At 44.4% G+C, this 260,672-nt stretch overlaps 4 protein-coding genes across 8 annotated transcripts; 2 read left to right on the top strand and 2 right to left on the bottom strand.

Moving 5' to 3' along the window:
- The first annotated feature begins 19,236 nt into the window (after window positions 1-19,236).
- ZBTB47 (zinc finger and BTB domain containing 47) lies at window positions 19,237-61,003 on the top strand. Its single transcript, XM_036737541.1, is given in 8 exon segments — window positions 19,237-19,303; window positions 44,762-46,294; window positions 50,510-50,657; window positions 53,228-53,343; window positions 58,344-58,488; window positions 60,261-60,635; window positions 60,638-60,703; window positions 60,706-61,003. Coding segments are annotated over 8 exon segments (2,574 nt in total). The 5' UTR covers window positions 19,237-19,300; the 3' UTR covers window positions 60,894-61,003.
- Window positions 61,004-75,726: 14,723 nt separating this feature from the next.
- On the top strand, window positions 75,727-87,159 carry KLHL40 (kelch like family member 40). Its single transcript, XM_036738919.1, has 7 exons — window positions 75,727-76,575; window positions 76,618-76,914; window positions 78,490-78,650; window positions 80,813-80,920; window positions 82,078-82,263; window positions 82,901-83,047; window positions 86,126-87,159. Exons 1-7 carry the CDS (start codon window positions 75,727-75,729, stop codon window positions 86,235-86,237), a joined length of 1,860 nt encoding a protein of 619 aa, XP_036594814.1. The 3' UTR covers window positions 86,238-87,159.
- Window positions 87,160-99,055: 11,896 nt separating this feature from the next.
- Window positions 99,056-121,028, bottom strand: HHATL (hedgehog acyltransferase like). Of its 5 annotated transcripts, XM_036739310.1 has the most exons (15): window positions 120,767-120,988; window positions 119,695-119,812; window positions 117,122-117,280; window positions 116,801-116,865; window positions 116,293-116,424; window positions 113,771-113,838; window positions 112,087-112,200; window positions 111,365-111,559; window positions 110,272-110,481; window positions 109,903-110,074; window positions 105,784-105,928; window positions 101,835-101,870; window positions 101,088-101,289; window positions 100,061-100,202; window positions 99,056-99,415 (listed from the first exon to the last, which is right to left on the bottom strand). In XM_036739310.1, exons 5-15 carry the CDS (start codon window positions 116,396-116,398, stop codon window positions 99,291-99,293), a joined length of 1,515 nt encoding a protein of 504 aa, XP_036595205.1. In that variant the 5' UTR covers window positions 116,399-116,424; window positions 116,801-116,865; window positions 117,122-117,280; window positions 119,695-119,812; window positions 120,767-120,988; the 3' UTR covers window positions 99,056-99,290. The 5 variants fall into 5 exon arrangements, with proteins under 5 accessions (XP_036595205.1, XP_036595204.1, XP_036595207.1 ...); XM_036739309.1 differs by lacking the exon at window positions 119,695-119,812 and having other exon boundaries at window positions 120,767-121,028; XM_036739312.1 differs by lacking the exon at window positions 119,695-119,812 and having other exon boundaries at window positions 116,293-116,444.
- Window positions 121,029-134,975: 13,947 nt separating this feature from the next.
- On the bottom strand, window positions 134,976-238,821 carry CCDC13 (coiled-coil domain containing 13). Its single transcript, XM_036739621.1, is given in 15 exon segments — window positions 134,976-135,135; window positions 137,452-137,566; window positions 150,477-150,631; window positions 181,478-181,596; window positions 184,264-184,351; window positions 185,256-185,401; window positions 192,599-192,805; window positions 195,030-195,206; window positions 205,771-205,929; window positions 208,518-208,622; window positions 210,232-210,348; window positions 219,830-219,919; window positions 227,727-227,869; window positions 237,502-237,650; window positions 238,601-238,821. Coding segments are annotated over 15 exon segments (2,151 nt in total).
- Between the last annotated feature and the right edge of the window lie 21,851 nt (window positions 238,822-260,672).

Raw genomic sequence — 260,672 nt, 5'->3', positions numbered from 1 at the left:
GACAGATGAAGGAACAGAGGTTGAACAACTTTCCAGGGCTCCCCTGGAAATCAAGATTTGAACCCAAGTCTACCTGGCTCCATTTTCAGAATTTTCTGTCCTTCATACCTAAGTAATATAATTTGTTCAGTGCTTTCTATGTGCCCTCAAGGAGATATCCCTGGAAGGGACAAGAGACCAGAACAGCTCTAGGAAGGAACATGTGAGGAAGGAGACTACTTTTTTAGCTGGGGATGGGGACAGAAAGTTATTGTAAAAGATGGGACCCAGGAGCTGGCCTTCAACATACAGAGATGAGTGGGTATTTTGGGCTGCTGTAAATGCATGAAAGCTCAAGTACATAAACCACTTGGGTTGCTCCAAAGGATGTGAAAGGAAGTAGAATGAAATAGTTACAAAAGTGGGTTGGAGCTGAATCATAGAAAACTGGAAAAGCTGGGCTGAGCCATTCGTTTTGCCCTGAACATCGGTGGTCTTCATACTGGTGGGTAGTTGCATGATCCCCAAGAGGTTCATAACCAATAGGAGGATGGGAAGGTAGGTCACATCCCATCCTTTCCAGTAGTGGGGCCTGTCTCCAAAATCACTTTCCCCTACTTTGCTCTTTCTGTGCCTGTGTAAGCTTTCAGTTGCCCCCTTTCTGCCCTAGTATGGGTCCCTTCCAGGCAGTTATAACCTATTGTCCACTGGCTAGGCAACTGCAGAGGCCACATAGGTACCATTTGGAAAATTACCTCTCCTCCCTGTTCTTCAGATCCTCACAGGCACAGCAGGTGCCCCTCAGCCTCTGCATCTCTTGGCTAGCTTTGTGTTCAGTGAGGGTAGAAGCTAAGAGCCCCACATCCAACCTTTTTTGGTTTTGGTGGGACAGAGACCCATAGGATGAGCAAACACAGATGGGTAGCGATCTGCATTAGAGATTTCATTGTTATTTTCCCCCAGCATCCTCTTCTGAACATCCCTATTGTCTGTTAAGGGTACGATCCTCTTTTGGGTCCCTAGGCTCACGACCTTGGTGTCATCCTTGATTCTTTACTTTGATTCACTCCTCATATCTAAGCAGTTAACCAAATTTTGTCATTTCTATGTCCACATCAACTCATCTGTCTACTTCCCTGGTTTAGGTGGTTGTCACTTCTCATCTGGACTATTGCAGCAATCCTAATTGGTCTCCTTGCTTCAAGCGACTCCCCACTCCAGTCCATCCTGTAGCCAGTATAGCTGAAGTGATTTACCTAAAGCAGGGCTGTCCAACCTTAGGTTTTTATTGAAACAATAGACAATATATTTTGATTTGCCATTTTGGTGAGAGCTCTGCAGTAGCTCGACTTTGTTTACTAAAGCATTTATGTAAATTCCTGTGCTTGTAGGCGGGCTGCATAAATCATGTGCTGTGTGGACAGCCCTGACCTAAAGCATAGGTTCCCAAAGTGGATGATAACCATCCCCTGAGGAGCGCTGGAACTATTGGTGGGGGAGGGCAGTAGTAGCCTCAAATGCATTTGGAGAGCGTTGAATAAAAATAAGGGGGTGGTGGAAGCATAAGGAAAAAAGAAAATTTTGAAAAACTGTACGTTACATCTGCTGTATAACAGTTAAAGTTGTAATGATTATATTATTTTCCAAATAAACACCAAATGCAAATTATAGCCCATCAGTGGTCAAGTCCACCGACAGTTCTTAACAAACAAGTTGTTAGCAGGCAGGCATGTCTTGCATTGTCGGGAAGTCCAGCATTTATCAGCAGGAATATATGCATGTAATGATGTTTACAATATGATACTATGCACATGACAATATTGCATCATCAAAATTTCAATGCAGGAAAACCCTCACAAATTTACAATAAATTATTAAATTTAAGGTGTCATTTAAAAAATGTATATTTTTAAATAATGCAAGTTTCAGAAAAATTGTTAAAGGGTTAGAGAAAGTAGATTTCCAGGGAGGCACTGAGTAAGTTTTTTCTGAAAAGGGCAGTAGGCCAAATAAGTTTGGGAAACTCTGACCTAAAGTATAGTTCTGCCTGTGTCACCATCTCTTACTCAGCCTCTGGGAGTACTGCTAATAAATCTCAAGATAAAATATTTTCATATTTTTTTGGTTTATACCTAAGAATCATGATGTATATAATTGTTGCCAAAGTAGTATATGGGTCTAATTTTGAAATATGTAGAAACTAGAGATTGCAGATTCAAAATTTTTTAATGGTAGGAATGCACAAATAGAAAATTTTGGAGAGCACTGCTATAGGCAATAGACATTTACCTAGGCCCATTTTCTCTATAAAACAGAAGGGTTGGACTAGATTATCTCCAAGGTTTCTTCCAACTTTAAATGCTATGAAACCCTATTAAATTCCTCTAACAGGAAATGGTTAAGTAGAAATAGATAATATAAAAAGTGACAATACTACCTAAATTAATGTATTTGTTCAATGCCGTACCAATCATGTCCTGAAAAGAATGGAGAGCTGGAAAAAAAAAATAGCAATTTTTGTGATGGAATAAAGGCCAAGGATCTCAAGGGTAATTTTAAAAGAGGGTGGAGGAAGGGTTGAGAGGAGGGAAGGAAGGTGTTTTATGAGTAGAAGGTTTCAAACTATATTACAATACAATCATTAAAACTGATAGTGGTTTAAAAAAGATTAGGTATATAACATACAGAAACAACAGTAATATGGTGTTTGATAAACCCAAAGACCCCAGTTACTTAGGTCTATTTGCCAAAAACTGCTGAGGAAACTGGACTGCAGGCTGGAAATTGGGTTTAAGTCATGCATTTATTATATGCCAGGCACTTTGCCAAGCACAAGGGAAAAAATTAGTCCCTGATCTCAGAGAGCTCACAGTCTGATGGAGGAGACAACATGCAAGCTGTGTACAAACAAGATACAGACAAGATAAATTGGAGACTCCAAAGGAAAGCAGTAAGATTAAGGACTGAGAAAGGCGGGAAGGTGAGACTTACTTCAAGCCAGAAAGTGGAAATTAGGAGAGAGAAAGTTCCAAGCATGGTGGACAACCAGTGAAAAGGTAAAGAAGATGGAGTGTTACTGGATCAGAGTTTATGGGTGGGTGGGGGACAAATGGGGGACAAAGAGTGAGGTCTAGAGGACTGGAAAGGTAGGGGGAGGAAGGTTTTGAAGGGCCTTAAAAGCCCAACACAGGATTTTAATTGATCCTGTAGCTGTAAGAAGCCACTTCAGTTAATTGAATAGGGATAATAATTAACATAGTACTTGCACTTCAAGAAGATGGGAGTAGGGAGAGACTTGAGGCAGGGGAGACTAGCAGACTATTACAATAGTACAGGTGTAAGGTGATGAGGGCCTGCACGAAGGTGGTGATGGTGTCAGAGGAAATAAGGGTAGAGATGTCACAAAAGTACAATCAACAGGACTTGACAACTACTTGGATTGAGAGGGAGATAAGTTAAGGATGACATTGGTTGGGTGACAAGGAGAACACCATTAGGGAATTTAGGAAGAGGGAAGGGTTCAGAGGAATGATGAGTTCCGTTTTGGACATGTTGGGTTAAGATGTCTATAGGATATCCAGTTCAAGACATCCAGGAGGAAATTGGAGATGTGAAAGGAGACGTCAGGAGAGCAGTTAGAGCTGCATGAGCAGATCTGAGAATCATGAGCGTAGAAATAACTGAATCCATAGGAGCTGATGAAGTCACCAAGCAAACGAGTATAAAGGAAGAAGAGGGCCCAGGACAGTCCTAGGAGACATCCATATCTAGTAGGCATTATTTGGATGAAGATCCAGCAAAGGACAGACCAAGGAATGGTCAAGATAGATAGAAGGGGAAACAGGAGGGCAGTGTCACAAAAATCTAGAGAGAACAAAGTCTCAGGATGATGGTGATCAACAGTGTCAGAAGCTACAGAGAGATCAAGAAGGATGAGGATTGAGAAAAGGCCATTAGGTTTGGCCACTAAGATCATGAGTAACTCTGGAGAGGGCAGTTTCAATGGAAGAATGAAGTGGAAGCCGGACTACAGAGAATTAAGAGAGAAAGTGGAGACACCGATTCCCATGGAGGTTAGCCTTGAAAGGGAGGAGACCAACACCTCATGTCATATACCAAGATAAGCTTCAAATGGTTACATGACTGAGATATAAAATGTCATCCTAAACAAGGAATAAATTACTTGTCAGATGCATGGATAGAAGCATTTGTGACTAAGCAAGTGATAGGATTGCATGAGAGAAAATGGACAATTTCAATTTTACAAAGTGTTAAGGTTTTTGCACAATATATACGTATATATGTATTTATATATATATATATATATATATATATATATATATATATATATAATAAGAGACATAACCAGGAAGAAATTTTTTAACAAGTTTGTCTGATAAAGGTTTTCTTTCCAAGATATATAAGGAACTGATTCAAATGTACAAGACTCCATTCTCTATAGCAAATAGTCAAAGGACATGAAAAGACAGTTTTCAAAGAAAGAAATCCAAGCTATCAAAACCATATAAAAAAATGCACCAAATCACTAAGAATCAGAGAAATTCAAATTAAATCAACTTTAAGGTTCCACTTCATGCCTATCAGATAGGAAAAGATAACAAAAGAAGAAAGGGATGGATGTTGAAGGTACTGTGAGAAAACTGACATTTGTACCCAGTTGATGGAGCCAAGAACCATCCCAGGAGCATTTGGTTTCATGATTCACTGATGCACTTAGCACGTGATATTCCTGCCCTTGGATAGCTCGTACTCTACTAGGGGGATAAGCTACCAACACTGATGACAATACAAAACCTAATGTGAACATATATCAAAAAATGATCCATGAGGAGATGGGGAAGGGAATGAGTAGTTATTACCAACTACAAGAGGCCATTGGTGGCACACTGGATGTCGTGCTGGACCAGGAAACAGGAAAACCTGAGGTCTGATCCAGCCTAAAACTTACTAGCTGTGTGACCCTGGGCTAGTCACTTAACCTCTGTTTCCTCTAAAATGGGGATCATAACAATACCTACCTCCCTGGGTGGTTCTGTGAGGCTCAAATGAGATAATTTTTTTTAAAAAGCCTGGCACATAGTGATATAGAAATGCTTATTCCCTTTCCTATCGGTGTGACCTTGGACCTCTGTGTCTATAAAATGACAAAGGATCGGACCCTGTGACCTCTGCGGTCCCTTCTAGCTAAGACATTGCAGGATTCGAAGTTAGATTTTGGCAAGTATTTGGAGCACATTAGCTGAGGTGGCCCGTGAAGGGACAATGTGCCACGACCAGATAGATGGGTAAGCAGATGGTTTTCATTTGATTCTTCTTAGTTTCCAAGGGCTGACTGCATTTTTTAAATGGCTTTTCAGAGAAAAGCTGGAGGGAAATGGTCTCTGGCCTCCTCCCAGTCCTCCCTGTTAGTCAGGAGGCCCTGGATTAGGCTCTAAGAAATGTTGTACATAACAGATTAACTGTGCCCTCTTGTCCTGATCTTTTTTCTCCCCTCCGTTGGCCTCAAGCCCCCCAAATAGTGGGATACTGCAGATCAATGTGTTTGGGAACCTACCCTCAACCTGGCACTCAAGGTCCTCCAAGGAGCCAACTTGCTTCAAATGCATCCTTTACTCTAGTAAGAAAGTCTCCTCACTGTTTCACACTTTGTGCTTATTTCTGCCTCTCCCTGCCTTGCTTGGCTCAAGCTGTTCCCCCACCCAGAGTGCCTTTGCTGAAAGGCAAAACATTATTTGACAGCTAGCTGAACTCACCTCTTTCATGAAACACCCCCTCCCCTTGCCATTCATCTGTACTCCCCAAAGGTCAGAGATCCCTAGTGTTGTCTGAAATCAACCCCTTTCCTGATTCTGCCCATTTCCCCCCTCTTCCTGGGGTCAAGAATTTCTCTCCCTCTTCCCAGTAGAAATGGAATCACAATGAAACTCTCCAGCCCTGACAGAGGAAGGCAACAGAAGGGATTTCCTATCTCTTAGAGAGCTAACTGACTAATTTGAGAGTTGCTTATTGTAGGCAATCTTTTTTGTGGTGTGAGGAAAGGGGAGTTTTCATGGAAGAGGATTATTCTTCTCTTGCTTGACTCCAGAATTCTGGATTAAGAAGATCCAATGAGTGGAAGTTGCAAAACGGTAGATTTTAGGCTTGCTTGATGTAGGGGAAACTTCCTAATGATTAAAGCTGTCCCCAAACAGAATGGGCACTGTGTCGCTGTTGGGAATATCATAGAAGAGATTCCCACTCAAGCACAAGTCAGACTCGGTAAGATCCCTTCCATCCCTTAAGAGCCCAAGTTTTTCTTTTCATCTGACTTTTCTCTTTTGCAGAATCACTAAATGTCAGAGCTGGAAAGGACTTCAGAGATGGTCTAGTGCAGCCAGACAGGATCAGGATCACAAAGTTAGTAAGCCCTAGAGACAAGGGTTTCTATCTCCCAAGTTCTGTGCTCATTCCGCAATAACACACTGCCAGGACCTCCCTCCCAGATTGCTAGCTAAATGTTTTCCAGTGATTATAGGATCCTAGATTTGTGTTAGTCCTTCATTCTCGAAGAGGACCATGACGTTAGAGAAATTATGACTTGACTTGCAGTTGACTTTGATTTGAGTGAGGGAGGGCTGTGCAAGGTCACCAGCCTCACTTTGTCCTCCAGAGCCATCTGGGTGCAGTGGCCTGATATTCACCAGGACAACTGGAGATGGCCCAGGACCTTAGAGGTCATCTACTCCAAAGGTCTTGTTTAACCCATAAGGAAGTCAAATGGCTTTCCCAAGACCACACAGGTCTTGTTGCAGAAACAGGATTAAAATCTGGATCCCATGATTCCTAAAAGTTCTCTTTCCATGTGGTGTACATTAAACTTGCCATCCACCCCACTCCGCCCCCAATCCCCTTTCACAGAATTGATTGCTTGTATCTCCAAGTTGGAAGGGAGCTCAGAGGGCCATTGGGTCCAACCCATATACCAAAAGGAATCCCTCCTGTAGCACCCTAACAAGAGATCATCCAGGCTTTGCTTTGAGGAGGAACCAGCCCATTACATCCTGAGGCAGGCTGTTCCACTGTGGGTCAGCTCTCACTGTTAGGAAGTGTTTTCTTAAATCAAACTAACATTTGATTTTTTGTGGCTTTCACTCATTGCTCCTATTTCAACCCTCTGGTGCCAAACTGAAGAAGACTAATCCTTCTGCATGTCAGCCCTTCAAATATTTGAAGAAACCTATTATGTTCCCCTAGCTTCTCTTCTCCAGGCTAAACATGCCCAGTTCCTTTGGTCCTCACATGGCATGATACCAAGATCATCAACCATCCAGGTCACTCTCTTTTGAATGTTCTGTGTCTTAGCAATTTCCTACCTAAGATGAGTTACCCTGGACACAATGCTTTTGACATGGTCTGACCATATTTGGGTACTGTCTCTTCCCTGACCCTGGATACTACCCCTCTCAGCTTAGGATTGCATTCATTTTCTTGTTCTGTACCACACTATTGACTCATATTGAGTTTGCAATCCACTAAAACCCTGAGTTGGTTTTTTTTTTAGATGAATAGCTATGTATTTATGCCTCTCCCATAGTGTACTTGTGAAACTGAGTTTTTGAATCCAATCTTCTAGATAAATTCCTATCATATTTCATCTTACTTGATGGGGCTTGTTCTGACTTATTAGATCTTTTGTTCATGTGTATCTCGAGAGACTTCCATGGACTTACTGATCCACCAAACACCATGGATTTAAAATCAATTTGAAAATATTTTTGGTTTTTATATCTTCCCCTCCCCAAGCATACCCAATGAGTGATCCTTTCTAACAAAAAAAAAAAAAATAAAGGAAGAGAGAAAAAAAAAACCGGCAAAATTAAGCAACTGAGTTTGAGTGTACATGCAGCATTCCACACTTATAAACATACTCCTATCCACAAAGAAAGCAGGGAAATTCATTTTTTCCTCTTTTATGCACTCATTATAATTCAGTTTCAGGGTTTGGTTTTTTTCCCCATTTATAGTGTTGTAGACATTGTTTATGTTGTTTTCCTGATTCTGCCTCCTTCAACTCCTCCATCAATTCCTTAAGTCTTCCCTGAATTCTTACCATTCATCAAATCTTTTAGCTCAGTGATATTCCATTACCTTTGTGTTCTATATTTTGTTTAAGCATTCTCCAGTTGGTGGGCATCTCTTCTTTGTTATCACAAAAAGTACTGCTTTGAATATTTTGGTGTATATGGGTCCTTGCTTTCTGTCTTTGTTGTCCTTAGGGAATATGCCTACCAGTAGAATCTCTAGGTCAAAGGATGAGGACATTATAATCACTTTCTTAGTATAATTCTAAATAGCTTTCCACAAGAGTTGGACCAATCTGCAGCTCCATTAGTAGCGTAATAGTGTGCCCGTCTTTCCATAGCCCCTCCAACATTGACTAGTTTCCCTTTTTTGTTATCTCCCTAAGAGAGTTCTTTTTGAATCCTGTCAATGTGTTAGCTAGCCTTCCTGGTTATGGGTCATCTGCAGATTTGATAAGCATGTCAGATTGTCCTTACCTTTGGCCATTTTGATAAAAATGTCAAACAGATCCCTGGGCTACTACTCCACTACACTCCCTCAATCTCAGGCAGCTGAATCTGGTTAGCATGGAGTCTTGGCAGGAATAGGGCAGTGTCTGGCTGAGAGGAGGACATAGGTATTCTCTCTGGGTTCCCATTTTCCCCTGGTCAACTATAGGAATGTGAGTGTCTAATGCTGAGTTGACATACCTCAAGAATCCAGGATGGCAGACAGCTAAGTGCCTCAGTGGATAGAGCACCAGGCCTGGAGTCAGGAAGACCTAGATTCAAATCTGGCTTAGACATTTACTAGCTGTGTGATCCTGGCCAAGTCACTTTACTCTGCCTCAGTTTCCTCATCTGTAAATTGAGCTGGAGAAGGAAATGGCAAGCCATTTCAGTGTCTTTTCCAAGAAAACCCAAAATGGGGTCATGAAGACTCAGACACAACTGAAAACAACTGATTTTTTTAAAATTCCAATATTTCAATACTGAAAAATTTTCCAGGATGTCATTGGTTTCCAAGTGTGTGGTTACTTGCTCCATCAGTACAGATCTTCATGAGATGGCATAGCAAAAAAAAAAAAATTTAAATCCAGGATGGCATTAACCTCCTCTCTGGCTACCTGAAGCTTAGTCAAGAGCTAGGAGGCTTTACAGAGTTGGATAAAATAATAACAAAATTCATCTGGAAGAACAAGAGGTCTAGAATATCTAGGGAATTAATGAAAAGAAATGCTAGGGAAGGTGGCCTAGCCATACCAGACATTAAACTATACTATAAAGCAGCAGTCATCAAAACTACCTGGTACTGGCTAAGAAACAGAGTCATGGATCAGTGGAATAGGTTAGGTACACAAGACGCAGTAGTCAACAACTATAGCAACCTACTCTTTGATGAACCCAAAGAATCCAGCTTCTGGGCTAAGAATTCACTATTTCACAAAAACTGCTGGGCAAACTGGAAAATGGTAGGGCAGAAACTGGGCATAGACCAATATCTTACACCATATACCAAAATAAAGTCAAAATGGGTTCATGATTTAGGAATAAAGGCTGATACTATAAGCAATTTGGAGAGCAAGGAATAGTTTACCTATCAGATTTATGGTTAAGGAAAGAATTCATGACACAACAAGAGATAGAGAGCATTACAAAATGCAAAATGGATAATTTTGATTATGTTAAATTGAAAAGTTTTTGTATAAACAAAGCCAATGCAACAAAGGAGAGAAGCATAAAATTGGGAGAAAAGCTTTACAACCAGTGTCTCTGATAAAGGCCCTATATCTAAAATATGCAGGGAACTGAGCCAGCTTTATAGGAATACAAGTCATTCCCCAATTGGGAAATGGTCAAAGGATATGAACAGGCTGTTTTCAGAGGAAGAAATTAAAGATATCTATAGGCATATGAAAAAATGCTCGAAATCACTACTGATTAGAGAAATGCAAAGCAAAACAACTCTTAGGTACCACAGCTCTCCTGTCAGATTGGCTAACATGACAAAACAGGAAAATGATAAATGCTGGAGAGGATGTGGGAAAATTGGAACACTGTTACATTGTTGGTGGAGTTGTGAACTGATACAGCCATTCTGGAGAGCAATTTGGAACTATGCCCAAAAGGCTATAAAAATGTTCATACCCTTTGACCCAGCAATACCACTTCTAGGGCTGTATCCTAAAGAGATCACACAAGTGGGAAAAGGAACCTTATGTACAGAAATATTTACAGTGGCTCTTTTTGTAGTAGCAAAGAACTGCAAATCAAGGGGATGCCCATCAACTGGGGAATGGCTGAACAAGTTGTGGTATATGAATATAACGGAATACTATTGTGCAATGAAAAATGAAGATGATACAGACTTCGTAATAATCTGGAAAAAACTACACGATATAATGCTGAGTGAGTGGAGCAGAACCAAGAGAACATTATACACAACCACAGATATATGGATTCTGTGTTGACTAGCCCTGATAGACTTCACTCTTCTCAGCAATACAAGGTACAAAGACAACTCCAAAGGACTCATGATGGAGAGGGCTATATACATCCAGAAAAAGAACTATGGAGTCTGAATGCAGATTGAGGCACACTGTTTGCTCTCCTATTTTTTTCTTTTGTTTTTTTTTCCCTTTCTTTTTTTGTTTTTGTTTTGTTTTTTGGTTTTGTTTGTTCTTTCTCATGATTCATTCCATTGGTCATAATTCTTCTTAACAACTTGGCTATTGTGTAAATAAGTTCAATGTGAAATTATATGTAGAAGATACATCAGATTCCATACCATCTTGAGGAGGAGGGAAGAAAATCTGCAATTCAAAATCATGTGGAACTGAGTGTTGTAAACTAAAAATAAAAAAAACTTAATCAAAAAAATTGAACAGATAAGAAAAAAAAAGCTAGGAGGCCTGGATTAGTCCACATCCTATCTTGTCTTCCTTCCTTGCCCAAGTGAATTCTCCATCCCTATTTGTGAAATGAGAACCACATGGAGATTCTAGGTGGGGCGGGGCTAGGGGACATTTCTATCAATGGAAACCTGAGTATTCCAGTCCTTTGCTCGAACCCCTTCAGGGGCTCCCTTGCCTCCTGGGTCAAGTTCAAATTCCTAAGCCTAGTTTTCAAGGCCCTTCACAATCTGGCACCACCCTGCATTTCCAGCTGTATCTCATATTCCTCTCTTCCACTCACCCTCCCACTCCAGCCAAACTGATCTAGCTATTCCCACCCCCACCCCCAAATGCCCTCAATCTCCTCCTTTCTTGCCTTTGCGCACCCAGTTCCCCATGCCCAATACATAGATCTTCTTTCCTCCTGTATACCTGCCAAAGTCCTGGCCACTCTTTAAAGTTCAACTCCTATGTTATCCTCCCACCCCATCCCACAAACCCAGTTGGTAATGACTTTCTCCTCTGACTTCATATATCCCTTTGTACCTTCCTAATATACTTTTCAAAATTCACCTTCTGATCTCATTGGTGTGGGGTCAGGTGGTGGAGGGGATAGTGCAGTCATTTAACCCCTCTTGGCTTCACTTTCCTTATCTGTATAACAGGGATGATGATAAGAACGTTGTTGTGAAGATCAAATTAGAACCTATTTAGAACACTATGTAAATGCTTATTATCATTATTAATTATTATCCACGAAGATCTCTTCTTCAATTTACAGTCTTAGAAAGTTGTGGGGTGGGGGGGCGGTTTACGAAAAGCTGCCCCAGCTCACATACGAAGTTGACATTGAAGCAGCTCTTTCAGACTCAAAGGTTGGCTCTTTCCATCCCCCTTGTTCCCTTGCCTCCTCTAATGCATTCATTATATAATATGGTGCAATATCCTCCACAAAGCCCCCTTCCGATGTCTCCTTGTGTGGATGTGAATGTGGGTTCTCAAAGGTGTAAGCTCTGGCAGGTTCTGCTTATCTGGAGACATTCGGGTTCAGAATCTGCTGCCTGAGAATCAAAAATACCACAGAGAGGTTCATCCCTGGAAGGCCTAGCACAAAGACACGGCTGATTCTTTGCCCACCCTCTGTGGTCCTTTAGGGCCCTCCCACAGTTATGGTGATAGAGTGGCAGAAATGCGGGCAGAGAGGTCTGCCTCCCACTTTTCATAAAACTTCCACATTAACTCTCAATGTGAGGCCATCGTCCACTAATCTACAAATAATTGGGAGAACATGGACCCTATCGATACTGATATTCTTGTGATGAAGGAGCCAAGACTCTGTAGCCAAGGGAAGGGACAATTTCTAGGCTTTTCTTGAAGGGGCTAACAAAGGCATTGATGGAATCTATGTCATGAGATACCCAAAGGCAATAAGAAACACCATTTCACAGGATGCTTGGCCATCTCCCCTCACAGTCCTCAAGATGAGTATAAACAGAAAGCCCAGCACTTTATCCACTTCACCACCTAGCTGTCCACACACGCATCCAGAGATATCATTTTCAGCACATAGTAGTCATTTGAAAAAAATTCATCCTTCTTGCTAAGTACCAAGCAGGCTCCTTCGCAGCCTCATTTAAATGCCATTCTTATTCCAGATCCCTAAACTAGGCCTCTATTGAAACAGATCTTCTTGGATACCTTGTAGTTCCTGTCTCTTAATCCCAGCTGAAGCCCCACCTGTCTGAGGAAGCTGGCTCTGACTCCTCTAACCCAGAAATTGCTCTTTTCTCTGACTTGCTATAGCATATAGTATATAGAACCTGGACGTGCCTCCCCATTGCTTTTTCTCCTAACTTCCATAGTACAGCAGAGCACAGGGCTAGGTATATGACCTGCGGACTTCCTGGAGGCAGGAGCATGGCCATAATCACTTCAACCTGGAACTTCCCTCTGTAAGACTCCTTTCTCCCAACGATGAGCTACTCCTGGAAGCCCTGTTTGTGAAGGAGCCCTGGCTGGCCTTCATTCCCTTCCCAGTCATCTTCCTGGCTTCTGGATTCCAAACCCAACCCCCAGCCCTCTCTGCTCCCTTCTATATGTAGTTTCCTCCATTAGCGTGTAAGCTCCTTGAGGACAGGAATTTCTTTTTGTTTGTATTCCCAGCCCTTAGCACTGTGCTTGGCACATAGTAAATGTTTAATAAATTATTGTTGCCATCTTTATTTCTTTCTTTGGGGGACTGTCTCTTGGGCTAAGAGCCTCCACCAACATTCAACAAATATGCCAGCACCCCTTTATGTGTTTGATGCTAAGGATACAGTTTTCCATCTAATGAGGTCAGGTTGGGGGTGAGACAATCAATAAACATTTATTAAGTACCAACTACGTGCCAGGCACTGTACTAAGGAAAGGGAATGCAAAAAGAGGCAAAAGACAGTCCCTGCCCCAGAGGAGCCCATGATCTAATGGAAATAATGACCATTCAAGAAAGGGTCACGTATGTGCAAAGGCTAGGGGTTGTGGAGGTTTGAGGGAGATCTAAACCTCTTTGATCTGGGGTAGGGAGGGGACAAGTCAGGGAAGCCTTCAGGTAGGAGGCTGAATGTGATTTGGACCCTGAAGGGAGAGGGGGACTTTAACCCATCCAGAAGTGGGAGAGGAGTCCTTTCCAATTCAAATGATTTTGACCAACATTTGCTAAGTGCCTGTCCCATGCAGTACTGCATTCTGGATGCTGGGATTCCAACCTATGCAGATAACTGAGTGTTGGCAATATTTTCCTGGCATAGGCCTGGAAGGAAGGCGTTGGAAGGGAGTTGGAGGCTGGGGGGCAAGGAACAGGATAAGAAGGAGGAAGGAAAAAGATAGACTTGGGCCCCTGGCCTGGCTTGGATTTCTCTTTCCCCCAGGCAGCCTCCTCTTTTCTTCTTCCCTGAACCAAGCTCTGTTCACTTTAACCTCTAGGGAGCAGCAGCAGGCCAGAAAATCCTCCTGATTCCCAGCTGGAAGAGGCTGAGCCCAAGGAGGCTAGAGTCGGAACTGCTGACGGTCTAGGCTCCCTTTAGCTAGAGCCACCCACTCAAGGTCCCCACTTGCAGAGATGCCCAGTCATGCTGCCTACGTACCTCCTCTTTAGGTCCCTGGCTTGGTCTCTCTGGCCTTTGCCAGGGAAAATGTTGGGGGTTCTTAGTTCTAGTGTAGCCTGGGTTTGCATCTCCCCTACCAGGGAGCTCCCTGAGGGCAATGGAGAAAGGAGAAGTGAAGGAAAAAAAAATTCTATAGCACCTACTATGTGCCAAGCACTGTGCCAAGTACTTTACAAATATCATCTCAGTTGATCTTCACAACAACCCTGGGAGGTAGGTACTGTTATTGTGCTCATTTTTATAGTTGGGGAAACTGAGGCAAACAGGTTAAATGACTTGCCAGGGTCGCATAACTAATAAGTGTCTGAGGCTGGATCTGAATTCAGGTCTTTTTGTCTCCTGGCCTAATGCTCCATCCACTGCACCCACCTTGCTGTCTCTATAGCTGATTTATTGGAACAGGAAAGTTTGGAGGTGGGGGTGCAGGGCAGTGGATTTGATGGGTCCAGTGTGGGTCTCTTCCTTTCTCCCCCAAGTCCCCTTAGGCCTCCCAGTCAGTCCCTCTACCGCCAGCTTAACTTTCCCTGTTCCTCCCGCTCCCTTTGGCTCTGGCCAGGTCTAGCAGTGCCAAAAAATCAGCATTATTCTCCCTACCCCCTTCCTTCCAGCTGGGAGAAATGGGTCCTTTTATTTCACTGTCCTCTCTCCCATCCTCCCCCCTTTTTGGTTTGGGGGCAGTGGGAGGCTGGGGACAGGCCAGGGTGTGTCAGGCCGCTGGGGGGCATGGAGGAGAAGTCTTTGGCTTTCCCTAGAGTCAGGCGGTTCCCCCCCCCCCCCCCGCTGCCCCCCAGCCAGAAATAATCTGCATGGCCTCTTTGGAAACCTCTGTCTTCATCTCCCCACCCCCCTGCATGCAGCTGGCTGGCAGCAAGGAAGGACTGAGGGGGAATGGAAGAGGACTAGAGAGGAGGAGATTAGAGAGGCTGCCTGGAAAAGAGCCCAGGCCAGGGAGTCAGGAGACCAGACTTTCAGCTCCAGCTCTGCCACTAAGTCTCTGTGGAGACCAAGGGCAAGTCACCTCCCCCTCCAAGACTCAGTTTACTCTTCTGTGAAATGGGGTGCCATGAGGACCAAATAGAATGTGAAAGTTTTTGAAAAGCATTAGGTGGTGTATGAACAGGAAGAGCTATGTTTGACCCCAGTGAAGCATCATTCTCGTCCTGGGAGCCACCAGTGGTCTTTGAGACAGAGCTTCCCTTCAGGCGCTCCCCTTCCACCAAGGCTCTGGATGGGAAAATCAGTCTAAATGCTTTCCCTCACATAAGAGCCAGAGGACTCTCTTCTCCCTGTGTTGCCCAGGGCCTTTCCTCTCTGCCTACTCCTCAGGTCTCTCTAGCTCGTTTATAATTATTTTATTTTAAATTATCCCTTTTTCTCTGACTCTGGCCTCATCAGGAAGATACAGGATCAGAGATTTAGAAGTGGGAAGGACCTTTGAGATCTTCAGCTCCAGGGTCCTTAATTGGGATGGGGGGGAGGGGCGGCACCAAATTAATCTCATTTTTACTAACCTCTAACTGAATTAATTCTTTCTTGAATTCATTGGTGAGATAGGAGCCCAGTCTGTGACCTGGGTTCAGGCTCCTGTCCCAGGGTCAGGACTCACTCTGGGGCCCAGATGAGAAGCCAACCTGTGACTAGGACTAGGAAACAACTCATCACTAGGAAACCATTTTCTCTGAAGCTGGAATGCCATCCTCTTGGGCACTGTGCTAAGTACTGAGGTAACCAGACCCAAATGTGTTAATTCATACTCAGCACTCAGGGCACCATCTGTCTTTCTGGCTCTGTCTGTAGATTTCAGCATCCCTCCTGTTCTCCGGGGTCTTGCTGACTTTCTTCCTTGAGACTGAGCAGGCACAGGGCCCTAATGAACAGCCCTGTTATGTGGCACAGACTCTGTGATGAGGCATGGATTACATACACGGGTTCCTTCATGGGCTCCATATGTGACATGCCCAGAGAACAGATATGTTCCTGGTTGTAAGGACACCGCAGATATGTGGGCATTTCTGTTAAATGGGGGTGGGACCTATCAGTGACCTAGTCTGTCAATCAAAAAACATTTACTAAGTACCTACCATGTTCCAGATACTATGTTAGTGGCTGGGGATACACAAATGAAAATGAAACAGTCCCTTTTTTCAGGTAGCTTCCACTGAATTGGGGGAAACAACTATATACAAACATACACACATACACACACATATGTACACACATACACACATGCATATGCATACATGTATATCTATATATCTGGATATGGATACGTATATATGTCTATGAATACATGGATATGTGTATGTATGGATATATGTATATAGATAGATATAGATAATAGATGCAGATACATAGGTGGGGTGAGTACCAGCAGCTGGGCATATCTGTAACAGCTACATGTAGAACGTGGCATTTAAGGTGACTCTTGAAAGACAGTAGGGATTCCAAGAGGCAGAAGCGAAGGGGGAATGTGTTCTAGGTATAGGGGATGGCCAGTGGAAAGGCACAGAGATGAGAAATGAAGTATTCTCCATGAGACACAGTGAGGAGACAGATTTACTGGACCAAAAAGGGGAGTAATGTATAATAAATCTAGAAAGGTAGGTTGGTGGGGGGGTGGGGCGGGGGAGCTTGTGAAGGGTTTTTAAAGTGCCAGAGTTTATATTGGATCCTAGAGGTAATAGGGAGGCACTGAAGTTTATTGAGTAGGGGAGTGACCTACATTTTAGGAAAATCATTTTAGCAGCTGTGTGAAGGATGAATTAGAGTACAGAGAGGCTTGAGGTGGGGAGACTATTGCAATAGAAAGTTATGGCAATAATTCAGTTGAGAGGTGATGATGGCCCAAATTAGGGTGACGGCTGTGTGGGTGGAGAGAAGGGGGCCTGTCCTGTAGAAATATTGGGAAGGTAGAAATGACAAGATTTGGCAACTGATTGGATATGTGGGCTGAGAGTGAGGAGTCATTGATGACACAGCTTTTGAGCTTGGGTGACTGGAAGGATGGTGACACCTTTGAGAAGTTCCAAAAAGGGGCGGGTTTGGGGCAATTTGGAATATTGAGTCTTGTTTGTGGCATGGTGAGTTTGAAGGACCTGTGGAACAACCCATTCAAAACTGTCCACTAGGCATTTGGTAATATGGGACAGGAGTTCAGATGCCAGATCTAGGCAGGTTATGTACAAGGACTAGCCACCCAATGGCAGAAGAGGGTAATTGAGAAGGGGAGAAGAATGAAAATCACCTCCAGAAATGCCCTCATGCATAGGAAAATTCGGTACCTGCCTACAGAGGGAGGCTATGACCCTACTTCTAAAATATCTTTCCCACCTGCTTACTGAGTCTTAGAATCCAACTAGTAAAACTTCAGTCTTTTGTCTTAAGGATTTTCCTGTTGAAGGGCAAATGTCCTAGTTTATGAATGGGTTATAGAGTCGTGAGATATGGAAGGACCCTTAGAAAGAGCCTCTTATTAGCTTTGGGACGTTGGCCTTTCACCTCCCTGGATCTCAGTTTCCTCTGTAAAATGAATGTCAGAGCTGTTACGGATTTGGGAGAATCCCCACCCCCTCATTTTACAAATAAATGGAGAGAGGGCAAGAGACTTGTCCAAGGTCCCACAGGTTCTTACCCCCGCATTGCCTCAATCTGTGTCTGATGATGGACGTGTCCCGCCGGCTTGTTAAAGCAGATCAGGGTCTACGGTAAATCTACTAGGTATGGAGCATCAGGACCAGCCAGCAAATATCGGCATAGTACACCCTTCTAGTGGGCACGTTTCTTCTCTTTGCCCCGCCCCAACCCCACCCCACCCCCCAACAGGTTAGACAAGAGAGAAATTCCCTGTTCGAAGGGAGCACCTCATCTGGTTGGGATACAGCGCGCGCGCGCACATACACACACACACACACACACACACACACACACACACACACGCACCCACGAGAACAAAAGTCTGGACTGTGATCCAGGGTTGGAGTGGGGAGTTCTTGTCTCTAAGGACCTGGAGGTGGACAAGGGAAGGAGAGAATCTTTCCTGAGAGCAGGCTTTGGCAATAAATGAGCTGGGAAGCTTTGATAGAAATGGGGGATGGGGGTGGGGTGGGACGTAGGGACTGGCAATGCCGCCTGGAGCTGACCTTTGAAGGAATGCAGCTTCAGAGCCGCAAGAGAAGGTTAGACCTAGAAGGAACTTCCCTGCAGATGGTCAGGCATGGGAGTGGGTGGTTAAACCACTTCATGGCTTTCACACAATGTCAGAGCTGGAAGGAGACAGGAGAACATTTAGTCCCACCTCTTCATTTTGCAAAGGAGGAAACTGAGGCCCAGAGGGGTAAAGGGACTTGCCCAAGGTCACACAGCTCCTCAGCTGCTCCGCAGAAAGGGAGGTGGAGGATGGGTTATATGACCTCCGTTGCCTTCCAACCCCACCCCCTCCCCGCAGATTCCCGGTCCTCCTCCTGGACACCACCCTTCACTCGTCCCCCGGGCGTGTGTGTCCAGCCAGGTGACCAGATCTTTGAGATTCCCAAGGCGCCATCTCCCCATTCTCGGGAGCATGGGGCGGGAGAGGGTGGGCGTGGGCTGAGTGCGCCACGCGTGTCCTCCCCTCCCCACTCCCCCGTTCCCGACTCACTGCGCGCCCCGCGGAGCGGGCGGAAAAGGTGGCCTGTCCCTTTAAACGTCCAGACGGCCGCCCCATCTGATGCGGAGCCTCCAATCCGGGGCTCGGGGCCGGGGAGGCTTCAGCCGCTGCCGCCGCCGCCACCACCGCAGAGGCTCGGACTCCGCGCGCGGCCCCGGCTGCCTGCATCTCTCGGCCGGCCGCGCATCCATCTCCTGCCTCCGCTCGCGGCTCCCGCAGCTGCTGCTGCTGCCGCTACGCCGCCCAGCCGGGATGGGTGCGGGGCCCGGCGCGGGGCTCTGAGCCTCCCTGCATCCCCCCACCCACCCCCGAGCTCCGCTCCAGCCTCGTCCCCTCCCCCTCCCCTCCTTTCCCTCCCCCAGCCGGGGGGCCATGCCCCAGGCTCTGAGCTGGGGGGCGGCCCCGGGGGCCCGGACAGCGCGGAGGCCGGAGGTCCAGGTCCAGGTCCAGGTCTGTGTCCCTGTCCCCAAGGGCCCCCCCAGCGCGGCGCTTCATGGAGCGGCCCGGCCCTGGGTGCCGGGGGCGGGAGGAGGAGGATCCAGCTGGGCCCTGTGAGCCCCCAGCGCTGGCGGCAAAATGGTAGGAGGGTAGTGGGGACCCGGCTCCCATCCCCCAACTCCTATTCCCCAGTCCCCCTCCCCAGCCCCCAGCCTATATACAGCTCCTTGTCAGAGGCCAAGCTAGCATCCCATCCCAACCCTCTCTGCCACCCCAAACCCTCACCACCCTAGCATAGCACCCCAACCCCTCCCCCCCCCAGAGACTGAGCCAGCCTCCCCACTCTCAAATCTCGGCTCCATCACAGACATCCCCCCTGCCTCACCAGGGACCCATCCTTACCTCCAGACTAATAGAGAGGTGAGCAGTCTACCTCCCCTATACCTTATCCCTATCCCATTCCCAAAGGTCCCAAGATGATTGGGACTAGCCCTTCTCGCTTCCAATTAAAGCCAGCTCCCTAGCCCTTCATCCTCACCCTCCTCCGGATTCCCCAAATGGAAAGACAACTGGAACACCCCGGTAACTGGTCCTCCCTCCTTGTCCCAACCTTCACCCTAAATACTAAGATGGTACTTATCTCTGAACTAGCCCCCCACACACACGATGGCTCGAGCACACACACATACACACACACACACACACACACAATCTCATTACAGTCCTGTCCACTCTTGTCATACCACCAAATTCTCTCCATCCCCCCCTTCCTCCTTCTCCCCAAACTTAAGCAGTAGAGAGGACTGCCAATACCTCCTCGTCCCATACAGGGAACCTCCCGCTGGTCTCTGTTCCATCCTCAAATCCTAAATCCCAGGTTTCTGCTTCTCCGAACCCCTACCCCAAACTCCCCTCCCCCCAATTGCCAAACAGGAACTCGCCTCCAGCCCTCCTCCCATTTACTCCTCTGGGCTCTCAGTCCCATTAAACCTGACCCCCAAGTGTCCCCAGTTCCCCTCCAGTAGGCTGTCCCACTGTAATTTACCCCAGCCCTGACTCTCAACCCCAAACCTCCATCATCTCCCTTAGTAACCACTCTGTTTTCACTGAGGCTCCAGATGGTGAGGGGGCTTGGAGAATTCCCCTATACACACTTTCCCACTCCAACTAGCCCAGGCTGTTTACCCCTATTCCTAGGCTTCCCTTGGAGAGAGGGGTACATAGAAGAAAAAGTGGGGAGTGATTTGGTACAGGGTTAGGAGGGTCCAGGAGCTAGGAGTGTTGGTGGGTGATTGGCCTCAGAGGAAGTGCTGATTTATCCCTGGGGTGACGGAAGTTGAACCTTGGGGCTACGATGGAGAAAGTGTTCTCCTCAAAGGGTTAAATTCCTCCCTCCTGGCTCCCCCCTGCCCTAGGGGCTGCCCCTACTATCCTGTGACCTGGGAGCAGGGCTCTGTGAGCTCTGGGATGGGCTAGGCTGAGTTTAGGAGTGAGCTCACAGTCCCACATTTCCTCTTAGGCAGGGGTCTGGAGTAGACCCAGGGGGCTTTGGCAGCACCAGGAAACCAGTGACCTTAGGATTTAAGGGGAGGGGTCTTGAGGGAGTTGATTTCCCTATCCGAGACCCCCTGTGGGTCCTGTGTGTGTATCTATCTGTATGGGAGGCGTGTGTGCGCGCGCGCGCTTGAGTCAGCTTTGGCACTGAATTCAGCAGGGGCTGGATGATGGAAGGGCAGGACATCTCTTAGACCAGAGGACTCCCAGGAGACTGTTCATGAAGATGGAACAGCACGCTCAGCAAATGCACCCCAGGCCCTAGCTTGGGGTAGTATCAGGACAATCAAACACCCGTGGAGATTGCGGTCAGACACAGACCAGGTGGTCTTAGTAATCAAGGAAGCAGCTTGCGAGAATCCCCTTAGCAGAAGCTGGAGACCCTCCAGCCAACTAGAGATGGGATGGAGGGAAGGGATCATGGAAGCCCATTGTCTCTGCTCCCCAGTCTGGACAGGCAGAAAGACTGCACACCCCAGCCCTCTGTCCTCTGTCCAGTCTAAGCCTTGTGCTGTCTTCCTCTTGCCTCTCCCATGTCACTGGGCACAAAGCCTCATGGGAGGTTTGAGGAGAAAAGTCCTTACTAGCTGGGCTAATCAAGGAAAGCTCCCTGGAGGAGATGACATTGAGTTGGCTTTAGATGACTGGTAGGAAATCAACTGGATTAGATTTGTGTGTATTTAGTAACTTGCCCGAGGTCATACAGGTTGTAAGTGTGACCTGTATTTTAATACAGATCTTTTGACCTGAGGTCAGTGTTTTCCACCATATCATACTTGCCTTCTTGGGCCTCAGTTTTCTGTAAATTGGGGAGATTGGACTCAGTTGTCTTTTAAAGTCTTTTTTTAGCCCTAAAAATCCCATTATCTATTCCAATGGAAGTGTGCATTTTATCAGGACACACAATTTTAATTTAAAGGAATAGTTGTCATCATCCTCATTTTGTGTATTTCTGTATAAAGTTTACAGTGTGTTTTCCTCACAACAAATCTGTGAGATGGGTAGCATGACTATTCTCCTACTTTGCGGATAAGGAAGCAGGCTCTGTAACATCAGAGGTCAGATCACTTGTAAGCGCCTGGCCCTAGAATGTGAGTCCTTGCTGCCACTGTGTGTGTATATTTCAGCACCCCAAAGTCAGTGGGCTCAGCTGTCCAGGACTGAAACCCCGGGTCTCTCTTGTACCTCTTGCAAGGGAGAATCCCACGCCTATGAGTCATTTCTTTGTCCTCAAACTGTCAGGGTGGCATTAAAGACCTCCTGGCTGGTGATTAGGGTTCTCTTTGGGAGAGGTCTTTCCTGAACCTTTGACATCACTCCTTCCCACCCCTAAAGGCCAAGGGCCTTTGTTATGCACAACACCTGCCCATTCCCAATGGTCATAACTCTTCTTCAATAATCTTCTAAAATGAAGTGTTCAAAGTAGGAAGGTCTTCCTTTATTAACTGGTACTGGGGATCTAAAGATCGATATGAAAGAGTCTTCCCTTAAGGAGTTTCCAGGCTGTTCAGTAGTGTCTGACTCTTCATGACTCCATTTAGGGTTTTCTTGGCAAAGATATTGGAGTGGTTTGCTATTTCCTTCTCTAGCTCATTTTCCAGGTGAGGAAACTGAGGCAAACAGGGTGAAGTGACTTGCCCAGTTTCCCATGTCTAGTAAGTACCTGAGGTCGGACTTGAACTCATGAACTCAGAAAAATGAGTCTTCCTGACTCTGGGCCTGGCGCCCTAACCACTGCACCACCTACCTGCCCTTTTCCAGTCTACTAGTAGTCCATTGTGTCAGGCTTTTGGAGGGAAGTTACACAGTTTAGAGAAGACAGTCCTTGCTTTTTGGGAGCTTGCGATTTGATCAGTCAGTTGTGAAATATTTATTAAGCACCTACTATATGCTAGCACCTACTATATGTACTAAATGCTTGGGATATAAAAAGAGGCAAAAGTTCCTCCTTGATGAGCTTGCAATCTAATGGAAGAGACAACACATAAACAACCAGGTACAAACAAACTGTGTCCAGGATAAATAGGAAATGCTGGGGGGAAGGCACTAGGATGAAGAAGGATTGAGAAGGGCTTGCTGTAAATGGTGGAATTTTAGCTGGAACTTGAAGCCTCAGAAACCAGGAGGCAGAGATGAGGAAGGCAGGTAATCCCAGGCACAGGGGTCAGCCGATGAAAGGGGAAGTTTAGTAAGGGGAGAAGATGCCCACAAAAGACCTGTCATTGGAAATAGAACACAAGTGTGTTTAGAGAGACTGGGAGGGTTAAGGTTCATACTATCGGGGAAATTGTGCAAAGCTTCCTGGAGGAGGCAGCTTTTGGATCAGGTTTTCAAAGGATGGGCTTGGAATAGAACAGGAAGGTAGAATGGGATGCAGGTAACAAGCCCCTGAGGAGTACGGAGGGGAGATGGGGTTTGGAGTCAGAAGACAGGTTCAAATCCTGCTGCTGACATTTGCTATCTGTGTGACCTTGGCTATGAACCTTTAACCCGTTTTTGCCACTTCTCCATCTAATGTAAAATGAGGAGATTAGACTCTGTCTCCCAGAAGTTAAGCATGTCAGAGTTGGGCGGGATCTCGGGCTGGGGGCCCTGCTCCCACTTTGTCTGTATCTCTGACCAGAGGCTGCCTGGCTTTTGCCTGAAGATGGTTGCCTGGGCAGCCCATTTTGAATTTGCAACACTCTGGTTTTTAGCAGGTTCTCTCTTATAGCAGATCAGAATCTCCTTTCTTTAACGTGCTTTCAATGCTTTTCCTTTGGACCTCTGAAGCCAAATAGAACAGGCTGATTTCCTTTTCCCCAGGACCACCTTCTGATGCTTGAAGATAGGATTCTGCCCTCTCTAAGCCTTTCCAGGCTCATTGCTAGATTGTATCAAAGGGCACTTTCAGCTCTGGATCCTTTCAACCAGCAAGATGTAGCAGACGGGACTCTGGAGTTGAAGTCAGAGGACTTGGATTTGAAACTCGGCTCTTCTACTCTTTTACACTCTGGGACTCTGTTTTCCCTTCTGTAAAATGGCTTAGGTGCTCCTGAATGGCTCTTATGGCTTGTGATTGTGTGCTCCACCTGGTATTTTCCAGTGGGGGAGCTGCATGGGTGAAGTGGGGAACTCATTCCTCCTTGGGACTGGGCCTTGCTTGGCCACATAGGGTTTGGAGGACACATTTGTGGGGAGCTTGGAGTCTCAGGGGTGTCTCTGACAGAGATAGAGGGCATAGTCTTTCTAAGCCTGCCCTTTAGTGCTTCTGTTACTGTTGAGATCCTGGGTCTGGAGAGCCGACTGGGGTGTGGGGCATACAGGGTGATCCTGGGCAGAGGGGCCAAGGGTGGGGTGGGGTGGGGAAGGGCTCTCCTTTAGGGTCCAAGATTTCTGCTGCCTTTAGCTGGTGGGGTGGAAGGCAGAGTCGGCCCTAGACTCACCTTCTCCATGGAGTTTTCCTGATTCCCCTCCCTTCCAAATGAACTTGTATTTAAGTTTTTTTTTGCATTTCCTTGTATTTATTTTCTTTGTATTTATCCTGTATATACTGTTTCTCCCAGAGATAACACAACAGAATAGGTTTTATCCCATTCTTTGTCTTTGGAGCCCCAGTGCCTAGCACATAGTAGGGGGCTTAACAAATGCTTGTTAATTGATTGAAGGAGAGTCACTGGTGTAGGGGACTGTCGTCCTTCCAGGCCCCTCCAGGGCAATTGGAACTCGGTGCAGCCAGCACAGCTGGATTAGGAAAGGCAGGGCCCACAGCTAGAGGGCCTGGTGGGAGCCAGCACATCTGGTTGAGGGAGGTGGGCAGGGCTCAGAACTGGGTTATTGGCATAGCCAGCTGGCACTACCTCCTCTGTGGGGAGGGGGAGGGGGCAGAGAGAGGAATTAGGAGGCCTGGGGTGCAGACAGGGACTGGTTTAGGCTCCCAAGGTCCTGGAAGACATGAGTCTTTTCCCTCATATTGTGAAATCACAGAGCCATGGAATGTTAGAGTTGGAAGGGCCTCAGAGATCGTCTGTCCCAACTGCTTCATTTTACAGATGAAGAAATGAAACCTCCCCCAATGGGAAGTTACTTGCCCAAGGTCACCCAGTCTTTTAGTAACAGAGTTGAGCTTCAATTTCAGGTCTCCCTACTCCTTGGCCTAGGTTCGTTCAATGGTGACTTTGAGGGCTAGGTATGAGATAAGCTTTCCCCATGCTCTTCAGATCCTGGCCCAGCTTCCCGGCTACCAAGGGACCGTTATTTCTTTGTTGTTCAGTTGTTTCCGTCCTGTCCAACTCTTCGTGACCCCATTTGGGTTTTTCTTGGCAAAGATACTGGAAAGGCTTGCCATTTCCTTCTCCAGCTCATTTTACACATTAGGAAACTGAGGCAAACCAAAGTAACTTGCTCAGGGTCACACAGCTAGTAATGTCTGAGGCTGGATCCCTTATCCATCCCCCTGTCTGTTGTCTGATGGCTTCTAGTGGCTAACTCTGTCCCTTGTAGTTAAAAAAAAGTATACCTTTTAATTTCATTTTAATATTTTTGGTGCCTTTTGTAATTACATCACAGTCATTTCTGTGCCTCGCCTTTCTTGGACCCTCCCTTGTCACAAAGCAAAACAAGCCAAACTCCAAGCTTGATAGAATGACTTGCATCTGATCATGTAGACGCCGCTCTGCCTGAGGAGCCCCCTGCCTCCCAGCAAAGAGGAGGGAGGTGGGTTTCATTATTTGATCTCCTGCTCCATCCGTGGCTTTTTAGAGTTCATCTTTCTGTGAGTGACCTTTTCATTTCCATTCTTGTTAGCCACTGGGTACGGCGCTGACTCGGTCCTCCTTATTTCGTTCTTCATCTGTTTTTACAGATCTTCCTGCATGTCTCTGACATGCGTGTCTCAGCTTTGTCTTTCCTTACACGAGGCAACATTCCAGCCATCCTGTCGTTTGTCCCAAAGGGACATCTGATATGTCCCTTGTGATTTGTGGGATTCAGAGCTCATCTGTGCCTTAGCTACTTCTTTATGTGCCCCCAGCACCAATCATGGTGCTTTGACCATAGTAAGCACTTAGCAAATGTTTCCCTGATTGGATTTGTTGATTTGATTTGCTAGTTGCAGTACTTCTTACCTGTGTGACCCTGGCCAAAACAACTTACCTCCTGCAGCCTTACTTTCTTCATCAGTAAAATGATGCTTGTTAGAAAAGTATTCAGAAAGGTTTAAAGCGTTTTGGAAGTGGAGGCTGGTGATTATCAGCCAAAGGCTTAGATTGTTTATTCATTGAGATTTTACATGGGAACGTGGCTGTGAAGGCAGTGCATTTGAAAGACTGCTTGGGTGGAGTAGGAAGGCTCCTGTATTGGGGAAAGAACACTTAGGCTTGGTGCAGAGAATCTGAGTTTGAATCTTGGCTCAGACATTTTCTAGCTATATGACTCGGGTCCTCAGTTTTCTCCTCTGTAGAATGAGAAAATACTACTTGGATTATCACCTTCATAGGGTTGTTATTGAGAATCAGATGAAGAAATGGATGTTTATGAGCAGAGAAGAATCATGATGTGTTTGCATGTGTGTGTGTGTGTGTGTGTGTGTGTGTGTGTGTGAAGAGTGACATTTTGGTCTCATGGATAGAGCTTTGACTTGGAGCCAGAAGGAGCTGAATTCAAATTCTACCTCAGAGACACTAGCTAGCATTGTGACCCCGGGCAAGGTACCTAACCTCTCTCTACCTTGGTTTCCTTATCTGTAAAACAGAGATATTAACAGCACCTGCTTCCCAGGGTTGTCCCTGATGTTCAAATGAGGTAACACGTAGAAGCATTTTGCTAACTTTCACGGCCAATAGAAATGCCAGCTACTCTAATAATGAACAATTACTTTTACAGTGGTGTTTGTTCTGATGCCATTGCTGGGCTAAAGGGGCAGATGTAATGGGGGGCACAGGATAGGCACCAGTTAGGAATCTCCTGCAGTAGGGCAGGTAAGAGGCAATGAGGGAGGAGAGAGGAGATGATGGAGGAAGAGTTGAGAGGAATTGGCTGCTGCATGGGGGGAGTGTGAAAAGGGGCGCTTGGGTGTCTGGGACACAGCAGAGCCATTGGCAGTCCCAGGGAAACTAGAAACCTAGCCCTGCTCTTTGCAGACTAGGGATGGGGAGACTATTAGAAGGAACCACAGAGGCCAGAGAAGACCCAGCAGCAGCTTGACCAGAGGTAATAGTAAAACTTCTGTCCTTTGAACAGGGAGAGGGGCTTGAACCCTCACTTGTTTGGTCTTTTTTGGCTTTCTGGGGGTGAGGGATGGGTAAGGGAAGTGGAAGGAGAGAGAGGCAAAGAGAGACAGAAAGACAGGGACAGACAGACAGACAGACAGACAGACACACACACACACACACACACACACAGGCGCGCGCGAGAGGAAGATCCCTAGCGGCCCCAACAGCTATTAGGTGGTAGTGGTGGTAGGGTGTATAGCAAACCTCACCTGATAATAATGTTGTTCAGTCATGTCTGACTTTGTGACCCCGTGCTCACACAACAGTACTCTTCATGGGGTTTTCTTGGCAAAGATACTGGAGTGGTTTGCCATTTCCTTCTCGAGTGGATTAAGGCAAACAGAGGTTAAGTGACTTGCCCAGGGTCACACAGCTAGTAAATGTCTGAGGCTGGATTTGAGCTCAGGTCTTCCTGCCTCCAAGCTCAGCATTGTATCCACTGAGCCACCATGGTGCCCAGATAATGATCCTATCTAGCATTTAGATAGCACTTTTAAGGTTTGCAAAGTTCTTATACATGTATTATCTTATCTGATCCTTACAGCCCTAGGAAGTAGGTGCTATTATTATCCAGTGAAAAAACTGAGTCTGAGAGAGTTTCAGTGATTTTCCCAGTGTCACTGTGCTAGGGTCTGTGAGGCAGAATTTGAACAGGCCTTTCTGACTCCAAGTCCAGCACTTTCTCCACTGCTCCCCCTAGCATCTAGTCTGCATATGTCTAATGCATGTATCAGTTAATACTGGGTGTTCTAGTTATCTGTGCTTATGTTTTATCCCCATGCTAGCCAGTGAGTCCCCTGAGGGCAGGGGTTGCATCTTATGCAGACTATCTAAGAGGCTTTCTCTCCTGTGAGTCCCTCAGACAGGATTCTGTGCATAGCAGGCACAAAGATGTTTGTTGTGGAATTGAAATGATTAAGTCCTTACTGTTTGTAGGGACTGTGCTAATTGCCAAGAGAGCAGCAGGGATGAAAAAAAATGTAGTGTCTTCCTCCCCCTGCCCCGCAAGGAGCTCAGTGTCCGTTCAATTCAACAAACATTTAATAGATGCCTGCTGCATACAGGGGAACGCACAGAGGGAAGACAGCACTGTCTCTGCCCTAGGGAAGCTTACGGTAGATGTGTCCAGTGTCCAGGAATGACACAGATGTGGATGAGTACTGGGATGCAAGGGAGAATATGGTGGGTACAAAGGAGAGAGCCAGTCCAAATGAGTTCACAAAATGTGAGGAGGAGAAATCACTTTCAGCTGTGTGTGTGTGTGTGTGTGTGTGTGTGTGTGTGTGTGTGTGTGTGTGAGAGAGAGAGAGAGAGAGAGAGAGAGAGAAGGATCGAGGGAGGCTTCACAGAGGGGAAGGTCATCTGAGCTGAGCCTTGAAGGAATTCAAATTAACTCAACAAACATTTCTTTATTAAGTGTTTACTACGTGCAAGGCACTGGGAAGGATTTCAGCAGATGGAAATGAAGAGGGAGGGGAGAGAGCACTTTCCACTGGGCATTTTTTATTTTATGATGTGTCCCTGGGGAAGGATGTGGAATAGAATGAGAGATGAGGCTGTTGGGAAGAGAGGTCCTGCCCTTTCATGGGGTGCCAGGTGGAGGAGGGAACCCCTGTTATCCCTTGGATGTGACACCTTCTGGAATCTGCAGGTCCTGGGCATCTCTGCCTTAGGTCTTCTTCCTCTGCCCCTAGACTGCTGATATGAAGAAAATCCTCAGCTGGGATTGTCTCTTAAGTGCGTTGTCTCTCTCTCTCCCTCTCTCTCTCTCTCTCTCTCTCTCTCTCTCTCTCTCTCTCTCTCTCTCTCTCTCTCTCTCTCTCTCTCCCCCCCGCCCTCTCTCTGTGTCTCTCTCTCTCTCCCTCTCTCTGTCTCTCTCTCTCTCCCTCTCTCTCTCTCTCCCTCTCTGTCTCTTTTTCCCTCTCTCTCTCTTTCCTTCTCTCTCTCTTTCCCTCTCTCTCTCTCTCTCTCTCTCTCTCTCTCTCTCTCTGTGTCTCTCCCTTTCTCTCTCTCTCTCTTCAGAGCCAGGAAATGGGCTGGATTGGAGGCTGAGCTTTTTCCCAGAGTTCTGGGAGTACGTAATCCTGATTCTGGCTCCAGATTGCTCTTGCATCTCTGCCCTAAAATAGACCTGGTTCTTAAGATTTAGCAATGGAAGGGACATCAGAGCTTGTCTAGGTAAACCTCATGTTATAGTTGAGGAAACTGAAGCTAGGTCCCAACGAATGCAAATGATGAATCCCACAAAGTGGCCACACACTTTCAAATTTCCCACAATTGGAAGTATGAGTAATTTGCCCAAGGTCACGCATAGTAAGTTATAGAGCCAGGCTTCAAACCCAGGTACTGTGTCTCTAACTCTGATGTTCTTCGTAGCACACCATACTTGGGCCTCTGGTTGGGGACAGTGATTAGAGAGCCCAGGGATCATGCTTAGAGGGTCTAGAGGGATCCCCATCTGTCCAGGCAGCTAGGTGTAATGATTAGAGCCCATAAACATGTGACCTTGAGTGTCTGACATGGTAGCATCCCAAAGGCATGCATCATGATGTAGCTGATTGAGCTCTGGACTTGGAGTCAGGGGACTAGGGGAAGCTTGACTGGGCTTTTCTACTTCCTAGATGTGAGGCCCTGGGCAAGTCCCTTCTCCTTGAGTCTTCATTCCCACATCTGTAAATTTGGAAGAGTAATACTTGCATTCTCTCCCTCGAAGCACCTTAAAGTACCATAGAAATGTGGATTGTGGTGGTGGTAATGGTGATGGCAACCCTGAACTGCTTTGAGAAGGTTCTACTTTGTTTCTTCAGTCTCAGAGGGTGGGAAAGTGTGTGATCAATTTAGACATTTCCATCCATTCCTGATCATGGAAATAAAAAGATTGCTCATTAAATATCTGGGGCATCTCTTATCCAAAGGGAGGTTCATTTTTATGTAATTAGCTCTGTGCCCCTGGTTAGAGGAGACCTGCCATATTCCCGTATTTCCCTTGACTTCAAATATAGGAAGGGCTATCATGGACACAACTGAAAATGGGTCAGAGGGTAAACAGGTCAGAGGGAAGATGAATAAGCAGGTCATAGAATATCTGAGGAACTGGGGTATTTGAAAGGCTTTCATGTGGATGGATGAGGTGGTAAATTTAATGTCTTCCTTGTACTCTATTCTGTTGAGGTCATCAGGGTCAGAGGCCCTGGCCAGGCTTTATACAGTCTGGGGCACCTGCTTACTCAGGTTCCATCTTAAAAGGGACCTTTGTTGAGACTAAAGTGTACAGAAGAATAATGAGGTTTAGAGCTGGAAGGGACCTAGTGAAAATCATCATTTTCAGATGGTGAAACAGGGTCCCACGGAGGGAAATGACTTGCCCAAAATCATAAGGGTACTACATAGGAAGACTAGGATTTTATCCAAACTAGGATGGAGGAGGTAATAATATACACAATCAGTTGAATATAGAAATCTCTCTTACCCAACAGGAAAGTAGGAGGGAAGGAGCAACTTAACAGATGGAGAGATGAAAAGGGGTAATTGTGGTAAGGACCCCACAAGATCATAGATAGGAAAACCCTTTAGAAAATTAAAGTTCTTTTCCCCCTGCCTCTCTTTATGCTCCCATCCACCTCTTGGAAGCTGGAGGAGCCTAGGACCTTGGAGGGGAAGAAGGTATGAGAACTTATGGGAGTGGGTTCATCTTGACCTTCTCTTTGCATCCTTCTGAGAAGATCTACCATCCTCTGCCACCCAGACACAAGAAAATCTATCCTAAGAGGAGCAAAGCCAATGACATTCTGAGACAGGGGCAGGCTTAGAGCTGGGTGATTCAGAAGGTGGTGTCTGGGGGAAACCAGCCACCTTCAGTGATTGAGGGTCTTCTACCCAGGCTGTCAGCTGCCCTAGGCTTTGCCCCTTCCCCAGCCTGGACCCCAAGGCCTTCACAGCCCAAGTTTCTCTGTGCCTTCAAAAGTGACTGATTTATTATTACTTTACAAAATGATCAGAGACCTAGAACATAAAAGGCCAGAGCTGGAAAGCACCTGAGGGGTCCTCTACTTATTAAATCATAAAAGCTGAAGAGGTGGAACAGACCCCAGAGCCATTTAGACCAATCTCTACCTGAGTAGAATCTCCTCAGCAGCACAGCAAACACTTGAAGATCTCCACACAACTGTGTGTGTGTGTGTGTGTGTGTGTGTGTGTGTGTGTGTGTGACAGAGAGAGAGAGAGAGAGAAGGGCAGACAGAGGATGAGAATTCTCTCTGAATTCCACCTTCGAGAAATTGTTAGGGAACTTTGTTTTTAGATTTTAGAGACTCAGAAAGACCTGGTGAAGGATATCTGAGCTGAGTCTTGAAGGAAACCAAGGAAGTTAAAAGGCAGAGGTGAGGCAGGAGAGCACATCAGGCAGGGGTGACAGCCAGTGCAAAGGTGTGGAGGTGGGAGATGGAGTATCATGTGTGAGAAGTGGCATATAGGACAACACAGCTGGATCATTAGAGTACATGGAGGAGAATGAAGTAAATGAAGTTTGGAAAGGTGGGAAGAGACAAGAATTTGAAGGGCTTTAAATGCTGAGTGAAGGATTTGCCGTTTGATTCTGGAGGTAATATCACACTCTTCCCTCTTATTCATCCAATAAAATGCCCAGACATTTTTCACGTGCACTATTGCCTGGCCAGGCCATATCATCTTGTACTTGTGAAGCATGAGACTTCGTATGTAACCCTATGCGATCCATTTCCTTAGAATGTTTTAGACCACCTAGATCTCTTTGGTTCCTGACTCAGTTATTTAGCACATTTGATAAGCATGTTATCTATCCCTTTATCCAAGTAATTGACAAAAATGTTAAATAGTACAAGGCCAAGAACAGACCCTGGGCCATTGCACATAGTAAGCACATCATAAATGCATCATTCATTCATTTATTCCACTAGAGACGTCACCCCAAGTTTTCCACAGTGAATCACTGAATGATGGTGACTTTTTAGGTCCCATCTTTCAACCAGTTCTGAATACAAAACTATCATCCCATTTGTCCACGAGGATAATGTGAGAAGTTGTACTGAGATTTCAGCACCTTATTTGACAAGGTATATTTGAATCTTTCTCCCTACCTTTCATTCTAGTAACTCTTAAGAAAGGAAATGACTCATTTGATTTTCATAAAAGCCCTGTGAAGTAGGTGCTATGGTTAGCCCCATTTTAAAGATGAGGAAAATGAGAGTCATTGAGGTTGGGTGGTTTGCCTAGGGCAGGGGCAAGGAGTCTGCAGCCTGGAGGCCACATGTAGCCCTCTAGGTCCTCAAGTGCATACCTAGAGGGCCACATGTGACCTCGAGGCCACAGGTTCCCCACCTCTGCCTAGGGTCATAGAGTTGGGTGGGATTTGGGTCTAGGTCTGGTGACTTCTAGTCCTTCACTCTTCATGAACCATGCTGTGTTTAGAAGTCATTAACTATCCATTTGATGACACATCCTAGAATTTTACTAGGAATTGAAGTTTTCTGGCCTATGGTTTGTAGACTCTGTACTATTCCCTTTTTTGGAAGATCGGGACAATAATTTCTGTTCTTCAATCATGTGGCAACTCTTTCCTTCTCCACAGTATTTCTCTATTTTACAATAACACTCCAGTGTTATGTTTTGTTTTTATATCGCCTACATTTCCCAATATATCCCTCCTCCTCTCCTTCCTTCCCAAAGAGCCATCACCTATAACAAAGAATAAAAAAAAAAAGAGGAAAAGAAAATGATTCAGCAAAAGACATTCAAAAAGTCTGATGTTATATGTGGCATTCCACACCCTAGTCTCTCAGCTCAGCAAAGATGTGAGGGAAATACATTCTCCTATCTCTTCTTTTGGACCAGGCTTGGTCATTGTAATCTTCAGTTTTGATTGTTTTGTTGTCATTATTCTTTCCTTTTATATCATGATAGTCTTTGTCTATATTGTTTTCCTGGTTCTGCTCACTTCACCCTGTATCAGTGATACAAGTCTTCCCATGCTTCTCTGTCTCCATCTTATTTGTTGCTTCTTATAGGACAATAGTATTCCATGGCATGCATGTGTCACAATTTGCTTAGCTATTTCCCAATCAATGGGCATCTACTGTATTTTCAGTTCTTTACTGAAAATAAAAAGGGCAACTTAATTGTTTTGAATCTCCTTTAAAAAAATTAATTAGTTTATTAATTTTTAGTTTTCAACATTCACTTTTATAAGCTTTAGAGTTCTTTTATTTTTATCATTGGCCTGGCTTTGGCATTTCTGGGACATTTTATCTCTGCACAATTTCAAAGAAGAGACTGGCATTGGCTCAGGATCACATCAACCAATTCAGAGCCATCGGATGTCATTAGTCATGTCTTAGTGACTTGAACACATCAAACACAGCTAAGGATTCTTTTATCATCCCCCTGCTTATCTTGAATGTTGATTCCCCAGTAGCCATTTTTGTTCTGTCCTTCTGGGTCTTCTTGGCTGAGAAAACAGACAAAATAAAGAGTTGATAACTTCTGCCTTCTCTTGGTAGTCAGTTGTGGTCCTCTCTACTTCCCAAAAGTGATCCTATACTTTCTTCGATTCGCTTCTTTCCCCCCGATACTAAGACATTTTTGTGCATCTGTGATTTTATTGTGGGTATTCCTTCCATTAGGGCAGTTAGAGCTCTAGCCCTAGAGTCAGAAGTCCCAGAGTTCAAATCCATCTTCAAACACTTACTAGCCATGTGACCTGAGCAAGTCATTTACCTCAGTTTCCTCATCTGTAAAATGAGCTGGAGAAGGAAATGGCAAACCGCTCCAGTATCTCTGCCAAGAAAACCCCAAATGGGGTCAGGAAGAGTCAGACACGATTGGAAAAAGACGGAACCACAGTAGTTCCTTCCATCGATTTCAGATAACAACTGTCCATATCTTCCGATCCTGGGTGACTCTTGTCATTGTCCTCCAAGAATCCCAAGCCCAGGAATCCACCCAGCGTGCTTGCTTTCTCTTTGACATTTGTGGTTGCCGAGGGGTCATCCACAGCCTTCGCTCTGACCGTGTGACCCGATTGTCGCCGTTTCTTAGATGGCGCCCTTTCTGCTGCTTCTCTTTTTTAATATGTTGCAGCCTCTTCACACCCACCATGTACTCCTGAGTTGCTTTTGGATAACCTACAACTTTAATTGTTTGGAGGCTGCTGTTCTTTGCCTCACAGCAGTACAAAGTCATCAGAAGACACTCACTTTCTTACGTAATCTTGCTTTTTCTTTGTATATCAAAATGTATCTTATTGATAAGTCTGCAATAGAAAAAAAATTTCAACAGCAACAAAAAAATAGAACACAAATTGAAACTGACTGTTGTGTAATTGTAATGACCAAGCTTGGCCCCAAGGAGATAAATGAGAATGAACCTCCCTCCCTTTTTTGCAGAGGTGGGGAACCATAGGTGTGGAACAGTGCATATATGGTTGAATTGGTTTTGAGGTATCAATTTTATTGGACTGCTTTTTGTGCCTTTTTTATTCTTTGTTGTAAGAGATGACCCTATGCAGAGGAGAGAGAAGGGACAGACTGCGAAATGAAATGATGTCATGTCAAAAGATATCAATTTTTAAAACCGCTGCATTTTCCGAAGGCAATCCAACCCATTGTTCTTTTTAGTTTTGAGCCCAGTTCGTTGTTCATTTGCAGTGATTATCCAGGCTCTAGGGATGAACTCAACTTCATTTCACGGTCTGGATGTTAAGATTGTAGATTTAGAGGAGGGGACCTTAGAGGCGTCGAATCGAGTCCCTCCACTTAATGTCACAGTGAGGTTAACGCAGGGTCACACGGCTAGAAGGTACCTGGGTCAGGCTATGAACCCTGGTCTTCCCCACTCTAAATCCAATGCCTATTCATGATCCCCATTTTCTTCCCTGATCTTTAGTCCTGCATCACCAATTGCCTATTGAGCACTTCAAGCTGGATGTCCCAGAGCCATTCTGATGCCAACATTTTCAAAACTAAGCTCAGGATCTTTTCCCTGAGACCTTTACCTGTTTTCTCAATTTCTATAAAAGGCACCATCATCCTTCATGTTCTTTGTTTGTAACCTTGGTGTTCTCTTCTACTCCTCCCCCACGTATCCAAAACAGTTGCCAGATCTTGCCATTTCTGCCATAACGTCACTCACATTTGATCCCTTCTCTGCACTCCCACAGCTCCCACCTTAGTTCAGGCCCTCATGGCTTGGATAATTGCAGCAGCCTCCTAATTGATCTCCCTCCCTCAAGTCTCATCACTCCACTCCATCCTACACGGTAATGCTAGAGTAAATTTTGCTTAAGTACCAATATAACTGTGGGACTCCTCTATTCAGGCAGCTCCAGTGGCTTCCTGTTGCCTCTAGGATCAAGCGTGAACTCCTCTGGTTAGCTTTTGAAGACCTTCCCAGCCTGGCCCCAACCTGTCTTTCTAACCTTGGTGGATGTCGCTCTCTCTCCCATACTCTGTGATCCAGCCAGACATGCCCTGTCTTTGTTCCTTACTCGTGGTCCTCTGTCTCCCATCCTTAAGCCTTTGCAGTGGTCATCTGACTTACCTGGAAGGTTCTCCTTAACCTAGCCTCGCAGATTGCTTCTCTATAAGATTCAGCTCAAGCATCATCTTCAACTCAAGAACCCTTCCCCAATTACTCTACATGCTGGTGCCTTCCCTTCCAAAGCACCTTGCTATTTAACTAGTGTGTATTTATTAATTTCTGTTCATGCTGCACACATGTCCTTGCCATCTCCTATTAGAATGTAGGCTTCTGCTAGTAGGCAGGGATTATTTCATTCTTTGTGCTTGTATCACCAGCCCCTAGCACACACAGCACATTAGAGATACTTGTTGATTGATCTGAATAGACATTCTTCACCCATTTGTTTTTTCCTACATGCATAGATAAGCTGATGTTTTGGGGGATTATGGACCTCAAGTAGAAGGCTCTGTATTGTCCTGGAGCCTGATACAATCCTGACAATGTCATCTGGAGGACCAATAAGAGATTCCTTTTCCATTGAGACATTGCTCCGGACATCCTCCGTGATGGTGGCAGATACCTTTGGCAAGCATACGTCTCCTTGTTTTATGCCTAGTTTGATGTTAATAATTACACCAAATATTTGGTATTTAAAACTCCCTTTGGTTGTCCTTAGTTTTCCTGGGCAGCCTCAGCTCATTTTGAGTTTTTAGCTCTCCTCAAATTGTTCTCATTGGATCATGCAGTACCCTTGGGTATGCATCTTCTATTATCTGCCCTTGCTTCTGTCTTCTGTCCTTGTCTTTTAACAATCTAAGTTAACTTGGTTGATAAGTTCCCTGTGTATCCATTTCATTCTCTTTAGACAGTTTTCTCCCTTTTCTTCCTCTTAGGAATTATTTCTTTTGTAGCCTCAGAATTTCATTCTCGAGAGTTTCTGATCCCTCCTGGTCTAGCTTCCTCTGTAGAATTTTAATCTATGAGAACCTCCATATTTATCCTTTTATGAAATTCCTTGAAATATTTTCTTTAGTATAATAATAATAATAATGTCCAGCATTTGTATAGTACCTACTGTGTGCCAGTCACCTTACTAAGTGCTTTACAGATATTATCTCACTTGACCTTCACAACAATCTGAACTCAGGTTATCCTGATTCCAGATCCAGTATTCTATCCACTGAACCATCTAGCTGCCTGTATATATAAAATGGTATCTGACTGTCCTTTCCTTCTCAGTTGTGAATTCTAAGATGGAGTAGTCACTTTTTCCTAAGGTTCCCATCATTTCTACAATTTGTTCCTCTTTGTTCATTAGTCAGATCCAGAATAGCCATTACCCTTATGGCTTCTTCCACCTTTTGCAGGATGAAATTATCAAGACAAGTTAAGAATTTAATTGTGCCTGTGCTTTTGGCATTGAGAACACTCTAGGACATATCAAGATAATTGAAGTCCTCTTCCTTATCTGTTTCCTGAACTCATCTATTTCCTCCTTCTGTCCAGAGGGTCTGTGGTATAGTCCCACAAAAAAAATCATCTCTGTCTATGGTGAAACAGAGAACACATAGGCAATATTTTCCCTTCTCTTCTATAATCTAACCTCATTGTTTTACAGATTCATCAAAACAATAAACATTTATTAAGCACCTACTTTGTGCAGAGGGCTGTGCTTGGTGCTAGAGATACAAAGATAGAGCTGACTCACCCCATTCTCTAGTCACTTGTAATCTAATAAGGAAGCAGGGGGAATGGGACCCAGGTACACAAATAACCTCTGACATAAGGGAGAAGGGAGGGGGGAGTGAAAAGGAGAAAAGCAGAGTCCTAAGCCCAGTGCTGAGAAACTTGAGGAGGGAGGGCTTACTTTTGGCTAGACGGGGTAAGGTCAGGGGAGCCTTCATTTCGTGGAGGTCACAATAGAACTAGGCCTTGAAATTCCAACATATTTTATCAGGCAGAGATGAAGACTGGGAATCTATTACAGACGTGAATGACAGCATGGACGTGGAAACAGGAGGAGCAGGGTGAGACTGGGAATAGAAGGTGATCCAATTTGTTTAGAACATAGTGTTTGTGAAATCTCGTATGAAACGAGATTGACACCAGATTGTGCAAGGCCTTGAATGCCAGGCTATGGAGATTGTATTTGAACCTATAGGCAGTGAGGGTCTCTAAAAAGGAAATTCCATGGTCGAATTTGTACCTTAGGGAAATTATTTTAGAAGCTAACCTGGGGAGGAAAGAAACTGGAAACTAGGAAGTTATCCAGAGTACCCCCAAATTCTTATTGTAGTGAGCTCAAAACTGTAGTAGGACTTTTAGGATGCCCAAGTAAGAGGCTGAAGTATGGAGATGGCTGTGGGAGGGGTGGAGGATGGAGACCTTGTGGTGGTCAAATTGATAGAATCTGATAATGGAATTAAATATGAAGAGGAAGGAGACAAAGAAGACCCAAGAGTCTTGAGTAGATAGATGGTGACTTGGGAGTCTTGAGTAGATAGATGGTGACCCGGGAGTCTTGAGTAGATAGATGGTGACCCGGGAGTCTTGAGTAGATAGATGGTGACCCGGGAGTCTTGAGTAGATAGATGGTGACCCGGGAGTCTTGAGTAGATAGATGGTGACTTGGGAGTCTTGAGTAGATAGATGGTAACCCGGGAGTCTTGAGTAGATAGATGGTGACCCGGGAGTCTTGAGTAGATAGATGGTGACTTGGGTGATGATGGTGCCCTCTAAGGAAGTAGTCAAGTTGGGAGAGGAGGCAGAAGATGCGGATTTCAATGGATGGTGGCTGAGTTTGACAACAGGCTCAGAAGGGGATTCTTCGTGGAGATATCCAGCAAGCAGTTGAAGATGCTGGTTGGAGAATCTGGTGATGCTGCAAAAAAGACCTTGGAGGCCTTCTAGTGCCATAATCTAATTTTACAGATGAGGTCACCAAGGCCTAGGAAGTGAGTTGTCCAAGGTCACACAGATAGTGAATATCTGAGGAGGGACTGGATAGATTTGTTTTAAGATGTGATCATTGAAGATGAGGAAGCAGATGAGATCACTAGAGAAGAGGACCCAGGAGCCAGTTTTAGAGATGGGCTGTAATCTTCAGGGGATGAGAGGAATGGGATGAGTCAGAGAAGTAGCGGTCAAAGAGGTAAGAGGAGACCCAGGAGGCTATGACTTATCTGAAGATGGTATTAAGAAGAATGGGGTGGTCAGCAGCGAAGGCCATTGTTTTCCCCTCTCTATCCTTACTGAGTCTTCCTTGATCCAATCTACTGGTAAAGGATTTCTTCCTCTGAAGCACTTGGATATTCCAGGGTCTTACCCCCTACTAGACTTTGAGTTCTGTGAAGGCAGGAACTGTGTTATCAAAACTTTCTAAACCAAGGGATCCCTCACCCTCCCCACTACCTCAAGGCTGTGCATGAATACAGGTGCGCATAGTAGGTGCTTGTTTAGTATTTGAGAGATGATAGGGACATTAATAATGACCTTTGACAGTGTAGAACCTGGGTTGTCTGAGTCCCAGGAAAGCATTTATGTAAGAATTAAAAGAAGAAAAGCATTTAAATCCCCTGGTTCATAGATAAGGAAACTGAGGCTCTGAGATTTGAAGTCTTCATTAAAGATGACACAGACAGATAATAGCAGGGCTGAGAGCAGCCCTCAGGTCTCTTGATAACCCAGTTCAGGATTCTTTCCACTATGATGTGGCACATCTGGACTGATGTGCTCATGGGAGAGGGTAAGAACCTGTCTCTTTCTCCTGGGATCATAGCAACCGAGGAAGTATGGCACTGCGAAAAGCATGCTAGATCTGGAGCCAGAGTCCCTGGGTTCAGATGCCAGCTTTGCTGCCTATGACTTGTGTAACCTGAGGGGAATGGCTGAACTTCTTATGAGGGGGCTGGAGGTCCTGGGATCTGAGAACTGGAAGGAACTTTCATGATCATTTAGTTGGTTCCAATTCTGGTCAAATTCATCCCTTTCCTCCCCCTCCTCCACTCCCCATGGGGAGACTGAAGCCCAAGATCCAGGAAGGAATTTGCCCAGGCTTAAATAGCTAATAAGTAGAGGAGCCAGGGCTAGAATCCCAGAGACTGTAGGAGAGAGAGGCCTTATGGAGCCAACAGGAAACAGCAGAGACAAATATATTACAGAGTTGAGCAACAACTTTGTGTGCCTTTAGATGGAGAGGATGAGGTTTTGTCCAGATAATGTTACTGGGTCGGCTTAATCTGGGAAGATTTCCTGGAGGAGGTGGACTTCGAGGTATGATTTCAAGGTGAACTGTGACATTGAGTGACAGGAGAAAAAGGGAGTGAATGGAGGCTGAAGGCTCCATGGACAGGTATGTGCGGCTATGTTGGATGTCTACTCCCTTCCAGTTTCAGTAGCACATGTTATCCCACCCTCTGCCTCCTGGCAGGTGATACTGGGGATCCTGTGGTCTGATGGCATTTACTATCTCAGGCAGCCTCTTGGTTGTAACCAAGAGCGGGCAGACTGCTTTACTGGAACGGGTGTCATTGTGTAGCCATTCATTGGCCTTTCCACCCTGAACTAGGCAACGCTTCCCTGGCCGATGGGGCCTGGAGTTGACCACCTTGCAGGGCTCTGGGGAAGATGATGGTTCGACTTCCTGGCCTGATCTCTGCTTCAGCCCCACTCCAGGAGGGAATGGAAAGCCTCAGGTGATAGCCCCAGGGAGAGTTTTCATATATTATGTGTACCACCAGCCTTGTAGTTGGAAAGACCTGTGTTCAAATCTTGGCTCTAACACATACCAGCTGTGTGACTATGAACCCCTCACTTAACTTTCCAGTGTCCCTGGAAGGAACTCTGTAAGATGTTAAATTACCAGGGAATTGTTGATCTGCCTGGGTGGAGGGAGTTTCCATGCTGGGAGTCCTTCAGACCTACGAAGTCACAGGTCTGCACCAAAAACAAACAATATCCACCCCCCAACTTTAGACTCATAATTTCACAAATTGTTGGATCCGTAAGGACCTTAGGAACCATTTAATTGGACTTCATTTTGCAAAGGAGAAAATTAGAATCTTAGGTCATAAAGATAATAAATTTAATTAACAGAGCTGGAATTTGAACCCAGATCTCCTGACTCCTAGTTGAATGATTTTCTATTCATACTTGAAACCTGCTCAAAGGCCCACATGTGTGCATTCATATCTTCCCCCGGGAATGCTCGTGTGGGTGCAAGCCTGTGTGTGTGTGTGTCCACATGTGCACATGTGGGCTCTGATCCTTCCCTGTCCTGGGCCCCCAGGCCTGCCTGTGGGAGGTGGAGACTGATCCTGCTTTGGGCCCCACAGGGCTGGCTCCTTGCCTGGGCATCCAGCTTTTGGCCATTTGACGCAGGAGGGAAGGATTTTTCCTTTCATTAAATGTTAACAGAACCATGGACTTCTCTGCCTGGTCTCTGCTTCAACCCAGCTCTGTGGGGGCCTTGCCCCCCAGGAGGGGATGGGAGGTCTCAGGGCTGGTATCCTGGGCAGCCTCCAGCCTAGCCTGGCAGGAGATGATTAAAATCTCCCCTGCTGCCTGGGAGGAAAGAAGGTCAAGTATTATCATTCCATTTTACATAGGAGGAAAGTAGAGCCCGCAGAATTCTGAAGTGACTTGCCTGCAGTCGCACACAGACTAATAAGGGGTTTCTGTCCTTTCCATGATGCTGAACTGCTTGGCTCCTTTGGCTCTATTTCCTCTTCTGGTCTGTGGCCACTGTTACCTTCTCCTATGAGGAAGAAGAGACTTTGGACTTGTCTCTTCCTGGGTCCCGGTTTACTCATCTATAAAATGAGGGGTTTGAATATAATGATCTCTAAGGTCCCTGCCAACACTAGACCTTAGTTTGAGTAAAGCACTCCTTTTGCTTTTTAAAACTTACCCAAGCTAACTGTTAACTCATCCTAATTCAGGTGTGGCGCTAGGCGTGCCCTGGACTTGGAAGGACCTGAGTTCAAATAAGAGCCTCACAACCCTTCGAAAGTCACTTAATCTCTCTGCCTCAGTTTCCCTATCTGTAAAAGGGGGATAATAATAGCACCTACTTTCCTTTGTTGTTGTGGGATCAAATGAGATTTACCTCAGCAAAGCACTTTGGGAACCTTAAAGCGTATGTAAATGCTAGCCATTAGTATTGGCTGGGGCAGCTAGGTGGAGCAGTGGGGCCTGGAGTCCGGAAGATTCATCTTCGTGAGTTCGAATTTGGCCTCAAACACTTGCTAGCTGCGTGACCCTGGGCAAGTCACCTAACCCTGTTTGCCTCAGTTCCTCATCTGTAAAATGAACTGGAAAGGAAATGGCAAACCACTCTAGTATCTTTGCCAAGAAAACCCCAAATGGGGTCACAAAGGGTCAGACACGACTGAAATGACTGAACAACTGGAGTCAGGAAGGCTCATCTTCCTGAGTTCAAATCTGCCCTCAGAGACTTACTTGCTGCATGACCCTGGGCAAGTCACCTAACCCTGTTTGCCTCAATTTCCTCATCTGTAAAGTGAGCTGGAGAAGGACATGGCAAACCAACCCCTCCAATATCTTTGCTAAGAAAACCCCAAATGGGGTCACAAGGAATCAGGCACAACAGAAGTGACTGAACAACTGGAGTCAGGAAGACTCATCTTCCTGAGTTCAAATCTGGCCTAAGAGACTTGCTAGCTGCGTGACCCTGGGCAAGTCACTTAACCCTCTTTGCCTCAATTACCTCATCTGCAAAATGAGCTAGAGAAGGACATGGCAAGCCAGCCTCTCCAGTATCTTTGCCAAGAAAACCCCAAATGGGGTCATGAAGAGTCAGACTGAAATGACTGAATAACAGTAATTATTAATGGCTAATCGTGACTTAATGCTTCCTTCATCATTCTTACAAGCAGCTTCCATTTTCTTATATTTCCCTGAGAGGGAGGGATTATTATTGGCATTTTGCAAATTGGGAAACAGATTTTTTGGGAGAAGCAACTTGCCCAATCTCCACTTTAGAGAGGAAGGAAGGCTGAACCTACTATGTGCTGTGTATTGTGCTACGCTCTGGGAATACAAAGACAGAAGCCGAGCAGTCCCAAACCTTAGGGAGAACACACTGTGAGGAGATATAACTGGAACACAGATAAATAAATACAGATGATTAAAAAGTCATTTCCCAAGGGAGAGAGTGCTCCTAACTGCAGGGTAATGGTGCTTTGGCTTAACCTAGAGTAGGAGCTGACCCCTGAGTTAGCTTTGGAAGGAAGCTGGGGATTTGGGGAAGTGGAGGCAAGGAGGAGGGCTGTGCCAAATGTGGGGTCCTGCCTCGGAAAGATGCCCAAAGTTGGGAGATGAATGTCCTTTACGGGAAACATTAGCCAGTGAATTAGACTGGTCCTGAGGGACCATGAAGGAGAGGAATAGAAAGACTGGAGAGGTAGTTGGGAGGCCTGTTAGAGAGGGCTTTAAAGGCCAGGTTGAGGCTTTTGAATTTTATCTTGGAGACAGTAGGGAGCCATGGGATTATCTCAAGTAGGGGACTGATGTTGTCAGACCTCAGCCTTAGGACTGTCAGCTTGGCAGCTGTGTGAGTGGGGGGTGGGGTGGGGTGGGGGGGAGTGCTTTAGAGAGAGCAAAGACCGGAATGGAAGTAGAAAGGCCAAATTAGGAGGCCCTCAAAATGGTCCAGGTGTGAGGTGAGCAGGCCTGAGCTAGTCTGGAGAAGAGAAGAGGTTTCATTCATGAGTTATCTCAGGGAGATGCTGTGGGTAAAGAGCTTTGTTCTTTTGAAAGGGTGATAGAACTGGCAAGAATTAGTGTTATTTTTATTAAAGTGGGTTTTCTTTCAGTAGTTGCAAAGAATCGTCTTGCCCTGTGGACCTCCAAGGTCTTATTGGGAAGAATTAAGGGAGATAATGGATGGGCGTGAGCTGTGAAGAGAATAAAACTCTCCCTAAATAATTATTGCTTCCATTTTTCTAGCACTTCAGGGTCTACAAAGGACTTCCCTCACAGCAATACTGTGAAAGAGATAATAAGTGTATGGTTATTCCCATTTTATAGGTAGAGAAACTGAGGCCTAGAGAAGTAAAGAGGCCTACTCAAGGTTACTCAGCTAAGAGATATCAGAGCTGTATTTCAAACCTAGGTCTTCTGATTCCAAGGCCAACAGTGGCATTCCTGTAGGTTGCTCCACAGTAGGAGTGGATAACTTAGGCTATTAATTAACAAACACTGATTAAATACTTCTACGTGCAGGCACCCTGCTATGCACTGGGGCTACAAAGAAAAAGCAAAAACAATCCCTGTCCCCAGGGTGTTTACAGTCTAATTCTGAAGCCCACGAGGGCATACCAAAGGGATCAGAGTAGATGGAGGGAGTCCCCAGAGGGGAAGGTGCTGGTTTCCTCCCACCCACTCCCTAACCCTGTGATAAGTATCATGGGAAGGGATGAGGTGGAGATTTCAGGGCGCTGAGAGCTAAGGAGGAGGATCCACTGTGGTAGATTGGAAGAAGTTTTGGAACTGGGAATCGGGGAAACCTCAGTGCTAGACTCTCTGACTCTTAGTTTTCTAGTCAATAAAGTGGGAATGATAATATTTACTCTTCCTATTTCACTGAAGAAAGTGCTGTGTAAACCTTAAAACACTAGAGGAAAGGGGGTCTTTATTACTAAATGCCTGGCATAGTACCTCACTGGAAGGAAGTGTGGCCTTACTCTGGGCTTCAGTTTCTTTCTCTGTAAATGGCAGACTGGACTCAGTGGTCTCTAACGTTGGAAAGAGCACCAGGGTCAGAAAATGTGGGTTTGAGTCCCAGGTGTTGCTTTAGACAAGTTACTTCTCTTGCCTGGGCCTCAGTTTCTTCATCTGTAAAATGAGGATATTGGATTTGATGACCTCCAAGTTTCTTCCTAATTTTGAATCCATGATCCTGCAACTATATAACGCATAAGGGGCCTTCCAGCTCTGTGATCCTAGCTTTGACACTGTCGAGTCATAGAGAAATTGTAAACTGGGGGATGTGTGTAAACTTGGAGGGGTGGGAAGAGGACTGAGGGTGAGTTAGTTATAGGGTCCTTAGAGGATTCTCCTATTTTCTTTCATGACAACATGGTCTAGTAAAAAGGGCCCGGGATTTAGAGTTATAGAGTGTTCCTATTTGCTTCTTGTGGGAGCTACCATATTTCCATTCTCGGCCTCATGAATGAGGGGGTGGGTTAGACTCTATCCTCTCTGAGCTCCCTGCTGACATGTTCCATGATCCAGTCTTTTCTCTCTCCCTTTCTCTCTCTCTCTTTCTCTCTCCTACCAGTTGATAGTTGAGAAGACAACTGACTACCCATCGGCCGAGTATTCCCTGGTGGAGGATGTGGCCCTGCATTTCACCTGTTTGATGGACAGGTTGAACCAGCAGCGTCTCTTCCAGCCAGACCTGTGTGACGTGGACCTGGTGCTGGTACAGCAACACAGCGTCTTCCCAGCCCACAAGGGGGTCCTGGCAGCCTACAGCCAATTCTTCCACTCTCTCTTCACTCAGAACAAGCAGCTGCAAAGGGTCGAGCTGTCCCTGGAGGCCCTGGCCCCTCGAGGGCTCCAGCAGATCCTCAACTTCATCTATACCTCTAAACTCCTGGTCAACGCGGCCAACGTTCAGGACGTGCTAAACGCCGCCTCCGTGCTGCAGATGGCGGACATTGCTGCCTCCTGCCAGGACTTATTGGACGCCTGCTCCCTTGGTCCGCCTGGCCCTGTGGCCATGGCCCTGGGGCCTGGGAGCAGTGGCGGTGGTTGCCCTCCTGGCCCTGCCTCATACTATTGTGAGATCAAGCAGGAGGCTGATGCTCCCACACAACCCAAGATCTATGCCCGAGAAGGGACAGATCCATTTTCAGTGAGGGTGGAGGATGGCGCGGGGCTGGGAGGCAGCACCGGCCTAGGGCTGAGCCCAGTGTCAGCAAAGCCATTCTACAAAGAGGAGAAAGAGGAGGCTGGGGGGACTGAGGGGACAGCACCCAGGGCTCTGTGTAAGCTGGAAGGGGCGGAGGACTCTGAGGAGGACCTGGAAGGCCAGGGGGCCTATAGCGGGGAGCAGCAGCAGATCATCGTCGAGGTCAACCTGAACAACCAGACGCTCCATGTATCCAAAGGTCCCGAAGGGAAGCCGCCAGCTGCTGACACTGGGGAGGCCACTGTGGTGCTGGGCCCCGAGGAGAGAGCCAGGAGAGAGGAAGAGGAGGAGGAGGAAGAGGAAGAAGGGGGTGCTGGTGGCAGTGGGGGAGAGGAAGAGGAGGAGGAGGAGGAAGAGGAGGAGGAGGAAGAAGAGGAAGAAGAAGAGGAGGAGGAGGAGGGTGATGGTGGGGAGGAGGAGGAAGAGGAGGAGGAGCACAGTGAGGAAGAGGAGGCAGAGACAACAGAAGAGGAGGAGGAGGAGGCAGGCCGGGCGAGGAAGGAGAAGCCTAGGCCTGCTTGCCAGGGATCCCGGGGGAGCCAGGCCACAAGGAGCAGCGTGGCCACCAGGTCGAGGGAGAGCGCCAAGCAGGGGGCATCGGGGGAGGAGGAGGAAGAGGGAGCCGAGGAGGGGGCCCGTAGAGGCCGGAAGCGAAGGAAGGATGCCCAGATGCCCGCCCCATCCCCAGATGGTCTGGGCCCCAAGGTTAAGCTGGAGGAGAAGCAGCATCACCCCTGCCAGAAATGCCCTCGGGTCTTCAACAACCGCTGGTACCTGGAAAAACACATGAACGTGACCCACAGCCGCATGCAGATCTGTGACAAGTGTGGCAAGCGCTTCCTGCTTGAGAGTGAGCTCCTGCTGCATCACCAGACAGACTGCGAGAGGAACATCCAGGTGGGAGGCCCCCTAAGACCACCCCCACTCCCTCATCCTGTCCCTGGGGTTTTGGTCTACCTTCTTCTCCCTACCCCAACCCATTTTAGAACTGGGGAAATGGAGACCCATCAGCATGCAATAAAAGCTGGCATTCAGGGGGTGTTTGACAAACCTCAGGCCTCCCAAGCAATCCTGTGAGGTTGGGTTCAGTGGGCGCTTTCAGTCTCATTAGACAGATGGGAACATTGAGGCTTCGAGAGAGGCGAGGTGGTTGGCTTCCGGTTGTACGACTAGTAAGTGTTGAGGCAAGATTCAGACACGGACCTTGCTTGTTTTCTTATACTATCCTGCTGCCTGTCTTGAATTAATCTGGGCCCCCCCCCCCCCCCACTGTGGGCCTAGCCAGGTGCTCAGCCATCCTGGGGCTGGAGAGACATAAGGAGGGGAAGAACAGACCAAGGTCCTGCCCTCAAGGAGCTCAGAATCTGGCTGGGAAAACAAGGCACACAATAAATTGGAGAATTGGGACCATGGGTGACTGAGAAATGGACTATGATGTGTATTCTCCTTCAAAGAGCAGGGAGATAGAGCACTGGACCCGGAGTCAGGAGGACCTGAGTTCAAATCCGGCCTCAAGCACTTACTAGCTTTGCGACCCTGGGCAAGTCACTTCACCCTGTGTGCCTCAGTTTCCCCATCTGTAACATGAGGATAAATAATAACACCGACCTCTTGGGATTGTTGGGAGGATAGGATGAGACGATATTTATAAAGGTCTTCGCAAACCTTAAAGCACTATATATAAATGCCACCTAGCTCTTATAAGAGTGTCTGTGATTTCACTGGCATGAGTCCTTCCCCACTGACCCAGATTGTGACCCCTGGTCCTCAGGAGCTGCCGGCACCAGAAGTCACCAGCAGGTGGCCATCCTTCTGGGGATGGGCCCCATCCATGCCCTTAGCTGGAGCCTCAGATGACAGGCCCAGTCTCTGCTGCCAGGCTTGTCCTTGAAGCCTTTCCAGCTTGGTAGGACTGGCTTGGGCTTAGCTTCCGAGAATGCAGAGTCAGCTCTCCACCGGGGTGAGCGCAGAGCAAGCTCTAGAGGAGAGGACGTTGGTGCTAGAAGATGGGGGGGTTGGGACTCAGTGTCTTGTTATAAGATCACAGGTCATAGGCTTAGAGCAGGGCGGGGCCCCTGTCCAGAAATCCAGTGACTGGCCATTCAATTTTACACTTGTAGTCAGAATTTTAACCTATGCCCCCTCGCTCCAAATCCTGGTTTTCTACCGCGTCACTGCTTCCTATCGTGTTCCCCTTTCAAAATCTCCCATCTTTCAAACTTCTTCATTTTTGTGGAGGGTACCCGTGACCCTCCCAGTCACCCAGATGACTGACTGGCAACCTGGTGGTACAGTGGATAGAATGCTGGACCTGGACCCACGAAGACTGAGTTTAAATCCAGCCTCAGAAACTTCGTAGCTTTGTGACCCTGGGCAAGTCCTTCACCTCTGCTTGCCTCAGTTCCCTCAGCTGCTAAATGGAGACAGTGATAACTCCTCCCCCCTCCCCCAGGGTTGTTGCGAGGATCCCCTGAGAGAATATTTGTAAAGCGCTTACCTAGTGCCTGGTATGGAATAGATGCTCCATAAATGCTTTTTTCCTTCAAGGTTTGTAACCTTCATGTCATCCTCCGTGTTTCCCCATCCTTCAGGCCCCACATCCAAACAGTTGTCAAGTTCTGTTGCTTCTGATTCTCCAGATCTTCTCGTCTCTCATTGCTCACTTGGCCATTACACACCTTCAGACCCCTAGCCTGCTCTCTCCTCATGGGCCTCCCTGCCTCCAGTCTTTCCCCTCTCCAGCCTGTCGTCCACGCAGTTCCCCAGATAATCTTCCTGAGACTCAGGGCTGACCATGCCACCCCTTGCTCAGAAATACTCAGTGGTTTCCTATTGCGTCTCGCATGAAGTCTAAACTTCTTAACCGCAGAGTCAAGGCCCCTCACGATCTGGTTGGAACTTTCTTTTCTAGCCTTGTGTCCTGTTGTTCTTTCCCATCCTCTACCTTCCAGCCAAACTCAAGACTGAGGTCACTGTTCTTGAACTTGACTCTCTGCATCCACCTCCCAGCTCGTCTCCTTTTGGATTCCTTTAAGGCCCAGCTCCAGGTGCTGCTTCCTCCAGGAAGCCTACCCAGAGTCTCTTCCTCCTCCCATATTCCCAGAGCAGTTGGCCTGATTTCTCCTTTGCTCCCTTTCAAATGAGACAATGTTTGTAAAGCGCTTAGTGCAGTGCCTGACATATAGTAGGTACTTCATAAATGCTTGTCCTTCCCCTCTGCCCCCAGTCCCCACCTCATATTATGCTCCTCTGCGTACATGTTCTCTCACTCCAATAGAATGTAAGCCCCTTGAAGGCAGAGGCTTTTACAAATTTTGTATCCCTACTGTGTGGCACAGTTGCACATAAGATGCTTATTGTTTTATTGATTAGAATTGAATTAAATTCTGAGTTCTCTCCCAACTCTGACCCTCTACGTTCTATACTCTAGCTCCCTATACCCTGTGGAGGAGAAAGAGCCCTCCTCTGTGTCCTCAGGGAGATCCTGGTCTGGTAGGAGAGACAAGATTCATGCATGTGAAAAATTTGAGACCAGAGTGAGTTGGGGTGGTCAGGACAGGCTTCTTGGAGGAGGTGGCCAAGTAGTAAGGGAGAGGAAAAGGTATGCCAGTCAATACCAGTCAATCCCTAAGCATTTATCAGGCACTTATTATGTGTTAGGCTCTGTGCTAAACGCTGGGGATGCAAGAAAGGCAAAAACATGGACCCCTACCCTCAAGGAGCTCACTTTCTAACAGGAAGACAACATGTAAATAAATAGGTACATATAAGATATGTACAAATTAGATAAGACGCTCTCAAGGCACTAGCAGCTGAGGAAATAGAGAAAGGCCTCCAGGCATGGGGGGGGGGGGCTGAGTAAGCAAAGACACAAAAGCAGGAATGTTCTTCATGTATGCAAGGGTTGTCTAGGAGACCAGGCTGGCTGGGGAAAGGGGGAAGGGAGGGAGGGGGAAGGTGCTTGTAAATCTGGGAAGGTAGGTTGGAGCAGATTGTAGAGGCCCCGGGCTAAGGACTAATGGCAGGACAGTCCCTTGCTATTCAGGTGGGTGACCTCCAAGGCCCCTCCTAACCCTGAGATGTGATTCTTTTTAGAGCGGCTTTAGGGGTTTTCAGGTCTGTGGTTCCATTGGGCTACACACAATCCCAGGGAAGAGGTAGACCAGCTTCTCCCTCCTGTTATTAAGACAGAAACTGAGACACCCAGGGAAGCTGTGACTACACATTACATCCTATCTGTACCCCTCAAGTCACTGACAGTACTGTGCCTTGGCCTATGGGGCCGTTGACACAATGATAGAGATGGATTTGTCCCTGTTGTTTCTCTGGAAGCAGGCTCAGGCCAAGGCTGGAAAGGGGCTGTGGAGTTTGATGGCTAAAAGCTAGCTGGCAGGCTTGGTCTACACTCACAGCCTTCCAACTTGGCCATTCCAGGGTCTAAGACCAGGGCTTTTAAAGTCCTTTTTGTGTTATGGACCCCTTGGGCAGTCTGTTAAAGCCCTTCTCAGAATATTGCTTTTAAATGTATAAAATAAAATATATAGGATTACAAAGGAAAATAGTTCTATGGAAATAAAAATTTAATATTTTTCATCCAAGTTCACAAACCCTTTCCTTTAAATCTATCCACAGACTCCTAGGGGAGCCATGGACCTCGGGTTAAGAAAACACAAGGCTAGAGAATGCATGCAAAGACCGACAGACAGACAGACAGACAGACAGACACACACACACACACACACACACACACACATACACACACATACACGGAGGTATATGGGAAAAACAGAACAGAACCCAGATGAACCTCCTGGGTTGGGGAGGGTGATGATCCTTGGTGAGTTAAATTCCCATGGATGAAACAGACAGACAGGTTTTAGTTTGGGAAGTGGAAGGGTGTCCCTAGGAACCGTGGGGGTGTGTGTGTGTGTCTGTCTGTCTGTCCGTCCGTCTCTCTGTCTGGGTGGGCTTCTTTCTCCTCTAACACCCCTAAGGGCCTTTCCCACTAATCTAGCTGCCCCTCTTGCCCTTCCTCTTGGCCAGTCGGGGCCTCTCACTGAAGTTCTCCCTCCCCTTCCTTTCCTCCCCTCTCTCCCCCCTCCCCTCCGACAGTGCGTCACGTGCGGCAAAGCCTTTAAGAAGCTTTGGTCCCTCCACGAGCACAACAAGATTGTCCATGGCTACGCAGAGAAGAAGTTTTCCTGCGAGATCTGTGAGAAGAAATTCTATACCATGGCACACGTGCGGAAGCACATGGTCGGTGAGTCCCAGGTGATAGGGGACACTTTTATGGAGGGGGTGGGGGACAGGTCTGGGAGGGGCCTATAGGCAAAGCTGGGGAGAGATCCCTTGAAAGAGGCTGGGTTGGGAACCCCAGCTCTGCTCCTGACTGAGGGACCCGGGACAAGGCTCACTCCCTAGCTGGGCTTCCCCAGGGGTTTAGACAGATGATCTGTGCAGGTCCTTGGGGAAGGAAGACAGCATGATACAGTGAAAAGAGGGCAGAATTTGGAGGTGGAAGACCTGAGTTCAAATTCTGCCTTTGTTTATGTAGCATCATTTACCATCTCCGGACCCTAGGTCCTAATCTGTGCAGATCAAGCAGCCCCTGAGGTCCCTCTGCCTCCCAGTCTTTAATCCAGGGAGCTGTTCCTTGCCCTGTCCCCAGACACATTCCTTTCCTGTCCCACCCCCCAATGGGACAGTGAGAATGTCTTGGGGACCATGCACTTGTGTTATGCTGTGACAAGGTATTTTTAGGATGTCAGTAGCAGGTGTCCCTCCCACTTTGCTAATAGTGACTAATAGAATGAATGATAAGGTCTTCAGATTGGGAAGGATTAGAGGCACTATGGTGTGATGATTAGAGCGCTGGCTTTCAAGTCAGGCTGGGTTCAGATCCCCCCTCTGCTGCTTCCCAACCATGTGACTTCAGGCTTAAAAGTCATGTCTTTTTTGGAACTCAGTTTCCTTGTTTGTAAAATGAATTATTTGGTCCAGGTTTACATCATGTGATCTCCTGTGGCCTTAAAAAATCACATAAACCCATAGTTCTCAAACTTTTTGTTCTTTTTGCACTCTTAAAAATTATTGAGGACCCCAAAGAGCTTTTGTTTATGTGGGCGTTAGCTATCAATTTTTACCGTGTTAGAAATTAAAGCATTTTAGTGTTATTGTGAAAACAGATCTTGAGGACCCTGTAAAAGGGTCTTGGGGGAACCTCAGAGTCCAAAGACCACACTTTGAGAACCATTGATGCCTTGCATGATACATGGATACATATTTCTTAGAGAATTTTGGAACTCCTCATGAGGATAGCTCAGAGAGGAGATGATAATGTTTGGGGGGTAGAGGTGGGAGGGTAGTGTGGCACAGCACACACACACACACACACACACACACACACACACTATCTTCAGACATCCTCTCATGGAAAATGGAGTCTGAGTTTTTCTGTGTAGTCCCTGAAAGCAGTGCTAGAACCCGTGTAGGGGAAAGTTATATTATCACAGGGCAGAGACAGACTTGAGTTTGCTGTAAGAATCCCCTAACAGCCACAGCTAACATGGAGCCTGGCTGTCTCTGGAGGCTGTAGGATTTAGGGCTGGGAGGCATCTTGGGACTCATCTAGTCCACCCTGCTCAGTCTTACAGATGAGGAAATTAAGGGTCAGATTACCAAGGGTCACCCAGGTTGTCAAGCGACAAAGCTGGGCTTCAATCCCAGGTCCCCTGACTCCAAGGCCAGGGTTCATTCTGCCACACCTAGTGTCTGAGGTAGGGAGTTCCCCATCACTGAAGGGATGAGGGATTCAGAGGGGATTCCTCCATTGAATAGGAGGTAGGTCTCAAGGTCCTCTTTAGTTTCCTTCCCTTGAAGATTTATCTAACCAAAGGAGATTCTAATAAATCCCTCTTGTTCCCTTCTAATTCTCAATCTATTATCCACCTTAACTTATTTGATTGCCACGACAGCCCAGAGCCAGTGGAATGGGTGGGGTGGAGAATAAGGATGTCCCTAGGGGATGTCAAAGATGGTCTGATGTCCCAACAGAAGAGGCAACAGAGGGGTTGATGAGAGACTATTAGAGCTTTCAGGAACCTCAGAGATCATTTGATTCAGTCCCCTTCATTTACAGATGGAGAAACTGAGGCCCAGAGAAGGAAAATAACTTGTCTAAGATCACACACTGAGTTAGAGAATTAGGGACAGCTTGGAGAAAGGGAGGTTAAAGGTTCAATGGTCTCAGAATCAGGGGGTCCCAACCCCTCCCTTATGCGACTCTTCTTCCCTACCCCCACCTCTCCCAGGGAAGGAAATACCAGGCACCCTTAGTGTGGCAAAGCTGCTGCTCATTCTCCTTTCCAGGCACTAGCAGCAGGAGAAGTTCTTCTCTTAGCTTTTTGGTGAGCTTGGCAGGGTTCTGGAAGACCAGGAAGCCAACAAGGCTCTTGGGAGGAGTCTGCTGCACTGTCAATCAAGATTCAAGACAACCTTGTCTCTCCCTCCCCTCTCCTTGGCCTGAGACTCTGAGGACGTTCCAGGGCTGGTAACGCTTTGGGGCAGTGAATTATGCTTGAGCTAATAACAGCAACAGGCTTTCATTCTGTAGCACTTGAAGATCTATTAAGTTCTTTCCCCATGGGGTAGTGCAAGGATTATGATACCCATTTTATTGATGGAAAACTGAGGCTCCGAGAAAGGAGAACGACTTGTCCATGAATGCGGATGATCTCGTCCTGCCCGATCCCTAGCCTCACCCCTAGCCCCAGAGCAGGTGGAAGAGCAGACCTTCTAACAAATGTCACCCCCCCTGTACCCACCTCTCAGCTCACACCAAGGACATGCCCTTCACCTGTGAGACCTGTGGCAAGTCTTTCAAGAGGAGCATGTCACTCAAAGTCCATTCCCTGCAGCATTCCGGGGAGAAGCCTTTCAAATGTGAGGTAAGCGCCCTTCTAAGGACCAAGGGACTCTACCTACCAGTTAAGGGATGCTCTCTCCTCCTTGGCCAGAGTTTGGTCAGGGACGCAGCTACCACTCCTTTTTCTCCCCCTTGGACTTAATAGCATTTTATTTTATTTTATTTTTTCCAATTACATGTAAAGATAGTTTTCAACATTCATTTTTGTAAGATTTTGAGTTCCACATTTTTCTCCCTCCCTCTTTTCCCTCCCCTCTCTCCAAGACAGCAAGCAATCTGATATAGGTTAGACATGTACAATCATGTTAAACATATTTCCACATTAGTCGTGTTGTGAAAGAAGAATCAGAACAAAAGAGAAGAACCATAAGAAAGAAAAAAAAAAGTAGTGAAAATAGTATGCCTCAATCTGCATTCAGATTCCACATTTCTTTCTCTGGGTTTGGATAGTGTTTTCCATCTCGAATCATTTGGAATTGTCTTGGATCATTGTATTGCTGAAAAGCGCTAAGTTTATCATAGCTGATCATCACACAATGTTACTGATACTGTGTACAGCGTTTTCCTGATTCTGCTTATTTCACTTCGCATCAGTTTGTATAAGTCTTTCCAGATTTTTCTGAAATCTTCCTGTCCATCATTTCTTACAGCACAATACTATTCCATTACATTCATATACCACAACTTGTTCAGCCATGCCCCATTTGAGGGGCATCTCCTCAGTTTCCAATTCTTTGCCACCATAAAAAGAGCTGCTATAAATATTTTTGTACATGTAAGTCTTTTCCCTCCTTTTATGATCTCTTTGGGATACATACCTAGTAGTGGTATTGCTGGATCACAGGGTATGTGCAGTTTTATAGCCCTTTGGGCAGAGTTCCAAATTGCTCTCCAGAATGGTTGGATTAATTTACAACTCCACCAACAAAATATTAGTGTTCGAATTTTCCCACATCTTTTCCAACATTTATCATTCTGTTTTTCTGTCATTAGCCAATCTGATAGGTGTGAAGTGGTACCTCAGGATTGTTTTAATTTGCATTTCTCTAATCAATAGTGATTTAGAGCATTTTTTCATATAACTATAGATAGCTTTAATTTCTTCATCTGAAAACTGCCTATTCATATCCTTTGACCACTTATCAATTGGGGAATGACTTGTATTCTTATAAATTTAATTCAGTTCTCTATATATTTGAAAAATGAGACCTTTATCAGAAACACTTATGCCTGCCCTGTTTCCAGCCCTAAGGCCCTCTTTTCCATCTAACCATGTCACTGAGAGGCCACCAGAACTCATTCCCCTTTGGAAAATTAAGAGACCCTCTTCTACCCTAGGGAGGAGGAAGAAGGGGTCCTGGAGTTACATCTGTGGACCTGGGGAAAGTAAAAAGAGTTTATGTAAGACCTTCCCCTCTTTGTCTTATGTGAAGTTTATGTCCTTATGTTATGTGAATCTTGGGAAGTTTGGTATGGTTCATCTACTCCTTCCCTCTTTGTTTTCATAATAATCCTTAAATATTATTTCATTTTCTCATTCAGAGCACCTCAGGAACTGTGATGTTAGCATTCAAATGTGCTGTTTCTACTATCATCATTAGGGAAAGTAGTTTGTTATAAAATCTTAGCAGATCTTTACCATTTTTTGTTTGTTTGTCTTTCTTCCATCTTTATCCTTAAATGCTCTAGGAATGGTCTGGTTTAATTGGGTCTCATGCCAAGCATTCTGTTGATATGTTTTTCCTTCCATTGCTTCTCATTTTATGAAGCAATATTACTTTTAATCTTCCACTGTCCTTTATGAATTAGTTTATGATCTGGGCTGTTTTCACTTGCAAAATCCTCAAAATGGGAAGGAACTTTAGAGCTAATCTGGTCTAACATTGTCATTTATATAAGAGGAAATTGAAGTCCAGGGAGGGGAAGGGCCTTGCCTGAGGCCATACAGGACTCAAACCCAGGTCTCCTGATTCCCAAGTCTAAGGTCCTTACCACCATGTTGCAGTGTGCCCAGAGGTGGCTAAGTGGTATGGTGGACAGAGTGCTGGGGCTTGACTCAGGAAGACCTGAGTTCAAATGCTGGATTCAGGCTTGGAGATGGGTAGAAGTTGCATAAGCAGAGAAGAGGAGGGGGCTTGGTGTTTCATAGGAGTCCACCAACCAGAAGAGGCCAGAGATACACACACATACATATGTATATGCACATTCACACACACACACACACACACACACACACACACACACACACACACACACACAGCCTGGTCACCCCATTTCTTTCCCTAGCCTCCTCCCTCTTACATTCGTCAGCCCACAATGCAGTTATCTTTAGGAATATTGTATGTTAACAGTTCAGATCTAGATCAAGGTTCCATCAGGTCCCCAGAGAGGGGAAAACAAGTAGCCAGTTTACAAACTGCATCATCACTGAGCCTTCTTTTCTTAAAGCTATGTATTGGTTTGCCTAAACAAGGAAGCCTGCCTGAATTTGTTGTCATCAGTCAATGAAAGTGAGTTTGTAAAAACTGTTGCTTCTCTGATGTGGAAGGTGAAATTTGCAAAATTTCAGATGTACTTTAAGGCCTATAATAAAGACAGAGCCTGTAATCAAACCAACAAATAGCCTTCGGAAAGATTTTGATAGACTAGAGCAGATAGACTGACTCTAGAAGATGAAATTCAAGGGGATTAAGTGTAGAGCCTGGAGACTAAAATAAATAAACACAAGGAGTGGAGGATGGAGTTGTTATATCTAAATAACCATTCTTTATCTATCTATCTATCTATCTATCTATCTATCTATCTATCTATCTTTGGGAAGCAACTGGGGTTAAGTGACTTGCCCAGGGTCATATAGCTACTAAGTATCTGAAGTCATATTTGAACTCAGGTCCTTCTGACTCTGGGGCCATTCTTATGAGAAAGAGCCAGGGGTTTTAGTGGACCACTAGCACAGGATGAATCAGTCCTCTGATGTGGCAGCTAAATAAAGTTAACATAATCTTAGGGCATATTAATAGAAGCCGAGCCTCTAGAAGGAGGTGATACAGAAGAAAGAGCACTGGCTTTGGAGTCAGGACCTGGGTTCTTATCTTGCCTCTCAGGTGTTTACTTTAACCTTTGTGACCTTGGACAAGTCATTTCCCCTCAGTTTCTTCATGTGTAAAATAAAGGGGTTGGACTAGAAGGCCTCAAATGACCTTTTCCAGATCTAAGTCTGTGATAGTCCTACTGACATTGACCACGGTCAGAGCACCATATTTTAGAAAGGATGCTGGCATCCTTTAGAAAGAATGAGTCTGGAGGGCAACTAGGATGGGGAGGACACTGGAGACCATGACTGAAGCAGGGGTATCTTGATGCCAGCTCAAACCAGCTTGAGAGAGCCAATTGTTAAATTTTCAGTGGGAGCATTTACACCCCAGAAATGGGCAAACTACCAATCAAGGCTTGATTTAATGTGTTGTCAATTGTTTAGATTTTAAAAAGTAATGGGAAAAATGTTAATAATGCAGATTAAACTTGAAAGTGTGTCATGCCTCCAATTCTCCCCTGGAGAGCTGGTTGTTAAACATTTACCAACACACTGATGGGTTCAAGAAACCCAAATGTAAACTCTTCTGTATTTTTGTCATTGAATCTCTACTTCCTACCAGGGTGCCCGACAGAAAAATGGGTGTTTAATAAATGTGTATGTGAATGAATATCGAAGGATAGGGATATTTAGCCTGGAGAAGAGAAACACTTGGTGAGGAATTGGAGAGGAGAGATAATAATAATGATGATAATAGCTAACTTTTATTTAGCACTTACTGTGTGTGGAGCGCTTCACAATTATCGTCTCATTTGGCCCACTCAGCAGCCCTGGGAGGTAGGTGCTAGTATTATTACCACTTCACAGATGAGGAAACTGAGGCAAACAGAAGTTAAGTGACTTGCTCAGGGTCACCCAGCCAGTAAGTGTCTGAGGCTGGATTTGATTTCATGTTTTCCTGACTTCAGGCCAGGTGTTCTATCTACTGTGCCCTCTAGCTACTAATGTGACAGATGTTTACAAATACCCCAAGGCAAAAGAATTAGATTGGTCCTGCTTGGCCTTGGTGGGCAGATCTGGGAGTAACGGGTAGACTTTTTAGGGGGCAGATTTTGGCACAATATCAGGACAGACTTTCCAGCAATCAGAACTGCCCTGCAAAGTGGCATGAGCTGCCTGGAGAGGAAGGGTTCATTGTCCTTCATTAGGAATCTTCAAGCTGGATGACCACTGGTCCAGGAAGTAGAGGGGGTTACTGCTCAGATGCACTTGATGCCATCAGAGGTGGCTTCTTTGTCTGAGATCAAATGCAGACTCCTCACATTGGCTTTTAAAGCCCTGCCATCATCTGGCTCCAGCCCCACTCTGCACATGTATCTCACCCTATTCCCCTTCACCATCCTGACCACTCCTACTTCTAATGACCACCCTCCCCTTCTAACACTCTGTTTCCCCATCAGACTGGCCCCCAGCTTGGTGATCCACCTCTGGTCTCTGGGCTGGCATATGCTACGTCCTTCGCTGCACTGCTTAGTCTCCTTAGCTCCCTTCAAGGCTTAGCTCCCTAGGCCACCTCCCACAGAAAGCCTTCCCTGATACACATCGCCTCTTCCCCCACTTCATGTTCTCTGACCTCAAATTACCTTGCACTTACTTATCTGTTTATTATGGGGATACATCGTATCCCCATAATACTTATCTGTTTACTATCTGTCTATTATGGTGATATATCGTATCACCAGGAACATATGTTTCTTGGGGGCAAGACTATTTGTTGCCCTTTGTATCTTTAGGGCCTTTTCACATGCTGAGCATTTCATCGAATTCAACAATCCAGTCTTGGATTTCTAGACTCCCAGAGGGAGGGGGATGTTCTCCAACTCATGTGTTAGATTGCAAACATGCCTGGATTTCTGAAGACTTGGGGGCTGGAGATGGTGCGGCAGCGTCCTCACATGCATTTCTCTTGTCTTCCCTTCCCTGGACAGAACTGCAACGAGCGCTTCCAGTACAAGTACCAGCTTCGGTCCCACATGAGCATCCACATTGGCCACAAGCAGTTCATGTGCCAGTGGTGCGGGAAGGACTTCAACATGAAGCAGTACTTTGATGAGCACATGAAAACACACACAGGTAAGGGCCTTTGAGACCCCTACTCTCCTCCTTCCCCTCGACCTCTCCTGCTGTCTTCACCTTACCTCCCATCCACCCAGGTTCATTAGCCCTCCTGGGGAGAAGCCCTATCTCTCTTTCCTTCTCTTTCTCTCCTTATTTCTCCTTCTCTCTTTCTCTCTCTCTCTGTCTCTCTCTGTCTCTCTATCTTTTTCTTTTTCTCTCTCTCTCCCTCCCCCTCTTTCCCTCCCTCCCCCCTCCATCTCTTTCCTTCTCTCCTCTTTCTTTTTCTCTTTCTCTCTCTTTCTCTCTCTCTTTCTCTGTCTCTCTCTGTCTCTCTCTGTTTCTCTCTGTCCCTGCCTTCCCTCTGTCTCCCCTCTCTCCCTTTCCCTTTCCCTCTCCCTGTTTTTTTCTCCCTCCTCACCCCAAACAAAAATCACTGGACTTGGAATCTGAAGACCTGAGTTTGAGTTTTGACTCTTCCAATGACTTACTACTGTGTGACCCAGTTGCTTCCTCTTTCTGAGCCTCAGTTTTCTTATCTGTAACATGAAAGGTTTGGGCCCATTGATCTGTAAGGTCCCTTCCAGCTCTGATGTCTTGTAGTGGGGAGGTGAGAGGAGGACTATTCAGCACGGTATGGAAGAAAGCATGAATTTCGAATGCGAGGACATGAGTTTGAATCCAGGACACCCTATCAGCTTTAGTCCCAGTGAGGCTCAGAACTCCTGAGCTTAAGGGATTCACTAGTATTAGGGATTACAGGCATTCACCATCACTCCCAGCAATATTAAATATTTGCTGAAAGGGGAAGTTAGTGAGCTGAGGTCTTAATTTGAAAGAATGGGCTTTTTAACCCCCTTTGGTAATTTGAAATATTCTTGTGATTACCACGTTGGAACTAGTTAAGTCAACTGGAATATTTTAATAGACTTATGAGTAAGTAGGTAAAATGAGTAAAATTACCAGCTCTAATGAGAGCTGAGCCTGGTGTCCCTTGCCTCCTTCATGAGAACAGACAATATGATACAGTAAAAGACCATTATCTTTGGAGCTGAAGGATTTGAGTTTGTCACTTATTCTATGTATAACCTTGGGTAAGACCTCTCTAAGCCTCAGTTTCTTCATCTGTCAAATGGAAAGGTTGTACTAGATGGCTCCAAGATTCCTTCCAGCTCTTAAGTCATAATCAACAATAACTTCCTTTTCTGTATCTTTAGACAAAGAGCTTTTCTCAAAATGGCCCCATTAGGTAGAGAATGTAAGGAAGGAGCATCCCCACTTTACAGAGGAGGAAACAGTTGAGAAATGACTTACCCAAGTCATAGTGAGTGTCAGAGAATGGCTCAGAACTCTGGCCTTCCAATTCCAAGACAAAGTACCACAAAGGCCCTTTGAGGTGAGCAGGGGAAGTGACCTACCCAAAGTCACTCAGTGGATTCATGGCAGAGACTTGAACTCAGACCTTCTGACTCCTGGTCTATAGTTTTTTCCATTTAAACCACCCTGCTGGTCCTTTCCCTATGCCGTATGGCAGTGAGGAAAAGGGGTCAGAGCTTTTACCAAGGCCTTGGCTCTCTGTTGGGTGTTTATGAGGAATGGAGGGAGAATTCTGGTGTATGGGAATTTGATGAGGGGATAGAGGGAAGGAAAGCACTCTGCCAGGGAGTGAATGACTGGCTTTGAGCAACTGGCAGTGATGACCACGGCTGGGGGCCAAGTGAGGGGCCATGTAGTGCATTAGCAGAAGGACCCTGGATGACCAGACTTCCCCCACATCCCCCTGTCTACAGGTGAGAAGCCGTATATCTGTGAGATCTGCGGCAAGAGCTTCACGAGCCGGCCCAACATGAAGAGGCACCGGCGGACACACACGGGCGAGAAGCCCTACCCCTGTGACGTGTGCGGCCAGCGCTTCCGCTTCTCCAACATGCTTAAAGCCCACAAGGAGAAATGCTTCCGTGTCAGTCACCCGATGACCTCGGACACCCCTGATGGTGGTGACCACCCCTCAGGCCTGACCCTGGCCCTGACTCCAGTGCCCCCAGGAGCCGCCCCCTCAACCCCTACCCAGCCTGGCCTTCCTCCCCCGCAGCCCCCACCCCCACCCCCACCCCCCTCACACTCCCTCCCTCTGCTTCCCCCACTCCCCCAGACCCTGCCACCCCCACCTCACTTACCTCCCCCACCCCCCCTGTTCTCTACAGGGAAGGTCAATGCCAGCCACAACTAGGGCCCCTCTTCTCACCCTGGCCCTGCTGTTCTACCCCAGAGCCCTGCCATCGCCTTTCGTCCATGCCAAGTTTGTCCCAGCTGCACCTCCGAAAGGACCCCATGGATTGACTCTGGAAAATGGAGCCCATGTGTGTTCCTCTTTTTCTCCCCTCTCTTCTTCCTCAGTAGAGTGGAAGGAGCTATTGATGTGATTTCCAAGGACCTAGTTCAGATTCTCACTCTGCCACTATCTCATGTGACTTTGGGCAGGCTGCTGGTCTTCTCTGAACTTCAGTTTCCTCATCTGTACTAGGAGGAAGTTGGACTTGATGTTAGATAAGATCCCTTCCAGTTCTGAAGTCCTATGCTCCCCTTGCCCTCTCCCACTCCCTTCCTGTTCCATGACCACTCAGTTCCATTTTGCATATGGTCTCATCATGGTGGTATTGGGGATGAATGGGGTACAGGCTGAGGCCCTGGATGGGGGCCAGGAGGTAGTACCACTTAGTTTTTGGTGGGGTTCCCCATTGCTTTGGTGAGAGGGAAAGGAACAGAGCTTGGGAGGGCAGAATGGTATAGTGGAGAGAGATCTGGGTTAAGAGTCAAGGAACCTAGATTCATATCTAGACTATGGATCTTACTTGCCTTGGGTGAGTCACTCCCTCTCTGGATCTCAGTTTCTTCATTTGTAAAATGGGAAAGTAGAGTCATAAAGGGGTAGGCAGAGGCTGGCAAGAGAGGCAGCATGTGGTGGGAGTCAGCTGAAGGCAGTTTTCTAAGTTAGGCTTGAAGGACCTTGAGTGAGGCAGGCTGGGATTTAGGGAATCAAGCTAGAGGCCAGATGGGGGTGGGTCATTTGCCACCTAAGATAAGTGGCCCAAGTGGAAGGCCATGGGTACTCTGAGAGTCCCCATGTGCCTCTGTGGGTTGAGGGGGCCAGTGCGGAGAGGTGAGGCTGGTGAGAGTGGAGGTCACCATCCTAGTGTGTGTGCACATGTGTGTCCCAGAGTCAGGGTATACATGTCTGTGTCTCTGTATGTCTGAGAGTGTGTGCCTGTGAGGGTCTGTGTCTCTGTGCCCAGCCAAGGAAGTCTTTAGACCAGTGTGGGTCTGAGGAGAACGTGTATGGGGTGAAGTATAGTCTGTGTGCAGGGGTGTGTATGTGTATGTGTGAGTGTATGTGTGTGTGTGTGTGTGCGCGCGCGCACGCGAATATGAGTGTCCATGCATCTTTGTTTCTGCCTGTCTTTGTGTACCCTGTTTTGGGGGTGTGTATCTAAGAGGGAAAATGCGTGAATGGGGGACCACCTGTATGTGTTTTGGTGTCTCTATATGTATTGGGGGGGTAAAGACCTCAGGACAAGCACTAGATTCACTTTGATTGGGGGTAGGCTAAGCCCCATCAATTTTGCCAAAATGCCATTTCTCCCTTCTCTCCCCTACCCTGTCTCCTCCTGGCTGCCAGCCTTGGGGCACACAGGTATGGGCTGGGAGGGAGCCTGGATTACAGGAGACCAAGCCTATGGGGATTTCAGGGCCAGGTGGGGAAACTGAGTAGTAGCTGTTTGGTCATACTTTGGGAAAGGAAGTTGGGAATAGTGCCACGGGGGTGTGCTTAGCCCTTCCCCTCACTCCCAGGGCAACTGCCTCAGAACAGCCATTGGCAGAGGGCAGTGGATGTGTTAAGTCTTCCAACTGCCACCTTCCTCACACAATGGTGGCTGATAAGCTGGGACTTGGAACCTGTGTTCCTTTTTTCATAGTGGGGAAAGTAGGCATGGGGCAGTGGGAGCCAAGCTCAGCCAGACACAGAGTTCTGTGCTAGCCCATGGGCTAGGGAAGGGGTTGCCTTCTACTGGGAGGGGTTAGGAAGATAAGGCAGCATCCCTCAGGACTTTCCAAGGCTTGGGGCATCAGAACCATCCCGTGCTCTTACCTGATCAAGGAGTAGGAGGAAGGGCAGGTGAGGAAAGGGCCCTTTTCACAAACTGGAGGAATCACAACTTGTTGGGGAGGTCTTGGTTCTCAAAGTGCCTTACAGTTTAGAAGGAGGGGAAGGGTGAGGATGAGGATGATGGTACCTTGGGGTAGGGATGCCAAGTCTTCTGTCCTCTGGGGGATCCTGAGGTCAGTCAACCAAAGAAGCCTCCTGAGGGGCCACTGGTCATTCTCCAAATGCAATCCCAATCCCCAAAGGTTGGATGCTGCCAGGGTTCATGGCAAGAGGGAGGGAATCTACTATGGTTTGGGGAGGGATTAGCTGCTTCTTGCTTTGGCCCCATGGGCAGCATCCTAGAAACCTGAGTCAATAGCTCTTCTCTCTCTTCCCTCTATGTGCTCCCTCACTACCCTCACCACCTCCTGCATTGGAAGAAATGACTTGGACCAATGTTTGGTCAGTGAAAAGTCAGACTTTCTTCAGAAGTAGGAGCAGGGAAATACTAGGCCCTTTATTTCTGGGTCTCTAGGTGCTACAAATACATTTTTGGGGGAAGGCATAGTCAAGAGGCTGGCATGTTGGGGGCCTGCCCTCCATGGATGGCTAACGTGTTAATAGGGAACCCCACCCACCCACTCTGTAGGATTTCTCCCAGTCCCCTCCAGCTGGCTCTCAGGACTGGTGCCCCAGAGCAAGCTCAGGTGCCTCATGGTCTTTCTGTTGGTGGGCTTTGGGGCAGGAGAGTGAAAGCTGCTTGGTCTTGGCTAGGAGGGTCATCATGGGTGCTGGCAAGGGTCATCGACTTCTCCTAGCCTGCTGCTCTCCCACTCCCTCCCTCACCTAAAAGGAAATACAGGGTGTGTATGCTGGAGGGATGTTAGGGTGAATGTATTCATTAGGGTATGTGTGTGAACATGTATGTATGCATGTATGTATGGAAAAAACTTGGATATGACAAAGGAGTAGCCTGAATCTGGTTCCCTACTCCCCTGTGTTGGGGTGGCCATTTATGCCTGTTCACCTCCCCTCTCTCCCTGTCCTCATGGGCAGGCTGAGGCTTTGAAGCCTGTGGGCTGCCTCAACTTCCCCATCCTTTCCCTCCCCTCCAGGCTGCTGCAGTGGGGCTCGGGCTGGCCCAGGGCCTTCTGCACCAATTGAGACTTCAATGTGATCCCAGGGAGCCTGCCTCTGCTTGGTCAGACCTTAGCCAGTACAGATGAGGCAGTATGCCCAGCAGTAGGTTGTTGCAGTTAAAGTGGCTCCTAATCCTGTTCCTAAATTGAGGCAGTTCCATAAGCTAATTCTTTCTGATTAAGCTCCTTTATTTTTCATTTTGTAATTATTTTTTGGTAATTTTTAAGATTCTTTGCACCTTAATCCCCTCCCTCTGCTCTCCTCCTCCACTGATACCAGGCCCTGGGAGACAGGACCTCCTGCTTCCCATAGCTATGTCAAAAATGGAGCAGGAAGATTGAGGACTTGGAAGAAAATGGACCCTCTTCTCCCCATCTCCTGCTGGAACCCCCTGGAAACTGGGGCCAGCCTTGCGGAGGGCAGGCGCCTGAAAATGGGAACTGAAGAGGTGCTGGGGGCTTGAGCAGCAATATTGCCCAAATAGGCAATGCCCACCTGGGTAGACTTGCCCCACGCTGGCCCTAATGACAAAGGTGGCCCCTCCACCTCCGGGGACACGAGGACCTATGTACTGTGACTTGAGTGGTCAGAGGGGTTGATCTACATCAAGGAAAAACAAAAGCCAAAGTCAATCTCAGTCGGATGGACTGTGGCTGGCAGCCAGGGAGGTGGGAGGTAGGGGGAAGGGATGGGACTCTAGAGCTAGATGCAGAGCACTTAGTAAGGCCAGATTTGAGCTGTTGCAGCTGGTGGCCATGGGCCCATTCGACTCCATGCCATGGGGAGGGCTGGTCGTGGGACCCTTAAGTGTGATAAACAATATTATTAATAATAATTAATAAACAAAGCACTTTATTCTGTATAGATGTGGGGCAACCCCGGGGGAGTTGGAATGTTTTAAGGAGACTCACCCTGGGAAATGTGGTAGCCAGTTTTCTGTTGATTTATGGGGGGAATGTCTTTTTTTTTTTAGAAAAACTGTGTAATCAATATATGATAACTCCCTCTTCCCCAGCTGCATGCATTGTTTGGGGGGGGGAGTGTTGGGGGAGAGATGGGGAGTGGGGCAAGGGAAGATCTGCTTAGAAGCATTTTGACCTGGATGGGATGGAAGGGGGAGCAGAAATCACAGCTGGCTACTGTTCTGTGCTCAGAGGTAATAGAACCCCACTGGCCATATCTGGGCTTTCCTCTACTTGGGCTCTCCCATTAGCAATTATTAGACCCTGGTCCTGAGAAGGTGAAGGGATAGCTTTTGGCTCAGTGATAACTGCCCTCCACCCCTGCCCCGCATCCCCAGGAATGTGTTCCATACTGGAGGGACGTGCACACCTCGGACACCCATTGAAAATATAGAAGAGGAATCTTCATCCAAATCATCTCCCTCCTGGCCTATCTTCCTAGGTGTCAGAAGATCAGATCTGCTGCTAAACTGTGTGACATTTGGTGAATCACTTACCCTCTCTTCTCTGGTCCCTTATCTCAAATGAGGGTGGTGGACTAAGGTCCTTAACCACCCCTGGCCTAGCAACTGCAGGATTTTCTTGGGAAATGGCTTCAAAGCAGGATCCTTTTCTGGGCCCCATGGAGACTTTCCATCCTTCAGCCTCCTTGCTTTGGTCATTCACCCCTACTCCTGTCTATTAGTGTATGACACCTGGCCTTGGCATCCTGGTGGCGTCTACTACAACTGCCTTGAAAAGGCTACTTTTTATCCCTAGTTGGGAGGCAGACTGGGAAGAGGGCTGGTCAAGAGTAGCTATGATGGGGGGATTCCTGCTCTTGCTGCAGCTACTTTATCCTGAAGCTGGTCCTCTGGGCAATTCCATCTAATCTCATCCATCCAAGACCTTCCCTGACTTCAGAGAATTGCCTTGGGCTTCCCAGCCTTGAAGGTGTTTCTTTTTGGGCTGGGGGGGGGGGCGGGGAAGTTTGTCTTACCTCTGCCCTGGTGCAGTTCCATGGTAGGCCTTCTCATAAGGGAGTGAGTTCCCTGACAATCAAGGTCTGCTAACATGCTGGATGACCACCTATCTGGGATATAGAAGGGATTACTGCTTAGGTTGGATCCGGTTGATTAGGTTGGTTCCTTTCAGTTCTGAAAGTCTATGATTCTTTGGTTTTTCCTCATGGTGCAAGGGCTAACACTTAATTTGATGGCTAAGATAGAGGCCTGACAGGTTTTGGGTTTAGGGAGGGAGCCATCTTGAAGGCCAAGGGGCCAGGTCCTCTCAGGGTGCCTGGATTGGTAGGGAAGCAGGCTAAACCATAAGTTTAAAGACCTAGTCCAGGCCTTAGCAATTACCTGGGTCCAGTCCCCTCATTATAAGGATGGGGGGACTGGCCCCAACAGTAATTCCAAAATCTAATGAGAAGTAAAAGAGCTGGATTTAGAACTCAGGCCTTTTGCTTATAAACCCAGGAAGCCCTCAACTAATTCCCCTACTTGCAAATCTTGGCTTACTGGGTTTTCCATCCTTCTTAAGATGAATATATATTCCTCAGAGCTGGAACAAATTCCAAAAAATCCTGATGCCAGGAAACCACTGAGCAGTGAGCCTTCTCTGGGCCTTGGTTTCCCCATCTATTAAATGAAGGGAGTTGAACTATATGGGATTTAATGCTGAGGACCTTTCCAACTTTAGGTCCTATGATCCTGTATGAAATCAAACATTGGTTAAGCATCTTTGTGTACTGAATACTGTGCTCAGTGCTAAGGAAGATATGAAGTTTAGATAAGATAGGGTCCCCACTCTTCAAAAGTCCTAGTTGTCTATAAGGCATTGACAGTAAGGTGAGGGCAAGAAAGGTGGAAGTGTCACTGCTGGAATTGTGGAGATGCTAGGACTAAAGCCTTCCCTGTAGGTGCTGAAGGTGGTTTCTCATTCACAGAGGCAGGTTCTCTCCTCCCAGGTCAGTCACCATCTAAGTACCCGGGGATCCCTGAGCTCCCAGGCAAGCCCAGGCCAGCCACTGCAGCTTGGGCAGAGTGCCTTGAAAAATGATGTTAAGGGTGCCAGTGTGGAGGGGCTGACCTGGCATTCTTTGAATAAGCATATTCCTGTGCCAGGAAACTCTGGGCCAGAGGCAAGTAGCTTTTCTTTCCTCTTGCATGCTTTCCTTTGGACACCAGATGCTGTTCCACCGTATGAAAGAGTTGCTCTTTCTGGCCCCAGATCTGGGGTGTCTGTGGAGCTGACCCCACCAGCACATAACTGATCTGATATTTTCTATGCTGGGAGCAGTGATGTGGCTGTGTGGACAGGGCACTGGATTTGGAGTCAGAAAACCTGGGTTTGGCTCAGCCACTTACCTTGACTTTAGGAAAGTCCCTTCTCTCTGGGTCTCAGTTTCCTTATCTAAAAAGATCAGGGGTTCTTAACATTTTGTGTGTCATGGACCCCATTGACAGTCTGGTTAAGCCTATGAACCTCTTTTCATAATAATGTTTTTATATGTATAAAATAAAATGCATAGGATTACAAAGAAAACCAATTCTATTTAAATATCATTATCAAAATATTTAAAAATAAACAAGGCCATGCCCCCCTAGTTAACCTCTGGGCTAGATGGTCCCAAAATTCCTTTCTAGTTCTAGGACCTTTGACCTAAGAAGCTTTTTTTTGGTCATAGTAGGGCATTGTGGGGGAGGGGGTGCCTCTTTTCCCTTCTGCTTCCTCAGGCCTAGCATTAGCTCCTTTCTTACCAGGCTTGTGCACTCACTCTACCGAGTGTGGGAGAGCCAAGTTTTATACCTTTTAGAGCCAAATCCCCCCAGGAACCCAGGTTCTTCCCCTCCCCTGCTCCCTTCCTAGACCAATCCCCATTTGGAGGGGGAACAAATGTACATATTTTTAATAGTAGGGTCACTCTCTGGGCCTTGGTTTTCCTCATCAGTAAAATGGAAGGGTGGTCTCTAAGTCTGGGTTCTGTGATCCCCCCATTTTGGTGGTCTGTTGGAAGGCCCTTAGTAGCTCTGATAGTCTATGGTTTGCAAGCCCAACACGAGTCAACAAAACTCCCAAAACTAATATGATTTTAGCATCTACCCTGATGGGGCTGCAGCTGTAGTTGCTGGCTTCAGCAACTTGGCACCGTGTTTTAGGAAGGACATTGACAGAAACACAGGAAGAAATTATTTTGAGGGTGTTTGAAGACCCTGGACCTTCCAGTTCTATGCATAATCTATAGTTGGTCTCCCATCTTATGTTCTAGTTTCAGACTTCACCTGGCTTTGGGGATATTTGGGAAAGAGTTGAGACAGTCAGCCAGAGGGTAGAGGCAGAAGGGTGCAGAAATGATGTTTTGAGCCTCTGGTACTTTTATTCTCTTCATCCCACCTTTCTAGCTAGAGCAGAGAAGAGGCCGCCAACCAATAGGATCCTGAGTGCCCCTAGGACCTGGGGATGGGGGATAGTTATCAGCTGGAGTCTCCTCACCACTGACTCTCACAGAATTAGAATTTTAGAGTTGGAAGGCACCTCAGTCATTGGAAGTTATCTCATCCCACCTATGCCCAAGAGGGAATCCCTACTACCAACATCTATGATAACTCACAAAAAATAATGTTACAATATTTTATATGTTTATAGAGCTCTTTAAGGTTTATATCATGCTTTCCTCACAATATCCCATGGGGGGAGCTTGCGTAATAATAATATCCCCATTTTACTGAGACTCAGAGCTGAAATCAGCTCCCTAAGTGTCAGAACTGGGATGGTTCTGTATGATTCAGTATTCACTGCCTTCTTTCTCTCACCACTTCACTGGAGGGACTCCACTTGAGTGGAGAGACTTTCCACACTCCAGGTCAAGGTTGGATCCTTGAAAATGAACTTTCTCTTCCTCTCCCTCCATTTGGTCACTTGTGTCTCCAGATCTACACATTAAGGAGCTGGTTGGAGGTAGGTGATGAGTCTCTGCTCCTTGCTCCATCCCAGTCGTGGTCCGAAGGTGCATTTGGGACCCGGGCTAGAGCCTTTCACTCTGTACCCATCACTAGGATGGGTGGACAAAACTCTGTGTGAAGAAGACCTGAGACAGGGGGTTTAGTGGACTATAAGCCCTGCGTGAATTAACAATGACCGGACAAAAAACCAAAACAAAGCTAATTATCTAAGGCCCCATTAAGGAAGGCTCTACTCAGAATGGGAGGAAAGTGCTGCTGTCTGCTGCCATGCTAAGAACACACCTGAAATCATGTGTTCAGCTCTGAGCACTCCATTTTAAGAAGGATATTGAAAACTGGAATATAGGGGCAGCTAGGTGGCACAGTTAGTAGAGCACCGGCCCTGGAGTCAGGAGAATCTGAATTCAAATTTGGCCTCAGACACTTGACTCACTTACCAGCTGTGTGACCTTGGGCAAGTCACTTAACTCCAATTGCCTTGCCTTCCCCCCCTCAAAAAAAAAAAGAAAGGAAAACTGGAATATAGCCAAAGGATTGTAACCAGGAAGGGGCTGGAAATCTTACCATGTGAGGACCAGATGAAAGGAACTGGAACGTTTAGCATGGAAAAGGGAGGGTCTAGGCAGGATAGAATAGCCAATTTCAAGTATTTTAAAGGTTATCATACGAATGGTTGGCTGTAGAGGGCAAATCTGGGTGGAATGGGTGGAAGTTGTCAAGAGACAGATTTCTGGAAGCAAAGAGCTCCTAATGTCACAAAAAGTAGAATGGGATGCTGGTAAGGTGGTGGGTTCTCCATTGCTGGAGGGTTCCAAGCAGGGGCTGGATAAGTACTTGTTGAGAAGACAGAGAGGAGAGATTCTGTTGTTCTGATTCTAGGTCTCTGTCCCTCTGCCCTTTCCCCACCCTCCCTCATCCATCTACCTGTTATAACCATCCCTTGGCAACATAGTTCAACAAAACATACGTGGGTGTAAGAAGGAGCAAGGAGGGCTGGATCTCCAGGTGCTAGCCCCCTCCTAGAGACCAGAGCCTTGGCCCTGTATTACCCAGTGCAGACTGTGCAGAGCCCCTTGCAAAGAGACCACAGATGTGTGATTGAGGCAGAGGAAAGAAGAGGAATAAATTCTTTTGTATGAAACCCTGGACCTTGTAAAGCCTATTTCTTCCTTGAGGCTTCTGGGACTCCTCACCTGCTTTTATTTTTGAGCAGGGCACAGGCATGTGGTGATGATGGCGGTGGTGGGGGCGGTAGTAAAAAGATCTCATCTGCTTCTTATTTGGAATGGCTTGTGAGGGAGGGCCGGTAAGGAAGTGGAGAATTGGTGAAAGAGAGATCCTTCACTCATAATTAGGAGCAGGTCAGGTAAGGTGCATTTAAACAGACCCACCATGAAGCTGGAATAGCTCTTAGAGACCACCTTCTCCTGCCCCTTTATTTGACAGATGGGGAACTGAAGCCCAGAGAGCAGAAATGAGCTGTAATTGGCGAGTGGGCTGAGAACTGGGCTTGGACACGGAAATCTCGGTTTGAATTCTCAGCTCTTCTGTTCTTACTGCCCATGTGAACTTGGGCAAAACACTGCCCCCCTCAGTTTCCTTCTCTGTTAATATATACAGAGTCCATGTATCTGTAACTCTATACAGCTGCCAGAACAATTGTCACATTTAAACCATGTTACTCCTTCACTTGAGAAGCTTTTAGTGGCTTCGTATTCCACTATAATGGGCACAGGGGATAGAGTGTTGGGTTTGGAGTGAGGAAGACTCATCTTCCTGAGTTCAAATCTGGCTTCAGACACTTACTAGCTGTGTGACCTTGGGCAAGTCACTTAACCCTGTTGGCCTCAGTTTCCTCATTTGTAAAATGAGTTGGAGAAGGGAATGCCAAGCCACTACAGTATCTTTGCCAAGAAAACCCCAAGTGGGGTAAGGAAGAATTGGATACAACTGAACAATCACACCAATTATAAGATGCAAAAGTTTCAGTTTGGCGTTTAAGTCTCACCACAACTGACCTTTTCAGATTCATTGCATGTTATCCTCCTTTATGGGTTCTGTACTCTAGCCCAACTCGGCCCTTTGCTGATCCTCAAACTTGGCATTCCAACTCCCACCTCCATGCCTTTGTCATGCTTGGAATGCATTCCCTCCCAGCCTCAGTCTCTTAGCTTCTTCGAGGCTCAGACCAGGTGGTAACTCCAATAGGAAGCCTTTCCTGACTCCCCTTCCTTGTGCTTTCACCCTCCTCAAAAGATCAAGTACATACTTATCTGTACATATTGTCTCTCCCCCCGCTCCCCGGCCCCACAAATGTCAGCTGCTCGAGGGCAGGAAATGGTTCTTGTTTTTTCTTTGTATCTCTAGTGCCTAGCACACTTCCTGGTACATAGAAGGCACTTAATTTTTTTTTTTATTTTTAGTTTACAACATTCGGTTCTACATAATTTTGAGTTCCAGAGAAGGCACTTAATTAATGTTTATTGGGTTAGATGGGAAGGAACGCAGGAAGGGAGAGAGAGAGGAAGGAAGGAAGGAATGAAATAAGCATTTATTAAGCACTACTATGTTCCAGGTACTGTGCTAAGTGCTTTACAAATATTACCTCATTTGATCCTCACAATAACCCTGTGAGGGAGGTGCTATTATCCCCATTTCACAGTTGAGGAAACTGAGGCAGACAGGTTAAATGACTTGCCCTGGATCACACAGCCTGTCTGAGGTTGGATTTGAATTCAGGTTTTCCTGACTCCAGGCCCAGCTTTTCTACCACTGGGCTACCTTACCAGTATGAAATTTGCTCAACAATTCAATTCAAATTAACCCGTGTCTGCTGAGCACCTACTAGGTGCGTGGTACTCATTGCTATGAAAAATAACAGTAAACAGTTGCATAGACATCCTGGGAAAAGTAAAAAGCCCTATCAAAGCTTTGAGAAGGGAGAGATCACTTCTAGCTCAGGAAATCCCAGAGACTTCCTGGAACAGGAGGCATTTGAGCTGAGGCAAGGCAGGATTTATACATGCAAAGATGGGCAGAAGGGGAGGAATTCCAGGCATTAGGAAGAATGTGCAGACACGAAAAAGGTATGGACACATAGAGGAGTGGTGATTAGTCCAGCTTGGCCAAAGCTTAGGTTTTAGGGGGAGAATGATGGTAAATAAGGCTGGAAAGGCAGGTGGAAGACCTAGAATGCCAGTGGGGGATGGTCAAAGGGTTTTGTATAGTGAGTGTCACGATAAAAGTGGCATTTTAAGGAAGGTTACTCTGATGATTTCTCCAACAAAGCCCTCTTCTGATGCCCTTCACATGGTCAATGGCGCTCAAGCTCAAACAACTTCCACTCACCTGGAAAAGCCTGTCCTGTGTAGCTGGCAATAGCATGAGTGTTTGTCATTTGAGGACCAGCCTACCTTGGGACCACCAGGTGTTTGATTTTTCATCCATTGAAGCTTATGAAAAACTACGAAGGCACAAAAGGGCTTTGATACACACCAGTAAAGAGCATGCTGATGAAATCAGAGATCCTAGAAATATTTTTTAAGCCTTTGCAAAAGGCTTTTTTGAATTTTGTATTTTGAAGATACAGCAAAAACAGAAGTACAAACATTCCTCCTCCCCAACAGCTGAGGATGGAGTATGCTCTCGCTTATACCATCTCAGGCTTTAGGGAGAACAGATTTAGACAGAATACTTTCTACCTAAGGTGGTCCTACCCAATTCAAATCCAAGTGCTACCACTCGGGATATTGGTGCTGATCTGGCCACAAAACTCAGTGTGGACTTGACTTCCAGGTTCCCTGGATGACCTTTTGAAACACAATTTCCTAGTGTCTAATCCTTTGGAGACCAGTCAGCAAGTAAAGAAACCAACCATCCTGTCAATGTGGTCCTGGTTTCTACATCTGCTTTGGTGGCTACAAATCTTTTAAATTTACTTTCTTAATCAGGTATAATAAGTACTCGTTTTTGCAGAGCTATACCCTGGAGAAACTAGAAAATTTAGGTTAGCCTCAGTTCCTGCCCTCAGGGAGTTCACAATCTGGTTGGTGGCCTTGGTACAAACACAAATAATCATACTAAACAACTTTGCTGGATAAATGTAATAGAGAGAGGCAAATAAAGCTCTATGGGAGGCCCCAGGGAGAAGATTGGGGGTAGCGATGGGGGAAGACTTTTGGGAAGAGGCTATTTTGAAGGAATATCTGTTAGTTTATTGCAATAGCCTGGGTGAGTGGTAAAAGGGGTCCAGACTGGGAGAGATGAAGATACCGATAGAGATAAGCACAGATCTATGTTTTGCAGGTGTCAGGGGACAAAACCTAGACTGAGAATCAGAAGATCTCGGTCCCAGTATTGGCCTTGCCGCTATCACCTCTAGGATGTAGGGCAAATGCCTTCCCCTCTCTGGTCTTGGTTTCTGCCTCTGTAAAATGAAGGGATTGGACTGGATAATCTCTCTGGCTACTTCATATGTCTGACATCTCAGAATTCTATGATCCCGTTCTGTGGCCCATTGAATGACCTGAACCAGAATGGACCTGGTTCTCTCAGGTGATGTCAAAGAAAGAAAGGGATAGTGATTCAGCACCAGCCTCCCCCCCCCCCCAGGTCTGTGGGTGAAAACAAATGAGTCAGAGGGTGACGATGTGGGACTAGGGGGAGTGAGTGGCTTGGAATCATAGCCTGTCAGTACATGGAGGGACTAAATTTAACTCTCAGCTGCAGGCCCTGTCACTTCTGGGACAAGCTAATCTTGGGCTCTTGAGATCTAAGCCAGGGGAGCAAGAGTCCAGGCACTGGGCCCTGGGGGAGACTCTCTGGGGAGCCTGGGAGAGAGAGCAGTGGATCATAGATTCCTTGGGTCCATATACAGCTGCCATAGCAGCATTTATGGGCAGCTGGGTAGCACAGTAGATAGAGCTCTGGACTTGGAGTCAGGATGACCCGAGTTCAAATTTGACCTCAGACACTTACAAGCTGTATGACCCTGGGCAAGTCACTTAAACCCCAGTTTCCTTATCTGAAATATGAGGATAGGGCAGCTGGGTGGTACATAGAGAAAGCTCTGTGTTTGGGGTCAGAAAAACTCATCTTCCTGAGTTCAAATCTGGCCTCAGGCACTTACTAGCTGTGTGACCCCAGGCAAGTCACTTAGCCCTGTTTGCCTCAGTTTCCTCATCTGTAAAATGAACCGGAGGAGGAAATGGCAAAAACCATCCCGGTGTCTTTGCCAAGAAAACCCCAAATGGCATCACAGAGAGTCAGGATTGAACAACTACAAAAATTAATATAACAATGTACCAGTACCCACCCCCTAGGGTTGTTATGAGGATCAAATGAGTTAATATTTGTGACGTGCTTAGCTCAGTGCCTGGCACATAGTAGGTACTTAATAAATGCTTGTTAAAAAAAAGACTAGAGCTATTTCAGCAGTGTGAGGGGTTTTTATGAGTGTCCTGCTCCTGCCACTTGAGGTTCCCAAAGGACAGAGTTGGTTCTCCCTTCTCAGGCCAAAGCCTCCTTGAAGACCAAAATATTTTCTTTCCATTTGTTCAAAGAGTTTGCCTGTTATGACTCTGGCTTCCCAGTAGGAAGTGGGTGGCAATACATTCTTCCCTAGTCCAAGTGAAGAGTGCAGATAAGGCAGTGCCATGTAATGGAAAGGGAATGGAATTCAGGGCCAGGGGACTCTGCCACTTACTGTCTATGTGATCTTGGGCTTTAAAGTGGCTTCACTTGGACTTCCATTTCATCTTCAGAATGTTGGGACTGGACTGAAAAAACCTCTCAGGCCCCATCTAGCTCTAAATTATCTTTCCTAAGAGGGCAAACAAAAGTATAGAATGTGTTCTCTGGCTTATGTAGCCAGAAACCCCATTCTTTTTGTCTTAGAAAGGAGAAATGAATATCAGTTGATGGGTCCTGACACTGGACCCCCTGCCTTGAGCCCAGGTGGCCCACAAGAAGGTGATCAGTCCTGAGGCTGGGCTTTCTCTCTCCTCTGGCCTGGATAACCCACGTTGATGGAATGTCATAGTCCAGAAACCAGTGCCGAGCCTTAAAGGCCCTACTCCTAACCACCTCGTGGATCCCCAAGGTTGGATATTACCTAATCTGCACTGAGCTGGCTGGTCCCCAGGAGGCCACACCCTGTGACCAAGTATCTAGGGATTCAGGTCACAGCTGTTCCCTCCACCCTAGGAAAGGGTCGAGAGGGCAAGCCCCACCTCCCTACCTCTGTCCCTTTCAGTTTCTCCTCAAAACTTCCCTCTCAGAATTCTCCCACAAGGCTCCCCCTTTTTTCCTCAAAGGCAACCTCTTCTAAGGGAACATGTGCCATGGCCCCCAGGAGTCTTCAAGCCGAGCCAAAGAAGAAATGGAGCCACATCTTCAGCTCAATTTAGAAATGAGGCAGTTTTTGGTTCATCACTGCTCTGGTCCTGAGGTCTGGAGGAGGGGCAGGGTGAGGGGGCCCTTGCCATTGCTCTAGGATTCAGTCCCCCCCAGTCCCTGACTCATCGTTGACTGACTCAGGTCCAGTCTCCAGGGAACAGGGTGGGGGGATGGGATGGGAGGAGGAGGGGAAGCCCAGCTGTCTTGTCCCCCCTACCCCACCCCCAACCATCCCTCTGCCCCCCTCATCATATCCAAGGCAGATCAGCTTACATGGAGCCTCAGCCCAGATTCTACCCAGCTCCTGCTATATATATATCTGTCCCAGCCAAGTTTAACACAGACACCCGGACAAGCGGATAGACCATCAGACAGACAGATGGGGGGTTCTGTCCTCAAAGCTCTTGTGCTTCTCTAAAAGCAAAGGTATCTCTTTCTGGTTTGTAGATCATTGACCAGAGAGTTAAAAGAGAGTTTGAAAAGCATCATTGAGTCCGTCTACTTTATTTGACAGAGCAGAAAACTGAGGATCTAAGAAAGAGAGAGGCTTGGCCAAAGTGACACAGATAACAAGTGACAGAACAAAGTTCCCCGACTCCAAATCCGGTGGGACATCTTGCTGTACTGCTCCCATTCCTCACCTTCTGAGGCTGAGCAGAGGACCACCATGGCCCAGAGTTTGGACCAAGTAGAAGAACAGAGACTCTACCAGCAGACCCTCCTCCAGGATGGATTGAAGGACATGTTAGACCATCGCAAGTTCCTGGACTGTGTTGTGAAAGTGAAGGACCAGGAGTTCCCATGTCACCGGCTGGTCTTAGCTGCCTGTAGCCCTTACTTCCGTGCCTTGTTCCTCAAGGACTCAGAAGGGATCCAGGAGATCAGCCTGGAGGAGGTGTCACCAGAAGTGATGGGCAAGGTCCTACATTACCTCTACACTTCAGAGATTGATCTCAATGAGGACAACGTTCAGGACCTTTTTGCAGCAGCCAATCTTTTCCAGATTCCATCCATTTTCACCATCTGTGTTTCCTTCTTGCAGAAGCGACTCTGCCTCGCCAATTGCCTGGCAGTCTTCCGTCTTGGTCTCATGCTGGACTGTGCCCGGCTGGCCGTGGCTGCCCGTGACTTCATCTGTGACCGTTTCCCTCTTATTTCTCGTGACCAAGATTTCTATGGCCTCTCTGCCAACGAGCTCATTGCTGTCATCTCTAGTGACAGCCTCAATGTGGAGAAGGAGGAGGTAGTCTTTGAGGCTGTGATGAAGTGGGCTAACACTGGGGATGACAAGGAGGCCCGGCTCCAGGCCCTGCCCACTGTCTTTGAGAGCATCCGCTTCCGCCTTCTGCCTCGAGACTACCTTGAAAGCCGAGTGGAAAAGCATCCACTGGTGAAGGCCCGGCCTGAGCTACTCCGCAAAATTCAGATGGTGAAGGATTCCCATGAAGGGAAGATGACTGTTCTAAAGAGGAAGAAGAAGAAAGAAGAGATATCTGGGAAAGAAAGAGCCGGGATGGTCAATGGAGTAGATACAGGAGGGCCATCTGGGAAAGTGAAGAAAGCTGGGGAGAAGGAAGCAGAAGAGGCCGATGATGATGACACTATCATCCCTGGGATCCTCAATGACACCATGCGCTTTGGGATGTTCCTACAGGATCTAATCTTCATGATCAGTGACACAGGGGCTGTAGCCTATGACCCTGGGACCAATGAGTGTTACTTTGCTTCCCTGTCCACTCAGATTCCCAAGAACCATGTCAGCCTTGTGACCAAAGAGAACCAGATCTTTGTGGCTGGGGGCCTTTTTTACAATGAGGACAACAAGGAGGACCCTATGAGTTCTTACTTCCTACAGGTACCTGGTGGGGTTGGGGAACAGCAATACTGTGGCTGAGGGTTAGACTAGATGGTCTCTAAGGAGCACAGCATCATGGGATTTACAGAAGGGATGATAGCGGCCATTTAATTTGACCTCCTCGTTTTACAGAGTGAGAAAACTGGAGGATGGGAGAGAGAAAGTGGCTTGCCTAACAACCTAGTAAAAATATAGTAACATAGTAACAACATAGTAAAAAAAATTAATGCTGGGATTTTGAGTCAGATCCTCCGAACTCCAGATCCAGACCTCTTGCCACTTAGTATGACTGGTGAATAATGCTGGGTGTTGGAGACAGCTGTGATGCATAAAATAGATTAGAACAGGAAAAACTCGGAGGAGGTGAGGCCTGTTAGGAAGGTGTTAAATTGTAGTCTCTCTGAACTAACTGGAAGGGACCTCTGAGGATTCTGTAAGCAAATGGAAAACCCCTCTAAAACATCTAGAAAGGGTACTGGGTTTGAATACTAGTACTGCCGTTTGCTAGGTGTGTGACCTTGGACAAGTTCCCTTCCCTATCTGCACCTGGATTTCTTCACCTGTAAAACAAGAGGACTGAAGGTCCCACCATATACTGAGCTGACATCTACCTTTCACCCATCGCTCCCATCCCAGCCTTCTGGAGTTAAATAGAATAAATCTAAAACCCCTTCCACAAGACAGTCCTTTGTATTTGTGTTGGCCCACATTTAAGGGAATGAGAGTCTGGCTAAAGGCGGTAGCATGTCAGCAGGATAAGGGCTGTTGACCCTTTAGGTTATCAATTAAAGCTCCATGGATCTTCAGTCTGTGGCAGCCACCAGAAAAAGTTCCCTCTTCTTCCATATCTTTTCCCTGAGCTCCATATCTGTTCACCCCTATCCTCTGCAAACTGGAGCTATAAATAGTCCTTTTTCCCACCAGGACTGGCTTCTGGCAGCTGCCTTCCATTTTAGAGGGATTTGGAGGGGTAGGGAGGGTGGGGATGGCCCCAGAGATCATCCCAGTCTAACTAGGAGGGGAATGAAGTTTGTCTTTAGAGTTAAAAGTGTGGTCCACAAAGTTAGAGGGTCAGTGAGTTTAGGATAGAATTTTTAATGTGAATCTCAAAGACTTGAGAAATAGAGACTATTGGCTCAATAGTCCTGCTTTCCTCTGCCCTAGTCAGACTCCATTTGGAGGTCTAGGTGTCATATATCGGAAAAGATATTGACAAGGTGGAGTGAGACCAGAGGTGAGTGACACGGACGGTGAAAAGATGAGACCACGTCTCTCAAGGAATTTGAAATGTTTAGAGTAGAAAAGTGTTGGGGGTGGGGGTGGGGAGAAGCTGGGAGGGGATGTGAACTTTGTCTCTAAGCCCTCCAGACTGTCCTGTGAAAGAAGGATTAGCCTACCTCAAGGCAGACCCCCATTAGCTCCTGCATGCCCCCTAACACAGCAGGAATCAATGACAGAGAAGACGAAGCTGTGGGAGGGGGAAAGGAAGGACCCTCAGGCAGACTGGGGGAAGGGCTTGACCGGCTGTCAGGGGAGACGAGCCCCCGCCTTCACATTCTGTTCCATCCCCTCCAGTTTGACCACCTGGATTCTGAGTGGATGGGCATGCCGCCCCTACCTTCCCCACGTTGTCTGTTCGGCTTGGGCGAAGCTGAGAATTCCATCTTCGTTGTGGGTGGTAAAGAGCTCAAGGAGGGAGAGCAGAGCCTGGACTCAGTGATGTGCTATGACCGACTGTAAGGGGGTCATGGGGAAGGGGCAGAGGGATGAGAGGGATGGGGAGGGTAAGGGACTGAGGGAGAGTCATAGTAATGGAAACCACAACTCCCTTCTCTATAGAACCACCTAGCTGCCCCGTAACTGTGTAATGCTAGCTATAGAGAGCAGTCAGAGGGAGGAAAACCAGGGGGAACAATGTCAAAAATACCTAGAAAGGAGAGAGGATTTAGGAGGATATGGTGCTAAATAGTGTCAAAGGTCATGGAGAAACCAAGAATGAGGATTTTTTGTTAAAGACTATCAGATCCTGCAATTAAGGGATCATTCATAACTTTGGAGAGAGGAGTTTCAGTTGAATGATGAGGTCAGAAACCATACTACAGAGAGTTTAGAAGCAAAGGAGAGAAGTGAGAGGTTAAGTGATTTGCTATTAAAAGTCCAAGCTGGAAATAAAAGGAAGCGTTCAGCCTGGAGAAGAGCAGATTATGTCTGGGAGTGTGATCAGTGATTTTAGGTAGTTTAAAGATTGCTTACCTTCTCCAGGAAGGGAGGGAGGAGGGAAGGAGGGAGAGAAGGAGAAAATTTGGAACTCAAAACTTTTCTAAAAAATGTTAAAAACTGTTTCAACATGTAATTGGGAGGAAATTTTATATATACATACATACATGGTATGGTATGTGTGTGTACATGTATGTACAATAAAAAAGATTGTCATGGAGAAAAAAGAACTAGACATGATCTGTGTGGCCCCCTTTGGGGTTTGAGTGGGTGTTAGCATTGGAGTTAGGATTGAAGCTAGGGTTGGCTTGAGGGTAATTTTGATCAGGGTTAGGGAAAAGTCGAGTTTGTGGTTAGGTTTCCAAGTGGAACCTTAATAGATGGCCTTCCCGAGGTGATTTGTCGCCCCAAACTCATCCCTGCTAGCCAGCTCTCTGGCGATGAGACCCTCCACACTCAGCAGCCTGAGGACTAGACTAGTCCATTGCTGGGCCCAGAACTGAAGCCTTTATAGCTTGGTAGGACCTGCCCAAGCTTGGGTTCCACTGTTGCAGCTTCGAAAAGCCTAGAGTTGCCAGAACTTTACCAGAGGATCTTTGAAATCAAGTGCATGAGAATCACTAATTTGCTAAGTAATGGTGTCCTCTTCTTCTCCCCAATCCCAAAGAACATAAAAGAAGGTAACAGGAGACCCAAGAATATACAAATGGTCAAGGACAATTTTCTTAGAATAAAATTGCCTATAGCTATAAGGACGCAAAACTAGTCCTCAAAATTTTTCAGTAAACTAGTGCCTGCCTCCTCTGGCCTGGTCTGACCCAGAGGCAGATGAAATCACCCCAAACTAAGGCAATACTGAACTGAGACCACACCGACCCTACCTTTATGCGTTTTTCAGGCCAGAAACTAGGGACAAGGCTGACAGACTCTGGCCCCAAGGAGCTCACAGCCTGGGCTCCTGGTCTGGGCCAGCCAGTGGAGGAATAGATCTGGGTCTTACCCTCCCGGAGCTCATAGTCTTCAGGGTGGAGAGCAGCAGACAGAGTTCTTATAGCTGGGGGAGACAGAGCTGAAAAAGACCTAGGCTCTGCCCTCATAGTCTGGGGGAAGAAAAGGAGGAGCCTGGGATCCAGGGACAGGACTCACACCAGAGAAAACAGTCTGAGAACAAGAAAAGACATTGTAGAAACCAGGGCTAGCATTGACTCCAGCCTTCATGGTGGGGAGAGAACAGGGTGGAGTGAGCCTGGGGTCGGGGGCAGGGATGGGGCACAGATTTTTCTAGAGGGTGTGGGACTGATCTTGGGCCTGGAAGGATGGAGAAGACATAGGGAGCCAGAGAGAAGAAAGAATCTTCCAGGTGAGACAGAACTACAAAGGCCTGACTCAGCCTGGCTTAGGCAGGGATGAGGCCAGTCTGCTACAGGACAGTCCCCCAATGTGACCCTAGGGCTGGGAGTCAGGCCACTGAGGTTTAAGATCCGCTCTGGACTAGCAATGTGACCTTGGACAAGTCTAAGCTTCCCTTTGCCAGTGGTCATAGGGAAAGCTTGAAGTCCTACAGAAACTGGAGCCCGTTTGTCCTGGGTCTGAAGGGAGAGGTCTCTGAGATGCCAGATCACACTGGGATCCTGGCTCAGCAGATAAAGTGCTGACCCTGTGCCCTCGTTCTCTCTTCTAGATCGTTTAAATGGGGAGAGTCAGACCCGCTGCCCTATGTAGTGTATGGCCATGCCGTGGTGTCCTACATGGATCTCATCTATGTCATCGGGGGCAAAGGGAGTGACCGGTAAGGGCCTGAGGCTGCAGCTTCCAACAGCAGCAAGGACTTGGGCTGGAGCTTAAGTAGAGAGCTCTCTGGCCTCCTGGGTTGTGAGTGCCCAGGATAGGCTGCCCTGAGCACCTGCAGTCCTTCTCTCCAGATAGGGAGGCTGGTGGTCCCCATCTCCCTGGGGGTTTGGGGAAGTGGGGGAAGGGTGAGGTGCAAGTCACCCGAGGCTGGTTCTGGACTAAGGGGCTAAAGAAAGTAATGCCATAAGAGAAAAGGAGGAGATAGGGAGAAAAGGAATGGGTCAAGTGTGTCTTAGGAGGAGGGTGGTGGGATCCTTAGGAGCCCAAGTGGCTTACTGGGGCCCTGCTTCTCCTGACTCAGCTCTAACCCAGAGATACCAGCCCAGCGCAGCCTCAGGCAGGGAAACCAGCCTGACCCAAGGCAGAGAAAGAGGACACAGATGTTTCTGAGGCAGTCTTGCTATCTGGTTTCCTAAAGACTCAAACACTGGTTTCTGTCAGGTCTGCCACTGTCTCATTTCCATTGGGCCTGCTGTCTGATTTCCATTAGACTTCCTGCCTGGTTCCTGGAGGCCCATTCCCTGACTTCCCCCCAGGTTTTTAGCTTCTAGGCCAGGCTGATTATTAGAACAGCCCAAGGTGCTCTTGGGAATCCCTTCCAATCTGATGATCCTATGGAGGCCAGAGAACTCCTCCCTCTCCCCCACCCCACCCCACCATACCCCATGTAACACATTATAAAGAACACCTCTTAAGCACCTCTTAAGTCCCAAACACTGTGTTGGGCCTTGGTGAAGGTACATCGAGATCTGACTGGTGCCCTTCTGGAGCTCACGGTCTAGTAGGCAGGAGGATGAGACACCAATGAAAGTCATCATAAACACATAATTGTATAAGAAAAGACAGCTGTGAGAGATCTGACAGACAAGGTCCTTATCAACCAGACAAACCAGGGAAGGCTTCCCAGCAGAGGTGACATTTAATTTGGACATTAAAATGATGAGTTGAGAATTCAACACCCAAAGAAGAGCAGGGAGGAGATTCTGGGCACCGAGACTAACCTGAGCAAAGTCAGGGGAGGGCAGGGGAGCTCAAAGGGCAGAGAGCCATCCAGTTTGGCTCCTACCTGGCTCAGGTGCCTTCTCTCTCCCACAGGAAGTGCTTGAATAAGACATATGTCTATGACCCTAAGAAGTTTGAGTGGAAGGAGCTGGCCCCCATGCAGAATGCCCGATCCCTCTTTGGGGCAACGGTCCATGATGGCAAGATCTATGTGGTGGCTGGAGTTACCAACACAGGGCTGACCAGCTCATCGGAAGTGTACAACATAGCAGATAATAAGTATGGCCCAGCAAGCATCCCAAGAGGGAAGGGGGATGGGATCTCCAGTTGGGAGCCATGCACACAGTCTTGAAACTCTGTCTCCTACTCTTGGGCTGTGGGATTTTACTACAGCTGTTGTGCCTCTGGGCCTTTATGGGAAAGTCTCCTTTTGAGCTCCAAGGCACAGACCTTTTAGGGAATAGGAGCACAAGGATGAGCTCTCCCAGAGGGTGGGACTTCTGGGTTGGAGATCCTGGGGATTGGTGGCATCCAATAACACCATTAGGTGATCAGAGTGAATCTCTGGTTCCCTGTCTAACCCCAAAATGGGGTCAACTACTTCCTCTGGCCATTTGGCCTGTGCTGGGGTGTCTGGGGAGCTCAGAAAGCAGGATCTAGGCAGTGACCAACCCTCTGTCCCTTGGTGATTTTCCACTCATTAGGAGACAGAGTAGCACAGAAGAAAGATTTGGAATTAGAGCATTTGTGTAATCCTGGCTCTTCTATGATACTTACTATTGGTGTATTCCTTAGAACATCCTTTCCCCTCTCTGGGTCTCAGTTTCTCCATCTGAAAAATAAAAGGACTGGAAAAGATAGTGTCTAAAGTCTCTTTCAGCTCTAAATTCAATAATCTCTATGCTTCTTCCACCAGGTGGGAGCCATTTTTGGCCTTTCCCCAGGAACGCAGCTCACTCAGTCTTGTTAGCCTGGCTGGGACCCTCTACTCCATTGGGGGCTTTGCTACCCTGGAAACTGAGTCAGGAGAGCTGGTCCCTACTGAGCTTAATGACATATGGAGGTAAGATGGGATGGGTGGGGCCACTGCGGATCTTAGAAGGTTTGAAATTGTCTCCTGGGGCTGGGCAGATGGAATGCAGTATGAATTGAATTAAATCGAAGCCAGTTTCCCCTGGTACCAAGCTGAGCAGGCTGCCAGAATGCGAGTCCCTTTCCTCACATATTCAGTGATTGACTCATTCCTAGAATGTTAGAGTCAGATGGAAGCCTAGAACATAGAGTAAAGAACATCAGAATTGGAAGGGTCCTTAGAGCATCAAATGTCAGAACTGGGAAGGACTTTGAATATAGAATCTCAGAATTGGGAAGAATGCTAGAATATGGATCATGGAAATGTCAGCACTGGAAAGAGCCTTAAAACACAGACTGTCAGAGCTGGAAAGGATCAATGGACGTAGTTAGTTAATGAGCATTTATTAAGTGCCAGGCACTGTGCTAAATAAAGTCTGGGGATACAAGGAAAGCATAAGATAGTCCCTGCTTTCAGGGAGCTCACAATTAAAGGGAAGAGATAACATTCAAAGAATGATATAAAAATAAGCTATATATAGGATAAATTTGAAATAACCCACGGAAGAAAGACACTAAGAATTAAAGGGGATCAAGAAAGGCTTCCTGTAAAAGTGGGATTTTAGTTAGAACCTGAAGGAAGCCAGGGAAGTCAGAAGACAGGGACGGTGAGGAAGAGCATTCTATGGAAGGGTAACAGCCAGTGAAAGTACCTGGAGCTTGTGTCTTGTTGGCTTGGCCTTAACCACGGTTATGCCTTCAACAAGATGGAACATCAGAGTAGGGATGTCTTTTAAAATAGTAAAATGTAAAAGTCTTTTTAAAATAATAACATTTCAAATTTGTTCATAAATAACTAATTAAATAGATTGGTTAATAAATGTCTTTAGGGAGCTCTCCACAAGAAACCCAAAACCCCACCCTGTGCTCCTAATTTAATAGCTAGACAGGATGCATTTTTTTTATTTTTATTTTTTGGAGGGGGGAAGGCGGGGCAATTGGGGTTAAGTGACTTGCCCAAGGTCACACAGCTGGTAAGTGTGTCAAGTGTCTGAGGCCGGATGTGAACTCAGGTCCTCCTGACTCCAGGGCCGGTGCTCTATTCACTGCGCCACCTCGCTGCCCCATAGCTAGTATGCATTTTAAGGTTTAAAAATGTTATCTTATTTTATCCTTACAATAATCCTGAGAGGTAGGAGCTATTATTATCCTCATTTTACAGATGAGGAAACAATCAGACAGAGATTAAGTGACTTGCCCAAGGTCATACAGCTAGTAAGTATCTGAGGCTGCATTTGAACTCAGCGTTTCCTGACTTGACGTCCAGTGCTCTGTCCGTGGCATCACCTCACTGCCTATTCCGGGTATAAAATCAGGATTTTCACATCATGAACTTGCTTCAAGTGGGGTGTAAGGGGAAGAGCCCCGGCCGACAAGTCAGGGGACTTGAGCTTGATCGATCACTCATCGTGTGACTTTAGGCAAATCCTTTCCCTTCTCCGGGCCTCAGCTTTCCACTCTGTTAAATAGGGAGGTTCACCTAGATGACCCCTGAGGTGCCTCACAGCTCTAGACTTGACAACCCTGGGGTATACCTGGCAAGTAGGAAGGCTAGACTTCTTAGGTTCAACTCTCAGCTCTGATACTGGCTCTGTGACCCTTGGACAAGTCACAACCTTGCTGAGCCTCAGTTTCTGTACCTGTAAGATGGGGATAATAGTAGCACCTACTTCACGGGATTCTTGTAACAGTCAAAAGCAAACATTGAAGTTCTCCTCTTTGAGGAAGAGTCCCTTCCCCTGTTAATGTCCTTCCCTTGTGCTGGAAATCTTGCCATTAGCACACCATTTCTTTGGCCCTTTACAGAATCCCCTCCTAAAATTAAATAATCTTTAAGTTGTGAACAACCATGATCTCATTTGTACCTACAACAACCTGGGGAGGCAAGTATGTGTCTTATTATGCCTATTTTCTGTTAGGGAAACTGAGGCTCAGAGAGATTAAATGATTTGCCTACGGTTGGTTACACAGCTTGTAAGCATCAGAGCTAGGACTTAAGCCTTAAGCCTATCTCCTCCAGACCCTTCTATCCTGCCTCTTCTAGGTTCCTTATTGTTTAGTCTTCTTTCTTTCACTGCTTTAAGAAAAGCTAATAATAAAGCATCCAAACATAAGAAAAGATAAAATAGGAGATGACTATTTGCATCACAGCGGCGGCTAGGTGGTGTAGTGGATAGAATGCCAAAGCCTAGAGTCAGGAAGCCCTGAATTCAAATTCAGCCTCAGACGCTTATTAACGTGTGACCCTGGGCAAATCGCTTAACTCTGTTTGCCTCAGTTTCCTCATCTGGAAAATGAGCTGAGGAAGGAAATGGTGAACTACTCCAGTGTCTTTACCAAGAAGACCCCAAAAAGGGGCGCCAGGAGTCGGGCACAACTGAAATGACTGAACAACGATCTGCACTACGATATAATACAGCATAAGGAGGACTGGGGATGATGCCACACAAAGATGGGTTGAAGGAAGCTGGGCTGTTTGGCGTGAGGAAGAGGTCTTGGAGAGGTCCAATGGGTGAAGGATCAGATGTGCTCTGCTCGGCCTTGGAGGGCACACCTAGCAGCACTAGGTAGAAGATGGAAGGGGGAAAATTCAAGTTTGATGCCATGAAAAAAATCTCCTTCCAGGGCAGCTAGGTGGTGCAGTGAGTAGAGCACCGGCCCTGGAGTCAGGAGGACCTGAGTTCAAATCCGACCTCAGACACATGTACTAGCTGTGTTACCTTGGGCAAGTCACTTAACCCCATTTGCCCTGCCTCCCCACCTCCAAAAAAAACATCTCCTTCTACTTCGAGCTACGCCCAAGTGCAATGGGCCTCCCAAATGAGCAGTGTGGTCTCCCTCCATGGAGGTCTTCAAGCCAAAGCTGGATGACCATGTGTCATGGAGGGCACTCTTTTTCAGATGTGGGTTGGACCAGATGGTGTCCAGGGCCTCTTCGAACTCAGAGGTTCTGTGACTCTAACTAACATGCACCTCCCTCTCTTCTCTTCTCTCTTTACCCCTAATGCAGATATGATGAAGAGGAAAAGAAATGGGAAGGAGTCCTGAGGGAGATTCCCTACGCAGCCAGCGCCACCTTCCTGCCTGTCCGGCTCAATGTTCTGAGGTTGACAAAGATGTGATCGTCATGGAGGTCAGCCCTGGAGCCCCAGTGGGCTGGTGCTCTCCTCCCCCCACCCCAGTAGGGGACATTGGAGTTCATTTTCTAGGTGTTACATGTTTCCTTGAGGATGTGAAGAGTGGTATCATGGGAAGATCATTGGCCTTGGAGCCAGGAGAGACCTAGCTTCAAATCTAGGCTCTTCTACTTAATTGCCATGTGATCTTGGGTTGAGAAGTCCTTCCACACCTTAGAGCCTCAGTTTCCTCACCTATAAAAATAAGGGTAATGATCCCTGTGCTGCCTTTGCTTTTAAAATGGGCAGGGTCATTTCTATTCTTGCGAGGCCTCTCCACCCCACCCCACCCCACCTGGGCTAGAAGGTCCAGCAGAAGAGGACAGGGACCAGACCAGGAGCAGCCGGACACAAGAGAGGCGGCCTTGAGCATGAGATGCGGAAGAGACAACGGAGGGACTCGGAGATTTCTCTTGCTCCCTCCCCCTTTGTGTCGGGACAAAGAAAGGAACAATCACAAAGAGCCTGCTGGCTGTCTCAACTGCCCAGGAAATCAATCCACTACCTTGGACTGAATGTCTATTGTGTGACGGTCCCTTGTGCTTTACACTGCCTGCGCCTTTGTTGAAGAGCCCTGGACTAGGGTGGCAGGAGTGGGGAAGCAGAAGACCTGGGTTCCAGTCTAGACTCTGTCCTTGGCTCGTTGTGTCACCTTGGGCAAGTGACTTAATCTCTCTGGGTTTCAGGGTCCTCATTTGTAAATTAAGAAGAGCAAGATTTTCATTGCCCAAACCCCGTCCCAGGAGAGGCTGTGATTTGGTGGGGTGGTGGGTGTGGGGGGAGTATATACTGAAAATATGTATGTACACAGACCTGGAAAACGAATAAAGTTCTGGAACAATAAGATTCTGAAATCTTAAGGGTCTATAATTGATTCCAAGATTCCATAGTTTTCTTAGCTGATGACTCCATCAGGCTAATGGGCTTCCTGTTTAGGGACACTCCTCCCCACCCTCTCTACCCCCCAAACAGAGGCATCCCCTGGGGCAAACACAGAGGACTGTCTAAGAGGACAGAGATGGCAGAGAATTAAGGAACTATGTGTATATAGGGAGGGAGTGGAGGGTAAGGGAGGGGGTGAGGGGTTAGAGAGGGAATGGGGGTAAGGGAGGGGGTGAGGGGTCAGGGAAGGAGTAGGGGTTAAGGGGGAATTGGCCCCAGGTGGGTCAGGGAGGAGCTCACCTGGGTTACAGCCGAGAGGGGAGGAAATGTCTGGTAGGTGCCTGTTTTGGCTAATTATTCTTACTGGATCCTAAGCTCACTTGTTTGTGCACAGAAAACTGTATTAAAAGTTGTGATATTTGTGCCAAGAGCTTTGGATTTGGAGTCCAGAGAACTGAATTCAAACCCTGTCTCTGATATATCCTTTCCAAGAGACCCTGGGCAAGCAAACAAAATGCCTTCTGTAGCCTGCAGAACTCACAGGTTACGACGAAGAAAGGACAATAGAAAAGTGAGTTATTAGTGCTTCAGTTATTAAATTCTTGTGCCTGGTGCAATACTTTCCTCGTAGTAACTGTGAGGTCTGCAGGTTATACAAGACCTTTTGTTTGCTTTACTCAATGGGAAAATTATTTGACTCCCTCTCTGCATAGAGAAACTGAGACCTCCCCCAAAGGGAAAGGGACTTGTTCAAGGTCACACAATGAGTCAATAGCAAAGGGGAGACTAAAACCCAGGCCTCCTGCCTCTTAGGGCCCTTCAGCCAACCCTCAGAAATCCGTGAAAGGTTTCCCTGTCCCCAGAGTCCAGGGCAGAGTCTCTCACTAGGGAGCAAGGGGCAGGATTTCTGAAAGACTCCTGGAGATTAGAGCTGCATGGCTTTGAATGTTGTTGGTAGTGACTTCATGATCTAGGAACCAGGTGACATATGATCTGACTTCACATTCTACCTCAGACACATCCTAGCTGTGAGACCCTGGGCAAGTCACTTAACTTCTGTTTGCCCTAGTTTCCTCAACTGTCAAAATGGGAATGATAGCACCTGCTTCCCAGAGTTATTGTGAGGCTCAAACGAGACCATATTTGTAAAAAGCACTTACCACAGTGCCTGGTACACAGTAGGTGATATATAAGTGCTTACTCCCTTTCATTTATTCTCCCATCTCTCAGCCTCAGTTTCCTCTTTTGAAAAATGAGGCTAATCATAGACTGACCTCATAAGACTGTTGTGAGAATCCAGTGAGAAAACCTAGGGAAAGTGGTTTTGTGCCACATAAATCTAAGTGATGGTGATGATCATAATGCCTCCTTCCCCTCGAGGACAAACCTCTGATTTCTCTATGATCTTGGGCCTTAGCTTTAATTGATTGTTTTATTTGGAACTTAAACACCAATAAAGGAGCCTTTCCTTATATGCAGCAGGACTTAAAAAGAGCATTCTATATGAAACTGGGAATCTCTATACCATACGGTTTGCTTCTTGAAAAGAAGAATAAAATAAATTCTTTAGGTTACTTTCAAAACCATCCTACTTGTCTATGTTTCCTTTTGTGTTTTTGTGGTTTTTTGGAGGCAATTGGAGTTGACTTGCCCAGGGTCACACAGCTAGTAAGAGTCAAGTGTCTTAGGTCATATTTGAACTCAGGTCCTCCTGACTCCGGGGCCATGCTCTATCCACTGTGACACTTAACTGCTCCTCTGCTTCCTTTGGGAATGTCCCTCTGTTCTCTTTTGTGCATTTAAAAGAAAATGTTACAATGGTTGGGTCTCAATTTTTAAGATCTTCATACAATCAAGCATATTGGATTTGAAATCAGAGGAACTGGGTTCAAATCCTGCCTCATCTATATATTGTTTGGCCCTGGTCAAGTCATTTCTCTGAGCCTCCGTTTCCTGATTCCCAAAACCAGGCAGAGAAGTTGAACTGGATAATCTCTAAGGTCCTTTCTAGCTCTAAACCTATGGTCCCATAATTTAGAATGAGAAGGAAATAATAGTCCCTCATTTCCTGACTCCAGAATCAGGAGCTTTCCCTTCTACTCCTCGATGCTAAGTTTGGCTGACTTGGGGAACAAGGCATGGTTTCAAATGTGGACTCCAGATTCAGGAGCTTTCCCTTCTACTCCTCGATGCTAAGTTTGGCTGACTTGGGGAACAAGGCATGGTTTTTAAATAAGGAAAGTAGGAGGGGTGTATGAGCCCAAAATGGGGAGAGTTGATAAAGCTGGGTAGAAGATGAGAGCAAATGCTCCAGAGACTGTCTATCACCCAGGCATGACAAATGGGCACATGCCCTCTTGGTATAAACAAGTTATTCGTCATCAGATCTCTAGCACTTGGACTTAGGGCTATGACTTCATCAGGCGGGTGGGACAGACTGTATAGAGCCACACAGGCAGACTCATAATATGTTGGGATTAGAGGAGATCTCAGATGCCACTCCATACCTGAAAAAGGCTGCCTTTCCTAGTTGACCTGGCAAGTGGTCATCCAGCTATCTCTTCTAGACATCCCAAGGATCATGGATCCCTAGCTGGAAGGGGACTAGGTTCAATCATTCAACCACGTCTGAACCCACCTAACTGAATGATTGTCTAGTTCACATCTCCCCATCTTCTTCATCAAAATAGCACATGACTTTATAAGATATTTTACTAAAATCTAGGTAGGTTACCTCTACAGCAATGCCCTAACTTAGTAACGCTATCCAGAAAGGAAATAAGGTTCATTTGGCATAACCTTTTCTTGATGGAGTCATGCTGACTCTCAGATCATCTTTTCTTGATGTTCATTCACTAACCATCCCTTTAACAACTTCTAGAATTTGACCAGGTATCAGTCAAGTTACCTGGCACACACACATGCACACACACACACATGCACATGCACACGCACATGCACACGCACACGCACACAATTTGCAGGTTTCTTTTCTCTTCCCTTTTTTTTTGAAAACCAGAACATTTGCCCTTCTCAATCCCTGCAGTCCCTCTCTCATTCTTGTTTTTTCTTTTAATTTTTTTATATTAATTTTTTTAAACTGAATCCTAAATTCTCTCCTTCCCTCCAGTCCCTCCCCTGCATTAAGAAAGCAAGTGATAAGATATCAGTTATGCGCGTGAAGTCATGAAAAACACATTCCCTTATTAGCCATGATGAAAAAAGCAAGAAAAATAAATTTTTAAAAGTATACTGCAATTGGCACTCAGAGTTTGCCAGTTCTCTCTCAAGAGATGGACAGTATTTTTCATTATGAGTCCTTTGGAATTGTCTTAGTTTATTGTATTGTTGAGAATAGCTAAATATTTCACAGTTGTTCATCATTATAACATTGCTGTTACTGTGTACGATGATCTCCTGGTTCTGTTCACTTCCCTTTGCATCAGTTTCCATTAGGTCTTCCCAGGGTTTTTTTTAAAGCATCCTGTTTATTTTTTCTTATGGAATAATAGTATTTCATAACAATCATATATCACAACTTGTTCAGCCATTCCCCATTTGATGGGCAATCCCTCAATTTCTTTGCCACCACAAAAAAGCTGCTATATTTTTGTATATATAGGTTCTTTTCCTTTTTCTTTGATCTCTTTAGACTACAGACCTAGTAGTGGTATTGCTGGGTTAAGGGGCATGCATAGTTTTATCATCCTTTGGGCGTAGTTCCAAATTGCTCTCCAGAATGGTCAGACCAGTTCACAGTTCCAACAACACATCAGTGTACCTGCTTTCCCTCTTCCTCTCCAGTATTTGTCATTTTCCCTTTTTTGTCACATCACCCAATCTGATAGGTATGAGGTAGTACCTCAGAGATTTTTTAATTTGCATTTCTCTAATTAATAGTGATTAGAGCATCTTTAGCTTTGATTTCTCCTCCTCCTCCTCCCCTTCCTTCTCCTCCTCTTTCTTCTCCTCCTCCTCCTTCTCCTCCTCCTCCTCCTTCTTCTTCTTCTTCTTCTTCTTCTTCTTCTTCTTCTTCTTCTTCTTCTTCTTCTTCTTCTTCTTCTTCTTCTTCTTCTTCTTCTTCTTCTTCTTCTTCTTCTTCTTCTTCTTCTTCTTCATATGCTTTGACCTTCACTCATTCTTTAAAATTGTTCAAAGATCAGACAGTGAGTGGCTCATCAATCAAATCTCTCATTCCCGCCCTCCCCTTCCCCCCCCCCAATCCTTTTAGTTTCTAGGATGAACTTCATCTAGACCAGGTGACTTGAAGTCCTCAAAGGCAGCTAGGACCTCCCTTGCTATTTGCCTACTTATCTTCCCTATCAGCTCTCTGTTAGCCACTTTTATTTAGTCTTTCCCAGTCCAAAGACCATTATTCTTAGTTGAGAAAACAGAAGCAGGATAAGAGCTGAGCAGCTCCATCATCCACCAGTTGTCATGGCACCAGGCACCTCCAGCAGGAATGCCGTCTCTTCTCTGAGCCTCCTCTCTCCCCAAGTATGACTAGAAAAACCTGCCAAACCCTTTTCTGTATCTGCCGTCACAACTCCAGGATGCCTGGGGCCCGGCTTAGAATCTATCTCATGAACTCTTTTGTGCAGGTGATCTCCAGCATTGTCTCATATTTCTGTCTCTGCATACTTCCTCCAAATGTCTCTATTATTTGAGGCAGAGGTACAGTGGAAAGAACACTGGACGTGAAGTCAGAGGACCTGCATTCGAATCCTGTTCTGCTAATTGTGACTTGCCCATGTGATTTTGGGCAAGTCACTCAACTTCTCTGGGCCTCAGTTTCCTCATCTGTAAAATGAAGGATTTGGAATCTAAAGTCCTTTTCAGCTCTAAATCTGCGATCCTAATAACAGCGGCTGGTATTTACATAGAGCCTACTATGCGCCAGGCACCACACTGAGCACTTTACAAACATCTCATTTGATCCTCACAACAATCCTGAGAGATAAATGCTATTATTATCCCATTTTATAGATGGAGAGATTGGGGCGAGCAGGGACAGGATCACACAGTAAATGTCCAAGGCTAGATTTGAACTCCAGGCCTTGTGCTCTATCCACTGCTCCACCAGCTGCCTCCTGTGATCCTATCCTTCCCCTTCTGGTCTCTAAATTTCCTCACACAAGCATATCCTCATATAACCAGCTGCCCTGCCCCCTTTTTTAATCTGTCCTGGCTTTTTAGATTGGGTTACACTCTTCCAGGGCCATATTCCAGTGATGAGTCCGAGGCCTCCGATTCCCAGGGATGGAGAAGTCGGCCTCACCTCCTAGCATTAGGATGCCTAGCTAGTTACCCTAGGCACAGTGTCTTGCCCAGTCCTTCTAGGGACCGGTGCCATGTTTTTAAGGGGAGGTCATTGGGGGTCAGTGCTCAGTCTGGGAACAGAGTGACATCTACTGGTTCCTCTTGGGATGGAAGCCCTGTTCTAACCACTGAACTTAATGTAGAAAGCAACAATAACCATAACAGCTCAGTTATACCTGCTTCGTGATGAACAAAATGCTTTACATAACATTGTCTTGCTTGAGTCTCACAGGGTAGATGATGCATAGATTATTATGGCTATTCTTACCAGTGGAGAAACTGAGGCCCAGAAAGGGGAAGTCCACATAGCACTCCAGTGACACAGCAAGATTCAAACCCTGGTCTTTCGACTGCAAGTCCAGAGCTCTTTCTGTGCCATCATGGCTTCTACCGTACCATACCACACATTTTGGGTGGTCTGGGTGAGGTCACAAGATCATCCGAGGATGGAATTGCTGGTGGAGACCCCAGCAGATGGGCAGGTTCACTATTCATTCTGTACCCCATTCACTCCCCAGCCTAGGAGATTAGTGACCAATTCTATGCCAGTCAACAAACATTTACTAAACTCTTACTATGGGCCAGGCACTATGCTAAGTGCTGAGGTTGCAAGAATAGGGGGGTAGGGTGGGGAATTCCATGGTCTTTGCCTTTAAGAAACTCATAGTCTAATGAGTCCTTCCAGGCCTATTCCCTCCAGGAAGCCTAGCTTTAGCAGCCCTAGACCACAGCTTAATCAATTTTCAATACACTTCTTTGCAATCCCAGGCAGAATAATCTATGTGCTCCTGCCCTGTGCCAGGAGAGAAAAAAATGCCACACATTAAGTCTGCTACTTGTGCTAATAGAATATAAGTGCATCTGTCTAACCATATTCAAAGAAGAGACTGAAGCTGGCATGGGGGAAGGAAGGCGATGTGGGGTCCCACCTCCTCCAAGAAGCTATACCTAATGGTCTCAACTTGACTTAGTTCTTCCCTTTTGTAAACTCCTCAAGTCAAGATAGAAATGTGTCTGTCCAAGCCACCTTAATCCTGGGTAACACACAGTTCTGTATCATTCTCTGAATGTTCCCTCAAGGGGTCTTTTCTCCCCAAACAGTCTGTGTGCTGAGGGCATGGCTCCAGCTTCCTTCTGTCTGCCCTATCTTCTTTCCTTCCAGAGTTGAGCTGTGCACTGGAATGCATATCTAGGGAGTCATAAGATCCCATGAGATCATAGATTTAGATCTGGAAGGCACCTTAAAGTCTACTGAGTCCAACCTCCTCATTTTACAGATGAGGAAACTGAGGCACATAAAAGTTAAGTAACTTGCTCCCTAGAGGCCTACATGGTTCTAGAGACAGCAGTAGAGGGAGGTTGACCTGGAAGGATTCTTTGGTGTAATGATACAAAAACCCTGAATCTTACGGGGCTCTCTGAGAGTCACAGGGAACATTTGTGGCAGATCATCCACATTCTGCACACTAAGCATTTTTTCTCTTCCAGTCTAACACCCTTACCCTGCCATTTTCTGTAAACCTCCATATCCTATGCTTGCATTCCTTATTTGGTTCTCCCTGTCCATGGCTTCAGAGATCGGAAACCATCTAAATATGCCTGAGTTCTTAAAGGCCTGCTCCCTCCCTACAAAACCCATATCATTTGGCTCCCTCTATGAGCTTTCCTGGTGTGACTTTGATTGCAACCCAAGCATTGACTAGGAGAGAGACCAAGAATTTGGCCAAATTGGGTACAATTCAAAAGCAATCTCTGTATAGGACCATTGCTGATCCCCTTCCTCCTATGAAGAGCATCATGCTGGAAACTGACTCCTCCAGTTGTATCTTCCACTTTGGCAACTAAAACACAGTATCACAATCACTTTGCCCGAAATCTTCTTCTGTTGCCTCTGCTCCCTATGTTCCTGGCCCTGGGAGTTTTGTTTTAGTATGAGTTAAAAACTCCATAATAAAACACATATATACTATTGGTCTATCTGGAGCTTTTGCGAAACCATCTCTAAATCCCGTAACATCTGGTAAGGCCTAAGACACTGGGCCAAGCCAATAGAGAGCTCTATGAGATCAAACCAGCAGCAGAAAGATGGAAAGGACAGAACAATGAAGGAGTCCCCAGACCAAATTTCCTGAATCCAGTGGAAGTGCTCCCCGATCAAGTAGGAGTTCAATCAAAGAGCGGCAGAAAAACAACCTCAATGAGGAGGAGAAAAGCTACACCTTGTCCTTAACTGCACTGTGAGTTCTGCAGACTGTGCAGGCCCAGGGAAGGGAGGGGGTTCTCTGTAGCAGTGTCAAACTCAAATAGAAACAGGGTCGACAAATCCATACCTAAGGATCTTTGCCTGTGCATATTGACCTAGAAAACCACATATTGACATTATCTATGTCCCACTGGATTCTGGTTCTAGATACACTGAAGTGTTTGAAATTTCTGCTTTAGAGATCTTGCAAGAAAGAGGGATCGACTTAGTATTACTGTTAGTTTAGAGAGCTTTATAGACCCCAGGGGTGGAGGTTGGCAGTAGAAGCTCAAAGAGAAAGAAGGAGAATTGTCATGGTTGTTTATGGGCTTGGGTATAAATCCTTTAGGCAGTTGGTAGCTCGGTGGAGAGAGCTCTGGGCCTGGAGTCAGGAAGCACTGAGTTCAAATCTGGCCTCAGACATTTACTAATTGTGTGACCCTGGGTAAGTCACTTAACCCGTTTGCTCTAATCTGCTGTTTGTCCTTTGTTCTCGAACAGGACCATGACATCAGGGAGATAATGACATGACTTGCAGTTGACTTTGATTTAAGTGAGGGAGTGTGCAAGGTCAGCAGCCTCACTGTCTCCTCTGGAGTCATCTGGGTCCAGTGGCCTGATATTCATCAGGTGGCTGGAGATGGCCCAGGATACAGTAGGGGACTTTGGCCTTTTCAAGCTAAAGTCTTTAACTGGTCTCAGTTACCTAATCTATTGGACAAGGAAATGGTCAGCCACTCTAGTATCTTTGCCAAGAAAACCCCATGGGTGGTATTGGTATGCTATGGGGTCACAAAGAGCTTGATGCAACAAATGAATCCCTTACTTTTTTTGTCAAGTTAAATAAAATCTGTCCTATATTCAATGATTTCTCAGGAGCTTAGGGGCTTCTCCCATTACCTTTTCTGTAGAGACCTAGACACAAGCCAAATTCTGCAGATAAAATGAGCCAAATACAGATGTTCTTATGGAAATCCTGGGTAAGCACGTGAACTTATAGAAATTTTTACTGAAAATCCTGAAAGACTCAACCTTGTCCATGAAAATACAAAACTTTGCTTCTGGGTCACGATATGTATATGTGCATATGTATGTGTGTATATGTATATGATATGTATATATGCATGTATATATATACATACATATCTGTGTATATATACACATATCAATGACCCAAGAGAAAAGTTTTGAATTATATATTTTAAAATATACATTAATATAATTAATAATTAGGTATGTAATATAGTAATAAATTTTAAGTGATTCCTAAAAGAAGAAATAGATTTTGTATCTGTGTGTGGTAGTCTATGCAAGGGAATGGAGAAGAAAATAAATAGGCATATAACTCCTACTATGTGCCAAGCACTTTACAAATAGTTAGGTACTGTTATCTTCATTTTACAGTGGAGGGAATTGAAGCAAATAGAGGGTGAGTTACTTGGCCACTTACAGAAAGTAAGTATCTGAGGTTGGATCTAAACTCAGGCCTTCTTGACTCCAAGCCCAGAACTCTAATCACGGGGCCACCTAGTTACTTCTATGAGCTCTAGTGCTTTTAGGAATTACTGGGAAAGCAAATATTTGATAGAAGAGAGAAGTAAGGGGGAGGAGAGTGGGGTCTCACAGAAACAAAATAACCCACCAAATAGTCCTTGAAAGCATGTGGTAGGAAACCCTTCTGAGGAAAGGAGAAAGAAGCTTGGGGTTTCACACTTGCAGCACATAGCCACCCTGTTTCACCACAAATAGGTTTATTTTCCACCTTAGCTGAAAGAGGAAAGGAAGGGGAAGGAGAGGAAAGGGAGGGAGAGGAAGGAGAAAGAGGGGAAAGGAAAGGAGGATGCAAAGAAGGAAGAAGAGGTTAAAAATAATGAATCTGAGAAGGCACACTTGAGCTTTTCATACTACCATACAATCCTAAGGAGTTTTTGAAGTTACCTAAAGCAAATCACAGCCTGATGGATGTATCCCTATATAAACTCTAATAAGCAGCCATCTAACCCCTATTCTATTTGAGAACAGCTACATACAAGGGATCTGTGGTACTGGAGAAAGAAGCAGTGGGGCTGGCTACAGAGAGATTTTTTTTTAAAGGAAGGTAGAAAGAATACTGGTGAATGATAAGGTTCTAGGAGCTGGGTATGAGGCCAGGGATTTTTGAAACAAGATAGTGAATTAGTGAAGGCTCTAAGCATCTAACTCTCTCCGAAACCATTAAGGGAAAAGTACTAGGAATCAAGTAACTTATGTTAAGGATTTGAAAGATAGATTCCAAATTGTACCTTAGAAATAGCATTCAATGAAAGCTTGCTCCATATATATTCTCTTCAAATACAGTGTTTAGAGATATCATTTTAATTCAGATATTTCAATAATTTAATTTTAAAAAAATAATGAGTGAAAAGACCATAGTTCTAACCAGGATCTCAACTCTAAGGCATAGATTTTTAATTCAAAATATGCCTGAACACCACTACTTCATTATAGCCTTCTTAGCAGAAAAATTACTTGAGGAGTGGGGAATGCCTTTTAAAAGCTGAGTCAATAAACAAGTTATAAAGTGACATCAGATGATTTAGGTCTTAATAGAGGCAATAGAGGGGTGAAGGCTAATGCCTTGTTGGTAGAGTTGTGAACTGATCCAATCATTCTGGAGAGCAATTTGGAACTATATCCAAAGGGCTACAAAACCGTGCATACCCTCTGATCCTGCAATACCACTAGTAGATCTGTATCCCAAAGAGATTAAAAAAAAGTAACAGAAAAGGACCTGTATATACAAAAATATTTATAGCAGCTCTTTTAGTGGTGGCAAAGAATTGGAAAATGAGGGATTGCTCATCAAATGGGGAATGGCTGAACAAGTTGGGGTATACGATTGTGAGGGGATATTATTATGCTAAAAGAAATGATGAACAGGATGCTTTTCAAAAAACCTGAGAAGACTTACATGAACTGATGCAAAGTGAAAAAAGAACCGCAAGAACATTGTACATGATAATAGTGATAACATAATGACGATCAACCGTGAATGACTTAGCTATTCTCAGCAACACAATGATCCAAGATAATTATGAAGGGCTTATGATGGAAAATGCTATCCACCTCCAGAGAAAGAACTGATGGAGTTTGAATGTAGATTGCAGCATACTGGTTTTTTTAATCTTCTTTATTATTCTAGGTTTGGGTTTGTTGTTGTTGCTGCTGGGTTTTGGTCTGCCTTTTCTTTTACAACATTGCCAACCTGGAAATATTTTGCATGACTATATACATATATATATGTAGAATATACATATATACATACATATATGTAGAATCTATATCAAATTGCTTGCCTTCTTAATGAGGGGGGGTGGAAGGAAGGGAGGGAGAGGATTTGAAATTCAAAATTTAAAAAAAAGAATATTAAAAAGTTTTTGTTTACATGTAACTAAAGAAAAAAATTTTAAAATAAATGTTATGAAAAAATAGAGAGGTGTAAAGGAAAGAACACTGGCCTTAGGGTCTAAGCCATGGATGTGTCTCACCAAAAATGTCCCACCATTTAAGAGACGTACAATAATGAGGTCAGCAGATCACAGGACTACAGAATTTTAGTGAGTCAGTCAATAAGCATTTATTAAGCCCTTACTGTGGGCATTTCAGAGGCCATCTAATCCAAGGCCACTCACACTTGTCTTTGTATTCCCAGGGCCAAGCACCACCATCCTTGGTACATAGTAGAGGTTTAATAAATGTTTGCTGAATTGAATCGAATGACCTGGTACAAAAGCTATAGGCCTTTGCATAATGGATCTAAGAATAGTGAAGACATGGACCTAGGGATGGCAGATACACATTGACTGGAGATCATGGAATGCCACTGACCAAATGTGACCTTGTTACAGTTAGGGCCAAATGCACCAGCTGCCAGCTGCCAGAATACAGGATTTGCCTTGGACTCCTGGTATGGCAATCCCTTACCATTCCCCCACCCCCAGGAGCTCTTCCTGTTACTTGGTGACAGATTAAATATATGGAAATTCTTCTGTCCTGAGTTGGGGTGGGGGTGTAGATTTGCTCTGATTGGAACAGGAAAGAGGCATATTTAAACTGGATACAAGGAAAAGTCTCTTGACAGGTAGAACAATCCCAAAGAGGAATAAGCTACCTCAGAAAGCCACAGATTCCCCCTCACTGGAGATATTCCAGTGAAGACTCGCTGACTGATTCTTGGGGATGTTGCATGCAAAGCACTCTCTTGTTCAGGCAGGAGTTGGGTTAGATGACCTCTGATCTTCCAATGCCAAGATTCTGTAATTAGAAGGAAGACCCACCAAGCTGTTGTAGCAAAAATTTTTATTCCGTCTCAAAGGCTTTGCCTCCTTTGTGGCCTAGAACCCAGGGAGTCAGGGCAGTGCTGGGGGAGGGAGGGCGGGAGCAAAGGGGCTGCTCAGGCTGCTTGGAGGGTCTTGGGGGAAGGCTAGGGGTGGTGATAGTACAGGTTCCTCTCTTCTGCCTCCTCCTCCACCTCTTTTTCCTCCTCTTCCTCTTCTTTTTCTTCTTCCTTTTCCTCCCTATGCAGCCTTCTCTTTGGCAGCTTCCTTCTCTTCCGCTAGGGCCTGGAGTCTCTCTCTTTCTTTAATGAGTTGCACACCACAGTAGGTGACAAACAGGATGACCAAGGTGCTTTGGGGGAATCCTAGAAAAGTGGCGTGAGGTGTTGGTGCTGTGGCTTAGATAAGATCATGCCTTTCTCCTCCACCCTAGCCTCACACACTGTTTAAGGCCACAGATTTCCTCTACTTCCCCAGCGTGATCTCCCCAGCCCCCTACTACACAAAGCTTGACCCTCCCCTCTCTAAAGATCTCAGAGCATATATATATATATATATATATATATATATATATATATATATATGTATATGTGCATGTGCATGTGCATGTGTATGTGTATATGTGTGTGTATGTGTGTATATAGTATTTAGAGCTGGATGAGCATTTAAGATGGTGAATATCAGAGCCAGGAGGCCCCTTAGGATATAGAATATAGATTGTCAGAGCTAGGAGGGACCCTAGGACATGCATGGATCATCAGAGCTGGACATTAGAGAGTGTCTTGATTTTATGGGGAAGGAAACTAAAGCTCATAGAGAGTTATTGACCTTCACAAAGTCACCTAACTGGTTAGTGACTTGAGTTAAAGTGAAATTTGTGCCTCAGATTCCTTCTCCCATCCCACCCCTAACTGGCCAGTCTTCGCCACTTGGGCTGCCCGCCTCTCCTGCTCTCATCTTTGCCCTCCCCTTCTGTCCTCCCTGCAGGTCTCCAGTGCCCCCAAACAAACCTGTGAGCACTAGGCGTCTGATCACTAACTCCATGAACTCCAGGCTGTTCAGAGACATGAGGTTGTACACGATGATGCACCAGAAGTTTGCAGCCCCAAAGAGAGCCCGAGCTCTCCGAGACATCTGCTCCGACATGGAGGCCTGTCCAGCCCAGGAAAACAGAGGGAAGACAGGGAGAGGGAGGGGAAGGGGGGACAGGGAGGAGAGAGGGGATAGAAGGAGGAGGGTGGGAAGGGGGAGGGGGAGGAGGAGGAGTTAGGAAGGGGTCAGGGAAGAACAGAACTTTAGGCTTTGGGGGCCTCAAACACACAGCCCCCTCTATCCAGGGAATAGGGCCAGGGATTAATAGAGAAGCAGGGATAATTTCCCCTTTCCTGCCCCTGCTCTCATTTTAGAAGTGTTGCTGCAGGCAGGAAGCCTGGCTGGCCACTTCCACTTCCTAGATGTGTGTCCTTAGACAATTCCCTTCTGTGAACCTCAGTTCTGTAAAATGGGGGCGATAATACTTGCAATGCACGCCTACAGTACTTTTTAAACCCCAAAGGGTTATAGAAATGGGAGCTGTAATATTATTAATGAGCTATTGTGATTATGAATAATAGTATCACAGACTCCTAGATCTGACAGACCATCCATCCAACCCTCTCATCTTACACATGAGGAAACTGAGGCCCGGTGGGGTAAAGTCACTGGCCATCCAAGGTCACAATGAAGGTCAGTATCAAAGACAGGGCAGAAGCCAGGTCTTAGGCCTCGCAGCTCAGGGCTCTTGCCAGGGCATCACATTGAACACCAATTAGACAAAGTGAGCGAGCTGTGTGTAGTTTCTTGCATTTCTTCTGGCCCTCGCCCCTACTATGTTCAGTAGAAAATTTAGGAAACATGGGGTTATGATCTAGAGTTGGGAGGGAGCATGTAAGGGGAGCTGGGGAGCAAGGGGCTCCCCAGGCTCTGCTTAACATCTTCTGCCATCTTGACATCTTCCTGGCCCTCCCCTCTCCCCTGGCCTTGTCCACCCCAGCTCACCTCTGCTTGGGCCACTGGTCCCCACTCAGCAAGCTTCTGTACCCAGAGCTCAAAGTTGAGACCAAAACAGTTCAGGGCAGACCACAAGTAGACAATATCAGACGGCCCTAGCCACAAGGTGGTGATGGCAAAGGTGGACAGCGTGGCCCCCAGCTCTGGACCCACGGACTGGTGCTCCCCACCAACAGCGTCATAGACATATCTGCAGGGAGAGTGTTAGACAGGAGAGGGTTAACTCCACAGGAGATCTAGAGAGGATTAACTGTAAGGGAGATTGGGAGAGCATGAATCACTGGGACAGAAGAATTTAGAGAGGTGGGGCAGGTCACAGGTCTCAGATCAGCTGCCACCCTACTTGTCCAGTTATGTCCCAAAGATGTTGCCAGTTTCCAGAACGTGTAGAAGTGCTACTCTTGAATGCTCCACCCAGGGAAGCCCCACCCCTGGAAACAATCTGACTCTAATGGTCCTCTTTCTCCTTCCTTCATCTCCTACATTTTTAAAATTATAGTTTTTTTTCAAGGAATGAAAATTGACTTTCCCTCTTAACCTTCCTCCCTCAACCAATGTCGAAAAAAGAAAAGAAAAAAAGAATCCCTTGTAACACATACACATAGTTAAGCATAACAAACTGGTCCTACCCCAACCTGACACTGTTCCATTCAACTCCCTATTCGGCTCAGGGGTTCCCCCCACCCCCCGCCCCCGCCACCCAGAGGACAGCACCTATGAGTAGGAGACACTCACTTGCACAGCCAGTCATTGATCCCACGGTCAAAGTGCCTAGGATGTGGAGAAGAAATATTGGTGGAAGAAGGACGTGGGTATTACGGAGCCCCAGGGAGGTATGGGTATCTCAGAGAGCCCCAAGGGGACATGGATGTACCTCAGTGAGTTTTGAGGGCACAAGGGTATCTCTGGGAGCCCTGAGGGGAGAAGGGAGATTCTGGATACTCTGAAGGGACTGGAGCATCTCAGAGGGGTCAGAGCACAGGGGTTTCTCAGGAAGAAATCAGGTAGTAAAGGAATCTCAGGAGACAGAGATATCTCAGGGAGTGCTGAAGGGACAGAGATAGACAACGAATTCCGGGGAGACCAGAATGTCTCAGGAAGCCCTGAACGGGCAATTATATCTCAGAGAGCTCTAAGGGTATAAACCACATGTGGCCTTCTAGGTCCTCGAGTGTGGCCTTTTGACTGAGTCCAAGTTTTACAGGACAAATCCTTTTATTAAGGGGGTTTAGTCTGTGAAGTTTGGATTAAGTAAAAGGCCACACTTGAGAACCTAGAGGACCACATGTGGCCTTGAGGCCGCAGATTCCCCACCCCTGAAGGGGTTTCTCAAGGAGACTCAGGGGACACAGGGGTATCTCAGGGAGCTCTGAGAATAAAGGGGTGCCTTTGGAATGCCCAAAGGGACAGAAGCATTTCAGGGAGGTATGAGAGAACAGTTATGTCAGAGAGCCCTAGTATAGGGGTCCTGAGAGAGCCCTGAGGTGACAGGGGTGCTTCGGGGGCATCTGAGGGCAAAGGGGTATTTCAGAGCATCCTAGGGAGGACAGGAAATTTCCAGGGAGCCCTGAGGCAGACTCCATGTTCTGGGTGAAGATTAAAGAAAAGGAGAAATGGAGGTGATGTTCTGGTAGCATGGTATGGGCCATTTGGATAGAAGATGGAAATAGATGAGAAGTTTAAGAAGGGCTCACATTCCTCAAATCACGCCTCACATAGGAGGCATGATGCAGCAGTGTTAAGTGACTTCCACCATCTACACATTGGCAGGAGATCACTCTCAGCCAGAAACAGAGCAGCTAAAAATTTCTGGATTTGACTTGATGCTAATTTTATCCTTCCCATGGTAGAGAAGTAATAGGAGAAGTGGCTATCCTGGATCTGAGCATGACCAACAAAGAAGTAGAAATGACAGGGACATTGGAGGTGAAGTAATTCCTCGATCTTAGAATCAATGACAGAGAAGAGGTGTTGCGGGCATAATCTGGCAGGTCTATGAGGAGCCGTACAGGATAGTGGCAAACAGGTTGGATTTGGAGTCAGGAGCACCTAAATTCAAGCCCTGCTTCTTATGTTTACTTGCTGTGTGACTATGGGTGAATCACTTAACCCCTCTGAGCCTCGGCTTTCTGATCTGTGAAATGGAGGACATCGTGTCAGTCGTTTATCTCACAGGGTTTTTGGGGAGCGTTAAATTCAATAATGTAGAAAAAATGTTTTGAACCTTGAAGCGCTCGTTAATACGCAGGCTAGAGTTTTGGAAAGCGAAATTTAGAGAAGGGGTAAGTAGACTCCCGCTGACTAAAACTCTTCAGGGCAAATCATCTCAGGATGGGCGGGCATTTCTCAAAAATGAATTCTAAAGACATGAAGAGACATAATTACAGGGGAAAGGGTGGAGTTCTCTAAAGAGATCTATTAGAATGCACAGGACACTTAATGACCGCTTCAATTTTAAAAGGACATGTACTTACAAAGAAATATAGAATGGCTCTTTTGAGATAATGCAGAATGATGAGCAGAATGAGAACACTGTACAGTTAAAGGAAAAAAGGATGGAGAGGGGAGGGGAGAGGAGGGGAGGGCAGGGGAGAGGGGAAGGGAGAGGGGAGGGGAGAGGGGAGGGGAGGAGAGGAGAGGGGAGGGGAGGAGAGGGGAGGGGAGGAAAAGAGGGGAGGAGAGGGGAGGAGAAGAGGGGAGGAGAGGAGAGGGGAGGGGAGGAGAGGGGAGGGGAGGAAAAGAGGGGAGGAGAGGGGAGGAGAAGAGGGGAGGAGAGGAGAGGGGAGGAGAGGGGAGGAAAAAAGAAAGTAAATAGGGTGGGGGGGGCAGGCCTTTGGTCAGGAACGAAGGGAATAACCAGGGAAAATTTTTTTCTTTGTATGTTTGTTAGTTCATTTTGTAGTGCTTTGTTAAAGGCTAAGTATTTGGGAGTAATGTCTTACCCCTTGTTTTGTATGTTTATTTCTTGCTGATGGTTGTTAGGCATATTATATATCAAATATGTGTATGTGATATTTTCATTAAAGATGGGCACAGAAAATGGAAGCAAGGACAGGGAATGAGGAATGAATACAGTAAGTGCCTTATTGGCCTGTAAGAAAAGGATTTAAGTGCCAAAGCTTACAGTAAACTGAGGCTGGCTTGTAATAATAAGGATAACAGAAAAGGCTTTATTAGCCATTTGGGGGAGGGGGGAAGGAAGACCAAAGAGAGATGATAGAAGTAGTGGACTCTTGTTTTGCTCCTTTTTTCTCTGCCAAGAATAATACTCTTTGGAGTAGAAAGGATAGAAGAAAGATGAATAATAGGAAGTTAAAAAACCCAAGACATGGAAGGGGATGGTAGGAAACCATCCAGGTCATCTTGATGACTTTAATTATGGGCCCAGACAAACTACACTCCATGGAGAAAAGAACTGGAAGGTGTGATTGCTGAGCTACTCTCAGTGATCTTTGAAAAATCACAGAGCATTTGGTGTGTTGGTTGGTTGCACTGAATCACTCTTTTTCTCTTTCTTTTAAAATCTTTGTCACAAGGGATGGCTTATTGGGTATGTTTGGAAACAAATGGGATGTAAAAATAAAGGGTATCAAGAAAGATAAGATAAAATTTTAAAAAGAAAGTTCATAGAGAATGGGAGAGCTACCATAGACTGGAGAAGGAAAAATATCATCTTGATTTTCGAAAAAGGGAAGAGAGTTGAGTCTGTTAATTATGGCCCAGTAAAAGCCTGATTAGTTTCAATTTCTGGTAAAATTCTAGAATACCCTAACAAAATTCAGTGCTTGCCAAAGGTATTTGTCATGACCACAGAGTATATTCCATTCAGCATTCTCTAAAGATGAAATAGAATTAATATAGATAAAATAGAATGCAAGGATTCTCTATAGATGGTGAAGTCATCGAGATGCTTCTATTTGAGATGACATTGTGCCAACTGCACGAAGCCCTCGAATGCTGCAGAGACTGTTCAATGATTTCCACATCCACACTGTAGAATCAAGTCTAATCATTCATACTGCCAAGATCAAGTGGATGAGAAATGCCTAATGTCCAGACTTGGATAGGCAGTTGAATGGACAATCCATGTTCCTCGGCAACACATACCTCAAACAAGATGCAGCAGACAGATATAGAGTTGGGCCCAGAATTGAAAAAGAGAGAAGGGTAGATTATCTTTGGGAAATTTCATATAGCACTTTCAAAAATTTCAAGTTATCTTTGAAACAAAAAAAATTAAATGTCATCTAAAATGCCAATATTCTTCCAATGATGCCAAGTGGCTGCCAAATAAGGGATACCATAATCCCTAAAGAATCAGAATTGTGAGTGACCTGGAGGGCAATGGAAAGATACATGGTAGGCCTAACCCCTAGAGGTCTTTAAGCAAAAGCTGGATGAGTAAGCCCCTGTAGAGGGGATTCTGTAGAGTAATCCTGTTGAACACTTCTTGCTTGGGTCCAGGATGGACCAGATACCCTCTAAGGTCCTGTCCACCTTAGAGATTCATAGGAATAGGGGACTCTCAGGGAGACAGAAGAGTCTCCAGGTATTCTGAAAAGAAAGGGGAATTTTAGGGAGCTCTTGGAGGGAGAGGGGACAGGAGAATATCAGAGTCCTGAGGGGACAGGGATGTCTCCAGTGTCCCATGGCAGTGGTAGTAGTGGGGAGGGAACAGACTTACGTTTCTGCAAAGACATAGAGGGCTGTGATGCACTTAGGTGCGTGGGGCGGGTCCAGATGATCCAGTCGGGCCACAGTGTTCACGACGCCAAACATCACAGCTGCTTTCACCCAGTCATACACCAGATTGGAGTAGGCCAGGCCCGCTGCGGGCCAACAAGGATCTTCATCACCTACTCTAGCCTGGGAGGTCATTGCATCTACCACCCCACATCCACCCAGACCCTCCCCCTCAACCACCCTCTATAGAACCCAAAAAGGGAGCCCTCCTGTCACCTCATGACCTGTCCATCCTCTTTACCCTAGATTTGTGACCCTTACTCCCATTTTCACCTGGAGGGTCCAGTTCTCCAAGGGAGCCATTGAGAAAATCTCTAAAACTTTTCAAAACAAAAATGATCTTTTAGTCCTGTGAATTGAATGACTGACTGACCTGCTCTAGTCCCCATCATTTGACCCTTGGCATCCTGTGGGAGCTGGACCTTGCCCCCTCCTCCTCATGTTTCTCTCCAAAATACCAGGGGATATTTTAAAGTGACTTAAGGTCCTTGGCTCATCAAGTGGTCTTAGTGGTTGCTTTGTTTGTCTGCCGAGCCTTAGGGTCCGACTCCATCAAGAAGTAGAATCTTAGGGCAGGAGTGAGGCCCAACAGCATCACGGAAGGGAGTTGGGGTTGGAAGGGATTATCTAGTTCAAATCATGTCTGAGCATGAGTCCCAAAAGTGGCAATATGGCCTCCATCTGAAGCCCTGCAGGGACAGGGGTTCACCACCTCAGTCCATCTGTAGACAGCTCTGAGTATTAGTTTATATGGTTATGAAACTAAAATCTGCCCCTCTTCATTCACCCAGGAAACTTCACTTAAGTACTTTCACTTAAGTACTGCTTCACTTAAGTACCTACTGTGCACAGATCACTTTGCTGGATGCTGGGACTGATACCAAATTTAGCTAAGACCTGGCCCCTGACCTACTGGAGCTCAGCTCTGCTCTTTCAGTGCCCAACAGGATCCAGTAGGCTAAGTTTTCCATGTTACAGCCCTTCAAATCCTTAAAGACAGGTACCGAATACTCTCTGAGTTTTCTCTTCTCCTGACAAAACAGGCCTGGTCCTTTCTGATATCCTTTGTATGACCTGGTCTCTGGGCCCCTCACCATCATGGTCTCTCTGGACTTGTTCTAGCTTGTATCTTTCCTAAAAGGTAGCACCCGCAACTTGGACAGAGTAGCCCTGATGAAGTCCGTCAAGGAAAGGGGGGGATTATTACCTCCCCTGTTCTGGACTCTTGGAGTAAAAGTCAGGAGACTTGGGTCTCCCATGTATCCTTGGGAAAATCATATGCCTTCTCTGGACTTGAGTTTCTTTGTTTTGTTTTTTTCTGGACTTGGAGCCAAGGAACCTGGGTTTGAATTCTGTTCCTATACCTATCAGCTGTATGATGCTGGAAAATACCTCCATCACTCTGGGCCTCAGTTTCCTCACCTGTAAAAAGCGGGTGATGCCTCCTGTACTTCCCACCTCCTAGGGTTGTTTTGAACAAAGTGCTTCATAAACTCTAAAGCGCCCCAGAAACGAGAGCTGTTATTGTTGGGAGGATGCTGCTGAGGCTGAGGGAGTGAGGAGACAGTGGCACAAAGGTGCTCTTTGTTTGAGGATGAATAGGGCTAAATCTTATCTGGGCAAGAGGAGAGGAGATGGCGTCACTCCTGGCTCGGGAGGATGAGGGGGGTTGGGAAAGGAAATGGTCAGAAGCCAAGGTTATCCCGAGATGTGAAGGAGTAAGTGGCCTGAGGGAACAGTCTGAATTTTGGCTCTGTGAGCCATTAGATCTGAACTCTCCAGGGCCTCCTCCCTGAACAGAATAAAGAGCTGCCTCCACTTTGGGCTCCCTGCATCCTAACCCTTTTCCTGTCTACCTGACTCTCTCGCCAGGGAACAGTTGAAGTCAGGAGATCCCTTTTTCTTGGAAGGGGGTATCTCTGATCCCCCATCCTCCTTCCCCCCACCCTATCCCACCCCTCCTGGTAATTAAGGTTATATCATGTCCTCAAGACCTTGACGGTGTCAAGAGAATCAGAGAACCACAGAAGCATTTCTGTAACAAGGGACCTCAGAGATCAAATACAATGGCCTCATTTTACAGATTACGGACAGGGGAAGAGACTTGCCCAAGGTCACACAAGAAGTCATAGTCAGGACTTGAACCCAGGTCTCCATGATTCCTTTGTACCAGTGTTTCAGGTCTAGACTCTTGGTTTAGCCCAGACTGCTCAATTTGGCATTCAAGGCCCTTCAGAGTCTGGCCCCAACCCACCTTTTCTGTCTCCTTTCCCCTTCACAACCCTTCCCATTTAGCTTGGCCTATTACTGGTTTGATATACAGTGTGATTGTGTGCAATTCCCTGAAGTTTGCTGTTCGTGTTCTCCTATTAGAGAAGGCCCACCTGGAGCACGCTCCCTCTTCCGTCCTCTTTCGCCTGTCTGCTCTGAGCTGTTAGGGCTTGAACCTTATCTGTGCCAGCCACAGAGGACACTGCCACTCTGGTTTCTCATAGTTCCAGGGCTGTGCCCTCATGATCTGTCCCTATCTCTTCAAGCAGCCTGTAAGCCTCCTGAGGGCAAGGCTTGGACCTGTTGCTCTGTCCCTGTTTAGCCTAGTCAAGGCTTGGGCACACAGGGCAGAGCTGACCTCAGACCTCATAGACCCTTCCATGGCTCTCCATTGCCACAGGCAAGAATACAAAGCCCTTTGCCTGGCATTTAGGGCCATTCATAGCTTTCTTTTAGGTTTTATCTCCTGATAACTTCTCTCCTTCATATGTTAGGTTCCAGTTGGAGTAGATGAGGAGATATTTCCCAGTCTTATCTTGTCTTTTCCAATCTCCATGCACTGTTATTGACCATCCCCTAGAGCTGGAACACACATCTCCTCATCTTTGGGTGTTGACATTCTCCCCTTCCTCCAAAGGTCATCTCAGGTGTCACCTCCTCCATTAAACCTTCCTTCACTACTCCCCCTCTTCCTACTAAGCTGAAAGAGATCTCTACCCCTCAAATTTTGTCCTTGACTATTTTATCTAGGTCTCTCTCTTTTTTTTTACCCATCACATTCTTGCTTGAATTATGGTTATCAGTGTGTGTGTGTGTACGTATATATGTGTATATATCATTACAGTATAAGCTCCCTGAGGGCAGGAACTATGTTTTATATCTTTGTATCGCCAGTACCGAACACAGAGCCTTACAATTCAATTCCATTCAAATTCAAGAAATATTCTGTTAAGTGCCTATTAGGCACTACACAGGCTTTCACAAAAGTGAACCAGTCCCTGCCCTCAGGGAGCTTCTGTTCTACTGGAAGGATACAAGTACCCAGATACATAAATGCAAAATATAGACCAAGTAATTTCAAGAGGCAAAAAGTACTAGGTGGGCACTTCATAGCAGTTTTGTGAGTTGAATTGATTAGCCCCACTCTCTAAAAGAATTCTGGAGGATGCTTTTGCCTACTTCTGATTGAGCCTCAGCTCTCTGGCACACCTTCCTCTCTCTCTCTCTCTCTCTCTCTCTCTCTCTCTCTCTCTCTCTCTCACACACACACACACACACACACACCACACACACCACACACACATTTTTCTATGTGTATATATATATACACACACATACATATACACAAGAAACATAAAGCACACAGAGATACACACAAACATATATACAGAGGCACATAAAACACATTTATAGACACAGATACATACAAATAGCAACATATGCACATAAATGTATACATATAGACCCATAAAAACACAGACTCACAAACACATATGTGTGTGCACAGGTACACATAAACACACACACAGTTATACAGATACATACAAACACATAGACATATTGCCCACTCTTCCAAGATGGACATGTCCTACCCCAAAGTCTCACATCTACTCAGGTCACTGGAGGTGGGCGGCCTGCCACAGGCTCAGGGTTCCCCAGCACCCACAAATGCTTTTTCTAAGACGCTTTCATTTGAGAAAATCAGCCTAGGCCCTGGAGGAGGGGGAGTCACAGGTGTGGGGGAAAGACCCCTGGTCCCTGCCAGATCCCACATCTAGTCCTCACCCACCTAGGGCCCAGTCTGAGAGCCGGCTGGTGAACTTGAGGTCGTTAGGAATGGTAAGGATGTAGAAGAAATGAAAGAATACGTCCACAGCCACAATGGAGGCCAGGCTGAGTCCGGCCTGGGTACGGATCTGCCACATTTCCCACTCCCTTCGAACAGGCTCCAGCTGGCTCACCTGGGGGTGGGGGGGAGGAGGAGATGTTTACCTGGCTCTGGCCTCACTCCCCTAGAGTCACAGTCCTGCCCTTAAGGATATCCCCACCCTCAGCCCAAGTTGGGGGGTGGGGCGGAAATGGAGCCCTGCCCTCAAGGGAGCTCATGGGGTTTTGGGGGGATGGGAGAACATGAGTTCCCCCCACCTAGTTCCCTTACCTGGGCATGGAACTTGTCAAAGGTCATGATGGGTCCAAAGAAGAAGAAAGGGAGATAGAAGTTGTATTTGAGCAGGTCCAGGAAGGAGTAATTGCCTTCTGGTCGAGCACAGTTCTCCAGGGCAAAGCTCATACATCGGAAAATCGTGAAGCCACTGCCCCCGTAAAACAGCACATCTTGAAGATCAAAAGTGCCCGTTACAAACCCGCTCTGGATGAGAAAGAACAGTAACCTCGCTCACTGGCGGCACCTCGGCATCTTCCCCCTCCCCTCCCTGCATCCTGCTCATCCTTTGGGGCCCAGCTTAAAGCCCAAGGCCTGCAGGAAGCCCACCCAGATCACCCCATGGATCACCTCGCTGATCAGATCTGTAAAGCGCTGAGCACAGTTCTGGGTACGCAGCACGTGCTCCTACATAAATCCTGATCCCCCACTGCCCTCACTTCCTCCCTCCCAGCCTATGCAGGCTCACTCATGCGTTCATTTATTCAGATCTTTAGTAAAGGTCCTTTCATGTCTGGACCGAAGAGCCACAGCACTAAGTGGCAATGAAGGAAAGGGAACCTGGGGCCTGCCTTCTGGAAGCTCACTGCTCAGGAGAGGCAGGGAAGGAACAGACCCTGCCCTAGGGGAGCTCAAAGTCTAGGGGAGAGGAGACTTGCAAAGAGGGAGGAGTGTGAAGACAAGGGAGGAGGGTGTGGAGCCGAGGCTCAATTCAGAGCCCCTGCTCTGAGGGCTGGATGGAAGAGGTCGGGGAGGGAGGGAGGGATCGTGTAGGCTGGGCAGGCTTCATAGGGACAAGAGGAGGAGGAGGAGGAGGGAGGTTGAGCAGACCTGGAAGCACAGGAACATTTTCAGAGGCATTGAGGAGAAGGCAAGGCACAAATCTCAGCTCTGCTGCTTACTACCTGTGTGACCTTGGGCCAGTGACTTACCCTTTCTGGGATTCAGTTCCCTCCTTTGTAAAATGAGAGGTTTGGACTAGAGTCTATCTGCGTTCCCTTCCAACTCTAAGGCCTGAGACTCTTCCTTGGCTACCCACGGCCCCTCTTTTCTCCTCCCCTCCCTGACCTTGCCCCCATCTCAGGCGCACCTGCCATGAATTGGCTGGCTCCAGCTTGAAAGAAGCCAGACTGGCGAGCCCCAGGGTAAAGCAAAGCCACCGCTGTTTGAGCAAGGAAATGGTGTACAGACCCACGCAATGGGCCAACAGGAGCAGCATATAGGAGGAGCCCATGGTCCCCAGCACAGCTAGGGCCCCGTACACTGCGTACATCCATGAGCGGAACTGTGGGAAGAGAAAGAAAGAGAGGAGTAGACCCAGTGGGGGTAGAGGCGGTCAGGACGTGGAGGTGCCTTGAGGGAGCTGGGCTAGCTCTAGGCTGGGAGTCAGGAGACCCGAGTCCCACCTATTTAGGAAAATGTCCTGTGTGACCCTAGGTAAGTCATTTCTCCTTCCTGGGCTTGAGTTTCAACGCCTGTAAAATGGATTTAGGCTGGATGATCTCTAAGGGTTCATTCAGTTCTGACATTCTATGATCTAAGTCCCTTCTAGCTCTGACATTCTGCTCAGTTCAATTCCACAAGTATTCACTAAATGCCTGTCAACTAGACACAACACTAGGCACTCAGGGGATACAGAGATAAAAACAAAATAGTTCCTGCCCTCAAGGAGTTTATATTTCAATGGTTCTAAGTTTGGGGAAGGACTTCCTGCCAGAGCCTGGGGCACGTGAAGCCATAAGGGGGACATATATAGGACAGACAAGGGGACAGATTAGGTGATATCTGCTTTGGGGGGGAATCCTGACTCACCTGTGGGGCGATCATGGAGCAGATCTTGGCAAAGAGCACGTGCCCTGAGAGGGCAAAAATGATGATGTTACGGAAGGAGGTGAACCACATCACCCACTCGAAATCTGCTACATCCTGGTGGAGGGAGAGAAGACCGAATAGTGTCTAGGTGGTAGAGTGGATAGAGTGTGGGGCTGGGAGTCGGGAAGACTCATTTTCATGAATTTAAATACAACTTCAGACACTTGCTAGCTATGTGACCCTGGGCAAGTCACTTAGCCCTGTTTGCCTCAGTTTCCTCATCTGTAAAATGAGCTGGAGAAGGAAATGGCAAACCACTTCAGTATGTTTGCCAAGAAAACCCCAAATGGGGTCACAAAGAGTCAGACACAACTGAAACACCAACAACAGCAACCAAGGAAGTAGAGAGGTCCCAGAACTCTCCCTTCAGGCTGGCAGGGCTGGGCTTGATGCCCCCAGCACATAGAATGTACTCATCTATATTTTTCTTTGGAGTCCGAATAGGAGGGCATTTGCTTCCTTTTGTGTGGGGTAGATTTCCATCTCTGGTGGGGCAAAGAGGATTAGTCTAAGATTGCTTAAACAAGTAGGGTAGCCCATGGGTAGGGACCAGGACATTTTCTCACTTGCCCTACTCCTAAACATTTCCCCTAAGGCTTGGAATTCCACCATCAGTACTTTAGCTCTTAGCACAGAGCCTGGTACATATTGAGTACGAAATATATGCCTGTAGATTGAGGGCTCCTTTATGTCTTGGGTTAAGGCAGTGGTTCCCAGGTTACAGATGGGGGCCCCTGGGAGTTGTGGGATCTGTCACAAATGGTTCATAAATCCACATGTAAACCAAGTTTCACTCACTGACAGAAGATGCAAATGAGTGAGTGCAAGGAACAAGTAGACAGACCCAGAGGGTGGAGTATGTCTCACAGGGTAGTATTTTCATGTGCATATAGATGTTACTGTGATTAATAACCTAGCGATTCACTTCAAAATGTTTCTGAATTCATCTCTGCTTTTTGTTAATCAACAGAACACTAAGAGTTCAAGCACCAGCCCAGGGGGTGAGGAGTGGGTGCTCAGGGAGATTGTTCAAAGTTAAAACGTGGTCTTCGTACTCAAAAGGGTGGGGAACAACTGGGTGCAAAGTCAGATCCCCCAGCTCTGACACTTGCTGGCTGTGAGAGCTGGCGTGAGTCAGTGAACTGTTCTGGGCTTCAGTTTCTTCCCTTAGTAAGTGAGGGATTTGGACCAGAGAATCTCTATAGTTTCTTCTGGCCCTAAATTCTATGATTTCTGTTAAAATCCAGATTCTCTTCAAAGAAGAGATCGAGTAGGACATCTGAGCCCTGGTGATTTGATTGGCAGAGAGAAGGGACCTTGAGGGGAAGAACCAGAGGATGGGTGAACTTCAGCTGGAAGTGTGGTCTCTCTGGGGGACAGCAGGCTTGGGCAAGGGAGTGGGTGCAAGATGAGGCCACCGGGCCCGGCTGGTGGCAGCCATAGCATAGAAAAGGGGACTGCATCAGAGGCTCATACGTAGCAAGAAGGAGCAAGGTGATAAAGTAGGGTCGCCTAATTTCTGCCTGGTCATCTCAGCAGTATTTTCTTCCCTCTCTCAGACCTCCCTGTGAAATAGGAAATCCTGTTGGCCCCTGGGAAGGAAAGATGGGGAGGGTGCACCTACCATCTTTCGTCCAATGTAATGCCAGCCAGGCTTCACTGACTCCCTGAAGGCCTTCCTGTTCATGTTTTCTGAAAAGAGATGTAGGAGTCACTGTCATTGACTTACTACGGTTGGAGAGAGGTTCCTTGGGTGACATCACTGCCTTCTCTGAGGGCCAAGGCTGGAGCCCTTTCATGGGGAGAGAGAGAGGGAGTGTGTCCCTATAAATGCCTGGGGTGCATCTATGGGCCTTTCTATCTTTGCTTATTTCTGTGAAGAAACAGAGTCCTCAGAGTCAGGACTCCTAGGGGTCACTGACACGTGCTGACTGTGTGACCCTGGGAGGGTCATTTAACTTCTCAGTATGCCAAGCCACTCTCTAAGAGTAAGTAATCAAACCACAGGCCTGGCCCCTTCCCTGACTGTCTGCATCTGTGTATATTATAGATTCTCAGGAGCTAAGAGGACCTCAGAGATCCTTCCTTGTCCAACCTATCGCTGAATAGGAAACCCCTCTATACATCTAGACTGTCCCTAACATGTGATCCTCTGGCCTTTGCTTTGAGACCTCTGGGGATGGGGAACTCACCACCTCCTAAGGCAGCCTATGCATCTGGGTGTATTTCTGTATGGAGGATGATCTGTGAGCAGAGGGGTGTATTTATGTATACATGTCAGTCTCTAAGTACATGTGATGATGATGATGATAGTTAACATTTACATAGCACCTACTATGTGTTAGGGGGCAGCAAAGGTGGCGCCATAGTGCACAGAGTGCAGGGCCAGGAGTCAGGAAAACTCATTTTCATGAGTTCAAATCCAACCTCAGACACTTACTAGCCGTGTGACCCTGGGTAGGTCACTTAACCTTGCTTGCCTCAGTTTCCTCATCTGTAAAGTGAGCTGGAAAAGGAAATGGCAAAGAACTCCAGTATCTTCACCAAGAAAACCCCCAAAGGCGTCACAAAGAGTCAGACACAACTGAAAATGAGTAAACAGCAATAGCAAATGTGCCAAGCATTGTGCTAAACACTTTAAATTATTGTCTCATTTGATTCTCACAACCACCCTGGAAAGTAGGTGCTATCATCCCTATTTTACAGGTGAGGAAACTGAGGCAGACAGAAGCTAAGGGACTTGCACAGGATCACACAGCTAGGAAGTATCTGAGGCTGGATTTGAACTCAGGTCCTCCTGGCTCCAAGCCTGACTCTCTTTCCACTGTGCCACCTACTGACGTCTGTGAGTGTGCCTGGGTGAAGAGCTGTGTGCACCCCCAGCCCTCTCTGCACCGTCCAGGTCCAGCTCTGGAAGGGATTCAGGTGGGCTTTCCTCCCCTAGGAAACAAGATCTACAATATTGCCTCCCCACACCTCAACCCCTGATGCTGGGGCATCCCTCTCTCTCTCCCCCTACTGCCCCCACCTCCATCTCCCATGTCATCCCACCCTCCTCCTCCTTCTCCTCTTCCTCCTCCTCCTTCTCCTTTTTCTCCTCCTCTTCCTCCTCCTCCTCCTCTTCCTCTTCCTCCTCTTTTTGCTCTTCCTCCTTCTCCTCTTCTTCCTCCTTCTCCTCTTCTTCCTCCTCCTCTTTTTTCTCCTCCTCTTCCTCCTCCTCCTCTTCCTCCTTCTCTTCTTCCTTCTCCTCTTCCTTCTCTTCCTCCTCCTCTTCCTCCTTCTCTTCCTCTTCTCCCTCTTCCTTCTCCTCCTCCTCTTCTCCTCTTCCTCTTCCTCCTCTTTTTGCTCTTCCTCCTCTTCTTCTCCTCTTCCTCTTCCTCCTCTTTTTGCTCTTCCTCCTCCTCCTCTTCCTCCTCCTCCTCCTTTTTCTTTTCCTCTTCCTCCTCCTCCTTGTCCTCTTCCTTCTCCTCTCCCTCCTCCTTCTCCTCTTTTTCCTCCTCCTCTTCCTCCTCCTCTTTCTCTTCCTCTTCCTCCTCCTTCTCTCCCTCTTCCTCCTCCTTTTCCTCTTTTCCTCCTCCTTTTCCTCTTCCTTCTCCTCTTTCTCTTCCTCCTCCTTCTCTTTCTCCTCCTCTGTCTCCTCTTCCCCCTCCCCCTCCTCCTAATCCTAATTCTAATGTTTTCTCCTACAACTACCCATGAGGGAAGGTGTACCCATCTGATTATCTATCTTATGTGGATGGGGTAACAGAGATTCAGAAGTGTTGTGCCCTAGGTTACACAGACAGTAAATGGCAGAAGCAGAAGAAGGAACATACTGGTGTAAACATTAGCTTCAGTCTCCACGGGGCTCTAGGGTTTATAAAGCACTTTCTTAACAACAGGCCATGAGAAAGTGGTACCGAGTTTGTCAGGCCTGTTTTATGGCTGAAGACACTGAGGCCTTGAGAGGAGTGATTTGCCCAAGATCACACAGCTAGAGGGCACTGGGATGGAGATTTGAAACCAGGGCTTCTGATTCAGAATGTGAAGGAATGAGGACCTCTCTCTCTCCACCTACATCCACCCTTACACCTCCCCTCCCTGCCCACCTCCCCAAAACCCCCCAAAGATGACAAAGAAGTCCTTTTTTTCAACCAACGGGCTTACCTCGAGATGCCTCAAAGAGCCCATTGCCAGCATAGCCCAGGGCACCCACAAGAACCAGGACATAGATGGCCAGCTCAGGAGGGGGCAGCGAAGTCTTGATGCCCATCCTTAAGGAAGGGGACCAGTGGGGCCCTGGAGTTGGAGGAAAGGACCTGACCAGGTTAGCTGCTCTTTTGTGTCTAGAGCCCAAGCAAGGCTGTACTAATGCAGTCCGGTCAGTGCCCCACCCACGCCTTGTCCTGTCCTTTTCAGTCCATCAACCTCTCCTGGGGAAATTTGATGCTCTACCCTGGGAATCCTGGGAGCCACACAGCCCCTGTCTTCAGGGAATCCCTGATCTGAGATGGGGAACCACAGACCCCTCCTCAAGCAAGCTCCTTCCCCCCTGTGAAGGTGACACCCAGCCCTGCCCTTCTGGGAGCCTCTGGACTAAGGAGGTCGAAAGAATAACACTTCTTGCATGGAGTCAGTCTCGCTAAAAGAATATTAATGCGAATTCTTCACTTACTATTTTTTCAAGCTACTTTCTCATTGGTAATGTCCTCGGTTTCTTATTGTACTTGCACAGTAACCCTACGAAGGAGGCAGAGCAGAACTAATGACCCTATTTCACAAATGAGGAAACTGAGGCCCAGAGAAGCTCAAGGTGGCACAATGAGTGAGGATGAGAACCCAGATCTCTAGATTCCCAGTCAGGGGCTCTGGGTCGCCCCCTCTGGGCCCCCAAACACCCATACCCTCACCCTTCTTTCCCCATGAACTTCCCCTGCCTCCCAGGGCCCAGGTAACATCCCCTCTCTGTTTCCTGGCCCGGGGAGAGGGTCCTTACCTTGCCTGGGTCCGGCTCTCCCAGGAGCCCTAGAGCAGGCTGGGGGGGTGAGCAAGGCCCGGCCCCTCCTGCTGCCTCCCTTGCAGGAGCCTGGTTCTCTGGGCCAGCCTGCTCCGGTTACTGCCCGGGCTCTGCCACCACGGCCCAGGGCTCAGGTTCCTGAAAAGGGAGGGAGGCGGAGTGAGGCCAGCTTATCTCCCTCCCTCCTTCTCAGGGGCCTTGCCAGGCTGGGCACACTGAAGAAACAGCCCCTTTCCCTTTCCCATCTACACCTTGGGGCCGAGGACCCCAAAAGGGCCTTTAGACATCATCTAGTCCTGCCCCCTTGTTTTACTGATGTTTAGAAAGGTCTGGCAGGTAACTTACCCAAGGTCACATAGTTAATAAGTCATCAGATTAGGACTCGAACCCAAGTCTTTTGATTCCAAGTCAAGTGTTATTTCTACCACAACACAGTATAGTACTATCCTATAATATATATTAATACATATGATATTACTATAGTAAATGCTCATTTTATAAATCAGAGAACAGACTTTGAGGTTAAATGACTTTGTGCCTCTCCCTCCCCCCAAAAAGGAGGGGTTCAATTCCAGTTTCTACAAGCAATTATTAAAGGAGCATGCAGTCTTAGGCATGTGGAAGTTCCCCACTTTACTCCTGGGCTACAGGGGCAATTGGGGTAAGAGCTATGCTTGTTGGGGCTCCCAGGGGATCAGGATCACATAATTGGGAGCTGGAAAGAACCTTAGATAATCTAGTCCAACCCTCTTATTTTAGAGATGGGGAAACTGAGGTATCCGATAGGGGAAGGGATCCCAAGGCAAGCCAGAGTTCTTTCCCCTACAGCTACCCATCTTCTTGCTGAATCCCCATCCCCCTTGCTGAGCCCAACTCCCCAGCCCCACGCCTCACTGAGCCCCCACCCTCACTGAGCCTCTATCTCCTCACTGAGCCTCTATCTCCTCACTGAGTCTTCATCCCCAGCAATGAGCCACATTCCCTTATCGAGTTGGGAGTTTTCTCACTTAGCTCCCATCACCTCACTTAACCCATCTCCACTCATGCCCTTCACTGAACCTCCATCCTCCTCCATGATCCCCTCTCACAAAGCAGATTTCAGCTTTATATAAAGAAAAATACTTAGAGCTGGAATGCACTGCTTCTGCAGGTGGTGAGTTCCCCATCCCCGTAGGTCCTCAGTCAGAAACTGGACAATCCGACCCCTTGCTGGGGATGTTGAGGAGATGGCTTGCTGCTCGGTTGCACTAGACACTCTGGGATGTCTCTTCCAATTTCTGATACAGTGACAGAACCTTGGAGAAAGTCTATCTTACCTCCCTCAATTTACACATGAAGAAACTGAGGCCCAACAAAGGGGAAGGGGCTTGTCTAGGAGAGTCATTCAGTGAGTTACTGGCTGAGCTAGGACTTGAACCATGAATCTCACGATGTGAGGCTATGGCTTCTTCCACGGAGGTAACTGCATCCCTCTGTTATACTGGCTGAGGCTCTCTACAGCCAAGGCCCAATGGGGTGGTTGTGGATTATTGGATGGTTTGGGTTATTTGTGCCACCCCCCACCCAGCATGGCTTCCTGAGAGCTCCCTCCCCTCATCCACCTCATCGCTGCCTTCAGGTTCTGCCCTTTTCTAATAGCATACTTTGTGAGGGTCCTGGGTTTCTTCCTTCCTCCTTCCTCTCCTCCTTTATCTATTTCCTTCCCTTCTCTTCCTTCCCTCCTGCCCTCTGTTTGTATCTTCCTTTCCCTTTCCCCCTCCCTCCATCTAAACCTTTTCTGTCTGCTCTCTCTCTGTCTCTATCTCTGTCTCTCTCTCCTCCCATTTCCTCCTTCCCTCTACTTGTCTGTCTCCTTTCCTCTTTCCCCTTTTTTCCTCCCTCTCCCTCTCCGATCTAGCCTTCCCTGTCTGTCCTTCCATCCCTTCCTGCCTGCCTTTTCTCCTATTTGTCTCCCTCTATACCACTTTCCCTCCTTCACTCTCTCCCTAGCTGCCTTGGGCTCCTTGGAACCCAGCTGCTTCATGGGGGATGGAGCCCAGTTCTACAATGACTCCAAGTGGGTCCCTGACAGGACTTTCCCGGGACAGGGACTGAAAGGTCCGAGGTAAGGCTCCCGAGACTGCTGAGCTGGGCCCTCCCTGGGTAGAACTCTAGGCACCAGCAAGCACATTTCCAAGTAGCTCCTTCCTTGCAGGATGAGATCAGTGGGGAGGCCAGCGTGGCTATGACTACAACGACAAAATCCCTGCCCTTTGCTAGTAGAAGAGCACTGAATTCCACTGTGGGAGGACATGGGTTTGAATCTCCACTCTGCTGTTGACTTACTGGGTGACCTTAGAAAACTCCTTTCTCTGTTTCCTCACCTGTAAAATGGACGTAAACACACACATACTTCTTCCTCTACGTGGTTGTTTAGGAGGCAGTCATGAGTCTGATCTGCTCCTACAGAACCAGGTTTCCATCCCCCTCTCTACCCCTCACCCCCCCTCAGCATTACACTGTTTCTCCTTCATGTTTTATTTAGGAAAATCCACCAGAGAAATGTCTCTAACCCCATTTTGCAGAGGAAGAGATTGGAGCCCAGAGAGGTAGAAGGACTTCCTCAGTCACACAGCAAGTCATATAGTCCAGGGCTCCCAGCTCCTCAGTCCCCGACCAGCTCTCACACCACTGTAAGGGGAATGCGGTAAAATCTACAAACAGTAATAGCTTAAACCTGAACCAAGACTCTGGGGACACCCTGCAAAATGGAAAGGCGCCTGGACTTTGCCACTTACTAGCTCTGTGACCTTGGGTGAGTCACTTCCCCTTCTCTGGGCCTCAGTCTCATTATCTGAAAAATGAGGGCCTTGAACTAGGTGATCTCTAAGGTCTCTTTCAATTCTCAAGCCCCTCGGCCCCTCCCCATTGACCAGAGGAGGTCCTAGGGACTCTGGGGGATAATGCTAACGGAGTAAGTGACTGAAATTGGAACTGAGGAGTAAGGCGAGAGAAATAGCTTTGTCAGCTGCCTCCCACACGTCCCTTTCCAATTTTAGCTTCCTAAAGGCCCCAGGCAGCCTCGGCATTCCTGCAAGGGTCTTGGGAAGTGTGTGTGCATGGGCATGTGTAGGGGTCACCATTGATAATGCCCCCTCCCCCGCTGCTCTGGCCCTCATCCAGATTGATTGTAGGGACCGAAGTGAGGCTGGAGAAAGGGGGGGATGTGGATGTTCCATCCTGGGGACCTGGGCACCGGACCCAAGACACTTTGCTGACCGTCCCACCCCCTGCCTTAGCTGCCCCGTCCTCGCAGCCTCCCACCCTCCTACTTCTGCCCCAGACTTGGTTGCATTAGAGATAGAAAGCATATTGTGGGATGGGGGAAGGGGATGTGCACTGGGGGTTCTAGTTTGTTTCTCCTGAGTCTCCCTCCCAGCCTGCAGGTCCCTGACACCCAAAGAGCAAGAAGGGCTTCTAGTCTGGCAAGGGCATGCATCCACTTGGCACTGACCTTGAGAAAGCTGCTGGTGCCCCCTTGGCATGGTCCCCAGAGAGCGTCCCAGGGAGCCACAAGTGGGGTGAGGGGAAAGGGAGGGGAGCAAGCAGTGCTGAGCCCAGGGGATGGGGGGAGGGAGTTGGCACCTGGGTGTCCGTCTGTTCCTCTGTCCCTCTGTCCAGTTGTGGGTTCAGTAGGGCTGGGCTGAGCCCCTGGGAGGGGAGCGTACGTAGACACTAGGGGTAACTGTGTCTGTCTGTCCAGCAGTGGGTCCAGTAGGGCTCTGGGGGCCCTAGGCAAGGGGTGTGTCTGGCCCCTGGGTCTCCCCCTCCCTCCCAGCCCAAACAGGAGGCTGAGCTGAGCTGTGAGTGGTGCCCAGGCTGCAGAGAACTGGTGTTCACCCAGCTCAGCTCTGCAGAGAGGGGGTTGGTTAGGAAGCTGCCAGTCACAGCCAGGCTGCAGGAGGGACCAGGGCAGAGCCTCAGGGATTTTTCAGAGGGGTGGGGAACGTGGGCATGGGGTAGGAAGGAGACTGCAGGTTCTGGGTGAGAAGGCTTTAGCGGAGTTATAGCATAGAATTTAGAACTGGAAAGGACCAAGATCATGTAACCCAAACTCCTCATTTCACAAAGAACCAAAAAGGAGAGTGGTGACTTACCCAAGGTCACACAAGTAAGTAGAATGTAACAGACTAGAGAAACAAACTCTGGTCCTCTGACTCACAGCTGGGGGTTCATTGAGTTTGAGACCCTTCCCTAGGTCTGCTCTGACTTTGATGAGTCAGGATGGACTCATCATGACCTTCCCCTCAACCTATCCATTCCACTGGTCAGTGCCCTGGCTCCTGCCTTTCCTCCCTCCTCACTCCCAATAAAGGGGCCAGGTCTTCCAAGGACCTTGGCCTGAAATGACCTCTCCTTTCTGTACTGCAGCTTCACTTCCTCCAGGAAGCCTTCCAGGACCAACCCCACTGTGCAATCATAAAATATTGGTTCTAAAAGGAAACTTAGGGAGCATCCAATATGACCCTTTAATTTTGTTATTTTAGAGAAGACAAATGGGAAATGACTTGTGTAAGGTCACAGAACAAGGCAGAGTTTGTTCTTGGACTGTGATCTATGGCCTCCCAGGCCAGTGTTGCCTGTACTCTATTGTCCCCCACCTCAGTTCCCTTCCTCAAGGTGAAATGTCCCTTGTCCTGCTTCTCCCCTAATAGCCTAAATGTTCCCTAAGAGTTTTCCCATCTGACTAAGCTCCCCTTAGGGAGTGAGGAAAGACTTACTGCCCTTCCCAGCCTCTGTTCTGTGTCAAATTAGTTAGCCAAGTGTTGGGAGCCCCAACTTGGGCCTCAGTGGTTCAAAGATTGAATAATATAATAGAAAAAGCTCTGGATTTGGCATCAAAGAATGTGGATCTGAATCTGGCTCTGTTATCTGGGGCAAGTCATTTTCTTTCTTTGGGCCTCAGTTTCAGTATCTTTAAAATGTCGACAAGAGTATCTGGCATACTCTTCTCCATTCAGGACAGGTATAGATGGGGTGAAGGTCACCCCTACACCTTGAGGTCTAGGGAAGTGAGCAGAGGGAGTGTCTTGGTACAGGAGCATGGTGCCAGGGATCTGTTGGGAGTACTAGGAACGTTACCCTGGAGAAGACCTGGGTAGGGGTAGGGGAGAGAGATGACTGCTAGATTCAAGTATCTGAAAGGATGAAGTTTATTTTGCAAGACTTCAGAAGACAATGGGAAAAGCAGCAGGTTCAGAGCATCCATGGCTGCTTGTTACCGCCGTGTGAATGGAGCAAAGCTCTTCGCTGTAAATTTAGAAAATAGCCCTCAACCTTGAAGGTTAGCTCTGGGATCCTCTGGTCCTGTGATCCTATGAACCAGGACCAGTGGATAGAAATTCCAGGGAGGCAGGCTTCTGTGACTATGAGGAAACACTTCTTTAACCATGAAAGCTGACCTGGAAGTCTTCAAGCAGACATTGAAAGAGCACGTGTCGGGCATGTTTTTGAAGAGATTCTGCCTCAGTTACATCCTGAGGGCTCTTCCAGATCTGAAGTTCCATGATTCTATGTGACAGCTAACAACTAGGTGGAAAGAGAGGAGACAGAAAAGCTGCAAGTACAGATGCAGAATGCTAGGAGGACAGGACCATTTAACACAGGGGCATACAACTTCCCAGCACCTCAAAAACCCTTGAAGGTATAGCCTAGTGCTATAGCAGATGCTCATAGGTGCAATGTCATTCAGAAAAGCCTAAATAAAAAGAGGTCTCTGGAAACATAGATCTAGATATCCTTCCTTTCTTCTCTCTTTCCTTATCTTCTCTCCTCCTCCTCTTCTTCTTCCTCTTCTCCTCTTTCTACTCCTCCTGTTTCTTCTCCTCTTCTTTCTTTTTTGTTGTCATCTTCTCCTTCTTAATCATTATCTCCTCCTTTTTGCTTCTCCTCCTCCTCCTTCCTCTTCTTCCTCTTCTCTCTCTCTCTCTGTGTCTCTTTCTATCTCTGTCTCTCTCTGTCTCTCTCTCTGTCTCTGTCTCTCTCTGTCTCTCTCTCTCTGTCTCCTTCCCCCTAGGTAAAGGTGATATACTGGACCTGGAATTAGGAGGGCTTGGGTTTGAATCCCACCTGATATACTGGGCAAATCACTTGATCTCCCTGTGATTCAATTTCCTCATCTGCAAAGTAAGGAAGGAGTAGAACTCAACAACCTCCAAGATCTCTTAGAACCCAAGACCTGCGGGAACACAAATCTTAGATTCAGAGCTAAAAAGGGCTTTAGAGGTTTTTGAATCTGACTTTGCAGATGAAGGAGAGAGACAGAGAGAGAGAGAGAGAGAGAGAGAGAGAGAGAGAGAGAGAGAGAGAGAGAGAGAACTATTTAGGACAGAGAGAGCAATCAACAAGCATATATTGAGTACTATGTGCCAGGCATCAGGGAATACAAAGACCAAACACAATCCCTGCCTACATTCTTTTGGGATAAAGAACCTGAGAGAAAGGGGAGGTGAGTAGTAGAATAGGTGAGAAAGGACCTTTCATGAAATTTCTTTTAGCTTTCCTCCAGTAATTCCTAGCACAATGCTTTCCAAACAGTAGATTCCCAGTAGCATTGATTGATGGTGACTGTAACAGAATCCTGGTGGAGAGGACCTGGGAAGCTCTAACTCCGAGGCCTCTGTCCCGGTTTCTTCTGGATGCCTGGCTGGCAGCTAACTTGGGTGCTGGCATCCATTCTAGGGGTGAAGAGTCATTCTCTCATCCACTGGTATTTCAGTTCTTCATGAATTCCCCTCCTCTTCTTGCCCCTCACTCCTTCTATAGCTCCTTACAGAGATCCTGCAATCCTGTTAATTAAGATTTGGCAGAACTCTGTGAACTCCATAGAGGCCAGGCCCCATTACCTACTTCCTGCATCATTGAGCTCCAATTTATAAACCTGGGAACATAAACTGAACATTTATTCTACATGATGTCAGTGCCTTGATGTGCCCTGACATCAGCCATGTGAGCTGCTGTAAATGTCTCCAGCTTTTAGGCTTTTTATGGTGTATCTACCTGGATATAATGGAGTGGGTGAGCTGGCCTCACAAAAGTTCATCTCCGGAATATTTTATGGAAATTACAGAGTCATTTATTAAGTGCTTTCTGGCCTTAGAAAAGTTCATCTCCAGGAATATATTCTGGAAATTACACATTATTAATTTAACAAGTATTTATTAAGTGTTTACTGGGCGTATAGCATTGTGCTCAGGGCTGGGAGAGACATGAAATTTAGATTTGAAATATAACCCCTGCCCTTATGGAACTCACTGTCTTGTATGGATGTAAGACATCAAGAGATAACTTTAATGTCCAAAATAACATGAGAAGTACATTAAAGAGGTGTGGAGAGATAAGGGAGGTTTCAAGGGGAAGGTCATTACCAATAGGAGAAGACGAGGAAGTCTTCCTGGAGGTGGCATTTGGGTTCGATAGGAACTCACCAAGGGAAGAAGAGGGAAGACAGCTGGCCTAGAAACCAATGGCATGAGATAGAGGGATAAAGTATTTACTATGTGCCCAAGACTAAGAGGAGTCCACGTGCCAGTAATTGTTCATTATTCCCTGAGTGATAAAAGGGAAGGAAAATCTTCTAAAACTGATTATCAGTGGGGTAGATTCAGCAAGGAGGAAGTCAGGCCTTGGGTTTTTTGTGATGGAAGGTGTTTAGATCTATTGAGGACATACGGATTCCTGGTTCTAAGCGGAGTGACCAGATTGTTTTGATTAAGAAGGAGAAGATGACAACAAAAGAGAAAGAGAAAAAGAAACAGGAGGAGGAGGAGTAGAAAGAGAAGAAGAAGAAGAGGAAGAAGAGGAGGAGGAGAAGGAAGAGAGAAGAAAAGGAAAGAGAGAAGAAAGGAAGGATATCTAGATCTACTACGTCTCCGGAGACCTCTTTATATTTAGGCTTTAGGCTTTAGGTGTTATTTTCCCCTGAGATGAACCTTGATTCAGAAAGTGTAGGGAGATAATGTGCTAGAGTCTTTCCACTGGAGCAATTCCAATCTCCAGGAAACAATTAATATCTCTAAAAGATGCTATATCTAAATGACATACATAGATCTAAGCCATCACTAGTCTGGGAAAAAAGGATTGAAGGCTGCAAGCAGATCTGGAGTTTGGAAACTGATAGAGTTTAGGGTACGTCTTTAACAGGGAAGTGAGAGATGTAGCTCACATTCAGGTGACAGGAGTCATGTATAGTTTGGCTAAAGGGTGGAAAGCATAGAGAGGAGTGATATGATACAATGTGGGGAAAGTCAGGTAGCATTAGATTGGGGGAGTCTGGAGTGCAAAGCAAAGTTTGAGTTTTACGTTGTCAGCAACAGGGAACCACCAAAGGTGTGAGGAAAAAAATTGTCCTGGCAATAGTGTGAATGACAGATTGGTGGGAGCAGGAGCGGAGGTGAGAGGACGTGTATTACAGCTATCGCGATAGCCCAGGTAGCTAGGTAATGAAGCCCTGCACCAAGAAGGTGGTACTGGGAACAGAGAGGAGAGATGCAAAAGATGAACAGCTAGAATGGACAGGGCTTGATCAGATCATAGCCTCAAGGCTACGAGTGTGAGAATTATGTTTCCTTGACGAAGAACTCCTTTGTATTAGAAGATGCACTCAGCTTCATGGTTGCTCCATGTCACATGGTGCTCTGGGTAAGATATCTCATCCCCTTTCCTGCTACTTCATTGGAGCAGCAGAATGATAGCAGGAGAAGGAAGGAGAGGAGCCTCCAGCCCAAGCCCAAAGATCCGACGAGAGAGTGAAGAGAGGGGAGGAGGGAAGGAAAGGGATGAGAGTAAGAGACGGAAGGAGACTCCAGAAAAGCAAGAAGGGAAGGAGGAACCAACCCTCCCATCTCTAGCCTGTGCCACACACTTCTAGGACTCCATGATGATGGAGCTGGCAGAGAGCTAGCCCGTATAGTTGAATGAACACAGGATTGGGGGCTAGGTTTGGATTCCAGCTTCGCTATTTCCTACATGCCGCTGAGCAAATCATTTCCTCTTGTGCCTGTTTCTTCTCTTGTAAAATAAAATGACTGGACTAGGTGATCTATCCTATGATCCTGTGAGGCACGGTAACCCTGGGCAAGTCATTCATCTGTGAGATGGGGTTAATAATAACTGTACGACCTAATTCATGAGGTTGTCGTAAAGAAAGTGCTTCAACATTAAAATTCTACAAAACAATTATTATCTAGAGGCATCAGTGTTTGTAACTATAAAGGCAAACTACAGAGGCAGCTAGGTGGCTCAGCAATTACAATCCTGGGCCTTGAAGTCAGGAAGACCTGAGTTCAAATCCAGCCTCAGGCACTTACAAGCTGTGTGACTCTGGGCAAGTCACTTAACCTCTGTTATCCTTAATCCACTGGAGATGGAAATTGCAAAGTACTCCAGGAATTTTGCCAAGAAAACCCCACGGACAGTAAGGTCCACTGGGGTCATGAAGAGTTAGACATGACTGGAAAAAAGCAATCACTGTTTATATTCCACCCCACCCCCGCTTCCAAAACCAGACAGGAGTGATAATGGCTAAGTTTTCCATATTGTGGGCTCTGTGTGTGTGTTGGGTGGGACTCAATATTATTGTAGCGATAATCTGGGCATTTCTGGGATTGATGGATTGCTCCTGGAAGTACTTTCTAAGATGGTGGAGAGGGTGGGGATATGTGACTGGCTGAGCGATGGGTGTAGAATCCCAAAAGCCCACTGGTGATTAGGGGCCTACCTAACTGATCAGAGCGACAAAGGAGGAGCCTGGAATTATAGAATGGCTCAACGAGAATGATCTGATGTGTCCAGATTAGTCAGTCTCAAACCCGAAGGGAGGATCTGGGGGGACCATGAGGGATCTGGACTATGACGTGGGGCTCCCATACTAGAAAAGGTAAATCATGGACTGAACTCATTCTGAGGAAGTCTGATTTGATGAAATAACTTAGAAAGTTCAGGCACCCACCATTTGGGGAATGGCTGAACAAGTTGTGACATATGAATGTAATGGAGTACTATTGTGCTATAAGAAATGATGAGCAGGCAGATTTCCAAAAAAAACCTGGACTTACATGAACCGATGCGGAGTGAAGTGAGCAGAACCAGGAGAACATTGTACGCAGTAACACTATGATAATCAACTACGATAGACTTAGCTCTTCTTAGCAATACAATACAATTCCAAAAGACTCGTGATGGAAAATGCTATCCACACCCAGAGAAAGAACTATGGAATCTGAATGCAGATCAAAGTAGACCATTTTCACTTTCTTTGGGTTTTGTGTGTGTGTGGTTTTTTTCCTTTTGGTCTATATCTTCTTTCACAACATGACTAATGTGGTAATATGTTTTACATGATTTCAGAAGTATAACCTACATCAGATTGCTTGCTGTCTTGGGGAGGAGGAAAGGAAGAAAAAAATTGGAATTCAAAATCTTATAAAAAATGAATGTTGAAAATTTTCTTTATGTGTAATCTAAAAGATAAAAATTCTATTTACATTGTCAAAAAGTTCAAGCAACATACAGTCTGGGAAGATAACTTATCTTTTATATTCACTTTTAGTGACCTTATCTTTGCGGGTTATTTCTGAATTTGCATTTTTTCTTATAAACCAATCCCAGGAAAACCCCACTCATAATCTAGAGTACATAGGAGAAAGAGACAAGAAGGAAAAGATAGAAGGGATGGTAGATATAGTACCTAATTATGATGCCAATGGCAGAAAAAGGGCAGGTAATAGAAGACTGGGTGCTGCCAATTTCTGAGTCAAAGGAGCCAGGCTAACTCAGAAGCCAGAAAAGTTTAGAACCTGGAGTTGGAGTTCAGAGTTCAGTGAAAGTTTAGAAATTAGTGAAAGGTGAAAGTCTCAGTTTCCCTACCCTGTCAAAGGCTAACTGGTACAGCCCAGGCAAGAAGAAACCCAGGACCCCGTGGTTCCGAAATATTGTGTGAGACAGCTGATCTCACCACCTTTTCATCAATGCTCACACCATGCTGGCCTATGGGGCACAAAGGGGACATTAGCATTCAAACTAACCTTCTACCCCAGTTCACTGTCTCCCTTAAGTCACGCATAGCCAAAGCTTTCATGCTCCAACCTTAGCCAAGCCATGCACCAACTCAACTCTTTGATCTCGCTGTAAGGTACTAACCAAAACCACTGTCTTCACAATCACCATCTCTGTTCTCAAGCTTCCTAGTCAGTCTCTCACTTTCCAAAGGGACTGATTCAGGGCTGTCATTTTTAGAGTGTATGTGATGTGTGGAGATGGGGGTAAGTTTGGGGGTTTGGCTTAGACTAAATTATCTCAAAGTACCTTCCAACTCTAACCTGTGATTCTTAGCTAGAAATGTCTAAACAATTACTTACATAAATTCTGCTCTATTGAAAGACTTGTCAGAAGCTTCAACTGCTGGGAGGTGTTCCCACAAGTACTGGGGAAGACAGAAGCTGGTACTGAAGCTTGCCTGGGAAAATCTCTTGCCCAACTTTCACCACTGCAGGAGCAGTTTCAAAAGGCAATGGATGTGTGCAATTCCAAGAGGGGTGCTTAGGGATACCAGGAAATAGTCAGGGGGCTGATATATGCAACATGGGAATGGTTTGGAAGCTAGCCCAAGGGCTATGAGTGTGGCACTGGCACCCAAGGAAGGAAAGGCCGTAAGTAGGTGCTTGTTCCTTACATGGTGCTAATAAACATATTCCATGTTTAGTGTTTTGACAGGCTGGGTATGCTTAGTGACTTAAGCCAGATTCTGCTCTTCCAGCGTGGAGGCAATAAAACAAAGAAACAATTATTAAAGATCAACACCCAAACTTGCACCGAGTCCATCTGTCGGAGACCTTCCTTGGACTGATACCCAATAATTACTCATATAACATAGCTAAATCAGGATGCCTCACCCCAAAAGTAGGCAATGAAGTTAATTCTGTCAGACCTCATTGACAGGCCTTCAGATTAACTCTGTGTGTGTGTGTGTATGTGTGTGTGTGTGTGTGTGTGTGTGTGTATGTGTAGCCAATATTATTTATGGGTACTCTAATCCAGTCCTGTTACACAGGCTTGTCCAGTAGAGATCTTTGGGGCATCTGCTGAAAAGAAGGGAACAAAGATTTGGAATTCGCTTCATCTAGTGTTAGTATGTAAATGAGGACACCTTAACCTGTTTTTCTTCTAAATAGGTTAAACACCCTCCTGGCAATGTGGTTGAGATCATTATAGTCGCAGAGCCAGTCCTTCCCCAGCCCATCCCCCACAACAGACATGCTATGCCAAGGGAAACTCCCTGCCAGTTCACCACCGAGTCTTCCCCCATTACAAAAGCAGGTTTCCAGAGTTAGAATCAGTGTGCCTTTGGATTTGCTGATGAGATTGTGGACCAGTTTTCCCATTTCCCTAAAGGAAAGTTACCACTCTGGCACTGCCACGTCTAGGTTTTCTGTGGGAGCATCTGAATTTCCCAGTGCCAAGCATCTGCCCATTTTTAGTCTATGTTTGGACCTCATATAGCACATGTTCTGTGCTTCTCTACTATAGTTACATAATGTCATGTTTTATAGATATATCTGTGTTCATATCTTATGGGAGCTTAGAGACCATCTTCTCCAAAGGTTCTTAACCTGGGATCCACAGATCTCTATCAGATCCCCAAGGGGACCATGAACTTGAATGGGGGGAAAAAATCACAAGTTTATTTCAATATAATGGGTTTCCTCTGTAATCCTGTGTATTTTGTTTTGTGCATTTAAAAACATTAATATAAGAAAGGGTCCATAGGCTTTGCCAGCCTGCCAAAAGGGGTCCATGACACAGACAAAAAGGTCAAGAACCCTCAATCTAGTCCAACTCCCTTATTTTTTAGAGGAACCACCAAGGCCCAGAGTAGTTAAGTAACTTGCCTGACATCACGCAGCTAGGATTTGAACTAGTTCCTCTGACTTCCAATTCAGTGCTTTTTGCTTTATGAGCCCAATGAAGGCAGAGAGGGTCTTTGTCGAATCACAAAATTGGAAGGACTTCTGGTCACCTAGTCCAACCTACACTTAAACAAGAACTCCATCTACAAAGTCCAGTGACTGCTTGCAGTGTTCCAGTGATGGGGATCCTGTTCCTTCTAGAGGCTGATCATTCCACTTGAGCAGCTATCATCATTTACCTAAACTCTCTGTATACAAACCTCAGCAAGTGTTTAATGTCTGTTGACTACTGAATTAATGAATGAGAAAAGTAGCTTCTTCATGGTTGGCTTCTGGCTAAAGCTTTTCAGTAAAGTCACCAGGACCACCCTACTTACGGACTTCCAAAACCAAAGCTGAATTTAGTCTTCACTCAGTTTCATCCTGTTTTAATCTCCAGGCAATGACAGGGACAAGTCACTGCTGAAAAGAGGCCTTAACAACCCTTCCTAGCTGGAAAGGGGCCTTCTGAGGGCACCGCCATTCCACTCCCCAGCTCCCCAGTGCATTGGGTTGATACCAAAAGGCTAAAAGGGCAGGACTGCCTGGTGGGCTCTAGGGGCTAGCCCTGCTGAAGAGTCCTGCTTGGCTGCTGTTTCACCCTGAGCTTATGTGGCTACTCTAGAAGATCTCTGTTCTTTAGAGTGGGGTAGGAAGGGAAGTTGGGTAGTTGCAGGAATGAGGAAGAGAGAGAAGCAGGGACTGATCTGTCCTCATCTAGGACCTTTTGCCAAAGCCAGCAGTGTTACATAGGAGTACCCACTGTACCGGGCTTTCCCAACCTAGGGACTAGGAAAAGGGCCATAAGATCAAAGATTAGCTGGAAGGAGCCTCGAAAGTCATTTGGTCCAACTCCCTTCTTTTCAAAGAGGGTGGGGAGATGACCGAGGCAAGGTGACCAACTCAGATGTGTCACACACATAGTAGATGGCAGAGCTGGGATTCTGAACCTGAGCCCTCTGACTTGTAAGTGCAGCAGCCTTCCCACCATGACACACGGGGGTATTTAGGGACAGGAAGGGGGAAATCTCCAAAGCAGCAGTTCAGTGAGCAAAGTGAAAAGAATAAAAGATATGGACTCAGAAGACCTGGGATAAAGGCATAGGATTTAGAACTAGAAGAGACCTTAAAGATTAGTCCAACTTTTCTCCATTTTACACCTGAAGAAACTGAGGCCCAGAAAGAGGGAAGGGGAATTGCCCAAGGTCACGAGCCTAGTAAAGGGCAGAGCCCCAGTGGAAACCAGGTACTCTTGATTCAAAGTCCAATGCTCTTCTCTCCAAATGAATTGAATTATTGAATTATGCTTTTTCTTTTCCCAAAGGTGGTATTATAAAGTGGTAGGTTGGATGCAGTTTGTATCAGGTAGAAGGAGACATCTTAACGTTTATTGAAGCCTGTACTGGCTTCTCCCCTTCCTTTCCTCCAAGTTTGCTTCTAACACTCACCAGAAAGTCCATGGGCTCTCAACAAATGTTCCCTTCACCATCAAGGCCATTCTTCATCTCCAGAAGCTCTCATACCCCAGAAGCCTCTCTGAGCCTTTTGGCAAGTCCCTTTTCTTCTCTGGGCCTCCGATGTTTCTTTTGTAAAATGAGAGGGTGGGGGACTAGATGGTCCTTTAAAGATAGAACTTTATGGTTCCTTCCAACCTGAAATCCTATGATCCTGGCTCCCTGCTGTACCACCAGTGGAGACCAGCTATACTCCTTGTCAGTGGAGAGCCCAAAAGCATCACTGATTTTGGGTTTCTGTCCTCTGACCCTATACCTGTCTCAGTCTCCTGATACAGGGGTACGGTAGAAGAGATCATTACAGTGGGAAGGTCCAGTCCAAGACTATACTTTGTGATGAGATAATTCTCAGGGGCTCTCTCAGGATCAGAAGATCATAGGTCCTAGAACAAGGTGTAAGGGCTCTCAGATCATCTATTCCAGGGGTGGGGAACCTGCAGCCTCAAGGCCACATGTGGTCCTCTAGGTCCTCAAGGACCTCTAGATCCTTGATTGAACCCAAACTCCACAGAACAAATCCTACAGTCCCACCTCCTCATTTTACAGATAAGGAAACTGAGGCCCAAAGAAAGGATATTAAGGTATGATTTCCTTGCTTAGTTTTACAGCCCCAGCTCTCAGCACAGTGCCTAGCACATAGTAGTTACTTAATGTTTATTGATTGCTTGATATATTTACACATGTACTTAGTTTCAAAGTTGGGCCACAGAGTCTACTGCCCCTACATCCAGGGCTCTTTCTACTGTAGCCACACTGGGCATTTCACTAACTGGACAATGGCATTCAGAGTGGAGAGAACACTGGGTATGGAGTCAGCAGAATGCAGTGTGAATTCTGGCTCTGCCATTTACCACCCTTGTGCACTTAGACAAGCCATCTTCTTTCTCAGGATCCAAGTTGCTTCATCTGTAAAACGTGGGGGTTTCAAAGATCCCTTCCACTCTGAAGTTCCAGGTGCTACATTCTGATGGCCCTTAGAACCCAAAATCTTATGAAATGGTGACTATATGGGGAACTAAAGATCCTTCACCTACAGTTCAATTTAATTTAATAAACATTTATTAAAGGACTATTGTGGTTGGGGCCTCTATGAAACCCCACCAAGTGACACATGTACAGAGACAAATGACACAGTCCCTGCTCTCAAGAAGCTTACAGTTTACTGATGATGTGGGAGAATGCAACACATACGCAAACAATAGGATATAAAATAGTGATAGTAGCAGAGGAGAGAATGGGGCCGATTTCCCTGTGGAAATCTGAGGAAGAGATCATTTCCAGCTTGGGCAGTGATGGTGATTGCTGCGGGTGGAGAAGAGGGAATCCAAGTCATGTCAGGGGAGGCTTCATGGATGTGACATTTGAGACACGCCTTAAAGAAGAGAAAGTTTTCAAAAGGTAGAAATGAGGAGGAAGTGCCTTCCAGGGTTGGGGGGAGGGAGTAGCGTGAGTAAAGACATGGAGGTGGGAGAGGGCAGGATGAGACCAGGGAACAGCTAGCAGTCCAGTCTGAGTGGGATGTAGTGTATGAAGGGAAGGACTATGAAATAAGCCTGGAAAGGAAGCTGGGAGTCACATCAGGAAAGGCCTCCAAGGACCCGCCGAGAAGCTTCGTTGCCTGAGGACGACGGGCAGTCACCAAAGGGTTTTGAGCAGAAGAGTGATGGTCAAAACAGTCTGTTAGAAAGATTAGTTCTCCCATCATGATCACCTCAATTGAGAGGTTGTTTGGGGATTATCGAGCAGATTTCACATTCCGCCAACCCCTGCGTGGGTCATTACTCTGTTCTTACTGCCCCTGAGCCACCTTCCCAAAGGACTTACCTGCTGGGCCAAGGCCTTGTCTCTAGGCGCTGAGAAATGAAATTATTTGGAAGGGTGGGCTTGGGCTGAGTGTCTGCCTCATGGGTTTTCATTGGGAGCTTTGAGGCTATTTGGAATTAGTCAAAACAATAAAGAAATGTGCTACAAAAAAGAGCCTGAGATAGTGGAAAGCGCATTGGAAACTGAGTTAGAAGCCCTGACTAATCCTTCATGTATCTGCCAGAACATTCTTGCTGTTCTTGCCATATCACTACCCTGTCCAAAAGCTTTCAGTGCCCCCCTAGCATCGGGCAAACCATGAACCCCTTTGCCCAGCATTCGAGGTCTTCATCATCTGGTTCCAACTTACCTTTCCAGCATTACTTTATATTACAGCCCTGCACACACTCGATGCTCTAGCCAAATTGGACTGCTGGACTTCTAAGTTGTTTCCTGGTGCCATCGGGCCTTCTCCTGCCTCCACTGTTGCCATTTCTGGAATGCATTCTCTTCTCATGTTTGTTTATTGAACTCCCTCTCTTCCTTCTAATCTTTCCCTCTCACCAATCAGCCTTTCAAGTAAAAATGCCCTCTGGCTGGCATCTAATGTGCTCTGTATGGATTCTTCCTTTGGCCCTGGGTTCACATTTCTCCTAGTATCATATCTGTGTGCATGATGTATGCCATCTGTTAGGCTACGCTCCATGAAGGCAAAAGGCTATACTGGTTTTCATCTCTGTATCCTTAGTCTTGAGCACAGGGCCCTGTATACAGTAAGCACACAATGAATGCTTGTTGAATTTAATTGAAATGAAATGAATTCTAGTCCTAATGCTTATTAGTCACATGTCCTTGAGCAAGGAGGATCATCCTTCCCCTCCTGGATTAAAAGGAGATGATGGAAGTAAAAGCACTTTGTTGAAGACAGCATGGTGTGGGGAGTCAGGAGATCTGGGTTCAAATTTAACTCTATCACTTACTGGTTCTATGACCTTGGGGAAGTCCCTTTCCCTCCCTGCTGCTCACAGGAGATTGGACTCTATTATCTCTAAGGTCACTCTGCACTTTAAAATCCTATGAGCCCAACAGCCCATACTTGCTGCTGTTAGTGCAGCCTCTTGGGTTAGGTGATCTTGAATTTTATGCGTCCTGGAGTTTTAAGTAAGTGCTTCATGAGCTCTTCCCATTCTACGAAGAGATTCCAAAACTGCTTGGGTTGTCACAGTATCACCCTGAGGGATTAGGCCTTAACTGGCTTTGCCTTGGACTTACTCATTTTTAATGGCACCATCAGATAGAAAGGGGATGAAGACCAAGGCCCAATCCCCATGGCAAATCCTGTTCCTCCTCCATTTGCAATCCTCCAAGTGACACAAATGGACAAGCAAAACCTGAGGCTATGTGATTCTAGGGCAGGAAGATCCTGGCGTGTCCCGGCTGCCCAGAGGATGGAAGCCTGCCCTGTCCTGCTCTTATCTGTCCTGCTCTGCCTCCCCACTTCCTTTCCTAGGGTCCTGCCTGGAGGGCTGGCTGCTAGTTCTTTTCCATTTGTTGCTGTCGAAGGGCCTGTAGGAAGATCTGCTTCACTTGGCTCATGGTCTCATGGTACAGCCTGAAGTCTTCCTCCTTCACCTTCAGGATGTTGTTCATGGCAGCTTTCAAGGCTTCGTTCTCTTCGACCTGGATCAAAAGTCTAAACAGATACAAATGCAAAGCAAAACTTCACTTCTCAAACAAGGCACATCAGGAAGAGGATGGGCCTAGAAGCAGGAAAGTCAGCTCCGACACTTGGGGGAGGGGCATGGCTCTAGGTAAGGGACTTTTAAACTTAACCCTTCATCTGTAAATGGGGACAATGTGTGCACTTCTGCCTGACAGGGATGCTGTGAGGAAAGTGCTTTGTAAACTGGAAAGCACTCTAGAAATGTGAATTATCATTGTTTCTGTAGAGCTCCTCAGGGCTCTTTCAGGCACAGAGGCTTCTCAATGGTGGCTTGAAGGGAGGTAGGAATAGACGTATCTCTAGAATCTCCTCCTCCCACCCTTCTCCAAGTAGGACTTAGTTCCTGCCATCAGGGGAAGCAGGAGGTTGGGGATGGAGGCCAGCTGCTCTGCTCTCCTTAGAGAGAGGGGCAGCCAGGCTAGGATAGGAGCCATCTGCTCCCTTATATGTTCTTCGTCTAGGGGATGTGCTTTTCAGGGTTAAGTTAAACTCCTGATCACATTCATTAAGAGGGGGAGGACCACCCCCAACTCTATATCCAAGGCTTGACTTTCTTCCCACCAGATACTAGTTCCACAATGAATACACACATAGCAAATAGTGAAGAAACTCATTTATCTAAATTAACAGAAAAAGAGGTGCCAGGGAAGGCAAACCTAGGAGAGTATGCACCAAACAAGACCAAATGAAGGAGGTCTCCCAATGGGAGCGAAGTATCTCAGCTCAACCAGTGAGGAGAGAGCCCCATACCAATGAGTTATCCAGGTTTACAAAGCACTTCCCTGACAACCACGCTGTGAGATAAGAGGTATAACATCATCTCCATTTCACAGGGAAGGAAACTGATGTTCAGAGAAGAATGGGACCAAAGAGAACTAAAGGGAAAATAAAAGGACTAGAGGAAGCAGTCTGGGGTAGTGGACAGAGTGCTAACCCTAGAGACAGGAGACTTGAATTAGAAAACTAAGGCAAATAGGGTTGACTTGCCCAGAGTTACACAGCTGGTAAGTGTCAGAGGCTAGATTTGAACTCAGGAAGAGGATGGCATTCTATCCACTGCACCACCTAACTGCCTGGTTAGAAGGTGAATGATCAGGCCCAAAGAATAATCATTAAAGGGACAATGTCTACTGGAAGACATCCTTTGGTAGAACAGTTTATTCCCTGGTAGAATATCTAATCTTGTTCTTTACTTTTTTTTTTTAATCAAGGACTTGAATAAAGGCACAGATGTCATGCTTATAAAATGTGCAGATAACACAAAGCTGGAAAGGACAGCTACCAGATTCAAGAACTTCAGAATCTAGGCTAGAGCAAAGGGACAAATAATAAGATGAAATTTAACTGAGGCAAATGTAGAATCTTACATGTGGGTTCAAAAAATCAGCTTTGCGAAAACACCACCACTGGCAAGTTATGGCTAAATAACCATTTGTCTGAAAGAGATCTGGAGGTTTTAGTGGACTGCAAGCACAATATGGGCCAACAGCATAATACGGCAACCAAAAATGCTAATGTGATCTCAGGTACAGCATTCAGATAGAGGGAGACGACAGGCCTGTTGCTTTGGTCAGACTGCATCTGGAATATTGTCGTCAGTCCTCTGGGGGCCACATTTTAGAAAGGATATTAATAATCTGGAGAGTATCTGAAGGAATATAACTAGGACTATGAGACTTGAACCCATGATATGTGAGGATCAGGTACAGAAACAGCAGATGTTTATCCTAGAGAAAAAGAGAAGACTTAAGAGCGAAGATGATAGCTGGCTTGGAGTATTTGAAGGGATGCAATGTAGGGATTAGATTTGTTCTGGGTGACCCCAGAGGGTGGGAGCTATGGTGGAATTCAAGGGGCAGAAGTCACAGATAGGGAGATATAGGCTTGGGGAAGAACAATCTTGCTAACCATTAGATCTCTCCAAAAGTGGAATGGACTACCTTGGGAAAAACCTCCCTCACTAGAGACCTTCGAGCAAGGCCAGATGATCACTTTGGGGAAATCTTGTAGAGAATATCCTTGCTCAGACATAGGTTGGCCCAGATGGCCTCTGAAGCCCTCTGCCATCTCTGCCATGCTGTGATTCTGTGTTTGGACCCTTTGCCATGCTCCAGACACCACCACGTGCCAAGTGACAACTGCTGGAATTACAAATATAGCATCTGTTGGCTGGTCTTCCTTGGTTTGTTCAAATCCCAACAAATTGGTCCCTGAAGAACAGATACAACCTTCTACAGGAAAAAGTAAACAATACAAAATATAAGGGAAGCAAACAGAACAGATTACCTGGTGGTCAGCTCTTCTACCTGCGACTCCAGTGGCACCTCTGAGAGCTGACTCAAGGACAGGTCCCGTCTCTCACTCACATTCAGGTTATGTCTCACGTTATTAGCAGGCAGTCCTGTGTAAGCATATGAAAAGTAAATTCAGTGACCCACCCCTCCCACCCCCAAGGCTGATTCTTATGCTTAAGTTTCCAGAGATCTTTATGGATGCCCACCCTTTTCTCTCTGGGTCATCTGTTGAATTCCTACCAGGTCTTTTAATCTACTTAAATGTCACTTCCTCCAGGAAGTCTTCCCCAATCATCCCTGCTGGTTAAGAGGAATTGTGAGCAATTTTTAAAATACATTACAAAAACACAAGCCATTTGTAATATTGTATCTACATTTGTAGAAACCTCTGCTGAACTCTCCTGTTGGTAAAAGCTATTATGAGCAAAAAAAATTTAGAGCCCAAACTTCCTGTATTCCCTAATAATAGCTTCTATTCAGCAGCAGACTGTAATGAAAAAAAAAACACTGGACTCGGTGTCAGAAGACCTGCAGCTTTAGGCAAGTGCACTTTAGGCAAGGAGCCTCCGTTAACTCCTTTGTGAAACAGGGATGATAACACTTGTACTCAGAGCAGTAACTAGGAATTCTGATGCCTGAACAAGCACTCCAAAGCATGCTGAAGGCAAGTGGAACTGCAGGAAGGCAACTGCAGTTGGCATGGATGGGGGCACAGGCAGACGCCATCCTATGGTTCCAGACAGAAGTCTTGGGACACAACAAAGCTGCTGGGGAGGCTACCCACATGCCTCCCCCCAACCCCATCCCTCCTGTTGCACTAGAAGGCAAACCACCCGATAGCTTCTTATTTTAACTATTTATCCTTTTTTTTACACGGTTAAGAGAATTTTTATTTTAAGAAGATGGTATCTGTCAACTTTAACTACTTATTCTTGATGCTAAAAGTCAGTTGTCTCTTCACCTGCCATCCAAGAAGCCTGATGACCTGGGGGCTGGGGTGGGGTGGGGATGGTGACCCTTATGGCAAATAGAGGGATGCTTTGGGGGAATGGTTGGAAAGGGAGTTTGAAGCCTTCTCCCTCCAATTTTAGGATCAGATTATATAAAGCTATACTAAAGTCTACCTCCATTTTGACGAGCAGGAAACAGACGCCTGAGAAGCGAGTCCCACAGTCACAGAGAAAGGCAATTCTACTCTTGAAAACCATCCAATGACCCTAATAGGATCCACTAACAGGATCATCGTAAACCCCAAAGGAGTAAAGAGATTTGCCTCACTGGCCAGGAAATCTGGACCTCTTAAGTTGCTTAGATGGGACAGACTGAAGGTGAATGTTCCCCAAAGTTAAGTTACCTCCTAGGAGAGCACAGTAGATGTGATGGGTTATGGACTTATGTTTTAAGTCCTTGTTAATGTGTTAATATTATCAATCTTTTGTATTTTAAGCATCTCTTTTGTGATGGACGAAATAAATTGCCATCCTAAATCTGATATGTTTTGTACATTAAAGACTCTTTCTAGATGGGACCCTGTTACATTACTTTTAAGGAGACTATAGACACTATCCAGAGTGCTACTCTAGGGTGCCGAGTTGGAGAAAAGCCCAATCCTCTTCTTTGGGATTGTTTTGCTTCTAGGACGAATTTAGGATCCCTGTTACGTTCTGAGTAGGAGCTTTCCTTCTGGGTCACTGGTAACATCACAAATGTCAGCCATCATTATTATACTCAAAACCCTGGGCACAGAAGAATGTTTTTCTTATGTCTAGAGTTTGGAGTGTACTACATATATCCATATATATTTTTTAACTATCTGTCTACGTATCTATATATCTATTTATGTATCCGTCTCTCTGTCTATGTATCTATGTATCTTTCTGTACGTATCTATTTATGTATCTATGTATCTATCTATCCATATGAAGTCTTTAAGTGATCCAAATAGTCATGCCTTTGTTTATAAAACAGGGAAAGAAATATCAATAAAATCACACTATTCAAGTTAAGGGTCTTTCCTTCCTCGGACATCACAAGCACTTTGCCCCTCTTTAATGAACTCATCATGAATTACTGCGTATCAGAGCCTTTTGGATTGGTATCTTATCCCTCTAATAGACTGAATTTCCATGAGGGCAGAGACTTTTGCAGCAGAACTGAGTAAATGTTTGTTGAATTTTTTGAATCAAAACATTGTAGGTGGTGAGAGGAAGAGGAAATCAGCTCTGGATAGCTCAGGGAAAGTCGACTATCCCACAGAGATAGGTCAAGGAATAATAAGACTTAGAGCTGGAAGGAATCTTCAGATGTATCAAAACAAGGAATTGGAGGTAACTTAGATATTTTGCATGTGAGGACCCTGAAGTCAGGGAAGGGAAATGAGTTCTGCCACATCACACAAGTGGCAGAGGCAGTGACAGGGCCACTGTTCTTTTCTCTTCCTATGGCTCTAACTCTTCCTTCATGAAACTCAGAGCAAGATGGAGGATTACTGCAAGGGCTTGCTGCCCTGGCTCTCCCCCATGGCCCTGTTTGGCTCAGAGAAATCACACATTCCCTGATACAGCTGTGCCCAAAGTTGGAAAGGCATGTGGGGTGAAGGGATCAGGGAGAGAGCCAGGAAACAACATGAGACGTTCGTGTTCTCATCTCTCTCTCTCCGCCCCACCCTCTCCCCCTGCTGAGACAACTTTCCACCAAACTCTCCCAGCCTCCCAACCTACTGAGCTAGGTAACCTGACAAGCTCCCACCGGTCTAAGTCAATCCAATTCAGTTCCATTCAGTTCAGCTTAACTCAGTACAATCAAATAAACATTCATTAAGTGCCTACCATGTGTGAGGAACACACAAATGAAAAAAGACATTGTCCCTGCTCTGGCGTTAATGTTAAAATGTTATATAAATGTCAGATGTATCTGTGATCTCATCAGTGTACAAAGAGCCATTCTATTGGGGCAGATGGTAACCCTCATTTTGTATGATTTTTATCCACGTGCCCCTTGAAGTCTCCCAAAGGAGGCCTACCCAACATGTGAGGAGCCTCCCTTAGATCTCTCAACTCTGGAGAACATGGGCCGTCCATCAGCTGTCGCTTACCCTACCTACCTGAACAGCCCACCTCCATTGCTAGTCAAACATCTCTTCAATGATCTCTTCTACCTCACTGTTCTTGTGCAATTAATTCTTCCTTGGTCATATAAGATCCAGCCTTCTCACATCCCCCACCCTTCTGCAACAGCTCTCCTTGCGTTCCAGGTTACCCACAGATTTAATTCTTCAGAGACTATGTTATTCCATGACTCCAGCTCATAGTGCATCACTAGAAAAATGTTGGTGTTGCAAAGGTGGGCTCTCTTTGTTTCAGAGAGAAGCTTAGAGTCATTAAAAGATAACTGCATGGGGCAGCTAGGTGGCGCAGTGAGTAGAGCACCAGCCCTGGAGTCAGGAGGACCTGAGTTCAAATCCAGCCTCAGACACTTGACACACTTACTAGCTGTGTGACCTTGGGCAAGTCACTTAACCCCAATTGCTCTGCCTTTCACCCTCCAAAAAAAAAAAAAAAGCAACAAAAGATAACTGCATAATCACCCAAATGTGGTCCAACCTGGTTTCGTCCTATTCAGTTCTGGCTCTGGATAATTCTTCACCCACAGTGTCTGTCCAAGATGGCCCAGCTTTATGGACTGTCTGTCCAAACGAACATTAGAGTTTAGAAAGACAAGAGGCTTTCTTTGTCCACTTCGTTGGTTTCATGAGGATGGTTAGGCTGTACTTTTTAAAAAAGGATTATGGACTTTATTGAGTAGGCTCTTCAGCGTCCTGGGACTGACAAAATTAGCAGTGTTGCGCACAAACACCTGTACTCCACAGGATTGACGTGAGGATCTAACAGATGTAAAGTGCCATGCAAACCTTAAAGTGTTATACAAACATGATTATTTTTGTTATTATTATCATTATTATTATACCTCACTTGCTGTTAAGAATTAGAGGCTCACTAAAGCTATCTTTTAAGTGATCTTATATGATTTTAAGACATGCATGTGAGAAGCCTTGCTTGAAGAGAGTCTTTGTGGCAATATTTTGTTCTAGTGAACATATTTTGGGCAGGGTAATAAAAAAGCAATAAACACCATAGCACCTTGTATTCTGTGAGCATCTTCATCAATTCTGTGTCAGCACACACATGGTCTGCTAGAAAATATTACTTGTGGAAACCTCCCTGTCCCCCTCTCATGCCTTTACCATGGATGTCCCTGAGATGTGTGTAGATTATTCTCAGGACGATTTTCTAAAGATGGAAAGCAGATACATGGGCCAGTAGTCAATATTTTCTGAGTTGCTTTTCAAGAAGGAATAAGGTCTGTGACTTTTCTAATCCTTTCCTTTTTTAAATATCTTGAGAATTGATACCTGAACAGCCTCAAGAGTGTGTAGCCTCTAATACAAATCACCTATATGTATACCAGGCTTATTATCATAAACATGACAATGATACTTAGGGGACAAAGGGATGAGGAGCCAGGGTAAGGGTCAGAGAAGGCATTGTCAGGTAAGAGGAGGTCTGGGACAGAGCAGCATCATGAAAACCAATGGAAGAGTATCCAGGAAAACAAGGTGTGTGTGTGTATGTGTGTATGTGTGTGTGTGTATGTGTGTATGTGTGTGTGTGTATGTGTGTGTGTGTGGGTGTGTGTCTACAGTGTCAGATGGTACAGATAATTGAGAAAGATGAGGAATGATAAAGGGCCGATGAATTTGGCGACCAGGATGTCTTCTACTTGGCAATCAGGGTGACTAGAGAAGGTTGTTTCAGGAGAGACATAGGGATAGAAGTGGGACTGGAGGGGGCTGAGCAGTGAATGAGTGGGTGGGGAAGTGAGGGTGATAAGTATAGAACTTTGGCAGGAAACAGGGGGCTAGAGGCTGATCGTTTTTTGGGAGAAGAAAGGGAGAGGTCTTTTATCTGCCTTTTCATGTCCCCTCAGAGTGGCTATGACCACTGTTCAAAATCACATTCTTATAGATAGAGATATAAATATATAGCTATAGATATTATAAACAAAATACCACTCAACCTGCAAAAATCTTATAGAAAGAGTACTGGACTGGGTGTGTGGAGTCTCTGCTGCCAACTATGTATGTGTCTTTAGCCAAATCACATTTTCTAGTTGGGTCTCAGTTTTCCTTATATTTCAAATGTAAGAGAGAACAAGCATTTATTAATTGCCTACTATGTGCCAGACACTGTGCTAAGCACTTTCCAATGTCCACTTGACTAGAGTCAGACCAGTTGGATTCTAGTCTCAGCTCTGTCACTTAGGAAAATCATGTGATCTATCTGAGCCCCATCTTCCTCTGTGAATAGAATAATACTTGTACTACTCATCAAATATAAACGTCTCCTATCGTTGTTAATATTATTAAAGCATTTATCAGTGTGATCAATATGGTCCCCCTCCCCTCCCCACTGCCTTGGCATTCTATATTCTAACATCCCTTCCAAATCTGACAGGCTACAATTCTGCAGGAGTCACTGCTACCTATCAATATGGAAAGGATATGTCTTCCTTAATTAGTTTGGAAGGTTTTCATTTTCAGAAAGAATAAAGGGGGAAAGGAGAACAGATGGGACATTTGAAGGATGTCAGAGAATAAAGATACACTGAATGCCAGATAAGATGTGTGGGCCCTTCTAATCTCAAGACCAGCCAGAATGTCTGTGCTGCCCAGAGCCAAAGAGTGGCTTCATTTATGCAGAAGGAAGGGTGATCTTTTTTTCTTCCTTGCATATATATTGCAGGGCAGAGTTTTCAGGCCCTCACCATTTGCTAGATCTGCAAGAATTCTATCCACAGTCATCTGCCAGGATGCTCAGCATGGGGCAGGATGAAAACATTAGCATTCAAGCATGGGTAGCAATTAGAGCCGCTCTGTCGTCAGCTTCCCATTTTAGCAAGCCTGAAAAGAGCAGGAGGCTGTTATATGTGTCTCCATGGATTACCAGACCTGGACTGGCCGGTGCCTTCATCCTTCCTTGCCCAATATGATAAGGAATATTAAGGACCTACTATATGCAAGTCCCTGGGCTTGGCAGTAGGGGAACAAAGATGAAAACCAAGCACTCCTTGCCCTCAAGGGGTTCCATTTCACTGTTCCACCAAGTAGGCCCTTTTGACCCATTCTAGCCTGGGGTATTCACCCAGGTGGAAACAGACTCCTTCAGGTTGATTCTCCTGATGTTTATTGAGAGAGGTCTGGATTACTGATTTGGAAGGACTGTCTGGTGTAGCAAAGAAATGCATTGGTCTTGGAGTCAAGAGATCTGGTTTCCACTCCAACTCCAGCACTCACTATGTGACCTTGGAAAACTCACCTAGTCTCTCTGAGATTCAGTTTTCTTGTCCGCAAAAGAGGAATAATATTTCATGCATTGTAAGTATTGTGTGGCCTTTGTAAAGAAAGCACTTTGTGGATCAAAAATCATAGGATCACACTTATTCCCTATGTGAAATCACTGAACCTCAGTTTCCTTATCTGTAAAATGAGGGGGCTGGACTCGAGGGCCTCTAAGGTCCCTTCCAGTTATAAATGTATGATCCATTGATGAGCACCTAAGGCCAAGAGCCCTTGGAATAGCAGTACTCCCTCCCCTTCCCATACTGGTAGTCCTACTTCTAGCCCAGCTCCCACAGTCATCATTCAGGAAAGCAACCCTTGTGGAGATGAGACCTAGCAACTTCCTCTGCAGGTGCCAAAGCCCCCATCTCCTTGGGAACTAGAATTACTGAAGACTCAGGGAAAAAAAAAACATGTGTCACTAAACTCCATCATCAAATGGTTCAATGTCAGAAAGGCACACAGCTTTATTTGCGGAAATGGCATTAAAGAAAGTGTGTTCCCATCTGCTTTGTCACTGTCCATTGAGGACCATGGAGCCTTTGTTTCTGATTTTGTAGGCATCCCCTCTAATAGAACATGAGCTCCGTGAGGGCAGGCACCATCTTGCTTTTCTGTCTGCATCCCCACTGCTTAGCACAGTACTTTGCACAGACCAGGCACTTCATACAGGCTTTTTCATTCATCCTATGGTTGTCAAGTACCCGATGATTCCAATTGTCCACTAACATGATCTATAACCTCAGGGCAAAACTTTTGGACTCTCTGAGCCTCAGTGTCCTCATCTGTCAAATAAGGTCTGTGCTACTGAGTGCACTGAGCTGTTGCCCTCTGGAAAAATAAATAGCTGGGACTAAGAAATAGTTTAAATGGTGACAAGCACGGGCTAGAATTCTGGCACTCATAAGATAGAAAACACCCTTCACCCAGAAACTTGAAGTTCTGGCTTTGATGCAAGTCAGCACAGTGGATTTCCCCAAACAGAGATGTTCTCTTAGCCTGAGCCCCTACCTTAGTGGCTCTGTTATCCAGGCAGGAAATAAAGCCCTAACAAGCAGGTGGAATGAAGTATTAAAGACATCATGGGACAGGTGGAAGTGATGATGAAAGGTGGAAGAAACAGAGGTAAAAGATGAGACCATAATGATGGGAAGTCAACAATGAAAAGAGAGTTTGATGTACAGGAATTGAGTATTGATTGCCAGAGAATCACAGAATTTGGAAGGGACCTCAGACATAAGCCCTACCTGAGCATGGCTCTCCTGCACAGCATCCCTGGCAAGTGGTCATTCAGTTTACATGTGACCAGCGGTGAGGGACATCTATGAACTCCTGATGTGGCCCACTCTCTTTTGCCTCAAGTCCGTCCCAACTCTCATCTGTCCCCCTTTCAGGACCAAAAAGATTTTCCCAAAGCACTAGTCTGACCATGTCATATGCTCCCCCACCCCACACCCACCCCCATCCTCAGCAAACTCCAGTGGCTCCCTATCACCTCCAGGACTAACTATAACAATCCTCTTTAGCATTCAAAGTCTTGCCTCACCTAGACCCTCCCCCCAACCTTTCTAGTCTTCCCGTACTTTACCATCACATTCTGAAGCGAATAGTTCAAGTGACTTGCTCAAGGCCACAGCTACGAAATTGCTGTTCAATTACTATCATTTCAGTCGTGTCCCACTCTTTGTGACCCCACTTGGGGTTTTCTTGGCAAAGATACTAGAGTGGTTTGCCATTTCCTTCTCCAGTTAAGTGACTTGCCCAGGGTCACACAGCTAGTAAGTATCTGAGGCCAGATTTGAACTTGGGTCTTCCTGAGTCCAGGTCCAGCACTCTCTAAGAAAAATGAAATTGCTACGGGTAAGGCAGCTAGTGAATATTAGAACCAGGATTCAGACTCATGTCCTTTGACTCACATCCAATATGCTCCACGACACCAAAGATGATTTGTTGTATGAGTCCAAGAAAGACCAACGAGAGAGGAAACTTAGATCTGCAGATGGAAAACTGGGTTGAGGAGCAGAAGAACCTCCCCTCCCAGCTCCAGCCCCTCAGGGTGTGTGTGTGTGTGTGTGTGTGTGAGAGAGAGAGAGAGAGAGAGAGAGAGAGAGAGAGAGAGAGAGAGATTGCCCAATCTTGAGGCAGTATATAGGCTACCATTGATGAGACTGACAGCTCATGGACATGGTTGTAGCAATGACTCCATTGAGGCAACCTTGCATTAACTCTAGTTTGGGAACTTGGAAGGATCACAATTGAAGGTGGGGAAGCATTTACTTTATAAGATGCCTTGAAAGCACTATCTTTGCATGACTCAGTAACTACTCCCTCAACCAAGGCAGACCACTGCCTTCTAACCCTTGCACATAATAATAAGTGCTTAATAAATACTTGTTGACTGACTGACTTGTTGATGGGATGTTTTGCCATGGCCAAAAAAGTTACTAAACCAGTGGCTAACCCTCTTTTGAAGAGTCTATCCATCCTTAGGTAGGCTGGTCCTACCTAAAAGGTAAACGATTCCATCACTAAGTCTGTGTCCCCAGGCTTTTCTTGCTTGGAAGGACCTGTCAGAAATGGCTTTCAAGACCCCTGGATACCTCCTTGACATAAGACACTGCAGAAGGACTTGAGTGGAGGCCAGATGGGTGTAATAATCAATAAATGCAAGAGAACCCCAGGGTTTGTTATTACACAGAGTTGGCCATCTTCCTCCTCTTCCCCACCCTGGGCCCACACACACAAAAGGCAGCTGTTAAAACTGAAAGGCTGACCCAGCAATGTGGGGGACTAGTCATGCTCTCTACCAAAGTTTCAGCGATTCTGAAAGGTAAACCATGTCCTAGATAGGGAGGACTGTTGTAGCTCAATGGTTGGGATAGGAGAATGCAATTAAAAGAAGAAAGGCACTGTCATAGAGGGTGTAGAGCAGGGATACATTCATATGGCAACGTGGGCTGCGACAAATCCTTTGCCTTCTCTTGAACCTCAGTTTCCTCATCTATAAGATGTGGAGTTTGGACTAGAGCAGGACATCTTGGCTTCTTCTGGTGTGTTTCAGGCACCTTTGGCAGGTTAGTGAAGCCCATGGACCTCTTTGCAGAATGAGGTTTGTTTTTAACTTGAAATTGATGGAGATAATAAAGTTCAGTTAGAACAAGGGTTCTTAAGCTGGGTTCCATAGAAGCCCAGAATGTCCATGGATTGATTTGAAGGGGCTGTGAATTTCTAAAAAAATATTTTGATGACTCTAAATATAATTGGTGTCTTTTGTAAACCTATGTATTCTGTTCTATGTATTTAAAAATATGATTCTGAGAAGGGATTGTAGGTTTCACCAGACTTCGAGAGGGGTCTCACACACACACACACACACACACACACTCTCACTCACACACACATACACTCTCTCACACACATACTCTTTATACAGTTAACTCTGTAACTCTCTCTCTGTCTCTCTGTCTCTCTCTGTCTCTCTTTCTCTCTGTCTCTCTGTCTCTCTCTCTCTCTCTCTCTCTCTCTCACACACACACACACACACACACACACACACACACACACACACACGTTAAGAACTCCTAAGTTGGTTAGTAAAAACGAAGATATAATTTTGATCCCCCCAGTTCATGGGCTTCCTGGGATCTCCCCATGGCCCCTGACACTGGATAGCCTCTAAAGTCCCTCCAGTTCCGACATTCTGAGTTCTGGGTTCTAAAGTCCCTTCCAGCTTTAAATCTCATGACCCTAATCTGGGTCTACAAGACTTATTAGGAGAACAACAGAATCTCTGCTGGTGATTTATTAGCAAATCAATACTTTATTCTGAGTAACACCCTCTGTTTTAGGGCTTTATTAATTCATTAAATTAAACATAAAATGAGAAGTTCTTTCCAGGAATGTGAATAGTTTCATGGTATTAGGCATTTACAGGATTATAGTCCATAAGCCATAAAAGAGTCTGATCAAGGGGATAAAATGTTAACATCCTGCAGTGAATTCTTTTTTTACCCGTGTTGGTGAAGCTTTCATATTTATAGCAGCAGATTATCATATTTCAGTGGTAATAAATTACAGGGGGTCTAATTACTTCATCACCAGCGATAGCTTTTCATGGATGCTGACAGACCTTAAAATGTGATGTACCCTCTAATTCCTCTCTCCATTTCACCTTCGGCTAGGTGAAATTTCATACAGATCTTGGGGAGTGAGCAGGATTTTAAGGAATTCCATAAACCAGCTCTGAGCACTCGAGTTGGCAACATGGTATGGAAAGGGCATTGGACTGGCAGTCAAGGCCAGCTGGATTTGAATCCCAGCTGCACTACTCATTACCAATATAATCTTGACCAAATCTCTGAACCGCTATGGACCTCAGCTTCCTCATCTATAAAATGAGGGGGTACCTTCCAGATCTAAATGTCATGGTTTATGACACGAGTGTTCACCAGACCTCCTGGCTCAGCAGCACTAAATGAGAAGGGCCTCTAACAGGGGGAAGAGGAAACTTGTTGCCAGTCCTCATTCCTACATTTTACTGTTTCTGGGTGTTATAGTCCCACTGCCAGCATCCATTCCATACAGGAAAGGAAGCATGGTAAAGTGGAAATCTCTTCCTATCAACTGGTTCCATCTCAGATGCTTAAGAAGCCTTCACCTAACCTTATCATTCCTTAGCTTGTCATGCTTTTTTCCCCTTTTTATAACAAAAAAACTCTTAAAAAAACTCAACACTCCTTGCTTTCACTTCATAATCACTTCTAAATCTTGCTTCCAAGACACCACTTAGCTAAATCTGCTTTTTACATGGTGACAAAGAGACTTAACTGCTAAAACCCAATGACCGTTTCTGAGTCCTCATCATACTGTTTTTCTCTGAAACTTTTGGCCCTGGTAGGGCCAGAGCTAGAAATCAACTGGTCCTTTCCACCCCTTTTACAGATGAGGAAAATGTGGTCCAGACAAAGGGTACAATGACTTGTTCAGAGCCACCCTGATGAGGTGTTTGTGCTTGGACCCTAAATCCTAACAGCCTCTGCTTGGGTGCCTGTGCCTGAACCCCAAGTTCAAAATAAATCCAGTTCTCATAAACACATCTTGTTCCCAAAACATTTAACCCAGGCTATCTCTCTCTCTAGCTAAAGGGCAGCATGACCCAACTTATCCCTGCTTCTTCCTTGGTAAGCAACTATGCACAGCTATAGATGGAATTCCGGATGCTGACAACTGACTGTACACTGAGTCATAACCATATTTACTACTCACTGACCTTTCTAACATGTATCTTAGAGACAGTATTTTGTCTAACAAGACCCTAGATAAGAAACCACGTAAAGATTCTCCTTTAGCCCCGATCTAGAGTGAACTTAGTGACGTTTCACAGTAAAGACCACACCCCCCAGTAACCCTGCTGTGGGCTATTTCCCAGAGAATTCTGGATAATATGCCTGAGCAATAGGTACTAAATGTGCCTGTTCCTTTAAGAACTAACTACTCCTTGAACATGCCCTAAACCACTCCCTAATCCCACCCCCAAACACCTAACTGACACATCACCCCCCCTTAATGCCCTATTAGTTTCTATAAAGATTGCCCCTGCACCTTTTTATGGTTGCAGGTTCCCTAAGAACTCTTGCCCGCTGAAAAAGCGTAATAAATCCTACAAGTTGTGGCCAGAGCCAGGATTCAAACCTAGGTCCTCTGATTCTACACAGTGCTATTTTCACTGTACCACTAAGCGCTGGTGTACCTGGAGGGGAGAAGGAGCACCTAAATGGGGTGGGTCAGAGAATGACCCCACATCTTGCCTGCATCCCTGGGCTCCTACGGTATTTCTATCTCTAGTAATAAAATGTTGGTCAACAAAGGGTCTTTGCAATGCCCTCTCTTTGTTAATAAGGATATGACTTTAGTGACAGAAGTCTTCAGGGAGACGGGACCTCAAGAGAACATGTAGTCCAATTCTGTATCTGAACAGGAGTTTCCTCTATGACATCTCTGAGACGTGGTCACAGAGCCTCTACTGGGAGACTTTTAGGGACAAGAGGAGGACTCACCAGCTGCATGACCCTGGATAAGTCATTCTGTTTTTGTTCCCTCATCTGTCAAATGTGGATAACAAAATACTTGCTTTACCTACCTCTCAGAACTATTGTGAGGAAATACCTTAAAGTGCTATAGAAAGAAATGCAAGTTATTTTTATTATCTCTAGAGACAACCCCAGTTGTTCCAGCTGTGAAAAATAGAAAACCAAACCCCCAAAAAGCCTTTCTTATGGAAGGGAATTAATTTTTCAAGATTAACATTTTATAAGTAAATTATCACAGACTCTTAGAACCTTAGAGTTGGAAGGAAGCTCAGAGACCATCTCCTCCTGCTCATATCTGAACTGGAACAACCTTGCAATTCCGCCTGTGCTTAAAGACCTTTTCTGATGGGGACTTCATGATCTCCTGTGGCCAACCACCCCACCTGGGATCGCTCTAATTTTTAAGAAATTCTTCTGTCTCTCCCTACGGAACTCATACATAGGAAACAGACTTTACTGCAAGTAATAAGCTTTCTCCCATAGCCTGTCTCTAGCCGTGTGACTTCTCGGCTACTGACTCATGCTTCTTACCTGCTTTGGTCCGTGCTGCTAACTTCTGGGAAGCTGTAGATTTGCCTGTGTCCATTTTGGTTTTTTCCAGCTGCTGTTCCAAAACTACACATCTATGCCGCTCCTCCTGGAGCTTCTTGTCGGTCTCCAGAAGTTTGTTGTTCCCTTCATCAACCCTGACACACAAACAGAAGTGACCTAAATTTACTTTCTCAACCCTCCCTTGGAGAGTGTCCTCTCTCTTTCAGCTATGGCTCTAGCTTCTCTTAAGGCATTTCATTCTCTGAGGCTTCCTCACCAGGGCATCTCATTTGCTGGTTAATCATGCTCAAATTCTAAAATGATGTTCATCAGGATCCTCAGATCTGGAGCTGGAAGTGACTTTAGAGACCATCGGGTCTAGCCGCCTCATTTTATAGAAAAGGAACCTAAGGCTCACAGAAGGTAAGTCATAGACTTGGCCAAGGTTGCACAACTAGGAATTAGTCTTATTCCTCAATGTCAAGCACAGGGCTCTATGCATAGCAGGTGTCTGGACACAAACTTTTGGTGAAGCAGCTACAAAAGGTAACATTTTAAAAAAGCTTCTTTGAGTAAAATCTCTTACATCCCCATCTCCTTTCTCTAGTCCCCCTACCTACACCAAGATAATTCAGGTCCTCATTACACCCACCTTGGATGGTTGCAAAAATTTCCCTGCCTCCAACCTCTGTTTAACCTGGGATAGATTGCTTTTTCTTACCATCTTTCCTCCAGTACCAGGGTGGTACAGCTCCTACCTGCATTAGCAGTACCTATCATGTGTCTAGAGGTTCAGAAGAGATGATGGCATTTAACACTATAATACCCATAAACAGTAAATATAGGACTGAGAATTGGTAACCTTTCACTCTCCCCAGTTATCACAGTCTACCACAATTCCCTCTGCTTGCAGCTGCTAAGGCTATTCAGATTACTCACGAATGCTTCCCAAAATATCTAGGGAAAGGGGGGAAGGAGAGATGAACTTGCCTAGCAGCATTGCTCTAATCAGATTGGCACTTCTTTACTCAAGAAGCCTCCATTGCTCACTAAATAAAATCCAGTCTCCTTATCCTGGCATTCAAGGTTCTTTGCAATTTAGTAACACCCTGCTTTTACAGCCTTATCTCACATTACTCCCCATTACATCCTCCACTACTTGTGTTTCCTAGTATATGTCCTGCATGCCCTCTCTCAAAGCTCAATAAATCCAAAAACAAGAAGGAAATTATAGACATGAAGAAAATGTTGGAAAATTTCAATTTGTTAGCTCTATGGAGACTTCTGAATTGGTATGTCGGAGAATATACATATTTCTCAGATAAAAAGCTGATCACATGAAAAGGCACAAAGAACTCACGGGAGCTAACATTTAAAAAAAGAGAATTGAACTACTAAAACAAAAAGCTGATTCTTTTTTTAAAATGAAGAAAAGTTATAGATAATTAGCTAGTTTTGTAAAAGAGAGACGTCAAATAAAGTAAAAAATTAAAACACAGAATTCATAACAAATGGGGGAAATAAAGAAAACATCAGAAATTATGATACCAAATCATATGGCAACAAAACTGAAAACTTAAATGATATGGATGAACAGCTACAAAAATGTAAAATACTTTAATTAGCAAAACATGAAGATGATAACTTAAAAGCCAGCTAACTAAAAGTAAAACTGAACAATTCATAAGTGAACTCCTATGGAAGAAAAAAAATTTCTAGGACCAGATGGATTTAAAATTGTATTCTGTATAACAACTAAGTAACAACAATAAAAATTGTTATGCTATATAAACTTGTTTTCAAAAACAAAAACAAAACACAGACCTGATAATCTGCCAAACCTTTCTATGAGATAAAGCTAGTCCTGATTCTCAAATAAGGAAGAGATAAAACTGAGAAAGAGAGCTATAAATCAACAGTGCTACAATTTACTGCAACCATATAAATGAATACTACTTTCCATGGCAACAAAACTCAAGATGAAAATTTTGGCCACCATTGGTAGTAACTTATAAGACAAACACTCATCCTTTCTTTTAAGGAAAGATAAATTAATTCTATCCACCTCCAGAGAGAAAACAGATGAACTCAGAGCAGACTGAAGTATTTTTTTTTTACTTTTATTTTTCTTGCTTTTTTTGGGCAACATAGCTAATATAAAAATATGTTTTGCATGACTTCACATGTATAATGGGTAGCATATTATTTGCTTTCTCAATAGGTGGGGGAGGGGTTTGAGCAAGGGAGAGAATTTGGAACTGAAACTTCTTTTAAAAGAATGTAAAATAAATAAATAAATGGTTATTTAAAATAAAGGTAAACTACAAACAATTAAAGTTACATGTGCTATTGTTTGTCTTGGTCTGGCTGTTCTGGGATCCTTTTCCAGTGTCAGTGGTTCAAAGAAGATCCATGTTAGGTACCAGAAAATCTAGAGAACAGATATTTTGGTTTTGGACAAAACCAAAGTAAATATATAACACAACTGAGAGAAACTATTTACAGGGAGGTTGAGGCAGAATCATAACCTGGAGGGCATCTGCCATCAGGGTGGTCTAGCCAGCATATCTTCATGAGTGAGTTTGTGTATCTCCCTCTCATTTCTTTGTCTGCGATTCAGACTCTAAGGTTGTTAGTGCTGTGTTTTGGGACGACAGGGATCCTGTGTCATGGGTCTGTTGGTCTTGTTTTTCTGTGAGTAGTAGGAATTAGCCAGGGATATAGCCAGTCACAACAGGAATCAGCTTGACATATCTGGTCTTGGGCCCCAGTGACTCAGTGTGTACCTATGAAGCATCGGCTTGAGGTTTTCCCTCTTATTACAAACTGATAGTAGTACTAAGGAAGGGAAGGTGTCCTGGATACCCAGGCGGCTCCTCTACTCTACCTGTATGCTGAAGATTACCACATTTATCATTTGTCCTCTCTAGTCCAGGAGATCTTAACCTAGAGTCTGTCATTGATTTGAACTTGAATGGAAAAAAATTCCAACCTTCTTTCAATATAATTGGTTTCTTTTGTAAACCTATGTATTTTATTTTATTCATCTGAAAATATGGTTCTATTGTACACAGTAACAGCAACATTGTGAAATGATCAACTATGATTGACTTAGCTCTTCTCAGCAATACAACAATGCAAGACAATTCCAAAAGCGTCATGATGGAAAATGCTGTCCACATCCAGAGAAAGAACCAAAGGAGTCTGAATGTAGATAAAAGCATACTATTTTCACTTAATTTTTTTTGGTGTTTTTTCTTTTGTTCTGTTTTTTCTTTCACAACATGACTAATATAGAAATATGTTTTATATGATTGCACATATACAACCTATAGCAAATTGCTTACCATCTTAGGGAGGGGGGAGGGCAGGGGAAAGGGAGAAAATTTGGAACTTACGATCCTACAAAAAATAAATGTTAATCTCCACAATGAGGAAAAAAGTATTTTTTAAATTATTAATTTATTTATTTTTAGTTTTCAACATTCATTTCCACAAGATTTTGAGTTCCAAATTTAAAATATTATTTTTAAAAGGCCATGGTTCTGAGAAGGAGTCCATAGGCTTCACCAGAAGCTGCCAAAGGGGTCTATGACACAAAGACTGGTTAAGAACCCTTGTTCTAATCCTGTGTTTACCAATTATCTATGGGGTATTTATAGGTCATGCTGACACCTGAAACTATCCTGCACCCTGCCCTTTCCCACTTCTGTGTCTTTGCTCACTTTCCTCTATGCCTAGAATGCCATCTCCCCCTTTTTAAGCCATCCTTAACTATGATTTAAAGACTAACCTCAGGACACCCTCAGCTCACCTTTTCATGAAGGTGGGAGTTAGGTGTTACACCTTTGGCAAGTTTTTGGACTTTTTCAATATCTTGATCAGTTGTGCTGATTTTTTTTTCCTCTTTAAAAAATACTGTTTGTTGTATGGGATGACACTCAGACTGGGGGAGGTGTGGGAGGGATACTTCGAATAACTATGATGGTGTAAGACACTTAAGACATCAATAAAAACTTAATTAAATAAAAACAAAGACTAACTTCCATGCCCCTCCTTCAGGAAGCCTTCCCTCATCCCCCTGTTGGTGTGGTTTTCCTTCTAGGACCTCATATAGCACCTTTTCATACTTCTCTGATGCATATTATAGTTATTTATGGGTATATCTTTTCCCTCCCACTAAATTCGAAGCTTGATAAAGACACTGAGCATGTAAAAATCTAAAATTTGTGTCGTCTTCCAGTGCCTGGCACAGAAATCTGCACAACATTAATAAATATTTGTTTAATGAATGAATAGTATGTAGGGGTCGCAATCTCGACAGATGGAGACAACACCCCATATGGATGAAATCAACATTCTTTAGGAGTGTTGAGGATGAAGTTAATCAAACTTTCAAAGTCGCTCTACCAATTAACTCTCCATTTTTGTCAGTATCATTTCTCATGATGCCTTTAAATGGACCTTCAGCTCCAGAAAAAATGAATCTTGCCATGTATTACCCTGTCCCAACATAGACCCCATCTCTGTTCACACTATTCTTCCAACCAGAATGCCTTATGCCCCTCCTCTCATGCACGTCCTTTACTTCCTCCCAAACTCACCTCCTTCAGGAAGCTTTTCCTGATTGATCCTACTCCTGACTCTGATTAGTCCCTGGCTCTGCATTTTCCCCTCCATCACAACTATCACCAAAAGTATTTATTGGCAAATTATCTAGAGGAAGATAACAGGATGGTGAGGAGATTGTTTGAAAGGCCATCAATTATATTGATTCTACCCTTGTTCTGATCAGCCTCAGAAGACTGCACTAGGAATAAATACTAGGAGGAAGTTATCAAAGGCAGATTTTGGCTCAATAAGAGGTAAAACTTAATTAAGAATCAGAGCTATCCAAATAGGGAATGGGACATTTATGGGATGAGATCACCATCACTGGAAGTATCTGAAAAGAGGCTGGATGACCACTTGCTAGAGATGCTATAGAAAAGATTCCTGCTTTGGACAGAGAATGGAATACATGTTCCCTGAGGTCCCTTACAATTCCCAGGATCTTCGCTTTTATAACTCAGTTTGAGATTTGAATTTTACAAAAGTATCTCTAGTGTTTTTCTGTATATGTCCTCTCTCCTCAACTATACCTCAAGCTTCTTGAGAGCAAGAGCAGACTTCTAATTCCCTTCTATTCCCCAGAGTACCTGGAGCAGGGGTCTGCACTGAGGAGGGGCTCAGGCAGCATTCTGAACTGACAGTGAACACAGAACTGGTCGAGGGAGAGCACAAATCCATCCCTCAGTCAGCCCCAGTGACTTAAGCCACTTCTAACAGCAATGGCTGATGGAGAAGAAGTTGCCCTCTTTTATAAAGAGACATGCCAAGGACCCAGCCCCTTTCTGTCCTGTCCCTCCAGGGGGAGTGTGTGCCAGTCTCAGCATAGTGTATCAGAAAGAGTTCTGGTTTGGGAGCTGAGTTCTGAGTTCAAGTCCTGGCTAGTGGCATGACCACAGACAAGTCCCTCTAGAGGTATGAGCGTTAGTCTCTTCATCTCTACCTTTACACTATTTACCATCCCAGGGTTCGGGTGAGGGAAGTGCTTCATAAATGTTACAGCACAGAAGAAGCGGCAGCTATGATTAGTGTTGAAGTCCTTGAGGGAATGGGAGGAAAGGGCATGGAAGCCCCCAGATTTCCAGGACGGTTGGCAATAGCACTCACAAGGGCAAAGAAGGTCACGTGGGCCTTCCAAGAGAGCAGAGATTCTTGCTGGGGACGTGTTTGTCTTGTCTGCCTGAGGGAACAAAGTGAGCCAAAGGAGGGGCCTTGCCTGGTCAAGTCACAACAGGAATCTGCCTGCGATGAGACCTGGCCCTGGGCTCTGCCGGCTCAGCATATGCCAGGAGCCACTGGCCCGATCTCCTGAATGTAGGCTGACGACATTTTGTCATAACTTTTGTGTTTTGTGACTCACAAATTTTCCTTATAACAACTCTGGGAGGAGGAGAGTACAAGTGTAATTATCCACGTTTTACAGATGAGGAAACTGAGGCTTATAAAAGGAAACCGCCCTGCTTGTGGTCACCCAGGTAGCAAAGGTCTGAAGCAGGGTCTCTCCACTGCATCACACTGCCTTAAAAGCAACGCTAGCAGGATGCACGTTCCAGCAACTCCTGTGACCATTCAAGGCCAGAGTGGTGATGGGCTGGGAGTCCATCTTGTGAGGACAAGCCTAGCAAAATGCAGGGAGGCTTCTCATCATTCATTCATTCATTCAATAGACATTTTGTTAAGAGCCTACTATGTATGTGCCAGGCACTTTGCTTAGGCTCACCAAAGGACTGGCCATGAAACAATGACATTTTGTGACCCTAGCAAACAATGAAACAGCAAAGCAGGGCTGTGGTCTATGTCAGCGGAGGGAGAAGCCACATTGGACAAGTTAGACATCTTCCGAAGTACTGAAATATGATACCAATGATGACCACGAATGACATAAGACTCATGATGAAATCAGTTTCAAATGAAATCACATAAGAAAAAGTCTGAGAGGTCTTCTGCCTTCCTTAAGCAAAGGGGCCCAAGCTCCCAGGGACCATTGGGTCTTTCCCATGCTCCCATCTTTCCATTCTCCTGGGATCTATGGCAAGAGGAGCGGAGTCCAACTGAACTTTCTAGCCTGCCATGAAGACAGTGTAATGGAAAGGACAAAGCCCTGGACTTCAGGTCAGGAAACCTAGGTCTGAGTCTCAGCTTGGCTACTTACTAACAGTGTCACCAAAGTTTCTTATCTATAAAATGGAGATGATAATACTTGAACTACTTTGCTCACAGAATTGCTGGAGGAAAGTACTTTGAGCATCTAAAAATGCCAGTTTGTTACTATTCCACACAACATAATGGATGAAAATTGGATCTAGGGTATTTAATTAGCTCAATTAAGGCGGGGGGGGGGGGGCGGGAATTAAACAAAAAGAGAGGCAGGAATCCTGGGCAGACAGAAGAATGGGAGGTTACCTAGGATACTACTCCCTGTTCACTATCCCAATAAAACAAAAATATGCCCCCAAACTTAACAAATACAGCACTGACACAAAGAAAAGGGAAAGAATGTATCATATAACTAACTTACCAATTCTTACTATGAGAAATAACAGCCCCTTGTTGCTGACTTCCCCACCCCCAAACTGCCTTTTTCTCTCCCCTACCACATACACAGACTACAGCTTGGTTAGCCCCAAGTACCTAGTGATGTCCGTAGTTTTAGATACCAATTTTTGAAGTTAATCCTATGGCAGTATCCTAAGGGTTACCCTGCTCCCTGGGCATGAATCAAACCTGCCCTCAGGCTGAAAAGAAGGAAAGGGGGAAGCTGGAGAGGAGTGTGGATCTCGAGAGGAGAAGACTGCGGACAAGGGAAGAGTACAGAAATGCTATTGGTCATAACTTTTATTGAAGTTGGGGAGGGAGTAAACTTTCAGTGGAAGAAATGACAGAAAGATGGAGAAGAGACCCAATTGCAAAAGGCATCTCAGAGTTTCACCTTAGCAATCTTCTTGGCAACTTCTCTCCACCCCCTTCTCAGCCTAGGACACAAAGAAAGTCAGTTTCAAAGAAGAGGTAGAAGCCCAGAAAAGACCCGGAAAGATGGAGAATAGGTCCAACTACAATGACCTCTTAAATTTCCCTGAAGCAACATCCCAATGGATTGTCCTAACTCCTTGAGGACTGTACATCTTGTCCAAACCTGGTGATCTGTGAGAAGAGATACAAGCATCAGGGATATAGGAAGAGCCTGGATCTACAGAAGGAAAAGGATTAGAAGAAGCAAGTTTACTGCAGAAGCACCATAGAAAAATCAGCAGTGTCCCTGATAGACAGATAAAAGCTGACTGAGGAGAAGAGATGGATAAATGTTCAAAGGGAAAAGGCTATCTCAATTAACAGGAACTTCACAACAAAGGGAAATGAGTTAGAAATCTCCAGTGAAGGTGAAGCTATTATGACAAATACTACAAAGTCTCCTGCAACAACAGTGGAGCCAGCAATACCACTACTTGGCCTATGCCTCAAAGAGATCAAAGACAAAGGAAAGGGATTCATATGTACAAAAATATTTATAGGAAGTCTTTTTGTAGTGCAAAGAACTTGAAATTAAAATACAGCCCCTGTCAATTCGGGGGAAAAAACACGTATCTATCACATGTCTAAATATATAACAATATATTACTATAATGGAATACTATTTGATGAAAGGATCAAAGGGAAAGAAGAGAAACCTGGGAAGACTTACGTGAACTGATGCAGAGTGAAGTGAGTAGAATGAGAAGGATAATTTATACAAGAACAAGAACATTGTAAAGACAATGCTGAAGATAACTTTGAAAGACTGAAGGGTTCTGATCAACTTAATGACCAACCATAATTCCAAAGGACCAATGATGAAGCCCGCTACCAATATCCTAACAGAGAAGTGACAGACTTAGGGTACAAAAGAGAGACAAATATTTTTTAAGCATTGACAACATATTTTGCTTAACTATTCATATTTGTTATGAAGGTTTTGTTTTTCTTTTTTTCCTTCTAAATGGAGGAGGAAGGTGGAAGAGAGAGAAAATAGATTTTTGTTCATGAAAAAGGATGTTTTTAGTCAACAATGGAACAATTCCATAAACCTCCAGAATGGTTCAGAGAGCAGAGAACTAAATGGGAAAAAAAAATTTAAATGGACAGAAGTTAGAATTCATAAGAAAGAAATCAATAAGCCTTCTATAATAGGGGTCTGGTACATGTTGAGACCACCTGAGATAGTGTGTCTCCATGTGAAGGTTGCTAAGATGATTCTTCTGGAAGAATCATGATGACATGTAAGTAAAGTATCTTGGAGAGAAAAAGCATGAGTGAACATTCTGTAAGTGGCATCAGCTAATACAGAGAATGAAAAGTCATTCAAAAGGGCCTGTCAACTTTAGCCTACTGATTTTTGTCCCAGAACTCTTGGGAGAGCTTGGTAAAAGGAGGGAAGGAAGTCTAAAACCCTGTGTACATGAAAGGTCTAGAGGGCTCCTTGGCACACTATCATTTCAGAGTTAAGATGTAGCCATGGTAATATCTATGCCCCAAGGGAAGAAGGGTAGAGCTTCCCTTAGTAGCTAGTAGTTTCAGAGTCAAGGCTTTACAGCAAGCCCAGCATCAATGCCCTGAGAGCAAGGGGTGACATTTGGAAGTAACCTTTGAAACCCCAACCCAGTAATGAGCAGCTATGTCATATCGATGTGAACTTAGTGGAACTGATGCTATGTAGGAACTAAACTAAATTTTGAGCCAAGTCCCCCAGAGATGAAGGTGGTATAGGGAAGAGTATACCCCAAAAGGTGCTGAAAGGGGAGGGAATATATGCTTGTTCTTGTTATATCTTTGAAGTAAATATTCCTTTGTAAAAACTACTCAGTGTTAAGTGGTTAAATAGAACTGAAGAATTTCCATTGCCCATCTTTGCCTCTGTTAAGCATTTCCTACATTCATGGGAACAGATTCTATAGTATCCTAGCAATGGAAGCAAGTTTAAAAGGGGGTAGGAACAAGAGTTAAATGAAAACAACTTCTCTTGAAAAGGGTCATTACAAATGAGTATCATAGAAACAGAACAATGGATGAAATGGTAAGTAAAGACAGGATTAAGTTTAAGGAAGGGTAAAATCAGAGACAGACCAAGATAGAGACAGAAAGACAAGGAAGAGAAACAGAGACAGAAGTTTGAGGGAAGAGACTGGGATCCAACTAGTTTAAGGAAAACAAATCAAAGACACTAACTTAAAGGGGGGAAAATGCATACACAAACACACACACACACACATATTTACAATAAATCAAAAATCCCCAACTAAATAATAAAGTAGGAATTCTGAAAATTAAAGAAGAGATTAATAAAACAGAAAGCAAAAAGACCAAGTTAGTCTTTTGGGGGAAAAAAACCTAATAAAATAGAGTTGATTAACTTGATTTTTTTAAAAGGCAAGAAAATCAAATTGTCCATATCAAAAATTAAAAAGGAGAACACACAACTGAAGAGGAAATAAAGAAAAAAGGCACACAACCCAACTATCAGACAGCTATTACAGCACAAACCTAAAAATCACACCAGAATATATGGCAATTTAAAAAAATCCCACGTAAAACTAGAGTGAGTGACTTTTTCTACACCACAACTACACCTAAAAGAAGTCCACACGTAATATGAGCACCCCAGAAAAGCTAGTGCCAACACAGGTACACAAGATGGCAGCTCCCAGTGCAACCAAGACAGTCGCGCAAGGCTCTCTATCCTGAGGCAGGAAGAGCAGAAAACTCCCTGAGAAAGCCCCAGAGTGGTGAGAACCCAACAGCAGGAGACTTTGGAAGCAACCAGGAATGGCAATAACTAGTCCAAGTTAGAACTCAGACTAGAACACCCCAGGCCCAAGGGCTTTGGGGTTAATGGCACTCCGCTCTAACATGTCTGGCCTTGTCACAATGCCCCAATTAAGGAACTAAGTAGGGCTGGAGAAATAAACAAACACAAGAGTATAAGACCACTAAAAAAATTTATATCCAAAATCCAACCTAGAATGAGAAAGTAACTCCACAACAGTTGCAAGTAGAGACTGAAAGGGGAAAAAATAGATTTCCAATAACTACATGAATACCCACAAGAAATGAAGAGATAAAAATGAAATAAATTCTCTATAGAAAAGAACTGGAAGGAGAATAAAAACCTTAGGACAGAAAGTAGTTAACCTTACCCAAGTGATGGCCTCCCTGAAAACTAAAATAAGACAAAACAGAAATGAAGGATTCCATGAGATGGTAAGAAATATTAGTATAAAAAAGACTGAAAAAATAGAAACAAATGTAAAGCATCTGTTGCCAAAAGCAAATGACCAGGAAAACAGGCCAAGTAGAAATAATTTAACAATCATCAAACTACCTGAAAACTGAGATAAAAAACCTTCTGGATACTCTATTTCCAGAAATCATAAATGAAAACTGCCCAAATCTATTAGAACTAGAGGCTGGTAGGGAAGGGGAAGAATGTTGCCAAGATGGCAGATTAAAGGCGGCAAGCCAACTGAACTCTCCCAATATTCCCTTCCAAACAGTTTTAAAATAACACATCAAATTAAATTTTGGAATAGCAGAGTCAAGAAAAGGTCAGGGTGAGACACCTTTCTAGCCTAAGAAAACTTAGGAGGTTAGCAGGAGAGATCTGTGACAATGGGGTAGAGGCCTGCATGGAGTGTATACATGAGGTGGCATTAACAGTACAGCAGCAGCAGCAGCTTTGAGAATGCTTAGCCCAGGGACATTCTGGGTCACAGTTCCAGGGCAGAGAGGAGTGCTTGTGGTCAGTTATAAGATTTCAGGGGCCCTGGTCACAGTTTCAGAACAGAAAGGAGTGCTAACACTTATAGCTGGAGAGTAATCAAGGGCTTTTCCTGGGTAAAGACCAGAGTGTAGACAAGGAAAATAATGACCACACCTCTCCCCAGATCAGAGCACCTTGGAACACCAAAAACTTGCAGACCTCTCAAACCAGCTTTGAAAACAGCAGCATGAAAAAGTCTAAAGCTTAGGACACTGCTTCTCCACACCCAGGCGAACAGACTCCACCTTTAACATAATGTTCAACGTCAAGAAATTTACTGGAAAATTAGTAAACAGAAAAAAAAATAACTTGACCATAAAAAGTTACTATGGTGGCAGGGAAGACCAAGACACAAACACAGAAGAATACAACAACATGAAAACAGCTACAACCAAAGCCTCAAAGAAAAATTTTAATCAGACCCAAGCCCAATAAGAATTCTTGGAAGAGTTAAAGAAATAAGAGTTATAGAGGAAAAATTGGGAAAAGAAATGAGAGTGATGCAAGAAAATTATGGAATGAGAATTAACAGCTTGGTAAAAGAGGCACAAAAAAATACTAAAGAAAATAACACCTTAAAAAAAAAAGAATTGGCCTAATGGTAAAAGAGGCACACACTGAAGAAAAGAACTTCTTAAAAATCAGAATTAGCTAAATGGAAAAAGAAATACAAAAACTCACCGAAGAAAATAATTCCTTAAAAATTAGAATTGGGCAAGTAGAAGCTAATAACTCCATGCAGCATCAAGAAACAATAAAACAAAGTCAAAAGAATGAAAAAATAGAAGAAAATGTGAAATATCTCATTGGAAAAACAACTGACCTGGAAAATAGATCAATAGAGACAATCTAAGAATCATTGAACTACCTGAAAGCCATGATCAAAAAAAGGTTCTAGATATATTTCTAAAAATTATAAAGGAAAACTGCCCTGATATATTAGGTCCAGAGGGTAAAACAGAAATCAAAAGAATTTCCTGATCGTCTCCTGAAAGAGACCCGCAAATGAAAACTCCCAGTAATATTTTAGCCAAATTCCAGAACTCCCAGGTCAAGGAGAAAATATTACAAACAGGCAGAAAGAAACAATTCAAATATCATAGAGCCACAGTTAGGATCACAGAAGATTTAGCAGCTTCCATGTTAAAGAAGAGGAAAGCTTGGAATATAATATTCCAGAAGGCAAAGGAGCTAGGATTACAACTAAGAATAATCTGTCCAGCAAAACTAAGCATAATCCTTCAGGGGGAAAAACGGATATTTAATGAAATAAGAGGACTTTCAAGCATTCCTGACAAAAAAAAATAGAGCTAAATAGAAAATTTGACATTTCAAACAGAAAACTCATGAAAAGCATAAAAAAGTAAACATGAAAGAGTAATCATAAGGGACTCAATAAAGTTAAACTGTTTACATTCCTATATGGAAAGGTAATACATGTAACTCCCAAGAAATTTATCCTCATTAGGGCATTTAGGAGTCTTTGTAGATAACAGGCATGAGTACGAGTCAATTATGTTGAGATGACCTCAAAAAAAAAAATGAAAGAATGAGAAAGAGGGATGCACTGGGAGAAGAGGAAAGGAAGAGGTAGAATAGGGAAAATTTTCTCACATAAAAGAGGCATGCAAGGAATAGCTTTTACAGTGGAAGGATAAAGGGGGTGAGTGGAGGGCAATGCTTGAATCTCTTATTGTAATTAGTTCAAAGAGAAAAGAATACATGTATACACTCCTCTGGGTATGGCAATCTGGTTCAATAGAGAAATAGGAGAAAAAGGGGATGAGACATGGGGAGAAGGCAAGATGAAAGAGAGGGGAGAGGAAGGCAAGAGAGAGAGAGAGAGAAGGAGGAGGAGGAAGAGAAGGATAAACATAAGAAAATATGATCAAGGTAAATGTACAGTTAGTAATCATAAATATGACTGTGAGTGGGATGAGCTTACCCATAAAATGGAAGGAGATAGCCAAACGGATAAGAAACCAAGAAAATCTAACAATATGTTTTATACAAGAGACACACTTGAAATAGAAAAAGCTACACAGAGTTTAAAAAAATGTGGGGGGGGGCGGGGCTGGAGCATAATCTATTATGCTTCAGCAGAGGTAAAAAAAAAAGTCAGGGGTAGTAACCATGATCTCAGACAAAGCAAAACAAAAATAGACCTAATTAAAAGAAATAATCAAGGGAAACTACATTTTGCTAAAAGGTACAATGAAGTAATATCAAAAATTTTTACAGTAAGTTTCTCTGATAAAGGCCTCATTTCTCAAATATATACTGAGTATAGAACTGAGTCAAATTTATAAAAAATAAAATAAAAGGAGCCGTTTCCCAACTGGTAAATGGTCAAAAGACATGAACAAAGCTATCTATAGTCATGTGAAAAATAAATGCTCAAAACCAGTATTGATTAGAGAAATGCAAATTAAAACAATTTTGAGGGACCACCTCATACCTATCAGAAATGACAAATACTAGAGGGGTTGAGGAAAAATAGGTATACTAATAAACCATTGGTGGAGTTATGACCTAGTCCAATCATTCTAGAGAACAATTTGGAACTATGCCCAAAGGACTATGCAGACCCTTTGAGCCAGCAATACCATTACTAAGTCTATATCCCAAAGAGATCAAAGAAAAAGAAAAACAACCTATATGTACAAAAATATTTATAGCAGCTTTTTTTGTAGTGGTAAAGAACTGGAAATTGAGAGGATGTTCATCAACTGGGGAAGGGCAAAATGAAAATAAAAAGAAACCACCAATCACTTCCTGAAACCCCCAAAATGAAGAATGTCTTAGCCAAAATCCAGAGCTTCCAGGTCAAAGAAAAAATACAGCAAATATCCAGGGAAAAAAAATGAGTTCAAGTATCAAAGAACTACAGTCAGGTTTGCATACAATATAGCAGCTTCTAAATAAATGAAAGGAGGTCTTAGAATACATATTCCAAAAGATACAGGTTTACAATCAAGAGTAACATCCCACAAAGCTAAGCATAGCCCTACAGGGACCTTTAATGGAAAAAAAGCACCTTTAAAACATTCATGATAAAAAGATCAGAACTAAGTAAGAGCTGTGAAATGCAAACACAAGAGTACAGGGAAACCCAGAGAGTTAAACATATTTGGGCAATTGAAAGGGGATATATGATGATGAAAAACGAATATTCTAATAGAAGTGTCTTTTCAAAATCTCAATGTCATCAAAAGGCATTAAGGGAGTTAGTTAACAGAAAAGCAGACCTAGTGGTGGAAACATTCTGTTCTGAAAGTTTTAAGAGGGAAAAGAAAAGATAGGTAAAAGGAGGAAGAAGAAAATGGCTTCTACTATTTCTCATCATTGAGGCATGTGAGGGGAGTATGCAAACAGAGAAAGGGGTGAGGAAAATGAGCATCAGATGAACCTCATTCTTGTCTGAACCATACAAAATAGGGTTGAACACTGAACATCACATTCTTACATGTTCACATGTACACACTCACAGTTTGGTATAAAAACTACATCAAATTCAACAGGGCAAAAAAAAAACAGGGATGGAAGGGGAGATTAAGAAAGGAAAATATGAGAGAGGGAATTATGTTGGTTTCCTAGGCTACCCTTTCTCCCCTCAGGAATCTAGGTGTAAACCCTGAGAGGGTGGGAGGTGGCTTTCCAGGATCTAGCTCATGAGCTCCCACTACTACATTTATCCTAATATTAATTAATATCAATTAGCTAGCAAAATTTAATTAGCTTTTAGAAATAAGTATTTATTAAGATGGAATTAATACAAAACAAATTTAAAAACTAAATTAAAACAACTCTAAGGTACTACCTCACATCTATTAGATTGGCTAATGTGGCATAAAAGGAAAATGACAAATGTTGGAGGGGATGTGGGAAAATTGGGATGTTAATGCACTTTTGGTGGAGTTGTGAAATGATCCAACCATTCTGGTTAAACCAAGGCACACTCTCCTACAAGTACATACAGAGCCCAGGAGATCACCAGCTCAAGCTTAGATTACATGTGGCAAAGGGTGAAAAACAAAGCTCTTAGAAGTCCCTTTGCTGGAAGTCCTTTCCTCCCCTTCATAGGGCCTTCAGAAAATTCCCCTTAGGCATGGTTTAGCTTTCTGCTGGGTCCCTTGTAAAATCCCAAAGCCACCTTTACTCAGCGTGGCTAGAGTTTCCTCACCTCTCAATGCAGACACTACTATCAGCTGTTCTAGAGATGCTGCTAGGATCTGATGGAAGGTCCAAAACCCTATAGAACTTTTGAAGTTTGTTGTCTTCCTCGGTTCAAGGAGATAAGCTCTTCTCCTCTCCCTCAGTGACTCCCTTTCAGGGGACTGATTTGAAAGCTCAAGTTCCAAAATGAGCCTTCTACACAAGTTTTTAAAATTAGCCTTTTATACAAGTCCCATAGAGTGTGATTAAATCTCTTTAGTCAATCTCACTATGTGTCCTATGTAGCACTTTAACTCCATTTTATCTAATGCATTTTATGCCTTCTAAATTCATCAAGCACCTCTACCACCTAGCTTATTAGCCTGTGGCTGACCGATTGATTCAATAGTGGTGTCCAGGCCTTGTTCACACTTAGTTCATATTTCTGATTGACTAACTGAATCAAGACTAATTGAATCTGGGCCCTTGGTAATTGTCGAGGTAGGAATGTGGAACAACCCTTGCTACAAAAATAAGAAAAGAAAAAAGAGAAGGTTATATGTGCAGTCACGCAAAATATTTTTTAAAATACATATTAGCCGAGGTCCTGGGGGCGGAGCCAAGATGGCGGCTGGTAAGCAGGGACTAGAGTGAGCTTCGTACGGAGTCCCTCCAAAAACCTATAAAAAAAATGGCTCTGAACCAATTCTAGAACGGCAGAACCCACAGAACAGCAGAGGGAAGCAGGGCTCCAGCCCAGGACAGCCTGGATGGTCTCTGGGTGAGATCTATTCCACACGGAGCTGGGAGCTGGGAGCTGGGAGCTGGGTGCTGGGAACGGAGTGGAGCAGAGCCCAGCCTGAGCGGCGTGGAAAAACCAAACTTGGAGTCGGGCGGATGGGGCCCCTAGCACCCTGAATATGTGAGCTGCGGAAGTTACCAGACCCCTCGACCCACAAACACCAAAGACTGCGGAGAAGGTTAGTGGGAAAAGCTGCGGGAGTGGAAGGAGTTCCCGGTTTGGCTTCCAGCCCCGGGGGCAGCGGAGGTGGGGCAGCTACAGTTGCTGCTGCTTCTGGCCCCAGGCTCACCTGGTGGGAGGAATTAAGTGGCGGATCAGAGCAGGAGTGCAAAAGCCTGCTGAAGATCTAAGCCCAGCCCGGGCTGGGGGTTCTTGGGGAAGGAGTAGTGCGGGTCTGACAGAGCTGGCACCTCCCCCCCAGATGTGGAACATAGAACTCGTTAGTCTACAAGCAGTCATACCCCACTGAAAAACTCAAGGGTCAAGTTAGTTGGTTGGGAATATGGCCAGGCAGCAAAAATGCGCCCAGATTCAGTCTCAGACTTTGGATTCTTTCTTTGGTGACAAAGAAGACCAAAGCATACAGCCTAAAGAAGACAACAACGTCATAGAGCCTACAACAAAAGCCTCCAAGAAAAACATGAACTGGCCCCAGGCCATAGAAGAACTCAAAAAGGATTTGGAAAAGCAAGTTAGAGAAGCAGAGGAAAAATTGGGAAGAGAAATGAGAAGGATGCGAGAAAACCATGAAAAACAAGTCAATGACTTGCTAAAGGAGATCCCAAAAAAATACTGAAAAATACACTGAAGAAAACAACACCTTAAAAAACAGACTAACTCAAATGGCAAAAGAGCTCCAAAAAGCCAATGAGGAGAAGAATGCCTTGAAAGGCAGAATTAGCCAAATGGAAAAGGAGGTCCAAAAGACCACTGAAGAAAATACTACTTTAAAAATTAGATTGGAGCAAGTGGAAGCTAGTGACTTTATGAGAAATCAGGATATTATAAAACAGAACCAAAGGAATGAAAAAATGGAAGACAATGTGAAATATCTCCTTGGAAAAACCACTGACCTGGAAAATAGATCCAGGAGAGATAATTTAAAAATTATTGGACTACCTGAAAGCCATGATCAAAAAAAGAGCCTAGATACCATCTTTCAAGAAACTATCAAGGAGAACTGCCCTGATATTCTAGAGCCACAGGGCAAAATAGAAATTGAAAGAATCCATCGATCGCCTCCTCAAATAGATCCCAAAAAGAAATCTCCTAGGAATATTGTCGCCAAATTCCAGAGCTCCCAGATCAAGGAGAAAATACTGCAAGCAGCCAGAAAGAAACAATTTGAGTATTGTGGAAACCCAATCAGAATAACCCAAGATCTGGCAGCTTCTACATTAAGAGATCGAAGGGCTTGGAATGCGATATTCCGGAGGTCAATGGAGCTAGGATTAAAACCTAGAATCACCTATCCAGCAAAACTGAGTATCATGTTCCAAGGCAAAATATGGATTTTCAATAAAATAGAGGACTTTCAAGCTTTCTCAGTGAAAAGACCAGAACTGAATAGAAAATTTGACTTTCAAACACAAGAATCAAGAGAAGCATGAAAAGGTAATCAAGAAACGGAAATTGCAAGGGACTTACTAAAGTTGAACTGTTTTGTTTACATTCCTACATGGAAAGATGATGTGTATGATTCATGAGACCTCAGTATTAGGGTAGTTGAAGGGAATATGCATATATATATATATGTATATGTATATATGTATATATGTTTATGTATATATAAGTGAATGTGTATGTATGTATATATCTATGTGTATATGTATGTATGTGTATGTATGTGTATATATATATGTGTGTGTGTTTATATATATATATGTAAAAGAGAGAGAGCAGATACAGGGTGAGTTGAAGATGAAGGGAAGATATCTAAAAGAAATAAAATGAAATTAAGGGATGAGAGAGCAACATACTGAGAGAGGGAGATAGGGAGAGATAGAATGGGGTGGATTATCTCGCATAAAGGTGGCAAGAGGAAGCAGTTCTGTGGGAGGAGGGGAGAGGGCAGGTGAGGGGGGAATGAGTGAACCTTGCTCTCATCAGATTTGTCCTGAGGGGGAATACCATACATACTCAGTTGGGTATCTTACCTCACAGGAAAGAAGAGGGAGGAAGATAAAAATAAATAAATAAACAAACAAACAAACAAATAAATAAATAAATAGATAAATAAAAGGGGGGGGATGATGGAGGGGAGGGCAGATGGGGGTGGAGGTAATCAAAACAAACACTTTGGAAAGGGGACAGAGTCAAGGGAGAAAATTCAATAAAGCGGGATGGGTTGGGAAGGAGCAAAATGTAGTTAGCCTTTCACAACATGAGTATTGTGGAAGGGTTATACATAATGATACATGTGTGGCCTAGGTTGAATTGCTCGACTTCTTAGGGAGGGTGGGTGGGAAGGGAAGAGGGGAGAGAATTTGGAACTCAAAGTTTTAAAATCAGATGTTCAAAAAAAAAAAGTTTTTGCATGCAACTAAAAAATAAGATACACAGGCAATGGGGCGTAGAAATTTATCTTGCCCTACAAGAAAGGAAGGGAAAAGGGGATGAGAGGGGAGGGGAGTCATAGAGGGGAGGGCTGACTGCGGAACAGGGCAACCAGAATATATGCCATCTTGGAGTGGGGGGAGGGTAGAAATGGGGAGAAAATTTGTAATTCAAACTGTTGTGAAAATCAATGCTGAAAACCAAATATGTTAAATAAATAAATTTAAATTTAAAAAAATACATATTAGCCATGTTGCAAAAGAGAACAGAGACCAGAAAAACCTCAAAAATGAGAAAAATAAAGTAAAAAAAAAGTATGATTCAATCTGCATTCATACTCAGTCAGTTCTTTCTCTGGAGGTAGACAGTGTTTTTTATCATAAGTCCTTCAGAATTGTCTTGTATCATTGTATTGTTGGCAACAGCTAAGGCATTCACAATTGCTGTTACTGTGCACAATGATCTCCTGGCTCTGCTCATTTCATTTTGCATCAGTTCATATAAGCCTTCCCAGGCTTTTTCTGAAACCATCCTGTTTGTCATTTCTTATAGCACAATAGTATTCCATCACAAACATATACCACAACTTGTTTGGCCAAACCCCAATTGATGGGCATCCCTTCAGTTTCCAATTCCTTTTCACCACAAAAAAGTTGCTATTAATATATTTGTATATATAGGAACTTTTCCTATTGCTCTGATCTCTTTCGGATACAGACCTAGGGATGGTATTGCTGGATCAAAGGGTAGGCACAGTTTTATAGCCCTTTGGGCATAGTTCCAAATTGTTTTCCAGAATGTTTGGATCAGTTCACAACTCCACCAAGAGTGCATTAGTGTCCCAATTTTCCCACATCCCCTCCAACATTTTTGCCTTTGCCTTTTATGTCATATTAGTCAATCTCATAGGTGTAAGGTGGTACCTCAGAGTTTTTTAAATTTGCATTTTTCTAATCAATGGTGCCAGGTAGCACAGTGGATAGATGCTGGGCCTGAAATTAGGAAGACTTACCTTCATGAGTTCAGATCTGGCCCCAGACACTTACTAGCTGTGTGACCCTGGGCAAGTCACTTTACTCTGCCATTTGTAAAATCAGCTGAGGAAGGAAATGGCAAACCACTCTAGTATCTTTACATTGGGGTCACAAAGAGTCAGACATGATTGAAAATGACTGAACAACAAAAAAACAATAGTGATTTAGAGCATTTTTCTATATTATTATAGATAGCTTTGGTTTCTTCTTCTGAAAACCACCTGTTTGACCATTTATCATTTGGAGAATAACTCCTATTCTTATATATTTGACTCAGTATATTTGAGAAATGAGGCCTTTACCAGAGAAACTTGCTATAAAATTTTTTCCCTAGTTTCCTGCTTCCCTTCTAACATTAGCTGCATTGGTTTTGTTAGTGCAAAACCTTTCTAATTTAATATAATCACATTTATCCATTTTATATCCTATAATGATATCTATCTCTTGTTTGGTCATAAAGTCTTCCTTTATCCATAGATCTGACAGCTAAAGTATTCCATGCCCGCCTAATTTGCTTATGATATCACCCTTTATTTCTAAATCATGTACTCATTTTGATCTTATCTTGATATACAGCACAAGATGTTGGTCTATATCTAGTTTCTGCCAAATTGCTTTCCAGTTTTTCCAGAAATTTTTATCAAATAGTGAATTCTTTCCTTCAAAGCTTGGATCTTTGTATTTGTTATATACTACATTATTATGGTCATTTAATACTATGAATTGTGTACCTAATCTATTCTGCTTGCTCAATATTTTAAAAATAACAATTCTACTTAAATTAATTTAAAAATTTTGTAACATACCAGTCAAATTACCATGGTAATACTTTATTGAAGTAGACAAGATAATAACTTCAGAGGAACAAGAGGTCTAGAATCTTAAGGCAGATAACAAAAAAAGTATAAATGAATGTGGTGAAGCATCACCAAAGCTTAAAGTATCAGTAGTCATCAGAATAACTTGGTATTCATCAAAAAATAGAAGAGCATATCAGTGGAACAGCTTATGTAAGCAAAAAAAACAGAAGCAACTGAAGCAAAACAGCAGTCCAGCTTTAACAAATCCAAGAACATAAATTCTTGGAAGCCAGGCTCTTTTTTTGACCAGAAATGCTGGGAAAACTGGAAAGGAGTTTGGTAGAAATTAGATTGAGACCAACACAGACTTAGATCTAGAGCTGGGGAGGGACAGTATAGGTCATCTAGTCCAATCATTTAATTTTATAGATAAGTAAACCACGTTCTGGAAAGTTTAGGTAACTTGACTGCCTTATACCATAAACCAGGCTAAGTTCAAAGTGGATACCATGCTGTAATTCATAAAAGGTGACATCACAAAAAAAAAATAGAAGAGAACAGCTACATCTATGGGCAGTGCAAGAATCCACAACCAATCATGGGACAAAGGAGATCATAAAAACAAAATAGAAAATTTCAGTTACATAAATTTTTAAAAGCTTTTGTAGAAGTAAAATCAATGAGGACAGAATATGTAGAGAAATTGTAGGATAGGAAAAAAATCTGTATCAAATATTACTGATGAAAGTGTAGAATCATTTTATATGACTGTTTATAACGGGTATAATAGTTCTTGCTTTCTCACTGCATAGGGGAGGCACAGAGATAGGAACAAGCAGTCAAAGTTTAGGTCAAAATATAGCACAAAAATGGCTTTTGAAAGGAGAATTATAAACTATAAACAACTATTTGAAAATATGGCCCCCAATCACTAAGAGCAATGCAAATTTTAAAATTTTTCAGGTTCTACTTCGCAATACAAATTGATAAAGATGGCAGGGAAAATCCAAACCCAGGGATAGTTGATGGTAGAAAGACTGTGGTAAGACAGGCATTGTTCCTACAGGTGTGAATTAGTTCAACGATTTTGGATATCAATTTGGAATTATGCAAGCAAATTAACTAAGAGGTGAGAAGCATTCTTCACCATTTGTCTCTTGGTATTGTTACTTGTCACCTCATTGATCAAAGTTATTAAGCCTTCAAAGTTATCTTTTACAACACTGTAGCCAATTCATAAATTGTTCTGCTGGTCCTATTCATATCACTCTGTATCAGTTCATACAAGACTTCTCAGGTTTCTCCAAATCAATAATTTCTTGCATCACAATAATATTCCATTATATACATAAACCATAATTTATTCAGTCATTTCCCAGTTAGTGAGCACTCATTTTGTTTCCAGTTTTTTGCTATGACAAAAAGTGCTGTTATAAGTATTTTTGCATATAAGGGGTCCTTTCCCTCGATCTTTCATTACTTTGGGGTATAAGCCTAGTAGTCATATCACTGCATCAAAGGGTATGCACAGTTTAGTAACTTTAGGCTACTGTTTTCCAGAATGGTTATATAATTTGGAAGGTCTTTTTCCAGAAGTGACTGTGTTGTAAAGACAAAAGAAAATAGAGACAGTGTAGGAGACAGTACAGGATCTGAGGTCAGACGGTCTAGACTCAAACCCAATTTCTGCTTCTTGCTAGCTATGTGACCTTGAGCAAGCCCCTCTTCCTCTCTGGGTCTCAGTTTACCCTGTGAGAAATGGGACGTTACCACTCTATGAGAAGTGATGCATAAGTGCTCATTTCACTCCCAACTCAACTCACTCTCCACCTCCTCATCAGCTGCACTCAAGTAACCTTTCCTGACATCCCCCAATTTCCTTCTCCCTTTTATGTGTTGTCTTCCACATTAGAAGGTTAGCTCCTTGAAGATAGGGACTGCCTTTTTTGCATGTTATTTGTATTTCCTCCTCCCCCTTAGCACTATGTCTGACACATAAAAGCACTTAATAAGCACTCTATCTGATGAAGAGAGAGAAGGATAAGGACAGTTTAAATGAAATAAGCAGAACCAGGAAAACCATATCCACAATAATTGCAGTATGTAAATGGAAACAACAACAACAAAACCATTGAAAATAAATTCTGGAAGATGGTGGCTGGAATGCAGGGACTTGCTTAAGCTCTCCCCCAAATCCCTCCAAACACCTGTAAAAAAATGGCTCTGAACAAATTCTAGAGCTGTGGAAGTCAAGGAATAACTGAGGGAAACAGGTCTCCAGCCCAGGAGGGCCTGGATGGTCACTGGGAAGGGTCTATCACACAGTGCTGGGAGCAGAGGGCAGCCCAGCATGGGCCGCTCTGGGACAGACCAGACCTGGAATCAGCCAGCTGGAACAGGCCTTGGGGCCATCAAACAGTGAGCTGTGGCAGTTACCAGACTTCTCAACCCACAAACACCAAAGAGCAGGTTAGGGGGAAACTGTGGGATTGAGTTCAGAGCGGTCCGGCCCGCCAGTTCTGGGGGTGGAGGAGGTGGTGCAGCGGTGGCAGTAGCAGCAGCAGGAAGCTCCTGAGGCTGCTTCCAGAGCTCTAGCGGCAGCTGCTTCCTGAGTCCCTGGCTCACATGGTGGGAGGAATATAGCAGCGGATCATAGCGGGAGTGCAAGGAGCACTTTGTGGGCACAAAGGCAGATTCTCTTGCTGTGCCCTGCTTGAATCTGTATTGCGATCCTGGTTGGTGGTTCTTGGGGAAGAAGGAGCGCTGCTGGGATAGAGCCTGGGGTGACGGTGGAGTAGAAGTAGCTCTGAAAACAGTAGTGCTTAGACCCTAAAACTTGGGACAAAGTACTCTCTACTCTACAAGCAGTCATATCCTGACAAAAAGCTCAAGGGTCAAGTAGTTGGTTGGGAACGTGAACAGGCAGAGAAAATGAACTCAGACTCAAACTCAAACTCTAGATTCCTTTTTTGGTGACAAAGGAAGATCAAAACATAAAGCCAGAAGAAGTCAACAAAGTCAAAGAGCCTACATCAAAAGCCTCCAAGAAAAATATGAATTGGGCTCAGGCCATGGAAGAGCTCAAAAAGGATTTGGAAAAGCAAGTTAGAGAAGTAGAGGAAAAATTGGGAAGAGAAATGAGAGTGATGCAAGAAAACCATGAAAAACAAGTCCAGGACTTGCTAAAGGAGACCCAAAAAAATACTGAAGAAAACAACACCTTAAAGAATAGACTAACCCAAATGGCAAAAGAGCTCCAAAAAGCCAATGAGGAGAAGAATGCCTTGAAAGGCAGAATTAGCCAAATGGAAAAGGAGGTCTAAAAGACCACTGAAGAAAATACTACCTTAAAAATTAGATTGGAGCAAGTGGAAGCTAGTGACTTGATGAGAAACCAAGATATTATCAAACAGAACCAAAGGAATAAAAAAATGGAAGACAATGTGAAATATCTCATTGGAAAAACCACTGCCCTAGAGAATAGATCCAGGAGAGACAACTTAAAAATTATTGGACTACCTGAAAGCCATGATCCAAAAAAGAGCCTAGATATCATCTTTCAAGAAATTATCAAGGAAAACTGCCCTGATATTCTAGAACCAGAGGGTAAAATAGAAATTGAAAGAATTCATTGATCATCTCTTGAAAAAGATCCCAAAAAGGAAACTCCTAGGAATACTGTCGCCAAATTCCAGAGTTTCCAGGTCAAGGAGAAAATACTGCAAGCAGCCAGAAAGAAACAATTTGAATGTTGTAGGAACACAATCAGGATAACACAAGATCTAGAAGCTTCTACATTAAGGGGTCGAAGGGCTTGGAATATGATATTCCAGAGGTGAAAGGAGCTAGGATTAAAACCAAGAATCACCTACCCAGCAAAACTGAGTATCATGTTCCAAGGCAAAATATGGACTTTCAATAAAATGGAGGACTTTCAAGCTTTCTCAGTGAAAAGAGCACGGCTGAATAGAAAACTTGACTTTCAAATACAAGAATCAACAGAAGCATGAAAAGGTAAATCAAGAAAGAGAATTTATAAGGGACTTACTAAAGTTGAACTGTTTTGTTTACATTCCTACATGGAAAGATGATGAGTGATTCATGAGACCTTCTCAGTATTAGGGTAGTTGAAGGGAATATGCATATATATATATGCATATATATGTTTATGTATATATATAAGTGAATGTGTATGTATGCATGTATCTATGTGTATATGTATGTATGTGTATGTATGTGTATATATATATATATGTAAAAGAAAGAGAGCAGACACAGGGTGAGTTGAGGATGAAGGGAAGATAGCTAAAAGAAATAAAATGAAATTAAGGGATGAGAGAGTAACTTACTGAGAGAGGGAGATAGGGAGAGATAGAATGGGGTGGATTATCTCCCATAAAGGTGGCAAGAGGAAGCAGTTCTAGGAGAGGAGGGGAGTGGGCAGGTGAGGGGGGAATGAGTGAACCTTGCTCTCATCAGATTTGGCCTGAGGGGGAATACCATACATACTCAGTTGGGTATCTTACCCCACAGGAAAGAAGAGGGAGGAAGATAAAAAAAAAATAAAAGGCAGGGGGATGATGGAGTGGAGGGCAGATGGGGGTGGAGATAATCAAAACAAACACTTTGGAAAGGGGACAGGGTCAAGGAAGAAAATTCAATAAAGCGGGATGGGTTGGGAAGGAGCAAAATGTAGTTAGCCTTCACACATGAATATTGTGGAAGGGTTATACATAATAATACATGTGTGGCCTAGGTTGAATTGCTCAACTTCTTAGGGAGGGTGGGTGGAAGGGAAGAGGGAAGGGAATTTGGAACTCAAAGTTTTAAAATCAGATGTTCAAAAACAAAAAAAACTTTTTGTATGCAACTAAAAAATAAGATACACAGGCAATGGGGCATAGAAATTTATCTTGCCCTACAAGAAAGGAAGGGAAAAGGGGATGAGAGGGGAGGGGGGTGATAGAGGGGAGGGCTGACTGGGGAACAGGGCAACCAGAATATACGCCATCTTGGAGTGGGGGGGGAGGGCAGAAATGGGGAGAAAATTTGTAATTCAAACTGTTGTGAAAATCAATGCTGAAAACCAAATATGTTAAATAAATAAATTGCATTTAAAAAAAAAAAGGGGGACAGGATAGGATGGAAGGAAATACAGTTAGCCTTTCACAGCATGAGCACTGTGAAAGTGTTTTACATAATGATTCATGTGTGATCTATGTTGAATTGCTTGCCTTCCTAGGGAGGGTGGGTGGGAAGGAAAGAGGGGAGAGAATTTGGAATTCAAAAGTTTTAAAAACAGATGCTTAAAAATTTTTTTTTAAAAAGTTGTTTTTTGCATGCAGCTTGGGAACAAGATGTATAGGGAATGGGGCATAGAAATCTACCCTGCCCTACAAGAAAGTAAGGGAAAGGGGGATGGGGGAGGGAGTGGGGTGAAAGAGGGGAGGGCTGACTGGGGAATGAGGCAATCAGAATATATGCCATCTTGGAATGGGGGGGGAGGGTAGAAATAGGGAGAAAATTTGTAACTCAAAATCTTGTGGAAATCAATGGGAAAACTATTAAATAAAAAATAAATAGAAAAAAAAGGAAAATAAATTCTGTGAAATTAAAGTGACCAAAATTGGCCCAAAGGAGACATAGGATAATGTTCCTCTTTTCTTTCTTTCCAGAGTTACGAGGGATTACACGTGTGGAACAATGTATGTGATATTGGACTGTGTCAACATTAGTTTTGCTAACTGTTTTATCATCTTGTTCTTTGTTTTAAGGGATTTCTCCCTGGGAGCGGTATTAGGGATGTATTAGGAAATTGAGGTGATATACAAACAAAGAATAACAAACACAGAAGAAGAGCTCATCTCATCCAAGCCCCTCATCTGAAGGAGGAGGAAACAGGCCTAGAAAGGGGCTTGTCGTGTGATGGCTGCAGTGGAGATGTGTGCTCCCTTTTTATGCCTCTGGTCCAAAGAATAGGAATGTGGATGGGACTAGAATCATTAAACTGAGGAAATTTCAAAGGTATGAGGTTGTGGAGGGGAATGGAGTGAAGAACAAGAGCAGGTGCCTTGGGAGTTGGGGGGAGGGGAATGGAGTGAAGAACAAGAGCAGGTACCTTGGGAGTTGGGGGGAGGGGAGGAGGCCGGCTCTTGGACAATATATAGTAAGGAGCCACCTTTATTCACTTTTCTATAACTTCATGCTACTTTCACACAATTAGTCACAAAGGCTGAGGCAGAAACCCAAGGGCTACCAGAGAATATGTTAAGTCAAATATCCTATGCCCACCAGTGACTACCAACAGCCAATTTGCTAGAGAAAATAGCTTCTAGTGCACTAAAGCCAATTGCCTGAACCTACTTTCAGAGAAGGTTCCTTTTGTATCCTGGCAGGAGATCACAGGCCTTCCCTGAAGCATTAGCTATGATTACCCTTATCACTGCTGTAGCTGGAATGGCTAAAAATGCTATTAATGGTCATAAAATTATATACTCCTTTCTTAAGTCCCGGCACAGCATTTAACTTCATAACCTCATGCTGGCAGTGAATCTCCACAGGTCGACTTTCTGTTGCATCAAGGACCACTTCATTTCATTAGTTCTAAATTCACTGCCCTTTAATTTCACTGAGCAGCCCTCTGACTCTTTTATTACGGGACAGTGGAAGAGAGGGAATAGCCAGAGTTCTCATTATGCCCTCCATAATTCTGATTATGCTAAACAGGCTCCTTTCTCTATTCTGATTTAATTTAAATGCTCTCAGTCTATGGTTTTTGTCGTATGATAAACCCCAATCTTTGTTATCACCACCCGCCTGACAGCTTCACCTTACTAGGTGAGGACAAAGATGCAAAACCTGGAGAAGCAATTGAATTCCATAGACAGTGATGGATATCATGCCTACTGTGTGCATGCCCTTGGGTTGCGTGAAAGGGCATATTCATTGACAAACTTCCCAGATATTTTCAGTCATGTAGTGGCCTATCCCTGAAAGGAGTTGTCACTTTGGGAGGATGCAGAAAAACCTTTTGACAGTGGTAAGGACTAGCAGGGTGTTTGTCAGTTAAAAGAGGAGATAGCTTTTGATTAACTGATACCTCCAGGTAGCATCAGAGACTTCTACTGAGGGGAGCTGACTCTACACACACACACACACACACACACACACACACACACACACACAGAGCCTCCAGCATCCTGACAACTAGAATATTGTGGCAGCTAGAGTAAGGGGACTCCGCAAGGTGACCTTGCCTATGGGTCCTGGCTGATTTTTCTGCTCTATGTTTCCTCTCCTGAGCAGATGACCAAGTATGAATCTTAAAATGGGCACAGCCAAACTTGCTTGCAACCTTGTGAATTTGAGAGGCTAATTGAATAAAGCTGGCAGGAAGCAATGGAAGTTACTTCGTTGGAGGAGATGACCACTGAGAAGAGGACGAGACCAAGATCCTGGTCTGGCTCGTGAGAGTATAGGGACACTTTGAGAGACAGTGCAGAGCTGAGGTGAAATGTAAAATACCTAATTGGTCTTGCCAAAGGCTTTATGTTCTAATGATATTTGAATATCAGACTCCTAGCGGATTTTAACAATAGCTATTAGTTACTGAGTTGTATTTGAAGTCATTCTGTTCATGAGTACTATGAGTCTTTCATATTTAGTATTACTTTTGTATATAGAAATTAAAATACCTGTTCCATACCTGATTTATATTGTACATTAGTGCCTTTTTACTCCCTATTTGAAGAGATCTGGGTACGAGTCATAGATGTAACCTTCAAATAACTATTGCTGGAACCCTGGGGTGGGGATTTAATAAGCCAGAGTGTGAAAAAACAGACCTACCTCCCCTTTCATTAGAGGCCAAATTTGATCAGACTACATGCCTAGGTCCAGAATAAGTGGTCTAGTACCTCAATCCTTTGGGTCCAACAGTGGTTTCTTTAACATTGTGAGACATAATCAATGCATTAGTTGTTTTTGCTTAACTATTTTGCTTTGTTTCTAGGGAGCGTTTAGTTCAAGGGTATTGGTGGTAAAGTATATCTAGAAATGACAGTGATATAAGAACAAAAGATGTAACTTAGCCTCATTTCCTTTTTAAGAAATGCAAATAAAGTTAGGTATGAAAGGGACAGTCCTTATAACAAAGGGAAACAAGGAAAGCTTCTGAATGAGATGGTCTTTAAGTTAGGTTTTAAAGGCTAGGTAAAAACCTAATAGTTGAAGAGAAGAAAGAGGATGTCTCAGGCACAGGGACAGTATACAATAAACACAGGCATAGGAAAGAGGGAGGTGAAGAGTCTTTTGAGGTTTGCACAAGGTCACTACAATGATAGGCATCCTTCCACCTGCTAACTGCAACAATCACACAAAATAGAATTTTTGTCCCTGTCACCTTCCTTGGTGACTCAAGCCCACACTAATCTCTCCCTTCCTTCTCCAACTCCTGGTGCACTTGTGTCTGCACTAACCAATGATCACTTTTATTTTGTTTTTTTTTATTTTGTTGTTCCTTAATTGCTCCCATAGTACTATTTAGCATTTTATTATATGCTGTCTTATTCTCTAATTGTTTTATTTGTGTGTATCTTTTCTCTCCAACTAGATTATATGCTCTTTATAGATAGGGACTAGATCTTCTCCAATCTCTCTGCCTCCTTCCACCCCCGCCAATTCCTAACACAGGGTTTAATTCAACAAACATTTAATTTAAGCACCTATAGATACATAGGGTCCACAATAGCTGTCATCAAGAAATATAATACACTAAAAGGGATATAAGATGTCCATCAATAAGGGCATGAGTCCTGGGTGGGGTGAGTAACCTGTTGCCTTGAGGCCACATGTGACCTTCTAGGTCCTTGGGTGTGGCCTTTTGACAGAGTCCAAGTTTTAACAGAACAAATCCTTTTATTGAGAGGATTTGTTCTGTACAGTTTAGATTCAATCAAAGAGCCACACTTGAGGACCTAGAGGGCCACATGTGGCCTCCAGATCGCAGGTTCCCCACCCCTGGTAGGACCTTAAAAAATGGAGGCACTTAATAAATGTTTGTTGAATTTCAAGAGCCAGTCAAAATGCTCTAAGAAAGTTCAGAGAGGAGGAGCAGGCCACTTTTAGGGGGAAATATGAGGGAAGTCTTTATGGAGGAGGTGACCCCTGAGATAGATCTTGAAGCAAACAGAAGGATTTCAATGGTTAGAAATAAGAAGGGAGAATGTGTTCCAGGCAGGGAAAACATCTATTTTCTTTTTTTTCTAGAAAGAATTTTATTGTAGGTGGAGCAGGCTAGTTGTATGTAGTTTAGAGAATTGCATTTTTGTTGGCAACATTCAAAGCGCCATAGTCTAGGGCAAGTTGGACACAGGCCTTCTTCTCTCCATCAGGCCAGATCAGTGTGTGGCCTTAGCCATGTTAATGTCATACAATTTCTTTACTGCCTGATTGATCTGATGTTTGGCTGTGTTGGCTTTCACACATCTACAATACCAGAGTGGTCTTGTCTTTAATCTTCTTCATAGCAAACTCAGTGGTCGAGGAAAAGCCAATGACGGCGGAGTGATACTCAAGCTTGTTTCTGCTAGGGATTCTTTCCCAAGGGTATCTGGTCTGTCTTCAAAGCCTAATGGCCTTGGATTACAAGAAGGTACAGAATGTTGTGATCATCTTTCAGTGGCTTTGTATAACCTTCAACACTGCCTTCTTGGCCTTCTACTTGGCTTCTGTCATAGATACAGGGGGTGCTTCTTTCTCCACCTTCAGTGCCATAAAGGATAAATGACTTGCCCATGTCTATGCAGCAAGTGAGTTTCAGAGCTGGGAAGTGAACCACATCTTCTTGACTCTAAGTAGAGCAGATGATCTGCCAAGTTAGGCTACTTTTAACCCATTTTGCGCCTCCCCTAGCACTTACCACAGTTCTCTGCACACAATGGCTGCTTAATAAATGTTAGATGAATGAATGTTACAACCATATCTCAACTATAAAATAACCCCAAGGAAAAAGGACAGAGATGTTCCAGTGAATTATATTGTATATATAACTATATATATATATACACATATTATATATAGTGAGTTATAGTATGTTATGTTATTCTAGCTGAGCCAAAAAGCTATGGAAGGCACCAGGGCAATGAGCTGAACAGACTAAAGACAAAGAGGAATGCTCCTGTTCTAGAAGCCACTGGGGCTGGTGACAGTTGGATCATCATGGCCAAGACCAGGAAAAACTCTTCACAAAACCTTACCTTTTCTGCAAGACAGCAACAAACTCTGAGAGCCGGTCCCTTTCCACCTCAGCAGACTGTAAAAGGGTTTTGAACTCCATTATCTGCCCCTGACTCCTTTTCAGCTCTGTAGAGTCCATCTCCAAAGGCCTACAAAAAGCATGAAGATCACAGAATCTTGGGGCTGGGAAATGCTTGCAGTCACTTAAGGAGAGACTGAGCTGTTTTAAGGTCACCCTAACAAAACCTCAGAACCACAGACAGAGATGGAAATGAGTGACTCCAGCCTCTTCAGTGTGCAGGCACTAGATTGGAGTCACAGATTCCAGAGGGACATCTGAGGCCAACTAGTCAATTTGTGCTCTCCGCAGATTGGTGACCAATGGTCTCTGTCCGAAGACCTCAGTGATGATTGACTTACTCGATCCCAAGGCAAATGGCTCTAAGGCAACAAAACCTGCCTCTCAGGTGCTTCTAGTTAATCTTTCTTCATTTGTCAAACATGCTGGTTTTGCTTATTTATTACCTTTACCATCTTGTGCAAGGCATTTCTCCTTCATAGGACTCAGTTTGGCTTTGGCTTTTCCTCACATCAATCATTAGATTGCATTGGAGCCGAAAGGAAGCGTTGTTCAACACCTTCATTGTTTTTTAGTATGAGACTGAGATCTGGAAAAGGGCCATTACTTGCCTAAAGTCATAACACAACATAGAAGAAGAACCAGGGCTAGAACCCAGATGACCTGAGTCTTAGCACAGCATTCTTGTTCTGTGCCATGTTACCTACTCATCTTGAAAACGAGGGGATTAGACAAGATGACCTGAAAAGTCCCATTTAGCTCTTCGACTTGTGATGCTATTTGACAGATGAGGCACCTGAGGGCCAGGGTAATTTGTCTAAGGTCACATAGCAAACCAGTGTCAGAGCCAGAACTAAAATTTACCACATCCTGTGGTAGACCTCACCAGACTACATAAAGAAGATGTCTTTGTGAGGATCTCTCTGAGCCAGACTTGAACTATCCTCAAGCCTTGGAGCTCCAGCTCCAGCTGAGCCCAGGCATGAAGCCAATCAGGAAAAAGGGCACCAAGGCCCATATTTTGGTGCTTGAATGGGTCCACTATTTCATCCGAGTGGGTACTTCCTCACCTCACGGAAATCCCATTCTTCCATGCCTTCCTATCCTGTACAATCCCTGTCTATATTTTTATGTAAATCCTTCATAGCTTTAACCAAAATGTTAGAAGTTTTCCCCTGGTTCCTTTAATATTTCAGAGACAGAAATGTAAGACTTGGGCTGTCTATCTGTTGCCTGTCATTGACACTATGACTGAACCCTTTTTCTGGTCTTAACACGTTCTTGCTGAAGCCTTTTATGTATGGGTCATCACTGGTAACATGTTGCAGCCTACTTGCACCCTTTTTCATAACTCTTCATGGTCATTTAGCATTTCTTCAATTTTTATCCTTCCTGAGATCACAGTCTTTCATGATTCAGACATACAATATCACCAAGAGAAGACTGGTGTTAGAGAGATGGACTGTGGTTTGTGATTTGGGATCACTGAAAGGCCTTGCAGTTTTCCTAATACAATCCAGTCTAATCTCCTACCATTCCACTATGGGCTCACCTCACTGTCTATCTTCAGGGTCTCTCCTAGTAAGACATCATGGATTAACCTGATGGGCCCCACCCTGAAGTTTGGTCAATATGGTTTTATCCATTTTGTTTTCTATTGTTGATGGCTAAATGACCTCTTTCTCATAGCTATGAATTTCCCTGAGGTGACTCGTAGCACTCTAGATCTCAAAAGCAATTAGTACAATCTCACCTGTGAATAATAGCATTTGGAGAACCTCATCATAAATAGGTCATCCCATTTATATTTTGACTTTACCCAGGACATCTTCCATGCTACTGGCACACACCCTCTCATCTGTTAAAGAGGGGGCTGGACTAGACCTTCTCTAAATCCTATCATTCTGTAATTCTCTATGGGCTCTGCTAAATTACCACACCAATTAAGAAAGCAAAAGTGTGAAGTATGTATTTGACAACAAATATGACAAATGGAAAAGACTGCTTATGACATTGCTTGCAATACTTCTGCTGGAGAACACTTAGAGAAGCATAAACATTTATGGGTAAAAACCAGTAGAATCAGCCAAGGGGGTGGTTTAAAGCTAAAATTAAATGTTATCACAAAATATGAGGCCAAACAGACAAGGTGGCTCAGTGGTTTGAAAACATTCGTTAATATGACATGAAAGTCCCAGGTGAGTGAACAATGTAGGATGCGCAACGGGGCTTTGTTTGGCAGGGAATAATAATTCAGCCCTTGAAGTGGATACAGAGAAATCCTCCCCTTTTGGCAGAATGGGATAGAGAAAAGAGCCCTGGACTAGAAGTCAGGAGACCTTGGTCCAAATACCAGCTCCGACATTTATTCGCTCTGTGATCTTAGTTAAGCTATTTCAGCTTCCTCGGTCTCCATTTTACTCATCTTTAAAATGAGGATAGAAACACTAACATCACCTACTCCACAGCACTGTTGCAAGGTTTATTAAGTAAATCTTAAAGCACCTATTGAAATGTCAACTGCTAAAGTGGACGGGAGGACCTTAGTTCAAATCCCTTTTCTGCCACTTTAGCCTTCCTGGGCCTCAGTTTCCTCATCTTCAAAATGGAGGTTCACAATCCCTGCATTGTCTGTCTCGATGGGGCTTTTGAGATGATGGATGGGAATACACTTGAGAAGCTGCAAAGCACAAGGTTAGTGGAAAGAATCATAGTCATCATGAGGACCTACCTTCGGGGTGACACGTTAGGGCTGGGGAGGGAGGGCTGAGTGATTGAAGATTCCACCAGAGTGTGCCCCAGGCTGCTCACCATCCTGCATGAAACAAGAAGGGTCTCTCAGCAGGACTGAACACACGCTCAGCCAGAAACTGGCTGAGCAGAAATCCAAGGAAGCCGCAGTGACAAGTCTGCTTCCATGGGGTATGAACCAACTTCTTGGCTATTGCTGGAACTCTCTCAGTATTTCTGTACCCACATCCAGAGCATCACCCCAAGATCATTAGCAGCAGGTAATCAGGGTTTTACACTCATTTGAGGTGGTTTCAGAACTCCTGATTACTCAAAGCTAGATGCAGCCATAATGGAAACAATATCACTTCCGTACTTCAAGGATCCATCATTTCCCAGTAGAGTGGTGTCCACTGCACCAACACTTCAAGACTGCTGGCTACGAAAAAAAAAAAAACCCAACACCTTCTGGCCAACCCTCTAAATAATGAGTCTCTCTGCACTTTTATAGGCTAATCTTCAGAGAAAAGACTTACAGTCCACTGCTGGCACCATATCCAAATTCTTTCTGGCTAGGTAGGACCTGACAAAGCTGTGCCCTGCTACCATAACCTTTGAGAACCCAAAGGCACCATCATATCATAGGCAGCCACCTTATGAAGAAATGAGCGAGGCATAACAATAGCACGGATAATAATTCAATGGATTCCCTGTTTCAAATTCTTAGAAGCAGAGGCACTTAAAAGTCAACCATGCAGCTATTATTAAAGTGAACTGTAATAGACACATTCCTAATGTAATAATGTCTGTGTTTAAATGGGTCCTTCCTACAAATGCAGAGATAATGTAATAAGAAGTAGCCATATATTGTATAAGAAATGCCGCAGTCATCTTAAAATGGCATTTGTGGTTTTGGATAGCTGGCAGGAAACAATATCCTTCTGAATAATTGATATTCATTGCAAATATCTCAATTGCATGCCTCTTACCGAGAAGCTCCAACCCTCCCAATGTGATCTCCAGCTGATGCAGGCGGTTTGAGTAGGTTAAAGTTTGGCTCCTCAATAAACTTGGAAGACAGTGAGCTGCCATCCATTAAATTGGAGTCCTCACTTAGATCTTTGTTCTGGAGATGCTGCAGTAAAAAAAAAAAAAAAAAAAAAAAAAGAACACAAGCATGGTTTGACAAAGCTTTGGAACCAGAGCATTCAAAAGCACAGAAATGAATTGGAGTATTCTTTATGAACCTTCTTTCAGATGCCTCAAAGAATGCTCCTGTGATCCCTCTACAAGGACATAATTAAAAGGAGTGGGAAAATAAAGATCTCTCTTATAAAAATGTTGATCTGTGACTTTATCCGTAATGGCAAAAAAAAAAAACCCAACCCATATGGAAAATACTTGGAGAAGGGTGGCTGAATGAATTGTGGTATTTAGAATCACGTTATTTAGAGATGGAAAAGGTTTTAAAAATTATCTAGTACAACATCTTTTTTTTTTTCCTGGAGTAGGAAACTGAGGCTTTGTGAGTCTCGGTGGGCTTGCCCAAAAGTCAGGCAGGCAACAGTACAAGCTGACATCACCACCCCTAAAATTGAGCTGTCTTCCCACCACCCCCAAAAGTAACGGACCATTATTGTACTATAATGACAAATATGAAGAATACAAAGAAATACGGGATGGCTTAAGAAGTTATGCAGAGCAAAGAAATGAGAACAAACAATATACACTCGACTGGATTATACTTATATTAAGTAGCTGACAAAATACAAAAAGAAAATGCACAGAAATAAAAGAAGTCAGAAAGGGTCATGGAAGCAAATAGGACATTTCTGTTATTATTTTGTTAAATTTAACATACGCATCAAAAAGTCATAAAGAAATAAAGAAGATTCCTTTCAGCGGGAGAGAAAAGTGAATTTGGCTTCATGAAAATGCCTCTTGCATAATAATGATATCTAATAATGCCTCCCTTCAAGCCAGTAAATCAGATGGCCTAACAGTGTTAGACACAGAAAGCTCCCAAAACAGATGTGCAGTTTCTACTTTGAGACATTCACTTTCAATCCTTAGACCCTCAGAAAATTACCATATCAGACTGATTCAGCTGGGGTTTATAAACTTGCAGGCACTGTGCCTAGCTCTTTAGTTTAGCCTTTTCTGCTCTGGAAATGATGATCCTTTTTAGAGATGAGCGTTGTATATTGATTTTATGTTCTGTCCCCTAGCCCTGGCCCCCGGCCTCCCCATCTCCTAAGTTTGATGCGTCTGTTACAAATTAAATAAGTACGCTGATGTGCCCAAGCGATCAGCCTTCCAGGATGGCCCAAGAGAGGCCTCCGCAGCAGGGGTTGGTGGTGGCAGCTTGGAGCCAGTCAGCCACGGTCCCCCAGACCAAGCTTCTCTAGAATTCTTCCCTTCTCTTCTTGATCAGGGCCCAAGAGAACTGAGGCCAGGAAGACAAATGCTAAAGATCACAATCAGCATCAATAGAAGAAGGGCAGCAACAAAACCTGCCTGCGCTGAGAAGCCTGATTTTCCTTTTCCACATTAAAATTGTCTAATCTTCCTAACATAGTGTGGCCTAATGGACAGAGAGCAGGCTTCAGAATCAGTAAAAACTGGGTTCGAGTCCTCCTGCTTCTGACACATCCTGGCTGTGTGACTGGGCAATTCGCTTCTCCTTGAAAGCCTTCCCAGGCAGCAGGAGTCAGTCTGCTTTGCTGAAGGGCACTTCCTCTTGCTTTTTTAGGACTCTTTATAACCCCTTTGGGGGTTTTCTTGGCAAAGATGTTGAAGGAGTTTGCCATTTCCTTCTCTAGCTCATTTTACAGATGAGGAAACTGAAGCAAACAGGATGAAGTGACTTGCCTAGGGTCACACAGCTAGTAAGTGTCTGAGGCTGGATTTGAACTCAGGTCTTCCTGACACCAGGCCTGGCACTCTATCCACTGCACCACCTAGCTGCCCTCGCTTCCTCATTAGGAGTTCTCTATGCCCTTGAAATCATAAATATAGCTCAACAACAACAAAAACAAAAAAATACAAAGACCATTGAACTTGGAAATTAGGTGACCTGGTTTAGAACCCTGGTGACACTTGTTATATGGCCTTGGGCAAGTGATTTGATCTCCTGAACTTCAGTTTCTTTGTCTTAAAATTGGGGTGACTACCTACCTTAGTATGGTTGTGAAGAAAATACTTTGTAAACTGTCCCTAGTCAACAACAAACATTTATTAAGCACCTACTATGTGCTAAGCACTTGGAAATACAAAAAAGGCAAAAGACGTCCTCACTGAGCTCACTGAGAACAACACGTAGACAACCACGTACACACAAGATCAAGAGAGGGTGGATGGAAGGCACAAGCATGATGGGGGCCAGGAAGTGAGATGAAACGAAAGGAAGAATGTGTATTGCCTGGGTGTCGACATGCATTGGGATGGACATTCCATAGAGCATGCCCATTGGGCTGAATATCTGAGACAATACAGGCAGACAAGGTGTTGGGCCCAGAGGTGAAAAGGAGGGAGGGAGTAGGCTGGATTGAATTTGGGAGATTGCAGAGCTCCTTCACTGATGCTTCCCCATGAAAGCAATTGCCCATCTTGATACTAACATTTGCCTGGTGTTACAATACAGCGGCAAATCATAGAACGCAAATGCCTCTGAAAAATAGAAACTGAGTATCACACAGAGTACAAGGAAGAGGTGGATGGTAGATACCATGTAACCAACGGGGGACTCCAAAGAAGAATGGGAAGGAGGGACATTATCAAAGAGCATACAAGGAGAATATAGTGAGATAAGGGTCAACGTTGGGGGGAAGATGACAGCCAGGGGTTCCACTGATACCCTTGAAATGTCAGGAGAAGGTGAGGAGGGCCTCCAGCAGCTTGGATGGCCTTCCCTGTGGCGATCTAAGAATAGAGGCAGATGATCCGGTATGGATGAGCTAGGGTCTGCATCATTGGAGAAAAGTTCCAAACCCACGTGATCACGGAGCTCTCTGAGCATGTCTACAAAACTCTGCAACTTACAAAGTGCTTCCTTTACAACAACAGCGTGGACCAGATAATATAGGTATTGATAAGAAAACAAACCCAGGAAGGAGACATGATTTGCTCTAGGTAGATTAATGATAAGTTAATAAGTGAGTCAGAACCTGAACCTTCTGACTCCAAGTACAGCACACCTTACTGCCTTGCTCAGCTTCCTGGAGCACCCATCCCAATGAAGAACTCCATAATGACTTACCCTGTCCTAGAATTGGCAGCTTTCTTCCTTCTCCCAGTCTGGCCCCACCACCAGCACCAGCAGCTTTGACTTTAAGGGCTCACAGGGGATAAGCGAAGATAAAATGGCGGAGGTTAAGCTGGACACACTAGCTCCTGGCTCTCCTACTCAACTGTTTTCTCCCATTGGCTGCCACCTAACTTTGCTGAGGGGAAAAGTCACTGGAATCCATAGGCACTATCCAGGAGTACACTGGAGCTAGCTCTTACTGGCTCTAGAGGGCCAATTGTTAAAATTTTGGTGTGAATATTTATAACTCAGAAATTGGTAAATGCTACAAGCCAGAACTTTATTGATTGTTTTGTCAATTTACAGATTTAATATAGCAATGGAGAAAATGTTAATAATACAGATTAAAATTTAAAGTGTCATCTGTACTTTTTCCCCCACAGAGAGCTGGTAGTTAAATACCTACCAGTACACCCCTGGCATTACCTGACACAACCCAGGAGCTCTGTCAGAAAGTCGCCACCAGTGACTTGGACTTGGACATTCAGCAAACATGAACTAGTGGTGAACACGACTGTAGGATTTGATGAAGTTAGTTCTTAGAAACTCTTCATTCCAGCTCTGACATTTCCTATCTGTGTAATGAGCTCATGGTCAGCAAGCCTCTTCACCTCTAAGAGGCAAAGCTACTTCATCTCTAAAATGGATCTAATACTGGTACTACCTATTTCCAAGGGCGGTTGGAAGCAAAATGCAGTATGAACCAAAAAGACCTAGGAAAGGTGGCCTGTTGTCAGTTATTGTTTAGGTATTTATGACTTTGGGTCTTTGTTGGGGCATGACCCAAATGACCCCCACCCCTCAAGGACAGCCTGATCTGGCAGGCCCTCCCAAGAGGGAAAGTTTTCAAAGAGAGGCCTAACAATGAACTCTCCTCAGCTGAAGACCAGCCTGACTAACCCAGGGGCTCATCACCAAACGTTGGCCATTAGGGGATAGTGCAAACCAAGAGCACCAGAGGGACAGTGCATTCCCACCAAGAGAATACTGGAGGTAGTATCCGAGGACCTGGCTGCTAATCATTACTGGGGTAGCCTGAAGTTTTCTGGCTCTCAGCTTCTTCATTCTATGAACTGAGGGAGTTGAACTAGACCAGGGGTGGGGAACCTGCAGCCTTGAAGCCACATATGGCCCTCTAGGTCCTCAAGTGCAGTCCTTTGACTGAATCCAAACTTCACAGAACAAATCCCCTTCGAATCCAAACTTCACAGAACAAATCCCTTTAATAAAAGAATTTGTGCTGTAAAACTTGGATTCAGTCAAACGGCCATACCCAAGGACCTAGAAGGCCACATGTGGTCTCAAGGCCACAGGCTCCCCACCCCTGACACTAGACCTTCTGAAAGATTCCTAATCAATTCAATTTAGTCCTACAAGTATTTTTTAAGCAGCCACAAGATGTAAGGCCCTAGACTGCTAGGTGTGGGGGACACAAATTTTCAAACAGCTCACATTCTACTGGAAGATAAATGCTCTAATCAGAGGAGTGGGAGTCGGGGGGAGAGAGAGAGAGCCAGCTCACACATTGTCAACCCTGTCAACCATGAGGATTAGGAAGAGCTACCTGGGATGGTGGCCCTTAACTGGAGGTGAGGAGGAACACCCTCTGCAAAGATGATGAGAGATGAATGCAAGTTGGCACATCTGGTTGGAATGCAGAGTGGTGTGAAATTAGTCTGAAAAAGGAAGCTGGATCCAAATTGTTTAGGGCTTTAAATGCCAAATTGAGGGGTTTGTACCTCAACTCAGAGGCAGTAGGGAGCCACAGAATGAGACCTGTGCTTTAGCTTTTGGAAGAGTATTCCCTGACCACTGTGTCCGGAAGGACTGGGCCGGAGTGGCTAGAAGCAGATCGATAAGAAAGCTATGATACTGGTCCAGGTGAAACCAGATGAGGGTCCGATGGACTGGTGGGATAGGGGTCCACGAGTGAAAAGAAGGGGACAGACCTGAAAGGATTATGGAGACTGGAGCAACAATACCTGTCAATTGCTCATCTGTGGAGGAGGAGGGAGAGTCAGGTACTGTGGATGTCTCTGAGATTGTATACCTGAGTTACTAGAAGAATTGCGGGACCCTCAACAGAAACAAGGAAGGCTGTGTAGGGGGTGAGTTTGGAGGGAAGAGAATGAATTAATTCTGTTTTGGACGTGTTGAGTTTGAGAGGCCTATGGCATACTCAGGTGGAGATGCTCCACAGGTAGTTGGTTATGCAAGGCTAAATCTCAGAAGACATCCATGGAAGGCTGGGAAGGAGGATGTATCCACACTGATGAAACCCTGGATCTTTTGAAAAGATTTATCTTATCTCCGCAATTAGATCATACACTTAAAAAATGTACACTCTAAGCAGAGGCAATAAAACAATATATGCAATACTACGGCAATGGAAATGGAAAGAACACACCAAAAAAACCAAAAGTGAACATAACAAAATTATAAAGTCCAAGCAGGACTTGAATGAAGAGAGAGGTGAAGACGCTAACCCAAGTCTTTGTGAATTTTCAGAATCTGTCAGGTGTGTTGATCAGGTGTGCTGATTTTGACTTCTTTTTCTTTCCCTTTTGGTCTTAAAAAAATATTTGTCATATGGGATGGCTCTCTGGGAGGGGGAGGGGGAGGAGGTGCTAGGGAAAACTATGTTGAAGTAAAACACAGAAGTCTTCTATAAAAACTTATTTTTTGAAAGAACTGTATGCTCTTTGAAGGCAAAGAACTTTCCTTTCACTTCTCTCTATCTGCTATATTGTCTGAGCCAGTAATCAACATATTATATCTATTCAGTCAATATTTTAAAAATTAATTCCTTATTGACTGGTGTGTGCCTAAAGCTCTTCTGCCATAGGATGGAAGCAGGGAGAGTGAAGAAAGAAGTTCAATGGGGGCAAAGGCAAAACATGAAAAATCACAAGCCACAGAACCCCATACCAGCCCCTAGCCACCCTTTTCTCTCACAACATCACCAAGGACAGCGAGGCCCCCATCTAGTATTGTGGCACATCCACAAAGGCCTGGCTTCCTGAATAGCCACATGGCCTGGAAAAAAATCTTATTATGTAGATAGACAGTCAGATTTACCAGCTCCTCATCCCACCTCTGTAGCAGGTATTTAGGAACCATGCATTATCTATGCCACTTTTATCATTCAATTCAATAGACTATGATTAAGCTTCCCACTATGTCCGTGGCCTTACAATCAGGGCTAAACATACAACAGTGAAAAATGGCACAGTCCCTGATCTCAAAGAGCTTAGAATGAATGAACAAATGAAAGGAAAAACATTTATTAAGCACTTACTATGTGCAAAGCCCTGTGCTAAGTGCTAGAAATAAAAATGGTATAATAATAAAACTAATTGAATGTGGCTACTGTAGCATGTACACAAGTTACTATGAAGCAACAACGCAATGAAGCAAAGGTGAAATCCCGACAAAGGAAAACTGAGGGGAGAAGAATCTAAACTGCTCTACGAGAAGCGCCCCCAAAGAAAACATCTCCAGCTCATACTCAAGACTGGGGTGATGTTTTTGTTAATACATATGGAGCCTCGGCCAGGAAGTCTCTCAGATGACCTTCTATTGTCCTTTATTCATGGTTTGTCAAGAGATGACATGGTATAGTAAGGGAGTGCCACATCTGGGGTTAAGGGACCTGGGTTCAAAACCTTACTTAACCCTGTGTGACTTTGGCCAGGACAGTCCACCTCTGTGGACCTCAGTGTTCTCATCTGTAAAATGAGGGTATATTTGATGACCTCCAATGCTCCTTGGAGCTCCTAACCAACTACATTCTGAGAAAATTTGAGATGGAGGCTCCAGACAAAGCGATCTAGGGAAGCTCTAAGAAAGGTAGTTTAGCCCATGGAGGCACACAGTACAATGATGACAAAGATAGACTTAACCCTCAAATCTCCTTGTTCCATGCACTTCCACTATGTAGCTATAATAATAAATAACAATAAACCACCATGGTGAATTATCACGTGCAAAAAGCTCTTAAGGACATGGCTTGCATTATACTCATACCTGAAGAGTGAGGCGACCAATTTCTTCTTCCAGCTCCTGGACCTTGGCCTCTCGTTCAGCCACCATCCTCCGAAGCTGGGCTATGATACAGCTGTTTTTTTGAGCCTCCATGGTCAGCTGTTGGCCCAAGTTCTGCTGAGCCTCCTTGGCCCTTTCATCCTGGTGGCTGAGTTTACTTAAGATATCTTGCAGCTGCTTTAGCTGGCTCTGAGGAAATTTTTAAAAAAAGTCATAGGAGATCATCATTCTGGGTGCTCCAGAATCACAGACTCTCAGAGCAAGAAGGGAACCTTGGGGTACATCTCAGCCAATGAGGACCTGAAGCAGGAATACATCCCTGACAAGCATTCGTTTACCATCTGCCTGAAGACTCACAGGAATGGGAAACACACGACCTTTCAAGGAAACCCCTTCCACTCTTGGACAGTTCTCATTGTTGGGAAACTTCTCCTCTCATGGAGCCAAAATAGGCTTTTCTGGATCTTCCCCATGTTACTGCTAGTCCCATCCTCTGGGGCCAAGCAGAATAAATCTAGATCCCTCCCCACACACTAGGCCTGGAAATGCCAGAAAAGAGCCATAACCCCTTCAACCTCTAACCCCAAATCTCATCTTTTCCAGGCTTCTTTTAAATAATATTTGAAAGACATCGTTTCTAGGCTTCTCATCATCATAGCTGCCTTCCTCTAGACACACTCCAGATTGTAATTGTCTTTCCTAAAATGTTGTACCCATACAATAATATGTCAGATGTGGCCTGAGCAGGGCAAAGGACAATGTGATTACCCCCTTTCTCACTCTGGATGCAGGGCTTCTACTCATGCAACCTAAGATTGCAGGAGCTTTGGGGCTGCCATGTTATACTGTTGACTTGTATTGAGCTTGCAGGCCACTAAAACCTCCTAGGCCTTTCTTCATATGAACCAGATGTGTCATATGACACACATAAGATACCAGATGTGTCAAGGCACATCTCCCTATCCTGTATTTCTGTAGATGAAGTTTTTGAACCCCACCCCCAAATTTTGGGTACCTGACATTATCTGTATCTTCATCTTCCTAATCTCAGTCCATCATTCCAGCCCAGTCTTCGTAGATTCTAATTCTATCATCCAGCGTATTAGCTAAACCTCCTACCTATGTGTAATCTGTAATTTTGATAAGCATGTCATCTATGCCTCCATTTAAGTCATTGATAAAAATGCTAAACAGAACTTGGATAAAAATAGAGTTCTGGAGCACACCTCCAGAGACCTCCCTTGAGTTACACTCATGGAGAAGCTCTTTATTGCACAGGGAAAACACAGGCAGGACATTAATCTTGGACCCAATTTTTTCTTCAGTTGTCTTCAACTTCCTTTGTTCCCTCTCCACTAAGCCCCCTTCTTCTCCAGAAGGAAGTTTGGTATTCTTTGGAGAACCAGGACTTGGGGCTGTAACTGCCTAGAAATAAGCACACATGACCCCTACTGCCAACTTGAGAAATCTCTCCCTACCTTCTGAATCATGAAAAACTTGGAAGAGACAGTCTATTCCACTCTCAGTTACTACCCCATCCCCAAAAAGCAGTCACCTTGCCCTTCATTGGCTAGATGCCCACTAAGGCATCCACTGACAATGGCTAAAAGCTGGTTCTCCAAAAGGCATTTTTAGATGGCTTTTAAGACAAAGGTCTTTTAGACCCAAAGGAATAAAGCTCTAGTACTGGAGTTTTCAACACCCTCAAAGGAGTGGGGGAATCTCATACTTAGCCAAGTTGACCCATGTACTACCTGGGGGATATTCCTGGATGAGAGGAGGACATATCTGAATACCAACAGTGAAGTTCCATCATGACAATCCCTTTCACAATTTATGCTAACTTCACTTCACCCAGGCACAAGGTCGAAGGTTAAATCTTCCTGAAGTTCCTTCAGGTAGCTTTCATTACTTTTCTCTTTCCCATCATAAGAGTCTTATGCATTTCCCCCCTTCATCTGAGCCTTCACTTAAGCTGTTTCCCCTGCTTAATATATCTTGTCCTTTCCCTTCTATTTATTCAAACTCTATCCAACTTCTCAGGCCCACTCAAAGCTTATCCATTCCATGATGTGAGTCCCAATTATTCTAGCCAGCCCCCACTGATCTTTCTTGCTCCAAAATATTTATTTCTTAGGAAACAGGAAGATTCTGAGATTGCAACTATTCCCCTACATCACCACATATCTTCAAAGCTCTAAACTGGAAGGGATTCAAAGAGGCATCTGGTCCAAACCCTGCCTGAAGCAGTAATCTCCCAGACAAAATCCCTTACAAATGTTTCCTTTGGCCCCCTAGCCACCTCTGGATGAATGGGAGCAGCAGAGAGCCCTCCCTCCCAGGATCAGGGCCTGTTTGCCCTTGGGGAGACTATGGGTCTGCAAGGCAGTCACAGAGCTGCTGAAGGTCATACCATTAAGGCATCTATGAGCTCATCATCATGTTTGCCCTTCTCAAGCAGGGTTGCAATTTGGCTCTTAAGCGTTTTGATCTCATTGGACAACACTTTGTTCCGGGATTTTATGCCATCACACTTTCGCTTTAGTTCTTCGTGATCTTTTTGGAGGGTATCTCGCTCACTTGTGAGTCTCTGAAATGAAATAAGACACAATTACATAAAATAATCCAATCGGTAATTCAACAAACATTTATTAAGCCCTGGGAATACAAAGAGAGTTCTGACATGGACCCTGTCCTCCAGGAGCTTATAGTCATAGGATGTAGAGCTGAAAAAGGATTTTTCAAACCATGTAGTCCAACCCCTTTCATTTTGCATCTAAGAAAACTGAGCCCCAGAGGAATGTTGCTACTTATCCATCTCTTCTTATAGGTTATTTCAGTCCTCTCCATTATGAGGTGAAAGGGAATGCTAAGATTCCTATAGGACTTTTAAGCAAATCACTTCAAACTCATTTTCCTTCACTGGCAATTTGCTATCTGGAGAGTGAGAGTATTGTGCGTATATCTAAATTTAGAGTTTAAGGATTAAAGTCTGAAAAGTACTAAAAGATTTTTTGATGAAATTAATTACGGAAATGCAAAATAGAACAACAATTTATTTCTTATTTCAGTGGCCAAAGGACATGTAATTTCACTGGTATGGGGGCCCCCTCCACCAATGCAGATCTCAACCCTTCCTATCCATTAGTTGATGGTTCTTCATGAGTTGATGGGACTGAAAAAATTCACTCCTTGGTGGCCCACCACATATCTGGTGATGAGCTCCTTTGCACTCAACAGCAAGCCATAGAAAGAGGGAGGGGAGGGATAGGCTTGGATCCCAGGAACTTGGAATGGGGAGACCAGTTAAAATTCTGCCTCAGATACCAGCTCTGGTACTGCAGGCAAGAAATTTCCTTTCTCTGAGACTCATTTTTCTCATTTGTAAAATATAGATGATATTTGTACCAACTGCCTCACAGAGTAGTGAATAAAGTGATTTTTAAACCTTAACGCATTACAGAGGGTGGGGGGCTATCATTCTCAGTTAGGCTATTCATCAGTTGGCCAACACGGAAGAGTCATGGGCCAACGTTTGAAGCCTTCCCAGCCTGAAGACTCTCCAGGGCTTGAGTCAGAGTCAGAGAATCAAGATCCCAACTCCTTAGCCTTCAGAGGGCTTGGAGGAGGAGATTAGGAGGGAAAAGTGGAACTGCCAACAAGAACAACAAAACTGAGAAGCTCACTTCCAGCAGGAAATTCAGGGAAAGCTGGAAGAAGTTTGGAGTGGCCCTCAAGGAGGGTGAGACATTGGCGTTTCTGCCACAGCCAAGTGACTGCCCTCAGCGCTCAGAGAGCATAGCCATCTCTCTCCTAGAACAAAAGACAGAGGGGGTTGAAAGAAAGCCTCTCTGCTCTCCAGGTTATCAGGAAAAACAGTCTTACTTTAAAAAATGGGAAAGGAGTCCCAGTGTTTAAACGAAGAAGAAAAGGGATATGAAGAGGCGATGACAGAAAGACAGAAGGATGTCCCACAGAGTAGAAAGGTAAGAAAACCACCGGACATTTAAGATTAAATAACACATAGCAGACTATTCCAGAAGAAGAGAGAGCTGAGTGCTCTGAGAAAGAAGCAAACTACTTCTCCTTTGAGGGATGATTATGTGGATACACAGGGGCATTTGGGTGAGAGACAATCCACTAAGGGTCAGAGGAAGAAAAGCTGGTTGGGAACTCCTTGCTAAGAGATATTTGAGTATTTGTTGAACAGATCAATAAAATAAGCATTTCTCAAGTGCCAAGGACTGTGTTACATACTCACAAAAGTGAAACAATCTTTGCTCTCCAAGAGTTTGCATTCTGACAAAGGCATGCTTTCTTGCCTAAGGATATAGACTAGAGTGACAGAGACTCTACTAAGACTTGGCAGATTGGATGCCAACTCACCACTGGTGGTGAACTGCTCAGGCATGAATGATATGACCAAGGGGACTCGAGAAAGCTATGGAGTCTTGTGCAACAAGCTGAAGACCTTGGGGGTAGCAAGTGGTGTTTTCAACAATACTCCTGACTCTGTGTGACCTTGGGCAAGTCACTTATATCCAATTGTCTTGCCTTCCCCCCTCCCAAAAACAAAAACAAAACAAAACAAAAAAACCACAATGCTACTGACTAAAGGCAACAAGTATTTATTAAACACTAACTATATACCAGAAATAAAACAGCAATAAAACCCATAGCCTCAGAGGTCTAGTCACAAATTTAGAACATATGGGTAACAAGTGACCCTAGTGCTCCTAATTCAAGAAGAAAAAATTAACCTTGTAGGTTAAGACTATCACTGAGTCTTAGTGTAATGAGACCCATGACCAGAATATGGCTCTAGAAGGATATACCTTATTCAAAAGGAAATAAAGAGAGTTAAAAGGATGTTGGGGAGTGTAACATTAACGAGGGTGCACTGGACCCAGATCCCACTGATTCTTGAAAGGTAATTATTAAATTTTCAGTGTGTATATTTATGCTTTGGAAATTAGGAAATGCTATAAATCAGGGTTTGATTTATTCTGTTGATTGTGTGCTTGAGAAAGTGATGGGGAAAAACAGCAATAATGCAGATTGTACTTAAAATGTGACTTATGTACTTTCTTATTCAGAGAGTAATTAACAATTTCTTGATTGCCTTAATGATAATTTTATTACAATAATAATTTTATTATTCAAGATACAGAGAAACAATTGAGGAGAACTTCTGTTTTAGATCTGGTTTTCACCAATTTAAGAACGATCTGGTACTGGAACAAAAACATCTTTGAGTTTGGGATAATGGGTAGGAAAGCCAGGAATATTTCTTATATATATATATATATATATATATATATACACACAAGATTTGGGGAAGCAATTTTTAAACGAGTTCAGAGAAAGAGTAGGTAGGATTCAACAGATTCAAATTCTACATGAGAACTCAGCTCCAGAGAAGTGAAATTCTAGAATGAAATTCTGAAGACTCAAAACAAAACCCAGGTACGATGGGGAAGAAAAGGAAGTTTTCTAAAGCTGCTTCTATATGTATATGCCGACTCATCATCAACTTAGATTTTTCAAAGATATCTACAGAAGATAAAAAAACAAGAGAAGGTAATACAGGATGGACACAAAAGGGTGGCATGGTTTATAACAGCATCAGGAATGCTAAAATTCAGAATGAGCTGAGTAAGGCAAGAAGAGCTAAGTGTAACACAAAGGGTTGGATCTGTGGGGTTTTTGTTTCATTTTTGAGCTTTACTGGGGAAGAGAGGAGGACCAAAGAAGTAACAGGACCGCTTCATGGAGTAGATGGGATGGTGAAGATAGCATTGAAAGAGAGGAGGTAGAACCTGTTTGGCTCTCACTAGATGTTCTTTCCCTGACAGGAAAGGACAAAACAAAAATGGTTGACAAAGAGTTGACAACCAAAACAATTTCAAAGAGATAGTAAAATAGCACCTGGGTCCCCTTGATGAGTTCAGTTCATCAGGCCCTACTGAGAAGGTTTACCTGGCAGATGTGACTACTGAGTCACAGCCAATGTCCATTGAAAGACTGAAGAGAAGAGGCACAACGGGATGAGGGGGAATATCCTGATTCTCAGAAAAATAAATAGAATCTGGAAAGCACAAACTAAAGAGCCTGACTTTTATTCCTCACAAAATCATAGATATAATTATTAATATTTAGTGAACCTCCAGAATCTCCATGAAGAGTTCATTCACTCCCCTCCTGACTTTCTGGATTTTGCCACCATGCCACAGCTGCTCTCTCACCCTAGAACCTCCCTCAGGGTCTGAGGCATCCACACCCTATAATATCCCTTCATCCTTGTGGCCTTCTCACCCTGAGATAGCTCTCTGACATGCCAGCCCCCTTTTCTTCTTTTGGTGAGTTCCCCCTAGGCCTCCCATTTTGGGGAGGGGCCCAGGCCTGTCACCCTTCATTCCCCTCCTGGCTCTGCTTCTTTCTGGACTTCCTACACCATACCCTGCCTTCTCCACCCCCTCCCCCCTTTAGCTTCTTTTTGTATTCTGTTTTCCCCCATTAGAATATAAGCTCCATGGGGATAAGGACAGTCTTTCTTTTTGCTTGTATTTGTATCCTTAGTGCTCTGCACAGTGCTAGGCATATAGTAAGCACTTAAATCCTTGTTGTCTGCCTGTCTGCCTCCTGGGTGAAGTCCACATGAACACATGTGAGCAAAGCAATATAGACTACATGGCCGAGTCATACAAATTTGTTTATAGAAATGGAGAGGTTTCTGACAGCAATCCAGGATCAGATCATTGCCACCAGAAATTATAGAAAGGTTATCATTAGGGAGCTCAAACTTCTTAACTGATGCAGATCATACAATGAAATGGTGAAAACCATGGAACACATCACAGCAGGTGACTCCCAGGTCACACGACCAACAAGATGGCAGACTAGGAATTTTCTTCAATCCTCATGATCTCTCAAACATCACCAAAATAGGAACTGTGAACAACAGATAAAAAACAATTTCAGCTGACTCCATGGCCACCAAGAGCTCTAAAGGGGCAAAAATTTGAAGAACTTAGAGCTGAGAAATCTCTAACCCCTAAGTCCTTTACTCTGCACCTGTTCCCTCACCACCTGCCACACTCTGTCGGGGCTATGAAAGCTGACCTTTGGGCTTGTAGCTGAACTCAACTCTACTCCACCCCTCCTCCCTATGCCAGAGAAAACCAAAAGGCAGAAGCTTGCTCTGTGATACAACAAAACTCAGAGAAGTGAGGAACAGAAGAACCTGGAGCAAGATTTATGTGAGTGGCTGTGTCACTACACCAATCCTGAGGGAAAGAACTGAATATCCAGCTGAGGCCAGTTCTGTTTGAGACTGAGGACACTGAAACATGAATTGTCCAGCATGGGGAAAGGCAAGACAGCTTTGAGGTCCATCACCATCCATAAGGAAGGAGTCGGAAAGTGAACAATAGGGAAATATAAGAAGAAAAAAGGCCTTAAAATCACCAGAGCTCTCAGGAGGAAGAAAACTCAATTAAAGACCTTGAGCATAAGTAGATAAACTAACAGGGAAGATATTAATAACAAAAGGGAATATGGCCTCCAGATCAGCTAAACGACTCCAGACATCTATGAATAAATTTTGCAAGACAAAGGAAAATGAAACAACACTCAACGAAGTGGAGAACTCTATGTATTCTCAAGAAAGCATGGAAACACAGCAGGATGTTTCTGAATGGCTTAAAAGAGAAATTAACAATTGTGAAAGCAGAACTTATGACATAAACAGCCAAAATAACTGGAAGAATAGAAAAACTTTATTCCATAGTGGCAGGTCTCATCATAGAAACAAAAGAGAGAATAACTGATTCAGGAATGTAAATGTACAGAATTAAAGGACAATCTTAGAGAAATATTTCACAGCAGGCTGAAAAAATATGGAATCTACCAGATACCTGGAAGAATGCTCTCAGTTGGCTAGAATTATACACCAGAAGGTCATTATTTTTTTAACAAAATAACAGATTATGAGTTCATATACTGTAAATTCAGATCTCAAAATATTAAGAATTCCACAAATAAACTGTACTGGAACTGAAACATTATTACAGATCAAACAACCACAATTACTTAGATATAACATTGATCCATAAAAAAAAAAATTCGAGAAAAACGTAGGTCGGTTTGGGTTTTTTTGGGTGGTAGGGGGACTAACATAATTTTTTTAAATGCCACATTAATTGATGGTTGACTTTATCTAGCAGCCTGGGACATCAACCTGAAGCTTCCTGGCTTCCAGACTTCTTTGTTCTTTCATTCTGCGGCATCTCTTCTTTTCGCTTTAGTTTTCTTCAGCTTCTGTGAAAACCTTAATGCAAAAGGTCTTTTTAGTCACCCCGATGGCAGTGTGCAGGCCAGAAGTAACAAGGGGGAATCATGTACTCGATCTCCAACCACGTCTGATATCTTTTCTCAAACATATCAAAGTTGAAGTTCTCGCATAACTGTCTTTGGTCAGTGGTCATACTGTTGTTGTTCAGTCGTTGCAGTTGTGTCCAACTCTTTACGACCCCAATTGAGGTTTTCTCGGTAAAGATACTGGAGTGGTTTGCCATTTCCTTCTCTGGCTCATTTTACAGATGAGGAAACTGAGGCAAACAGGGTTAAATGACTTGCCCAGGGTCACACAGCTAGTAAGTGTCTGAGGACACATTTGAACTCAGGTCTTCCTGACTCCAGGCCTGGTGCTCTTATCCACTGTGCCACCTAGCTAGCTGCCCCAATGTTCATAAGGAGGTTTCAACTGTGAGCCTTATTCTGATGGTGATTCTTATAGCAGGAGATCTGGCCTGTCAATGTAACTGGAACCTGGAAGGTATTGGTGTCTTTTCTAGGTTTGTTATTACCTTGTTTAGCAATGGCTCTCTCTTTATCTTCACCTTCTCTTTCTAATTGGCCAACACTACTGACCCTGTCAATTCCTGGAACATTTTGATAATCTTTCAATAACATGGGGGAAAGCAAGTCATCCATCTGGCCAGACTATGCTGCTTTCTCATTTGCCTATGCTCAGGTAGTTTGGAAGAAGCCATTCTTCAGCATATGCAGACGACCACTTGAACTCATCCCTTCAGTGTCATGGCCACCTGGCCCCTTACACCTGTCAGCCAAGACCAGGTGAGCCATGAGATGTCCAGATGGCTGCTGTAAGGACCCACCCAGAGCTCCATGTGGATACAACCATCTTAGCCCACGTGCCAGAAGGAGGTTTTGAATAGACACTGTCATACTGAAATTCATAATCTTTAGACCATGTAGAATACAAAATGTTTGAAGAAGTATAGAGTCCTAGTAGATGAAAGGTCTTTGATGAAGGTAGTATGGTATGGTGGAAAGAACCCTGACTCTCAACGCTCAAGGTTCCCATCCCCTCTGTAATGATGACTAGCTGCATGACCTTGGATAAATCTCTTAATCTCTCAGTTTTTTCAACTATAAAACAAAGGGGTTGGGTTAGATAGTCTCTGAGGTCCTTTCCAGCTCCGAGCTCTTGAATTCTACAATACTATTCTAAATTAAAACCATTATCAGAGCAGGATGACATACACGGTATCCCCATTATTGGGAGTTCTACTCAAGTTCTCCCACCCAGGCTTTCAATGAGTCTACAGAAGATTAACTCATGTCCCAAAATGGTAAAATTCAATTGGAAAAAGCAGTCATTTATTTCCATCTGTACAACAATGAACAGAACCTTTAACCATAAAAGAATCATAGCAGGAGAGCAACTTGTCCCGAGACTACTCCTATGTGAACCTTATTCAATTAAGATGAGATGAGATATTACTGCCACCACTATTAATAATGACATTCCTAATGGTGAGAACTGTCCAAAAGTGAAATGGGCTGGCTCCGGGTGAGTGAGGGGGTCTCTAAGCCCTCTTCTAGCTCTTAGGTTCTGTGATTCTTCCAGTTACTGTTTGATCTCATTGTATTTGGAGAAGTGGTAGAAGACCCTGAGGAGAGACAACTGCAGATTTGGGACTGGCTGGAGGTTTCTGGTCATGGAATACAGCTGCCCTCCTTACACAAAGTAGGCATTTGATGTTGGTTGAATTGTCTGTCCCATCTGCTCCTTCCTCTCCATTCCCATAGCTCTCATACTAGTTCAGGCCCCCACCTCCTCATGGCTGGACTTCAATAGCTTTCTAAATGTTCTCTCCACCCAATCCATTTCTATACAAAGACATCAAGCCAGCTTTCCTAAAATATTAATTTTATGTTGAGCTATGACTTAAAAATATCTAAAGGCCTCCTCCCTCTTCCGCCATTGCCTACATAATTCAGAGTCTGGCACAGGACATAGGCTTCAGAGTTGGAAGGCAATCTAATTCAACCCCCTTGCTGTTGTTGTTCAGTCTCCATGACTCCATTTGAGGTTTTCTTGGCAGAGATACTGGAGCAGTTTTCCATTTCCTTCTCCAGCTCATTTGACAGATGAGGAAACCAAGGCAAACAGGGTGAAGTGACTTGCCCAGGGTCACACAGACACCAGTGTCTGAGGCCAGATCTGAACTCAGGCAGAGGAGTCTTCCCGATTCCAAACTTAGCAATCTATACACTTTCCCACCTCACTGCACAACTCAACCCCTTTATTTGAGGACTGAGTCCTGAGGCTTGGTCCTGAGAGGAACATGGACTATAGAAATCTCTGATCCAGAAGGTGGCTTGAAGTCACGAACCTGAGAGTTTTTGAAAGTGGAACACACAACCTATGAGACAACAGACTAAGAGGAAGGAGCTGGCTTTATATGATTGAAGCAGCAGGAACAGCGAGACATCTCTGCTCCACTTAGGACTTAATAAGCCAAGCTGAAAAAAAAAATTAGTGGCACAAGGCTGGGGGTGGGGCAGGCGAAACTTAAATTAGAGCAGAGAAGCAAACCTCTGTCCAAATTTTAGAAATTTTCCTAACTTGGGGAAAGTGGGCGTCTGAGTTAGGGTAATTGTTCTAATAACTTTTTGTCCTATACAAATACCATGAGAGGGCAGAGAAAGGGACCAGGTGGGATCTGAAGGCCATCACATTGCCCCCAGGATAAAATCAAGGTAATTGTTGAAATAGGGTGTGGCTGATTAAATTTCTGGAGAAGACTGAGGTGAGGAGGAGAAGGTGATGACTGAAGATAAGATGGCATCCTCACCCACCCCCAAAGGGAAGACAGGTGAGACCTGAGAACTCAGCTTCACCCCTTCGAGAAGGGAGGAAGAAGCAGAAAGAGATCGAGAACCTTCCATAGTGCCACCCACTGATGTAACAGCACAGAACTAAAGTCCACGTAATGCAGGCTCGCTTTGCCAGGTCAGCATCTCTCATTCCAAAGCCAGGGAGGGCTCTTTCTGAGCCAGCTGTCACAGCCTAGCAGCCTCACATCCTGAGACCCCACTTCACCTTCTCTAATCAAGCTTATCTAGCGCTGCTCCAGCATCCTGCCCCTACAGCCTGGTTTTCTTCCTGGCTCCTGAGCACACCAGTCAGTCTCCACTCCAAGACTTTGATAACATTTTCCCGATAGCTTAAAAAAAAACTTTCTCCCCCCACCAAGCCAGGAGCCCTCCATACTTCTGAGGTCCAGCTTCATGCTTATGTTAATAGCCTCTACATTTTGACAGGATCGCCTCTTCTCTCAGCTCCTACTGGACTCCCATATACTGCCTTGGGTTGCTTCCTGTGCCTGGAGCATGCCTCTCCTCCCTCTGTGCTGAGTCATTTTCTACATAGCTGACAAAGCCCAATTCAAAGGGTACCATCTTCAAGAAGACCCGCAATTCCCTGGCCCCACCCCAACCGCTAACAACCTTGTTCTCCTGATCTCAGCCTTCTGTTTTGCACATCATGTAATTTGTACATTATGGATATCTGTGCTTATGTGTGGGCATAATGCCTTCTTGCTTATCTTGTCCCCCAAATGGATTGTGAGTTCATGTGGGCAGAGACTGGGGGTATCTAAATTTTGTAACTCCTCCAGCTCCTAGCATAATGCTTAGAAGCCAACCATAGACACTTAAGTGTTTGTCAAATGAATAAATTTCTACAGCAAATAAGATATGACTACTTGGAGCACCAGTCAGGTGTCAGAAACTAATCTAGACGCCAAAAACAAAATAAAACACTTTTTCCCCTTGGGAGGGAAATGTGACCAATACCTTGTCTTAGGCTAATGATCTCTTCAGATAAACCTCAGCTAAATCAACACGTACACCTCATATGGGGATGATTGGCAGAGGCCTTCTTTGGACTAGTGATTTCAAGTAGTTCTCTGTGTAGCCTTAGGACTCAGTCACATAAAACATACCTTCTAACCACTAAATAGCACTTGGGCCAAGTACGCTCTGAGTCTGGCAAACAGCTGCTGGTCAAGTGCGTGAGCACACATCTGGGAAGCAAGCACCTACTGCAGCAGGAGGAGAACTGGTTTCATTGGGCTTGGGTTGGACTTTGGGTTTGGATCCCAGCTCAGTCACTTATCTTGTGTGTGACCTAGTACAAGTAAGTGCCTTCCCCACTCTGGACTTCAGTTTCTTCCTCTGTAAAGTGAGGGATTCAACTAGATAATCTCTAAGGACCTTTCCAGCCCTAAATCTCCCCACCAAATAATTTGATTTATGTATAGTATAGTGTCACTTCTTGTTGTTAAGTTGTGCCTGACTCTGTGACCCCATTTGGGGTTCTCTTGGCAAAGATACTGGAGTGGTTTGCCATTTCCTTCTTCAGCTCATTTTACAGATGAGGAAACTGAGGCAAACAGGGTAAAGTGACTTGCCCAGGGTCACACAGCTAGTAAGTGTCTGAGGCCAGATTTGAACTCAAGAAGATAGTCTTCCTGACTTTAAGCCTGACACTATGCACTGCCACCTAGCTGCCCTATTATGTATTATAGTTATTGGTTTTTGTAGTTTATGCCTAAACTAGACTATTAGCTCCACGAGGGCAAGAACCAGGTCTTTTCTAAGATTTATGTTTCCTACAATACCCAGCACACAATGCTTTGTACATAAATAGGTATTTAATAAATGTTTCATTGATATTATTGTATTATAAAACCTTAAGCATCCTTAGTGCTAGCTTCCAGTGTCTCTGGAAGTATCTAGCTTAAATCCTTGGAATCCCAGCCACAGAAGCTCTTTTTTACCTCTAATGCATCTTTTTTTTCTTTCTCCAAGATACGGATCTTTAATAGGTTTTTCTCTTGGGCTGAAAATTTCTTTGTTTCTGAGTGGTTTGGCATCTCCTCCTCGTTATTAATGGACCGGTTCCGGATTGAACCTAATTGATTCTCAAGCTCTCGAATCTGTGAGAGAACATAAAAATAAAGTTCCACAGGTATAGGTCTGAGCCAAAAGGCCCTACCAGTGAGCACGTCAGTTTGACCCAATAAAAGAAAAATGGCATAATGTTCCACCAGGGTGCCTGTCAAATGTGCAAATTGAACAAGCTTGACCAAGAAAGGTAGGAACTAAAATTCACCAGTATCATTGACAAAGAAGAGTGGTAAATCCCATTCCCACCTCCTAAGTTTTCATATATGACTAGGAAAAGGGTTTTTTTTCTGTTACTCTGGTTATAGCTACTTCATATGTCTCTATAATATCATTTTAAATCTTTCAAAGGCACATTAGCTTGAAGCACAGCATTGATAAAATTCAAAGCCCACAGGAGAAGCTCTCAGGAGCCATATGCAGCCAGGCCACCCCAAGGTCAGAGAGGTCTGTCCTTGAACCCAAACTGCAGTGTGTGCAACTACTCACAAATGGCAGGGGTAAAGTAAAGAGGCCCAAGATCTGGGCACCAGTCCAAACTTTGTAATACGCTAACTGTGTGACCCTGGACAAGCAAGTCCTCTCTTTGCAGAGTGGGTTTCATCATCTATAACATGGGACAGATGAGCTAGAAGACCTCTGACTCCCTTCTGGCTAAGACATTCTACGATCTATGTCCTAAGGTCCCTTCCAGCTCTTACATTCTATGTTCTGTCTCTTCTACCTCTGACAGTTCTAAACTCTCTTCCAACCCTGAAATTCTATGTTCTCAGGTCTCTTCCAGCTCAGACATTCTCTGTACTAAGGTCCCTTCCAGCTCTGATACTCTGTGTTCTAAGTCTCTCCCACGTATGACATTCTATGTTCTAAGGTCCTTTCCAGCTCTGACATTCTATGTTCTGAGCTCCCTTCTGGCTCTGACATTCTATGTTCTGAGCTCCTTTCTGAGCTCCCTCTGACATTCTGTGTTCTAAATCTCATCCAGCTCAGATATTCTGTGTTCTAAGGTCTCTTTTAGCTCTGACAGTCTATGTTGTATCTATGTTATAAACTCCCTTCCAGGTCTAACGTTCTATGTTCTAAGTTCCCTTCTAACTAAGACATTATACACTCTACAGCCCCTACAGATCTATTCTCAAGAGACTGACAAAGAAAAACGAGCTATGCCCCAAAATAAAAAGATTGAATTTGTTGTATTGGGTAATTGAAACCAACCAACTACAGGAAATCTGGGCAAATTACTTAGAAAGACCCATTGTTACTATACATATATACACACACACACATATATATATACATATATAGTCCACTCTTTGGGCCCCTGTAGACATCCTGAGATAGAGAATTTGGCCTGAAGCTGTTAGCCATAATCATCCCTTCAAAGACTAAGGGAAATTAGCTTGGGTCCAAGAACTAAGGTCCTAGGATGGACACTAGAATGAGTCTTAAAGGAGAGCTGACCTGCCTGAGCAGAAGTACCTCAAATATGCCTAACATCCCTGCAACTAATCTGGCCCCAGGACTCCACCAAGCCCTGCCTGCATTGTGCCTACCCCTGCAAGAAACTGGGGATTGAATTAAGTTAGCCTTTGCTCCTGGGAGGCCCTCCTGCACGCAGAGGAACCCAAGGTTCCCCTCAGAAAGCCTGGGATGCTGGGCTGCAGGCTGCCTAAGCCAGGGGCCCATTGTCAACCATACTTCTGTACTGAGCCTTGTCAACCCCATACCTCAGATGCTCTAAACCTCTTTTCTCCAGCCTTCAAAAGTCTCTGGTCTATTGTGGGAAAACTGCCTTTTGGCCTATGCCCTTCTCCTGGAAATTATGTATTAATTTACATTTGTATATGTTTGCCCCAACAGAATGAAAGTCTGCTTCACTTTGTCTCTGTATCCCCACTGCCAATGGGCATATAGTTGACCCTCAGAAATACTTGTTGACTTAAATCGAATAGTATTTAGAGCTGGCAAGGACCTCAGAAGTCTTCTGGTCCAACCTTCTCATTTTACAGAGAAGGAAACTGCAGCTCAGAGAGAAGTGACTCGTCTGAGGGCACATCTGGAAGAGCCAGGACTTGAACCCAGGTCATTAGAGTCCAATTTCAGCATTCTCTCCTCTGCACAATGCAGCTTCTTTGGAAAGAAATGCTTGATTGTAACAACAAATTGGGATAACTAATCCTTAATAGGATTATGTGAATATCATCCACAGCACTACTCCATGAGTCTCTGATGTCCACTGCCTGGGGCTGGGAGGGCACTGGATTTGGAGTTGGTGGGCCCTAGGTTTTCAGCCCCAGTTCTGCTAGCTGGGTGACTATGGGCAAGGCCACTTCACTTTCTCACCTGAAATATTCCTGCCACCCACCTCGCAGGACCATTGTGAAAGAGGAGCTCAAAGTGCTATGGATGTGGAAGGAGGGCCCTACGACTGCCTTCTTCCCATGGCGGTGGTGAGGACTGGAGCACTTTGAGAGGTACAACACTGGGGAAATGGGGGTTATTCTACTCCTAACATTCTAGCTGGGACAATCAACCCGCTGGAAAAACAGGAACACTCTAATAAGCTTTTTAAAAAATTACCTACAAGTTACGAACAAGAGAACACAGAGCCATAACTCACCTTGCTCTGCAAAACGAGAATCTGCTGGGCCCGACCACGCCAAGTCCCAGGGGATGATAACAGCTGCTGAATGTTGACGTCCTCCCCAACTTCACTTGCTAAAACCTACAAATCAGGGCCCAGTGGAATTAGTGCCCATTGCTGCATGTGAACCCCAGCTGACCACCTTTCATATCACTGCTCCACTGGGTTCAGGGACAAGGCTAACAGAGTGTGAGGGTAGAGGAGATGGCTAACCACCTGATAGATACCCAGAATGCCTAGGCATTGCCCCATACCCAACTGCCAGGGCTCAGCACAAATAACCTTAAACCCCAGATAGAGAAGAAAGCTTTCTTTCCAACTCCAACTCATTTCCCCCAATACACGACAGATTAAACATAAACTTGGCCATGGCAAATGCTTGTGTTTCTTTCAACCTGTTTCCCATTTTGCCTCAACCTTGGCTAATTCTGGATAATTACAGGAAGTGCATTCCACATGGTGTATTTGCAAAGCTTTGGCCCCACATCCCCTCTGTCACAGAGTGTAGAATCAGGCAAAGACAAATGGATGGCCATTTCTAAGCAGAGGCAAATGAAGAGGGAACAGAACATGTCAATCTGGTATACTAGGGTGAAATTGTCGGGAGCTTTTGAGGGGGACCAAACAGCAACATCAATGAAGGTCTGTGCCCAGAGCTGACTTGAGGTTTCAAATCTGAAAAAGTATGCTTCGATTTATAAACTTGGCCTCTTTAATGCCTGTCGACTGAAACCAAGCCATGTATACAAAGCTTTTTCAGCTTGTTTCCACAATAGAAGACTGTTTCAGAAATCTTGGCTAATATAAAAAGCTCCAGCAGAGAGGAAAGACTCTAAAGAATTCTAGTTGCAATCACTATTTAAATGAAAATAAATAACAAACCAATTGGGACCTAATTCCAACTCTGCACACTTTCTTTAGAAATGAACCTTTTAGTGTAAGGGAAAATGCCCTGGATTTAGTCAGAGCATCGACTTTGCCACTTACTAGCCACGTGACCTCAGGCAAATCTGCCCTTCTCTGGGCCTCCGTTTCTCATTTCTGTAAAACTGAGATAAACATATGGGCTCACAGGGTTGTTATGAAGAAAGTACTTTGAAAACTGTGAAGTGTTGTAGAAATGAAGCTTTTATTATAATTATTGCTGTAGTTGCTGTTATCAAGTAAAAGAAACCCAAAAAAAGGTCAACAAAATAAATCAAATAGACCCAGTGACATATCCAAACCTCACATTTCTGGAGCAATTTACCATGCCAAAGGTGGTTTCCTACAACAAATTTGGACATTTATTTGACAACGATTAGCACATTCTAAGTATAAGAGACAACGGAACTTGGGGTAGGGGCAAAGAGGGTGAATGTGTGTTCAGTGCCTAAGAGACCATGAAGTTGTGGACTGGGGAGAGACACTAGATCCCTCAGGCATCAAACTGAATGAGTCAATAGAGACTGTGGAAAATAGGTCAGTGCATCTTGAGACATGCCCAGCAAGAACGGCCTGATTTCCACGTGACTGAATATTTTCTACTTCTAAATACAACCTATTGTTCTGGTCTCCCTTGAATCTTGCTCTCCTAGGAATTCAACTGAGCTTGGCTATAATACAGGAAAACAAAAAAAGAGCCGTCTCTGGTTTGCCCTTCTCAAGGCCAAGGTGAGGCCTATGACGACAAGAAGAAGCTCAGAGATACCTTTTGTGCAACTTTGAGTTCCTGTTTGATGGTCTGGATCTGGTTGCGAAATTCTGTGATCTTAAAGTTTGCTGACGTCAGCTTGTCTTGCAAAGTTTTCACCTCTGGATTTTCGGCCTTAAGGAAAAAAAAGAAATGGAGAAGGAATTTGTTTTCAAATTCAGCATGCTGAGCACCCAGGGGTAGCAGAAAAGAGGCCAGACAGGACTAATAAAGAAAAAAGTTTGCCTTAATAGGATCAGCACAAAATTTAGAGCTTCCTCTTGTCATGTGGTCCCACCTCCTCATTTTACAGATAAGCCAGCAGAAAGTGACTCATCCCATGGGACACAGGAAGAAGTACCACAGCTGGGTCTCAAAACCAGGTCCCTCTGGCTCCAAATCCAATGCCACTCTATACCACCTCTACCAGATTTTTTAATGTCCTAAAATTATAATAGACTTTCATTAGTAGCAGTAATAATGCTTTAAAAAAGAATTTTGAGTTAGAGGGGACCAAATTCAATCCCTTCATTTTAAAGACGATGAAATTGAGTCCTTGAGAACCCCAAACAACTTGGCACAGCTTGTAAGAGGGGTGGAGCCCAGGTATTAAAATTCCAAGTCCAGCACTCTTTTAACATCTATAGTATGGAAGTATGTGTGTGTATACACATACATACATACATATATAAATAGATATGTATGCATATATATATGGATTTCTGGGATGCCCTGAAACATACATATGTCCTAACATGTACGTGTATACATACATTTATGCAAACATAATATCACAAAACAAGCTGGAGAAGAAAATGGCAAACCACTTCAGTATCTTTGCCAAGAAAACCTCAAATAGGGTCATGAAGAGTCAAACAGCAAAAATATATAGATATGTACATCTGCACATGTGTGTAGACATATGTGCGGTGTGTGGGCACACATGCATACGTATTATAGACACACGTGTACGAACTATTCACATATGTACAGCCACATGTACGCACGTATATATTCCTCCTTCATTATTAGTGGAAAGGCAATACAATAACTGTAAAAGTGCTGGTCTTAGATTCAGAACATGTGGGTTTGAGTCCTGCTTCTACCACTTGGATCATAGGATTTAGAGCTGGAAGGAACCTTAGAGACCTAACTCAACTCTCTCACTTTTACAGAAACTGAGGCTAAAAAATGTTGAATGGCTTGGCCACATTCCCACAGGTGGTGAGTATCCAAGCTAGAGTCAAACTCAGATCCCCAGCATTTCCCCCACTGCACTCTATTTCCTTGTCTGTAAAATGAGGTTAGACTCAATCAGCAGTTCCAGCCTTTTCAAGAATGAAGACTGCTTTTTAACATAATTTTTTTTTTACAGACTTTGAAATAGTAGGAGTTGTACTATTGCTAGCCATTGATCTGAGAAAAAAAATGCATGACTGGGTATGGACCCTTTGCAAAAACTTCACGACCTTGGAAGACCATTGTATTGTCCCTAATGGTCTCTAAGATCTGTTCCAGTTCTAAAAGCCGATGATCCTACCTCACAGCACTGTTGGGAAGAAAGTGCTTTGCAAGGCTCCAACTGCTATAAAAATATGAGAATATGAGCTTCTGTTCTATATGTGAGGTATTATCCTATCCTATCCTATCCTATCCTATCCTATCCTATCCTATCCTATTATCCTTTCCAAACTAATTTCTTTTCATTGACAATGAAAAGAAAAAGGAAATTAATCCTCTAACATCAGACCCACATGCTAAAAAATTTCATTGTAGAGGTAATTTCCAAATCAGAAATACAAGTCCTCACTCCCTAGAGAATGGAAAATCTGGGTAGGACTTGGTTCTCTGGCAGTACTGAGGCTCTACAACCTAGGCCTCACCCTCCTTTTTCTGTCACTGCTTTTATATGTGATGAATAAGGAAGACTAATCAACTGATTATCTTTCCATTCATCTCTCCAGTGGTCTTAAGGGATAAGTTATATTAAATGGTTAAGTTTCCCAGAAAGCTGAGGATTTGCCCCTTCAACTACCATTTTTTGGAAATGCTCAATATTTTGAATGGAAATCTTTCTAAAAAGTGTAATGCATATTTCTGCCTTTTTAAATGGAGGGCATCGAACATGGATTAACCTTTTCGGGATGATGCAGGGTCACTATAACTTCAATACTCACAGACTACTGGTTTTAAAGCTAGAAGTGACTAGCACTTTACAACGGGGGAAAACGGTATTTTCCTAATCTTAACATTTTGGCATGCTATTTACTATGTAGCACAAAGTGCACAGAAGGAGGGGAAGGGGAAGGGAGATATGAAGAGGAAGCAAGATCAAGAAACAGTTAGTAATCCAGTTTGACTGAGAAGTCAAAAGTACAAATTCCCCTTCATGTTCACACTATTGTATGATGAGAAGGGAACACTGGATAAGAGAAATGCGCAGTTCAACGTCACTTTTCTGATAAGACATTAAATAGAGGTCTCTATGTAGCAGAGATACAGTAGACAATGCCTTGTGTAACACGATTACCCAAAGCCCTGAGTGGAGAATGAAAGTGGAAATTCAGTAAGTTTGGAACCTAGTTGGCCTCAGGAGGGAGTTCTCCATTCTTGAACATTTATCTGACTTTTCTAAGCCTCCAGAGTTCAGATCACTATTACTGATCCTAAATTTGATAATAGCGCTTCTCCTGAGGACTGTTCCGTTCCTTGGTCTGTGGAGATCTGATCAAAGCCTTGGATCAAACACTTATCAACGGAAAAATACACTTATGAACCAAGTCATTAAGGCTCTCTCCTCCAGCCCCCTGCTTTTCCCCACTTAGCAATGACCTGTGACAGCAGGGGGTTTTAATACTTAGCACTGCTGGGCCCAGAGAAAGGGAGTGTGGTAGAATGGACAGGGCTCTGGGTCTAGCATCAGAAGCAGAGCACTACTTTCCTATCCTGGTTCCAATATTTAGTATCTATCTATGTGAAATCGCATTATCTCTTTGATCCTCCAGATTGTTTTGGGGGTTGGTGTTTTTTTGTCTCTTTAATGAGGATATTATTTGTTCCACCCGCCTCATGGAATTATTATGGGGAAAGTACCTTGGAAGTCTTAAAATGCTATAGAAATAGGAGCTGTTTTATCATAGTAGGTGCTCCAACAAGGAAACTGAGTTTATGGACATGATAGAGTCTGCCTGGCCAAGGGGAGCCCCATCCCCGGAGCTTGCTGGGCTCACTCTGTCTGCTGAGCCCGCCCTGAGAAGGCAGCTGGGGAGTCTGCACCCAAAAAGTCATGCAATCGAAGGGCCAGGCTCCCCAGCCTAGAGAACATGCAGGGATTCTACATGTGCGGGATCATCTAAGAAGGAAAAGTAATGCTGCCTTCAGAACTGAACCTAGGATGATAAATGCTTTGTAGAAATTGCTTCCGTTATCTTTTTTTAAAAAATTATACTATGTTATGGAAATGCTTGTATTGTTCTATAAAAAAATAATTTTTTTAAAAAACCCACTTCATGTTTAAGCTCATTCTCCCTGGGAATGGATGAGGTGGTAGAGGGGAGAGTGCGCCCCTAGGTGTTAAGGGGTAACGTTTATGCTTCTATCCTTGTCCTGTCTTCTCAATAAATATCTCCTTGTAAAAGCAAGTTAATGTCAATCTTAATAGGTGACATTAAATGGGGTGCTAATCATTGGCAGCTGATATGGGAGAGAACACATCAGAGTCTAGGCTAGAAGAGAGTAGCCCTAGGGCCCTGAGTGGTAGATACGGCCTCGCTTCAGCTCTCACCTCATCAGTGAAAACGGGAGTTAAGCATCCTCAGAGCTACACACACACACACACACACACACACACACACACACACATATACATACACACATACATCTGTTTGTAACCTTTTGGGGATCTTTATTAAGCTAGTCAACAACTACGCATTAAAAATCTGCTATACGCTGAGCCCTACTCTGGGGAAGAGGGAAGGGAAGGTAATCAGCTCCATTCCAGGCACTGTGCTAAGCACTATACAAACAGTACCTCTTTTGATCCTCACAACAACCCTGAGGTGGGTACTGTAATTGTCTTCAGTTTACAGTTGAGGAAACTGAGGGAGACAGAAGGTAAGTGACTTGTCCAGGGTCACACAGCTAGGAAGCATCTGAGGCTGGATGTGAATTCCTGTCTTCCCGACTCCAGACCCAGCGCTCTGTCCACAGCACCACCAACTGCCTATACTGGATGCTGAGGAGGATACAGAGTTCAGATAAAATGGGGTTCTTTGCTCTCAGGGAGCTTGCAAGGTCGTCCATCTTCCCAGAGTCCCTGCCATGTGCCACGTCCTTGCTTACTCACTCTCTCGAAGGAAAGGGAGATTGGCTCACGTGCATGTAGAAACTGTATTTCTACCAACTTGGTCAAACATGTTGGTGGATACAGAGTTATGGATGAACTGCAGGGACATTCCCCTGAGCTTCTGACTCCTAAAAAAGGGCCCCAGTGGGGGAATGGATGATCAAGAGAAAAGCAGTTGGTTCTATCTGCCCCCCACCCTAGCTCCTGCTTCACCTCCCCCGCTCCCATGCATGTACTCCATGAGTCCAGCTGCTGTTGACTAGTCAGTTATGTGATTTAGGACAAGCCATTTCTTCTCTCTGTGCCTCAGTTTTTCATCTATGAACTGGAGGGGATGGACTAGATTATCTCAAAAGTCTTTTTCTTAATTCTACAATGACATGTGCCAGATCTCCACTCGGAATCCAATATTCTTTCCACTACATCACACAACCACTCCACTAGAAAAGCTAGTGGACTGAACTCTTTGAACATTTTACTGCGTACCCGGTCTTTCAGAACACTTATTTAGCATCCTTTCTGGGATTCTCCCCTCAGGTGCACTTGAACTGGCACTCAAACTCAAAGGCTGAGTCTTCAGAGGGTAGCTGCTAGCCCTAGATTCTAGAGTGTGCCCTGTGAGCACGCACAAGCCTCCACCGTGTGCTGCCCTTGGACAGTCAGCTGATCCACACAATTACCTTTCAAAGAAGGCATTTACTCAGGTGGCATGGTAAGATCAGCAGCCACAAAGCAAACTTAGGGTGTGTACTCCCACTAATGTAGCATCTAATGGAAGCACAGACACTAAGAGAACATTGGTAGTGAAGTGCACACACAGGAACACATGTGCACCAGGGTAACTTACAACTCCAACACTTCAAGATCTGAAAATCCTCTCTTTCTTTGTAGAGTCCTCACAGCTCTAACTCTTGGTTGCCAAGGCTAATTCTTTTGGGTGCACAGGTAGGTCCCTTCTCGGATGCCTCCTGGAAGTGGCTTCCTTCCTCCAGAAGTGGCCACTTTCTGTTCGTGTCTGTCTGCAGAGTGCTGATGCTTTCAGTAAGTTACTAGGTGTTTATAATGTGGAATCAGTTCCCTTCACTCAGTGGCCAAGACTCTATAATCCTCTCAGGCTGGTTAAGGAACTTCTTCACACCTTGTTGTAGTGTTGGAGGAAAATCCTTTAACCCCTCCTTCCCCCGGCTAATAATTTGCTGTCCTCAGAAAATCAACAGTGATGCTTTTTGGCAAAGTCCATGCAGTATGGTTCACAAACAATCCAGAACCTAGCATTCTTTCACCGGGATTAGTGGGCCTTGTAATCACACTCACTTCCCAATAGGTGCTTTTAACAAAGCAGACACCATTTTATGAAACATATCCTCTACCTCAGTGAGTACAAAGGCCTGCGCCACCCAAAAGACAGGAAGAAAAAGGAAAAAGGGAAATCAAACTTCCCCCTTCAAGGAGAAAGCTTGATCCCTATAAAGCTGCCAGAAAACATGAGGCTCTCTCCATAGGGATTAAGGTCCCCACGGCTGACTTGAAGTCATCTCCTCACCCTTTAGGTAAGAAACCAAATCATTTTGTCTTGGTGCTTGTGTAATAACACAGGCCTGCTGGACCCAGAAGGGGCTAAGGCACTCATCCTTTTCCCGCTCCCATTAAAGGATCTATACTGCTTTGGATTCACATTCACAGACCAAGTTTAATCCTGGGATAAAAATTCCTCTGGGTCCTTGCAATGCATAGGGTACCCACAATATTTCCTGGGATCCCCTTTCAACCCAAGAGAAATACCCAACTGAATGTCTAAATGCATCCGTCATGGAAAAAACTTTGCTATTTTAAAATTAAAATAAATTCAGAAAAGCCTCAAAGAAGTGTACAGCTCCCAAAAAGGGATTAAGCACTTGGGGTTGATTACTCAGGATTTCTAGGCCAGCAGGCAAATCTTACCCTATGAAAAAAGAGTCCATAAGAATCTCAGATAAACTGATATGGACTCATGGCATGATTAAAAAAAAACTGCCAGAAAAATGGAAAACAGCCTGGCAGAAATTAGGCTTAAATTAATACCTTTCACCATATTTTGTAACGCATTCTAAATGGCCACATGACCTTAATATTAAAGATTATACAATAAAAATTTAGAAGAGAGACAGATCGTATATCTTTTATAGCTATGAATAGGAGATTGATTCTTAACTGGACACCTTCTGCACAAATACAATCAATGTGAGAAGGGGAGCAACTGAATGGAAAAAAAACAACTTTATATCAGATTTCCATGTTAAAGATTGGGTATGCAAGAGACATAAACAATTAACAGATATATAAAACCAAAATTCATTCCCCAAGTGCCCTGTTAAGGATTTGGTATCCAAGAGACATAAACAATTAACAGATATATAAAACCAAAAGTTATTCCCCAAGAAATAAGTGGTCAAAATATGTGAACAGTTCTCCAAATAAGAATTTTCAAACTATTAACAACCCATACGAAAGAATGCTCTAAATCACTCATAATAAGAGAAATGCAAATTAAAACAACCTTGAAGTTTCACTTCACAGCCTGTAAATTGGCAAAGGGGGGAACAGTCAATACTGGAGGGGTTATGCAAAGATAGGCACGCTAGTACACTTCTGGTGGATCTGTGAATCAGTACAATCATTCTGGAAAGTAATTTGGAATTGTGCAAATGAAATGCCTAAAATGTCCATACTTTTTGACCCAGAGAGTCTACTACTAGGCTTAAATCCTAAGGAAGCTATTGCTAAGAAGAAAGTTCCTATATACACCAAAATATTTGTAGCAGTACTTTTTGTAATAGCAAAAAAAAAAAAATGGAAACCAAGTAGATGCCCATCAATTGGGAAATGGTTAAACAAATTGTAGTCCATGAATGTAATGGCATATTATTGTGTTATGAGAAATAACAAATATGATGACTACAGAGGAGCATGGAAAGATGTGAACTAATATAAAGTGAAGTAAGCAGGTCTGAGAGAACAATACTCACAATGATTATGACCTTGTAAACTGAAACAACACACACACACACACACACACACACACACACACAAAAGCAAAAAGTGAATTTGTAAAATTACAAAGAACATTCATGACTCAAAAAAAAAAGATATGAGAAGACACTCCCAACCCACCCCTTTGCAGATATGGGAAGTCTACGAGTATGATACATTGCACACATTTTCAGACTATTCCTATGTATTGATCAGTTTTGCTGATACTTTTTCTTCTTTTTTTCAGTTGTCTTTAAAAATATTATTTGTTAAGGAGTGGCTCTCCTAGAGGCAAAGGAAGAGGGACAATAAGGAATATACTGTCAATGTTAAAAAAAAGACATCAGTAAAACTTTATTTTAAAAAAATGAACATGAATAGCTTTTATGGTATGCTCTAGGCAAATTGCAAATTGTGCAGCTAGGGTGGTGTGATGGATGGAACACCAGGCCTGGATTCAGGAAGGCTCATCTTCATGAGTTCAAATCCAGCCTCAGACATTTACTAGCTATGTGACCCTGGGCAAGTCACTTAACTCTGTTTGCCTCAATTTCCTCATCTGTAAAATGAGCTGGAGAAGAAAATGGCAAACCACTCCAGTACCTTTGCCAAGAAAACCTCAAATAGGGAACATCTGGACATGACTGAAAAATAACTGAACATCGTCATCAGTATTTGAAGTCATCAAAATCCGTACTGTTCATATTAGTTCCCATATTCATAATGGGTAGAATAATAAGCAGATATTAATACTGAAGTGTAAAATCATCCAAATGTTATCTCAGAGACTGATCTGACTCATAAAGGAAGCACCCTGGAAACTGGGTGATACAATTAGAGCTTGAAACAAAAGGAAAAACATGCTAACTTTTCTCTAGAGGATCCCTGAAAATCCAATAAGGAAGGTCCCAGATGGAGAATCACTCCCGTGGGACCCTAGAAATGCAGAGGGCACCCAAATGTGCGCTGGATGAAGCCCCTACAGTGCTAACACCAAGGTGCGTTTCCATTCAATAGGCCAAATCCCCAGAAGGTGGCTACAATTCCTAGGTTCTAGAGCATCCCCTGAGTGTGTGTATTTAACACACCCAAAAGTAGACGCAGCTCTCAGCAAAACGATGTACTAGATTTACTAAGAAGGCATAATAAGAACAGTAACTATAACACATCCCCTCAGAATAACCCTGGGGTACACTCTTCTACTAGAGGCAGCTAGATGGCTGCTAGTGGGCCTGTCTATCAGTGGACAGAGCACTGGACCTGGAGTCGGGAAGATCTAAGCTCAAATCAGGCCTCAGACACTCACTAGCTATGAGACTCTAGGCAAGTCACTTAACCTCTGTTTGCCTTAATCACACTGAAGAAGAAAACAGCAAACCACTCTGATATCTTTGCCAAGAAAACCCCAAATGAGGGACAGCTAGATGGCACAGTGACTAGAGCACCAGCCCTGGAGTCAGGAGGACCTGAATTCGAATGCGGCCTCAGACACTTGACACACTTACTAGCTGTGTGACCTTGGGCAAGTCACTTAACCCCAATTGCCCTGCCTTCCCCCCTCCAAGAAAATCCCACGTGGGGTCATGAAGAATCAGACTTGACTGAACAACAGGAGACATTTTCACATTAAAATATGAATGATTACCAGTTCCATAACAATGGGGGGCCTCTAATGTAGTAGAAAGAGTCAGAGAACTTGTTTCAGGTATTTAAGACCCTTGTGACCCGGGTAACCGTGAACCCTAAAGTGAACTCTCCTAGCTTCCTTACCTGTAAACTGAGGCAGTGGGACAAGACAATAAAAATAACTCATGGTTTAGAGAAACCTTTAAGGAGCAGGAAGCAGAGTTTGTTTTTTTGGAACAATCCTCTCAGTAAGGCAGCACAAGTATCCTACCCCAATTTTATACAAGAGGAAACAAGCTCCAAGAGGCTATGACTTGTGCGTGATCATACAGTTAGTCAGTGTTGGCGCCAACTAGATGGTCCCTAAGGACCCTTAACATTCTAATATCTATATATTATGGGATTTATATTATAGCATTACATCCATATCTATATAATCTATAATATCTATAACCCTATGATTATACATCTGCTCAAATTCTCTTAGAGACTTCAGACCATAGATAATTATGAGACACAAGTTTTAAAGGCAATTACAAGGATAAATTGTTTCACCTAAATGAAGCAGACAACACAACAAAAAAATATAAATGAACAGACACAGAGTCTTCTTCAGGTCAAAAACATAATTCATACCAAGATTCCTTCTATTATCCTGGGGTTGAACTGCTTGGTGACTGAATCTCGGCCTCCTTGTGCCTGGATCTTTGCCAAAGCTGTCTGTAGCTGAAAAAGCAAATGATTTGACTTAATATTTGATTCTATTCTGACATTATCCAGCAGGAATAAAGCACGTTGATGCTGGGGTGGGGGGTAGGTTAGCTGGATGACAATTTAACATTTATATTTTTACTTTATGGTTTCAGAATATTTATAATTGTTACGTTATTATTTTTCATAAAACTACAATGAGAGAGGTTGGACAAGAACACCTACATTAAGAGTGCAGGAGAAGAGGAGACAGAAAAGGGGACAGAGGAGTGGTAAGAGAGAGGTAGATAGTGAGAGGTGAATGGCAAGGAAAACCAAGATGAAGAGTCGAAACTACTTGAAGCCAAACACACTCCACAACCTTCATTCAACAAACCTTTCTTAAGTGCCTACCATGGACAAAACACTACGTCGGTCATCAGGGGAGATACAAACGTAACTAAGACATGGTCCCTGCCTTTAAAGGCTTGGAGTCCAGCAGAGGCAATAAAATATGCACGCAGATAAACATAAAACAAATTAGAATATATCAAATGCATAGGAGGAGAAAGAAAGCATTGTTCAGATCAGATAAGGGATAGATTTCTTCCGACCAGGGGGAATAGCGAAGGCTTCATGGAGGAGGTGATGTTTGAGCTGGGTTTTAATGGGTGAGCAAATCGTTAACAGGTAGAGAATATTTCAGATGAAGGCCAGGTGAGAATTGTAAAAAAGACACGGAGTTATTAAAGCAATGGATGAATCTGGAGTAAACGACAGCGGTCTCACTGAAGCAAGGAGTATATGAAAAGAAGTAGCTTAAACGGTAAGTTGAAGCCGGAATGTGGAGAGCTTTAAATACCAAGTTATGGAGTTTGGACTTTATATTTGCTAAGCAAGAACAGTTTATGAGCTGGGGAATGGTGTGGTCTAATATATGAATCAGGAAAATGCTTCTAGCTGTGATGTGAGGTATGTTAGGGAGTGGGAAGAAAATGGAGACTCATAAAGATATTACTGCAAGAATCTAGACAAAAAAGAATGAGGGCTTTATCTAGAATGATGGCAGTGAAATAGGAAGGATGAGAACGGTTGAAAAAGACATTTTGTGAATGGAGCTCATACTGCCCCTATTTCCTTGGGATGCGTAAGGGAAAAAGTAAAGATGATGCTCTTCGTTGGGAGGACTTAGGGAGCTCCTCCAGTTGGTCCTAGTCACTGAGCCATGTCCAGGCTAGACTGACTGGTGACTGAGAGCCAGGGGACATGGCTGTTTGTCCAAGGAGTCCTCCTACCCCCACAGTTTATAAGAGCAAGCTCTAGGAATGGCTCGCCTCTTTCTTCTGCTCACTCTCTTCTTTGGATTTTCAGACTCAATTGAACACAGCAAACGGGGGTGGGAAGATATGATTTCTCCCTCCTATTGCCTAGGAGCAGAAGTGGATGACGAGTGGCCTCTGCTTGCCCAGGACAGCCTGTGGAGGGAATTCCTGGACCTCAGGTATTTGGTTGCCTTGCATTTCCTTTTCTGAGCTTAGAGCAAAGTTCCTGAGACTGGCTTTCCATGCAAGTTCCAGAGTTCCCAAGAGTTCTAGAGTTCCTGAGTTTGGGGGTTCAGGCACCAGCTTCCCAGAGGAAGAAGACTTCTTCAATAACATGCTTGGAGGAGAAAGAGGATCCTCGAGAGATAATTGATTTACAGCTGAAGGATTCATGCCCTACTCTGGGGAGAGGTGTCCAAGCAGGAGAGCTGGACTCTCACCATTGCAGGGTGGTGCTCACACAGTGGAGGGATGAAGTGAATGGAAAATATTTCTTTCGCAGTCCTCTATAGTGTCGTTACTGTCTGGCCAGGAAGAGGAAGGGAGCAGGTGAGAAGGCAGTCTAATGGGCCACTGAATTCCTTTATTTTTCTGTATTTGTTCATGGGCTCTTGGGAGTCGAGTCCTTAGCTGAGAAGCAGCTAGGTGGTGCAATGGATAGAGCACTAGGCCTGGGGTCAGGAAGATCTGAGTTCAAATTGGGCCTTAGACACTTGCCCAAGTGCAAAATGGGGATCAAATGAGATAATGTTTGTAAAGCATTTAGTTTGTAAAGCACTCGGTAGGTGCTTAATAAATACTTGTTTCCTTCCTCCTTTCTTTGCATCCTGTGCACTACTTTCTGTAACAGCTGAAGTAAGATTGTGCTATGTACAATACTCATATATTGAGTGCCTAGGAAGGAGTTGAGGCACCCTGTTACCCATATTACGGAAAAACCCAGGAGTCATACCTAAGTTTTATTCAGGTTTCCCCCAGAGTTTGTAGGGTTGGGGCATGAGCCAAAGACAGATAATGATCCTTCAGGTTATTCAGCCCCTAGGGTTGACCTTGGTCCATCTATGGGAACCTAAAGTCCCTTGGAGGGGAGGAGCCTGGTTCAGAGTTGACATAGGAAAGTTCTAAGACCAGAAGCCAGGCTGTAAGGGATGAAGAGTGGTAAGGAAGAAGAAGCTGGAAGGGCACACTATTTATTTAGGAAACGTGTTGGTGAAACGAAGATGGTCAGTAGCCCAAGGCAGCAGCAGCGGGGTGAAGAAAGGTGTTTTTGTTGCTTGTTTTAGGATGGGAAAACAGAGCATGTTTTCTGGCAGAGGAGAAGGAAGGAGCCAGCAGAGGGGAAGATATTTAAGATGTAAGGGAGAAAGAGAACGATTGATGAAGAGAGGTCCTGGAGGAGAAAAGAGGGGCAAAGGTCAAAGACACAGGTGCGGCAGTTAGCCTTGCCTTAATGTAAGCAACCTCCTCAGAAAGTGAAGGAGCGGAGAGGATGGCTAAGGACACACAAGTTTTGAGGTGTGGAAAGGGTTCCTGCTGGATGACCTCAGATCTCAGTCAAGTAGGAGGTAAGGTCTGTTGGGTTTGGAGGGGGAGAGCCTGAGGACAGAGGGAAAGATTTGGAAAAGGAATGAAGCAGAATGGGACGGCTCCTTAGAGTGAACTCCCATTTCCATGACACTTTGAGGTTTACAAAGCACATTACTCCAAATGTCCCCGAATGTGAAGAGTACAGGGATTGCTATTCACATTTTACAGCCGGGGAAGGTGAGACTCCCCCAGGTAAAGCAAGGCCCAAAGTCACAAAGCTAGTGTCAGAGCTGAGATTTTAACTCAGAGCCCAGCCCTCTTTCCTCTACACCTGGATTCTCCAGCATACTTAAGGACTGAAATCACATAGTGATACAGGGTAAGCAGCCACCTCATTTCTACTACTTCCCAGTCATGTGACCTTAGACAAGTTACTTGCCTTTCTAGGCCTCAGTTTTGTCCTCCAAAAAAATAAGCACTTTAGACTGAATGATCTCTAAGATCCCTTCCAGCTCTAATATCCTTCATCAGAAGTGTCCAAAATTACATCATATCTCAATCCTCTAAGCAGCACAGCTTATGAAACTGGTAGCACCAACCAGGCAAGAGAAATTTCTCTCCTGTATTAAATAACCAATTATTGGAGAGATTTAGTTTTTTTTTCCCTATTTCAAAGTCCAGTTTTTCAAGGACACCTCTGATCTTGCCCCAAAATTTACCCCACTTAATCCTTCTTATCTTGGTGGAATTGTTACCCCCACCCAACAAGAAAGACTTTAGAAAGAAAATCTAATCTGGGTGAAATCCAGCCCATTGTGCTCTAGTCTGAGTGATCAGTCATGTCCCCCAGCCCTCCATTAAAATAGGTCTGCCTCTCATTAAAATATTCATTTTTCTCATTAATTGTTAACCAATCAGAGTTTATTGCTGTCTGTCAGGAACACCCACTCTTCCAAGGGCATATAAACGTCAAGAAGACACCACGATAGGTCTTTGGCATTTGAGAGTGCTACTGACCCCTTTTATTAATTATCTGCTATCAATAATTAATAAAATGACTAATTACCCAGAAACTATGTCTCTCAAAACTTTTCATATAGCACACCAGGAACCTGTTTCAGAATAAACTCCAAGCAATGCTTAATGATTAAAAATTTTAAAAAAATTATCTTTTAGCCCCACCTTAATATCCTCTTCTGACATGTCCTTGAGGTGGGGAGGGGACTCTGGGCTCTCAAAAGTAATGCTAATAAAGCACAAGCTTTCACAGTTCCTACCAAGCTGGAAAGACTTCAAGTGTAGGTCCAGAAATAGACTGAATGTTGTCCAAGCATCAGCCCAGCTCATCACCAGAGGGTCAGCTGCCAAAGAGGAACTGCATCCACCCTACTAGCTCATGTAAATGTATAGCAGATCTAAGTCTATGGAGTTATGGAAGTAGATGATAATGGTGAGAGCTAGTGTTTAGATAACATTTTAGAGTTTAGAAAGCGCTCTGGAGACATCCTCATTTCACAGAACCAGTTTTTCAGAGCTATAAAGGACTTTCATGGCCATCCAGTCCTCAACATAGCCTACCCAACAAGTGATTTTTACTTTTACAGTTTTTACTTTGATATCCATCACCCCTTGAGGCTGCTCACCCCACTTTTGGACGTCTCTGAATGCTAGGAAGGTTTTCCAGACATCAGATCTAAAAAAGAACAACCCTAATCCCTCAGGCTTTTGAGTAGGTTATGACGCAGTCAAGCCTTCTCTCCTCTAGGCTAAATATTCCCATTTCTTTAGCTGATCCTCCTACAGCAGATTCCAAGGCTTTCATCATTCTGGTCACCCTCCTCTGCACTCCTTCCCAATGATCCTTCTAAAATGTGTGCCCAGAACAGCTTACAATACCCCAAATGTGGTCTGGCTGGGGCAGAGGACAGTGAAGTTATCTCCTCTCTCTGTGAAGGCCAAGATCCTATTTACTTGCTTTGTCTGTTATATCACTTTTTTTTTTTTTTTTGCCTCATGCAGCCTGAATCTCATAATGACCATGTGAAGTAGGTAATACAGGTTTCATCTTCCTTATTCCACAGCTGAGAAAAAACAGATACAGAGAAAGACCAAGTGATTTGCCCAAGGTCACATATCTAGAAAGTGGCAAGGCCAGACTGAAACCAAGACAGATAAACCTACCAGTTCAGAGCTATTTGACAGAAAAGCACTCACTTTAAAGCAGTGCACTCAAGCTAAAATTTAGTGTGCCTATGGAATTTTCTTACTACATCTATTGAGACAAGGAAATATGTTTGCAGGGAAGGCTGTAGAATTTGCCTGGAGGCTTGGTTTTTGTTTTTGTTTTAGAATAGCATGATGATTTTTCCCAAATGGTTCAGCTGCAGCTTGGCCTAAAGAGCCTCCCAAGGCTCCTTCCAGCCCAAGGACACGGTGATTTGGAGGTTAATAGCAATGCAGCTGAAAAGCATCAGATTGACATGAATCCTCCATTAAGCCACAGGTTAGGTCTATGAGCACAGCTTGAGGTGGGACCACCTAAAGAGAGCAAAGGTTTCTTTTTTATTTCTCCCACCAATATTCTTGCCAACAGTGAAGATTTTATAGGACAAGGGTGGTAGAGTGGTGTTGCCCTGGGCCCATAAAAAGCCATGTTCTTAAGTTATATCTTAGCTGTTTGAACCACAACCCCCATCTCTGGTCAAAGAGACCAGAGATCTGGTCTCCTTGCGGGGCTTCCACACTGTAGAGCAAAGAGTTCTGGACTGGGAATCAGGAGACAGTGTGGCGGAATTAGAGACAGAAACCCTGAGCTAGAATCCAAGCTCTGCTACTTATGATGTTTCGCAAAGCCTTTTCCACTTTCTGAACATCAGTTTCCCATGCTATAAAATGAGATGGGGCAGCTGGGCGGTGCAGTGGATAAAGCCCTGGGCTTGGAATCAGGAAGACTCATCTTCATGAATTTAAATCCAGCCTCAGACACTTCCTAGCTGTGTGACCGTGGGCAAGTTACCTGACCCAGGTTACCTCAGTTCCTTTTCTGTAAAATGAGCTGGAGAAGCAAATGCCAAACCACTTCAGTATCTATGCCAAGAAAACCCCAAATGCAGTCGCAAAGAGCTGGGCATAACTGAAAAATGACCCAACAACAACAAAAAGGAGATGGTTGGACTAGATGATCTCTGAGGTCCCTTCAAGCTGGTGTCCCAGCCACAGCCTCAGTGGTGCATTTAAGTCAGGACAGGGCACTGCAGACCCAGTCCACGGCCTTGCCAACACGTCAGATTATGCCAAGGCCTGACTGACTCTGGCAAATGAGCTAAAACTACTCCAGAGAGAACAGGATTCAAATTCTGTCTCTGATACTAATGGTGACCATGAGTTAAGTAACATTTAACTACAGTTTCCTCATTTATAAAATAGGGAAAGTAATATGATGTCAACTTCATAGGGTAGTTGTGAGGTTCAAGTGAAATAATGTATTACATCAAAGCATTACATCAAATTCAGCTTGCATTACAAGGCACCATGACGGCAGGGCTCTGCTCTTCTTCAGGGTGCCATGTTGTGTTTCCAGTGGCAGCCCAGAGTGGTCCATCTATGTGAGTGGCCTCGCCGTACCACTGTCCTCCCTTTGATGAGGCTTCATCAGCTCACTGCTCAGAGCTTTGCTGCTGACGGTCGTAGTCAGCCCAAACTCATAAAGCTCACCTTTAGGGGTTGCAACTCTAGCCATCCTGGCCTTGGAGAATTTTCCTTCTAAAACTCTGTGAATGCTTCCACCTGGATACACCCTTCTTTTATTTCTGGATCACCGTTTACCTCTCTGGTACTTCTCCTTGCTGATACCCTGCACTTGGATGATGGTACCTGAAGGGCTGGAATGCCAAATAGATAGGGTTCATGAGGTGTCAGATGGCCCATCTGTTTAAAAGCAGGCCGGGATAAAAGCAAACAAATCCTGTGCTGGCTGTGTTCAAATTCTATGATTTGCCAGAGAAACTGAGGCAACCGGGGTTAAGTTTCTTGCCCAAGGTCACACAATTAGTAAACGTCTGAGCCTGGATTTGAACCCGGCTCTTCATGACTCCAAGTGCAGAGCTCTATCCACTGCACCACCTAGCTGCCCATTTAATTCCTACCCATCCTTTGAAACACAATTCCAATGTCACTTCTTTTCAGAAGCTTTGCGGGGCCTGTTTTGTTTTTCTCATGGTGTCTCCAGCACCTAGCGCAGTGGCTAGAAAATAGCAGGTATTCAATAAAAGTTCGTTGTTGAGCCTGAAGCTTTTCCTGATTCTCTTCTACCCACTCTACCCCTTGCTAATAACCTTTGTCCTCAGACTTCACATAGCACTTTGTGACTTTCTAATGCAATTTCAGCTTGATATTATGTAGTTATCTATTTTGTCTCTCTACTAGACTATAAGCTACTTGAGGCAGGAATTACATTTGCTTTTTTTTTAATCTCCCCTAGCACTAAGAACAGAACTCAGCACACAGTCAGTGTTTAATAAATTTGTATCGTAGGCAGCTGAAGAAATCCAGAATCACAGAATTAAGCCCGAGCCCAAATGAACTCAAGAGAGTCCTGCTTGGCTCAGCTTATTATCCTTATGACTAAGGGAAGATGATCCACTTGGATGTGCCTTTGCTCATAATAAAAGAGGGTTTCACATTTGATTCTGAAGAGTGGATAACATGAAAAACCAAAAGGCATAGTAAAGCTAAATGGCAACTAAAGGAATTACACTTGCATTTTCTGAAGCAAATTAGCAATTAGAACGGCTGGCTTGCTATTCATCTTGTTTCACTGTTCCCTTCTGGTCCTCTCTGGTAGGCTCCCTTGGTGCCTGCAGAGAGAAAGGGCTCCCCCACTGACCGAGCTTGCTTAGAGCAAGCTGAAGAAAAGCAAAGGAAACTCAGGCAGAGAAAGTCCTCCAGCAACACCAGAATGATTTCAAGGTACTGAAATGATCAAAACACCTCACTTCTCTTTCCAGATCTCGGACTCGGTTGTTCAGTTGTTTCACTTTGGTTTTTTCGCTTTCTGTCTCAGCCGTCAAGTCTCGGTTCTTCTTAGACAGCTCCACGATCTTGGTAGCGATTACATCTCCGGTCAAACCAGCTGTCCCTGGATAAAATAAGAGAGCAATGACAAGGCCAATTAAAACGGAGCCCTGTCAGACACTGAGCCCCAGAGCCCTTCTCTGGCATTTCTCAGGCTGAGTCCTCTGTTGGGACTCTACAGCACACGTTAACCTCACAAAGTGAGCAGAGGTCAGAGCTCATCTGGTAATTCACAGCAATCCAAGAGTTACCATTTCTTAGGAGAAGAAGCATTCTTCCCCTAAGGACTCCATATATTAAGGAGGGCAAAGACTATTACCCTCACTTTATTGGGGAGGAAATTGAATCTTCAAGAAATGACTTGCACAGTTAAGTCTTGGAGCCCAGACTCAAGTACAGGTTCAAAGGTCCTTCTGGTTCTAAGACTTCTGCTCTTTCCACCGACTGACTGACTGGTTCGTGTCAATGAAACCTATGAGTGTTGCATCCTTTGAATGTAAATGTGGCTGCTTTGGGATCTTACAGACTCTAGCTCTAAAATATAGAAAGGTAATAGGTCAGAGAATTCAATGCTAGAAGATCCTAGTCCAACCCTTTCATTCTGGAGATGAGAAAATTGAAGTCCACGGAGTTGTTCTAGGTCACGCAGGTAGTTGGTAGTAGGTCTGTGATGTGATGTCAGCCTAGGTCCTGTGACCCCCACTTTAGGAACGACCTCAGCCATGCCTGCCTCCCCTCACTCATGCCTGTACTCTCCAGTCATCTTTTCCTCCTCTTCCTCCTCCTCCTCCTCCTCCCCTGCACTATTTTCCCTGAGTCATTCCAGGCTCCTATCTATGGGTATTGCCTCCCGTATTAGAATGTAAGCTACTTGGGGGTAAGAGCCTTCTAGCTTGCTTGTATTTGTATCCTTGGTGTTTAGCATAGTGCCTGACATATAACAAGTACTCAACAAATGCTATATCTATGTAGTTAATTGCTAGCAGGGCTGGGATGTGAGCCTAAGCCTGAGTACTCTTAATTCCTACGCCACAGCACCTGTGATATCAGAAATCAAAGTTTCAACTTTCAAAAGAAGCATAGCATAATGAATGGGGGAAAACTGAACTGGAACCAGAAGCCCAGAACTCTGGATTCGAATCCTCTGATTCTCACTCACTTCCTGTGAAACCTCAGACAACTCTCATACCATCGGTGATCCTCAGTTTCTTTACACACATAGTGTAAGAGTGTCGGCCTAGGGGATCTCCAAGGTCCCTTCTAATTCCTAGATTCTACCATTCTATCTTTAGTGAGCTCTCAAGATTTTGCAGGATTCTTTTCAGGTCGACTTTACAATTGCTGTACAGACTGAGAGTGCCACCTGGTGGAAGATGGTTACACTCAACCATAGCACAGATTTCATAGGCTTTAGAGCTGGAAGGAGCCTTATACATAATCTAGTCTAGTACATACCACCAGGGATACAAGAAATGTGTCAAGGAGGTATGGGGAATGTGAAGTAAATAAGAATATTATCCTGTTAAAATATTCCAAAAGCAGTATTGTTTAAAACAATGGACTGGAGAAAGAGCAGCAAGGAAGTGGGTAGAGGTGGGAAGAAGGGTTATACACAGCATCAAAAAGATTTGAAAGATAGTTGAAGGAATAATTCCTACTGACTAAAAGCAAAAGAATGAGGTTCAGAAATGAAAACTTTTTCCTTTGAGCTGAAAGAAAAAAATCAGTAACAACAATCCAGTGAAAAAGAAGCAAATAAGAAACCCCTAATTGGTTTCTAGTCAATGAACTTACACAGTTTGAGGTATGCTCTATTACTAAACATGCTCACACAGGTTTAGTTCTCTTTATAACAACTTGTCTCTGTGAATAAGGATTCTCAGTCCTGTTCTCAGTCAAATTCAAAGCAAGATACAAACAGGAAACCAAACATGATATGCAAAGATTGCCTTCAAAAATGATACCAAGAATAAAGCTATTGACAAGAAATAGAATTAAGGGTCTCATTAACTGTTCTAATAAATGTTTAATAACTTTATAATAGTAAAACATATTGCTATATACCAAATATAATTTTCTTTATGAAAATTAATCTTTTTTAATAATATCCTATGTGTAGGTGCATGGTAAACTCCAGAATTTATTTGCTTTTGTATTTAAAAAGGGGAGTACAGGTTTACTGAAAGCCAAGGAGTACAGGGACTGAAAAAAGATTGGGACCCCCTCATCTAGCCCAACCTCTTATTTTACATATTTTTATTTTATAAATATTGTACATATTTACATATTTTACACATGAGGAAACTGAGGCTCTTAGTGGCTTTCCCAAAGTGACATGGACACCAGGATTCCAGCCCAGGTCTCCTGAGTCCAGATGCAATATTCTTTCCACTATTTCCTCCTATTAATATATCTTGTTCCTTGCTAAGGTTAATATCCCCACATGTGTCCTTGATCCTTGCCCTTCTGACTTCCCTTTTCCTTATTTCTGTCCAGATACCTCTGTCCTTCCTATCACCTGGGTTTATAATCTCACCAAATGTTGTCTATTATACCTCCCCACCAACTCCCACATGGGTCTCTTCTCTCCATTCACAAGGTCACTACCCTAGTTCAGGCGCTCTTACCCTTCCTCGCCTGTCTGCTATTGTAGCCTCCTAATTGGTCTCTCTGCCTCAAGTCTCCGCCCTCTAGAATGTATCTTTCACAGCTGCCAAAGTGACAGTCACAAAGCAAAGATTTGACTGTGCCACTCCCCTGCTCAATAAGCTTCAGTGGCTCCCTGTTACCTGTTTGGCATTTGAAGCCCTTCACAGCTGACTCCAGCTGGGACCTGATCAAGCTTGTTAGATACTAATTCCCTCCACACACTCTACAATCTGATCTCGTTATTCTTTACCACTTAACATTCCATTTACAATCTCTGCACCTTTGCCCAGGCTGTTCCTCATGCCCTCCCTCTTCACCTTACTTCAAAGCTCAGGTCCAGTGCTTCCTCCTACACAAGGTCTTTCCTATTCCCCCTGCCAGCCGCAGGAGGCTTCTCTGCTGACACTACATGTCCTTCATCTATGTCTTTATGTGTATAGTGGGCCCAGGAAACATGCATGGGAACTGGCACACTGGGACCATGCCAGAGAATGTGCACCAGAACTCCCCTGGGAGCTTCTAGGAATTCCAGGAGAAAGAGAACACACAGCTCAGTGGCCTGACCGTTGTCCCTCTCTCCTCTTCCCAGCTGCAGATCATGTCAGAATTACTCACTCAAGCCTCTGCATGAGGAATGGAGCAAGGGGTTGCCTTTCTCTGGAAGCCTGGAGTGGTTAAAGAATATGCCCTGCCAGAGCAAGCCAGAGGCTAGATCTCAGAACCCCAACTTCCTCTTCTGCTTTGTGTTTCTTTGCCTGATGATAGGTGACAGAGCAGCAGCCCTGAGATGGACATTCCAGCCTGGAGGTCACCTTATGAATCTGAAAGGTCCAGAAGTCCTAGGTATCTTGAACGAAGCTGACTGATATCAGGGGGAGGGGCTCTGTCCCTGGCCAGGCTTGCCAGAAGACAGGGTAGGGGTGATTGTGGGTGGACAGTGTAGAGCTGAGGTGAAATGTGAAATGCCAATTAAATGGTCCCATAAAATGCTTTGTTTTCATGGCTTTAAGTCTCGCCCTCCTGGCATAGTATAACAATATAGAGGACACATTTATGCAAAGTATCCCATGCAAAGAACAAAGACAAGTAAGTGTGGCTGGATTCCAGAGTGTAGGAAGGGAGGTAATGTAAAATGAGACTGGAAATACAATTTTGGGCCAGATTGTGAAGGTCTTTAAAGTTGTTTTCTTTTTTTTTTTTAAGAAAATCTATTTATCCTAGAGACAACAGGGAGCTTTTGTACTTGATCAAGCAGGGGGGAGACATAGTCAGATTTGCAATTAAAGAAAATCAGTGTGGCAGCAGTGCATTAGATGGACTGGAGTGGAGAGAGACTTGAGGCAGGAAAACCAATTAAGGCTGTTGAATTAACCCAAGTGGGAAGTGATGAAAGGTGGTAGCTATGTGAGCAGAGAGAAGATGGAGGCCAGATGTGTAGTGGAGAAAAAAAAAACGGCAAGATTTGGCAACTGGACGGGTTAGATAAGACAGTCAGTCAAGGAGAATGTAGATAAATGGATAGAGAGACAGAGATAAATTGGTAGGTAAATAGATGACAGAGAGATATAGATGATAGGTAAGTAGACAGAACATAGATATAGATAGATGATAGATAGATAGATGGATAGATAGATAGATAGATAGATGGACAGACAAACTGACAGACAGACAGAAGCATTTATCATGTGCCAGACACTGTTCTAAGACTGGGGATACAAAAACAAGAAAACAAAGTGTTCTATACTCTTAAGGGGCTTACATTCTGGAAGGGAGAAGGAGAGGTCCCTATATGGGGACCTGGCAGCTGTGGTAGAGATGGAACAAACTGAAGGGTGAGCTAGAAGTGGGAAGTGAGTGATATGGCTGGGTCTTCTCATGATATGTCAGTTCCAAGCAGAGGCTCACCATTAACTGAGGGAGCATCAGTATGGATATCAGTCTCCTAGTATAAGGAGAGAAAGTGGGGAGAAGAGGAAGACGGTGAGCCAGCTGCTAGATACCTTGAGAAAGGAAGGGGAATTATGTGGGGGCCGCATACAACAGCTACCATGATCTCACCTGAATGGAAAAATGTAATCATGTCACCTTCCAGGAAGCTGCTACATGATGGGGATAAAGAGAGAGTTGAAAGTGGTAGAGTACGAGAGAAAGAGGCCCAGGAGGATGGGAAGCTTGTTCACTATGGAGAGAGAATTCCAGAGGGCAGGATTGGAATGGGAAATGGAATCGAATGGGAAAAGAAAGGTAGAGACTGGGTATAGTTTTCTCCTGTGTGGCTGCTGATTAACATAGGGATAGGGAGAGAAACAGGTCATGGAAAATTGTTGGGGATAATAGTGGTAAGTGGTAGCGGATGAATAACAAAGCTCACAGTCTCTGAGGGGTGTCAAGCCTTAGTCATTCTTTACCGTTCCTCCTGTTGGGGTGGGGGTGGGGGAGGTAAGGAGAGAAGGGCCATGCAACAAGCCATGTTCCCCCATAGGGAGAAGACACTGGTCTCCTTCAGCAGGCTGCTCCTCTTCCTCCTCCTCCCTGCAGGGCTGGGGAAAGAGTAGGAGGGAGGAGATGGGGTTTCCAGGGTGCTGGCAGAGGACCATTCATCCTTCACACCCGACTAGATCCAGCCTCTTGATGTACAGATCTGGTCATGTCCCTCACTCAAGGCCCTTCTGTTTTGATTTCTCTTCTATGTATTATGTGCTCCAGAAAAACTGAGCTGCTGGACCGCCTTGTGCTTTCCTGCCACCATACCTTTAAAAGCTCATGCACTCTAAGCTCTTCTCTGTGACAGGAGTGTTCTCCCTTCCCTCCTGCTTTTTGAATTTCTACATATTCTTTAAAGTCAAACTCAAACAGCCTCTCTTCCAGGAAGCCTTCTCTGATCCCCCATCACATATTCTCCTCCATCCTCGACTACTAGATTTCATACAGCATTTTTCTTAAGATTTTATACTACATTGATCTATACAGTGTTTATCCCACTTCTGGATTGTGAGTCCCATGAGTGTCTTAGCTACACTTTGTATCTCCTCCAGTAAGGAAAAGAGAACTCAATACATAGCAGACACTTAATGGAAAAAAAAACTGCCGGATTTAGTTATATTTGTAGCAATTAGGGTTCCCTTTGAATCATTCAAGACATTTGGGTAAAGAAAAGTAAATTTCTGCCTTCCATTCACTTACTGACTGACGAAAAACCAGCCAATCAAAGTACTGAGAATGTCCAGCAAAGGATGCCATTTATTATTTCGGTCACATTGCTCTTGCCAACAGAGTCTCAGTGCTGCCCAGCATCACCTCCAGCCTGTGGCTCCAAGCATCAGTCAGTGCAAAGCATTTGTCTGGGTTGATCCTAGTTATGATGAGAGGGAACAAGAGTGCTGCTAAGTGACAGATGTTGGTCTCAGCTTGCCTTCTGTACAGCCTGGTCCATGGGTTCCTTCCAGCTAAATACTGCATTGGTGGACAGAAGTTTTCTGAGCAGCCATCATATATTTAGAGAGACCTTTCAAGGGTTATTGTAATAGTAAGGTAATAATAACAATGTAGATGATAATTGTCAAAATGCCTATGTAGTTCTGTATCGCAAAGTATACAAGACTCTCCACATAGAAGGTAGAAGACAGTAAACCATTTATTCAGACACCAGAAGACCATATCCCACAAGCCATTTATCCAGTCAGTCCATTTCATCATAACAGCAAGGAACCCAAAACATTCAATACACAATATAACAACCTTGAGCCTGGCCATCCCAAAACCTCTCCAACCCCCTTCTGGGGTCTTCCCCAAACACAAACTCACAGTATAGCTAAGTTAGTTTGTTCAGTTCTAAAAATCACAAAGGTGGCCATTAGCAGCCATCTCTCTCTCTCTCTCTCTCTCTCTCTCTCTCTCTCTCGCTCTCTCTCCCTCTCTCAGCATTTTTTGTGACATAACTTCCTTTCCCTATCAGGAAGCTCCTCCCACCACATATGTCGTAGGCTTCCTGTGATGTAAGCAGGTCACATGGCCCATTAATGGGTGGGAAAGATCTTCAAATCCAAATTGCTACTACAGTTATTTTTACTGATTTAACAATAAGAGCTCTCAACTATATGGCACTTTAAGGTTTTCAGGTTTTTTTCACAATAACCCTGTGAGGGAGGTGGTACGAAGCAAGGACAATGAGGATCTGAAAAGTGACATGACTTACCCATAAGCACACAACTAGTGAGCATTAGAAGCAGGATTTTAATTCAGGTTGCTTGACTCCAGCAGCTGCAGCACACCACACCACATCCCATCACACTGCCTCCTTTACAAGGGGCCAAGTGTCAGGAAATACCCTAAATGAACAGCTCTTCACTCTGCCATCATGACTGCATTTACACATGCCAGCTCATTGCTACCTTCATTCAATTTGGTCATACTCTTCAAAAGAAATGTGGGATGCGCAAATTTACAGACATCTCCAATCCAAATATTCACGTGGACTACATGTGCCCAAATTGTGGTACAGCCTTCCAAGCTTGTACTGGCCTGATCAACCAGTTGGACTTACTGTGCCTTCACCCCAACATAATGATGTCATTTTGGCCCTCTTCAAGCACTGAAGGACAACAACCAACCATCATATCCTTACTTAGGTGAGCTGGGTTCAACTCACCTAAAAATCCACACACGACCAGCACTGCGATATGTTTTCTATTTCCAGATTTGTTTTGAGATCTTGGAGCATAAACCTTAAAATCCTAAACGTCTCTCACATGTAATGATTCCTCTATCATTTATATGAATGTCATGAAGGTGTCATTAATATCTATCAATACTTTGAAATCCTGAGAATGAAGACTCTTGTTTCAACAATCCGGCTAGCAGCTGTAGTGGGGGTGTAAGATCCACCAACAGCTAGCACCCAGAAAGCTGCCAAAGCACAGGTTCCTTTGATCTGCTTAACTAAGGAAAGCTACATGAAGGTGTTGACAAGCTTACTTTAATTCAGCATACAAATATCATTCACTTAGTTCAGGGGAAAAAGCCAGCACCTTGAACTTCAGAGCAAATTACAAAGTACAAATTACAAACATCAACAGACAGACCAAATACAGATTCATAGTTACCAACACCTAGGTTCAGCCCGGGAGCTCGGAACAAGGGCTGGCCCAGAGTCACGTGTGCCACCACTGCTGTAGGTAAGAGCTCCCAAGGAAAGAAGGCCAACCCCTGGTTTTATATCTTTTTCAGCATCAGGGGTGAGTCACACATGCGACTCACCCACGTGACCTAAAATCGTCACAAAGAGGCGACTTAAACCCACGTGGTCTAAGAGTCTCTGATGTCCCAAACCTATCACTCAAACTCATTTGTAAACTAGGCCCTCCCCTGAGTTAGCCCCACCTTGGGCCCCACCTTAGTTACCAATCCACACCCACATAGGTTTGGTTAACACCTAATAAGGGTTAGAGCCTGGGGTTTAGCACTTAGTAAGACTCAATGAAATACACTGAATTACTCAAAGCAAACAAAAGCCAAACTCTTCAAGGGCACTTGTTGAACTAAGTGCTAAGGAGCCCATTTTGCTTACCAACACAACTCTCTAAACCATATATTGCAATCATTACATGTTTTCCCTGGTTTACACTTGTCCATTCCTTCAGCCTACCTGGGTGACCACAGAAACTCCTTCCTTCTCCCTCCACCAATGGGGTTTCTCTTCTCTTCCCCCTCACAGAAACTCTGCTATTGGCTTCAGTACTAACCCTCTATTCTTGCTTCTCACCTTACCCTAGGTCTGTTCTAGGGCAAGGTCTAACTTTGTTTCCACTGATCTAAAAGGAATAGATTTCTACAATCTGGTCTAGCCAAAGAAGGGACCCATTGTGTCCTAAGAGGCTGGTGAAGCTATGAAGTACAGTAGGCAGAAACAGCTCTAAAGCCTATGAAGAAACTGAGAAAATGAGGCATATAAAGAGGGAAAGAGGAGAGGACAGCCATGGACCACGGAGCTTTCCTGCCTGGGCCACTCCTGCACACATTTTCCAGAATATTCAGGTTAGGAGGTCCTTTAGAATATAAAACACAGAACTTCATCCTTAGAGATCATCTCGTACAGATTTCTCATTCTGTAGATGAGGAAACTGAGGCTCAGGGAGGGGAAGCAATTTCTCTAAGGTCACACGGCAAGGAAAAGTAAGAAAACCAAGGCTAGGCAGTAGGTCTTCTGACTCAGAAACTAGCATTCTTTTCACTATACTATACTTCCTAACGCCCCTTCAGGGAGTCAGCTGAAAGGATTCACTGAGCAGCATTTGAAAAACTTCTTACCTGGTCTCTCTCTGGGTCTCAGTTTCCTCATCTGTAAAATGAAGGAGTTGGACTAAACCCCTTCCAGCACTAAGACCTTTTTTCCCTTATGGCTGCAATGCCAAGGAAACGCTGCGGCAAACTCGGCTTCCCCTGAGGAAGGGCACAACTTGCTGAGGTCAATGTTGACCATCCCCCTCCTCCACCCCAGCCTCCTATGGGCTCAGCCACATGCACAATGTCTTAGAGCCAGCCAGAGTTCCTCATCTCATATAACAGCCCTTCTCCATCACTTTTCTAGACTATAGGATTTACAATCTACTGTATACCTTTGCTGCCAAAGACAATCCCTGAAGCAGTGACAGCTCAAGTTATAACTTCCCCTGACATCCTTATTGAAGGGAAGTATCCCTCTTACTCTCCCTCTCCCTCCCTCCCTCTCTCTCTCTCTCTCTCACTCTCTCTCTCTCTCTCTCTCCCCCATACCCCAAAACACACATAACTATATGGTCTCCAGTAAAGAACCCTGGGCAGGGTATCAGGAGCTAGGGTCCTAATCCTGGCTCTACCACCACCACCAAGCTAGGTGATTCATGACACACATGATCTATGGACCTGCAGTATAGACTCATGGGGTCAGAGTCCATTAGTGCTAGAAAGAACCTTAGAGACAGACCATGGTAATACAACTTCTTCATCTCTCAGATGAGGAAACAGAGTCCCAGAGAAGTTAAGTGATTGTCCCAAGTTCTATAGCCCTACCTGTGAAAGCCCATCGGTCTTCTTCTATTTTCTTCTTGAGGTGCTTTATTTCAAAGTCCTTTTCCTTCACTAGTTTATACAGTCTTCCATTTTCATCTACAATTTCCCTGAGTTGTTCATGGAGTTGTTCAATCTCTTCTTCAAGCAACCTACAAGTTAAACCAGTCATTATTTCATTTGATGTTTCCTCCACTAAAATTCTCCTTCAACAAATCTCCATGATGTGAAAGGGACCCTGTGTTCTCAAAAGTTATCTCCTCCCAAACTGGAAAGACTCCAAATGGACTGTGTGTCTGTCATCTGAGGTCCAGCCTCATTAAACTCAGAAAAACCTCACCACTAGAGGGTTGGCCAGCAGGTAATAAATAAATGGTTTTAGTCATAACAACATTAGAGCAGCCAGAAGACATAGAGGGGGCATCTATACCACATCATTCAAGTGCTGAATGAATGCAATGAGACCTTGAGAGACATTTAGGAAAAATGACAAAGGTAGGGATCCCTTCTGCGGTTATAAATCTCAGCATATAAATCTGCTATTATATATCTCAGTATACCAAGAAAACAAAAAAGGACCTCCATTGAACTTTGTTTAGAAGCCAGAGTTCATTCATGTTTGTGTGTGGTTATATTCTGGGAACACTGAGGCAAAAAGGAAAGGGCAAAGGGCAAAAGAGAAAATGATAGAGGGTGAGCTTTAAAGAAGTCTCATAAACATACCATCACATTAAAACCAATCAGCTCCTGGGAAACTCACTAACATTGTGCTGAACATATTTCTTTAATGCAAAACACTCTCTTCTTTCCACAGAGGAAATCAAGTGAATAAACAAAATCATAATGAGCATTCATTTCAATTTGACTTTAAATGCTACGCAAATACATTTGTATAAAATTATGTAAACAGAGCACAGACCTTCAATCAAATGTACCAAATGCTAAAAGCAAATACTACACTGAAATCCATCTCTCATACTTAAAAAAATATATAAACATCATGATTTTGGAACTAATATCTTCCCTCATTTCTCTTATCCCCTGTTTCTTCCCCAACTCTATACTTCTGGTAGAAATTTGCTGGGCATGTGTGTCCGTTTACCTTTGGCTGAAGGTATCCTTGGCTGGCTGCCCACCCTCTCGAAGCAAGTTTAGCTCATTCTGGATTCCAAATGTCGCCTTTGGGTCATTTCCACCTCCTTTGAGGCTCATATGTTTTTCCCTTTTTTTCTCCAGCTGTCTTTGTAACCTCTTGTGCTGCTGTTCCTGTAGAGCCTTAAACTGAAGCCGTAAATTCTCATGCATCCCTTCTTCAGATTCCATTCCGTGCTAAAAACAACAACCACAACAGAAAGTTGATTAATAAGAGGATCAGAAAATTTAGATGATGCTTTCTGAAAACTTCCTTAATAGATTTTTAAAGATTTTATGTTATTTTTTTTTAGTTTAAAAAAATCTAGTTTCTCTTCATCCCACCTTCATCCACCCCAATGAAAAAAGAAAAAGAAAAGGAAGATAAAATCCTCTATACATAGCAAAGCAAAACAAATCTCTGAATTGGCCATGTCCAAAAAAGTATCTCATTCTGCACCCTAAGTCCATCATCTTCCTGTGGGGGGCATGTTTCATCATGCATACTCTGGAATTATGGTTGGTCATTGTGTTGATCAGAGTTCTTAAGTTTTTCAAAGTTGTCAATGTTGTAGGTGTATAACTTGTCCTCCTGGTTTTGCTCACTTCACTCTCTGTCACTTCATACAAATCTTTCCAGGTTTCTTTAAAACCATAGGCTAGGTGGTGCACTGGATAGAGTCTTGGGCCTGGAGTCAGAATAAACCCGAATTCAAATCCAGCCTCAGACACTTATTAGCTATGTGTCCTTGGGCAGGTCACGTAACCTCTGTTTGTCTCAATTTCCTCAACTATAAAACAAAGACTGTAATAGCACCTACCTCTCATAGCTATGAAATTCAAATGAGATAATAATGGTAAAGTGCTTAAGTAAAGCTATATAAATGCTAGATACAACTATTATTATTAAACCATCCCTTTTGTCATTTCTTGTAGCACAATAATATTCTATTATCCATATGTCATAATTTATTTAACTATTCCCCAGGGGAAGGACCTCCATCCCTTAGTTTCCAGTTGAGATGCTATAAATATTTTTGAATATGGAGGGGGCATATTTGGGGCATAAACTTAGCATTGGTATTTATAGCTAGGTCAACAGATGCGCACAATTTATTAACTTTTGGAGTACAGCTAGACCAATTCATGGCTCCACCAAGAGTGTGTAACCGTGCCTACTTTCCCATATAGCCTTCAACAATTGTAATTTTCTTTTTTATCAGCTTTGCCAGTCTGATGGCTAGGAAACAGAATCTCAGAGTTTCTTGAATGTACATTTCTCTAATTATTAGTGATTTGGGATGTTTATTCATATGGCTGTTGATGGCTTGGATTTCTTCTTTCGAAAACTGTCATTCCATATCCTTTGATCACTTATTGATTCAAAACTTTCTGAAAACCCCAACAAAATGATCACAAAAGTCCATCATATAGCACCTCATTAGAACAGATTTATTTACAATCAATCAGCAAGTATGTATTGAATGTTTAATATGAACTAGGCAAGAAGTGTTCTTGAGTAGAAAGAGCATTGGGTTAGACATCAGAAGACCTGGGTTCAAATCTCAGCCCTGTCTCTCATTGGGTCTGTCACCATGATCAAGTCACTCAGCCTTGCTAAACCTTAGTTCCTTATTTGTAAGACCAGGATAGTAATGCTATCTAGTCTCACTGGATTATCTTGAGAAAGTCCTTTGTAAACCTCATAGGAATTTGCTTTGTCCTGATTCTGTTGTGAGCCATTCATTCATTAATAGATACCTACCACATAGAGACTACACCATAAATTCGGCACAATCCCTGCTATTCTGATATTTGGAGTCTGGAAAAGAGGGAAGGCACAAGTGGAGCCCTTCCCAGTGTCCCCAATTAATCTCTTAAGGCCTCTTCTATTTCTCATGTTCTATGTTTAATTCAATTCACCAAACATTAAGCATTGACTTACTGTGCTCCACTCAAGAAGATGGGGAAGAGGTCTGAGATGTAGTTCAGATACGGCACAGTACCTGTGCAAGGCACGTTCAGAGAACAGAATGTTGTTCAGTTTGGCTGGCACATAGACTACATGGGGCAGAGTGCTAGGAGATAAGACTGGAAAGATAGGTTGGTGCCAGATTGTGGAAGGCCTTCAATGCCAGTTAAAGGAATTTAAACTTTATTAAGTAGGTAGTATGAGCAGCTAGATGGCACAGTGGGTAGAGCTCCAAGTCTGGAGTCGAGAAGACCTCCATTCAAATCCTGCCTCAGCCAGTCTCTGTGACCCTGGGCAAGTCACTTTATCCTATTTGCCTTATTAGTTTTCCTCATCTGTAAAATAAGTTGCAGAAGGCAATGGCAAACCATTTCAGTATCTTTGCCAAGAAATCCCAAATGGTATCATGAAGAGTTGGACAGGATTGAACCGACTGAACAACAACAAAGTAGGTAATGGGAAACAACTGAAGACGTATGAACAGAAGAATAGATCTTTGTGTGAGGAAGACTTATGTAAGATGAAGTGAAAGGAGGCAAAAGGGGAGGTGGGTCAAACCACACTCTCATGTGCATAATAAACATAGAGTATCTCTCTTACTAGAACATGGGAATCTTGGCATGCATTATGATTCTCCCTTGACTAGAATCATAGGATGTCAGAACTGACACAGAGGTCTGAAAGAGGCCCTTGAGTCTTGTGTAAGGTCACATAGCTACCAAGGGGCAGAATCAGAATTCAAGCCCAAATTTCTAACTGCACCCTCCATGCTTTTACATCTGTGTAACCCTGCCTCCAGAACATGGGAAGGTGCTAGAGACATCAGAAACCCTATTTCACTTTCTTTACATTGATCGCTTTTTCTTTCATTCGGTACTAAAAGTAAGTCCATTTATTTCTCCCAAGGCTATTGATAAAGTTTTTTTCCTGAGATAATGAACTATAACATTGATATAGAATAATTGGGGGGGGGGGAGCAGAGCCAAGATGGCGGCTGGAAAGCAGGGACTTGTGTGAGCTCTCCCCCAGGACCCTCCAAAAACCTATAAAAATGGCTCTGAATAAATTCTAGAACTACAGAACCCACAAAACAGCAGAGGGAAGCAGGGCTCCAGCCAAGGTCAGCTTGGATGGTGGCTGGGTATGTTCTATCGCACGGACCTGGGAGCGGAGGGGAGCAGAGCCCAGCGTGGTTCTGTGCCGGACCAACCAGACTGGGAGCCAGGCGGAACAGGCCCTAGCACCCTGAATCAGTGAGCTGTGGCAGTTACCAGACTTCTCAATCCACAAACACCAAAGACAACAGAGAAGGTTAGTGGGAAAAGCTGTGGGGACAGAGTGAAAGGAGTTCGTGGTTTGGCCACCACCCCGGAGGCAGCAGGGGAGGTGCAGCTACAGAACTACAGCTGCAGTTGCTTCTGGCCCCAGGCCCACCTGGTGGGAAGAATTAAGTGGCGGATCTGAGTAGGAGTGAAGAGCCTGCTGAAGATCTGAGTCGAGATCTGGGTTGGCAGTTCTTGGGAGAGGAGGAGCGCTGGTGTGACAGAGCTTGCTGTGTAGAAATAGCTCTGAAAACAAGAGCGCATCCCCTCAAGCTTGGGACAAAGTACTCTCTACTCCACAAGCAGTCATACCCCAACAAAAAGCTCAAGATTCAAGTAGTTGGCTGGGAACATGGCCAGGCAGTGAAAACGGACTCAGATTCAGACTCAGACTTTGGAATCTTTCTTTGGTGACAAAGAAGACCAAAACATACAGCCAGAAGAAGTCAACAAAGTCAAAGAGCCTACATCAAAAGCCTCCAAGAAAAACATGAACTGGTCTCAGGCCATGGAAGAGCTCAAAAAGGATTTGGAAAAGCAAGTTAGAGAAGCAGAGGAAAAATTGGGAAGAGAAATGAGAGTGATGCAAGAAAACCATGAAAAACAAGTCAATGACTTGCTAAAGGAGACCCAAAAAAATACTGAAGAAAACAACACCTTAAAAAATAGACTAACTCAAATGGCAAAAGAGCTCCAAAAAGCCAATGAGGAGAAGAATGCCTTGAAAGGCAGAATTAGCCAAATGGAAAAGGAGGTCCAAAAGACCACTGAAGAAAATACTACCTTCAAAATTAGACTGGAGCAAGTAGAAGCTAGTGACTTTATGAGAAATCGAGATATTATAAAACAGAACCAAAGGAATGAAAAAATGGAAGACAACGTGAAATATCTCACTGGAAAAACCACTGACCCGGAGAATAGATCCAGGAGAGATAATTTAAAAATTACTGGACTACCTGAAAACCAAGATCAAAAAAGGAGCCTAGATATCATCTTTCAAGAAATTATCAAGGAGAACTGCCCTGATATTCTAGAGCCACAGGGCAAAATAGAAATTGAAAGAATCCACAGATCACCTCCTGAAAAGGATCCCAAAAAGAAAACTCCTAGGAATATTGTCACCAAATTCCAGAGCTCCCAGATCAAGGAGAAAATACTGCAAGCAGCCAGAAAGAAACAATTTGAGTATTGTGGAAACACAATCAGAATAACCCAATATCCAGCAACTTCCACATTAAGGGATTGAAGGGCTTGGAATATGATATTCTGGAGGTCAATGAAGCTAGGATTAAAACCAAGAATCACCTACCCAACAAATATGACTATAATGCTCCAAGGCAAAATATGGACTTTCAATAAAATAGAGGACTTTCAAGCTTTCTCAGTGAAAAGACCAGAGCTGAATAGAAAATTTGACTTTAAGCACAAGAATCAAGAGAAGCATGAAAAGGTAAACAAGAAAGAGAAGTCATAAGGGACTTACTAAAGTTGAACTGTTTTGTTGACATTCCTACATGGAAAGATGATGTGTATAATTTATGAGACCTCAGTATTAGGGTAGCTGAAGGGAATACACACACACACACACACACACACACACACACACACACACACACATATGGACAGAGGGCACAGGGTGAGCTGAATATGAAGGGCTGATATCTAAAAAAAAATCAAATTAAGGGATGAGAGAGGAATATATTGAGAGAGGGAGAAAAGGAGAGATAGAAGGGGGTAAATTACCTCACATAAAAGTGGCAAGAAAAAGCAGTTCTGTTGGGAGGGAAGAGGGAGCAGGTGAGGGGGAATGAATGAATCTTGCTCTCATCATATTTGACCTGAGGAGGGAATAACATACACACTCAATTGGGTATCTTACCCCACAGGAAAGAAAGAGGAAGGAGATAAAAAGGGGAGATGATAGAAGGGAGGGCAGATAGGGGGAGGAGGTAATCAAAAGCAAACACTTTTGAAAAGGGACAGGGTCAAAGGAGAAAATTCAATAAAGGGGGATAGGGTAGGAAGGAGCAAAATATAGTTAGTCTTTCACAACATGAGTATTGTGGAAGGGTTTTGCATAATGATACACATGTGGCCTATGTTGAATTGCTTGCCTTCTTAGGGAGGGTGGGTGGGGAGGGAAGAGGGGAGAGAATTTGGATTTCAAAGTTTTAAAAGCAGATGTTCAAAAAAAAGTTTTTGCATGCAACTAGGAAATAAGATATACAGGCAATGGGGCATAAAATTCTATCTTGCCCTACAAGAAAGTAAGGGAAAAGGGGTTGGGGGGGGAGTGGGGTGACAGAAGGGAGGATTGACTGGGGAACTGGGCAATCAGAATATATGTCATCTTGGAGTGGGGGGAGGGTAGAAATGGGGAGAAAATCTGTAATTCAAACTTGGGAAAATTAATGCTGAAAATGAAAAATATTAAATAAATAAATAATGATTTTTAAAAATATATATATATATATAAAATAATTTTCATAAGATTTTGTTGGTGATGAGAAGCACCATTACATTAATGATCTTATGTCCTAGTAAAGTTAGGTTCAAATCTTGACACTGACACTTAGTAGCTGTGTGACCAAGGACAAGTCACTTATCCTTTCTAAACCTCACTTTCCTACTTCCTAAAAAACAGTTCAATACCTTTCCCACAGGGTTGTTTTAAGGAAATGATACAATGTATGCAAAATACTTTGTAAACTTTAAAGCGTTTATATAAATGCTTGGTACCATTAAGTTGAAGGTATATGAGAGTAGCTTTCTCCTTAATTAAGCAGCCTTATTTTGGCAACTGTTTCTCCATCCCCTGACTTTTGGAGAAGCCCAAATGTCTACATGGCCAATCCCAAATGTGCCCGTCCCAATTGGCCATTACTACTAAGTACCTGAAAATGTCTCCCCCAGAAGGCTTACAGCCCAGAGGGAATAAAAACAAAATCCGGAATATCTTACCTTGAAGTTTGCAGAGGTTTTTCTACCCCACAACTCTGCGAAGATGGAGGCAGCATGAGTATTACCGAGCCCACTATATGAAAAAGGAAACTGAATCTTCAAGAAGCGGAACAAGCTGCCAGTGAGTGACCAGCAGACCAGCAAGGGTCTGAGAGGCCTCCAGGCACATCTGCTGCCAGAGTCCTAGCCCTGAGCACTGTGGGCAGAGGAAAACAGCGTGCCCTGGCTGTAGAGCTGACTGACTGACCACTTCCTGGGAGCGGAGGAGGCCTGCACCTGGCTGGGCCTAATTTTCCTTCACTATAAAATGAGGCTAAGTCTCCTAAGGCTGTCATAAAGTGTTTTTACAATCTTTAATATGCTATAGAGAGAGTTTAAGCTAACAACAATAAATAACAAATCACAAAGGGGCATGTTATAATGTAAGATTCCTAAGAGCAGATGCAGAGAGAGAAAAGCAGAACTAGGAGAATACAGTTGATGACAGTGAAAATATAAAGGAAGCCAGACTGAGAAACTGTAATAATCCCAATCCTGGACAACAGATAATGATGTGATTGATACACACACACACACACACACACACACACACACACACACACACACAATATATATATATATATATATATACACATATGTATATATAATATATATTTTATATTATAATACACACATGAACATATATCGTGGCTCAGTGGAAAGAATGTTGAGTGCTGGATTTGAAATCAGAGGACTGAGCCTCAGTTTCTTCACCAGCAAAATGATGATGACCTCTCAAGTCCTTTCTGTCTCTAAGTCTATGATCCCATGACCTTTGAAGTCCCTTCTATCTGTAACCTTGTGCTTTTAAAATACTCTTGAGAGAGAGAGGTGAAGAGCTACCAGGGCAGAATGTTGCATGCATTATAAGACTCAGCCACTAAATCAATTGTTTTTTACATAACTGGGTTATTTTGTTTTTTTTTCTGTTACAAAGAAAGGTTCAATTCCAGGGTGGGGTTAGGAGCTATATCTAGATATGGGTGTGAGGTAAAAACAAAAGGCATCAAGAATTTTTTTTAAAGAATGAACTTGATATCAAATGTGTTCCTTATTACCTGTGTGGCCTTCGGCAGTCACTTCCTTCTCTGAGCCTCAGTTCCCCCAAGTGTAAAATATTGGTCTCTGAGGTTCCTTCCAGGTCTAAATCCTATGGTATCATAATCTTTCTTTGCCTTTGAAGGCCTGCACAGGCCTTACAACTTACCACTCACACTGGAAACAATCTCTCCCTCCTATGAGTTCCTCTTAGTCCCTGTGCCCCTTATATGTCACATCCAATCATATATGCGCTTTGACATCTTTCTTTTCTTCCAAACCAAATTGGCCAATGATTTTTAATTTTTTTCAAAATTTCAAAAAAAATTATTTTTTTCAAAAATATCACCTCTCTGCTGTTGTTTTGTACTGTTATTTAATTTTTTAATGCCTATAATATCCCCAATTCACCTGGAGGTTCCTTGAGGGCAGGGACCCTGAACTTCACAGGAGACAGCCAGGTGGTACCATGGGTAAGAGGACCCTGGATTTAGAGTTAGGAAGCCCAGAGTTCAAATTTGACCTCAGACATTAGCTTTGTGACCTTGGAAAAGTCCTTTAACTGTGTTTGCCTCAGTATCCTCATCTCTAAAATGGGGATAATAATAGCACCTACCTCCCAGGGTTGTGTGAGGATCAAATGAGATAATACCTATAAAGCACTTTGTAAACCTTAGACCACTTCAGAACTTGCCACTTCTATTATGAGATATATATCCCCTACAGAATCAATCTGTATAGTTACAGAGAGGTATTCCGTAAGCACAATTTTATTATTTGGTTATGGTACAATTTTTAGCTCTTCCTGAGTTCATCAAATATTTACATTTTTCCTAAGTGCTTGATATACTTGAAAAGATAAACAACTGTTGCTCCAATATCACCTTTTGTCAACATCCTGGCTAACACTGTAGTTAAGTGCTACTCAGATGAGTGAGCAACATCAGGAGTCATTTCAGCTGATTTATCGTGTTTAAACAAGAACAACTGAGTGACAATTAAAAGAGCACACAAACAAAATTAGAGCTGGGCAGATGAAAAGGTCAATAGAAGGTTGTTGCTACAGTACAGATTATAAAAGCAACGATATTCTTTCTTCCTCAGATCAGAATTGGCATCTGCCTTTCTAGTATGCATAGAAATCATTGCCACCACAGAACACAGTAAACACATCCATGTATGTTTATATAAGGTTTATGTATACTTCACTAATTCAGAGATCCATTTGTTCATCAGCATGGGTAAATTCCCTCCAGCAATGCCGATCGCTGCCTCTTCCAATCTTAGTCTTGGCTTACTGTGTCCAAAATGATTCATCCCCTGGCAGTCCTCAAAGGACAAGCACAAAGTCGGTTTACAAATTGGTCATTTAAAGCCTTATCAACTTGGTAGCATTTTCAGAAGCTTATAATCCAACTGGTCTGACCTTCAAAGACCCAGAATCACCTCCATACCTCAATAAGGCAGTTAAGAAGGACATGAGGGTGATAGGAGTTACAGCTGAAATGGACCTTATAGATCACCTGGCCTATCTCTCTTGTTTTATAGATGCAAAGATGGTTTATGAATGCAGATTAAAATATTTTTGGTTTTCCCTTCTTGCTGGCTCCTGTTTAGAATTGTCTATGTAAATGCTATACTGGCTCACTCTCTATGAAACTGATGGATCCAGTCACAACGAACTCTTACCCCAGCACTTATTACCTCACCACTCACTTGGCCCTTGTCTCTCTGATGCGTGCCCTACTGAAAATCACAAATTGGTGGTGAACCATCATTTGCAAAAAGCTGAACTCTTGACATCTGATATTTAATAGAGGATGACTTAATGGAAAATGTGACTATCCATTTCTTTAGGGTACTTTAAGACTTATCCCATACCCAATGCCTCCACTCAGTCTTCAACTCTTTATAACTTGGTTTTGATTCTCCCTACTCTATTGAAATTTTCTCAAAGGTCACCAAGGCCAAATGCAATATCTTTTATTTAGTCCTCATCACCTTTACTTCTCTCCTCCTATGTATTCTCTTCTCCTTTGATTTTAGAGACTCAGTATTCTCTTGGTTCTAACTCCTATATCTCTAACCACTCCTCTATCGCATTTGCTGTTCCTTATTCTTTTTCTAACCCCTTGAGTTGAGTGTTCCCCAAAGGTTTGTCTCTGGCCTCTTTCTCTCTCTACACTCTTTCCCCTGGAAGTTTTATTCACTCTCAAAGCTTCAACTATTTCCTCCATGCAAATGACTCCCAAACCTACATTTATAGTCCTGATCTCTTTCTTCTGAGCTTCAGACCTGCATCCTCCATATGAGAATTCCAGGTTGACAACTGACTCTCAGCATGTCCAAAACCAAGTTCATTATCTTTCCCCAAAAAACCTCCTCCTCCTGCCTTCATTATTTCTATCTGCAGCCCCATCATTTGCCCTTACCCTCTCTCCTGCATCGGTGACTTCTTTAGCATCTTGGACTCTTCCCCCTCCTTCAGCTCTCATATCCAGTCAGTGACAGAGTCCTGTGAATTTCAGCTCCTAAAATATCTCACATCTGTTCTCCATTGCCATTCCTCTAGTACAGACCCTCTTTCTCACCTTCCTGAATTCCATCCTCTCCTTTCTCCGATCAAAACTGTGTAGGAACAGTCTTTGTTGTGCCTAAGTTGAAGGGCATCGATGATGACACAGAGAAAGCATACAGATAGAGTCTTGAAGTCAGATTTTACCCCTAGAGGGCCTTAGGGAACTAGACTGTACATTGGAAAGGAGTCACTGATCTCCAAGGGTAGAGGAAGTTTCCTCAGGGGTGTTCCCTACACCAATGAAATCACAGGTTGGGCCAATAAAAATGAGTAAATTCAGTGATGTCACTTTTCACCTCAAAAAAAAAAAAAAACAAATCCACATGCAGAAAAAGAACTACGGACTCTGACTGCAGACCGAAGCACACTATTTGCTCTCTTTTTGTTTGTTTGTTTCTTCTTTCTCATGGTTCCTCTCATTGGTTCTAATGCTTCTCTACAACATGACTAATGTGAAAATATATCTAATATGAATGTATATGTGGAGCCTGTATCAGACTACATGCTGTTTTGGGATGGGAGGAGGGGAGGGAGGGTGAGAAAATTTGGAACTCAAAATCTTATGGAAGTGAATGTTAAAATTTTAAAATAAATAAATTTAAAAAAAAATAAGTAATTCCCTATTGCCTAAAGAGTCTAATACTGAAGCTCCTTAGCATATCATTTGTAGGCCCCACACCACCTGATGATGCTCTATCTTTCCAGCCTTATCTCACATTACAGCCTTCTATATACTGTAGGTTCTAATCAAACTGGACTATTCTCTAATCTCTAAACATGCTCTGCATTCATTCTCCTCCAAGAAATCACCTTCCCTCCCCAAGCAGGGCTTGTGAAAAAGTCAACTCAAAAGCTGCCTCCACCTGGAATGCTTCTCAGAAGCCCCATTGATAACAAACTTTCCCTTTGATTTAACATGTCATTTTGTTTGTTCTTCTCTTATGCACTTATTATATAATTATCTGTGTTGATGTTGCCCTACTAGTCTATAAACCAGGGGTGGGGAACCTGTGGCCTTAAGGCCACATGTGGCCCTCTATGTCCTCAAGTGCGGCCTTTTGGCTGAATCCAAACCTGGCAGAACAAATGTCCTTAATAAAAGGTATAGTATAAGTTTATAGTATAAGCTCTCTAAGGGCAAAGCTGTATCTTAACTAAACAATATCCCCCAATGTCTAGTACAGGGCTCTGTACGGAGTAGGTGCTTAATAAATGTGGAATTAATAAATAATTACAAATGGCTGGCAATTACGTAGCACTGTACAAAATGCCAAACCTCATAACAACCCTAAGAGGTAGACAGAATAGGTATACACATTTTATAGTTAGTAATAATATTTCATTTCTATAGAATTTTAAAGTTTACAGAGAATGTCTAGAAAAATAATCCTGTGAGATAGGCTACAAGTAACATCCCCACTTTACAGATGAACAAACTGAGCCTCAGAGAGTTTGCCCAAATTAAAACAAAGCTAGTATGTAGCAGCCCTAAGGTTTGAACCCAGGTCTCTTGACTTCAAATCCAAAGCCCTTCCCAATACACCATAGTTACTGACCTGAACACACAGCCCTACACATATTGAGTGTTCATTGATTCATCCACTGATACCTGTTTGTTGGAAACTGTTGGGGGTATCCCAGATTTAGGATATAGGAAGGGTCCCAGTTTGTGAGGAAGTCCTTGAAGGCCACATGGAAACAAGCTGTCAGATGTATGTCATGGGCCCAAATGTCAGATGCTATTTTTAGAGGCCACAGAGGGGAGGCAGGAGCAACCAGAATGAAAGATGTGAAATGGAAAAATGGTAGAGTTTGTTGACTCCAAAACTAAATACTCAGATGCAGTGATAAATTATTCCTATCATCCTGAAGAGGTGCCCCAAGGGATCTGGCAACAGCCTGTACTGTTCAGTATTTTGGTTAGTGAATTGGAGGAAGAAATGGATGGCAAATTTTCAGATGATGCAAAGTAAGGAGGGATCACTAACACATTAGATAACAGAATCCAAAAAGGCTAGAATGACAGATGGAATCTAATAGGATGAAACCTAAGAGTGATAAATATAATATAAATATAGTGATATATAAATTAAATTAAACATACTATATAGTGATAAATACAATAAATGCACTAGGGTTCAAACTATCAACTACACAAAGAGAGGACAGAAGGGAGATACCCAGACAGTAGTTTGTGAGAATAATAACTTGGGAGGTTAGGGTTAGGGATAGTACTTGCAACGTCAACATGAATCAACAATGTATTAAGCAGCCAAACCTACTAATATGATCTTGGACTTCATTAATGAAAATATAGTGTCCAGAGTGAGAGTAAGTGACAGTCTCACTCGTACTCTGTACTCATAAGACTGTATCTGTAGGACATTTGTCAGTTCAGGACTCCATATTTTAGGAAAATGACACACAAACTTTAGTGTGTCCAGAGAATCAGAAGATGGATCAAAGGATTTGGAAAAAGAGAAAATCTTAGAGATTGTTTAGTCCAGCCACCTCATTTTATAGGAACATAAGGAAATTAAGGTGAGCAGGACTTGGATGGTAAAGGAAAATGTTTCATGTAAAAAAACAAACAAAAATTTCCTAACAATGACAGTTTTCCCAAAATGCAGCTGTAAATTCGGAAGTAGCAAGCTCTCCATCACTGGAGATCTTCCGGATAGGATCAGCTGACTTTGTCCTGCATATTTTAGAGAGGAAATCTATTTTTAGGGTACAGGGTGGCTTAAGTGTCCTTTGAGGTCCCTTCCAGCTCTCAGTCTGTGTTGCGCATTTCTCTTAGGATTTGTGATGGGGTGGAGGAGTAGAGGAGTCTCTTGATGCACAGAATGACCTAGGGTGAAAACAGCACTAGGTGGTGGAGAGGGGAGGGAGAAAAAGGGGTCTGGGTATTGAAGCGGTAGTCTCTATGGCTGTGGCAACAAGTGCGAGTCCGTGAGAGGCTCACTTTTTTGTTGCCCCGAGCCCTGTATGCCTAGGATGATGCCCGTGTGAGCTAGCAGCCTGTCTGGGTGACCTAGGAGTAAGAGAAAGCAGTCCCTGAGAGTCAGGCAAGGTTTCAAGAACGGGTCTAGCCAGGACACTAGTTCCTCCGTCAGTCGGTCGGGGCGGGAGCTGTGTCCCCAGGTGTATGTTTGTCTGGCAGGTAGAGTCTGTTTGTATCTATGTTTGGGGAGGGGGAAGAAGGGGCCTGTTTCTTCGACCAGAGGGGTTCAAAGAGCTGGGCCTTCATTTTACAGCTAAGGAAACTGAGGCCCGGAGCAGTGGAGGGAGTCTCAGCTCTGGAGCAGGATTCAAACCGCGGTCCCATGACTCCAGGCTGGGCGCTCCCTGGGGAGCATCTCTGCAGCGCTGCAAGCGGGGACTCGTCCCGTCTGTCCACGCGTCTGTCCGTCTGCGAGACGGAAGCTCAGGGCGGGTCTGCGGGCTCGGCCCGCGCCTAGGCACTCACCCAAGCGAAGGGACCCAGGTCGGGGCCCGGGCTGGACCGGTTTCGCTCTGTCTTGGACTCTCTGAGTACCGAGGCGCCTCTGTAGTCACTCACCCAGGGATGCCGGGGACGCGCTGCCCCGAGCAACAGTCACCACGGCAACTGCGCCGCGCGCGTGACGTCATCACGCCCCTACGGAAGCCGAAACGGGAGGAGCGGAGGCCCGGGTCGGGTGGCCGCGTCCTTCGCGTTCCCTGCTCTAGGGAATAAAGAGGGGCTGAAGTGAGGAGCTGGGAACTTCAAGGCCTAGCCTGGGCTGCCTCCTGCCGGGAGCCTTCCCTGACTTCACCCCCACCCCGGATCTCTCGCGCAGGACGGGGCTTCTGCCTCTTTCCAGCACACAGCTTGTGGTGTAGACCCGGCTCTGCTGGGAGACCTTGAGCAAGTCACTTCGTCTTTCATGGCCCTTTAATCTGTAGAGTGGGGTGGGAAGGGTGTATGTGTGGAGGAAGGAATAAACATTCATTAAGCACCCACTGTGTGCGCTTAAACGCTTCCTAATTATTGCCCTCACAACAACCGTAGGGGATGGGGTGCTATTATTTTCCTCCTTTCACAGAGGAGGGAACCGAGGCCGACAAGAGGTTAAGGGTCACACGGCTAGGCAGTGTCTGAAGCCAGATTTGAACTCATGAAGAGCAGTCTTCCTGACTCCAAGCCCAGTGCTCTGTGCACTATGGCGCCACCTAGTGACAGGTCACTTAATTTTCTGGTTACCTGGACTGTAAAATAGGACCGATACTTAGCTGGGGAGCACCAAGGTCCTCATCCCCTCTCTGCAAGCCAGACTTCTTGGTGAAGGGAGACAGAGCTGACTGCCCCTTCTCCGTTGGATTATTGAAGACCATCCCCTCTGGCCCCGGAACAGGACCCCAAAGAGGCTAGAACCAGGAGCCGAAGTACCAATCAAGGGAAGGGGCTGGAGCAGCAAAGCAGCAAATGTAGTCAAGTGACACTGTGGCAGCCAGACAGTTACATGGAGCCCCACACTCAGTGCACTGTAGTTATCGGGACTACAGTCTCCAGGACCTGTGGGAGGAAGGGCTTCTCTTGACTTGTTCTTGAATGTGGGCCCTTTCTGTACCTTTTAATGCATTAATACGTTTGAAGCTTTCTTAGCCTTAAAAAAAGGTCGTGAGTAAGAAATCTCCTTTCTTGGAAGGAGATACTGTGCCCAGATCTAAATGGGTGGAGGCAGCAAACCAGCTAAGGGAGAGGTCCCATAAAATTATACAGGCCCTTCAGGTGGGAAGGAGCCGGTACGTCTAACACAAAGGTTCCATTCGGATATGGGGGGAGGAAATGGACTCGTCCAGAATGAGGGATTTATAGCTAGCTCTTCATTTAGAGATATATCCGTATAGATATAAAGATAGGTATTTAGGTGGGTAGTTCTGTGTTTTAGCATAGGCAGTAGTAATTGTATATTTTAAATATTTGCCATAGCAGCTGCCAAATCCTAATAGCTCCCTGGTGAGCTCCGAGGCAAACACGAGCTTTGTACAATTGGGTGTTTTGCAGGATGGTTGTGAATGATTTCTGTGGCAGTCTGGAAGATGCAAGCTCAAATTAGACCTCAGGCACTTCCATGCTGTGCGACCCTCGGCGAGTCACTTAACCCTGTTGGCCTCGGTTTCCTCATCTGTAAAATGAGTTGGAGAAGAAGATGACAAACCGCTCCAGCATCCTTGCCAAGAAAACTCCAAATGCAGTCGTGAAGAGCGGGACATGACTGAAACGACTGAACAACAACAACAAATGCATTATGATGAAGTTGCCGTTGGAAGGAATCCACCAATTGCTGCTTCCTTTTTGGAGGGGGAGGGGGTAAAATAGTGAAAAAAAAAAAAAGAGAAAGGACCAGGCACCAGCTGCCTTATGCAGCCATCCCGAAACTGAAGCCTTCCCAAAGGCTGAACATCAGCCTCATGTCCCAAAGGAATCCACTCAGGTGCAGTCATGACTGCAGGTTCAGGCTTGGTACCAAAAGTATATACCTGAAGGGGACCGGGTGCCACTTGGCTATGATTTTGGACAAGCTTCTGAGTGCACTCAAGAAGAGAATCCAGCTTGAGTCCGTGCTCAAATGTAGGAAAGTGATGAATCTCATTTTTAAAATTTCAGTGTGCCATCGAAATGGAATCTTTTAATCGTTAAAAGGAGCCCTAGACCTGGAGCCAGAGGAGCTGGGTTTGAATTTTTGCTGCTTCTGCCCGTGAAATCCTCATCAAGTCACCCCACCTGTGAGGGGCATGAAGGGATCTCAGAGGCCATATAGTCCAACCTATGTCTGAAGAAGAACTGCCCTCCCCTTGCCACAAACATACCTGATAAAGTGATCTAGCCTTTGTAGGAAACTCTCCAGAAAGGGGGAACCCAGTACCCCCTGTGGCAACACATTTCACTTTTGGACACCCATAATTATTAGAAAGGCTTTCCATATATCAAGCCTAAATTTTCCTCTTTGTAATGTCCATCCACTGCCTCTAGAGCAGGGGTGGGGAACCTGTGGCCTTGAGGCCACATGTGGCCTTCTAGGTTCTTGGTGCAGCCTTTTGAGTCCAAATGGATTCAGTCAAAGGGCTGCACTTGAGGGCCTCTATGTGGCCTCTGGGATGCAGATTCCCCACACCTGCTCTAGACCTTGGGGGTAGGGGTGGGGGGCCAAAATAAATAAATCTATTTCCTCCTTTATTTAACAGCCTTCAGATATAGGAGGCTTCTCTCCTCCAAGCTAAATACATTTCCAGTTGCCTCTGGTGATGTTTGAATGATCTCTGCCACCTTGGTCATACTCCAGCTTAGCAGTGTTTTTCTTAAAATACAGAAGCCAAAAATGAACCCAGTACTTCCAATGTGGTCTGACCAGGGCACAGGACAGCAGGGGTAGCTTCCCACTAGACCTATATACCAGGAAAATCCAGGAGTTGAACTAAATGGAATCTAAATTCTTTTCCAGCTTTAAATCCTATGAACCTATATAGCTTGGAGGAGGCCGAGCACAGGGTAATAGAAGAACTGGTTTAGTAGTCAGGAGATCTGAGTTGTAGTCCTGACTAACATTTCCCGTATGAGAAAGTTACTTCACCTCAGTTTCAGTTTCCTCATTTGTAATACGGGGATAAACTAGTCCACCCACCTCATGGGTATGTTAAGAAATCTTATAGGGTGATGGAAATCAGAGTTATATATTCCCTGTCCACCTTGAAGTTTTACCCATCCCACACAGCCTCACTCAGAGTTCATAGGATTTAGAGCCAGAAGAAAGCTCCAAGGTCATCTGTTACAATAATAATGGCTAGCATTTGTATAGCACTTTAAAGTTTGCAAAGCACTTTAGAAATATTTAATTCTTACAACAATTCTAGGAGATGGGCACTAGTATCATCTCCATTTTACAGATGGAAAAAGTGAGGCAGAGGGTTGTTAAGTGACTTGCCCAGGGTCATCAGCTAGTTAGTGGCTGAGGTGGGATTCGAACTCTGCTTTTTCCTAACTCCAGGTCCAGCACTGTGTCCGTTGCACCCCTCCCTTTGGTATATTTGCTGCTGAAGCAAGCACACTCCCTCCCTTTAAAGAGACCCAGAGGAATTCACCTAGCTGCCAGGTAACAGAACTGAAATTTGAACTCAGGTCCTCTGACTCCAGCAATAAAACCCTATCAAATAGAAGGCTCCAGTTTCCAAAATTAGCCAATAAGCTAATATTGACTAATCACAAATGCTATAGACAACCATTTATAACCACTTCCTCTCAATTTCAAGGTTAAATTGTTTTTTTACTGTTGCCTTTGTGTATATATTTCTAGCCTTTTCTTCAACGTGTTTAATAGTTAAAAGATTTTGTATCTCCTTGTCCAGGAACAGGGTTGGAACGTGTGAACAGTGCATTAGATTGTGAGCTCCTCGAGAAAAGCAGAATTATCATTGCCTTTCTTTGTATCTAGTGTTTAGCTGTTGTGAGGAAAACACTGTGCAAACTTTCAAGGCCCGTAGAATTGGGGGCTGTTACCTTGATGTGTATATCCCACAGCTAATCAAAGTGGGCTGAGAGGAAGCTGCTAAAAAGGGGACAGAGTGCATTGAAAGAGCTTTTATATCTTCCCTCGGATCTCTCGAACAGCCTCGGGTGCCTAAATAATGTTTAGTAGTTCCAAAACAAGAAAACTGGAAAACACCTAAGACTCAAAGCAAGTATTCACAGAAGTTAGAGATGGTCTCACCAGTTCTGAGTCAAATCTGTCTCTGACCACCAGGTGGCACTGCCGTCCACCAGCAGGAATGGGGACCATGCCCAGTCTTTGCATAGAAACTTGAAAATCTCCAGGTGTGAATGGAAATTTTATTCCTATTTGAATGCAGCAGCAGTCTGATGCCGGACATTAGCCCAGGGGGAGGAAAGTTCACAAAAAGCCCAGCCGGAAAAAAGTCTTTCCATTTAATTTGCATACGAACAAAGAACACTAGGTCTGGAGTCAGAGAAACAAATTGTGCCTTAGCTCTATGACTTATTATTCGCTGCATGACTTTGGACTAGTTGTTCAGCTTTTCTGGGCCTCAATTTCTTTATTTGTAAAATCAGAAAATTAGAGTAGGTGGTCAGACTGTGAGGCCCCTTCCATCTATAAATCCTGTGGTCCATAGTCTATAAATTCCATGGCCCCGTGCTTTTCTCTTACCGTGCTATCTTTTCCCTCACTGCCTCCCACATCATTCTCCAAATGGAATAACCATCAGGAAGTCTTTTCCAGTGTCCCCACCCCCACCCCAGCTGGTAGTACCTTCCCCAGGAAGGCTACCTTTCATCGAGATTTCTCTAACAGTTGTTTCACCTTGCAAGCTCCTTGAGGGAACTGACTAATTTTGCTTTTTCTTTGTATCCCCCAAGTCTTTTAGCACACCGTCTGGCATAGTAATTGCTTAATAAATGCTTGTTGATTGGTTGATTTGTAATTCAGGCTTTAAGTAGGACCCAATTACTCCGCTTTATGCAAATCTCCAATATTACCTTGAAGTCTTCTAGCATTTACTAATGAGCTGCACCAAGCAATTTAACATTTGATTATGTCCAAGAGACAAAAATATGACAGCTAGGTGGTGCAGTGCATAGAGCATCGGGCTCATCTTCCTGAGTTCAAATTTGGCCTCAACACTTACTTGTGTGACCCTGCCCTATCTGCTTCACTTCCCTCATCTAAAATGAGCTGAAGAAGGAAATGACAAACCATTCCAGTATCCTTGCCAAGAAAACCCCCCAAAAGAGGTTACAAATTCAGACATGATGAAAGAAAGAGAGAGAAAGAAAGAAAGAAAGAAAGAAAGAAAGAAAGAAAGAAAGAAAGAAAGAAAGAAAGAAAGAAAGAGGAAGGAAGGAAGGGAGGGTGGGAGGAAGAGAAAATAAGCACAAGATAAGAGAAAATGAATGCTAGACCTGAAATCAAGGAAATGTAGTTCACATCCCAGCTCCCATCCAGCTTTTCCTGGATGGGAGACTGAACTACAGTTTCCTCCTCTGTGAAATGGACATCATAATCTTGGCATTCCTGTCACCTGACTTTGTTGTGAAAAAGCCCTCTCTTAACCTCTCTCTGACCATGCCATTGCCTTACTCAAAAACCTTCAGAAGTTCCCAGTGCTTCTATGATAAAAGACAAATTCCCCTCCTTGGGTAAGAGGGAATTTGAGGACAACTTTATAGGGAAACAGGATGAACAAGAGACATTCTTAGTATACAGCTCTAGTAATGTCCCTTGATTCTAGGAAGAATTACTGTATTTCCCCATGTATAAGATGCACCTTAATTTTGGGGCCCAAAATTTGAAAAAAAAAATGTATTACATAAAGTTATTGAACTCAAGTTTTATTCATCTGCTCATAGCTTTCAGGCATCTTTTGGGCAAGTCTGGTGTGTGTATGTGTGCTTAGTCCATTCTGTTTCATGAACCTGAAGCACCCATTGTGTCCTCCTTTGAAATCAGTAACTTCTTTTTCATCAGCAGTTCTTCTTGCCTCATGCTGAACCATCTTTGTGGACACAAGAATTCTAATTGCCCTTTGGTCTTCAATCCATAGCTTCAATTCCCTCTCTAAATCAGGCCATTTTGCTGACTTGCCTCTCATGGCCTTCTTCTTCCAGGCCGTTTTCAGTAGGGTTTCTTCTTCCTGTAGCCAGTCTCGGATTATTTTCAGTTGGAGGAGGACCAAACTTACATTTGGCAGCACGATTTCCATTCACTTTTGCAAACTGGATCACTTTTAACTTGAATACAGCACTGTATGAAAATCTTTTCTGAGCCATTCCTGGGCAGAACGTGGCAAAACATAACCTAATATACCGGTAACAAATGGGAAACAATGAGCGCAAAGACAACAAGCGCAAAAAAGTGGGACATGCAAGTAAAAAAATCTATAACCATTGTATTAGACGCACCCAGTTTTGAGACCCCAAATTTTTCGGAAAAGTGTGTGTCTTATACATGGGGAAATACGGTAAGTGTGTACCACAGCTGTTAACCAGGTCATTACTAAACCTGCAACTGCCCACAGACTTCCTCTGACTCTCAAGGTCATATACCTAGGGATAGTCTGCCTATAAAGTACTGCTATCGGAATTTGACTCCCTAGCCTTCAGCTAGGGGGTTCTTAACCTTTTTTCTGTGTACCCCTCTATGTCAGTCTGTCAGATACTATGGACCCCTTCTTAGAATAATTTTGGGAGGAATAGAAATCAGCAAAAGAACCTAACATTAGTTTGGGCCCTGTTGAGTTTGAGGTTCTTACAATCCTCCATTGGGACATGATTACAAAATATTTATAAATATAAGTTGCTACCCAAAGTCTAAGTCAATAAGTCAACTAACCAATGTGTATAAATACCCAGTGTTTACTATGCATCTGTGGTAGCTGCTGGGGATACAAAGACATAAGTGAAATAGTCCCTACTCTCAAAAGGAGCTTATATTCTAGTGGGAGAGACAGTGTGAGTACATACAGGCAAATATATGCGAAATAAAAACAAGGTAATTTGATCGGTAGTGGGGAAGCGCCAGCAGTTAGGGAGATGAGGAAGGGTCTTGTAGAAGGCAGTACTGGGGTTAAGCTTGAAAGGAAATGAGGGCTTCTAAGAGGCAGAGGGTGAAGAATAAGCACATTCCAGGAATAGGATACAACTTTTTCAATGAGATAGAGACGGGAGATGTAATATAATGGGGGAAATAGAGAGAAGATCAATGCGGCTGGACTATAAGAATGTGTTTAGGGGAGTAATATGGAATTAAGTTGGAAAGTCAAAGCTACTTCGGGCATCTGTTTCCCTAAGCAAAACGGAAAATGGGAGTGGTTACTGCTGCCCAGAGTAGTTAATAAGGTGCCTTGGAATAACAAGGACTATTATGAAAAAAATGAGGGCTGATCTTCTGAACTTTCAAAGCTTAAAGTGGTAGGGAATGGGGTGGGGGTGGAGCTTGATGAGTATCTTCAAGTATTTAAGGACAGTGACAGGGAAGAGAGATTAGACATGTTCAATTTGACCCCTCCACTAGAAGCAATAAGGAAAAGTTGTAAAGAGACAAAATTAGGCTGGGTTTTGGGAGGAAAAAAACAACTTCCTAATCAATAGAGTTGTCCCCAAAGAGAACAGATTGCCTTAGGAGGTGGCTGGTTCTCTCTTATTGGAGGTCTTTAAGCAGAAGCTGGATGACCACGTGGGGATGTAGTAAGTGGGAATAATGTTCCTGGTTGGGGCTGAATCAAATTTTCAGGACTGTCATGTGGGCTTGAAGACCCTTCCAGCGCTGAAATTCTGTGATTCATTTTATTGAAATTTCTAAAACATTTAAATTGATCCCTTGGCAGTTTCACTTCTGTTGTAGGGATCTTAACTTGAAGAAACAGTGTATTATAGTACAAAGGGCAGCGGATTTGGTTTCAAAAAACCTGGGTTGAAAATCAGGCCGTGTCACTTACTAGACATGTAAAAAGAGAATCAGACAGAGCCACCTCTGTGGAAGGAGCCACAGACACAGAATCAGGCGATCTGGGTTCAAGTCCTGACTCTGACACTAAACAGTGCACCTTTGAGCTCTCCCTACCCTTCATCTCCTAATCCAGGGACCAAACTGAAGGGGTCTAATCTCTCTTCCATGTTACAATCCTTAAATACTTGATAGTTATCCCTCATGTTCCACCTCCCCACTTTCTACCCCTTTATACTTTGAGAGTTCGGAAGATCAACCCTCCCAAATGCTTTGGGCCTTAATTTTCTCCCCCGTAAAATAAGATGGTTGCATGATGACATCCCTTCCATTTCTATACTCCTAAATCTGACTCACCTGCCAAGAGTAAAAATTATCTAAAATAGAAAAATATGACCAACAGAAAGTAGAAGGTTTGAAATAAATCACTCTGAACGGCGTTTCAAAGTTCAATGAAAACTTCCAGTGATCAAATATTTACACGGAATAACATTTAAGAACTAGGTCATAGGGACCAGGGAGCTATAATAAGGAAAATGGATATACATTTGAGCTGCGGTTATAAGAACCTATCCTATGTACTAAGTGTGTTGTGCAAATAATACCTAAGCCTACCTGCAGAAGAGTTGGTTATTAATCAGCATCCAACCCAC

The sequence above is a fragment of the Trichosurus vulpecula genome, chromosome 9 (assembly GCF_011100635.1).
Source record: "Trichosurus vulpecula isolate mTriVul1 chromosome 9, mTriVul1.pri, whole genome shotgun sequence".
NCBI lineage: Eukaryota > Metazoa > Chordata > Mammalia > Diprotodontia > Phalangeridae > Trichosurus > Trichosurus vulpecula.
Note: the sequence above shows the minus strand (reverse complement) of the source record. Positions and strands in the feature narration are given on the sequence as shown.

Coding starts and splice junctions, on each gene's coding strand:
- KLHL40 (XM_036738919.1), top strand. CDS start 75,727: ATGGCCCAGAGTTTGGACCAAGTAGAAGAACAGAGACTCTACCAGCAG. Junction 76,576..76,617: donor GGAAAGAAAGAGCCGGGATG/GTCAATGGAGTA, acceptor GGGAAAGTGAAG/AAAGCTGGGGAGAAGGAAGC. Junction 82,264..82,900: donor TACAACATAGCAGATAATAA/GTATGGCCCAGC, acceptor TTCTTCCACCAG/GTGGGAGCCATTTTTGGCCT.
- HHATL (XM_036739309.1), bottom strand. CDS start 116,398: ATGGGCATCAAGACTTCGCTGCCCCCTCCTGAGCTGGCCATCTATGTC. Junction 111,560..112,086: donor GCTCCATGATCGCCCCACAG/GTGAGTCAGGAT, acceptor CTCTTCCCACAG/TTCCGCTCATGGATGTACGC. Junction 101,290..101,834: donor ATCAATGACTGGCTGTGCAA/GTGAGTGTCTCC, acceptor CTCTCCCTGCAG/ATATGTCTATGACGCTGTTG.